The sequence below is a fragment of the Bos javanicus genome, chromosome 23 (genome assembly GCF_032452875.1).
Source record: "Bos javanicus breed banteng chromosome 23, ARS-OSU_banteng_1.0, whole genome shotgun sequence".
Classification (NCBI taxonomy): Eukaryota; Metazoa; Chordata; class Mammalia; order Artiodactyla; family Bovidae; genus Bos; species Bos javanicus.
In genome coordinates this window covers 39517263-39805620 of record NC_083890.1, presented here as the reverse complement: position 1 = coordinate 39805620, position 288358 = coordinate 39517263, and the positions used below count along the sequence as shown (strand labels likewise).

Genomic DNA, 288358 nt, shown 5'->3' with positions numbered 1-288358 from the left:
CACGTACCAACAACTCATGTCTGATAAGAGAACTTGGATCCATAGCCTCTGGAGCAAGCAGCCTGAGAAGTCAAACCGCAACCCTGCAGGGTGGTGGTCAGTTGACCGCCATCCTCCCTGATTTATAACACTACCCCTCCTCCCCGTCTCTTCCAACTCAAACATGCTTCCCAAAGCAATCACTGGGGTGCTGCTCCAAGTTAGCCGATAGCACCTGAAGCCTTCACATCTTTCACCAGGAAGCTTTCCCACCCCACTGCCAGGCTTTGAGCCTCTGCCAAATGCAATTGGCTGACTCCCTCTGAACAAACAGTCTCTACTTGTTCTCATTTGGGTAGATTCTGCTTATTTCCCCATTATTATTCCAAGCTAGTGCAGCAGCTTCACTGGATCATTCTGGTCACAGGCAGAAGAGAACTCTCAAATCTATCATTTCCAGCCCAGACACTGCCCCACGCTTTGGAGACAGTTGCCAGTAGCCCCTTATCATACCACACATCTTTGCAACTAATCATCTCCAGAACAACGCTCATTTTCTCTGCTCTTCAACTTGTTTCTCCTGTTTCGCCATCCAACCAGTCATCTGAGCTGGAAATGTAACCTCATCACCCTCTGGATTCCCATTCAGTTAATCACCAAAGCCTTCCCAGTGTGACACCCTAAACATGACTTTAAGCCATCTGTTCCTCTAAGCACCCCATCGCTCTCCCAGTGCAGCCCTTCAAGTTCTTTCCCAGACCACTGCTCACAACCTCCTATCTGGTGTCTCTGCCAGGGGGCTACCGCCCTTCAAACTCACTTCCCTTGAGGCTACAAGGGTGAAAGTGAAAGTGAAGTCGCTCAGTCGAGTCCGACTCTTTGCAACCCCAGGGACTGTAGCCTACCAGGCTCCTCTGTCCATGGGGTTTTCCCGGCAGATACTAGAGTGGGTTGCCATTTCCTTCTCCAGGGGATCTTCCCCACCCAGGGATTGAACCCGGGTCTCCAGCATTGCAGGCAGATGCTTTACCATCTGAGCCACCGTGGCTGGTTGCAAAAGAAAGCCTGGCTGTCACGTTCCCACTTAAAACCCTGTGGTGCAGAATGAGGTACCAGCCTCACAGGGCACCTGAGCTGGCTGACCTGATGCCCTGCCTGTCCCAGCCCTAACTGTCACCACACTTCAGGAAGCTCCCCTTAGGCTGGGTTAGGAAACTTCCCTCTCGGTTTGCTTAATACCCCAAGTCGTTTGACTGAGCTCCCTGTATGACAAACAGTCTCCTATGCTTCTCTTTTCTCCTAAGCTAAGCGGTTCTTTAGGGCAGGGACAGTGTTTTCATCTCTTCCGTGTCTTACGCAGGGTGTGGCACTTGACAGATTCTCAGAAACATTTGTTGATAAATTAAAAAGCCAACAAACCCAAACCAAAAATATGACAAATAAGCTTTGATCTTGGCTTTTCATGTCTATTTGTTCACATCTAGCTATGGTCTATCTTTTTATGTTCCTTATGCTATATAAAGTCCTGGTGAATCTGAAGATTAAGAGGGGTCATCTGATGTGTATAGTGTCTTCACTTACTCATGCTGAGAAAAACCTTTTTTGTGGGGTATGGAAATAATATTTGCCAAAACCAAACACACCTTGAATATTTTGGCTCCAGGAATTTCCATAATTGGTTCTTCTGAGTAAGAAAGATTCTGCTCCGTAAAAAAGTCCCGTATCCCAAGTTCGCTGATTTCCACGCCTACTACACTGTGTCCTCGGTCTGCAAACCTGCATCAAATCATATAATTACAAAGTTTTCTTTCGAGTACAACACTAAATAAAAGCATATACACCAGTGAGCATATATTTTCCTTAATTTTAAGAGATTTGTATGAATTCAGACTCACAGGGTTTCACAGAACATGCAGATCCACAGTAAGCAGATTTATATATTCTCTATATATTCTATATAACATAATCTATATATTCTCAAACCCTATGCTATGTGGAGTTCTGAGAAAAGGGTTTATAGGACCTTGGGGAAATTTTAAAAGCTTGGAAAATTATACCTTAAAATGTTGATTTACTAAAAATGGACCGGATTGGAAGAGTTTTTGATTTAACAGCATCCTATGAATTTGATATGCTTTTCAATCTCTAGAAATCAGCTCTGTCCATTAAAACTTTCAGTGATGAGAGAAGAATCTCTACCTGTGTTGTTCAATCCAGCAGCCACTAACCACATAGCCTAGGGCCCTTGAGACGTGGCTTGTGTGATTGAGTTTAATAGCCACATGGGGCTGATAAGATATAGTACTGGAGTACACAGGGCTAGAACATTAGCATCCGTTTCTGTAACAATGTTAAAATTTCCACTTATCTGCACTAAACCCTATCCAGAAATTTGTTTCATGACCATATGCAAATAGCTAGGATTTTCCTGATTAGCTTTATGGTTACAGAATTCAGTCTTGGGATCTTAGACTTCAGGGAGAACAGCACTCGTGACACAAATACCCAGGTACAGTATTGATTTTTATGCCACATTAAATAAACACATAAGTCATTTATGCTATAATGCAATACATGCCTTCTTAAAAACCACTGCACCATGCAAAATCATGCAATAAAATCATGAAGTTTATGGGGATGGGAGTTGGGATACACATTAAAAAAACTTTACTGTTCCAATGGAATATTATTCAGTCATAAATAATTGAACTCTTGCCATTTATGACAACATGGATGGGCTCTGAGGGTATTACGCTAAGTGAAATGAATCAGTGAAAAACAGCATATAATCTCGCTTACATGTGGAATCTAACAAAAACAAAAACAAGCTTATAGATACAGAGGCCAGACTGGTAGGTGCCAGAGCCTGGGGGTGAGCGATGGGTGAAATGGGTGAAGGAAGTCAAAAAGTACAAATTTTTACATGTGGAAAAAATGAAGCATAGCCTACAGTGGACTCACACAGACTGCATTATACTGTAATCCATTGCCCTAAGAAAACCCAAAATCTAAGAAAATGTCCTAAACACTATGTTAATGTCTTTGAGTTTCAGCTAATAGTTTATCTATTCACACTGGATATCTGTATAGACCTTTAATACACAAATTTATTACATAAGTGAAGAATCCTCTAACATAACAACTTTTATACAATAATAGTCATGTCCAACTCTCTGCAGCCCCATGGACTGTAGCCCATCAGGCTCCTCTGTCCATGGAACATTCCAGGTAACCTGGAGCAGGTTGCCATTTCTTACTCCAGGGTTTCTTCCCCATCCAGGGATTGAACCCTCCTCTTTTATGTCTCTTGCATTGGCAGGCAGATTCTTTACCACTGAGCCACCTAGAAAGCCACCTACAATTACAGTAGCTTAGTTCTGGCATTCTTATTATAAATGACTTTAGACCCTAAAGTCTAAAGGAACCTTCAGCAATCACATTTAATCGGCTGTTTCCTTATACCGTTTTCTAATCTTGCGTCAAAGCTTCTGCTAGAACCAGGTTGTTAACACTTATGACAATAAAACAATCTGTTCATAGAGTTAACGTTTTTCTTGCAGGTAGTTTCCAAAGAAATTCTCTTGTCTGATTCAGTGAGTCAGTTAGGATGTAATGTTCTCAATTTTGTGGCCACCTAGACGGAGGAGCCTGGTAGGCTGTGGTCCATGGGGTCGCTAAGAGTCGGACATGACTGAGCGTCTTCACTTTCACTTTCATGCACTGGAGAAGGAAATGGCAACCCACTCCAGTGTTCTTGCCTGGAGAATCCCAGGGACGGGGGAGCCTGGTGGGCTGCCGTCTCTGGGGTTGCGCAGAGTTGGACACGACTGAAGTGACTTAGCAGCAGCAGCAGCAGACTCTTTAAGGCACAGCAGCCACTTGCAAAAGCTCTCAGCTACAAGTTGCGGGAGCGGTGGCAGGCTGCAAAAATGTCACTGTCCCCACTCAAAAATCCACTCCCAATGCATACACATTCTGTGGTTTGGCCACCTATATTTACATAGGGAACAGAGCATTTTTAAGTTACTGTATTTTTCCACTTACTAATCGTTTTCATATATTTTATTTTTCTTTCCTGCTTGATGATCAAAGTTCTCAGTGTTCATGCTTATAAATAAATAGTACATCTTGGCACATAGATAGGATCTGTACATCAATCATTACAACAAATTCTGTATAGGAAACAATTGTCAGGGTAACCCATACTGAGGGTGGCTTGTTAGTTAAAGTGAATTCTTTTCACAGAGAATTACTCACAAGAAACACTTTCTTTATCACTGGTTTTATTAGCAATGATTCATGAAAACAAAAACTCCTACGTGCTGGTTGAGGGAGGGGAGGGTTGAGCTGAACTGTGGACTATATACATTCTTGCCAAAAAGCTGTAATTCATTTTTCTGTCCACCTCTATTTAAAATACATAAAATTAACTTAGCCACATTCCTAAAACACCTACAAAAACTAAACCGTGCACAAAGGTGAAGGAGAATTAAGATGGAAAACTGGTTCCATCTTCCCCTCTCCCATCTCAATGGTTCTAAACTAATTCTTTTTCTTAACTCAACAAGGAAAAAGACAAGTTCACCCCTCTGTTTAGGCAGTGTCCTAACTGTTTGAGAACATTGCCTCTATGAACCCATCAATAATAGTCTACTAAATATAGAATCCCTGTACATTTCCTGAGAAAGGAACTTTTAAAACTTACATCCTATTAAATATTCACCCACAGTATTTATCATCAAGACAAGAGAGTATGTTCATGCTTATTTGCTCATACCATTTCATCTCAACTGCTTTTCCACAAAGGGGAAAAAATACCCGCAGTGCTTTCTCGCCTTTAAGAAAGGTATCCAAATACTTCTTTAATAGCCTGGGAAGAAAAAAAAAATTGTTTTAATTAGCCCAAGGCACAGAGGAAAGGACTACAATCATATAATGCTAAGTACCTTTCATGCATTATCTCACATAATATTTCCCAACAACTTTTACTCAGTAGAGAACCTTGGTTATTAAAATCGCCAGTTTACATATGAAGAAACAGGAAGATTAAGCAGCTTGCTCAGTCATGTAGCTAGTGAGGGGTTAACCTGACCCAAACCTGGGATTTTCCTGGTTAGTAATTAAAATCAAAATTTTATTTTTCGTTAGTTGATATGTTTTAAAAATGTATACCTATGTGATAGAGAAGGAATGGCAACCTACTCCAGGATTCTCACCTGGAGAATCCCATGGACAGAGGAGCCTGGCTACATGGGCTACATAATCCATGGGGTCGGAAGAGTCAGACCACCCACCACCACCTGTGTGTATGTTCTAAGGCCAGCCACACAACAGAGAGAACTCATACAACGGCTCTGGAATGATATCCCAACTAGTACTCAGTGTGCAAATGTAATAATAACAACAATGTTCCCTGGGGAGTCAGGGTGGCTGCCTGGACGAAGGAACATCTGTCATGACCACTTTACTTGGCAATGGGCCATCATTTATTGCTGCTGCTTCAAAGCTGACTTCTACTACCATTACATTGCTCAGCATGTAGCTCACATTAATTTCTCTCAACTTCTCTTCTTCCACCATGTAGACAGTACTTTAACATTTGAACATATGCTATTGGAAAGCAAAGTCATAACACCACTACTCTTCAGTATAAAGAGATAGTAGCATTAACATAGCTTGAGCATCTGGGTATGTATAAACACACGTGACCAATGAATAGGTGTTACAGGGGATTAAAGTAAGACATATTCCAAAAATTGAAGATGCCATCAACTGTAGGTTGCACCAGGATTTATACTCCACGGGAAGAAATATCACTGCCAATTAAACCATGACATGCCACAGATGCATTCTGACTTCAAAGATGCTCAAATGTGAAAAACTAAACCTGTGTATCTTAAAAATCAGTCAAATAATGTGTACCTATATTATTATTTCTATTTCCAAAGTCAGTTTTTGATGGGGCATTTCTGTTATGGACCAACATTTAATATAAACATAAACACTTCTTACTGATGTCCTTGTTCTTGATGAAATCCAGTTTTGTGGTTCACCCACTTTTCTTGCCATTCTTCCAGAGTCAGCACTCGGTCTTTCTGAGCCTCAGTGTTTGGGTACTCTTCACTGTCAAGTAAGGCTCTTGAATCACCCATGGTTTTGTAGATGGCTCTGGCTCACAAACAAATGTCCCCAGTGCCTAAAAATGAAAAATGTCTGTAATGCTGTCATATAAGGGCATTTCAATTCTATGATAAATGAAATAAAACCCTAATACTTCCAGCAGTGTAGCTTTTAAAAAGTATTTCAATATTCAAGGAAAAGCCACACAAAAGTTACTTTTCAGTGAGTCTGATCTTAACTGCATACCTCATAATCCATATTAGGAAGGATCTTTAAATAGATTGAATTACATCTTAGAGTAAAAGAGTTTAACTTTTTAAAAGAGAGAGGATAAAAAAAATAAACAGGCAGTATAACTTTTGTTAGCTGAGAATTTTTTCTAACATCTCATTCTTTTGCATTGGCAGGCGGATTCTTTACCACTGAGCCACTAGGGAAGTCCCTTTAACATCTCGTTCTTTAATTTTGAAAACTTCTTTTAATGTTCACTTACTGTTTTTAACCAATGTTATGTTGTACACAATTCAGAGTTCAACAGAGTTATGGAAGCAGGTCCCCATTTCTAACGAGAGGCAACCATCTTTAATTCTTTTAGCTGAATCTTGACATATAACTCAAAATATGACTCAAATACCATGCGTATTTTGTATCTTAATTTTTCACTTCTAGGAAGCATCTAGAAAATATCAGCATTTAGCCCTCTTTCAACTTGTCAACACACACAGACACACACACCACCTTCTCATTTTTCCTATTGCATCCGTGCACTTATAGCATATTTGTGATTAAATATTTCAAGTACACATTACAATGACTAGGTAAATACTATTCTCAGCTAAGCCATGTAGAATTCTATGATTACTTTTCCTTTTCTGTACAACTTTTTTATTCTATAGTTAATAACTGTCTGGCTTTTTCATTTATAAAATTTCTATGTATTTATTACTAATTCAGCACTAAGTTCTCCCAATCTCTTATTAGTACACTCCCAGTCTCTTCAGTTATCAGATATCCTATCAACGTCATCTTAGAGAAGAGCCTTCTAACGTGGATGCTCTCTTCTCGTGGTACACAGCCGGCCTTCTGGGGTCCTTCCCGACCATCATCCTGAAGCTTTCTTTTTTATCTTGTGCTGGATCCCCTGTTTCCTTAATTGGCTATCCCCCTCTTTTTTTTTGTTATCACCCTTATATTGGTAAAGTATAACCTTCAGCAGCTTTCTGAGAAAGGGTGTATGGGAGAAAAGGATTTCTTCTGCAACTTTACATGTATAAAGTATCTTCATACTATTCCCTACCCACTGGCAACCCACTCCAATATTCTTGCCTAGAAAATCCCATGGACAGAGGGGCATGGAGGACTACAATCCATGGGGTTGCCAAGAGTCGGACGTGACTGAGCCACTGAGCATTCCCCATCCTTGATGTATAGTTTTGCTGGGTAAGAATTCTCAGGTGGAAAACATTTTCACTCACAATTCTGAAGAAATCATTCCCTTATCATCTAGCTTGCAGAGTTAATGCTTAAATTCAAAGACATTCGGGTTCCGATGGTTTTTCTACGTGGCCAATATTTTTCTCTCTCTCAAAGCTTTGCTTTGTCCCTTAGTTTGTGCAATTTCATAATTCTATGCTTTACTCTGGGTCCACTTTCATCTGTTTGGTGTAGTTCTTTTAATCTGGAAGCTCATATTCTTCAATTCTGGAAGAAGTCTTGAATTATTCAGATGATTTTGATCCCCTCCCCTCTTTTTTTCTATTTCTCTTTCCCAGACCCCTTTTATGTGGTTGTAGAACTTCCCAAATGGCTTAAGTGGTAAAGAATCTGCCTACAGTACAGCAAACACAGGTTCGATCCCTGAATTGGGAAGATTCCCTGGAGAAGGAAATAATGACAGTACATTCTAGTATTCTTGCCTGGGAAATTCCATGGACAGAGGAGCCTGGCAGGCTACAATCCATGAGTTCCCAAGAGAGTAAGACACCACTGAGCGACTAAACAACAATAACAATAGAATCTCCTGACCCAATACTGTAAATCGCTCATATTTTTTTTATTTTCTAGCTCTTCACTGTTTTGCCCTATTTTTTGAGAAATCACCTTATTTTTATCTATTTAGTTCTTCTTTCCTGCTTTCAAGTCTTTACTTCTTAAGAGCTCCTTTTTGTTTCTGATGCTCTTTTCATTTTATTTTTATGTACAGAATGGTTATAATATTTTCTTTTATTTACCTGCATGGTTTGTTACTGAGTCACTTTTTCTGTTGGTTTTGTCTTCTGTCTTCCAAACTAGTGACTGTCCTTAAATGCCTAGCAATTGTTTAGTCACTCAGTCATGTCTGATTTTGTGACCCTATGGACTGTAGCCTACCAGGCTTCTCTGTCCATTTAATTTTCCAGACAAGAATACTGGAGTGGGTTGCCATTTCCTTCTCCAGGGGATCTTCTTGACCCAGGGATTGAGCTTGCATCTCCAGCTTGGCAGGTGGATTCTTTACCACTGAGCCGCCAGGGAAGCCCCCTTACCTACTCACATTTAAGAGTAAATACCAAAAAGCTGATTATAAGGTTAAGTTTGTGGATGGAGCTTACTGACTCTAAGCTTTAGTGTAGAATGATATGAGCAGATACCATTTGGAAACTTAGATGTCATGATCTTTATTTATTTATTTGGATTCAAGACTTTCCAAAAATGGACCTTCTAATTCCTGTTGAAAGCTTGAGTCCTTGGGACCATGATTCTATACTCACATGCAGCTGCTGCTAAGTCACTTCAGTTGTGTTCGACTCTGTGCGACCCCATAGACGGCAGCCCACCAGGCTCCCCCGTCCCTGGGATTCTCCAGGCAGGAACAGGGGAGTGGGTTGCCATTTCCTTCTCCAACGCATGAAAGTGAAAAGTTCAAGTGAAGTCCCTCAGCCGTGTCCGACTCTTCGCAACCCCATGGACTGCAGCCTACCAGGCTCCTCTGCCCATGAGAAAAGGATAAAAGCAGAAGGAGGTGCCAGCATTCATTCACTTGTGTTGAGTTAATTTCTGTATGGATGGGAGTATGGCACTCCCATCCCCAGCTGTGAACTGTATCTTCCCAGTCCAAAGACTATACCCTCTCCAGGGAATAAACCTGCAAACGTCTGGTGATGCCGTGAGGAGCAGGAGGTTGAGGAAGGGATCAGGAACTTAGCTTTTCAGGAATCAGAATTTCAAACAATTGCCTTAATTTAGACTAGACCCTTCCATTTCCCAGAGATACCTGGTGCCGATAACTTGTGAGCACGGGGGAATTCTATACTCCAAGTAGGATTGCTCACTGGCTTCCCCATTGCTGGTTTAGAATTTAGCTTTCTTCAGTCTGCGAAATCCTTCACTACTTGTCCATCTGCTTTCTTGATTTAGAAATTTTATTCTCTTCTGTCCTTCCTTTATGCCTTTAAAAATCCTGTTGTTTTGGTGGAGTTTCAGGAAGGAATAAAAGCAGACGCATGGATTCAGTATCCCACCTCCATCCCACAAGTCTGCATTTTCAAATAATTTTCTCAAACCTTTTTTTTTTTTTTTGAATGGAAAATGCATACAAAAGTGTTGACCTAAAGAAAAACACACAACCTAAGAGTTATGAACGTCAATTTTATTTGGGGACCTCACTGAGGACAATAGCCTGGGAGAGAACCTTTCAGGGGCACAGCCTTTCAGAGCACAGCTCCGGGAAAATGCTCCAAATATGTATGTTCTGCATACATAAGATGTTTTTTGTTTTTTTTTTTTTAACTAGGAAAAATATGTAGCCTAGTGTGCGTATGCATGCTAAGTCACTTCAGTCGTGCCTGACTCTTTTCGACCCTATGGACAGTAACCCGCCAGGCTCCTCTATCCATGGGGATTCTCCAGAATACTGGAGAGGGTTGCCATGCCCTCCTTCAGGGGATCTTCCCCACCGAGATTGAACCTGCGTCTCCTGTGGCTCCTGCATTGCAGGCAGATTCTTTACCGCTGAGTTACTGAGGAAGCCCATAGTCTAGCATACATCTTGGTAAAAGATTACTGCTAATCACAAAGAACAGATACTTTAAGTTGATTTTAGTGATTTCTGTGTACAAAAAGTTGCAGAAATCTGGGACCGCTGTAATTCTCTCTGAAGCATGCTATTTAGGGGCCATTGATCCAAAACACATAATGCCTCACTCTTATTTTCCTTCCTGAAGTTCTGAAACACTTGGGGAATATCACTCTCTGCAGGGGGTTGCAATTTAACCCTTAGTATAACTGGATGATGAGCAATACTCTTTGTTCCTTTTTTTTTTTCCTCTACAAAGAGAACTAAGGAAAAAAGACATGCGACCATAACTGCAAATCTACCTGAAGGTATGTGGAAAATGTCTGTCTTTTCAATATGAAATTTGTTACATAAGGACAATATAACACAATAGTTCTAACATATCCTTTGAATCATTAGTGAAACTAATTTGGTTTGGATTACACTAGCAGGCTAATCTTAGTGGAGTTAATGATTCATCTATGAGAACAGCAAACATCACGGAAAAGAAGTTCTTCAAGAAAAAGTTCCCTTTATGACAAATTGGGCTTCAGTGTGCTTAGGATTTAATGGAGAAGGCACCTCCCTTGGAATTAAGAACACAAATCACTTTCCAGCAAACAGTTGTTAACAAATGGCTTTTGAAAGGCCCTGACATGTCAGGAGGTGATTCTTGAATCTTCTGAGAGGTGGGAGGAGTATCTGACTATATTGTGTACAGAAAAGCGAATTGTAGTTTTCCCATTTCCATTTTCAGCCACAAATTTTGACACCTGAACTTGAGCCTGATTAAAACAGTTCTCTACTTAAAAGGGAAGCATTATTTTATCATGGAACAAGGGCAGCCTATTGGGCTTCCCATCTAGCTCAGTCGGTAAAGAATCGGACTGACATAAGCAATATTCTCTTTGAATGTGCCTGCAATGCAGGAGACCAGGGTTCGATCCCTGGGTCGGGAAGATTCCCCAGAGAAGGAAATGGCAACCCACTTTCCTCTTCTTGCCTGGAGAATCCCATGGACAGAGGAGCCTGGCAGGCTCCAGTCTACGGGGTCGCAGGAGTCACGACTGAACAAAGCACAAGCGCAGCCTGGAATAGTTCAGCTCCGAAACGACTGAGTGGCTAACAGCAACAACCTCTCCTCCCAGCAGGCACCAATGGTAAAGAGCCTGCCTGCCAGTGCAGGAGACATAAGAGACCTGGGTTCAATCCCTGGGTCAGGAGGATCCCCTGGAGAAGGAAATGGTGATCCACTCCAGTATTCTTGCCTGGAGAATCCCATGGACAGAGCAGCCTGATGAGCTACAGTCCATGGGGTTGCAAAGAGTTAGATACGACTGAAGCAACTTAACACAAATACCCCTCTCACACAGACTCGGTATCATGAATATAATTTAGTAATTTCTTAGCTGCTCTCATAGCTTCTCAACATGTACTTAACTTGTCCACGTCCCTTTCTGGAGAAAGAAAAAATTTCCTTCTATAACAAGATAAAACTACAAAATTATAAGAATCAGGACAGGCTAATTTCACAATCATATCTTACCCATACACAGAAATAGCAGATGTGCACAAATCTCCATGGGTGTTCTCCCAAGTCTGGTTTCCTCCTCACCTTTTCAATAAAACCACGTTTATGCTTTAAATTTATTTTAAAATTTTAGCAAATTGAAAATTTAGTAAATTGAAGTTAAATTTTCCTAAATTAACATTAGTAAAATTCAGTAAATTTACTTTAAAATTTTGGCAAATTGTAGAATTTAGAAAACTGAAGTAAATTTAAAATTGAAGATTTTAAACTCAAGTGCACAAATTTTAAGAGTGTGGCTCAGTGATTTCGTTTTACATATGCACACACCTATGCATTTACCATGGAGCAAGACACAGGATGTTTACAACACTCCATTTCTCCCACTTCCCCGCCCCCACGCACCATTCATTATTCTGGCAAGTATTTCTCTTTTCTTAAAATCAACCATACCCGACAGTGATTTGGCGGTCACTTTAATCAGGGACTCAGAAAGGTCATTTATTACCCATTCCCACTAGGCTCCCTGAGTCCATTTCAGGGCGTGGATTGCCGGGCGGTGCGCGCACGGTGGGGTGCCCCGTTCCCGATTCCGATCACACACTCACACTCGCAAACGGCCCATTGGTCACCGTACCTTCCTCCGCGCCCGGCGGCCCCTACCTCGTGCGCTGTCCGCCCGCCGACCGCTGACTCTGACACTGCCCAGGGGCCGTAAGGGCTGAAGACCCGCACCCCCGCCTCAGCCCCGCCCCGGGCCCGCCCCTCCCGCGGCGCACAGACCCCGCCCCCCTCCCCAGGCGCCCTGGCTTTGCGCAGCGGCGGAAATGGCCAGGGCGGGGCGAGCCGCGCGGCAGAGGCGAAGGCGGGGACCCGACTCCTCCCCGGTCCTGCCGGCTCCTCCCACCACGGGTCACGTCGTGACAGGGGCGGAAGCGGCGGCGGCGGCGGCGGCGGCGGCCGAGTTGAGGCTGCGGCTCGCGGCGCGGATCCTGCTGTCCTGTGCGCGAGGTGCGCGGCTCCGGAGAGGCGCCCGCAGCCCGGGGCGGCGCGCTCGGTCTCGCCTGCGCTCCGAGGTGGGGGGGCGGGGGGGACGCGCGGCTCCGGGGGCGGGCGTGGGGGCGGCGGCGGATTTCTGGTGACAGCTCTGCACAAAGCAGCCTGGCCGGGGTGCAAGCTCTCCTGCCCCTGAGCCGCGCTCCTCGCCCGGGTGCGAGGTGGACTGGTCCCTTGGGGCTCTACCTCCGTCCCGGGGTTGGAAAGGGGCGAGGGGTGCGGGAGAGGGTCCCAGCCCGAGGAATGGGCGGGAGGGGTGGATTCCTGGCCTGGGGTGTTGGAGCGACCGGCTTCCCGGATTCCTCGCGGTGTTGCTGGTTAATCCACCTCCCCACAATGTTTGCTTTCTGTACAGGGGTGCCGTCTCCCCGCGCCTCCTTGCACGCCTCCAGCGCAAAGGTGAGCCTGGGGAGGCTGCGGCTTCTCCGACTTCGGAGGAGTCGAGAGAGCTTTTCGGAAAGCGAGGCGGCTGCCGCTGGCACAGGGAGCCTTTGGGGGCTCCCTCCTGGGGGCTGACAGAGCCCTGTCACCGGGGAAATGCTGCTGCGAGGAAGGGGGCACCCACCGTCCGGGGGCTGGAACTCTGTCGCTTGCCTCCCAGCTTTGAGAGCGTGGCGGCGAGAAGCCGGTACGGCCTCGCAGGTGCTGTTAGCTGGACTGCAGAGCAGGGACCACGCGTTAAGACGCGATCGGCATTGCCAGGTTGCTGGGGTGATTCCTCCGGGACCCGGGACCCCGAGGGGGCGGCCCGATTTCGGTAGCTGTTAGTCAACAGCCCAGCAGCTGGCAGGTGAAAGAGGAAGGAAGAGACAGGCCCAGCTGTAGCGAAATGGGGGTTCTGTGACCTGGAACCTAGCCAGATGGAGGCCAGGCCTTCCCTCCGGAGAGCGTGCAAGCGTTTGGAGGATCGGTCACTCCACTTGTGCACACACAGCTCAAGGCTTTTACACTTTGATTGGTTGGTGGTTTTTGTTTTTTTTTTTAAACCGACTTTAGTGGAAGAAAGGTGAGTGGGAGGGAAGGTTTTCTTCAGGACGTATGGGAGAAAATGACCATCAATAATTAATTATCCTCCGTGCAGAGAAAGCCGTCAACAAAGCATTCGGGCAATTGCACTGGATCCATATGTCTGAAAGTTGATTCTTGTGGATGCAGTTTTAAGTGGCCCGAAGGGGAATTTTTGCCCCTGTTGTCTCTGGAGAAGTTTCTAGTAGTTTGTCCAGTTTGGAGAAATTATGTTAATGCCGCTATACATTTTTATTTCAACCTGGAGTTCTTTAATTCATATTTTTATGGATTCTGTGTGGGTTTTTTTTTTCTTCAGTTTTTTGAATAAGTTACTTCTGAAAAAATCTTGGAACTTACTAAACGAGAAATCTAGACATTGATATATTCACACATATTTAGGTACCCCCCACAACCATTTTTTCCTTTCTTTTGTCATATTAAGAAAAAACCAAAGCTACGAATTTAAAATTAGGAAGAACTATGCTTATAAGGTCATACTGAACCTGAAACAAATTGATTATATTTAAAGTTAGGTGTGTTTATTAATTTGAAGAACCAGGTGGGAAAGCACTTCCAGTATACTAATTTGTTTTACGAACACTTGGTCAGTATTTCTAAGATTATATTTAAAAGCATAAGTAACTGTAGTCCTTCCAATTTAAAATTTTTTCCTCCATTTGAGGCCCCAAGAACCCAGCAACAGTGAAAACAAAGAAATTACAGTGTCAAAAAAGAATGAAGGTACATAACTGTTAATTGTATAATTAAAGGTGAAAATGTACTACTCTGAAAATCTTCAATCATACTTATCCCAGACCACACAGATTTCTTAACGGCTTTCATAGCTAATGTTTTCATTTCCTCTTAACCATTTCTTGGATTACATCATTCTTTTGCAATCAAAAATATGTTTTTCAGTATACAGTTGAGTTAAAATGTTTGATGAAATTTCCAGAAATTATGCTTTCTTTTGAGAGTGCTTGCATTCCCAGGTAACATGGCCAAATGTTGCTTAAACTGCTTTTATTTGCATTTCTAAACTGCACATTAGGCTCAAATATTTTTGCTGCAATACTTAACATATACAGTGTACATGTTTACATATGCTTTATTCGTGGTTCATTTTATGAATAATGTAGGTTATAAGTTTTATGTAAAGAGATTGTAAATTATTTTGAAAATGTGAGCCAAAAGCCCTTCTTAGGGTGTAAGAATTAAGGTAGACAGTAGTACTTTTTAAAACCACCTAGTGCTTTATCCCTGAGAAGGCAATGGCACCCACTCCAGTACTCTTGCCTGGAAAATCCAATGGGCGGAGGAGCCTGGTAGGCTGCAGTCCATGGAGTCGCTAAGAGTCGGACACAACTGAGCGACTTCACTTTCACTTTTCACTTTTCACTTTCACGCATTAGAGAAGGAAATGGCAACCCACTCCAGTGTTCTTGCCTGGAGAATCCCAGGGACGGGGGAGCCTGGTGCTCTGCCGTCTATGGGGTCGCACAGAGTCGGACACGACTGAAGCGACTTAGTAGCAGCAGCAGCAGCAGTGCTTTATCCAGCTACATAATGAGTCCTGTAGGACTAATGGCAATTTTTTAAATGGCTAAGAGCTGTAATGCATTTCAGAATATGTATACAGTATATTTGTTCCTATATTAACATGATTTTGAGAAAGTGAAGACTGAGTCAAAGAAAAACCATCCATAACGTTGGTGTCAAGATTTCTCAAAGTTGATGTAGATGGCAGATTGAAAGTTTTTACATGTGATATTCATAAATCCATAACTTACAAATGTTAATGTAAATAGTGAAAGTGAAGTCGCTCAGTCGTGTCCAACTCTTTGCGACCCCGTGGACTGTAGCCTACCAGGCTCCTCCGTCCATGGGATTCTCCAGGCAAGAGTACTGGAGTGGGTTGCCATTTCCTTCTCCAGGGGATCTTTGCGATCCAGGGATTGAACCCGGGTCTCCCTCATTGCAGGCAGACACTTTAACCTCTCAGCCACCAGGGAAGCCCAGGTGTAAATAGTAAGATCACAGTTTATAGTGAAGCAATAGGATTACAAGCCCTTCAAAGCTTTTCCCTAAGGTTAAGATCATATATATGGGATTTGTATCTTAACAACACTTCTCCACTTTCAATTCCTTATCTGTAGTATGTCCTATTTATTTCTCATGCTGTTGTGAGTATGTGTGTGAAGTAAATATGGATCAGGGAAGGAGATGTCTGATAACTGTAGGATCCATATACTAGCGAGTACTTAGTTATGCTAAGCATTTTTCATTTCTTATTTAAGTTAATTGAAAAAAATGGTAGTATGACAAGTCAATCATTCATGGATTTATGCATCATTTTTTTTGCATAGACTTTTGATTCTTAATGTTTTAACTGTGCTGTGATTAAACTAGTTTGAGAACTCAGTTTGTCCAGTGACTGTCTAATCCAGATTCCTATATTCAGTAGTGACCAGATAGTGTGCCTGAGATTTATTTGTTGGATTTTACTGAGAAGGAATGAATGCTTTTTCTTTTTAAAGTACGGTGGTGGGTGGTGGTATCGTCGCTAAGTCGTGTCCAGCTCTTGCCACCCCATGGACTGTAGCCTGTCTATAGGGTCCTCTTTCCATGGGACTTTCCAGGCAAGAATACTGGAGTGGGTTGCCATTTCCTTTTCCAGGGGATCTTCCCAACCCAGGAATCAAACCAAGGTCTCTTGCATTGCAGGCAGATTCTTTACCAACTGAGCTACGAGGGAAGCCTGTATACTTTTTAAAGTAAAATAGATCAAAATTTGGGAACTAAGACATAGTGAGAAAGAGAGGAACATAAACAAAAATATTTTTACTCATTGAATTTTATAAACAGTAGTGTCTTGTTTATAGATCATTCATTTCTATATATGTAAAATGTATATACTACTAATGCGTAACATTTATTGAGTACTTATACTAGGCCTGGTGCTTTCAATTAATTATTTTACTTAATCCTCACACCATTACTAGGGTACACACTGCTCCTGCTGCTGCGTCGCTTCAGTCGTGTCCGACTCTGTGTGAGAACACTGAGGCTTAGTCTTAGCTTAAATAACTTGAAAGCAGTGGTTTTACATTCAGGCCATCTAACTGTAGGGCATGTACTCTTACCACCAAAACTACTTAATAACTTGACTCCGGAGTGTTGAAAGTATTAGCAGATGCTCTTATTTAATGTTTTCTGGTTTGTTTTCTGTTTTGTTTTGTGTTTTTTTGACAGATTTTCTGATACAATGGCGACCTCACGGGGGAGAACGAAGAAAAAAGCATCTTTTGATCATTCTCCAGATAGCCTTCCTTTGAGGAGTTCCGGTAGGCAGGTATCGCTTATTTGTTCATTCATTGACCCTGTTTTGAGCCAACAGACTTATTGTGATTGGTTCTGAAGAATTAGAGATGAAAAGAGTAGAATTCCAGCCCTCAAGGAACTTGTAGTCTAGTGGAAAAATTCATCTTGGGACTTCCAGTGTGATAAAGTGGTAGAATGTAGGGGAAAAAGCTTATCTGGCAGAGATAAAGGCATTGCTGTGAAACAGCACAGGGTGGTTCAGCTGTGTGGTTGCCTCCAGGATGTGAGCTGGGGCTAGATCATGCTTGGCTTGATGTCATTCATAGGAATTTGGACCTCAGCTTGTAATAGTTAATTGGGTGCTGTTGATAGCTTACTTGCTGCTATCTTTCTTGTAGGGCCATTTTTTTTTTTTTTTTAAGGAAAATATTGAATGATGTAATTCTTTCTCTAGAATTTGTCTACAGATTTTTATTGTAGTTTTAAAATCTACAATACTGAGAGGATAGAACTTCTCTAAGCAAAGAGAACAATCTTAATTTGAAAGTGGCTTTCATTTTCTATGATACAGCCTAAAAAAATTTCTTTTTAATTTTTTATTGGTTAGACTATCTGGGTTAGATAATCAATATTGAAGTAGAGTTGAAACAGCTTTTTCCTAAAAGAAGCTAGTATGCATTTTCCGTCTCTACTCAGAGACCTGTTTTCGAAGTGCTGGTTCCAGATTTCTAGCAGATTAGTGAATTGTTTGCACAATGCAGTCTCAAGGAAATTGCTGTTACCGTCAGCCCCTACCCCACTGCCAGGATGCTGTTGATATTCACACTTAGAACTTCTAACCTGGAAGTGATTTCAGGAGTAAACCTCCCACCACCTCCACCCTGGGCCACGCCAGTGTTGATCTTAACCTCAGCTGGTTCTTTCTCAGGCAAAGAAAAAGGCCACGGAGACGACGGATGAGGATGAAGATGGTGGGTCGGAGAAGAAGTACCGGAAATGTGAAAAAGCAGGCTGTACAGCCACATGTCCTGTGTGCTTTGCAAGTACTTCTGAAAGGTCTGTTTAGACGGCGTGTCTTGGCCTCACCTTCCTGCCAATGAGCACATTCATCCTCAAAGATAGTCTTCCTAAAGATACATAGAGATACTGCTATCCTGCAGTAGAGACATTGCTGGTACATTTTGTACACATCATACCCCACTGCTCACTCCCCCGTTAGACTAGCCTGTATCAGCTCTGCACAGTGACCAACCCCCTGTGCTCACATTGCATCCCCCATAGTTGTACCTCTGGAGGTTGGGAATGGGGGGATAGTTTGAGGATGAGATGGGGTAAGAGGTAAGGGGGGAGTAGCGAGAACCTTGAGCTTCCTACAGAGATCAGTGTTTGCTTATTTCTCTGGGCTGCTTTTCTCCCTCTTACAGCACACCTCCGCCTCCAAAGATACACACAGGGCTCATTCAAACTACATAGCTAACTGCACTGTTGCCATTTTTGTTGGGATGATCCGAGCATGACCTTTTACTTCCAGCGGAAAAAAATCTTCAGTTAAGATTCAATGAAACGTGGAAAACAAATTCTTTCTTTTTTTTTAATCACAAAGAAGTGGTGGTGTTAGTGTTCATAGTGGCTTTATAGTTCATTCTTTTGCTACATTATTGGCTGGGTGGCAGGTTTTATTTGCCAGATTGCCCACGGGATGGTCCGATCCCAACTGGCCAGATGTTGCTACTAGAGACCACACTTCCCTCCTCCACACACATGTGGCAAGCCTGCTGCCGTCCCTTCTTTCACGTCCTAAAACCGTATCATCGCTCCATGGAGTCCTGATAAAACTAAGTCCCAGGGCCTTTTGATGAGCAGGCAGCTGGGTACCGCTGATCCCTGTGTCCTCCCCATGCATTGTTCTCTGTCAGTCAACCGTTTCATTTCTTCTCTTGTAATATCCAGTCATTAGGATTCTAAGTGAAGGTAAGGCAAGATGGGCTCATAGGAGGTGTTTGATAAATGTTAACCAAAAAAGTGAGATGTGTTTATTGGTTACCAAAGCTATCTGTTTTTGCTATTTTCAGATGTGCCAAAAATGGCTACACATCCCGATGGTATCACCTCTCCTGTGGGGAGCATTTCTGTAATGAATGCTTCGACCATTACTACAGAAGGTTTGTTCTGATGACTGTTGGAAGTGTTTGGGGTGGAAGGGATGGTGGCTTGGGCAGTGGGCGGTGGTGGGGGTCAGATAGTTAAGTCTGAGCACCCCTCTCCCTGGGTTACTGAATTATTTCACTGTTTCATCCATACCTGAGCTGACTACGGGTGTGCCAGAACTTTGATGCTGTAGTTTGCATGTGTGTATGCTTGCGTGTGCACACTCAGAGCTCAGAAAGTATCTGCCATGAGACAGTTATTCTCTGTAGTTCACAAATTCTGAAAAATTTAGGAGCTGCTTTGCTCTTCTATGCCAGTGCAAAGGGGCAGGAATGAAAAGATTTTGTGGGGGATGCTGACAGCTAGAGGGTGCTGGACAGACCATCCCTTCTTGATAGTTTTAGATACTAAAAATGCAACCTGTTTTATGCGTGCTATGATAACTTACTCCTCCCCCCTTATAATATGGCTAGTTAAGTCCTTCACATAAGATTTCTATCTGCCTCCTGTTTTGAAAACCTGAATAGCTTATTGTTTGATATATTTATTTTTATTGTTTTTCAGCCATAAGGATGGATATGACAAATATACTACATGGAAAAAAATATGGACAAGCAATGGAAAAACTGAGCCTAGTCCCAAAGCTTTCATGGCAGACCAGCAGCTCCCCTACTGGGTAAAAAAGATAAAACTGTATGATTTTGTGAAGCATTTATAGCGCTTCCCTGGTAGCTCCAGGGTAAAGAATCCACCTGCCAAGCAGGAAATGGGAATTTGATCCGTGGGTCAGGAAGATCCCCTGGAGAAGGAGATGACAACCCACTCCAGTCGTTCTTGCCTGGGTGATCTCATGGACAGAGGAGCCTGGCAGGCTACAGTCCACGGGGTAGCAAAGAGTTGGACACAACTGAGCAACTAAACAGCAAACGCATTTATAGCACCAAATGCAAGAGGAATGGATGAAAATTCCAATGGGAAGTTTTCTTTAATTACATTTATTCTTTCTGTAACTATGAAAGCAAATCACTTTTTTTATTTTTGTGGAAAAATCACCTCACTTGACCTGCAGCATAAAGAAGAAACTAAAGACTCATTACCAGCTGGTGATAGCCAGTGCTAAGTCTGGTCCATATCTCACTTCTTTGTTCATGTTTTTCTGTGTTTATTTAAACACAATTTCACACTTAGTATGCAAATCCTAATTAGGTTTAGAATCATACTTTGCATGTAAGTTTTTAGTAGCTTTTAGTTTTTTTTTTTTTTATTAATTTAACTTTATTTTTTTCTATTTAGCCATTCTTTGAAAACACACTTTAGTGATTGTATATATAATATAAATATACCATCATTCAATAAATTATTTGCTAATTTATTTAATGTTACAGGTAATTTGAGCTTTTCTCTGCATACCTTAAAATTTTTCTTAATTGAAGTGAGATTTACATAACTTTAAATTCACAAAATATTCACAAGGGAAACTCAAGAGGAAAGAACACACACACACACTTATGACTGATTCGCATTGTTGTGCTGCAGAAACCAATACATTGTAAAGCAATTACCCTCCAATTAAAGAATACATTTTAAAAAGTTTTTTTTAATTAACCCTTTTAAAATGTACAACTCAGCATTCAGTACATTCACAGTGTGGTCCAATCACCACCAATATCCAGTTCCAGAACATTTCATCATCCACAAAGGAGACCTGTGCCCACTCAGCCGTTACCTCCCATTCCTCCCTACCTCTACCCCCTGGCAACCGCTGATCTGCTTTCTTCCTTTCTGAATTTACCATTTTGGATGCTTTATATAAAGGAGTCAGGCAGTGTGTGACCTTTTACATTTGGCTTCTTTCACTTAACCTCATGCATTTGATGCTGAATGCTTGTTAATCCAGATCATGTGGAGGAGATGGCAAAGGAAGAGATGGAAGAAATGCCCACTCAAGAGGTGCTGACTCACTGACCTTGACTTCTTACTCTCCATCTAGGTTCAATGTACAAAACCTGAGTGTAGGAAATGGAGGCAGCTTACCAAGGAGATCCAGCTGACTCCCCAGATAGCAAAGACCTACCGATGTGGGATGAAACCAAATACTGCTGTTAAGGTATGCTGTCTTTGGTTTTCTGTTTAAATTAATTGATGGGTTAGTTTTCTGTTTAAATTAATTGATGGGTCAGTTGGTAGTAATGGCGTATATTTTTCCTTTATCGTATAGATCATTGTATCAGGATGGTACTGTCCCATGTATAAAGAGAACCTCCATTACAATAGCTTAACCAATTAAGCCTTTTATTTTTCTCTCATTTATAAACAGTTTAGAAGCAGGCAGTCCAGAGTTGGTATAGTTGCCCAGGGAATTCTTCTAGCTTCCAACTCTCTCACAAGATCATTACTGCACCGTCAGCCATCATTCCAAGGTCAAAGCAGAAAAGATGGGAAAGGCTGGAGTAAGCCAAGTCTCTCCTCCTTTTACTGGGAAACCAGGAGCTTTCCTGGAAGTTCCAACACTAGATTTCTATTTATAGCTCTTTGGCCAGGACGGGATCTCACAGCTACTCTGAACAACAGTGGGGACAAAGGAAGAAGATATTCCATAACTGTTGCATGTTTTATATTTTATAACTGGAGGGAAATCTTTCATAACAGCATGGAAATTAGGATCCTGTTAGGAAAGAGAAAAGGATGAATATGTTTGGGCTCAATAGACAGGAGTTTGAGCAAATGCAGAGATAGTGAAGGACAGAGAAGCCTGGCATGCTGCAGTTGATGGGGTTGCAAAGAGTTGGACGTGACTGAATGACAACAATAATATGTTTGGGCTTTTAGCAGTTTTTCTTAATTGGTATATTGTGCCTCTTTGGAGATTTGACAATTGCTTAGCGTTTAAAAATGTGCTAATTGCTTCAAAGTGTTAAAGCATTCATCTATAGAATGTGTCTTGTTTTATCAGTACATTAAAGAATATTTGGAATTGTAATCTCAGATGCAAGATGCTTTTCCTTTCTGAAAATTTTGACTTAATTCACAGAATTCACCCTCTTAAAGTATATAATTCAGTGGTTTGTAGTATTAATATATTCATAGATATGCAGTTATCACCAGCAAAATATTTTCTTAGTTCAAATTCTTCTTTAAAGATGAATGAGAAAACATTTGAAAAGCTTTATAAAGTTTATGATCAAGTTTTTCAAAGTCTGGGATTTAAATTCCAAATATTATTGAAGTAACTCATAATTATTAATATATTTGAATGATTTTGCAAAGTAAACTGGTGAGAAAAATGGTATGAATATTTAGGAGTTCTGTTTTCTATAGTTTTAAATTTTACATAAGCATTACATGAATATAATCTCAAGTTTAAAAAAGTAAATTGAACATATGTGTGCATATGTAAGTACATGCACACGCGTAATATGTAAATGAAAAATGAAAGTCCCCTTTAAACCATCTTTTTATTCCCACTCTAATAGATAACAACTCTTAATGACTCATTTATCCTACTAGAACTTTCTTTATGCTCTCATTATGTATTTATGGTAGGCACATTTTTTTTAAAGCGCTGGAAACAAGTATCTAAACTACTTTTTAAAGGTTAAAGAAGTATAGCTCAGAGTGATCATAGCCTCTAAGCATGATATATCTTTTAAATCCCCTCTGCCCAGGAAATCCTCCCTTGAGACCCTCTAGCTCCATTCTGATTGATTACCATCTATTAGCCTCAACTTTTGAAATATTTATTTAAATGGTGTTTATTGACTCAGAGGCCCTTTGGTTTTCAGCTTGGTCTCCTGTCAAGGACAAAGTCTGGAAAGGTTTATTTGTAAAACAACATTAAAAAGAATGGTAGCAAACAACACACACTGTTTGGCGCTCACTGTTTGTTATTTAATATATCTTGAAGATGCTTCTGTCTCAGTGCATAGAGATCTCTTTCCCTGGAAAGACTGTGTAATACATAGTCCACTGAATGGATAGATCATGATGAATTCGGCGTGATCGAAGGGCATTTAGGTGACATCTAAATGTTTATCGTCAGTGACTGCGCTGTAGTGAATAGCTTGGTGCCTGTGCAAGTTTTATTTATGTATTTTTGTTTTTGGCTGGCCTGGGTCTTCCTTGCTGTGCACAGGCTTTCTGTAGTTGCGGCGAGTGGGGGCTACTCTTCATTGCAGTGCGAGGGCCTCGCGCTGCCGTGGCTTCTCTTGTTGCAGACACAGGCTTAGGCTAACGGGCTCCAGCCTGCGGGCTTAGTGGTTGTGGCTCGTGAGCTCTAGAATTCTGACTCAGTAGCCGTGGCGTCTGGGCTTAGCTGCTCTGAGACGTATGGGATCATCCCAGCTCAGGGATGGAACCTGTGTCCCCTGCATTGGCAGGCAGATTCTTATATTCTGTGCCACCAGGGAAGTCCTATCAAGCTGTTTTAATTTGAAATAATTCTTAGACCCACAAGAGGATTTATAATTTGTGTGTAAGGGATAAAGAATGAAGTTGAACACTCACCGTGTCCCCACCCCCAATTTTAGAAACAGAGCGTGACCAATGCCTCTGTAACTCCCTGGGTGCCCCTCAGTGGTTATCTTCCTCTGCCTCTCCTGCAAGAGCAAGCAGTATTTCCAATTTCGTATTTATTATTCCTCTGCTTTTTGTTTTTGAGTTGATACATATGTATGAAACCCTAAATAACATGTGAAGTTTTGCATATTTTATGTCGGTTGGAAGTTGTACCCTGTTGTTTGCGTTCTTCTGCAGCTTTCTTCTTTTCCTTAACACTGAGGTTTTTTGGTTGCCTCCATGTTGATGCCTACAGCTCTGAGTCATTAATTGTCCCTGCTGTGTAATTTTGCATTGTGTGAATCTACCATAGCGTGTCTGTTCTCTTGTTCATAGGCGTGTGAGGGTTGTTTCTAGTGTGGGGCTGTCATGTTCTTTCATGTCTCTCCTAGTGCTGTGCTGGGCTGTGCTCAGTCACTCAGTCGTATCCAACTCTTTGTGACCCCATGGATGGTAGCCCACCAGGCTCCTCTGTCCATGGAATTTTCCATCAAGAATATTGGAGTGGGTTGCCATTTCCTGTTCCAGTTTTCCTGGTGCACACGTGCAGAGTTTCTCTGGAATATATTCCAAGGGCTAGATTTCCCAGACCATATGGTATGCCAGTCTTCAGTTTATTTAGGTAACTTTTTAAATTGAAATATACAAACAGAAAGTGCACAAGTCAAAATGCCATAGCTCAGTGAATTTTCAGAGTCCACATTTAGCCAGGTCCCAGTAAAGAAAGCTGAGCGCCAAAGGATTGATACTTTTGAACTGTGGTGTTGGAGAAGACTCCTGAGAGTTCCTTGGACAGCAAGGAAATCAAACCAGTCAATCTGAGAAGAATCAACCCTGAATATTCATTGCAAGGACTGATGCTTCCAATACTTTGGCCACCTGATGTGAAGAACTGACTCACTGGAAAAGACCCTGATGCTGGGAAAGATTGAAGGCAGGAGGAGAAGGGGATGACAGAGGATGAGATGGTTGGATGGCATCACCAACTCGATGGACATGAGTTTGAGCAAGCTCCAGGAGTTGGTGATGGACAGGGAAGCCTGGCGTGCTGCAGTCCATGGGGTCACAAAGAGTCGGATACAACTGAGCAACTGAACTGAATTGAACAGTTAAGAAATTGACCAGCCTCGAAGAAGCACCCTTGCACCACCTTTCACTCAGAGAGTCCATCCCTTTCCCCTGCCCAGAGTAACTACTTACTTCCTCTTCTCCCCCATCCAAATACTAACCAGGCCGACCCTGCTTAGCTTCTGAGATCAGAGAGGACAGGCGCTTTCAGGGTGGTATGGCTATAGGTCCCTACTTACGCTTCCAACTTACAGCACTGTGGATGTTGCTTCCTTTCGAACTTTATGTAAATGGTATAATACAGTATGCATGCTTTTGGGTGTGGCTTCTTTCAACTCACTGTTACATTTGGAAGGTGCATCATACTGTAATTAATGTGCGTTGCAGTTTCCTCTCGTTGCTGTGCCATTGTTTGACTGTAGTACAGTTTGTTTCTGCCTTCTACTCTTGATGGACTTCTGGCTTGTGCTTAGCTTTTCTCTCTTACAAACTATGCTTCTTCAGGAATTTTCTAATCCTTTTCTTGGTGCACGTGGATGAGCGTCTCTCTAGAAAATACAGGCATGCCTTGTTCTATTGCACTTCGCTTTTTTGCCCTTTACAGATATGCATTTTTACAAATTGAAGCTTTGTGACAACTCTGCATTGTCAGATGATGGTTAGCATTTTTAGCAATAAAGTATTTTTATTTTATGTATTTATTTATTTTTGGCGGTGCTGAATCCTCATTTTGGCACAAGGACTCTGGGGCACTTGGACTCTGTAGTTTTAGCACACTGGCTTAGTTGCCCCAAGGCATGTGGGATCTTCCCTGACCAGTGATCAAACCCCCGTCCCCTGCACTGGCAGGCGGATTCTTAACCACTGGACCATCATGGCAGTCCCTGAGGTATTTTTTAATTAAAGTATGTGCAGGTTTCTTTTTTTAAGCTATTGCACACTTAATAGACTATCAGTTCAGTTCAGTCGCTCAGTCGTGTCCGACTCTTTGCGACCCCATGAATCGCAGCATGCCAGGCCTCCCTGTCCATCACCAACTCCCGGAGTTCACTCAGACTCACGTCCATCCAGTCAGTGATGCCATCCAGCCATCTCATCCTCTGTCGTCCCCTTCTCCTCCTGCCCCCAATCCCTCCCAGCATCAGAGTCTTTTCCAATGAGTCAACTCTTTGCATGAGGTGGCCAAAGTACTGGAGTTTCAGCTTCAGCATCATTCCCTCCAAAGAAATCCCAGGGCTGATCTCCTTCAGAATGGAGTGGTTGGATCTCCTTGCAGTCCAAGGGACTCTCAAGAGTCTTCTCCAACACCACAGTTCAAAAACATCAATTCTTCGGTGCTCAGCCGTCTTCACAGTCCAACTCTCACATCCATACATGACCACAGGAAAAACCATAGCCTTGACTAGACGGACCTTTGTTGGCAAAGTAATGTCTCTGCTTTGGAATATGCTATCTAGGTTGGTCATAACTTTCCTTCCAAGGAGTAAGCGTCTTTTCAGTGTAAACATAACTTTTATATGCACTGGGAAACCAAAAAATTCTTTTGAGTCACTTTTATTGTGACGCTTGCTTTATTGCAATGGTTGGTCTCAAACTGAGCCCACAATGTCTCTGAGATGTCTATATAGCAAGACTAGAACTGTTGGGCATAATGCAGTCATATCTGCAGGGCTTGATTCCAGGACCCTGCAGGTATCAAAATCTGAAGATGCTGAAGTCCTTTGTATAACATGGCATCGTATTGCATATAACCTACACACATCCTCTCATATACTTTAGTTCATCTTTAGGTTACTTTTAATACTTCATATAATGTAAATTCTATATAAATAGTCGCTGGTGCATGGAAAATTCAGATTTTACTTTTTGGAACTTTCTGCAATTTTTTTGAGTATTTTTTAATCCAAGACTGACTGAATTTGTGGATGTGGAACCGATCGCAGTATGTACATCTTCAGTTATACAAGATAATGCCAAATTATCACACATTTAAAGGTTTCATATTTTGTCAGATTCTTCTCCAGAATTATTACACATTGTTGTAGGTTGCCACCGAGGACATCGTTGCAAGAGGAGCTGTCTTCCTCGCACCCTCACTCATGTGGGTGTTTTATCACACTTTCTCTTTTCCAGTCTAATTGATGAAAAGAGATATCTTATTAAAGGTAAACTGACACTTAGGACTGTATTTTAGGGACTTCCCAGGAGGTCCAGTGGTTAAGACTTCACCTTCAGTGCAGGGGGTATACATTCGAGCGCTGGTCAGGGATCTAACGTCCCACATGCCTTGGGGCCAAAAAACCCAGAAGCAATAGGATAACACATTCAATAAAGGCTTTAAAAATGGTCCACATCAAGGCTCTTTAAAAGAAAAAAAGACTGTATTTTATAATTAAACCTGATTAATATTTTTTGTCTTGTTTTGCAGCCTGAGACCTCAGACCATTGTTCCCTCCCAGAGGATCTAGTGAGTATTTCTGCATGTTTCAGATTAGCCAGCGTTACACTTTCAGCAATAAGTACGATAAGTGAAACACAGTAACAGTGTTATGAGTGTCTTTATTTGGTTGCTGATCAAAGGCTTTTTAATCTCCCGTGATAACTATGTGATGAAAATGCTAGCAGGAATGGTGTTGTGAGTGATCCTCACCCAACTTGAAAAAAAAAAAACACACTCAAATTTTATCGCTTTATGTTTAAAGGAAATAAAAAGGCAGAAACTGACACCGTGCCTTCCTACAAGGATCAGACTTGTTATACTTGTTTTCCAAGGGGGACTTTATGACCTTCTTGCCACTTGAATCGTTCCAGGAAACGAACAAGAGGCCCATGATTTGATGGTCTTGGCGTAGATTCAGCTGTGAGAGGGTTCTCGTGTTATTCTGACCTCATTGTAACTGCTTTGTCCCGTCTCTGCCCAGATGTGGAAGGGGCAGCAGCTGGCAAAGCCTGGCCACGTGTCGCTTGTCTTAGGAAACTTTGCTCCCTGAGCTGACTGATTTTGCCACATAAGCCAGATCCTATGGCTATTTCAGAAGATGATTTTTTTTTTTAATTATGGGTTTCTGAGTTATTCTGCATGACAGTGATTCAGGATTGTTAGTTTGTAGTTTTTCTAGATGTGAAACTCAGGGAATGTGATTGATGTTAAGGCAGAGGGCGAAATGACACGTGGCAGGTCTGTTCTGTTACATAAAGGGCTGCATGAGACACACATATTAAAAAGAATAAATAAATAGCTTACACACACATATACCCACATTAAAAAAAAAATAGCTGTACCCTCAAGCATTTCTACAGTAAAGCAGTGGCCCAAATAATTTCTGGATTCAGGGTAAACGAGATGACATTATAGAAAGAAAGGGAAAAAAGACTTTAAATACAGTTTAAAAAATTACTTTATGAATATCTCCCCTACTATTCAGACCATTGTGCTCTCAAGGAATCTGAACTTTAGGACAGGGGCCATATTCTTGGGATATAAGAACCTTAAAAAGTTCCGAAGAGTTGTCCCTGGATGTTCATATGCCAGTTACTTATTTTTGTCTTCAGTTGAGAAAGAGTCTGGGGCAGGTTTATGAAATGGAACTTTCCTTCTTTTTGGTCCAGCCCAAGCTGGTCAAGGGTAGCCAAAACTAAAACAAGCCTTGAGGACAAAGATTGCAAACTGAAAAGCCATCAGGGGGCCAGGCAAGTAAAATGAACGTGTGAGGGACTTTCCTGGTGGTCCAGTGGTTAAGACTTTGCCTTCCAGTGCAGGAGGTGGGGTTTCGATTCCTGGTCGGGGAGCTGAGATCTCACATGCCTCATGGCCGAAAAAAACAAAAGGTATATAACAGAAGCAATATTGTAGCAGATTTAATAAGTTAAAAAAAAAGGTCTGCATCAAAAAAAGAAAAAAAAACTGGGTGAAGCAGCTGGGAATAATTTATGAGGGATGTTGGGGCTTGTAGTAAGCTGAGAAAATGCTTGCCTGAGATTTGGACTCTGAAGGGCAAATAATGCATTTTTAATTGACAAACCACAGCTTGATGGCAGGTGGCATTTGCTTGGAGACTGGAGAACTAACATCAGAGGGTTCCTGAGCCCAGGATTCTCCTCTATTAGATTCCTAGAATTCCTGGAGCATACATTCAAGATCATGTTTAGCGAAGTCTGCCTAGTATAGGATTTCGGCAGTGTTGCTTAAGAAGCAGGTAAATTTTATTTTTATCACAGCCGTCATCACCAGGCTGCTTTGATCGAACGACTCCATATGTTAACTCAAAATCTTGAATATGATCACGTATTTTAAGACCAAAAATAGTTTCTTCAGTCTACATGGAGCATCTGATTTTGCTGATTGTCATGTACTTTTCCCTCTGAAAAAAATTTCTAGTAACCTCTGGCAAAAAGCAGTAATATTTGACTGCTACTTCAGAGAATTTTTTTTTTGCTGAATTTTGCAGTTTCCATTATCTTTGAATCCTAAAAGGGGGAAGGACCAGGTGATAAATGATTCCTGAACAGAAGGAAGTTCCTCGTGTCAGACTTAAACAAACCTAGGCTTCCAGGAGAGTCAGTGGAGGCACCATTAAGACTTATCTGGTGTTGGGACATCCCTGGTGGTCCAGTGGCTGAGGCTCTGTACTCCCAACGCAGGGGGCACGCTTTTTCCTGGTCAAGGCACTAGGGTCCCTCATGCCACAGGACGCAGCCAGAAAAAAAAAAAAAAAAGACTTAACTGGTGTTGGCGTTTTTTGCTGGGGGAAAGAGAGACCTTTTGCTGAGATCTGAAGGAACTTGGCCTAAGAAACCTTCTCTCCAGGTCTCCTCAGGGGTCTTGGTTTCTGAATCTGCCCGTGTAGGACTCTGGCCTAGGCCTGAGGAGTGGGCGAAGGCAAAGGAGAAGGGTTGGGGATGAATGAGGATGAGTGACATGGCAAGAACCCTCTGTCCTTGGTGGGCTCTGCAAGTCCATTTCTTGTCCGCCATCGTCCCTCTCTGTCTTGCTCTCCCCCTTGCAGAGAGTGTCAGAAGTGCCCAACCACTGGTGGTACTCCATGCTCATCTTACCTCCTTTGCTGAAAGACAGCGTGGCCGCACCCCTGCTCTCGGCCTACTACCCAGACTGTGTGGGCATGAGTCCGTCCTGCACCAGCACACACCGCGTGACCAGCGACGCCAGCCCCGGGAAGCTGGAGCACCCCAAGGCGGTCCCCTCTGTGCTGGGTGAGAGCTGGGCCTGGCCCTCCCTGCCTTCCCTCCCCTACCTTGCCCTGGAAATGTGTGGGTGAGCAGAATGGAAAAGATGGTTTCTTTGTTTGGTTGTTTTAAATGTGTTCACTTAGTACAAAGCACCTCATTATTTCATGAATCTGGTTTTACTGTGGATCACTCGTATTATTTATATACATTTGTTCATTTTTCCCTTAATCATTGGGAAGGCCTGTAACACTTGTCTAGGAATCGTACCTACGGAGTTTAATGAGCATTTCTTCGAAAGTTGGATAGCTGCGTAATTTGACGATCGTGCCTACTCTGACACGCCGGAAGAAAGTTTTGACTCAAGCCACTCTTCTTTTTTCTCTTTGAGTCATTCTGCTTCTAATTATGCCATTGATAATTGTAGTCAAATGACCCACTCTTGAAAAAACTTCAGGTCAAGGCAAGCAGACTGATGACTGTTTACTTTCAGGGGATTTACAAAATTCTCCATCAGAATTCTCTGTGTACAAGCGAGAATTCTAGATCGCCTCCTGCACACTGCTGCTGCTGCTGCTAAGTCACTTCAGTCGTGTCCGACTCTGTGTGACCCCATAGATGGCAGCCCGCCAGACTCCCCCATCCCTGGGATTCTCCAGGCAAGAACACTGGAGTGGGTTGCCATTTCCTTCTCCAGTGCAGGAAAGGGAAAAGTGAAAGTGAAGTCGCTCAGTCGTGTCCGACCCTCAGCGACCCCATGGACCGCAGCCTTCCAGGCTCCTCCGTCCATGGGATTTTCCGGGCAGGAGTACTGGAGGGGATGCCATTGCAGACTAACAGACTTCATCTTTGGTGCAAGTAGATTTTGACATTGTGGGCTTTTACTTTAACTAGTAGCACTGGACCCTCTAAAAATGTGGATGTGGTCAAAATCACAACTGAAGTGATAAATCCCAGTGTTACCGCAGGTGTAATGAAACAGGCCCTAAGACGCTAATTAGTCGGTATGTACACATATGAAGGGCAGTTTGGCAGTGTGAATCAAAAACCTTATAATAGATCCTCTTTGGATGTAGGAATTTATCCTAAATTATCAAAGATTATCAAAAGTAAGTCCAAAGATGTGTGGCGTTGTTTATAGTAGTAAAATAATTGGATAAAATCAAATGCCCAGAAATAGGGGAGTAGATAATAAATAAGATAGCATTGTATGCCCATGGAAGTCATATTTAATGACATGGGACAATGTTCTTGAAAAGCAGGTAAGAAAAACAGCCTTTTCAGTGCATTTTTTGGGCTTTTTTTCTTTCTTTCCTAGAAACAGAATGTAGGTTAGATTGAGTTTAACACCACTCAAGGATTATCAGGGGTTAGTTTTCTAATTCGGAGAAGGCAATGGCACCCCATTCCAGCACTCTTGCCTGAAAAATCCCATGGACAGAGGAGCCTGGTGGGCTGCAGTCCATTGGGTCGCAAATAGTTGGACACGACTGAGCGACTTCCCTTTCACTTTTCACTTTTCACTTTCCTGCACTGGAGAAGGAAATGGCAACCCACTCCAGTGTTCTTGCCTGGAGAATCCCAGGACGGGGGAGCCTGGTGGGCTGCTGTCTATGGTCACAGAGTCGGTGTGATTGAAGCGACTTAGCAGCAGCAGCAGCAGCAGCAGCAGCAGCAGTCTTCTAATTAAAAAAACTCCAGTAATAGTTTCTTTTAAGATATATTTCCATGGGGATTTGGCATTCGGTTGGGTTTGGAATTTCAGGTTTGCAAAATGAAGTTGTTGTTCAGTTGCCAAGTCATGTCCAACTCTTTGCAACCCTGTGGCCTGTAGCACACCAGGCTTCCCTGTCGTTCACTATCTCCTAGACCTTGCTAAATCTCATGTCCATTGAGTCAATAATGCCTTCTGACCATCTTATCCTCTGTTGCCCCCTTCTCCTCCTGCCTTCAATCTTTCCCAGCATCAGGGTCTTTTCCAGTGAGTCGGCTCTTCATATCAGGTGGCCAATGTATTGGCGCTTCAGTTTCAGCATCAGTCCTTCCAATGAATATTCAGGGTTGATTTCCTTTAGGATTGATTGGTTGGATCTCCTTGCAGTCCAAGGGAACTCTCAAGAGTCTTCTCTAACATCACAGATTGCAAGATGAAGACATTCTGGAAATCTATTGAGAAACAATGTGAATATGTAACACTCAAACATGATTAAGATGGCAGATTTTATAGCACATGTTTTTAACAAAAATTAAAAAAAAAATTTCTGTGCCACAGAAATTGAATTTGTGAAGAAAGAATGGGGAAATATTTTTTAATTTCCCCCTAGCAGGTCTAATTGGACAGAGGAAGTGGAGGCATTTACGTAGGACAGACCAGGAATCTTGTCTAGGCCCTTCTTTCTGGTTTGGTTTTGTTTCTGCTCTTCAGCTTACCCTGGGTTTCCCTGGTGGCCCAGACAGTAAAGAATCTGCCTGCAATGAGGAGACCCAGGTTCGATCCCTGGGTCGGGAAGATCCCTTGGAGAACGAAATGGCAGCCCACTTCAGTATTCATGCCTGGAGAATCCGATGGACCGAGGAACCTGGCGGGCGATAGTCCATGGGGTCGCTAAGAGTCGTACACCACTGAGTGACTAACGCTTACCCAGATTTGGAATTTACAGCCTGGGAGATTTACTCCTTTGCTTCTCCCTCAGTTCCAGGCATGAACCGGTACTTCCAGCCTTTCTACCAACCCAACGAGTGCGGCAAAGCCTTGTGTGTGAGGCCAGACGTGATGGAGCTGGATGAGCTGTACGAGTTCCCGGAGTATTCGAGGGACCCCACCATGTACCTGGCTCTGAGGAATCTCGTCCTCGCCCTGTGGTTCACTAACTGCAAGGTGAGTGGGGGGCAGGTTGGCCAGCAGCACGTGGACACAGACTTCTCTTAGAGGGGTGGCTTGATCTTTAGATCTGTGTGTCTCCACCACACGTTTGGGTGGGGGCTGTCCTGTGCATTGTAGCGAGTTTAGGCAGCATCCCTGGCCTGTACCCACTAGATGCCATAGCAACCACCATCCCCCCCAACCCGGTGTGATAGCCAAAAATGTCTCCAGATATTGCCAAACGGGGCAAAGTCTCACCACCTGAAAACCACTGCGTTAGACCACGTGTCACCAGAATTCTCGACTCTAGTGAGTGAGTGTACAGTGCAAAGTTGGGTCAAGGAGTTCCGATGACAATGCCGGGAGAAAAAAGAATAAAACATTAAAGATTGAATCATAAATCCCCCGGAGGACAGGAATTCTTCCTCAGTTTGTTATCCTCAAGCATCTGAAACCAGTGATTGGTGCTTTTCTGGGACTGAATGAATGTTAGGGGCTTCAAACAGCACTTACCTTGAAAGGGATGAAGGTAAATTGGGGGATGGACCGGGTGGGGGGACTATAATTTTTTTAAGCAAAGTCTTCCCTGACCCTCATATTTTTCCAATTTATTAATTTCTTCTGCAATTATTTGAGTGACTGCTGAATGTAGAACATTTTGCCAGACTGCCAGTCTTGGTTAAAGAAAGATACTCTGGGTCTGCCCTGGTATTTCATTGAATTAGACCCCAGCCCTAGATGATTTGATTAAGTTACAGCTGTAAATGCAGTTGATATGAATTACACCCAGGTAAGTGGGCTGCGCATTTCCTCTCCAGCAGCCTTAAAGTAGGTATTAAACTAAGTAGCAAACATTTGCTGAACTAAACAAAACTGTGGTCAGAATTTTCCTGTAAATAAGCTGTGAAGGAAGATGCACTTTTCAGAAACAGCCTTGGGTTCATTTTTCTTGACATTTCTTTTTAGTTGACTTTGAAATTGGACTTACACTGTGAAAGACTCTGATTTAAAAAGTCCTCCACTTACCAGTGTGGATCTATTTTAATTTGTAATAAGATCATAAGATGTATCTATTTAATACTCTAGTGGGAAAACTCAAATATGGTTGCTTTTAAGGAGTCAGAAAAACAAAGAGTCAGACTAAATATTTATTTTTTAAGTCATGAATACAAACACATTTTTTAATCTTCTGCAGCAATCCAAGCCAATGTTGTACATGTTATTTCTTTCGTATTTTGAGCCTGTAGTCATCTTCCTGTGTTTGATCAGGTTCTCTTGGAGCTGGGGGTTGGGGACAAGTAGAAGAAAGGCCAGAGTGGGCACCTCCCTGCTGCGCCCCATGGCCCAAACCTGTTCTGACTTCACGACCCTGTGAGGAGGCCACCTTATTCTTGAATCTTTGAGATGAACCAACCCTTACCAAAGCTTCTGGAGTAAACAAAGTCAGGGTCTTTTTTTTTGTGTTTTTTTTTTTTCCTGAAAAGTTCCTAAGTCCGTTCCTCCTACATCTTATCAGTGATGCTGCTAAGTCACTTCAGTCGTGTCCGACTCTGTGCGACTGCATAGACAGCAGCCCACCAGGCTCCCCTGTCCCTGGGATTCTCCAGGCAAGAACACTGGAGTGGGTTGCCATTTCCTTCTCCAATGTATGAAAGTGAAAAGTGAAAGTGAAGTCACTCAGTCGGGTCTGACTCTTTGCAACCCCACGGATTGCAGCCCACCAGGCTCCTCCGCCCATGGGATTTTCCAGGCAAGAGTACTGGAGTGGGGTGCCATTGCCTTCTCCTATCAGTGATGAGAACACAGCCTTTTCAGATCCCAGGGCCAGCAGCAGCCTGGGTTTCTATAACGGCCTTTGTTGTGTGATTTTTTGAGTCAGGAATATATCTGTGGTGTGCTCTGCACCCACACTCCCCATATCGGTCATTCTCTGCAAGGGGAAACCTAGGTGATAAAACAGAGATTGCCATGTGCTTCTTGTTCCTTTCTTTCTTCCTTCACCAGGCAGACCTCCCTTTGGTCTTACTATGACTTAGTGATAAATGGTAGATTCCAGTTACCCTGGGAGGTTTTTTTTTTTTGGTAGCTCAGATGGTAAAGAATCTGCCTGCAGTTTAGGAGACCAGGGTTCGATCCCTGGGTTGGGAAGATCCCCTGGAGAAGAGAGTGGCAATCCACTCCAGTATTCTTGCCTGGCGAATTCCATGGACAGAGGAGCCTGGTGGGCTACAGTTCATGGGGTCACAAAGAGTCGGACACAACTGAGCACTAACACACCATACAAAACGTGCAGGTTGACATTTATCATTTTTACCATTTTAATCATTGTAAAATGTACAATTCAGTGGCATTAAGTACATACACAGTGTTGTATAACCATCAGTTCTGTGCAGTTCCAGAACTTTTTCATTACTCTAAGAGGAAACCCCACACCCGTTAAACAGTGACTCCCCACTCCTTTCTTCCCCCAGCTTCTGGCAACCCTAGCCTACTTTCTGGGCCTCCCTGGTAGCTCAGCTGGTAAAGAATCTGCCTGTGATGCAGGAGACCCTGGTTCAATTTCTAAGTCAGGAAGTTCCCCTGGAGAAGGGATAAGCTACCCACTCCAGTGTTCTTGGGCTTCCCTGATAGCTCAGATGGTTGAGTGTGCGTGCAATGTGGGAGACCTGGGTTCGATCCCTGGGTTGGGAAGATCCCGTGGAGGAGGGCATGGAAACCTACTCTAGTACTCTTGCCTGGAGAATCCCATGGACACAGGAGCCTGGCAGGCTACAGTCCATGGGGTCGCACAGAGTTGGACATGACTGAGTGACTAAGCACAGCACTGCCTACTTCCTGTCTCTATAAAATCTGCCTATTCTGGGTGCTTCACATAAATGGAATCCTATAACACGTGGCTTTTGTAACCAGCTTCTTTACTTAGCATGACATTTTCAAGGTTCTTCCCTGTTGTAGCGTACGTCAGTACTCTGTTTCTTTTTATGACCAAATCATATTCCGTGTATGGATAGACCACCTTTTGCTTTATACCGTCACCCACTGATGGACGCTTGGATCATTCCCACCTTTTGGCACTTCGAATACTGCTGCCGTGCATTGAGCTCTTTCATACATAGGAATAGAATTCATGCATTGAGCTCTTTCATACATAGGAATAGAATTGTTGTGTCATATGGTCATCCTGTGTTTTCCCTTTTTGAGGAACCAAGACTTGTTTTCGGTTAGTTAGTTTAACAATCTGGTTTTATTTCCAAACACAGGAAGCTCTTACTCCTCAGAAATGTATTCCTCACATCATCGTCCGGGGTCTCGTGCGCATTCGATGCGTTCAGGAGGTGGAGAGGATACTTTATTTTATGACAAGGAAAGGTCTCATCAACACAGGAGTTCTCAGCGTTGGCCCTGACCAGCATCTTCTGCCTAAAGATTACCACAATGTAGGTGACCGTAACCCTAGCAGTGCTGCTACCGACGGTCATGATACATGATCGTACGTTAATAATACAAGTAAAACTCACATTATCGCTGTAAAAGCTTTAGCGAGACTTTTGTAGATTGTGCGTTTCTTCAGGGAAAAGAATATAAACCGCTGTTCCCCTCGACGGTAGAAAAGAGGAAGGGGTGGATGGCTTAGGACAAGTACTGATGTGTTCTTTAGGGAAATAACTTTCTACAAACGGGACAGCAAAGAAATGCAGATGAACTAACGTTGCTTGGCAGTTGGCTCCTTCTAGTACATTTTTTTCATTGCTCTAATTGGATTTTTGTTTCTTTTTTTCTTTTCGTAAAGAAATCAGTCATCATTATTGGGGCTGGTCCAGCCGGATTAGCAGCTGCTAGGCAACTGCATAACTTTGGAATTAAGGTAAGACTTGGGGGACATGGAGGCGAAAACAGATGGTTAACTGCTCCTTTGGTCCAAATTTTCTAAGACTTGGAAACTAGTTCCTGATTTTAGCAAAGAATGCTGCATATATTATATGGTCCACGGGGTCGCAAGAATCGGACATGACTTAGCAACTAAACTACCATATTTGGAGTAGCCTTCTACCCCAAGGAAAGATACTCTTTTTTTAATTTTCATATCAAAATGCATTTTATTAATTTTAGAAATCCTTTATTTTGTGTGTGTGTTGGTTTCTGCCATACAATGATGAGTATGAGCCATAATTATACATATATATTCCCTCCCTCTTGACCTCTGTTCCCCCCGATCCCTAGGTCATCACAACAAACCTAACTGGGCTCCTTGTGTTAAATAGCAGCTTCCCACTAGCTAGCTATATTATTTCTTTTTATCTAGTGTGTTGCCTTATTCTACTTGTTAAAAATTAGCCGAAATAGAGTCGATTACAAAAAAATTGTGCAATTCAGTATCTAATTTCCATTAGATTCATTCAAGTTTCCCAGATTTCTGGGACTTCCTAGGTCTGACTCATTTCTCCATTTTTTAAAAACTTGTTTTGCAAGGACTTTGGTTTTCCATTAAACCAAACGTGAAAATCAATTTGGTAGAATTGAATTAGTTTTTCGCTGTGCTCTGTGTGGCTAAAAGAATCAACATTTTTCACAGCATCTTCTGTGCTGGCGGAGTTTCAGAAATGAGAAAGTTTTCAGTGGTTATGCCTCAGAGGTTTTCCTTTTGGTGGAATGCAAGATCTACATCTTGGATTCTATATATACTACTGACAAAAACGGGAGAATCTGAGTTGAGTTTATAGGAAGTGTGTTTGCATTTCAAAATATTGTCTAAGAGGTATTAAGCAGTGAGGTATTTTAATTGGCCATATGTATATTTCAGCAATAGATATTAGGACCAAGGTTTCTTGTTTTTTGCTTGGGAAATTCACATTATGTTACAGGGAAAGTTATTCCTGAAAAAAACTGTATGTATACATATATATTTATATATGTAACTGAATCACTTTGTGGTACACCAGAAGCATTGTAAGTCAACTATATCTCGATTAAAAAAAAAGTTATTTCTAGCCAAAGTCAGGGGAGGACTTTAGCATTCAGCCTTCCTCTTATAAATGAAAAAAGAAACTAGATGGATGGTTCTGGGTTCATCTGAAGTCAGAAAGAAGGTGGAGAGTCACGAGTTGTAGCCTTTCTAGTTGGAGGAAATGAGGAGTTTAGGTCCGAGGAAGAAGAATATTCAAGAGACCTCTATTGTTCTCCCCTTTCTCTGGGGAAACACCCCTCCTGGTTAGGAAATAGATTCCTCTGAGTAACCTCAGAGATGCTTAGCTCGGGGAGCCTCCTGGAGCCATCAGAAGGAGTGCTCCTAGGGCTCCAGAAGCGAAAGGACTGAAGAGGCTTCCCATTTTCAGCTTCTACAACCAAGGGCAGGGTCACTGTCTGAGGCACAGGGCTATCCACCTGAGAGCAGCTCCCCTGCCTCCAGCATCAGAAGTTTGGAGGAGATAAAGTAGTCTGGCTGTGGGACCAGTCTGTGCTGGCCAAGCCCACGGGGTCGTGCTTAGAATCACATGTGATTTTTTTTCGTCTGTTTTGCCAATACGTTCATTCGTGTCATAGATCCTACATATAAGTGATGTCATATGGTATTTGTCTTTCTCTTTCTGACTTACTTCACTTAGTATGATCATCTCTAGGTCCATCCATGCTGGTGCGAATGGCATTATTTTGCTCTTTTTTTGCGGCTGAATAGTATTCCAGTGTGTGTGTGTGTGTGTACATATACACACACCGCATCTTCTTTTTCCATTCATCTGTCGATGGCCACTTGGGCTGTTTCCACATCTTGGCTGTTGTGAATGGTGCTGCTATGGACATGGGGATGCGTGTATCTTTTTGAATTATAATTTTGTCCAGAGAGACGCCCAGGAATGGAATTGCTGGATCCTTGACACACTGCCCTCTTTCTAAAGTCGTTGTTCTAATAATATGGTAATATATTACCTAGATGCAAAATTCGTCTTACTGTGTCACTTTACCTTTGTACTGCATTTGGGATGACTGTTCCATCTTCTTCAGCTTCTCCGATTGTCTGTCTTTTTAGGTGACTGTCCTGGAGGCCAAAGACAGAATCGGAGGCCGAGTATGGGATGATAAGTCTTTCACAGGCGTCACGGTGGGACGAGGAGCCCAGATTGTCAACGGCTGTGTTAACAACCCAGTAGCACTCATGTGTGAACAAGTGAGTTTCTTTAAGATTTGTACTGTAGATGAACAAAAGATGGTCTCAGTTTGCTTGTGTGCAGTATTAATATGCCTCTAGATAACATGTAATAAACGCAGAATGATTTGTTGCCCCTCATTCCCTCTGAAAAGTAAATAAGAACAAGTACAATCTTCCTTTCTCTGAAGGTGGAACTGGAAAACTTAATCCCCCCTCCCCCCCCCCAGTCTGTAATTATATTTGTGTGTTAATTTGCAGGCCACTTAATTAGCTTATTGCTGTAGGGTTGCCAGATTAAGCAAACAAAAATACAGAATGCCAATTTAAATTTGACTTTCAGATAAACACCAATAATTTTTTTGATATAAGTATGTCCCAGTATCACATGGAATGTTTTGCATGCACTATTTGGGACCTATTTATACTTAAAAAAAAAAAAAAAAAGTATTCATTGTTTATCTGAGAATTAACTGGGCTTCCTATCTCTCGTTGGGCAACCCTACCTGATTTCTTTGAAGACCAAGGCTTTTTGTGAACTATTGACTGACGGTCAGTTCAGCCTCAACTTCTATGAGTGTCTGTGCGTTTGTGTGCTCTTTCCCGTAAGATCCCACAGAGGAGAGAGGGTGTCAGAGCAGGGAGGGGCGGTGCGCAGCACTAGCGTCTGAAGCATGGATAAATCTTGGTGGAGGGCATGGCCCGGAAGCAGTTGTTGGTGCCCCCCCATTCTCCAGTGCCATGCTGGTTTTTCACTGCCTTCCTTTGTGGTCATGACCTGATCAACCTGTATTTTTGAGAGATCCTGACTGACCCTTTGCTCCCCGAGAGCTCTGTCTGATTGCAGCTTAGAACCTGTACCTATTTTTTCCAGGGAAAACTTTTCACCTTCTTATTCTTATTATTTTGAAGCTTGGCATCAGCATGCATAAGTTTGGAGAAAGATGTGACTTAATTCAGGAAGGTGGAAGAATAACTGACCCCACTATTGACAAGCGCATGGATTTTCATTTTAATGCTCTCTTGGATGTGGTCTCTGAGTGGAGGAAGGATAAGACTCAGCTCCAAGATGTCCCTTTAGGAGGTATGGGGAGAATGGTGTTCTGATTGTTCCATCTGAGTCTCATTCTAACCTAAGCTTGATCAGCGGTAGCATCATTCATCCACAAGCCTGGGTGGACCCAATGAGAATAGTCCTTTGGAGCATCCCTTTTGGACTGGCCATTCCACAAAGGGGAGCTAAACTGCTTCAGGGACCTTTAGATGTGTGTGTGTGCATGCGTGCACACATACAGCTTACTTCACACAATAGCCAATGTTTAAAAAAAAATCACGTAAATGTTTAATTTTCAATTTCCCAGAAGAGCTTGCTTTTAAGAAAGCATGTGATAAGCTCTATGTGAATAACTAGCCACCATATAACGACTTTTCTAGATAAGAGTTTCAATGTGCCAGGATTTCTTTTCCTTTTTCAGACAGGTTAAGATTTTTTTTTTATATATATTTTGTTTAAGAATGCAAGACTCTGTATTATAATTTAAGAATTTTAATCCAAAACTTTCAGGCTTTGGTACCAAATGGACCATATTCACCACAACCCCCTAGAAAACCTAACAGTAACAGCTCATTTCCCTGAGGGGGCCAGCTGAGATCTTACTATATTGCTGCTTAAATTGATATTTATTTAACCTATGATTTCATGACCTGAATGTATTCATTTGTAATTCTCGGGAGCATACTGGACTCTCTTACATTGTGAGCATTTTAACTCAACTGTCAGGGTGTTAATTGGCTTCAGCTTTGTGTTTCTGTGTGAGGGTTCTGGCATACGCTCCATCTCTGTTCCGGGTAAATTTCTCAGCAGGGATTGTCTGTCTCTTCTTTTAATCCTCTTGTCCCACCCCACCCGCCATGACCTCAATACTTCACCTCTGAGACCCACCCACTTTCTAACCGCCCTTAGTAAAAGTGTTGACAGACAAACCATAACAGAACATTTTTAGAAACGTCCTGGGGTTGACTGGGATCATTTAGCCAAATGTGGTAGTGTCCAGACCAAGTGGCAAGTTGTTGAATTTTCTGGAAGACAGCGACTAGGCAGACTCGCAGGATGTTCTCAGAATTTGGTTAGTGTTTGTGTGATAGTTGCTGGGCGGCGTTCTCTTTACGATTCTTTCAGGGTCATCATCTACAGAAATTAACAATGTTATTTTGGCTTTACTTAAAACAAGTTATTACGGAAGGGCCAACAATATTTACTCTATAAGTAGTTGTTTTATCATAGTGATATATTTTTTTGAAAAGCTTTAGTAATAATGCCCCCATCTCTACATGAGGTTACATTAGAGCCTGCCTAGTGGTATCTCAGCTGTCTGAGCTCTCACCTTATTAGACTTAGCTCAAAAGACAAAAGTATAAGTAGTTAGAAGCTAGAGTGAATTTCACAAAGCAGATGGACTAACGCTTTAAAATGTTATTTACGTAGAAATCACATTAAGGCTTCTCTCAGCCTGCTTCTACTTTAATTTTATGTACTATTTTAGCAATCTTGGTGCTTCCCACACCTTTACGAAACCTAAAGGAAAACAAAAACTGCATGGCGGGAGACAAGGATGGGATTGGTATGAGAAGGTACTGAAACTGGAAAAAACCCAGAGGTCTAGGAACAAGAGCGTAGCACAAAGATGCCGTGGACGTCTCCATACAGCAGTCTAGCGTGAGAATGGAACGTATTCTGGAGAAGGGAATGGCAACCCACTCCAGTTTTCTTGCTGCCACCCCCTGCCAAAAAAAAAAAGTGGCTCAAAGAATGGAACATGTTAATGAGAACCTTCAGTTGTCGAAAAAAAAGTTAACTGGTATGAAGTTCTGTTTCTAGTCAAGCATGTGCAGAATACCTTATAGAAGCTTTGAGTCTGCCGTGTCTCCGCTGGATGGTTGTCATCACTGGGAACATTATAAAGAAGTCATTTTTGCTGAGATATTTGTCAGGCACAAGCCTTTTCCCCCTCCACCTCCCCTCAAAAGGAATCTAAGACAGTCATCGGAATGATAACACAAGGATGTGTATATGTAGTTGAAAGTTCTAGTTGAATGGGATAGATAAGTGCTGGGGGTTGATAAGCAAGGGAGCGATTCCTGAGGCTGGCAGTGACCAGGTGATGCTGGTCTATAAAGGATGGATGGGACCGGGGTGCGGGGGGAGGGCATTCCAGAGGAGAAGCATGGTAGTAGCAGACGTTGCAGGGTTGGCATTTACCAGGAAAAGATTGAGTGAGTGGGCAGGTGGGGTTTGCTGTCTTTGGAAAGGCTAAAAATGTGCTCACTCTGTCTGGCTGTGGGTTTTGGAATTTATTACATAGGCAATGGAGAACCAGTAATTAAAGGTGTTGAGCTAGAGAGTTGCCTTTGTGAAAGTCCATGGTGGAATATTTGGAATGTTTGCAAGAGATGATAGCCAGTCATCAGTCTGTGATAGATCTTTTGGTCGAGGTGAGCTGTTATAAGAACTTGACTTTAAGGTGGTGCAGTAGGAGCGGAAAGGGAATGGGAGTTCTCTCTCTGTATTTATATATACGGAGGTTACTTTTCCTTTATTTCAAGCAAAAGAAAAAATTGGTTCTCCACTAAGCAGAAGTGAAACAGGGTTGAAGACATAGGGCCCTCATAGCTTCGTGCCCCATTAAGATATGCTTTTCCTTCCTGAGAGAAACCAACCTTGTCAAGACATTTACCCTTTCCCCCGGGACTACCTGGGAAAGCTCTTCCAAAGTTTGGGGCCTTGCGGGTTGAAGGAGGTGGAGTGCAAAGGATAAGGAATTGGACCATAATGTCCAAACTGGTTTTTTTTTTTTTTTTCCTGCTTTGCTCCATTCCCATTGCAGAAAAGATAGAGGAGATCTACAAAGCTTTTATCAAAGAGTCTGGAATCCAGTTCAGTGAGCTGGAGGAGCAGGTGCTTCAGTTCCATCTCAGCAACCTGGAATATGCCTGTGGCAGCAACCTCCATCAGGTGGGCTTGGAACATGCTTGTTTCTCTGTGTGCGTGTTTACATATCGAAATATTGAGCCCGCGATGGTCTGGATAACGGGGATCAATGGGTCTGCCACTTAAAAGTCCCAGAACCACAGCTTTAGAGTATACAAATCCCATGGTGGTTTTGAAACAAATTCTTTAAAGCAGGAGAACCTTTAAAGAAGCATTATTTCTGCAAATAATGACTGTGAAGATGCTCACGCTATAAACCTGAACACAGGCAGGCTGTTGTGCTGAGGGGCAGGGGTCACAGGCTTGTGTCTGTCCACTGTCCTCTTCAGGGGGCCCTCAAGGCGTGCCTGTGCAACCGGGAGCTGAAAACACTGCTCTTAAGAAGCCAGAATAGAGCATCTTTGCACTTAGGATCTGTTTGTCTTGCTAAAATAAATTTAAAATTGCCTAGGTCAGGAAGATCCCCTAGAGAAGGAAATGGCTACCCACTCCAGTGTTCTTTTGTGGAGAATTACATAGAGCCTGGCGTTGCAAAGAGTTGGACACAACTGAACAACTAACTTTCACTTTTCCATTCATGTCACCAACTCTGATCATATGACTTGGATATGCTGCACGTTGAATCACGGTTCTGTAGCTGATCCCCAACTTAATTATCCTCTTTGGTAGGGGTGGGCGAGGGACAACAACTGATGTTTGCATTCAGTGATTCTTTGCAATTGGAATAACACTTTTCCAAAATCATGCTGCATTTCAACTTCTATGGAATTTCCATGTCGAAGACATCTAGGTGGCATATTTCTATATGGAGTTGATCAGATGTGGGTCTCCTCTCGTGGAATTCTCCCTTTCCAGTGTTGTTGATGTATAATACATCTTTTTGTCAGGGAGTGGGACCCATGGCCAAATCATATGTACCTTTTGTTCTAAAATAAGCTTTCCTGTGCATTACTGAGAAATTTCCTTCCCCTGGCAGCAGTATCTACCTGGCTCCGGCTGCTCGTCCATCACCCCCGCTCCCTTCCTGTTTCACCCTCTGTCCTCCTGCCTGGGATGGCTTTCCCCACCCTGAGTTCCTCTTCTCGTGCCTTAGGTGCAGGCCACAGGTTTTCCACCATCTTGTTTTCCAACCTCTCCTGGTGTTTCCCAGGTGTCTGCTCGCTCCTGGGACCACAATGAATTCTTCGCCCAGTTCGCCGGTGACCACACCCTCCTCACTCCCGGATACTCCGTCATCTTAGAAAAACTGGCTGAGGGACTGGACATCCGGCTCAGGTCTCCCGTGAGTGTCCACAGCGGTGGGTGGCTCAGGTTTGGTGGCGTTTGGAGCATGTGAAGTTTGGGATTTGTAGATTACATGGCAGACAGGCGCCTGCTTTGATGTCCAGCCAGTCTCTGCAGGTACTTTTGATACTGTGATCAGTTGCATTATCCTTGTCGGTTAGGTCACTGCTGTTGTTGGAAACAATAGTGACTGAGATGCACTGTTATTAATAATCAAGCGTTTGGGTTGCTCACCACCTCCCTGATCCAGCATGGTTCTTTTCACACTTAAATTTTCCCTTCAGATATACATTTCTATGAAATCATATTGTACATGGTTATAACTATAGAGGCAATTACATATATATGTCTGTATTTCACCTTACATGATGTTATAAAGATTTTTCCATATTCTGACATAATGTTTATAAATTTTAATGACTGAGAGTTCCCTGAAGGAAGTGATAACTGTTTAGTTCTTCGAATGCCAGGAAGTGGTTCCCCATAGCCTTGGAAATGTAAACTCCCATCATCAAAGAATTGGAGAGGACCCCGGATCGTGTGGTTCCATCCCTCATTGTTTTCCATGATTGCTTTTCTTGAGCAGGTACAGAGTATTGACTATTCTGGAGATGAAGTGCAAGTTACCACTACCAGTGGAGCAGTGTGTACAGCACAGAAGGTAAGCGCTGTGCGAGCACTGCGTGCTGCCAGGAGCCTGGGAGTGAGGGAGACCAGGCTTTTCCACCCAGCAGTTTGCCTCTAGCCATCTCCCTGGAACCTTATTTGACCTCTGCAGAATTCTGTATCTCCTCTAGTTGTGTGTGGATGTACACATCAGATTTCATTCTTTGACCAGCATATAGATTCATGGCAGATGGAATTCTGGGTACTGCTGCATTAGTTCTGAGAGTTGAACAAGGAAAGAAATTCTTTGGCCAAATAAGTTTGTAAAGTATGATATATGAGTCTATGTTTCGGGTTAAATAAGAGCATTTTAAAGGCTCTGAGAAGTCCTGCATTTTAGCAACCTCTTTTCCTTTGTTTAATTCAGTGGTTTCTAAGTGGGTGGTGTCTTTGTTTTTGTACCACAGAACCTTTTTTCAGGTCGAGAACACTCTGTGTTTTTGTCTTGAAACTGGCAGAAGTACTTTTATGTCATTTGAATTTTTTGTAAACAGCTTTAGTAGGCGGTCTGTGAAAGGTGCTGTAATGTAATAAATGAAATCACATTGAGATTTCTGTAGTGTTGGAAAACAAAGTATTGGGGGTGGAGGGGGCTTAATAAACCCCATCGATTTATTTAATTATGTCTGAAGTGTTTACCAAAAAGTGTAACTGATGAACTACCACTAGTTCCTAGATTAGCTGTGTTTTATGCTTTTTCAGTTAACTAAAAATATTTCATTTGCATGTCAAATGGGAAAGACATAGTGTATAATTCTAGGGGGGATGGATAATTCTTCATATTGTTCCTGCCATTAACTAGCTAGGTAGTGAGTATTGGTCATATAGACTTTGGACTAGCAGTAGTTCTCAGCCCTGGCTGCACTTCTGAATCACCTATGGTGCTGTTTTAGTCACTAAGTCATGTCTGACTCTTTGCGACCCCATGGACTGTAACCCACAAGGCTCCTCTGTCCATGGGATTTTCCAGGCAAGAATACTGGAATGGGTTGTCATTTCCTTCTCTGGGTAGAATCTCCTGGGAGGTGCTTAACAGAAAGGTTACAGAGCCCCACCCCACGTAGGTTCTTGCTGAACTCGTCTGGTCATGTTTTTAAAGCTTCCCAGGTGATTCCAACATGTGACCAGAGTTGAAAACCACTTGTCAGTAGCATCCATATTTGTGATTCCCCAGGTGAGAATCAGGCCAATATCTAATATTCCTCCTAATGGTAAAAAAATTTTTTAAATACTACCTTATAAAATTGTAGGCTTCTCTTGTGGCTGAAGCTGAAACTCCAGTACTTTGGCCAGCTCATGCGAAGAGCTGACTCATTGGAAAAGACTGATGCTGGGAGGGATTGGGGGCAGGAGAAGGGGACGACAGAGGATGAGATGGCTGGATGACATCACTGACTCGATGGACATGAGTTTGAGTGAACTCTGGGAGTTGGTGATGGACAGGGAGGCCTGGCGTGCTGCGATTCATGGGGTCGCAAAGAGTCAGACATGACTGAGCGACTGAACTGAACTGAAGTTGTGGCTCAGATGGTAGAGAGTCTGTCTGCAAAGCAGGAGACCTGGGTTTAATCCCTGGGTCAGGAAGATCCCCTGGAGAAGGGCATGACAACCCGCCACAGTATTCTTATCTGGAGAATCCCATGGACAGAGAAGCCTGGTGGGCTACAGTTCATGGGGTCGCATAGACTCAGACCTGACTGAGTGACTGACACTCACAGGCCTTATAAAACTGCAAGTCAGCTCGCGGCTCAGGACAACACGCTAGGTGTACTAACCCCGCTGTGTCACCCTCTGCCTGACCCTGACCTGGCCCATTTACTCTTTTTCTTTGTATTCTGTCTTTTAGAGAAATTAGAGTTTCAGGCTGTGATTCAAAAAGCCTGCTCTGACATGACGAAAGCAGATACTTTTAGTAGTCAGCACGCATCACACAGTTTCAATTGGACGTTACCCAGCGTATAAGTGAAAGATTTCCAGCCCAACAGGGTACATTGATAAACACTTGACAGACTGTAAATGGTTCATTATCTCCCACAGGTGTTAGTCACTGTACCACTGGCTTTACTGCAGAAAGGTGCCATTCAGTTTAACCCACCGTTGTCAGACAAGAAGATGAAGGCCATCAACAGCTTAGGAGCAGGCATCATTGAAAAGGTGACTGAATTACGTAAGCCTGGAAACTGGAGAGATGAGTATCAGATGACAGGGATCCCCAAACTTCTGGTATTGGGAAATAGGTGATTTTTGAATCCACATCACATTCGAAGACTTCCTTTTCCTTTGAGTAATTGTTCCTGAAGAATACAGAAGGATATCATCAAAACAAAAAGAGCAGAGCGGACGGAGCTCTGCAAGTTTTGATTCAGGAGAAAGACTTTTCATTATTCAGGGTTTGAACTGGGTATATAAATGGGCAATTCTTTTTTTTTTGTCCTGCTTTCCATATCTACCCTTCACTAGTAGTAGTAGTAATAGTAGTTTAGTCGCTAAGTCATGTCTGACTCTTGCCACCCCCATGGACTATAGCCTATCAGACTCCTCTGTCCATGGGATTCTCCAGGCAAGAATACTGGAGTGGGTTGCTATTTCCTTGTCCAGGGGTTCTTCCTGACCCAGAGATGAAATCTGGGTCTCTTGCACTGCAGGCAGATTCTTTACCAACTGAGCTACCAGGGAACCCCTCATACCCTTCACTGATTAGCCCCAATGAGGAGAGTGTTTCTACTTTCTTTGCCTTGAAAAACTGTATTAGCAGAATCTGCCAGTGCTGCAGTAGGTACCAGCAGACTTATGAGTAGTAAGACTTTTATCTCCTGAACATAAGCTTCAAGACTAAGTCTCAGCAGTGCTCTGCATCTTTGGATTAGCCTAGAGGTTGTCAGTGGGTCCCACCATTATCCGTGGGAGGACAGGACTGAATGGCATTAAAAAACATGTTCACAGAGAGAACAAAGGATAGAAGAATGGAAAGGGAGTATGTTTGAGTTTTTTGGAACATCTTTTTTTTTTTTTTTAACATAAGTATTTAAGAGCTATGGGTGGCTTCTTAGCGATTGCCACACTTTTGATTTCAGTGAACTCTTAATAACCACCTTTCTCTTGCTTGCTTTCCAGATTGCCTTGCAATTTCCTTATAGGTTTTGGGACAGTAAAGTTCAAGGGGCTGACTTTTTTGGTCACGTTCCTCCTAGTGCCAGCAAGCGAGGGCTTTTTGCCGTGTTCTATGACATGGATCCCCAGGTAAAGTCATGGGTGTTAGAACATGGCTTGAATTCCCTTGTTAACAGTTTAGAATTTGATTTGGTAATTACCCCCATGTCAAGCCCAGGAGCTAATGGACATTGTGGACACTCTGGATGTCTGTTTGTATGCTGGGGGGACACTTGCAGGGCATGTTTTCCTATAGGAAAGGAGCCCCTGTATCTCTCATATTTTCTTAAAGGACTAATGTTGGTCCCTGGTAAATGAATTCATTGCCATGGAAGTGGAAGAATTCTTCCGAATTCCTCTTAGGGAGAGTTGGTGATAGCACAGTAATGAATGGTACTTGAAATATACTCCCCAAGGGTCCTCTGGAGGGGAGAGGGGCAGGTATGATTGGCCCACATGAGGGCGGATCTGGGATTCACTGGACGTGATTGGTTGGGGGAGGACCCAGGACCACCTGGGCTTGAACGTGATGGTTGTGCTGATGTCCTGCCAAAGCTTCACAGTTGTTTTTCCTCGGGCCCGTTTGTCCCAAGACACTATCTTCAAAAGTTCCACATGGGAGCCAAGAGCAGAATGTCCTTACTATTCAAGAAGGGGTTTTTTCCCCCCATTATTTTATGTGCAGAGTTCCCTTCTCAGTCACATTCCATTTCTTCTAAAAGTTCTTAGAAGGGAAAAGCCAAGAGAATCCGGGGGTTTGATATGTAGGTGACTTCTGGAGTTTTTCCAGCAGGGAACAATAAAATGCATAAATGAAGGTGGGTGGCCCGGGCCACAGGACAGTAGGAAATGATGATCTGTGACTTGTGAGGATGAGGGCCAAAAGGTCATTTGGGTTTTTGCACGAGACCGGATGGTAACACCCGAATGAACTTTTTGGCCAACCCAGTGCTTAGACCCGAGCATCTGGAGACTTGGGTCCTCAAAGCCCGGCCTGTAAAGTGCTTTTCCCGTCACGTGTCCAGAAGCAGCACAGCGTGCTGATGTCGGTGATTGCGGGAGAGGCGGTGGCGGCCGTCAGGAGCCTGGAGGACAAGCAGGTGCTGCAGCAGTGCATGGCCACCCTGCGCGAGCTCTTCAAGGAGCAGGTCAGACACACGCCCTTTGAAAAGAGAAAAACACGCTTGCCGCTGACTTCCCGTGCTCTTCAGAGTGGCACGGACCCAAAGCAAGTCTGTTCCTACCGAGCACGAAGGGGCTCAGGGCCATGGGCCACAGTCTTCCTCTCTCTCTTTTAATATCCAAGTGTTAATTGCTTGGCTGTGTCCAACCCTTTGCGACCCCATGGACTGTAGCCTGCTAGGCTCCTCTGTCCATGGAATGGGTTGCTGTGCCCTCCTCCAGGGTATCTTCCTGACCCAGGGATTGAACCTGAGTCTCCCACATTGCAGGCAGGTTCTTTACCATCTATCTGAGTCACCAGGGAGGCCCCAACTTTCCTCTTAGGCATTAGTTTACTCGGGCCACCATGACAGACTGCCCCAGACTGGGTAGTCCAAGCAGCAAAAATTCATTGTCTCACAATTAAGGAGGCTAGACACCAGATTGAGGGGTTGGGGAGGGGAAGTTGGTTTCTCCTGAGGCCTCCCGACTTGGCTCACAGAAGGCTGCTTCCCCCGTGTCCTTGCGTGGTCTCGCCTCTGTCTATGTTGTCTGTGTTCAAATCCTCTCTTCTTAGAAGGGCACTTGGCATCCTGGATTAAGGCCCACCTGAATGACCTCATCAAAGTCCTATCTCCAATAGAGTTGCTTTCTGAGGTCCTGCGGGTTAGGGTTTCATCATCTGAATTTGAGTAGGGGGACACAGTGAGGCTCACAATAGTACCCCATTCCTCCTTTTACATTCTCTTCCTTTTTTTCCTCATATCATGCACACCTCCTTTCTCTCCTCAAGAGGGAAGACTCAGCATTTTCCACAGATCCTCTATTTGGGTATCCTGTTCCCAAACCTCGCAAGCTTTGACAGTTTTCCATTCAAAGGGACCTTGGCCAGAATTTTCTTGCACCCCCCCCCACTGCTAGTCTCTTTCCCTTTTCTCCAAGAAGCTCAAGGTACTTTCTACTCTCCAGTTTACTAAATCTCACCGTCTCTGGAGATTTATAAATGGCACGATGTATATCCTTTCCCGATAAAGGAGCAGAAGTAGAAAGAAGAGAAATGACGCAGAACATAACGTACATTAGAAAGAGGGGGGCCCTCGGGGTACTGCTTATTTTACATGGTGCAAGTCTCTCTCACAATAGTCCCTCGCCTGGGACTTTTGTCTCAAAATTCGTTTTCAAATCAGTTATTTGGAACTTAGCACACAGTTGGCACAGAAATCTGTTTCATGGTGGCGCTTGGCAGGGGTCAGCCTACAGAATTATCTGAAACATGACCGGTGTAGCTGTTCTGTGGAGAAGCCTGTTGAGAATTCCAGTCAGAGGTCCTCAGACCCTGCCCGTCCCTCTCCTCCTCTGGTCCAGCGTGTTCCAGGTGATGAGAAGGGGAATGTGTGTGTGTTAGTCGCTCAGTCATGTCCGACTCTTGGCGACCCCATGGACTGTAGCCCGCCAGGCTCCTCTGTCCATGGATTTCTCCAGGCAAGAATACTGGAGTGGGCTGCCATGCCCTCCTTCAGGGGATCTTCCCAACCCAGGGACCGAACCTGGGTCTCCTGCATTGGTAGGCAGATTCTTTACTGTCTGAGCCTCCAGGGAAGCCCCAGGGAAGAGGAATGCCTGGACTCTTAGCCTTTGGTGATGACCCCTGGTAGGTGGGGAAATTGTCTCTGGCAGAAGGACAAGGTGTTGAAATAAGGAGACGTGGGTGTTGGGCAAAGTCAGAAAGACGGGGCAGTGACAAAGGAAGAGACACAGATACGGAAGCTTGGGCAGAGCAACAGGCGGGCAGGAGGGTCATATGGGAACTGCTGTCCCAGAATGCCACAGGGATTAACTCACTTTCCGGATGGAGGGAGGGCTGTAATTTTAGAACGGTTGGGTTGCAACCAGTCCAAGTCCCTTCCGATCCCTTCTGCTTGACACAGGAGGTCCCAGATCCCACCAAGTACTTTGTCACCCGCTGGAGCACGGACCCTTGGATCCAGATGGCCTACAGCTTCGTGAAGACGGGGGGCAGCGGGGAGGCCTACGACATCCTTGCTGAGGAAATACAAGGAACCGTCTTTTTTGCTGGCGAGGTGGGTTTCGTCACTCTGACCCTGACTGCTTTCATTTGGATCACTTGCTTTTAGCTGAACTGGTCTGCGTTCAGAGTTTAAAAGCAACGTCAAATACCTTCAAGTCTTGTGGCAACGAACGGCAGGTACCCTGACAATATCCTCCTCAAATTCCCCGAGCAGCCATTTTTAACTCTTTTGCTGTTTTCTTCTGGAGTTTACTTCATGTCTTAAGATTTTTACATTGTTGCCTTTGGATTTAAGAAGTTAAGACATTACCTCCAGACTTCCTGTCAGGTTAAAGACTTAGCCTGTTTCATCTCTTCCCTGTTTACTTCACAATTTAATTTTAAATTAGTGTCAGTGCTTATATGATGTGGTTGCTTACTGCTGAGCCAGGAAGGCGACCGCCGATTCTTTTCTTACACAGCTGTTTCCTCTTCAGTCATAGTAGCCTCTTCTTCCGTTAGCTTAACTCTTTTTATGCTGCTGCTGCTAAGTTGCTTCAGTTGTGTCTGACTCTCTGCAACCCCAGAGACAGCCGCCCACCAAGCTCCCCCGTCCCTGGGATTCTCCAGGCAAGAACACTGGAGTGGGTTGCCATTTCCTTCTCCAGTGCATGCATGCATGTTAAGTTGCTTCAGTCATGTCTGACTCTGTGCAACCCCATGGACAGCAGCCCATCAGGCTCCTCTTGTCTATGGAATTCTCCAGGCAAGAATACCGGAGTGGGTTGCCATTTCCTTCTTCATAACTCTTTTTATACCACTTCTTAAGCCTCCCCACTTTTTTCTGTTGTTGTGGAGCCATGCCTGGGAATCTTAATTCCCCAACCAGGGAGCCAACTCATGCCCCCTGCAATGGAAACACAGAGTTGCAAAATCCTAACCACTGGACCACGAGGGAAGTTGCAAGCCTCCCCACTTTGTGGACAGCCTGTAGGTTCCCTTTCTTGAAACCCCCTTTCCTGACATCTTCTCTTTGCTGTAGTTTATCTTGGGGACTCCTGCAGATCTGTCCTCCCAGGATTCCTCCTTACCACTTTGCAGGGTTGGGGTTCATACTTCCTAGAACCCTCTTTTCAGTATTTTTTAAAATTATGATAAACAACAACAAAAACAGATTTCTGGGGTTGAATTAGTTTGCTTTTGCTGTTCCCCACCCCCCACATCTCTGTAGTTCATCAAAATAGAGTAAATTCTCAGCACTCTTTTCATCTGTCTTCATATCCTAATACCGTTTAGGATTATACTGGTCTCCTCGATTCATCTAAAATAGTGTTTTTTAATATTTTCAGGGTTTTGGAATTATTACAAAAGAATATCATTTTAAAACCAGCTGACTTTGATTTCCTCTTTGGGCTGTAAAGCACCAACTTTGTAGGAACAGAACATAATGGTTGCATTCCAGGCCACAAGTGTCAACTGCTTCCAAAAGATGGCCCTAATAGGGCCAAAGGGCCATGAACAGGCTTTAGAAGTTTTGACTTTTCTTTGCTGCTTTGATACAATTGCTACCTCAGTTGAGTTGCTCAGTTGTGTCCAACTCTTTGCAACCCCATGGCCTGCAGCACACCAGGCTTCCTTGTCCATCACCAACTCCCAGAGTTTACTTAAACTCAAGTCCACTAAGTCAGTCCATCCAAGCATCTCATCCTCTGTCATCCCCTTTCCTGCCTGCAATCTTTCCCAACATCAGGGTCTTTTCCAGTGAGTCAGTTCTTCACATCAGGTGGCCAAAGTATTGGAGTTTCATGTTCGGCATCAGTCCTTTCAATGAATATTCAGGACTGATTTCCTTCAGGATGGACTGGTTGGATCTCCTTACAGTCCAAGGGACTCTCAAGAGTCTTCTCTGGTTACTACCTCATCTTCTTATAAAAGGGCTTCCCCAGTGGTTCAGTGGTAAAGAATTTGCCTGCAATGCAGGACACCTGAGTTCAATTCCTTGTCAGAAAGATACCCTGGAGGAGGGCATGGCACCCACTCCATTATTCTTGCCTAGAGAATCCCATGGACAGAGGAGCTTGAACAGTCAGACATGACTGAAGCGACTAAGTACTTCTTAACCCATTTCTTTTGAGGTTTCTATTACTCTGCTACTCTTTTCCCAAGTAATGGTGTTCCCCCCGACCTCCTGATCATCCTCCCACTTTAAAAGTCTGTGGCACCGGGATGTTTTTCCATTTCATGCCAGCTATCAGTTTGGGTGACATGTAACCTAAATTCACATGGAACTTCATCTTTCTTATATTCCCTTTTCTATGACCTACTTGACTACGTTTTAGCTACGCTTCTCCCATAATCACATCCCAGATTTTGTCTTGGTTGCATGCGGGCTCAGTCACTTCAGTCACGTCCGACTCTTTCGTGACCTCATGGACTATATATGACAGGCTTCTCTGTCCGTGGACTTTTCCAGGCAAGAATACCTAACAATGACAGAAAATACCTAACGGTTGTAAATCCAAGCCTAACTTTCCTGTCCTGGTTTGCTTATTCTCTTCCCACTATAACCTCCTTGCAGGTGAGGTTTTCTCTGTTGATAGTCACCTTTTGTCTTTCCCTTCTGTTTGTTAAACTTCTTGTTAATACTCATCCAGCAAAACTCCAGACAAGGATGAACTGATTCACTTCTTGTGCTTGTCTGACTTACCACTGATTGTCTGATGGGAGGGGGCTGTGTCTTACTCATTATTCTTAACTCCAGTACCTGGCATATATAATACCTTCATGAATGTCACACAGTACTACTTCACACGAGTGCTGACTGTGTAGAATGAATTTGGTGAAACACAGTGAAATAAGCCAGAAATGTTCAGGTGCTGTGATGGGTGAGTCGAGTGTTCTGTGAGCACACAGGAGGGGCAACATTTTAGGAGGATGGGAGAAAAGTGTAAATTCATACTATATTTTGATAGTCATCTAAATTTCTTATACATGATCTCAAATTATAATTTCTTTTTTAAACAGGCAACAAACAGGCATTTCCCACAGACTGTTACAGGGGCATATTTGAGTGGTGTTCGAGAAGCAAGCAAGATTGCAGCATTTTAAATAGAATTTGTCTGGACGCAGCTTTCTTCTGTATCCCAAAGGGAAAGGTTTGAAAAACGTTAGACCTCACTTTGATAAAATCAAACAATCCTCTCTAGGTAGCAAAACTTGAATGTTCTAAGGTGGTATGATAATATAAACCAGTTTTTACCATTCTGAAAGCATGGGTTACAAGAATCCTTTTATAAGCACTTATATTTAATAGCATTTTCCATTGGTCTGACTAGTGCTAAATGTTCCAATTTCAGAGTAAGGCAGAATATAACCTTCAGTTAAGACCTTGGATATGATTCTTCCATGGTTAAGAGATTCCCTTGAAATCTGACTTTTTTTTTGGCTGACCAATTTTCACACATTGAAAAACCAAGTCAAGCAGGAATCATTAAAAAAAAACAAAGCCATGTACGTCTGTGACAGTTTATCAGTATCTTTGCCAATGAGCCTTAAGATTTTTATATAGTTCTAATATTGAGCTTTTACTTAAATTTAGATAGAAATCTCCCCTTTTTGGATACAGTACAAACTCTTCCAAGATAAATAAAACTTCTATTTTATACTGTACGTATTTCCTCCCATTAGGTGTTCAAAAGAAATTTAAATTCAGGTATCTTTTATAATAAAACATTAGATCTGTGCACTCATTGGCAAAATTTTCGATTCAGCAGTACAGGTGTGGTATCATTGAGAATGGAGAAGAGATTGTGTGGTCTTCGTACTTTAGATGCAGAATATGGCTGTTTTTCTTAAGAGCCATGTTTGTGCAGATGGCACATTTTAAATAGCCTTAACTTTGGCAACCACTAGCATAAGGGTCTTGTCAGAATAATTTAATAAAAGTCTCTCCCTACTGCCTCTTTTTAAAATAACTGATTAAGTCTCTAGGAATATTTTTTATAGAATTATGTTTTCAGTATTCCATAGGCAGGTCCACTGGAAAACTGCAGAAAAATGTGAAATATCCTGGGATAAATATTACACATTTTATAAGCCATATCTTAAAAGCCTGAGAACATAGTAAATATTTACTTTTTCCTTCTTTCACTCATGACAAATAAATACACACTGATTTCAGGGTCTACAGGATGCCCATCTTGCCAAGAAACTTCAGTTTACAGGTTAGAAATATGGGTAACTTAAGTGCTTTTGTTTTAAAAAGTCTTTGAAGAATTCTTTCAGTATGTTGGTCAGCTTAAAAAAGGACTCAAAATGACTTTGAAACCACTTTTCAAAATATTAGGTATTTTTAAAATTTAAAGTCAGGTTGTAAGTAGAAATTGTATTTTATGCAAAGATTATATGGTGAACTTTAGCAAGAGCTTAGACCCACCTCCCTCCCCAGAAGTATGATACAACTGAAAGAAAGAAAAAAGCAGTAAATTGGTTTCAAAGTTAACAGGAAAAGGTTGATATTTAGGGTTATCTAATGAAAGTCATTGGTACTGATTGGGAAGTATTCTGCTTCACGTGTTTCCTGTATTAAAATGTTTAAATAGCATGTGTCAAGTGATAAATGCAAAACACTTTAAGTTGAAATGGTTCACAGTCCATCATTACTTTGGTTTCTGGGCACTTAAACTTGTATAGTGCTATAAGCAAACAAGAGGGGAGACCTACCTAAATAAAGTACGGTAAACCCTCATTTCCTGTCTCAAGTGACATCACCTAACATTTTGTTCTTTAAGGAGCCACGGTACTTTTTTCTTTCTTATTTGAGTATGTTTTTCACTGCTGCCTGAAGATTTAATAGCAGTGAATATATATGTGTTTCAACTGCAGACTGTGAACAGCTGATTGTGTAAAACTGCTTAATAAAACGTGTTTTTCAAATACACTGTGCACTGTAGTGATGAAAACACACTCCTCAGCAGATACATCTTCACCACAGTGTTTCAGACACACCAACTCAATCCCTTCAACCTCCAAACCTCTTTAGACTGTGCAGGTCATAGGCATTACTGTGTATCCTTTTCAAGTGAATGATCACAGATAACTCTGATCAACTTAGTTTTGTGAGAGCACAAGCTCCCCCCACCCCGATTTCTTTGTAATGTATTTTTTCAAAGTAAAAGCGATCAATTACCAGCAATGAGCCCTCCAAATTATATGGGCTACAAGGCTAATGAATCCATTAAAAAAAAATCTCTACTCTGAAATACATGTTAAGATATCAAATGCAAAGAGACAGAGGTGTTGATTTATTGTTTTTATTGACAAGGTTTATAGGAACAAATCAAGTATTTAAAACCAAAGGCCAGTTCTCAAGTCTCATTTAGTTGTTTATTTCAACCTTTCTTTAATGTCTTAATAACTTTATCAAGAAACAAGTCAAACCTGTGAAAATACCTGTTAGCAGTCAACATATTTTTATAAATCTCTACTATGATGCAAAGATATTTTAAACACTCAATGGTTCATCAAGGGCCTAATTCTCACATAAGCAGCAGTTTTAAAATTCAGATTATTTAATAAGTTCATTAAGACAATCAAAAGACAAAATTAGTCTTATTCAGGAGTGGTCTATGTGTTGATCACCTAGAATCCTGATTGGCCAAAATTTAACACCCCTGATTCTGTGAATATGTTACGTTTCTTTAACATTTTAAGTCCATCACTTTTGAAAAATACTTTGTCAGATACCCACTACTGTCTACACATTATCATCTTGTGGCATTATAATCGATACTTTCAACCATAATTATAAAGGTAGCCAGGTTTCCTGTAAATACCAGCTTTTTATGTGGGCAAAAGCAGTTAAAAATCAGTATATTTATTTGAAGCCAAATGTGCTTCTACTTGACCCAGATCCCCCCAATTTTTGAAGTTTTGATGTGTTGATTTTGGTCTACCCTTAATATAAAATGTATCTACAGACACTTGCAGAGTTAACACTAAAACTATACATTGATGACACTTCGAGGCAAAACAGAGAACTATCTATTGCTTCAGTGTTTTCTTCACTGAATTCTGACTTTCACTGCTCCGTCATACCTTCTGGTTGAACACTGTCATTTCATAGTTTGTAACTGTAAAGATACCTACTTATATGAGTTTAAAAATTGATCTGCACAAAAGAAATAAAAAAACTTTATATACAACAAATTCGTTTTTAAAAATACAAAAATAACATCTGTCACTCCTGTCATGCTGACAATTTGACATATATATACATGCAGGAGAAAAGTTCCAATTTAGTCATCTGGGCAGCTGAAGCTCATACATTTTTAACATGATGAACACACTGCCACTGGTTTTAACACTGACAGACGTGTATTCAAAATATTTTATCTACTAAATACTGCAACAGTCTCTGCATGTATAAATGCCAATTACCATAGTTTCTGTTCTACTTGATTAGAAGTATGACTTAAGCTAATATTGCGCGCATACACTAAAAACTACAACAGTTCAAGAATCTATAGTCTTATATAAAGAAATCCAAAATGTACAAAATACAACTATAAAAGCAAGGGACAATTACTGTAGCCATGCAAAAATTTAAACTAAAAACTGCATAAAAATGCAATTTAAAACAGCAAACGCAATTCACCTAACACTCAAGATAAAAAGGTCAGCAGGAAGTTCTACCAACAACGCTTGCAAAGATTTAGAAAAGGAAATACATTCTCTTTGCTGGTATAATGGTATATAAATCAGATCTTTAGCTCCATGGGCACAGGTCATCTGTCTCTGTCCTCTTTCTCAAGAAATCAGCTGTAACAAAAGAGAAAACACTTCCTCATACCCAAAATGCAGTATGTGGTACACATAAATCAAAACCTCACTTTACTTTTTAACTTCTACCTTACTACTGTGACCCTGGGAAATCAGCTGGGATCAATAAAAGCCTACAGCTACTGTTGATTTTCTCCTGCCTTTGGTGGACAGAAGGACCGTGTGCTCAAGTGGTCACGTGAGCTCCTTGGAGCTGCCTGCCTGCCCATGTACACTGAGCCCGTATCTCCATCTGAGGCCAAGTTTTGTCACTAATGTTCTATTTTTAAGCTCTAAAATGGGGATGAAAATTACTATCTTCTATCTATTTTGAGGAAATTTTGAGCAACAAATATTTAGTGACGTAAATATTTTGAAAAATATGTAGTATTTACACGTAATTTCTTTTGTCTTATTAAGTCCAAAATGATCAAAACTGGAAAAATTGGATAGTTACCTCTTTAACAGTTGTTTTTATGAACTCTTTTCTTTCAGTTAAGTCATAAGCAGGATAATTTTCATATACCTATAGTGAAAAGGGAAAACAAAAGTAGATTTAAAAATCCAATAACATACTCTCTTTGGATAATGAAATCTGTGCTATGGACAAAGAGGTACGTGTAGCTTTGAACAGTACATGCTAACCACCACTGGTTCATTCACCGTGTAGAATTCTACAGCAAATGAGTAGTTTTAGTAATACTGTATATAAAGCAGAAAATAAACTAGCGTGCAAGTATTTTCAGTGTTTTATATAGTAGGAGTACAGCTGAATTAACAATATACATGCATGAGGAAACCATCTAGAAAGATCTTAGCTAAGTGGATTAAATTCTTTATATTGGTAGGTTACCTGTCAGTCATCTTTTAAAGGTATCCTTTTATTTCTTCTGTTACAGCATCTAATGCATTTATGATTCCTCAACTTCAACTCTGATGAATTTCAGCCTCCACATCACTGCTCCATCCCTTCCCCAAAGCTATTATCACTGAGATCCAGTTATATCTTTGAGTCCGCTCCTAAACTTTTAGCCTTTAGATTTCTCAACCTGATACTTGCTGCTTGGTTTCACAGTGACTCCTGGTCCTGACCTGCCCATATACACCTAGCTGGCTTCACTCCTACTGTACAATTCAAGGTCAGCAAACCTTTTCCGCAGAAAATGTTTCCAGCTTTCCAATGACAGTTTTGGTCACAACTACTCAGCCATGCCACTGCAGCGTAAATGCTTCCATAGGCAATACTCAAAGGAGTGGCTATGGCTGTGGTACAATGGCCCACAGGCTGTATTTGGCAACCTCTGGGAACATGGTCAATCATTTACATTACTCTAATGGTTTGCCCTTTGTTCTTTCTCTGCAAAACTCCAACCCTTAATTTGTCTAACTACCAATTTTTCTACCGTTAAGTTCTGCAGGGAAATGTAACAAATTTGAAAAGAATGGTCTTTTATCAACTCTACTTGAATAAAGTTAAAAAAAGAATGGTCCTGTTTTAAGTTCGTGGTATTCAACGTCACAGCCTCCCTAGAAATCCCAAGGAGTTCTAATTAGGTCCCCCTTGCATTCTTACCAGCGGCAACTTTATCCCCTTATTTGTGTCCCACACACTTGCTCTCAGTTGAGAAGGCATTACTCTGAATTTCCTCAACTTTCTGACTTGCCTCTTCTCCTCCAATTCATGTGTACAGGATCCATCAACAGTTCTGTCTCTACCTTTGCAGGGACCCATCTCTCAAGGCTCGGGACCTTCAGCTTCTCCTTTCTCACAACTGTCCCTTAGCCGAACACAAGCTTCTACTCTCCCTCCCTGACCTTAAAAAATATTTTATCAGCTTGTATCATTCTCCAATTACTAACACATAAACTTTAACTAATTCACTTTCCTATTAATTCTCAGTCAAAGGGATAACCCTGGCATCTACCATCCTGCAGAACTGCTATCAGGCAAACAATTCTCTCTGCATTTGCGGAGTCCAAAAAACCCTCATGATCTTCTCACCCGACCTCTCCATGTTATTAATAATCCCCTTAGAATTACATAAATGTGTTCACAAAGTCATTAAAATGAACAGTACTTGTCTTCCTTCAACTTTCCTTTCAGTCTGTTCTCTCAGAGGAGACCAGTTATCAGTTTGCTATTATTCTTCCAGATCTTTAGAACTGAGTTTATATACAAACATATAAACCTGTCAATGGCAATACAGTCTTTCTGTATTTACATAACAGGGAAATACCTGTTTTAAAAACTTGCAAATACCTGGAAGGTTTTTCGATGTTCTTTTGAACTGCTACACAGTATTCCAAAAGTATAGATGTACAGTTTAAACATTTCCCTATTGAAGGCCATTTAGGTTGTTTCTGATTTTTCAGTATTACAGACAGGCTGAACATTATTGAAATCATTTTGTGTAGATGTGACTATGTCTTTAAGATAGAGACCTAGAAATGGAATTGCTAGGTTAAAGGGTACTTGCCATTTAAATTTTAACGTATTACCTAACTCCCCAAAGTTGTTACAATTCATAGAAGATGAAAGTACATTTCCTTATACCACTTCTAACACCTATCCCAGTGCCTGATGTGTAGCAGAGGCTCAGCTAATGTTGAATGAATAAGAAAAACAATAATCAATATCTTTAAAAAGTTAAGAATATTCCACTTTTAGTACATTTAAAATTTTAGTTTCATTTTACCATAAGAAACCAGATTCTAAAATCTAATCTCAACCTAGAGTATGGAATCATATTCAAGACTAGATCATTTCCTGAGAAGTATCAGAAGAATTTCACAAAAGTTTGAGCTAAGAATCTAACCTGGAATCTAACCTTCTCATTTATCATAGTAGTACTCAAAGTAAGGTAGCCCAAGAGATTCTGCTTGGTTAAACTAACATAATCTAGGGATACATCAATAAAAATTGTTTCCAGGTTAGGAAAAACGATTATTCCTATGCAGTTTGGAATGTATCACTTCAACTTCAGTCACTGTATACATTTTACTGTTTGTTTATAAAATGACTCCAATAGGGCAGAGGTTTTGACTACTTTACTGAAAGTGGTACCCCAGCACCTACAAGAACAGCTGGCATGTAGTAGTTCTATAAATACTTGTTCAATGAATGAAAGCATGTAAGAATCTAGCTTTGACCTGAGGGATGGGTGAAAGATTTTTTTCAAATAAAAGGAAAATAATCTCGGTATCTGTCCATTACCTCTTTGCAAATCTGCTTCATTGTGACTTCCTCCAAGTTAGCACTGGCCAATAATTTCTTTACTGTTTCCTTTAACTCTTCATCTGTAGGAGGTTTCTTCAATTTTTTAATTAAAGGTTCATCATCTGAACTATCCTCAGATTCACTTTCTAAAAGTAAGATATTTTATGACATGAAAATAAGTTTTTTCTTACATAGAAAAGTAAATTAATATTCAAGACAGATCAGGAAAGATTCTATAAGCATTCATCAGATTCTTGAAAAGGTACTAAATTAAAAAAATTATAGATCACCACTCTACAATACCTATAAAACACATACTGAAATTTTTGTCAATTTTGAAAAATTACAAATACACAAAACTGGTATACTCCCCTCAATGTTCTTCACAGTTTACCTAGTTTTCATATATGTTTAAAAACCATACTATAGCATATAAGTTGTATCTTTAGGGTTGCTGAAAATGTGTCATTTCTAACGTACCTTTTTTGGAACTATTTTGATTCTTCTTGGTGGTACTGCTATCTGCCTTCTTAACATTAGCACTTTTTACAGATTTTTTACTTTTAGGAGTGGCTTTCTGTTTGGGCTTTTCTCTTTTGGATGTCTTTTTTGGTGGCTGTTGGAAATAAAAACAAAGTACATACATTGATGAGTGACTAACTGTCATTCCTCTACTTGTCCACACCCCTCAACAATACTAGAGGAACTTAATTAGTCAATATCACCAGTGAAAAATTATTACTAACTGTCCACTTCTGAGACGAGTAACATTCAAGGAACTTAATTTTATCCCAACACAGGACTAGTCAGGTGAGGTAAAGAATCAAACTTTAAAAATAATAGGTGCTCACATTTCTTACACACTATGGAGAGAAAACTTTATATGCAGAAGACTTTACTCTTGGGGGAAAAAAACTGTAAAATATAAGTACTATTAATATTCTGTTATTTATTGTCAGTCTCTCCCAACTAAAAGGTTAAGTTCCAAGAGAACAAGGATTTTTTTGAACTTTTTGGGTTCACTGATGTATCCCTAACTCCTAGAATAGTGCAAAGTAGTTTCTCAATAACTTTTTATAAACATATGAGGAAATGAAGGCTCAGAGAGGTTTTGTCCAGTCACATGATAAAATAAAGAGCTTCAAACAGATCTTACTCCAGATCCTGTTTCTTAAACACTAACTCAGAGCTAATCAAATAAAAGCAAAATACACACATATGGAGATTAAAATGACAAAATTACAGTTTTAAAAAAAATCCTTAGTATGTCAGTCACTCAACTATGTCCGACTCTTTGCAACCCCACTGACTGCAGCCCGCTGGGCTCCTCTGTCCATGGGATTCTCCAGGCAAGAACCCTGGAGGGGGCGGCCATTAATCTATGTGACAAACTCATGGTAGGAATTCAGTAAAGTATCTTTTTCATAATGTAAGTGCTGGCACAGGGAAACCGTGAAAGCTGAATAGTAACATAAACTCTGTAGAAACTCATGTGTTTCATCTTGAGCAGAGAGGCAATCAAATAATTCACATCACGTGCTTTAGCCTTACAGGTGCTAAAAACCACTTCAGCTGCCCTGAAAATAAGATACTGGGTACAGGAAAGAGATGTTAGGTACTCTGGAAAACAGGGAATCTCAAAAAGACAGACCTTGACATTGCAACAGTAGACAATTTTTGGAAGTTAAGGCAAACAAGATCATCCAGTACTTTGGAGGTGATGAAAAGAGGCCCTGGGAAAACTGAGAAGGAAAGTAAAAAACCACACCCACTTAAATTCTACACAACCTTTAAGTTTTCATTACTTTCATTCCCTCTCCTCTACTTAGGAAAATTTCCCTCAGGAGTCTAAACCTCTCTCAGCAATCACATTCTCCAAATCTTTTGGCCAATCTGATTAATCGGCAGCCCCCACAGTACTTGACCTACAATTTATTTGCTCTGTCTTTATGGAAGGTTTTGTGAAGCAGTCAATTAGAATACAGGTTTTTAGAGCCAAACTTCCTGATTCAAGTCCTGACTTCACCAGTGAGCAATTTTGAATTCTCAGACAAATCATTTATCGTTCCTGTGTCTGATTCCGCATCTGCAAAGTAGAGGTAATAATACTAGACCTGGCTAAATTTAACATTCAACCCCCAAACTCATCTTAGACACTGGGATACATTTTACAATCTACATTTAAATGATGCCTTCCAGGCAGTGCAGATTCGACCAACTATGGCCATATCTGTAGAACTTCTGTGAAGATCAGGTGAGTGAATACATAAAAGGCACCAAAGAAAACATTTAATGTATTTAAGTGTTTCAAAGTCTAGGTATTTACATGTCTGTTCTCCCACTACACTGCAAGTTTCTTAGGGGCCTATCTGACAATCTCCATGAGAAGAGACACCTATCTAATTTAGCTCTGTCCTTATAAACTACAAGAGCACCTGCCATAAAGTAGCCACTTCAATATTTCTGGCTATGTTCATCTGTATCATTTGCAGGATCTGGTTTATCTGTACTCTGAACCCAGAATGTGGTTAAAAATTAAAAGGAAAATGAAAAAGGCATTCGTACAGCACTGCTTTCATATACACACGCTCATATGACCTAAAAAACAAAGCAAAAAAAAAAAAAACCCCACAATGACAAACAGCTGACAATACTATAAATGAGGAAAATACATCTGTGCAGTTAAGTGGAACAATACCTTACAGCCAGTAAGAAGCAAGACCCTGGTTAGGTCCAGCGTGCCTCCTACTGCACTAGCTGCTCATAGAGATGACCAAAGTAGCTACAGGTCAAACTACTGAACTGAACCAGTGCAGCAAGTCAATACCATGATCTAACTCACTGTCACATACAAATGTTACTGATAATAACAAAGAATTAAAAGTGCTGGGAGAAAATACAGCAAGGCAACAAAATGTAACCAAACTCAGTATTAGGACTATCTCTGGCCCTTTCCTCCAAACTCTGTATGGGCTCCAGGATCATTTCTCTAGAATCTTTTTTTGGTGATGCTAAGATGGGCCTTTCATGTAATTCAATTTTGTACCATTTTCTCCAAACCCCTTTCTTTCCTTATGCCAACCTCTCCTGTTTATCCTTTAAGGCTCAGATCAAACTGTTACCTCCCGTGAGGCTTCCCTCTCTGGATCTTTGCTCCCTACCTGCTCATAGAAAGAAGAAAGACTCGAGCTTGAGCAAACCACTTTCTTAACTCTTTATTTTCCCGTACTTTTCCCCTCCTAAGCTTCGACCTCTCCCCTCCTGCCAACTAGATTGAACGGCTTAACACCGAGACTCTATCTTGTTTCTTGATCTCCACTGCCAAGTTTAGAACTACCACTTAGCCGTTGCTATGTAATTATTTGGAAAACTGAGATGGGAAAAGATCCTTGGAGACTATAGATAACTTTTCAAGATCTATTCTAATTCCAAGGTTCTATTTCATTAGAATCACTCTGCTAGCTAAGACGTTTTTTCTATCAATAGCAGTTAGCCAAACTTTTTGATTTTTAGTTATCTGTCTTTTGGCACAACTTATCTAAATAGGTTGTAAACTTTAAGAGAAAGAGAACAAAAAATTAAGGGTGGGGGCTGGGGCCTATGTATTTCTTAAAAGCCCCACAGCTTACTCACCTAGCTGTAAACTACGTAAAACGAGAGAAATGTATGGTCTAGGTCTGTCACCAAGCCTTTTCTATGAAGTGCAAATAATAAATAATTTAGCTTTTGCTGGCCCCTTATGGTCATTGTTGTACAATCTTCCTCTTTTGTCTTTTACAAATACTAAAAAAATGGAAAAACCACCCTTGGCTTCTAGGCTGTATGAAACTGGATCTGCATACAGGCCATAGTTTGCCAACTCCTGGTCTAGGTCATGAATTACTGGAGACACACAGAGAACAGGCAGAATCAGAGAGATCAACAGGTTGAACTTTACACCAGCAGACGTGGATATATGCCCGTGTTAAACTTCCCTAAAGCTACTGCTTAAAATCAGATTTGGATATAGAGCTGAAGACAGAAGTATATGAACTAGCAGCTCTGGAAAGCTGGATAATTAATATCCAAAGCAAAAAATAAGAATGTACCACCTTCTCTCATGGAGTCAAGACTACACAAGATTCAAGATGTAAAGTACATGGCACATGGCAGATTCTCAATAGTATCCTCCTTGCTGTCGTGTCTGACTTTTCTATGACCCCATGGACTGTAGCCCACCAGGCTCCCCTATCAGTGAGATTTCTCAGGCAAGAATACTGGAGTGGGTTGCCATTTTCTTCTCCAGGGGATGTTCCTGACCCAGGGGTCAAACCAGGTCTCCAGCATTACAGGAGGATTCTTTACCACTGAGCCACTGTGGAAGCCCGTCCTCGTCATGCACCAGTAGAGGCTTACTGAAAGACTGGTAGCTCTCCCCACCTAAACAGTCCGTTCTTGGAAGACAGAAGACATGTCTCTTTTTCTCCACTTAGCTAAATGCTCAGGTAGAATAAGCAATCATTTTGAAGAAACGAGAATGCTAAATCTGTCCCCAGAGGTTATATTACTCACACAAGGCCCAACCACGTGGGTTCTCTGTAGTCTGGCTTCAGTGTATACTGCTCTAGCTTCATCTCTAGCTGCTTTACTTCTGGACAAACCACCTAACCACAGACAAGTGTGGAGTACCTTTCTACACCCCATCTTTGGTCACATGGCCAACTTTCCTTTCTAGTCCCAAAGTCAATTACAATTGGTTTTCTTCTAACCTCTTCCCAAAGCTTTCCCTCATCAACACAGAGATGCTCTTTCTTTTAAAATCCTGTACCAAGTATCACGCAAGTGATATTTGGGTAGAAAATATCTTCTGTAACCCCAACAGCACATAGCACACTCTCAATTTATTGAACTGAGCAATCGAAAAGTGATTATATTAAAAATTAAGATCTGGCCTCCTATTTTAAGTCTTTTAAAAAGTATTTTGAATATTTTAGTAATTACAATAAACACATTATGTAGCATTATACAGGAAAAATGCTGGAAGTACTCATGACAGTTGCATTTAACAGGAAGTAAGATTTTGAGTCTTTCAGCAAAATGTATGGAAAAAAATTAGGTGAAAAATGAAAGAAAAAAAAAAAGAATAAAGAAAAAGCTAGTTTCCAAGTTGGGATTTATTTCTAGATTCTGGCTTGCCTTTTCTGAAGATGCTGTGAGTGGTTCAATCAGAACCATCAGTATTGTAGGTATTTTTGATGCACTAAAGGGAAACAGATAAAAGGGAAACCAACTAACTGCTGCTGGTAATTTCAGACAGTACAATGTACTGTAATCTAAACTTTTTACAATGTACAGTAATAATAGAAATTTTTAAAAATTTGAAGATTTTCCACGTGTCTGATAACCATGAAGGCACAGAAGCAGGGGAATGACACAAGCACTTTTTGAAGGGAGGCAAAAAAAAACCCTTGGGAGAAGGCTTACCTATCTTTTATTGGGAGCAGGGCTATTGAAGGAGGGTCTCCAAAAAAGACGCCTGTCACACAGAGCCAGAATCCTGTCCTCACAGCAGAAAGGTTGTACTGGGTGAACAGATGAACAAAATAAGTATTAGCTTCTAATACACTATCCTTTGAACAACTTGGCTGAGAAAACTTGAGAACGCCAAGAGTAAAGAATGTGCAAGCCTTGCTCTAACCCACAAGAGACCAGGAAAGCAAGTTTAACTCTAAATAGATTTTATTACGGTAATTATTCACTTTTGCCTTCCAACAAAAGGTTCCAATAGTTTATATATTCTGTAATTCCTTTGATCATATGGAGGTGGGGTAGGGAGATTATTTTTTAAGACGTAATTAAGGCCTAACAAAGCTTTCACGTTCACCCTCCCACTACTACCAAATAATTCCTCAAATGGTCCAAATGTTCCAGAACTGCAAAATTCTCTGACTGGGTAAACACTGCATGATGGCTCACTCAATATCCCACTTTTTATCTGTCTTCCTCCAACAGAAGCAGGAGAGCTAACACCTGGGTCTTTCCAGCTTCCCCTACAGCCAGTGGTGGCCAGGTAATAATGCTCTGGCCCATGCAATGCACATGCATCTCTCTGATGAAAAGTATCCTTGCCAGGGGAGAAAACACCAAAAGAAAACTTTTTACCCTTCTCTATCTGGCACCGGGACACAATGCCTAAAGGTAAAAGGCATTATTTTAAAGGTAAAATAATCTTCCTGATATCATGAGGTTAAATGGCACACATCAAGATGGGGGCTCAGAAGAGACAGTCCCTAAATTCTTAATACTTTTCTTGAGCCGCTGTCCTGGCCCAGAATTGCCTGTTTGTGGATTCCTTGTCCTGAAAGAAAAAGTAACTCCCGTTTCGGACATTAGTAGCAGGGGTTTTAAGTACAGAGCTGAAGATATTCCTGATGTATTTGAGAATCTTCAGATAAATTCAATACTCACAAAGTAAATATTCACAATTAGTTTTATACTTTCCTAGACATAAAGAGTGTTTATAAAACACTAGGAAACAAAAACTGAAGAAGCACTAAGCCAGCTCTTAAGGGTCTAAAACATTATTAGAGTTGTCTTCACTAATGTGGAAAGCACTGCTTCTCCTTTCTCTGTACTCTTCAGTGAGTCTTCTGTGCTTAAGGTGACACGTAGTGAAAGGCACGCCTGAGTGTGGTTTAATCTCAGCAACCTCCTAAAAATCTATTCCAATATGGGAATCAATTGATTTTCATAATAAGTAATTAAACCTCTATTCTCTCTTTGTAAAGAAAACCTCACATACCAGTTTCTGCCTGGTTCCAAACTGCTCTCCTTCTACCACCCTGAGTAATAACCAAATGTCCAAGAGCCAAGATGATAGGTAATTTGTAACAGCTCTTTTATAAAGAAATAAAGATAGAGCTGATTTACAACAGCTCTTTTACAAAGAAATTATTACCCAGTCACTCTCAGAAAGAGCATCTTCTTGTTTGAATTAATTCTAAAGTAAAAGAGAATGAAAAATGGTTGTGAACCCCTCACTATGTATCACAGAAACAGAGGTATAGGTACAGAGAACCTCAAACAAAGTATCTCAGCAATTGCTGGCTAACACGCTAAATGTGACATACTTCATATAAAAGACTAAAAGAACAAAAAACCCTGCCAATTCTTTAAGTACAGTTTTCATTGAGTTTAATCCTGTATTTTAAAAATAATAAACTTACTTATAAATTAAGCATCCTGCTCTTTCACACAGCTAAATATGAAAAGGACGGTGAATAATACTCAGCCTCACTTAATTGGCTAGTGAACACTATAACTGGATGTCTGCTTAAGACTTCTGACTTCAGCAATATGATATAAATTATATGATCCAAAGCTCTCAATTTACAGAGGAAAGAAGAAACAAGTTCATTTATTTATTCCAAGAATCTAAAATAGAACAAGAAGTTAATCTTAACAGGGAAAAGTTTTATCTATGAAGGAAAAATTTCAGGAAATAAAAATAAAAAACAAAGTAATACTCCACAGAAAAATAATCTGCAAAGAAATTTCTATCTATATGCAATCCTCAAATTTTCCCATCCATCAGCAACTCTTCTGTATGGCCTCTTAGAAATAAGAGGTCTTTTCATAGTACTGAACAAAAATATCTCCATTTATGAAGTCCCTAATGAGGCTGCCACTTAACTGAGTCTTCAAAAAATAGAAGAAAAAGGGAAAACAAAGTTACCATAGAAATACTATCCCTCCTGCCAGCACTTACCTTTCAAAGGCAACTGGAGCCTTTCACAGTAACGGAATCAGCAATAAAGTTTGTGAGAATGGCCCTAAATGTGAAAGTCTTTAAATGAAAAATAACTGTTTGCGAGAGGGTGATTTAACAGGAAAAACGAAGATTTCTCAGTCCAGATTTTACTAGTATATTTTATGAAGTCTGTCAATACCAACCCAAGCAGAAAAACCATACAGCATGATGATACAGCTTTTATATTGTGTGATGTGTATTAGGTTGGTTGAAAAGTAACCGCGGTTTCAGACCACGAATTTTAAATCAATATAACTAGGCTCAAACACCTCTTTATTAATCAAAATAGGAACCATTACAATCAACACATTTTCGCCAATGAGAAATAAGTTTCTTTATTCTCGTAGCGTGAAAAAACCCATGCTGTGGGATTCGACAAGTTCCTGGAAAGTATTTTCTGTCTCCTGCTGCTTGTGGAAGAGTCTTCCCTGCAAAAAGTTGTCGAGATGCTTGAAGAAGTTGTAGTCAGTCGGCAAGAGGTCAGGTGAATATGGTGGATGAGGCAAAACTTTGTAGCCCAATTCTTTCAACTTGGGAAGTGTCAGTCACGTGTTGTTGTGGAAGAGAATTGGGCCCTTTCTATTGACCACTGCTGGCTGCAGGTGTTGCAGTTTTTGGTGCATCTCATTGATTTGCTGAGCACACTTCTCGGATACGATTTCGCCAGGATTCAGAAAGCTGTAGTGGCTTAAATGGGACCACCAAACAATGACCATGACCTTTTTTTTGGTGCAAATGTGGCTTTGGGAAGTGCTATGGACCTTCTTTTCGGTCCAGCCACTGAGCTGGTCTTCACCAGTTGTTGTATAAAATCAACTGTTTGTTGCACATCACAATCCAATCGAGAAACGGTTCATTATTGTTATGTAGAGTAAGACAGGACAACACTTCAAAAGAAAAACGTTCTTATTTTCGGTCAGATCACAAGGCACCCACTTATCAATTTTTCCACCTTTCCAATTTGCTTCAAATGCCTAATGACCACAGCATGGTCAACGAGCTCTGCAGCAACTTCTCGTGTAGTTTTAAGAGCATCAGTTTTGATGATGGCTTTCAGCTGGTCACTGTCAACTTCTGATGATTGGCCATGATGCTCCTCATCTTCAAGGCTCTGCTCTCCTTTGCAAAACTTCTTGAACCACCACTGCACTGTACTTTCATAGGCAGTTCCTGGCCCAAACATGTTGCTGATGTTGTGAGTTGTCTCCGCTGCCTTACAACCCATTCTGAACTTGAATAAAAAAATTGCTCAAATTTGCTTTATGTCTAACAATCATTTCTATAGTCTAAAATAAATATAAACAGCAAGTAATAAGTCATTAGCAAAAAAAGGTGAGAAATGCATATTAAAATGAATAATATAACCACATTTAAGAATGTATTCCCCCAAAAAAGTACTCCAATATCAACTGGCAAAGTTCAACAATGAAAACCGCAATTACTTTTGCACCAACCCAATTATGAATGTCTGAAAAGCTTTTTTTTCCTTCACGGATTTTCATCATTTGACCTGGATTTCTAACAAGATCCTCATTTATGGCACTGTAGAAAGAAAAGCTCTGATTTGTAGTGGGACAGTTCCACGTGTGATCCTTATACAACAACCAAGATAGTCATGAATCAGGAGTTATCTGCATTCACTGACAGCAACTAACTCTACTCAGAACAAAGGGACAATAATCTGGAAAGCAAGGAAAAAACGAGTGTAAAATATCCTCACTTTTAAAGTTACACCTTAGTAATGACAGAAGATTGGATTTAGAAATCTTACATATGATAAAATGTCATCTTAATAATAACAGTAATAGCAGCTAATATTTACTTAATACTGTGCTATGTACTGCTCCAAGTGCTTAATACAACCCTTGGAAGATACTACTACTATTATCCCCATTATACAGAAGGAAATTGAAATACAGTTTTAAGTAATTTGCCCAAAGCCAAACAGTGATGATCAGAACACAGCTGGGATTTGAACTCAGTTTCCAAAGGCCATGCTCCTAACCATAGTACCTCTAAGAAAAAATTAAATGTTTATATTCTAAGACAACTTTTCATGCTTTAAATCTGCCTTTGAAAAGGTTTTGCAAAGTTTAATGAACACACACAGTAGATAACCAAAAATGTGTTGAATGAGGAAATCTATTGCAGAATTGCTACTATTACATATTCACATGTAAACAAACATGTTTTCCTCCCACTTCCTTAAAATCTATTCCATAAAAACCTCAGTGCTCAGATTACTCATCTTCCTTCACACCAAAAATATATATTAAGAAACTATTTATGAAACACCTGCTGGATCTGTAGTATTCTTTTTAAAACTAGGAAGTGCTTCATAGTTAGCTTTACAGAAGTCTTTATAGAATCTGACATTAAAACACGCACGGATTTTTAAATACCCAAAGACAAACACAAAGCGCAAACCTTTAAAAACATAGTTTACCACGTCTTTATTCTAATAGAAGTAGTCGTCAACTGAAGGTGATTTTGTCCCCAGGGGACACTTTGCAATGTCTAAAAACACTTTTGGTTTTAACTAAAGGTTGGGGGCAGGGGTGTGCTTACTAGCCTCTAGTAGGCAAACTCTATAATGCACAAGGCAGCCCCCCCTCCACACGGAAAAATCATCTCCACCCAGGTCAAGCCACGTTAACCAAGTCCCTAAGTGAAACAAGGGAGATTACCCAGGCAAGTTCTGATCATAAAAGGGAGCACCAAAACAGGAAAACAGAGTCAGCAAACCGCTACTAATAACAGGAAATCATTCCTTGTACCCACTCGTCCTCATCTACTTGGCTAAAGGTACATATCAAGAAGAGGGTAAGCTAACTCCTTAAATGGTTCAGCAACTCTCCTTCCGAACTCTCTGGAAACTAAATATTCTCAACATTTCATTGTTGTTAAGTTGCTAAGTCGTATAACTATTTTGTAACCCCAAGTACTGTTTTAGCCTGCCAGGCTCCTCTGTCCATGGTATTTCCCAGGCAAGAATCCTGGAGCGGGTTGCTATTTCCTTCTCCAAGGGATTTTCCCGACCCAGGGATTGAACCCGTATCTCCTGCATTGGCAGGAGTATTCTTTACCACTGAGTCACCATGGACGTCCCAACATTTAAAAAATACTCCCAAGTAAAAGAAAATGGCAGGCATTCCGAAGTGATACAAAACTTGCCCACCAACAAAATAAACTTCAAATGCTGCCAGTCTCATTAAGTAATCCCAAAGTGAGATAAAATGGTGGTCCTTAAATCCCTTGCTTTTTTGCATAAAACAGAATAAAATAGCACAAGTCAATCAAAAAATACTGACATACTATGAAAAAATTCTAAGATCTCCTTTATGGTCCTGTCACACATACCCCCGCCCCGCCTTCATTTATGTACTCTAGTCTCCAAGGTCCAGCTCAAATCCAGTCCACACCAACCTCACTCTTCCAACCAACTCTTGCACTCCGGCACAGTAATAAAACTAAAAGCTCCTTAAGAAAAAGAAAGGGCTTACACTTCATCATTTCTGTGTCTTTGGAATTAAAAACCACCAACATGGTATATATGTTTTCTGACCAATCTATTATACAAATGAATATTTAACTCTCCGCATGAAAAGAAATGAGGAAAAAGTGCCAACATTTTACCTCCTCTTCACTCTCTTTATCTTCATCCTCTGAGGACTCTTCTTTGTTTTTCTTTTCCTCTTCATCACTGCTAGATTCATCTGACAGGATTTCAGGACATTTGGTTCGCTTAGCTTTCCTGGCCATCCCAGAACTGTTCCGTTCCTTTTTGTTGCCTTTGCTAGAACTTTTTTTAGATTTTGGCAATGGCTGCGTAAAATAAAGAATACCAATGAGGTCTTATAAAGAATACCAATGAGATACTACAGTTCCAAGTCAATCACCTGTTTCTGATAACTACTTCTCAACTCAACGGCTTCTTAAATCACGCTTCTTTCCTGACACAAGTTTAGCAGCTTTACAGAGTAATACACCTCTAACTTTACGTGTCACGTTAACCTTTTTGCCTGCATTACCAAGAGCTTTTCATTCCTCTGAACACCCAGGCAAGAGACTCTTCACATACTGATATAGGACTAGAAGTCTGAGTGCACACTGTGTGACATTTAAGACTTCTATTTACACTTCACCAGGACAATATTTTCAGTCAGACTCATAATTTATTTCATCCCTATCAACATTAAAACTGTCACTGTCTTCCTGCTTTAGGGGACCCTTCAATCAACAGACTGAGACACATCATCCATAAAGGAAATAAAACCTCACTTTACACGTCCTGATTTTATGAACCATATAGTTTATATTCATATTACCTAGGGGTTCTACTTTCAGGAATGCCAGGATTATATTCTCACTTATGATTTTAAACACGCAGTTAAGTGTTGAGTATGTTAATTATGAAACTAATTAGGAACTACAAAATAAGTGCCACTGCCATTACCTTGATATTCAATTAAACCTTGCATATTTAAAAAGCAGAGATCACATGAGGAAAATGATTTGATTATATTAACCAACAAATTTAATTTTTAAATGCTTTCTTAGGGGAGTAATTGGTAACTTCAGAAACTGAAAACCATAAAGTAACTTTGCATAAAGATTCTGAAAAGATATACACTGCTGCTGCTAAGTTGCTTCAGTCGTGTCTGACTCTGTGTGACCCCATAGACGGCAGCCCACCAGGCTCCCCCGTCCCTGGGATTCTCCAGGCAAGAACACTGGAGTGGGTTGCCATTTCCTTCTCCAATGCGTGAAAGTGGAAAGTGAAAGTGAAGTCGCTCAGTCGTGTCCAACTCTTTGCGACCCCACAGACTGCAGCCCACCAGGCTCCTCCGTCCATGGGACTCTCCAGGCAAGAGTACTGGAGTGGGGTGCCGTTGCCCTCTCCAGATATACACTGAGGAATTAAAATTATGGGTATCTTTTGTCTTTGTTTTTGCCTATGTTATTTTCTACAATAAGTAGAAACATTAAGAAGAATTCCATAACATTACCTTAAGATACGCAATTGTGTACACGTTCTCGGTAACTTTAAGCGGTATCTCTCACGAATACAGCAGAACCACAGCTCCCTTCCCTTCCGGAACCTCCCAGGCTTCAGAGTCACTGTTACCCACACCAAAATTAAGAAGTGGCTGTTTTGTGTAATGTGGCACTTTCAGGCTATCTACAACCCACGGGACAGCCTCCAGCTTGCCCAACCTACCCTTCTAAAGGCAGACTGGGAAACAGTCAATCTAGGTGCCTCCAGAAACTAAGGTAGTGGACAAAGATATTTCTCAGAGAGGTTCTCCATAAATCTCCTAGAATAAACATATATAGATAATCCCATTATGTGAACTATTGCCATTACCATCTATTACCAGGAACCAATCCATTTTGATGAATTCTTTGATAAGTGTTTGGAGAAAAGCTAACTCTGTCTAAACTCACTATTCATTAAATGAAATCCAAGATATGAATATATTTGAAAAAAGTAATCTACCTATGTCAGCTCAGGAACCAGATGCAGGTGTTAAGAAAATAATCTGTATGTGAAATCAGTTAAGATGAGGACTGGAATGGGGAGGGGGGGTGCTGGATAAATCTACATGAGAAAATCAAAGGATGTTTCATCATTCAAGAACCCAATCAAGAAAATTCAACTTCTAAAAATAAATGAAGAGATCTTCATTTTTAAAAAGTAATAATATATAAGTGCCTTAGAACTTTCCTATATTGGTTCTAAAAATAGTTGAATATATTCATCGGAAACCAGTGTCAAGAGCATTATCCCCTTTGAGGAACAAAATCTAACAAACAAGGTAGAAGTACAAAAGCAGAGTAAAACAACGTTAAACCAACACTTTTAAGCACCTTTAAGACTATTCTAGAAGATGAATACTAATGACTTTATAGTGTTTTCCTTAAATGATGGAAGCATATGGTAGCATAGAAAATAGCCTGAGATTGATACCATTAGATTAAGGAGTAATCACCACAAAATCAGATATGAAAAATGGATATAATAAGATGTCATTAAAAAAAAGATAAAACAATGGTTCTCAAAGTATGGTTCACAGACCCTGAGAGTTTCCTAAGACCTTCCCAAAAGCCCTAAAGGTCAGAACTATTTTGACAGTAATACCAAGAAGAGTATTTATTTGCTCTTTTCACTGCCCTGACATTTGTAGTGACTGCTCAAGAAACGAAGGTAGGCAAACCTATTGATACCTTATCGAGACTGAGGCAGAAACTTGGGTTTGTAGTCATTTTACTCCTCACCACCTCATAACCAACCACACACTAGTCCTTGATGTTGACTCTCAACCTCTGAGCACATCTGCACAACATCTGTACAGCAAAATGGGAGGCTCACATGCAGTACTCCCACTGCGTAAGGAAGTTCACGGATTTTCTTGACGAAAAGCATTTGTGCAACTGAGCAGTGAAAGTGCCTGGGAAATACCATGGACAGAGGAGCCTGGTGGACTCCTACAGTCCACGGCCTTGCAAAGTTAGCTACTTTTTTCTTTGGAACATCATTTTTAAAAGGATAATTGAAAAACAATGCCTATTCAGACTTAGTATTTGATAGACATATTGTCAAAAATGATTGTGAGTCTGTCACCTCAAAAAACAAAAACACCAAACTGACAGCACTTGTTTCCAATGATGAATTTCAAAGTTTCAAGTGAAAATTAAATTTTGGAAAGTTTACCTCCACTATCATGGGCCTGACAGCCTCCCAAGTACTTGAAGATTTTTTCCCCCCTGACAATAGTTATGTTAATGAATATGGTTTTTTGACAGTGAAATGTGCTAGCATTTGGAAGATATGCGTAATTCAGGGAATCAGTATTTTCCAAATGGAGGGTACCTATTACAAAATCACACACAGGTAAAAGGTCCAAGTTTCTTAACATGGTTTTAAATACTACATTCCAACTAACCTTTAAGACTCTGCCCCACTCCCACAACTGTGGAGGTTTAGTACTGTATCAAAGGCGACTATCCAAAATTACCTGAAATGCTTTTTTAAAATATCCCCCCTTTTTCTAACTACATAGCTGTGTGAAGTTGGATTTTTTTTTCTTATACTTCAAGCAAAACAATACATTATTGCAACAGAAGGAAATGCAGAAGCAAATGAGAATAGATCTGTCTTAAGTCAAGACACAAACAGATCTGCAAAACACAGAATGTCATTCTTCTCATTAAAATTTTGGAAAGTATAGCTATTTTTCAGACAAAATATTACTTTTGTTAACATGCAGTGGGTCTGTTGCTATTTTAGAACTTTTCAGTTTTAATTTAGAATGCAGTATATATCAAAATACTGTACTGTAGCGTATTCTAAATTTAAAAAAAACTGAAAAATTTATTTGACAGTACATATCAAAATCACAGAACTGTACAAAAAAGATCTTCACGACCAAGATAATCACAATGGTGTGATCACTGACCTACAGCCAGACATCCTGGAATGTGAAGTCAAGTGGGCCTTAGAAAGCATCACTACGAACAAAGCTAGTAGAGGTGATGGAATTCCAGTTGAGCTATTCTATCTCAAATCCTGTAATACAATGCTGTGAAAGTGCTGCACTCAATATGCCAGCAAATTTGGAAAACTCAGCAGTGGCCACAGGACTGGAAAAGGTCTGTTTTCATTCCAATCCCAAAGAAAGGCAATGCCAAAGAATGCCCAAACTACTGCACAATTGCACTCATCTCACACGCTATTAAGTAATGCTCAAAATTCTCCAAGCCAGGCTTCAGCAATATGTGAACCATGAACTTCCAGATGTTCAAGTTGGTTTTAGAAAAGGCAGAGGAACCAGAGATCAAATTGCCAATATCCGCTGGATCATCGAAAAAGCAAGAGAGTTCTAGAAAAACATCTATTTCTGCTTTATTGACTATGCCAAAGCCTTTGACTGTGTGGATCACAATAAACTGTGGACAATTCTGAAAGAGATGGGAATACCAGACCACCTGATCTGCCTCTTGAGAAACCTATATGCAGGTCAGGAAGCAACAGTTAGAACTGGACATGGAACAACAGACTGGTTCCAAATAGGAAAAGGAGTCCGTCAAGGCTGTATATTGTCACCCTGCTTATTTAACTTCTATGCAGAGTACATCATGAGAAACGCTGGGCTGGAAGAAGCACAAGCTGGAATCAAGATTGCCAGGAGAAATATCAATAACCTCAGATATGCAGATGACACCACCCTTATGGCAGAAAGTAAACAGGAACTGAAGAGCCTCTTGATCAAAGTGAAAGAAGAGAGTGAAAAAGTTGGCTTAAAGCTCAACATTCAGAAAACGAAGATCATGGCATCTGGTCCCATCACTTCATGGGAAATAGATGGGGAAACAGTGTCAGACTTTATTTTTTTGGGCTCCAAAATCACTGCAGATGGTGACTGCAGCCATGAAATTAAAAGACACTTACTCCTTGGAAGGAAAGTTATGACCAACCTAGATAGCATATTCAAAAGCAAAGACATCACTTTGCCAACAAAAGTCCGTCCAGTCAAGGCTATGGTTTTTCCAGTAGTCATGTATGGATTGAGAGTTGGACTGTGAAGAAAGCTGAGTGCCGAAGAATTGATGCTTTCGAACTGTGGTGTTGGAGAAGACTCTTGAGAGTCCCTTGGACTGCAAGAAGATCCAACCAGTCCATTCTGAAGGAGATCGGTCTTGGGTGTTCTTTGGAAGGAATGATGCTAAAACTGAAACTCCAGTACTTTGGCCAGCTCATGCGAAGAGTTGACTCATTGGAAAAGACTGATCTGGGAGGGATTGGGGGCAGGAGGAGAAGGGGACAACAGAGGATGAGATGGCTGGATGGCATCACTGACTCAATGGACGTGAGTTTGAGTGAACTCTGGGAGATGGTGATGGACAGGGAGGCCTGGTGTGCTGCAATTCATGGGGTCGCAAAGAGTCGGACACGACTGAACTGAACTGATATATCAAAATGGGCTTCCCTGGTGGCTCAGTCTGTAAGAATAATCTGTCTCCAATTCAGCAGACCTGAGTTCAGTCCCTTGGGTAGGAAGATCCCCTGGAGAAGGAAATGGCAACCCATTCTAGTATTCTTGCCTGGGAAATCCCATGGACAGATGAGCCTGGTGGGCTATCATCCATGGGGTCACAAAGAGATACGATTTAGGGACTAAGTCACCACTACCAAATATCAAAATAACTCACATAAACAAAAGCTCTAGAGGTCCTCATTAAGTTTAAGAAAATGATAGGGTCTTGAAGCTAAACACATTTGAAAACCACTAAGGAAAAGTTGAATTAAAAGCATCCCTCATAATTCAGACAACTTAGTAACTGCTTCTGGGGAAACAGTGTTCAAACTCATCTTATAGATAAACCAATGGGAATTCTATCCCCATCATCTCTTCAATTTGTAGCTACATGACAAAAATATCCTTAGGCATCACTGTCCAGCTAATAGTCAACAGGACCAAGAGCAGGCAAAAATAAAAGTCCCAGAGCTATTTCCCAGTTTTCTAATCTTAATGCCCTTCTCTCCTCACTAATGGACTCTGAGCTCCTAGGTCTTCTAGATCTCTCAATTCTTTCCTATTAAGATGAGAAAATATGAAAATAACTGCTAAAAGACTTAAGCTGAAAAGGCAAGTTCAGATAATTACCACTTCAATTCAGTGATGTCCTTTGCTACTGTTAAACAATTTGGGCAAATCTAATCCGGATTTGAAGCTGAAACTCCAATACTTTGGCCACCTGATGTGAAGAGCTGACTCATTTGAAAAGACCCTGATCTTGGGAAAGATTGAAGGCGGGAGGAGAAGGGGATGACAGAGGATGAGATGGTTGGGTAGCATCACCGACTCAATGGACACGAGTTTGGGTCAACTCTGGGAGTTGGTGATGGACAGGGAGGCCTGGCGGGGAGCGGTTCATGGGGTCACAAAGAGTTGGACACAACTGAGTGACTGAACTGAATCCAGATTTTAGAAGAATGGCAAAAACCACAAGACCATTTCACTCCCCTGTCCAGCTCCTGGGCTCTCTTGATGTTTCTAGAAATCCAACCCAAGAAACTTCAAAAAGCCAGCTTTTTTCCACCCCTTTTTCATAACCTTACTCCAGTATCTAGTAAATCTCTGGCTCTAGCACACCACCTTGTCTTTCTGGATCTGATTACAGGCTGTACACCCTCCCTCACCAGCCCAATACTTCCTCCTCAGCCCTACTTCTGTTCAAGTATCTTCTAGATGCATAACTCTGGATTCTTTGTATTTCTGTCCCATTTGACATTTAGATAACAATTATCTATCTTTCTTAATCTTAAATCCTTTATGCTTGATAAGGGAGAACACATCTGTATGCCTTTTCTGTTTTCTCTATCAAAATTGTTGTGGGTATGTTAACCAAAGGCAAATTCTTTGAATGCAGACGATATTACTGAATATTGATAGCAATGCTGCTAACTATTAAAATGTTCATTAAAAAAAAGAGAGAGAAAGGAGAGGCTAAAAAGAATTGATTTGTTACTGAAATAGTAAAAATTGATCCTCACTTTGCCAGAAGGCTTTGGATGCATTAAAAAATTCAAGATCCTTTTCACCAGTTCACTATTTACACCCGATCTCTCCAAGTCAAGAACCTCGCAGATGCTCTTTAACATGGCATTTCTAAATCTGAAAAAGAAAATGGAAAAAGCCAATGTGATTACATAGGAAAATTTATAAACATTCTCCACAATGTAAAGATAAGAGCTAACCCAACTGGCTCAGCCACAAACATTAAGAAAGCAGTCAGTGTTTCTCTGAATCTTAGAAGTACTCCCAATAATCTTGACTGGTGCATGCACAAAATATAGCCAGGTACTATTATAAACAGAAAACATCATTTACCATTTAAGTTTTAATGGTGGTATAAGAAAAAACTTACTTCATTCACTAGAAAATAATGTAAAATATTTCATTACTTAAAATTCACAAACTTGTTAATTCTTCTGGCTGGTGATTAAATACTACATTTTCCCCTGAGTATTCCTACTGACAATGTCTCAAAGAAAGTAATAGGTAATCATATTTAATACTCAAGTTTTAAACTACAGGGGACTTAATAAAGAACTTTTAAGAATGTATCATCTCATTAAAAAAATTATTTAAAGAATATATCATCTTGTCTGCATTAGGGTGGAAATTATTTCTATTAACTTGATTATCTTCAAAACAGTTTAAATGGCACTTATAAGTGAGGGAATGGAGTGGCTGACACAGAATAGGAGTCAAGAGTTTTTACTACATTTACATTCCCTTTGGACCTTCTAGATTTGGGGCTGGGTGAATGATTTACCTCTGTGTATCGTTCTTCTAAGGAACAGAAATGTCTTTGAGCTTTCAATAATCTTGATAGCCACTATTTTTCAGAAAGCAAGTCAATAGTTTATGATGACATGGTCTTGGAATTTAAAGCAAAGAATCAGCAGTCTACTGAAAATGTAAGGGCAGTTATACTTAAATGTTAAAAAAAAAAGCTGAAGCCCATTAATCTAAACGTGATTATTTATAAAGATAACTTACTTTTTCAACATTTCTTCCTTCTTTTTATATTGGATACTTCCTTTTTCAAATGGAAAGCCACTGAACTGACCCACATTCTTCTTTAATGAGGACACCTGAAAATATTTCTCCTATTATTAATGCTACTTATTACCCAGTAATGTAAACAAGAAAAATTTCAAAGCCAACATTTTTCTTTTCACATCAGTCTCCATATTACAATACTGGTTTATTCCACATTTTAAAATTCACAATGGAAAAGTGCACTTGTTACTAAAATATTAACATTATAAAATGTTTACAAACAAAATGTTATCTGATAGCACCCAGGGATGTGGAAAGTTACTACTTAGAAGACACTCTCATTCCCTGGCAGTTCAGTGGTTCCAGCTCCCCGCTCTCACTGTCAAGGCCCAGGTTCATTCTCTGGTTGGGGAATAAATATTCCACAAGCCAGGCAGTGCAGCCAAAATAAATAAATAACGGGGAAAAAAAAATTTCCCTAAGTAATACAAGTTACCAGTAATATTAATTTTTCATTCAAGAAAGTCAGGGATTTATTCTTTAAAAAGTAAAGAACAGAGTCCCTCCAAAAGTTAATACCATTTAGCAGTAATGGGACTTGTGTAGATCAGACTATTGTCAGGGTTGAATGAGGTAACACACATGAAAACAAAGCTTACCACACTTCAGACGGTCTAACAATGTCAAGCTTTACTTTGCCCATGCACAGCCCAAAGCGAAGTGTCCTCAGATGTATGGAATACTGAAGTTGTGTGTACAGTATTATGATCAGTAAATGAAACACTGATTTATTTTAACAAACTGTCAGCAAAAATTATCCCGATTTATCAGATATTTCCTCAAAAAATGAAACAATATTCTGTATTGTTTATTCTGAATGGCTAGAATCATTCAAAAAATAAATTTCTTCTAACACAGTTAAAGATAACTAAATCAAAACTTTGATTTCACAATCTGAAATTTTAGTTTGGCTTAAAAACAACTATGGGGTTCCCTTATAGCTCAGTTGGTAAAGAATCCACCTGCAGTGCTGGAGACCCCAGTTCGATTTCTGGGTTGGGAAGATCTGCTGGAGAAGGGAGGGATAGGCTACCCACTCCAGTATTCCTGGGCTTCCCCTGTTTCTCAGCTGGTAAAGAATCTGCCCACAAGGCAGGAGACCTGGGTTCGATCTCTGGGCTGGGAAGATCCCCTGGAGAAGGGAAAGGCTACCCATTCCAGTTTCTGGCCTGGGGAATTCCATGGACTATATAGTCCATGGGGTCGAAAGGAGTCGGACACGACTGAGCAACTTTCACTTAAAAACAACAATATAAAGAGCTCTGGATGTTACAATACTAATGGCTATATCTAGCTACATGTCCTAGGATATGTCGTTAAACTGTCTGTCAGTTGGCTCACTTTTATGGAATGGAGATTGATCTAATTGATTTAGTTCTGCAACTAAAGTCCTTTCCAGAACTAAAATTATGTTCCTGTTGTAAAGTATTTTAACACGTAAGTACACTACTAGGTAAAAAGTATAAAAAAGGTCTTACTGTTCCTGGTCTGTTGTAAAGCAGTTTATGGAGATTTCTAAGTTCATCTGTTTTCTTCTTACTCAAGAAGAAATGTATCCTTTCAATTTCACAAAGTTTCTGCCCTTTTCCTAGAGGAAAAAAAATACCATGTTAAACACCCATTATGTGTTAGAACATTTAATGAGAATTATTTTTAGAGCTTAGTTTACATATAACTTCTGCTCTCATAGAACAAATTAAATTACACCTGTAATATATTAGTACTTAGTAAACACTAAAAACTAAACACTGCTAACCATCATTTTGTATACTGAGGCATTTTTACTACAGAATGAAAGGAATATAAACTTACCTTGTGCGATTGTAAATGGCTCTCTTTGTAAGGAAGAGACTTGCATCGTCAACCTCTCTACTTTCTTCTTTTCCCTCTTGCCTTCCACAATGAGGCTCTTTTCTAGAAGTTAATTTAACACTTCTTAAGTAACAAAAAGCTTAAAGGATGTATTATATAAACATGTAGGGGAAAAAAACTGTAGAAACCTAGTATCTTATTCTCCTAAGTATGATTTAGAGAAGCAAATGACACAACAGAGGTGAAAATACTTGGTAAGTTAGTATTATCACTGAAATTTTTAAAATTTTATCTACCCGGCCAACCTCACAGAGGAACTGGTGTTTAAAAAAAAAAAAAATCAGAAGGCAAACAAACTTTTATCCAGCTACAATTATTGCTACAGAAGTCAATTTGTGAAAAATCACCAAGATGCTCATTAATCTACAATTTGATTAGACATATTCTATTTACTGGGATTCTGTTTACTGTACATCAGAAAACAGCAAGTTAAAATTTAGATAAAAGAATTTCAAGAGATAACCAAAGAAAATAGTAATTTAGTAAGCTGACAGAAGAAAGAAAAAGAAGAACAAGCCAGAGCACCCAGGTTAGTTACTACAGCTAGGGTAAAATTAGGCAAGTTAACATTTAAGGCAATCAACTGGGATGCCATTACTTTGTAGTTCAATAAATGATATTCATAATAATGGTCATAAAACTGTGGGGAAAAAAAGTTTTGCAATGTTTCGTCTGGACTGCAGTTTTTTACTTTAACACTTAAAACATTAAGCTGGATTTTCTAAAACCCATTTACTTTCTGACTGAGATAAACTCAGACAAATATGAGGACACTAATTACATATTGGTGGCAGGCCTTCCATTCTTTCACCTGAATGCCTTTTTTGTGCAAAGCTGCACTAGATACTAAGGGCGCATCAACAGATGGTTAAGAAATTGAGGGATTCCCCTGGTGAGTTCTCAATGCTGGGGCCCTGGGTTTGATCCCTGGTTGGGGAACAAGATTCCACATGCTACAACTAAGATCATGTGCAGCCAAATAAATAAAAATAATATTAAAAAAAAAAAAAAGGAAATTGAATATTTCCTGAAAAGAGACCATGTCTAGTAGAGTCTTCTGCTGCTGCTGCTGCTGCGTCGCTTCAGTCGTTTCCGACTCTGTGCGACCCCATAGACAGCAGCCCACCAGGCTCCGCAGTCCCTGGGATTTTTCAGCCAAGAGTACTGGAGTGGGGTGCCATTGCCTTCTCCGAGTAGAGAATTTCATGCAAAGATGGGCTCGACAAAGGACAGAAATGGTATGGACCTAACAGAAGCAGAAGATATTAAGAAGAGATGGCAAGAATACACAGAAGAACTGCACAAAAAGATCTTCACGACCCAGATAATCACGATGGTGTGATCACTGACCTAGAGCCAGACATCCTGGAATGTGAAGTCAAGTGGGCCTCAGAAAGCATCACTACGAACAAAGCTAGTGGAGGTGATGGAATTCCAGTTGAGCTATTCCAAATCCTGAAAAATGATGCTGTGAAAGTGCTCCACTCAATATGCCAGCAAATTTGGAAAACTCAGCAGTGGCCACAGGACTGGAAAAGGTCTGTTTTCATTCCAATCCCAAAGAAAGGCAATGCCAAAGAAAGAATGCTCAAACTACCGCACGCATCTCACACGCTAGTAAAGTAATGCTTAAAATTCTCCAAGCCAGGCTTCAGCAATACGTGAACGGTGAACTTCCAGATGTTCAAGCTGGTTTTAGAAAAGGCAGAGGAACCAGAGATCAAATTGCCAATATCCGCTGGATCATCGAAAAAGCAAGAGAGTTCTAGAAAAACATCTATTTCTGCTTTATTGACTATGCCAAAGCCTTTGACTGTGTGGATCACAATAAACTGTGGACAATTCTGAAAGAGATGGGAATACCAGACCACCTGATCTGCCTCTTGAGAAACCTATATGCAGGTCAGGAAGCAACAGTTAGAACTGGACATGGAACAACAGACTGGTTCCAAATAGGAAAAGGAGTCCGTCAAGGCTGTATATTGTCACCCTGCTTATTTAACTTCTATGCAGAGTGCATCATGAGAAACGCTGAACTGGAAGAAACACAAGCTGGAATCAAGATTGCCAGGAGAAATATCAATAACCTCAGATATGCAGATGACACCACCCTTATGGCAGAAAGTGAAGAGGAACTAAAAAGCCTTTTGATGAAGGTGAAAGTGGAGAGTGAAAAAGTTGGCTTAAAGCTCAACATTCAGAAAACGAAGATCATGGCATCCGGTCCCATCACTTCATGGGAAATAGATGGGGAAACAGTGGAAACGGTGTCAGACTTTATTTTTCTGGGCTCCAAAATCACTGCAGATGGTGACTGCAGCCATGGAATTAAAAGATGCTTACTCCTTGGAAGAAAAGTTAAGATCAACCTAGATAGCATATTCAAAAGCAGAGACATTACTTTGCCAACAAAGGTTCGTCTAGTCAAGGCTATGGTTTTTCCAGTGGTCATGTATGGATGTGAGAGTTGGACTGTGAAGAAGGCTGAGCGCCGAAGAATTGATGCTTTCGAACTGTGGTGTTGGAGAAGACTCTTGAGAGTCCCTTGGACTGCAAGGAGATCCAACCACTCCATTTTAGCGGAGATCAGCCCTGGGTTTTCTTTGGAAGGAATGATGCTAAAGCTGAAACTCCAGTACTTTGGCCAGCTCATGCGAAGAGTTGACTCATTGGAAAAGACTCTGATCTGGGAGGGATTGGGGGCAAGAGGAGAAGGGGACGACAGAGGATGAGATGGCTGGATGGCATCACTGACTCGATGGACTTGAGTCTGAGTGAACTCCAGGAGTTGGTGATGGACAGGGAGGCCTGGTGTGCTGCGATTCATGTGGTCGCAAAGAGTTGGACACGACTGAGCGACTGATCTGATCTGATCTGAGTAGAGTCTAGGAGACTAAAATATACTCCAAAGAAAATTAATACACTTCAAGAAAGATAAAATTGAAGTTCTGTGAGTTGATGAAAGAGTAATTCTTTTATGATTATGGATAAAGGATCAAAACATTGGAGCTGGCTTTGAAGGACAGGCAAGATCTGCAGATGTAATGCTCAGCCCAGACAGAATAAAAAAAAAAAAAAGGGGACTCCAGCAGGTGTGTCCTGGCCATGGCATGTATTAGCTGAACGAAGAATGAACAGACAGCACTCTAAAGCAACTCTGAAGATCACCGGCTTCCCTTCCCTGAATGATTTATGCCCTTTACTGGCTGTTGATTACCATCTATAAGCTAATGACTTCCCTGGTCTACCTCCAGTCCAGAGCATTCTCTTGAGCTTCACACTGGACAGCTCCACTTCATGTCCTACAGGCGCCAAACTCAATGCACCCAAAACAGGAGTCATAATCATCTCCAAACTCACTCACCTTCGTGAATTCTACTTTTCAGAAAATGGTAGTATAACCTACCCAGCTGCCAATGACAGAAACCTAGAAGTCATCTTTTACGAGGCATCTCCTGCCACCTTTCCCCTCACTCCCCAAACTGCTGCCAAGTCAAGTCAATTCCACACCATATTTGGCACAAATTTCAGTGCCGTGTTTCTAGATGCCTCACTAGAAGAGTTATATTTTCAGGGCTGAGTAGGATAAAAACATCCTCCATTTAAATTGTCACACAAACACCTCAGAGGAGGAAAAGAGAACAGTAACAAATTTAAGACAACTACAAAACTGCCTGGGCGTTTTAAAAAAAGTTTTCATGTTAAAAAAAAAAAATCACAATTTGAACTATCAATCTCCCAAGCATTACTGTACTGGTCATTTATAGTGCCTTTATTGAACACATGACTTCTGTAATTTTTTCCTGACGTGAAGAAATTCATCATCTCAGTGGTATCCAAAAGCAAAAACTGGAGGAAAAAGTGCTGAGAAAGTCTTGGACTAGCAGTGAGATACTGCAGCCAATTTTCAGTTATTACATTATGAATAATTTAAAATTAATCCGTATTTTTCTCCTAAGCGTTTCCGTACTTAAATGCGGGCATGCTTGCCCTCTTAGAGCACCTACCACTTTAGACAAACAAAAAAGCACACCGAGTAATCTCAACCCAGATTGTATTCATAAAATGCTGATTATGGACTGGTTTAGGCTTGGAAAAAAACAAAACCAGTGAAACCTGGTTTGGCTGAGTTGTAATCAAGTATTAAATAAATCCATATTGGGCTAATATCATCAGAGAATGCTAAGATGTCTGATACGGAGATTTAAGTGGCTGGAATCATTTCATGAAGCTGGCATACCTCAACACGCACTGCCCCCTGGATAAACTGACCGCGGGACCACTCAATTCTGTAAGGTTCTCCCCATTTCAAGCGTCCAGTCACATAGATCACTACTGTTCTCCCTCTACACCAAAACTGAGACAACTCTGAGCTCTTTTAAGTTTCTTTTCACAGTTCACTGCTTTCGTACTCTAAGTAGCAACCGCTTTCACCGGTGTTTCCCCGTGAAAGTTAACTCCCTTAAGCCTCTGAAACGAACGTCTGCTGAAGCTCAGCAAATATACTCGAACGATTAAAATATTTCCAGGTCTAGCATTAACAACTTCTTCAATTCTTACTGTCAGAGCCTTACAATTTCGAAACGTAAAGGATGTGTACTGAAGAGCAAAAATAAAAGATTACCATAGTACCCTAAGGCCAGCAGTTTAAAAAAAAACAGATCTGAAACTTACAAACTTCCTGTCAAACAGTGAAATGTTATGAACGTCTGTCTGTTGCTGGCGAGAAGCAAACTGCACTCCGAAATAACAACAACGGAACGAGGATTTTGTTCTTTTTAAATTGGAATTCACAAAGTTATTTTCTCCACTGCTGCTCGGAGCGCGCACACACACACAAACCCCAGATAATTCCACATTCTTACTGAAGAAAAAAAAAATCACTCCTACTGAGCGTCTCTAAGTGCACAAAGAGCCAGAAAAAGCGTTTTCGGTACAATCCATCACTAGGAAAGACGACGTCCTCTCCCCACCTTTCTCTTCCTCCTCCTCTTCCTCGTCGTCGTCCTCGTCCTCCTCTTCACTTTCCTCTCTCGGGCCGGGCATGTCGGGCTCTTTTTCGGACGCGGGCTGGGCGGGGGCTGCCTCTCCCTCCGCAGCTGTGCCCGAGGAGGACATGCTGTGGACCTGCGGGCGCGGAGCACACCAAACCCCTCGGCTCGGTCTCCCCTAGCTCCCGGCCGCCCCGACCGGCCGGCCCACCCTGCGCAGCCCCAGGGAGCCGCGAGGAGCCCCGACCTCAAAGTTTGCCTCCCCGCGTATCCGGGACGACGGCGCTCACTCCCCCGGGGGGCAGCTTTTCCCTCTGGCCCCGCGGGCCGTCGCGCCGGCCGAGGCGGGAAAGCGCGGGCGCCGCGCCGCCCCTCCCACCGCTCGGCCTCGCGCCGCCGGCCGCCCCGCGTCCCCTCCCCTCCCCCCGCCCCAGGCCGCCGTCCAAATGGCCGCGGAGGTGCGGGCGGGGCCCCGCGCGCCCTCTCGGCCTCCCACAGGCCGACGCGGCCCTCACCGCGGGTCCCGGCGGCCACGGGCCTGGCGTGTGAGGGCACGAAGAGGCTCCCGGAGGCGGCGACAGGCGCCAAGGAGGACACGCACGGGCCGCTCGCTGGCGTGACGCTCGCGCCGCGCTCTCGGCTGCCCAGAATCAACACGATTTTCAAAATGGCGGTTCGGGAAGGAAAGCGGGAATGCGGCGGCCAATCAGGGCCGCGAGCTGGGAGTTGGCGCGCGCGGGGTTGGGGGGGCGGGGCGGGCGCTCGCCTCTGAGGAAAGCCCTCCGAGCCGGGGTGGAGCCTCGAGAGGTCGTCCTGGCGGCGGGCGCAGGGGGCTCGCGCGCTCCCGGGCCGCCCCGGTGGCGTCCCGCCGCCGATACGGCGCTCGGCTGGGAAAGCGGACAGGCGGCGTCGCGGGCGGCGGGCGGGAGCGGGCGCGGGGCCGGCGTGGCGGCGCTGAGCGGAAGAACGCTAGGGGGCCTGCCTGTGTATTGTCTCCGCGGCTCGTTCCCGGAAAGGAGGAGGAGCGGCCGTGGGTCCGGGAGGCGGCGGGAAGGAGGGAGGGTGAAGAAGTTTACATCCAGTTAAGTCCCTGTTACAGTTATTTCCCAGAGGTTGAGGGGAATTACTAAGTGAGTGATCTCTTGGGTCCCAGAGATCACGCTGGTGATGACTCCTGAATCTGCTGTTAGGAGGACCCCATCGCTTGCAAAGTGCATCGCGAGGAAAAAGATCCTACTGCATAGAAAGTTAGCGTCACCGGAGACAAAAAGATTTCCAGACCTGTAAATGTTAGGGGGAAATCGTGTGTGTTCGTTATAATAGAAGAAAAAACGGTATCGCCCAGTCCAGACTTCTCCTGGAGACGTGGGCCATCTCCGCAGAATCCTTTAAAACTTAAAAACAACAACAACACACTGCTCCCACAGCCTTGAGTTTCCGGGCCTGTAGGTCAAAACTCTCGCAATAAACTCGCGTTTGGCTTTGTTAAAACGGAACACTGCTCCTCCTCCTACACTTCGCTCAAATGCTGCGCTTTTATGTCTGTGATTCACGTTGTTTCACATCCCCCCCCCCCCCGCCCCCGCCCCACCACTGTCTGACCAAAGGATCCTTTTATTGGACGTATTTATACTAGAAACAGGGTCAGTCAGATTTGCCCAAATGGATTCCGCTTTGTGTGCAAAAATTAGACATGGTCTTTGAATCATCTCTTTTCCTTTTGTGCCCCTACGAAAACATAAGCAAGTTCTGTCTGAAAACAAGCAAATTCTGTCATTTCGTCCCTCAAATTTTAAACCATCTCCCACTCTATTGGTGCCACTCAATCCTGTCCACTCTCTTGCTTGGATTTTGACATAGTCCTTCACTGATTAGGTGGCTTCCACGTTGCTACCTCCACCTCCCACTAGTCACACAGCAGCCAAGGTAATCTATTTGGGAGTTGTTTGTTTTCATTTACTCTTGCTTAAAACTCTCCAATAGCTCTATGCTCAAGAGCTTCTCCCACCCCAATACCATCACTATTCCCTTTCCATTCTTTTTCAGTAATTCACTTATTCATTCAAAAATATTTGTCGCAAACCTCCTCTCTTCCAGTCACTAACAGCTGCCATCTTCAAGCTTACGTTCTAGTTGAGACAGTGAACAAGTGGATACACTATACGATGGATAGCTATAAAAGTAAAGCAGATTAAAGCAGATGGGAAGTACCAGTAGGATGGATGGTGTTTTATTTTACATATTGATACTTAAGGAAGATCTTGTTAATAAGGTAACATTTGAAAAGAGATCCTAAGTATTATTAAATGAGAGCAGAGGAGAAAGTGGATATATTCTAAGAATTCTGTGGAGTTTTGAATGTGAGTTATGATGATTTGGGGGTTTTCATTCAATGTGTTAGTTGCTTAGTCATGTCCGACTCCTTGCAACCCCATGGGGTGGAGCCCTTCAGGCTCTTCTGTCTGTGGAATTCTCCCGGGAAGAATACTGGAGTGGGTTGCCATTCCTTTCTCCAGGGGGTCTTCCCAACCCATGGATTGAACGGGGTCTCCTGCTTAGATCTGAGCCACCAGGGAAGCCCCAATAAACAGCCATTTACTGAGATGAGGAAAAGCCCTTGGGCGTTGAGGAGGAGTATTTGTTTTGGGGAGGGGCAAGGAGTGGTGGGTAAGAAGATCAGTCATTTCGTTGAGGCCTGTTAGGTATATGTGTGTGTGCTCAGTCAGTCATGTCGAACTTGCGATCTGCATTGCAGGCAGATTCTCTACCACCTGAGCCACTAGGGAAGCCCAGTGAGATTCCTGTTAACTCCAAATGGAGATTCAGACTAGGCAATTGGATGTGAAAGTCACATTCAGGAGAAGCTCTAGCTCACGATATAGATGTGGGAATTGTCAATGTATAAGAAGGCTTCTCTGATGGCTCAGATGGTAAAGAATCTGCCCGCAATGCAGGAGATCCATGTTCAATCCCTGGGTCAGGAACACGCCCTGGAGAAGGGAATGGCAATCCAGTAGATGGTGTTGAAAGCCCTTCGCCTGAAGGACGTCATTCAGTTCAGTTCAGTCGCTCAGTCATGTCCGACTCTTTGCCACCCCATGGACTGAAGTACACCAGGCCTCCCTGTCCATCGCCAACTCCTGGAGTTAACTCAAACACATGTCCATTGCATTGGTGATGCCATCCAACTATCTCATCCTCTGTCGTCCCCTTCTCCTCCCACCTTCAATCTTTCCCAGCATCGGTCTTTTCCAATGAGTCAGCTCTTTGCATCAGGTGGCCAAAGTATTGGAGTTTCAGCTTCTCAATCAGTCCTTCCAATGAACACCCAGGACTGATCTCTTTTAGGATGGACTGGTTGGATCTCCTTGCAGTCCAAGGGACTCTCAAGATTCTTCTCCAACACCACAGTTCAAAAGCATCAGTTCTTTGGTGCTCAGCTTTCCTATAGTCTAGTTCTCACATCCATACATGACTACTGGAAAAACCATAGCTTTGACTACACGGACCTTTGTCAGCAAAGTAATGTCTCTGCTTTTTAAAATGCTGTCTAGGTTGAAGGGCCTCACCAGCAGAGTGAATATAAATAGAGGTGAGGAGAGGGTCAAGACTGTACACTGGATCTCACCAGCGGTTAGAGGTTCAGGAGAGGAAGCAGAAGCAGCAAAGGAGATGAGCCAGTGGGTTTGGCAGATATGTGGGAGCTTTAGAAGTTCTTACTCCTTTGAGATATCAGTGAAATCAGGAGTAGAATCCTTGACAGTGAGTGTGGAAGAGGACAGTTGTCAGTTTCAGAGAGCAGAATGGGAGCTATTCATATGGGAAAATGGGGGATGAATGTGGTAGGGTTGCCAGGCAGAGGCGAGGAGGACCCATTGACATTAGTGGCCATGAAGTCAGAGTGAGACCAGCCAGGATTATATTTTTTCTGCAGCCATATTCAGCTACTAGGAGTAGGTGTAGAGGTGGTGAAGATTTGGATTTAACCAGGTTGGCTTTTTGTCAGACAAGTATAAATAGAGAGAGAAAGGTGAGTTGAAGCTGTGGGTGGGACAATGAACGTAATGATGGAGCAGAGAATCAGAGCTGAGCAGGGAGAAAAGAAACAACAGAGGGGTGAGACGTGCTGAAAGTGGGCAGGATGAAGAAGGAAGGTCTTTATTTCCTTTGCTGCATTTATCACTGCCTGAAAATTTTAGCTCCTTACTGTCTGTCTTCCCCACTAAAATGTAAGCTCCTTGTGGCTGCAGGGACTTTGTCTTGTTCATCACAGTATTCTTGGCACCTGAAGTAGGCCCTGACACCTAAGTAATCAATAGGGATTTTCCAAAAAAAAAAAAAATAGGGATTTGCCAAATGCGTAGACATGGAAACAACCTTTTATTGTGAAGATTCGGAGCTTTTTTTTTGTTTATTGTGATGAGATGACATTAGGATAAGATAGGTTCTTTTGGTAAAAGTTTACTCAACAGCAGTTAAACAATTTAAAGTTTAACAATGGAAAGTTTGTTTCTCACTCTATAAAGCTCTCGGTCAGTTCAGGCAATTCCGTGGGGCTTTCTTTCCTGTGGTTTAGTGACTGCTCTAAGCTCCTTTAGGTCTTGAAGTCTCATCATCTCCATATGAGTCCTTAGTGTTCACAGTGTTAGGGGAACAGAACAGGACAAGAACTTGTACCTGTTCTTCCAGGGTTCTGCTTATTGGCTATTGGCCAGATGGGTCATACCACCCCACCTAACTGCAAAGAATCTAGGCAACCTGGGGCCACGTATGAAGTAACTGGTGACATTGCTGTATCCGCAGAAAGAGACTCATAATTACAACCAAATAAGGTCATCCTGGAATTTGAAGTCAAGTGGGCCTTAGAAAGCATCACTACGAACAAAGCTAGTGGAGGTGATGGAATTCCAGTTGAGCTATTTCAAATCCTGAAAGATGATGCTGTGAAAGTGTTCCACTCAATATGCCAGCAAATTGGGAAAATTCAGCAGTGGCCACAGGACTGGAAAAGGTCAGTTTTCATTCCAATCCCAAAGAAAGGCAATGCCAAAGAATGCCCAAACTACCTCACAATTGCACTCATCTCACACGCTAGTAAAGTAATGCTCAAAATTCTCCAAGCCAGGCTTCAGCAATACGTGAACGGTGAACTTCCAGATGTTCAAGCTGGTTTTAAAAAAGGCAGAGGAACCAGAGATCAAATTGCCAATATCCGCTGGATCATCAAAAAAGCAAGAGAGTTCCAGAAAAACATCTATTTCTGCTTTATTGACTATGCCAAAGCCTTTGACTGTGTGGCTCACAATAAACTGTGGACAATTCTGAAAGAGATGGGCATACCAGACCACCTGACCTGCCTCTTGAGAAATCTGTATGCAGGTCAGGAAGCAACAGTTAGAACTGGACATGGAACAACAGACTGGTTCCAAATAGGAAAAGGAGTACGTCAAGGCTGTATATTGTCACCCTGCTTATTTAACTTCTATGCAGAGTACATCATGAGAAACGCTGGGCTGGAAGAAGTACAAGCTGGAATCAAGATTGCCAGGAGAAATATCAATAACCTCAGATATGCAGATGACACCACCCTTATGGCAGAAAGTGAAGAGGAACTAAAAAGCCTCTTGATGAAAGTGAAAGTGGAGAGTGAAAAAGTTGGCTTAAAGCTCAACATTCAGAAAACGAAGATCATGGCATCCGGTCCCATCACTTCATGGGAAATAGATGGGGAAACAGTGGAAACAGTGTCAGACTTTATTTTTTGGGCTCCAAAATCACTGCAGATGGTGACTGCAGCCATGAAATTAAAAGAGGCTTACTCCTTGGAAGGAAAGCTATGACCAACCTAGATAGCATATTCAAAAGCAGAGACATTACTTTGCCAACAAAGGTTCGTCTAGTCAAGGCTATGGTTTTTCCAGTGGTCATGTATGGATGTGAGAGTTGGACTGTGAAGAAGGCTGAGCGCCGAAGAATTGATGCTTTTGAACTGTGGTGTTGGAGAAGACTCTTGAGAGTCCCCTGGACTGCAAGGAGATCCAACCACTCCATTCTGAAGGACATCAGCCCTGGGATTTCTTTAGAAGGAATGATGCTAAAGCTGAAACTCCAGTACTTTGGCCAGCTCATGCGAAGAGTTGACTCCTTGGAAAAGACTCTGATGCTGGGAGGGATTGAGGGCAGGAAGAGAAGGGGACGACAGAGGATGAGATGGCTGGATGGCATCACTGACTCGATGGACTTGAGTCTGAGTGAACTCCGGGAGTTGGTGATGGACAGGGAGGCCTGGTGTGCTGCGATTCATGGGGTCGCAAAGAGTTGGACACGACTGAGCGACTGAACTGAACTGAACTAAAGGTACCATTGAGATCAGTGGGGGAATGTGCTTGAAGATATTTGTCGGTTTTATTTTAGAAACATTAAAAATCCTGATTCTTAAGTTTTTTGTTTCATTTGTGCCTTGAGGAGTTTTTACATCTACTGCACACAGATATCTTATCTTTCTTCTGCACACATCTAGCTCGTACACACACATATCTCTCTTTCTCAGACTACAGGTTTCAGGGGCAGAGCCCACGTCCATGCTACTTATTATTCTCTTCCAGTATTTGGCACAATGCCTGACACAAAATACTTTTAAAATATGTGTTTAATTGAAATGCATCCCCTTTGGGTTCTAAGACAGTGGCATGAGGCTGTTGTCTGGATGCTATTTAAAGACCTTCCAGCAATATCAGCTCCGTAAATGACCGTGGCTTATTCATGACCGATGACCAGATTCTCATATTAACCCGGTCATAAACATAAATATAGTGACACATTTGGCTCTTCTAAAAACAAGATATCATACTCTATCTTGGTAGAGTTAGCCAAAGTCCACAGGTTAGTAATTTGAGATTAGAAAAATATGTGAATGCAATGATATCCAGTTGGTTGATAGACTGAATATTCTAGCTCTGACAATAGCCAGAGAAGACTATTCATAGTAAATGGTAGGAAATGGGAGAGAAATGGTGAGACAAGAAAAGTTAGAGAACAAAGAATAAGTGGTTACCAAGTTTTGGCCCTAGAATCTAATTTTGCTCTATATTTAGCAAATATCATTTGTAACACATTTATTAATATATCATTATCAATTGTTTCACGGTACGAGACCAAGGAAATAGGGATGATAGAGCTTTGATATTACTTCCTTTGTTTGCTGTAAAATAAAGAGATCATCTCTGTTGAGAGGGGTTTTTCTGCTTATGAACTATCATTCAATGTTTAGATTATATTTAATGACATTGCTGTTGGCAGAATCATAGAGGCAGAAAAATGTTTTCCACTGCAAGTTGGCTAGAAATCCTCAGTATTGTCACAAGATTGTCAAAATGGAGTGTCCTCTTAGAAAATAAATGTGTAACTCTAAAATATTTCTATCTAGTACTCCCTGGCGGTCCAGTGGTTAGGCTCCATGCTCTCAGTGCTGAGGGCTTAGATTCAATCCCAGGTTAGGGAACTAAAATCCTGCAAGCTGCAGGCCCTTCCTTCCCCCCTCCCCTCCCCATAAATTCTATTTTGAATCTATAGACTTTTATAAATAAAACATTTCCTTTTTCAAATTACTCATTTAAAGGAATTAGAGAAGGTTTGAGTGGGTATCTTCCCCATAGGCAGCTTGGGTTTAAAAAATGAAATTTAGAATAAACAGATGTTTGCATATTAGTAAAAGAAAAAGTTTTTTTTTTTTTTTAAGATGTTCCTGCTGCTGCTGTTGCTAAGTTGCTTCAGTCGTGTCCGACTCTGTGAGACCCCATAGACAGCAGCCCACCAGGCTCCCCCGTCCCTGGGATTCTCCAGGCAAGAACACTGGAGTGGGTTGCCATTTCCTTCTCCAATGCACGAAAGTAAACTGAAAGTGAAGTCACTCAGTCGTGTCCGACTCTTCGCGACCCCATGGGCTGCAGCCCACCAGGCTCCTCCGTCCATGTTACCTCCTAATAATATTTTTTTTGGAAAAAATAAACTTGTTTTGTCTCTTTCCCCTTCCCATCTCAATCTAATACAGTGAATCTTAAGTGGGGGACAGGGTATCATACCCTGAGGGGACATTTGGCAATATGGAGACATTTTTTGGTCACATGTAGAGGGGGGATGCTACTGGCATCTAGTGGGTAGAGGCTCCAGTGCTGTTTAAACATCCTTTAATGCACAAGACAGGCCACATAACAAAGGATTATTTGGTTCGAAACATCAGTAGTGCTGAGAGGACTTCCCCGGTGGTCCATTGGCTAACATTCTGGGGCTTCCGGTGCAGGGGGTCCAGGTTCAATCCCTGGTCAGGGAACTAGATCCTACATGCTGTAACTCAAAAAAGAAAAAAAAATCCCACATTCTGAAACTAAGACCTGATGCAGTCAAAAAACAAAAAAAGTGGTGCTGACATTAAGAAATCCTAACCTAATGCAACGTATAATATTTTGTTATCCTAGCACTCCAGTTAAATTGCTCTCATAAAGACCAATAATGATCTCAGAATAGATAACTGAAAGACTCCTTTAGAAACTCTTATATTTTTATTATACCTTTTTCTTGGAGAAGGAAATGGCAAGCCACTCCTGTATTCTTGGCCTGGTGGGCTACAGTCCATGGGGTTGCAGAGTCAGACACGACTGAGCGACTAACACACACACATACTTTTTATTGTTGTTTAATCACTAAGTTGTGGCCGACTCTTTTATGACCCCAGGGACTATAGCCTACCAGGCTCCTCTGTCTATGGGATTTCCCAGGCAAGAATACTGGAGTGGATTGCCATTTCCTTTTCCAGGGGTGTTTCCTGACCCAGGGATCAAAGCCATGTCCCTGCATTGGCAGGCGGTTTGTTGTTGTTGTTTTTTACCAGTGAGTCACCAGGGAGGCCCTACTCCTGTATTTTTACTTTGTTTCTATGCAGCATTTGGTACTGTTTAGCATTCCTTCTTTCAAAAGCTTTTTCTCTTGACTTGCATGACCTTGCTTTCTCTTGAGTCTCCTCCTTTGCTGGCTATCTTGCATCTGTTATCCTCTTGAAAGTTGCTGTTCTTCAGGGATCCCCATAGGCCCCTTGGTTCGTTCCTTACACATGATTTTCCTGGGTAATTTCATCCACACCCATGGTATCAAAGATGTCTGGATTAATAAAGTCCAAATCAACATATTTAATAATTTACTTGCTCTTTGAGCATCATACTCTTATAATCACCTATTAGATTTCTTCACATAATATCTCATTAATATCTGAAATTCAACATAGTAAAGCTAAACCCATTCTCTAGCATACCTCTCCTCTTTTTATTTTTATTTATTTATTTTTGGCCATGCTTTGAAGCTTTTGGGATCGTAGTTCCTGACCAGGGATTGAACTTGGGCCATGGCAGTGAAAGTGCTGAGTCCTAATCACTGGACCACCAGGGAATTTCCTCCCCTCTTTTTATTAGATTTATTTACTTACTTATTTATGAAGTAGAAAAGAACAGCTTTATTACTTTGCCAGGCAAAGAGGACCACAGCAGGCTACGCCCTCAAAACTGTGTCCTGACCTGGAAGGGGCAGAGAGGAGTTTTATCGTCATGGGTTCAAAGGGGAAGATGTGATCAGTTTGTGGGCATTCTTCTGATTGCTTGGTGATGTGGCAGTTGTGAGTCAGCCTCATCAAGCTGGTTCCAGCCAGTCTGGGGTCTGTCTCCCTGCTTGTGGGCAGCAGACAGTTCACTTCTCCCACCTGGGGTAGTTTCAGCATCTGTCAAACCTCAGGGAGAGACAGGAAGACCTTGCAGAAGGGTTTTAGGCCCAGCACTGTAGAGCCTTCCTGTGACATGGTCACATGGGATTTTAGAAATTGCCCCTCCGGGAGATCCAAGGTGTGTGCAGGCAGTCAAGGTCAGGTCTCAGACTTGAAGAAAAAAAAAGAAGGGAAGGAAAGAGATTCCTGATTGTATTCAATTCCCATTTCAGATGGTTGAGGAAGCCTGTCTGTATCTATATGTTTGGCTTCCAGGTGATAGCCCAGTTACCTCTCAAACAATGTCCTCCCCTCTCCCCTACTGAAGTTATGTTGAGTGCATTTCTATTACCTGCAACCATAGACTCCTGAGTCATACAATCCACTGACTATGAATTCAAGGATAAGGCTCTTGCCTTGGACTTCTTTGTAGATTCAGCTCTTACCCCAGTATCAAAGTAGATTGTACCATGTAGATACAAAATAGACACTGGATACAAAAATATCTGTGAGTCAATTAATGAAGCAAAAAGGAAAGGGAGAAAGGAAAAAAGAGAAGTGAAGAGGTAGTTAAAATTAAGAGGAGAGGAGAAATAGAAAAGAAAAAATATGAAGGAAAATTGAGGATGTGCTCAGTCATGCCCGACTCTCAGCGGGCCAGGTTTCTCTGTCTGTGGAATTTTCCAGGCAAGAATACTAGAGTGGGTTACCATTTCCTCCTTCATGGGATCTTCCTGACCCTAACCCAGGGATCAAACCTGCATCTCTTGCGTCTCCTGCATTGGAGGCAGATTCTTTACCATCTGAGCCACCAAGGAAGCCTGTATGAGCTAGAGTTGTGTATAAATAAAGTGTTTTGTTAAAAAAAAAAAAGCCAAAAACCCAAACATACCATTTTCTCTCTCTCATTTCTATTTACCTCTATTGTGTCTCAGTTGTTGACAATCACCGACTCTCCCGCCTCTGACCCTCCCATCGTCTCTCTATGAGCTTGTTGTGGGGTGGATTTCCGAAAGGCGTGAGGATCCACACTCTGGTTTCTGCCTGGACAATCCCATGGACAGAGGAGCCTGGTGGGCTGCAGGCCACGGGGTCACAAAGAGTCCCACAGGACTGGGAGACTAACTCAACCACACATTTATTGACCAGGTGCCCTTTCTAAAGCTCTTCTCCCTGTTTTCTCTCATTCCTATCTTTCTTGTCCTCTTTATTTTTTTTCCTGCCTGCAGCAAGTAGTCTTTCTTAAGCAAAAATCTAATCTTGTCATTATCTTTCCAATGCCTCGCTATTGTTTGTGGAATAAAGTTCGACTTTCAAGCATGGCCTAGAAGATTCTGCATGATCTGCTAACCTTTCTAGCTGTCTATCCATTCTTCCTCCTAAAGACTCCCACTCCTGCCCCTAGGAAACAATCTTCCAGCCAAAATCAATGAGCTTCTTTAAATTCTCTGAATTACTAAATTTTTCTTATTTTGGTTTTCTCTCCACGCTTACCACCATCCCCCTTAACCCCACAAACTCTTTCTCCTCTGCCTCCCCTGGGCTCTCTGAGTGCCATCTCTGAGTGCCTGTCTGAGTGCCATCCTCCATCAGAGGATAGTCTATTTGTTTATTTCTTTATTTGACTGCACCGGATCTTAGTTGTGGCAAGCAAACTCTTTGTTGCGGCATGTGGGAATCTAGTTCCCTGACCGGAGTCCACCCCACCCAGCCCCCGCGTTGGGAGCAGGGAGTCTTAGCCCCTGGGGCACCAGGGAAGTCCCAGAGCATCTACTTTCAAACATGTCTGCTAGGCTATCCCTCTATGCAGCTTGCTGAGATAAAGGATGTTGTCTTTTTTGTTACCTCTTCTATAAACCTCCTCTCCCCCTCTTCCTCTGTTACCTAAGGGGATCCTTTCATTTGCAGCAACCTGTTTAAAGAGTTTATTTTCTGACACTGGCCTCCTGTACCATAGATAACTGACAATGCTAGTAAGTATCCTTTTTTTTTCTTCAGCCCTTAGATTAGAAAGCTATCTGGGAGAAGGAAATGGCAACCCACTCCAGTGTTCTTGCCTGGAGAATCCCAGGGACGGGGGAGCCTGGTGGGCTGCCGTCTATGGGGTCGCATAGAGTTGGACACGACTGAAGTGACTTAGCATAGCATATACTGTTTTTGCTCATTTTCTGTAAGTTGAAATATTTGAAAAGAAAACATTTTTTAAAAAGTCCAGGTGAAAAAGATGGTTGATAGTACACTGTTAAAACAGGGATAAAGGAGGAGAGATATTAGAGAAATATTTAAGAGGTAAAATCTCCATGGCAGACATTTTGCAAATTTTAGTAATTCTTATAACACTGTATCCATTTTGCCATATGAAAGTAAGCTATACTATTTACTTAGTATCTTTTTTTAATCGACCTTTTTAACTTAGAAATTTTGCTAGGTCATAACAATTATCGGGGGAACTTCCCTGGCTGTTCAGTGGTTAAGATTCCATACTGCCAATGCAGAGGGCACAGGCTGGAACCCTGGTCAGAAAACTAAGATCCTACATGTCATGCAGTATGACCAAAAGATAACAAGCAAATAAAAAATTTTACAAATGTACCCCAAATTGACAGAGGTATTAATAAAAGACATAACAATCACAGCAAATATTATATCAGTACTCTTCTGAATACTACATATTAAATTATATAATTCTGTCAACATCTCAATGAGGTGTGTACTGTTTTTATCCCATTTGCAGATGAACTGAGAGACAGGAGACAGGTTAAATAACTCACCCAACTTAACACCACTAATTAAGGTAGATCTGGGAGTCAGTTTGGCTCCAGAGTCCACATCCTTAACCACGTTCTTATTTTTTTTCTAATACACATTAAAGTATACTACTATTGTAAAAAGTTTACCCTGTGTTTCCTAAAATAATCTCTTTGGGAAACACTATTGAGCTTGCCAACTCTTTTGCTCTGTAGATGAATTTCACAGTTTCAACCTGAACTTGTGCTACATCATCCCCTGCTTTTAGAATTCTGAGTGTGTGGGAAGTCTTGTGAGATGTCTTCTTTGATGGGAGTGTGGCCATGAGCTACTTTAAACATGTAGAAACACTGGTCTTGGAAGAAAATAAGGAAATCCAGGAAAGGTTGACAGAAGACAATGTTAAGAAAAATCAGGCTTTCCCCTCTCCAAAGAAAAAGTTGGGAAAACTCCTCATTCTAAGCAAAAGATAACGTCCTCAAAAGAGATACCCAGAGTGTGATGCCTGGGCTATTCAGGCCATCTACCTGTTTCCTTTACAGTCTCCGTCGGCTCACGACCACTCTAACCTTACAGCATGTACCCAGCCAATTCACGGACTCAACACGCTGGTGTCATCAGAGGTGGTCATAATAGGGAATTAAGAACTTCATGTGATGTCACAGGGACTCACTGAATTCACAAACACTGAGGATCATGAGAGGCTCCCTGATCCCCAGATGGAAGGTAGTCCTCCCGCTGCCATTTACGTTACAGTGCCCAGCCCGACCTGTCTTTGTCTTGTTTGTATTATTATTATTTAATAGTTGGCTATCTATGTGAACCTCATAGGGGCAAGCGTCTTTCCTATTTGATAACTATTGTACCCACAGCTTCTAAACAAGTGTCTGGCACTCAGTAAACCACTGTTGAATGACTGGAACTTGTTATTGCTTTCATAGGTATTTCAATCCATTCTAAACTTTAATATTTTATAGTTATCATTTTATGTAATATACACCCCTGGATCACACCTGACTGCATATCAGAATCATCCCATACATGAGTTTGAAAAATTACTGATTCCTAAGACTTGCCCCAGACTTACAAGTTGTCAACATCCCAAAGGTCCTAAAGAAGGAAGGCTGAAATAGAAGCTACAGTTACTCAAATAAAATAAATGTTATTACCTGTGCTTGCTTTTAAGAAGGAAGATGACCATAGCTTAGATTGTAGATTTGTTTCTATTTGTTTGTTTGAAATACTCTTTGAAGATATTCTATTTTTAGTGTTATTTGAAGAGATTTTATTTTCAATATTTTTTGAAGAGACTTCCTTCCTAGATGTTAAAGTATATAGTTAAAAAAAAATACTTTTCTAGGTTACAGTTCTGTTAAAGGTTCTATATGGGTTCATATACAAACACACATTTAATATAAAAATACAGTATATCAATAATAACTAAAATGCAATATCTTCTTTGTGGAAAAGCATTAAAAATAAGTTTTACTAATGTTTAAAATTCTATTTCTACCAGCCATTTGTCATTGTGTAATGATTCTTAGAATCTTTTCAGAGTTAACATAGAACATATAAGCAATCCATTATATGAATGTCCTGGCATATCATTATGATATGGTGAAATAAAACTATTTAAGGAAAAAAAGAAAGCTATCTGATAAATTTAGAAAAGACAGGATTCGCTTAGAGTCTATTTAGTAGGTATTTGCATTTTCCAGAGCTCTGCTATGAACTGGTTGCTTCTCAAATTATTGGGTTGGCCCAAAAGTTCATTTGGGTTTTTCTACAAATGTTGCAGAAAATCTTCCTGCAAATGAGCTTCCTGACTCAGGGATCGAACCTGGGTTTCCTGCATTGCAGGCAGATTCTTTACCATCTGAGCCACCAGGGTCCTTATAAATGAATCCTACTACCCTTAAATTATGGGCTTCCCTAGTGGCTGACCGGTAAAGAACTCTACATTGCAGGAAACGCAGGTTCTATCCCTGGGTCAGGAAGATCCCCTGGAGAAGGATATGATAACCCACTCCAGTATTCATGCCTGGAAAATCCCATAGACAGAGGAGCCTGTAGGGTTACAGACCATGGGGGCACAAGAATCAGACATAACTTAGGGACTAAACCACCCAGATAACCACGATGGTGTGATCACTCACCTAGAGCCAGACATCCTGGAATGTGAAGTCAAGTGAGCCTTAGAAAGCATCACTATGAACAAAGCTAGTGGAGGTGATGGAATTCCAGTTGAGCTACTTCAAATCCTGAAAGATGATGTTGTGAAAGTGCTCCACTCAATATGCCAGCAAATTTGGAAAACTCAGCAGTGGCCACAGGACTGGAAAAGGTCAGTTTTCATTCCAATCCCAAAGAAAGGCAATGCCAAAGAATGCCCAAACTACCACACAATTGCACTCATCTCACATGCGAGTAAAGTAATGCTCAAAATTCTCCAAGCCAGGCTTCAGCAATACGTGAACCGTGAACTTCCAGATGTTCAAGCTGGTTTTAGAAAAGGCAGAGGAACCAGAGATCAAATTGCCAATATCCGCTGGATCATCGAAAAAGCAAGAGAGTTCCAGAAAAAATCTATTTCTGCTTTATTGACTATGCCAAAGCCTTTGACTGTGTGGATCACAATAAACCGTGAAAAATTCTGAAAGAGATGAGCATACCAGACCACCTGACCTGCCTGTTGAGAAACCTATATGCAGGTCAGGAAGCAACAGTTAGAACTGGACATGGAACAACAGACTGGTTCCAAATAGGAAAAAGAGTACGCAAAGGCTGTATATTGACACCCTGCTTATTTAACTTATATGCAGAGTACATCATGAGAAATGCTGGGCTGGAGGAAGCACAAGCTGGAATCAAGATTGCCGGGAGAAATATCAATAACCTCAGATATGCAGATGACACCACCCTTATGCCAGAAAGTGAAGAAGAACTAACCTCTTGATGAAAGTGAAAGAAGAGAGTGAAAAAGTTGGCTTAAAGCTCAACATTCAGAAAACGAAAATTATGGCATCTGGTCCCATCACTTCATGGCAGATAGATGGGGAAACAGTGAAAACAGTGGCTAACTTTATTTTGGGGGGCTCCAAAATCACTGCAGATGGTGATTGCAGCCATGAAATTAAAAGATGCTTACTCCATGGAAGGAAAGTTATGACCAACCTAGATAGCATATTCAAAAGCAGAGACATTACTATGCCAAGAAAGGTCTGTCTAGTCAAGGCTATGGTTTTTCCAGTAGTCATGTATGGATGTGAGAGTTGGACTATAAAGAAAGCTGAGCGCCGAAGAATTGATGCTTTGAACTGTAGTGTTGGAGAAGACTCTTGCAAGTTCATTGGACTGCAAGGAAATCCAACCAGTCCATCCTAAAGGAGATTAGTCCTGGATGTTCACTGGAAGGACTGATGTTGAGGCTGAAACTCCAATATTTTGGCCACCTCATGCAAAGAGCTAACTCATTGGAAAAGACCCTGATGCTGGGAAAGATTGAGGGCAGGAGGAGAAGGGGACGACAGAGGATGAGATGGTTGGATGGCATCATCGACTCAATGGACATGGGTTTGGGTGGACTCCAGGAGTTGGTGATGGACAGGGAAGCCTGGCATACTGCAGTTCATGGGGTCACAAAGAGTCGGACATGACTGAGTGACTGAATTGACTGAAACCACCAATCACCATCACTATTAAATTACAATCTAACTATGAATAATGCTACACTCTAACCTACTCCATATACATATATTGACACGTAAATGAACAAATAAATGCCATTTAACAACTCACCACTGAGAGGATGAGATAGCTGGTTGGCATCACGGATGCACTTGACATGAACTTGGGCAAACTTGGGGAGATGATGAGAGACAGAGAGGCCTGGCTGCTTCAGTCCATGGGTTCACAGAAAGTCCGACTCAAATGGGCCACTAAACAACAACTCACCTTCTATATTCCCTGTAGGGATATGTCACTCGGAGAGCTTTCCTGTTAGTGATACAGCGATATTTCACAACCCCTTTCCATCACTCTCATCTTTCATAGTATTGCTCAGTATGCTCTGCTTTTTGCTAGTTCATTTGCCAACTAGATTTCTCTTTGAATACATACAGCTGCTCCTCCCCAGAACTTCAGGACTGCATCACTCATGAGAACGGAGACCCCAGGCACACTCAGTACCCAAAGCCAAGTGAAATTAATTGCCCTTGCCCTGACTTGGGGTCCTGATAGGTGGTTCAGTTCAGTTCAGTTCAGTTCAGTCACTCAGTTGTGTCTGACTCTTTGTGACCCCATGAATTGCAGCACGCCAGGCCTCCCTGTCCATCACCAACTCCCAGAGTTCACTCAAACTCACGTCCATCAAGTCAGTGATGCCATCCAGCCATCTCATCCTCTGGCGTCCCCTTCTCCTCCTGCCCCCAATCCCTCCCAGCATCAGAGTCTTTTCCAATGAGTCAACTCTTCGCATGAGGTGGCCAAAGTACTGGGTTTCAGTTTTAGCATCATTCCTTCCAAAGAACACCCAGGACTGATCTCCGCTAAAATGGAGTGGTTGGATCTTCTTGCAGTCCAAGGGACTCTCAAGAGTCTTCTCCTACACCACGGTTCAAAGGCATCAATTCTTCAGCACACAGCTTTCTTCACAGTCCAACTCTCACATCCATACATGACTACTGGAAAAACCATAGCCTTGACTAGACAGACCTTTGTTGGCAAAGTAATGTCTCTGCTTTTGAATATGCTATCTAGGTTGGTCATAACTTTCCTTCCAAGGAGTAAGCATCTTTTAATTTCATGGCTGCAATCACCATCTGCAGTGATTTTGGAGCCCCCCAAAATAAAGTTAGCCACTGTTTTCACTGTTTCCCCATCTATCTGCCATGAAGTGATGGGACCAGATGCCATGATCTTCGTTTTCTGAATGTTGAGCTTTAAGCCAACTTTTTCACTCTCTTCTTTCACTTTCATCAAGAGGCCTTTTAGTTCCTCTTCACTTTCTGGCATAAGGGTGGTGTCATCTGCATATCTGAGGTTATTGATATTTCTCCCAGCAATCTTGATTCCAGCTTGTGCTTCTTCCAGTCCAGCGTTTCTCATGATGTACTCTGCATATCAGTTAAATAAGCAGGGTGACAATATACAGCCTTGACGGACTCCTTTTCCTATTTGGAACCAGTCTGTTGTTCCATGTCCAGTTCTAACTGTTGCTCCCTGACCTGCATACAAGTTTCTCAACAGGCAGGTCAAGTGGTCTGGTATGCTCATCTCTTTCAGAATTTTCCACAGTTTATTGTGATCCACACAGTCAAAGGCTTTGGCATAGTCAGTAAAGCAGAAATAGATGTTTTTCTGGAACTCTCTTGCTTTTTCGATGATCCAGTGGATATTGGCAATTTGATCTCTGGTTCCTCTGCCTTTTCTAAAACCAGCTTGAACATCTGGAAGTTCACCGTTCACGTATTGCTGAAGTCTGGCTTGGAGAATTTTGAGCATTACTAGTGTGTGAGATGAGTGCAATTGTGTGGTAGTTTGGGCATTCTTTGGCATTGCCTTTCTTTGGGATTGGAATGAAAACTGACCTTTTCCAGTCCTGTGGCCACTGCTGAGTTTTCCAAATTTGCTGGCATATTGAGTGGAGCACTTTCACAGCATCATCTTTCAGGATTTGAAGTAGCTCAACTGGAATTCCATCACCTCCACTAGCTTTGTTCGTAGTGATACTTTCTAAGGCCCACTTGACTTCACATTCCAGGATGTCTGGCTCTAGGTCAGTGATCACACCATCATGGTTATCTTGGTCATGAAGATCTTTTTGGTACAGTTCTTCTGTGTATTCTTGCCACCTCTTCTTAATATCTTCTGCTTCTGTTAGGTCCATACCATTTCTGTCGTTTATCGAGCCAATCTTTGCATGAAATGTTCCCTTGGTGTCTCTAATTTTCTTGAAGAGATCTCTAGTCTTTCCCATTTTGTTGTTTTCCTCTATTTCTTTTCATTGATCGCTGAGGAAGGCTTTCTTATCTCTTCTTGCTATTCTTTGGAACACTGCATTCAGATGTTTTTATCTTTCCTTTTCTCGTTTGCTTTTCGCTTCTCTTCTTTTCACAGCTGTTTGTAAGGCCTCCTCAGACAGCCATTTTGCTTTTTTGCATTTCTTTTCCAGGGGGATGGTCTTGATCCGTGTGCCCTGTACAATGTCACAAACCTCTGTCCATAGTTCATCAGGCACTCTATCTATCAGATTTAGTCCCTTAAATCTATTGCTCACTTCCACTGTATAATCATAAGGGATTTGATTTAGGTCATACCTGAATGATCTAGTGGTTTTCCCTACTTTCTTCAATTTAAGTCTGAATTTGGCAATAAGGAGTTAATGACCTGAGCCACAGTCAGCTCCCGGTCTTGTTTTTTCTGGCTGTATAGGGCTTCTCCATCTTTGGGTGCAAAGAATATAATCAATCTGATTTCGGTGTTGACCATCTGGTGATGTCCATGTGTAGAGTCTTCTCTTGTGTTGTTGGAAGAGGGTGTTTGCTATGACCAGTGTGTTCTCTTGGCAAAACTCTATTAGCCTTTGCCCTGCTTCATTCCATATTCCAAGGCCAAATTTGCCTGTTACTCCAGGTGTTTCTTGACTTCCTACTTTTTCATTCCAGTCCCCTATAATGAAAAGGACATCTCTTTTGGGTGTTCTAAAAGGTCTTGTAGGTCTTCATAGAACCGTTCGACTTCAGCTTCTTCAGCGTTACTGGTTGGGGCACAGACTTGGATTACTGTGATACTGAATGGTTTGCCTTGGAAATGAACGGAGATCATTCTGTTGTTTTTGAGACTGCATCCAAGTACTGCATTTCGGACTCTTTTGTTGACCATTTTGGCTACTCCATTTCTTCTAAGGGATTCCTGCCCGCAGTAGTAGATATAACGCTCATCTGAGTTAAATTCACCCATTCCAGTCCATTTCTGTTTGCTGTTTCCTAGAGTGTCAACATTCACTCTTGCCATCTCTTGTTTGACCACTTCCAATTTGCCTTGATTCATGGACCTGACATTCCAGGTTCCTATGCAATATTGCTCTTTACAGCATTGGACGTTGCTTCTATCACCAGTCACATCCACAGCTGGGTATTGTTTTTGCTTTGGCTCCATCCCTTCATTCTTTCTGGAGTTATTTCTCCACTGATCTCCAGTAGCGTATTGGGCACCTACGGACCTGGGGAGTTTCTCTTTCAGTATCCTATCATTTTGCCTTTTCATACTGTTCATGGGGTTCTCAAGGCAAGAATACTGAAGTGGTTTGCCATTCCCTTCTCCAGTGGACCACATTCTGTCAGACCTCTCCACCAAGACCACCAGTCTTGGGTGGCCCCACAGGGCATGGCTTAGTTTCATTGAGTTAGACAAGGCTGTGGTCCTAGTGTGATTAGATTGTCTAGTTTTCTGTGAGTATGGTTTCAGTGTGTAAGCCCTCTGATGCCCTCTCTCAACACCTACCGTCTTACTTGGGTTTCTCTTACCTTGGACAATAGGTGGTAGGTATTGACAATACTAGCAAAAGAGCTCTGTCCCGATTTGCACAGCTGAACGTATCTTTCTCGGGGCCAATCGAAAGTCCTGGCAACCTAAGTGTAACTAGTGGGGACGTCTACATTTTTAAAACAATGAAATGGAAAGAGCTATTGTGGAAAAATTTGACTGGCAGGAGATTCTCAGAGCACAATCAACATCAACTGTCGAGAGATGCCGTGATTAGAACAAATGACGACGGAGGCACGGGATGAATGGAAGTGATTCCTGCTTTGAACCTCAGAGGGTAGCTCAAAGATTTTAAAAGGTTTTTTTTTTTTTTTTTTTCCTGAAATCGCCCAGCCTCAGAATTTCAAGGATCGCGTTCGCTGCCTGCTTCCTAAAGAGAGCTCGTTTCTCGGGGAGGTTTGTGCGTGCACGCGCGGGGGAGGCAAGGCTCGGGAGAGGGGCCCCAGCTCTCCGGAATAAACAGCAGGGGGAGAAGGGGAGCGCGCCGAGGCGGGCGGGAGGGGTTGGGGAGGCAGCTTCGGGGGCAAGGGCCGGGGGAGGGGCCTCGAGCCGCGCGCAGGGGCTGGTAGCCTGGACATCGGAGCGCCTCCGGTACCTGGAGCTACTGCCTGGGGAAGCTGACAGCGGACCTCCGCGGGCCTGCGCCCGCGCCCTGCCCCTCCTAGTCTCCGCGCCCGGGGCTCCGACCTCACGCGCACGGTAAGGAGGGGCGCGGGGTGCTGCCCTCGCCCCGGGCCAGGTGCCTCCTCGGCCTCCCCAGGCTGTCACCCGCTACTGCCTCCCTCGCCCCCTCCCCGGCCCCGTAGGCGCTGGGCTGAGCCTCGGGCGGTCGGCCCGCTGGGACTCGGACGCTCGCGGACCCCCGCCTCCTCTCCGCCCTCACCCCTCTCTTTTCCGCCCTTTCTCCCCAGGCAGCTCAGAAACACCGCGCCCCCGGCCCCGGGAGAGAGGGGCGGCGGGGGAGGGGGGTGTCGTCCACCCTGCCCAGGTGTGCGTCGCAAGCAGCGGCGCACCGATTTTCCCCGTAGTCTAGTCATTGCCAGGCTGAGATCACAACTCTTCTCCTTCTAACACATACCCTCCCCCACTTTTGTTACTGTCCTAACTTTGGGAGGATATAACCCCTGGTCAAGGTAGCTGTCTTATCTTTTGTATCTGCACCAGACAGGGATAGAGATGCCTTGGTTTTATTTTTGTTTTTCCTGAAAATGAAACACTGTGATAAGTTTACAGGGTGTTCTTGGTGATTGCGGCGCTAGAACTTCATCATAGTTTAAAGTAATAGCTCCTACTTGGATGCTGAGAGCCTGATTAAGAAATGGCAAGGTGTGTGCGTGTGCGAGCAGTCTTCCGTGTATTGAAAAAAAAGAACTCCAGGTGATTGCGATGCGCGGTCTCTCGTAATTACCTGAAAATATCTATCAGGTCCTTATGAGAAGGAGAGTGGGCACCCAGCTGTTGGTAGACATCAGCTGAAAATCGTAGAGTGAACAGGGAGTTTAAACGGAGTGAAAGCTGGTTCCCTTCAAACTGATGAGTTTGGTGCGTGTCATTGGTTTTAAGACGGCAATTTTGGGAAGAGAGCGTAAACAGTTCTTCTGAAATCCAGATATAGGTTGGAGAGAAATACTGCACTTCTAAGAGCCCTTGTTAAAGAGTTAGCTTTTACACATCAACTTTTAAAATGTAAGAACTGCTTCACAAGTACTCTGGCTGTTAAAGAGGACTGAGGCCTATTCTCCTGGCAATCAGAAACGCTTCCTTCATTGTGCTTGCCCTGGCTGACTTTCAGTCACCACTGGCATTTTTCCTTGTTGGTTGTTTTAAGGCTAAAGACCCAAATGAACTGTTATCTCTAGGAACTAAAAGAGGAATTATCATATAAATTGCTTTAGGTCTTGTTTACATTCCTCAGTATTTGAACCAAGCTCTTCTACCCTGACTTGGTTAAGAGTGTAAATTGTATTTGAGTTTGCATAAGTACTGTTTCTCCATCTCAAACTGTGTCATTGATGTTCACCTGCTGCTTTTCATGTATATGTATACCTGAACCATTCCAAGTACCTAACAAGTACCTCTGAGTGTAACTGCTAGGGAAAATAAAGATTTGCATTTGTCTTTTGGAAATTTGAGGTGAAGGACTAATTTTTTTCAAACACCACGAAGTAGGTATAATGGTAAATCATACAACATTTTATGAAATAAGATGCTTGTTATGAAACAGGAATAGTATCTGATACTTGCTTTCAAGGATATTAAGGACAAGTAGGCGACTGTCTGTAAAGCATTTTGAACTTTCAGAGTCACTGTCTAGGTATTGAGCCAATGGGATTGCTTTCCTGGCAAACTTTTTCTCCTTTCTAAAATTAACTTTCCCCTAGGAAAAATAGTGCAGATACACACAATTTAGCCAACCGAGTCCAGAAAATACTGTGTTTGAGTTTTAACAGTGACCTTAATTCCTTCCTGCATATCTCGTGTTTGCAGCTTATGACACAAAATATGCAGAAATATTCATTACCCACTGACATTCTCAAAGCATTGGCTTCATGAGGGGAGTTGTGGACAGAGTACAACATTGTGTTATAAAATCTGTTGGCTTGGGGAAAGCTATTATTATTTTCCTAAGGTTTTTGTGTATTTGTGTGTACACTGGGTCTGGGACTTACATAATTATGTATATATATATGTAACACATGTTTTTAATAGGAATGAAAACCCACAATATTTTTCTTTGTGGCAGAGCACTGTAAGCATTAGGTTTTGATTACTTTTTCATGCCAGTTTTAATATGACAGAACTAAAAACTTCAAGGAAATAATTCCAGAAAGAGCTATTTGGAACTGAAGGCTTTTTAGTGAAAGATGTTTGAAGCCCTTAGTCTATGCGCTTAGCATCCGCTGAGCAATTCTTTGTGAGCAAGTAAGGGTGGTAGATCCAATTCTGGCAACCTCAGACACTGGATGATTAGACCCTGTCACTCTTCTCCAGGCCTTTAATTTAGTCTGTAACTTGATGCTTCACTGACCCCACACTCTCCCTGCCACGCTAGCTCATAGAGGAATTGTTGGCACTCTGGGTTGAATTTTTTCCCCTCCCATCAATTACAACGTTTGCATTGGTTGCAGAATGCAGTTACATTTTTAGCTCAGTATTCTAAGAAATACCTTTAGCCACAGAGAGAGTAGGCTTAGGGCAGCCTCGCTCACAAATTGCCTTATTTAATCATGCTATGTTAATTTAATTTCTATGATTCACCTACATAGAAATAATTGAGTCATACAGCATTAAAATTGGAAGACACTTTCGAAGCCATCTAGATTCTAATAATGTCTTCCTACAAATGAATATTGATGCCGTTGTAGCCATAATCCAAACTTGGAGGATAGACTTTACGTTTCATATTCTTTTCATAGGCATTCAATTTTATATTCTTTCCAGTTCTTGTAGTACTGAGGACTTTGCTCATTGAAATGAATTTCTTTACAAGTTCAATGATACAGGAATAGCAGTAAAGTAAGTTGCAAATCTCTGATTTTCAACGAAACTCAAAATGTGACCTTAAGGGCAATGTAGGTTGTTTACAAAGCCAGTGAATTGTTGTAAACTAGCATCCTGTGTTTTGCATTGCTTTGGATGTGGTCTATTTCAACTGACTGACAGAAGAAAAGGAGTAGCCTAAGCAAGATGAGGGTAAAGAAAGAAAAGTAAAGTGGTGAGGTATGTGAAGAACGTGAATTACTAAGTCAGCAAATCATTCAGAAATGATTGGCCTTCAGACCCCTCCTCGAGATTTTATTCTGAAATAGTAGAGACAATCACTGGAGTTTCCAGTCCTCAAAATCCTACTTAAATAAGACTTGGTTTTTGGAAGTTCTACTTCTTGATGTTTCTGCCTTTCAGGATCTTCTGTCTTAAAAGATCTATCTTCCCAAGTTCCTATGGTTGAAGATTTCCAAAAGAATTTATCCCGATACATAGGCACTGAAAGGATTGGATCCAGTCTTAAGAAATTCTAGATTGTATAGATTCTAGGGGAGTACTCTTGCTAGTGTTACAACTCTCTACCATTTATTTATTGAGGTATTTTATATACATTAAAAAGTATCTTTATAGCCCTAATGGATAGACGTTATCATCCGTTTTATATAGATCTGTGACTCAGAAGTTAAGCCTCTTGGGCATACTCACATACCCCTTCCAACACCCCACACTGCTTCTCTATGAGTACAAGCTGTTGATTGAATCTGTGGATGATAGCATGCTAATTTGGGGATATCTGGCAAATTTCCTAATTCTGCAAAGACCTTATAAAGGCTTCTCTTGTCCTTATATTTCAGGGTAAGTGTGTTCAATGTGTGGAACTCAACATTCTTAGATAGATTTAATGACTAAAGACAATTACTACATTGAAAATATGTGTTCCAAAGTAGCATTAATCCTTAACAATCAGGATGCTTTTAAAAATATACTTTATAATTTCATGACATTTGGTGATTTACATCTATAGTGTGACTATTTGCTACATTCTCCATTGCTCCCTATAAGTGATTCTCTGTTACATTGAATCATTCATTTCCTTCAAGGTTTTTATAAATTCTGTCTCCTTGTGTTGTCCTGCCAGAGCAATTATAAATTAAAATGTGTATTCCTTTATTAAACTGTCTTTTAAGTCTCCTTTATACTATAGTTGTTGTTGTTCAGTCGCCAAGTCATGTCCATCTCTGTGACCCCATGAACATGCCAGGCTTTCCTGTCCTTCTCTGTCTCCCAGAGTTTGCTCAAACTCACGTCCATTAAGTTGGTGATGCCTTATTTAGCAGTAAGTTTTAACGTTCAGTTCAGTTCAGTCGCTCAGTCGTGTCCGACTCTTTGCGACCCTATGAACTGCAGCATGCCAGGCCTCCCTGTCTATCACCAACTCCCGGAGTCCATCCAAACCCATGTCCATTGTGTCAGTGATGCCATCCAACCATCTCATCCTCCGTCGTCCCCTTCTCCTGCCCTCAATCTTTCCCAGCATCAGGGTCTTTTCAAATCAGTCAGCTCTCCCCATCAGGTGGCCAAAGTATTGGAGTTTCAGCTTCAACATCAGTCCCTCCAGTGAACACCCAGGACTGATTTCCTTTAGGATGAATTGGTTGGATTACCTTGCAGTCCAAGGGACTCTCAAGTTTTAACGTTGGTCTCACAAGTTTGTTTTAGTCAACTTCTTTTGACTTTGTTGTTTATTCTGTCTGATCAACAGTAAACCGTACGTAAAGAGGGGACGAGTTATCTCAAAGTTTGATCTTTAAGGGTAAAAGCTGCTAGTCCAGGAGAGACTCTTTGTACCTGTGGAATTCATCCTTCTCTTCAGTGTCCCCAGAGGCAGACATTATTCTCTGCATTTAGCTGGTTCTTAAAAACATCTTTGTACACAGAGCTTTGTAAACAGAGGCTCCACTGCTACGCCTGGTACGTATTCAGTTCAGTTCAGTTGCTCTGTCGTGTCCAACTCTTTGTAACCCCATGGACTACAGCATGCCAGGCTTCCCTGTCCTTCACCAACTCATTGAGCTTGCTCTGACTCATGTCCATCAGTCAGTGATGCCATCCAACCATCTTGTCCTGTCATCCCCTTCTTTTCCTGCTTTCAATCTTTCCCAACATCAGGGTCTTTTCCAATGAATCAGTTCTTCACATCAGGTGGCCAAAGTATTAGAGTTTCAGCTTCAGCATCAGTCTTTCCAATGAATATTCAGGACTGATTTCCTTTAAGGGGCTTTGATTGACTGGTTTGATCTCATTGCTGTCAAAGGGACTCTTAAGAGTCTCCTCCAACACCACAGTTCAAAAGCATCAATTCTTTGGCGCTCAGCTTTCTCTATGGTCCCACTCTCACATCCATATGTGACTACTGGAAAAACCATAGTTTTGACTAGACGGATCTTTGTCGGTATGGTAATGTCTCTACTTTTTAATCTCCTGTCTAGCTTTGTCATAGTTTTTCTTCCAGGGAGCAAGCGTCTTTTAATTTCATGGCCATAGTCACCATCTGCAGTGATTTTGGAGCCCAAGAAAATAAAGTCGCTCACTGTTTCCATTGTTACCCCATCTATTGGCCTTGAAGTGATGGGACCGGATGCCATGATCTTAGTTTTTTGAATGTTGAGTTTTAAGCCAGCTTTTCCTAGTATATACAGCGACTGTCTTGTTCATACAGCTCAGGTTCTAGGTCTGCAAACTGGGACTGTTGCTGCCAGAAACTCATGTAGCCCTGGTTCTCATTTCTGCCCCCTCTTGGAAAGTGCAGAAGTACCTCAGGAAATTTTGCTTTAAATCTTTCAGCGAGGTCCTGTAACTTCATGCTTCTTTCCCATAGTATTTAGTGAGTCCAGACTTTTTCCCTTTTTAAAATAGTACTCTCCATTAGCATACTTGAGCAACTTATCACTATTGAAATGTTTCTTGGGAAACTATGTGAGCAGAAAAAGGTAAGAGTATTTGGAATAGCGTATGTGAATTTGTATATAAATATATTTCAGTTTATAAGTAGGCTTATAAAAGAGGTAATCCTTAGTTTCCTTAGTGTTGTCCAAGACCAAGATGTAAAATTAGTCAACAGTCTGATGTGTTCCTGAAACCTGTCTATTTTCAGTTGTATACCTTATTTTATCCTTTGGAATCAGAGGACCATGGCCTTTGGATTCGGAAGGTTGTGGCTTATTAGTATTCCTTAATACGAATCATGCAGCTTTTGCAAATTAGTTTTCTTAGCCTCATCTCCCTCATCTGGAAAAGGTGATAGTCACACCCAAGAGTCGTACGGATCACACAAGGTGATTATAGGGGAGTTGTCAGAACACATGTCATGGTAGAAGGTGTGGGTAAGGTAAACCAAGAGAGTGGAGCAAAGAGAACCTTCAGCAGCGAAACTCAGAGAACATAGGAAGCCAGTCAACAAGAGGGGCCTGAGGAAAGGTGGACAGAACAGAGGACAAAGATCAGGAGAGCGTGAAATCAGAGAATCAAAGGGAACGGTGAAATTCAAGATGGACTCTCATTAGCATCACGAAGACAAAGAAGGTACCATTGGGTTTGGCAGTTGGGTCAGCGTGACCTCAGCCATGGGCAGCTTCCGTTGAGAGATACAGACAAAAGGAAGTGGAATGATGAATGAGCATCAGGAAGACAGGAAAGTACAAACAGCCAATATAAAAATGTTTCTCCCTTAGGTGGAAGGAGAGAGAGAGAGGTCAGTCGTCAAGCAGATACTCAAGATTTGGGTACTGGGTTTAGACTTGAGGGAGTAGCAAAAATCCTACCCCAGAATTTTAGGGACTGAATGTTTGCCAATTTTAAATCTTTTTCTAGTAAGGACATTAAAAACACTACCATCTCATCTTATTTCAGAAAAGAAAATATCAACATTAGGGAGTTAAGTAAATTTAGCTTTATGAACAAGTCAGCTTCTTAAATAGTAGTTTTCCTTCTCTTGTTCAAGATTTGTCAGTACTTTCAAGTTTCCATCTCTTCTTTAGAGATCTGGCCTCACTAATTGCTTTTTCTCTCAAATATTTTCAATCTCTTCTTCTCGACTGATTCTTTTTCGTTAACATATACACATATTCCACTCTCTTATCTTAAAAAAAAAAGGTCCCTATTAACTCTTACGAAAATTAAACAGTGTCAGGAAAGAAGGGATGCTTTATATGTGGCAGTAATAAAACTTGATTACTAATTGGACTTGGCAGATGAGAGAAAGGGAAGAATCCAAGATAGCTCCCCAATGACTATGCCACTTGGTATCATGGACGAGGAGCCAGGCTGGGAGAATAGAAGATCCTGGGTTCAGTCCGGCTACATAGATTGCGAACTCTGACTGTATCTTTGACTCTTTCTCCAGTGTGCTTCTAACTAGGTCCCCACCTCACCTGTCTCAGTCATTGTTATTTCATCCTTCATGGTTGGTGCTTAAACCTCGGTTTCTAGAATTATTTAACTCTTGAAAGTTCAAACCCTGCTTGTAGGTGTTGGTGAGCCAACAGCATACATGTTTTCTACTTGCGGAAAAAAAAATAGAAACGGAGCACTTGAGAGAAATATGAGTACACGTGGAACCTGTTGATAGTTCTCAGTTTTAGCTGTGTGTGGCTCAAGACAAGAGAGGCCTCATTCCAAAGTTAGATGTAAGACCACAGTGCCCATGTGGGAAAGGAAGTACAGGAGAACCAGTTCAAATTGTTCATGATTAGCTTGTTGGTCACTTCCAGGTGATAAAACATGGTTCGAGAAGCCAAGGAAATAATTATTAGAAGGTTTTTAGAGAGTTGGTGGTGTAGTTGAGTCCCCCATCCTGGCCACCAACAGAACGGTGTGAGGTACCTACCCCTCAGCTCACATGTAGTGAAAGGGTTTTCTACAGATCATTTGGAGTGTTTAATGTGTATCCCTTCAGAAGGAGAAGTGTAGAGATTCAGGCCTGAGAAATCTGAAGGATGAGGGACTGGCTAGCTAGCTCCTCTGATGATGGAGTGAAAGAGATGTCACTTCATCACTCCTTAGTTTGATCAGGCACAGAGCGCATGGGTTGTTACCTAAAGAACAGAGGTAGGTCATCACTCTAGAGCGTGAGCTAGCTGGAGTCCTCAGGTCATGTGGAAGAGGGCCCTTGGACCCCAGCTGGGTAAACTGAGGAGGGGGTTGTAAGTAACCATCTGCAAAAACGGATCCGTAGGTGAGAGATCCCCGGTGATGAGGAGATTCAAGGTTTTCAGTTGCTCTAACTTCCATTATTTTCATCAGCATCCCACTCGTGGCTCAACAGAAAAAGTAAGCTTTTTAAGTGTCCATCAGGAGATGAATGGATAAAGAAATTGTGAAATATATAATGGAATATTCCCCAGCCATAAAAAAGAATGAACTAATGCCATTTGCACCAACATAGATGGACCTAGAGATGACTATTACCGAGTGAAGTAAGTCAGGCAGAGAGAAAGCCAAATATCATGTGTTATCACTTATACATGGAATATAAAAAATAGTATAAATGAACTTATTTACAAAACAGAAACAGACTCTAGACATAGAAAAACTTATGGTTATCGAAGGAAAAGTGAGGTGGGAGAAAAATGAGCAGTATAAGGATGAACAGATACATACTACTAAATAAAGAGATAACAAGGATTTACTGTATAACATAGGGAACTATATTCAATATCATGTAATAGCCTACAATGGAAAACAATTGAAAAAATATATATATATATTTGAATCACTTTGCTATACACCTGGACCTAAAGCAATATTGAAAATCAGCTGTACTTCAATTGAAAAAAAAGTAAGCTTTAAACACCCACTACGCTCACAGATCACCAGCATCAGATCTAATGATCTAATTAGTCTGTATTAGTCAAGGAAGAATTTTCTGTCTCATTTTCCCCCTACCTCATCCCACTTTTGTATCAGAAAGTGGGGCAACCTCAATTAGCAATCTGGCCAGAGAGAGAAAGAGTCTTTGTCTTCCTTTCCCAGTACACCTGGGAAGTGTTCAGTGGGTCATACCTAGTTGCAGGAGGGAGCCTTGTCACTTCACGTGAAGTTGGAAGAGTTTGAAGTGCTGTATTCCATTAGAAACATTACAGAACTGTGATTTTCTTGGATCTAGAGTGAATTGAAAAGACTTCATTATTTGAGTGATTAGAAGTCATGACAACTGGCTTCAAATTTCATTCAAGGACAAAAGAAAAACCCCACATAATAAAATTAAAGAGGCAGTGGAGGAAACAGTCATTTTCTGATTCTATCCCACGAGTCTTGCTGGTTCATTTTAGGAGTCACACATAGAAAACTATTTATAGTTTTTCAATGATACATAATTGGCAAAACGATAGGAGGGAAAGCAGATACGGTTATCATAGGAATCAAATTTATCCAGGGAAATGTCACAATAACTGTTTTCATTTCTTAAAATGATGCTACGAGAATTTGAATTAATCAATTAAGGTACACATTTGGTAATTTTAAGATGAGGTTTGCAATCTGTTCCACAGCTGGGGAAATGATCTGAGATAGGGCTTTTGTGTAATAAGCAACATGAGACATTTCCCACCTTCTGTTTCTAGAGAATCATAGAAGCAATAAACAGCTAAGATGAATTGTTCACCATTTGTATTCTGCCACTGATCAATTTTTTAAAAGTGTATGTGTTCCTGTAAAACGATAAAGAGGATATTCACAAGCCAATAAACTCTAAAATAAACAAGAATGCTAATGGATGCCTCTTTTCAGCTTTTGGGAATTTTAAACTGTTAGCTTCCATATAAATCTTTGCAGCATTTGCAGTGTTATTCAAAGACTTTTACGGTCAAGGAGTGACAAGGGGACAATCTAAACAATATTTTTATTAATGCGTTCCTAGAGTTGAGAAGTGAAGGTGAAGTCACTCAGTCATGTCCGACTCTTTGCGAGTTGAAAAGACAACTTGAAAAATACATTTGAGTCACACAGAGTATTTACATTGACAGCAAGTGTGGTTTATACCCTAGAAATGGTATCCAGCGGTAGTATATTAGATGGACTAATATATTAGGAAGAGAGGTGATTACTTCGTATGGGGCGTGAGTCAGTCTTCAGTAGAGGAAGTCCTGTACACTTAAGATCCCGAGGACAATGCCGTGCTGTTCTAGTACAGTTCCCTTAGCGCAGTGGTTAAGAGCAAAAGTGCTAAAAGGGATGTGACCTGGGGCGTATCGTGAAATATTGCTTTTTCCCTGTAGAAGGCAAAGTTCCAAGATGTCTCCGAAGATTCTCCTCCCTGGTGTTCAGTTCTGTTCAGTCGCTCAGTCGTGTCCAACTCTTTGCGACCCCGTGAATCGCAGCACGCCAGGCCTCCCTGGCCATCACCAATTCCCGGAGTTCAATCAGACTCACGTCCATCGAGTCAGTGATGCCATGCAGCCGTCTCATCCTCTGGCGTCCCCTTCTCCTCTTGCCCCCAATCCCTCCCAGCATAAGGGTCTTTTCCAATGAGTCAACTCTTCGCATGAGGTGGCCAAAGTACTGGAGTTTCAGCTTTAGCATCATTCCTTCCAAAGAAATCCCAGGGCTGATCTCCTTCAGAATGGACTGGCTGGAACTCCTTGCAGTCCAAGGAACTCTCAAGAGTCTTCTCCAACACCACAGTTTAAAAGCATCAATTCTTCGGCGCTCAGCCTTCTTCACAGTCCAACTCTCACATCCATACATGACCACAGGAAAAACCATAGCCTTGACTAGATGGACCTTTGTTGGCAAAGTAATGTCTCTGCTTTTGAATATGCTCTCTAGGTTGGTCATAACTTTTCTTCCAAGGAGTAAGCGTCTTTTAATTTAATGGCTGCAGTCACCATCTGCAGTGATTTTGGAGCCCCCAAAAATAAAGTCTGACACTGTTTCCACTGTTTCCCCATCTATTTCCCATGAACTGATGGGACCAGGTGCCATAATCTTCATTTTCTGAATGTTGAGCTTTAAGCCAACTTTTTCACTCTCCACTTTCACCTTCATCAAGAGGCTTTTTAGTTCCTCTTCACTTTCTGCCATGAGGGTGGTGTCATCTGCATATCTGAGGTTATTAATATATCTCCCAGCAATCTTGATTCCAGCTTGTGCTTCTTCCAGCCCAGCTAAGTGTGGCTCTGTTAAAATGGTCTACTTTTTTTCTTTTTCCATTCAAGATATTTTCAATTCTAGATCTCTGTGTGGTTCTTCTTGAAATTTTGTTTTGTACTACTGTCCTTTTGAGCATGCTAAGCCATTTTCAGTCATGCCTGACTCTTTGTGACCCCATGGACTGTAGCCTGTCCGGCTCCTCTGTCCATGGGATTCTCCAGGCAAGAATACTGAACTGGGTTGCCATGCCCTCCTCTAGGGGATCTTCCTGACCCAGGGAGAGGATGGAATTTTTCTTGTCCTTCTACCCTCCTGACTTTATATAAGCCTCACCTGGTAGGTAAATTCTACACTCAAAGGTAAATATCCTATTCTCATATTCCTACTAGGTCTTTGATTTCTAATCACTGTTGTGGGTTTTGAGTTTCTTTTTTGTTTCTGGGAGACTTCCTCTTCTTGCTTTCTGCCCAGCTGTGCACTTAAAATAGTTCATTATATTTATCCAGAGCTTCTGTGTGTTAGCAGAGAAGGTGATGGGATAGGGTGACAGGGGTGTGAGGGAGTGGACTTTCCAAGTCGGCTCAGCATGCCTTATTGACTAGAAGTCTTTCACTTCATTTTGTGATCTATCCCCCTCCACATTCCATTTTACTTTTTATTGGAATTATATTGAATTATATAAAAATTAATGTGGAGAGAATTTATATATTTACAACATTGAGTCCTTCCACCTGTGAATCTGGTATATATCCCACCCTTCATTTGAAATTTCTCCTTAATGTCCTACTGAAACTGCAATTAAAAATCAGTACTGGGGACTCCCCTGGTGGGATCCAGACTCCAAGCACCCAATGCTGGGGGCCCGTGTTTGATCCCTGGTCAGCTAACTAGATCCCACATGTGGCAGCTAAGACCCAGTGCAGCCAAAACTAAAACTAAATACTAAAAAAACTTAAAAAAAAATCGGTACCGTATTCTTCTTGCGAAATTTAGCTCTAGGTTTTATGCTTTATTCTTAGGTATTATTCCTGGCTTGTTGAATAACCATGAGCAAATTATCTAATCATAATAGTGTTAATTTGGTGGAACTAATTACTATTATTTAACTCAATTGCTTAGTGAATATAAAGTGACAAACTTACTGGAATAATTCAGGTTAACATTTTCATTTATGAGTTTACTCTTACTATAGTTCAGAAGTCTAAAATACGCATTTATCAAAATGACTCAAATGCATAAAGTATGCAAAAGCATAGAGCTTTTTGAAACATGGGTAAAAATAGAAACTACTAACAGTAGTAAATAAATTGATATGTATATTTTTTTTTCTTGTTTAATATTATCTTTTTTTTTTTTTACTTGATGCATGTCAGAATCAGGATTTGAAATGATAACTTGAAAGAGGGGAATTGTGGAATCTGTGGCTAGACTGGGGAGCTCAGATTTAGGCAACAGGCATTGAGTGAGCTCCGTCTTCATTGCTAGGATATGGCAGAAGTCAGCCCAGACACAACAGAAATGTTACGTTCCTAAAGGGGCCTTCAGTGGAAACTCTGAAACCACACCCTCTCTTGGCAGTGAAAAAAACTGTCTACCCTGGTTTCATGTACCCACAGTTTTGAAGGATTTTGCAAAATTTATCATTTCTTTTAATTAAAAAAATAGATGTCTACCACCATACGTCAGGGGATACAGGAATCTAGTGGAACATCCCCAAGTCAACCAAGTGTAAATGGGCAAATCTTATAATATGTTAGGAATTTCTGGGCTGCAATATTCTCCATGCTGCAATATTCTCTTTAGTTATTCTGTTATGCTTAGATAGCACCCTATATTAAAATTTGCTCATTTTATAAAATTGTACCTTTGCTGTTCATTTTCATTATTTTTTCATGTTATTGGAAAAATAAAAATATAAAGCCTAATCCATGCTTTTTAAACTATGATTCCACTCAGAACTGTTCTGAGAACACATTAGGGAGGTTATGGGAAATAAAAAACCTCATTATATGATTTACTAAAGTGAAATCCATATATGAAAACAAATGGGATATGCATTATTAACATTGGAATCCGTATATGGTGTTATGGTTACAAATCAATTTATTTGTCAAGTATGTATACCTTCTTCACATGCAGCTGGTTGGTTTTGTTTTTACCATCTCCCTTAAAATATGGAGATGAAAGAAAATGAGAGTGAAAACAAGTCAAATTTGTTGTATCTGAGAAGTCTAGTGAAAGGCTGATCAGAGTTGCTATATAACAACCTCCCTTGTGGCTCAGCTGGTAAAGAATCCGCCCACAATGCGGGAAACCTGGGTTCAATCCCTGGGTTGGAAAGATCCCCTGGAGAAGAAGATGGCCACCCACTCCAGTATTCTTGCCTGGAAAACCCATGGACAGAGGAGACTGGAGAGCCATAGGGTCACAGGAGTCAGACAGAACTTAGTGACTAAACCACCAGTACTTTATCTTTAAGTAAAAATGTCTGATTTGTTTTATAATGAAAGTGAAAGTGAGGTCGCTCAGTCATGTCCAACTCTTTGTGACCCCATAGACTGTAGCCTACCAGGCTCCTCCATCCATGGGATTTTCCAGGCAAGAATACTGGAGTGGGTTGCCATTTCCTTCTCCAGGAGATCTTCCCAACCCATGGATTGAACCTGGGTCTCCCACATTGTAGGCAGATGCTTTACCGTCTGAGCCACCAGGCAGATCTCTGTTTTATAATGAGAGAAGCCTTAATAGAGATAAGGAAAAGGCTTATCTTGATAAACAAGGAGGCAGAAGCAGAAGGGAATATGATCTGTTTGGAAGTAATATTTACCCAGCACCTATGCCCTGTGGGCTTCTCTGGTGGCTCAGATGATTAAAGAATCTGCCTGCAATGCAGGAGACCTGGGTTCAGTCCCTGAGTTGGGAGGATCCCCTGGAGAAGGGAGCAGCTACCCACTCCAGTATTCTGGCCTGGAGAATTCCATGGACAGAGGAGCTTGGCAGGCTATATAGTCCATGGAGTCGCAAAGAGTTGTACATGACTGATCTACTTTCACACACACACACACACACAGCTCTGTATGAGGCACTGTGCAGTGACAAAGTGAAGTCGCTCAGTCGTGTCCAACTCTTTGCGACCCTGTGGACTGTAGCCCTCCAGGCTCCTCTGTCCATGGGATTCTCCAGGCAAGAATACTGGAGTGGGTTGCCATTTCCTTCTCCAGGGGATCTTTCCAGCCCAGGGATCGAACCCAGGTCTCCCGCATTGCAGGCAGACGCTTTAACCTCTGAGCCACAAAACTGAGACTCAAAAAAGGCTTAAGAGCAGTAACTAGTGCACGTTTACTTACTTGGCTACTAACGAAGGAGTGAAAATTTGAACTTGGGCCAAAGCCCACGCCCTTTCTCTATCCAAGACTATGTGTGAATTGAAAATCTAACAGTGAAACCTTTTCAACAACTGAACCACGAGTGGAAGCCAGGTGCCTCCCTCTTTCACTACAATCTCACTGTGTAATCAACAAATCATTATTGCCTGCAGAGCCTTATTGATTCAACTCTGTAGAACTCCTTTCTCATTGGCTCCATTGATTGATGTAGCACCTAGGGCTGGAAAGAACTTCAGGGATTTAGAATTTACAGACTTAAGATGTAGATCAGAATCCTTTTCTGCAAGGTTTTCAAAACAGACACGTCACCTTCTGATTAAGTAGGTCTGAGGTGTGGATGGATGTGTGCGTGTTTGGAACTGTTTCAGAGGTAATCTCATGCACTCCTCTGGTGAAGAATCATTTCTCTTGTCTAACCCCTTAATTGTGTGGATGAAAGAGTTTCCTTGGAAGGAAGAAAAATGCTTCTAATTTAAGATTGCCTTGGTTAACATTGGCAGTTTGAAAGTTAAGCCTTAATGAGTCTGTTTCTCCAGTTTTGGGCTCACATTTCACTACCATCAACTTGCAATTTAGTTTCTGACTTAATGACTTGGGGCTTTAGGTAGATCTTTATTTTCAAAACAAATCTCTGTTTTTCTGTAATGTAGTTGAATGAACAATGCTCTGTACTGTTATTTTGGGTTCAGAAATTGGGAGAAGCTTTTTAATGATAATAATTCAAGTTAGTTGCAAACAGCTGCAGCAGAGGGGGAGCGGACAGAGCTGCCGGGTCCAGTGTGCTGGCGGCCACACTGAAGTTTGAACAGTGCAAATGGGACCAAGATTTAATTCTAGGCAGGAAAATAGTTTTTCAAACTTCTAAGTTGATTTTACATGTGTTGCGTATATATCTGAAGCGATGAACAACAGCGTGTATAGTTTATGACTTAACTTCACCTCCCAATATGATTGTCTTTAATGACTTTAAAGCATGAGTTCACAAATTCTGAGGTTTATGCAAATATAAGTTACCTTTTTTCAGATGAGTAAAGCAGGCTCCTGGAGACAACTGGAAAGCAAGAGGGTCTTTTTCTTCCCATGGAGGATTGTATTATCTGTGGAAGAGAATAGTGCACTGCTTTCGAATTGCGGTGCTGAAGAAGACTCTTGAGAGTCCCTTGGACTGCCAGGAGTTCAAACCAGTCAATCCTAAAAGAAATCAATCCTGAATATTCATTGGAAGGACTGATGCTGAAGCTCCGGTACTTTGGCCAATTGATGTGAAGAGCCAACTCATTGGAAAAGCCCCTGATGCTAGGAAAGATTGAGGGCAAAAGGAGAAGGGGGTGGCAGATAATGAGATGGTTAGATAGCATCACCAACTCAATGGACATGAATTTAAGCAAACCCTGGGAGATAGTGGAGGACAGGGAGAGTTGAACACGACTTAGCTACTGAACAATAACGACAAATAGTGAACAGTTAATTTTAAGCTTAGTTGAGATCATCCACTGTAGTTGATGAAAAGCTAACTAAGCTTCTTTTTTTCATTCACTAGGCCCCAAACTTAACTTCTGTAACAACACTGATCGAGATATTTAATAACAAAGTATTTTGGGTTTAAGTGACTTGCTTTATAACCTACCTTTTATTAAAACAGATGCACTTTTTTTCATTTAAAAAATTTTATTGAAGTATAGTTGATTTACACTGTATTTAATTTCCGCTGTACAGCAAAGTGACTCAGTTATACATGCATTCTTTTTTCATATTCTTTCCATTATGATTTATCATAGGATATTGAATATAATTCCCTGTTATACAGTAGAACCTTGTTGTTTATCCACCCTATATGTAATAGTTTGCAAAAACAGATTCAGTTTTTAAAGGGAGTTCTATGTCTAAATTCACATTTTCCTTTCTCTAAGAGGAACCTCTACTGTTCTTTCCATAATATGTAAGGTAAATTTTTTTCCTGTTAAGAGTATTCTTAATGATCAGAAGTAAATATGAGTGTCCATATTTCTTCAGCTGCTTGAAGAGAATGACCTTGATTCAAGTGAAATGTCCTGAACTGACCCCTGTAAGAAAAAGTATAATGCTACGTAATACCTTGTAGAACTTAGAATTCTTTCAACACTGTAAGAAAAGGGACACATAGCAGCAGAGAGAAATACAGAACAAAAAGATTGTATACCTAAACGTAGCAGTGAAGTGTAGTCATGTACAGAATGAACAGAAAACTTTTGCTTTGGTTAGAGCAAATTTTCCTAGCTGTGGCATAGGATTCTTTGGAGCAAGCCCTTTGCAAGCTGCATGCCGTAATTCCTTGAGCAAACAGAATTTCCTCTTACGTGGCTACTTGGAAAAAGCAAAACAAAGCAAACAACAACAACAAAAGAACCCCCAAACCAATAGTCAAGTATTCACCATTTGTGTATGAAGTAATGGAGAAGGCAATGGCACCCCACTCCAGCACTCTTGCCTGGAGAATCCATGGACAGAGGAGCCTGGTGGGCTGCAGTCCATGGGGTCTCGAAGGGTCGGACACAACTGAGTGACTTCACTTACACTTTTCTGTTTCATGCATTGGAGAAGGAAATGGCAACCCACTCCAGTATTCTTGCCTGGAGAATCCCAGGGATGGCGGAGCCTGGTGGGCTGCCGTCTATGGGGTCGCAGAGTCGGACACGACTGAAACAACTTAGCATTAGCATATGAAGTAAAGGCTTCTATATTTGAATATTACATTTTCAAAAGAATATATCTTGATTTTAGCATGGCCAATGCAACTAGTGACCATTAGTTATCTAGTGATTGAATAAAGGTTTTTGCTGAAGGTGCTTGATTCTTGGTGGCATTCTTTTTAGCTAGCTTCTGCTTGTGATGAAAAAACCAACAACTAGGTACTTAATAAACGTGAGTATTCAATCAGAGAAGGTCAATATCCAGTTATTCATGTTTCAGAAGTAACGGTGTGTTGTGGTAATGCTGTTCTTCAAATATTTCTGGTTTTCTGCCTTCAGTATTGCATTTTCTGACTCCTGTGTGGTTGGATGGGATCATGTGACCAGTTTGATGATGTGTTAGTGGAATTGTGTGTCACTTTTGAGGGGTGATGCTTAACCCACAGTAAGAGACCCCTTGGAATCTAGCTACTCCATTGGCCTGAAAGAGAATGATGGACAGCGCCCCCTGCTGAGCCAGAATGGCCATTTAGCCTGAGTGAGAAAACCCTGTTTAGGTCACTAAGGAAGAAAATGCTTCCAATTTAGTCTGTGGGTTTAAAGGGAAATAATGTAGGCAACACATTTGACAATTTAGAGCAAAAAGAATAATAAGATTTTCTTTTCTTTTTTTTTGCTTTTTTTTTTCTTTTTCTTTTGCTTTTTTTTTGCCTTTTTTTTTGGATGGGAGGAAGTGGACATGTTTCTGTATCATTATCTTTCTCCTTATTTATTTTTGGCTGTACTGGGTCTTCGTGGCTGCATGAGCTTTTCTCTAGTTGGGCTGTGCGGGCTTCTCGGTGTGGTGATTTCTCTTGTTGCGGAGCACACGCTCCAGGGCGTGTGGGCTTGCAGTGGTTGTGGCTCCCCAGCTCTAGAGCGCAGGCCGAGTAGTTGTGGTGCACAGGCTCAGTTGTTCTGCAGCATGTGGGATCTTTCCAGATCAGGGTTCCAACTCGGCTCTCCAGCCTTGGCAGGTGGGCTCTTTACCACTGAGCCACAGGGAAGCCCCCCTGTATCATTATTTTGATCTTCCCCTTGGGTTATTTTTTATCACCTATGGTAGCAAACTAGGTCCCCTGGTGGCTCAGACGGTAAAGCGTCTGTCTATCAATGTGGGAGACCTGGGTTCGATTCCTGGGTCAGGAAGATTCCCTGGAGAAGGAAATGGCAACCCGTTCCAGTATTCTTGCCCTAGAAAATCCTATGGACGGAAGAGCCTGGTGCAGGCTACTACTGTCCATGGGGTCGCAAGGAGTCAGACACGACTGAGCGATTTCACTTCAGGTTCACTTCAGCAAACTATATCTGGAGTGACTGCTGCAACCAATCTCAAAATTTTTTGAACTACTATTTTAAATCACTAGTAAGACCCAGTCAACTAAGAGTCGAGGGCTCTGGGTCCTACTTTTCATGTTGCCACTGCATGACTTTCATCCTATCTGGGTCTTACAACCATATCTATAAATAGGTGTTGAAACAAATTGTCTTGAATATCTTTCTAGCACTGTTGATCTGTAATTCCAGGAAATCAGAGTAACATGCCGCTAGCTATTTCGGGTTAGGGATCTTAGACACAACTTTAAAATATAAGAACCAAGTTTAAGTATATCTTGGTCTAACAATTCAAGGAATAAATGATCCTTAAATCATCCTAGACTTTTTTCCAGAACATGATATACTATGCTTTCAGAGTTCTTTTGTAAGTGCTATCCATGATTTTAAAAGTATTTATTTGACCAGGTTTTTATGATGAGTAAATATATCTTGCATTTACTTAAGAACTTTTTTCTTTGGCATTCACAAAATTTCCCAAGGATGTGGTGGAGTTATGTCTGTTTTGTTCAACTTGTTTCCTTTTTACTCTTTGGCTCAGCTGGTAAACAATCTGCCTGCAATGCGGGAGACTTGGGTTCGATCCCTGGGTTGGGAAGATCCCCTGGAGAAGGGAAAGGCTACCCACTCCAGTATTCTGGCCTGGAGAATTCCATGGACTGTATAGGCCATGGGATCACAAACAGTTGGACACGACTGAGCGACTTTCCCTTCACTTTCTATTTTTCAAAAGAGATGTGGATGCCAAAATCTTTCACTTTTACTCAAGATTGTGTGCTTAGTTGCTCAGTCGTGTACAACTCTTTGTGACTCCATGAACTGTAGCCCACCAGGCTCCTCTGTCTATGGGGATTCTTCAGGCAAGAATACTAGAGTTTGTTGCCATGCCCTCCTCCACGGGTCTTCCCAATCCAGGGAAGAATCCACCCACATTGCAGGTGGGTTCTTTACTATCTGAGCTACCAGGGAAGGCCAAGATTCAGTTCAGTTCAGTTCAGTTGCTCAGTCGTGTCCAACTTTTTTGCAACCCCATGAATCGCAGCATGCCAGGCCTCCCTGTCCATCACCAACTCCAGGAGTTCACCCAGACTCACGTCCATCGAGTCAGTGATGCCATGCAGCCATCTCATCCTCTGTCGTCCCCTTCTCCTCCTGCCCCCAATCCCTCCCAGCGTCAGAGTCTTTTCCAATGAGTCAACTCTTCACATGAGCTGGCCAAAGTACTGGAGTTTCAGCTTTAGCATCATTCCTTCTAAAGAAATCCCAGGGCTGATGTCCTTCAGAATGGACTGGTTGGATCTCCTTGCAGTCCAAGGGACTCTCAAGAGTCTTCTCCAACACCACAGTTCAAAAGCATCAATTCTTCAGCACTCAGCCTTCTTCACAGTCCAACTCTCACATCCATACATGACCACAGGAAAAACCATAGCCTTGACTAGACAGACCTTTGTTGGCAAAGTAATGTCTCTGCTTTTGAATATGCTATCTAGGTTGGTCATAACTTTTCTTCCAAGGAGTAAGCGTCTTTTAATTTCATGGCTGCAGTCACCATCTGCCGTGATTTTGGAGCCCCCAAAAATAAAGTCTGACACAGTTTCCACTGTTTCCCCATCTATTTCCCATGAAGTGATGGGACCGGATGCCATGATCTTCGTTTTCTGAATGTTGAGCTTTAAGCCAACTTTTTCACTCTCCACTTTCACTTTCATCAAGAGGCTTTTGAGTTCCACTTCACTTTCGGCCATAAGGGTGGTGTCATCTGCATATCTGAGGTTATTGGTATTTTTTCCGGCAATCTTGATTCCAGCTGTGTTTCTTCCAGTCCAGTGTTTCTCATGATGTACTCTGCATATCAGTTAAATAAGCAGGGTGACAATATACAGCCTTGACGTACTCCTTTTCCTATTTGGAACCAGTCTGTTGTTCCATGTCCAGTTCTAACTGTTGCTTCCTGACCTGCATACAGATTTCTCAAGAGGCAGGTCAGGTGCTCTGGTATGCCTATCTCTTGAAGAATTGTCCACAGTTTATTGTGATCCACACAGTCAAAGGCTTTGGCGTAGTCAATAAAGCAGAAATAGATATTTTTCTGGAACTCTCTTGCTTTTTCCATGATTAGGCCAAGATTAGTCAACTTTAAATTTACTTTATTCCTCTTAGTCACTCAGTCGTGTCTGGCTCTTTGTGACCCCATGGACTGTAGCCCACCAGGCTCCTCTATCCATAGAATTCTCCAGGCAAGAATACTGGAGTGAGTAGCCATTCCCTTCTCCAGGAGATCTTCCTGGGATTGTACCTGGTCTCCCACTTTGCAGGCAGATTCTTTACTGACTGAGTCATGACCCTGGGAATTGGCAGGCTCCCTTTTGATGAAGGTATCAATACAACAGTAGCAACATTTAAAGTTCAGCTATCAGATCTTCAAAATACTTTGTTTGCCATCAGTTTGGCTGAAAGGATCAAGTGACAAAGCTTTTAGGATCAATTGTCATGTGCCTTAATGGTTGAGTCAATGTCACAGGTTTCTTGCTCTGGCTATTGACTGACTTTTCTCAGAGCCCAGAGTAAGCACACTACAGAACCATGAAGCCACAGACCCTGGCCGAAGGCACACCTAAGTTATATTAATATCATTGGCATCCTTGTTGGTAAGGGGACTAAGTGATCTATGAAATCGTAATTCAGTTGTGTGCTTTTATGTAAACAATCCAGTTTTCTTGCTTGGGAAACCCATGGACAGAGGAGCCTGGTGGGCTTCGGCACATAAGGGTACAAAGAGTCAGACACGACAGCAACTAAGCCACAGAGAACAGACGGTGTTCTGGATCGTTCAGTTTGTACTCTTCTTTCTTTTTTTTTAATATTGCGGTTTCATATAATTGGTATTACAGCATAATAGTTTTTATTAGGGAGCTATTAATGGTGGAGAAAGTTACTCATAATGATTGTCACTCTTGTTGTTTGTAAAATACACTTCTGAGAATCAAAAACTGCCTGAAAATATAAGCCTACTGAATTGCACAGATTCAAAGGCAAATAAAATGCTCTTTATGTAATAACACTAAATTTTTGGGAAAGCAGAGTGTGACATTTGGACAACTGTTACTTATTTTGTATTCCTAAAACATTATTTTCATTATCTGCTTTCAACCGAATCTTAAATATAAAGACAGTTTCGGTGCATTTACCCAAAGAAAGAAAAATAACTAAACATGATACAGACATTACTCAGTCACAGGAATTCTTATTGAGCTTAAAGTCCCTTGTACAAAAGCACCATTCAGTGCTTTAAAGAGCTTGAAAAGAGTGATCTTAGTGGTACAGTCTTATCACCTCCAACTCTTCATCTTACCTGGTCTTAAACATTGGCTGCTTACAATGGAGAGCAGTGTTAGAAAAAGGGATTCAGTGCCTACAGATTCACTTAACCCTGAGGAATGCTGAAGCCCCCAAGGCCGAGGTAATGCACTGGAAGCTTTCTGTGTATGTGTGAGCCACAGTCATGGGGTCTCTCCATAGGTATGAGAGGTATGTGGAGTGAGGTATTTACTGACTCCTTTCTGCCCCCAGCACTTAACTGAGCTAAGCCAGAATCCACATGTCACAACTTGGGTGGCTTAATTGGTGAGGACTGCAAACGGGATGGAATGCAGTTGACACTGAGGCCATCCTGAATGTGTTCAGATTTGATGGTGTGAGAGAGATGTGCATTTTGGCATTTCGTGTGATTATTTTCAGTGGAACACTTGTTATTTTAGACATTCTCTCTTAGCCTTCTACAAACAAGTAGTGTTGTTTGCTTGATTATAGCCGTTTCTCCAAGTTCAATGGGTGTTATTAAGCAAACCCTAATAAATATATGACTCTGGACCTTCAGTTAATAGACCCATAAGATTTCTGGGCTTCCCAGCTAGTGCAGTGGTAAAGAATCTGCCTGCCAATGCAGGAGATGCAAGAGACGCAGGTTCGATCCCTGGTTGGGAAGATTCCCTGGAGGAGGAAATGGCAATCCACTCCAGTCTTCTTGCCTGGAAAATTCCATCGGCAGAGGAGCCTGGCAGGCTACAGTCCATGGTGCTGCAAAGAGTCATACTCAGCTGAGCGACTGAGCACGCACAAGATTTCTCTTATCTTAGCAACTGTTCACAGAGGGGATGAGCTGTATTGTTAGGGTACTTAGTATCTGAGGTAAGTATAGATTTTTTTGCATTCACACTTGAGAGCTTTTGCAACATACTTAAATAACTGTACCTACATGCCCTAAGGGATTATTGACAATAGTGGGTTTGATATTTGGGGGGAAAAAAAAGTTGGAACTCATCAAAGTAAAAGCAAATTGAAGAGCAGGCAAGCCATAATTCTTGCATAAATGTTCTGTTTACCAATCTCTGTTGGACTCTGAGAGCAAGAGTGAGCCATGTCTCCTGGGTGAGCATTGGGTCCACAGTTTGCATCAGCTGCTGTTGCTAAGTGTCAGCTATGCGGGGCCCCTGACCCCTTTCCACTTTCAGAACAAGAATAGAACTAATTGAAGCATGAGGATGCAGTACATTCCAAAATATATTTACTCCAGAGCAGTAATCTCTTCCACATCCTGCAAAGCAACCAAGGATTCTTTTTTTTTAATCATTTAGAAGCTTTTTGATATTGGGTTTGAAACTCTAAGCCTTAAATGTGCCCCCCCCAAATATAATACAGATAATCCAGTTTGTATATAGCTCAGATCTTTTCATAATGAACTCATGAAACCATGCATGTGCTTTCACTCTGTTGGAATTGTGCTGTGTTCATTTTTACCCCAAACAACCAGCTTTAGAGAAGGTCTTCTGACAGTGGTTATTTGTGTTGATTGAATCTGCGTCCATATCCAGCTTTAGGTCAAATCATAAGCTTGGTAAAGTTTGCATATTTATCTTTGTTTTCTTTAAGTTTTCTCTCCTGCTCAGAAGCCCTCACCCTCATTCCAGTAAAATCCCAGTATTGGACAAAGTCCCTCTCTAAGTACAGTTTAAAAAAAAAAATCTGATCTTCAGAAGGAATGTAAAACCAAAACACAAAGGTACAATTAATCAAAAATAATGACCAGAAATAGGAAACCTCTAACTTTAATGCCTCCGAACTAGCTTCATCTAAAACAATAGGGACATTTTCATAGTTCATGCTGTACAGGGAGCCAGAAGTCCTGGGTCCAAGCCTGGCTTAGTCCTGCTCTTAGCAATTCATCATTCTCAGCTTCAGTTTATATCTTGTACCTGGGGGCTGCAGTGATTCTGCAAGGTGGTCTGTGCAGAAGTGTTTGTAAAACGTGAAGCACTTTGCAAGTGTTCTTTTTTTTAAAAAAATTGCTTTAAAGTCCTGCAAGGAACTATCAAAGTAGGAAGTCAGAAGTCTTAATCTTTGGGACTTGGAAAAGTCTTCTAATCAGGCTGGGCCTGTTTCCTCACTACGAAACCCTAGAGGTTGAACCAGAATATCTGTAAAGTGCTTTTCAACCCCAGGGCATTTTAGAATTCCATGAAATAAGATGCTGCCAGCTAGTACCGGGATCACAGAGATGGCATGAGTTTGAACAAAACTCATGGAGTTGGAGGAATAAAGGAGATGACGCTTATGGGGGAATTGGCCTTCATCCTCCCTGAGGTGTGCAGAGGCTACAGGTGGGGGCTGTATGGCAGGAGCCGTAGGAAGTGGGGGCATTAATTTGGATGGGCTCACAGGTTTGGGGTGAAGATTACCGGGAGCAGACACTTAGGGAGCTGAGCGATTAGAATGATTAGACTTTTGGGGGCAGTGTTGCCAGGTGGGTAGGGTCTAAGGCTGCAGGAATTTTGGTATCGGCAAGGGCCGGGGTGGAAGTGGCAGGATACGTCACTACACCCACTATCTTCCTAACAACCTGTCTCCCCTGTACCATCCCCTGGGTAGTGGGAAAGATCAACTCAGAGGACCTCTCTTTCCTGCTTAAGATCCTTTAATGGCTTTCATTATGTTGAGATTAAAATGTGAATTCCTTAAGTGGCCTTTCAGATGCCTGAATGAATCCACCTCCAGTCCACTCTGCCTCTTTTTGAATTCCAGCCACGCTGGCTAGTTTGCAGTCATCAGGGTTTTCCTGCATCAGAGTATTATCATGTGCTGTCTCCCCACCATTCTTCTCGGGGTTAGCTTTGATTTTTTGGGAGCTTAGCTAAAGTATTTCTTCAGACAGACTTCCTCTGACCACTCTATGCATATAGCAATCTCTGCCCCTGTCTGAGCCCTGTACTGGTTTCCTTACCCACCACAGCCTGTAGTTATTATACCCTTGCAAGATGTCCAACTAAAGAATTCTTTGTCGAATGAATGAATGAATGAGAAGCTCAGATTCTTTTCTTCCCTTTTCTCTCTCCTCTTCCTGTATCTGTATTTATTTTGTCTTTCCCTCATTGTTTTTCAAGGGCTTCCCCGGTAGCGCTAGTGGTAAAGAACCCACCTGCTAATGCAGGAGACCTAAGAGACATGGGTTCGATCCCTGGGTTGGAAAGATCTCTTGGAGAAGGAAATGGCAACCCACTCCAGTATTCTTGCCTGGCAAATTCCATGGACAGAGGGGTCTGGCAGGCTATAGTCCTGCCAGGGGTTGCAAAAAGTCAGACATGACTGAAGTGATTGAGCACAGCACAAAATCTACTTTTCAGTTTTAAATAGCAGTTGAGATCAATATTTTTCTTTTCACAATTTAAAAACCAACTTCCTTTCCTCTTCAAAGGCCTTCAGTTAATTGGGTCTATGCATCCTTCCCAGGAGCCTTTGCCTCCCATTGACCTTGGTGCTGTTCTTTTCTGTTTCAAGGAGTCAGGCTGATCCTGCCTTTTTCAGGCGTAATCCGGTGGCATTTATCTTTGGTTAAAAAAAAAAGAAACTGTTATTCTTGTCTTTAACTGCCAGCATTGCAGACTGGGCATTTCAGTGCCTTGGATGGTGTATTTGGAGAAGCTAACAGCTGCCTGTGCTATTTCCAATACTTTTAAAGCTCCACCCAGGATGTGACAAAGGGAATGTTTGTCATTTTTCAGAGTTGGGGTATAGTTGTAAAATTGGTGAGTGATAAGCAGAGGTGAAAACTAGGTGCGAAATTCTTCAACAGATTGTAGGCTTGCCATCTGATATCTGGAGAAAACTGCATTCCTTTGAGCAGCTCTCAGAACCTCATCTGCTAGAACTTGGGGGCAGCCATAGATGTGGAGGGCTTTGGAGACTCAAGGAGCATCAGTCTGTTTCCAAAACAGAGCAAATTCCCCTCTCTCTGCCATGTACATGTGGCGAAACCAGTGCCACGTGTTCTGTGTAGCACTCCTGTTCTCTTAATATCCAGTGTTCATGTATACATAGGGCTTCCCTGGTGGTTCAGTGATAAAGAATCCACCTCTAATCAAGAGATGGGTGTTCTCTTAATATCCAGTGTTCATGTATACATAGGGCTTCCCTGGTGGTTCAGTGATAAAGAATCCACCTGCAATCAAGAGATGGGGGTTCGATCCATGGCTCAGGAAGATCCTCTGGAGAAGGAAATGGCAACCCACTCCAGTATTGTTGCTGGGAAATTGCCTGGACAGAGGAGCGTGGTGAGCTACAGTCCACAGAGTCAGGAAGAGTCAGTTAGGACTTAGTGACTAAACAAGAACAGTGTGTATACAAAGTACTGTTGCAAGATAACATGTTGGAGAACAGCACTGTTGCATAGTCTGTAAATTACCAGCCTGCCAACAAGCAAAAACACAAATGAAAACCTTGATTTTCCTCTTTAAAAAGGAGAATATTTGTATCGATTAGGGGGCCTTGGAATTCACAGTTGAGTCGTGTTTCTGTTCACCTCCAGCTCAATCCATGAATGATTCACTGACATTGTTTTGGGATCTGATTGGACTCAGAAATCCTCGTTATATTTTGGTAGGGCCAATTTCATGGATTTTCTCAAAATATTTTGCAACCCAAAGCCCAATCGAAGTATAAATCCTTGTTTCTGTTCTTTCTGTACAACATTAAATCGTTTGATACTCTAGACATTTTTTGTTTGTTCTTTAAATTTAGAACTATTTTCCTTGGCTATAATTACTTAAGAAAACTATCACCGCTAGGTTTTGACTGTTTGTTTTGGGAGCGGGCAGGCAGTTAGCATTTTAGTATTTGCGTAATTACTTGATGTAAGAATGTATATTACCCCTGGAAGTGTGTAGCAGGTACTGTGGGTGGCCTGCCCATATCCTTTGTCATCTCATTGGCTTCAGAGTTCCAACCGTGAATTAACACCAACCCCCAGAAGGCTCTTAATCTGTGGTTGATGGGAGTTAGGGTGTAATTACTCCATCTCGTTTACCAAGGCTTGTTTGTCTCAAAGTTTCCTGGTGGATTTAAGTCCTTGTGATGGCTTAACAACACAGCCTTCATTAGTTATCCTTCCTTTCCTGCTATTCCCCCCTTAATAAACTGTTTGCAATCAAATCTTTGTCTCAAATCAAATCAAATCCTAGATTTGGAGGATAAGTAAGTGTTAGTCGCTCACTCGTGCCCGACTCTTTGCGACCCCATGGACTGCAGCCCACCAGGCTCCTCTGTCCATGAGATTTTTCCAGGCAAGGATACTGGAGTGGATTGCCACTTCCTTCTCCAGGGGATCTTCCCAACCCAGGGATCGAACCCAGGTCTCCTGCACTGCAGGCAGATTCTATACAGACTGAGCTACAGTACCTAATCTAAAACCTCTTACCTTCAGGCAACATTTTCATCTGTTATCCCAGGGATATAAAAACACTCCTGGCTTAATCCATTTTAACAGGTACTTGATATATTTTCATTAGCATGTATTGTTAATCATCTACTCAGTACTGTCTTTTTTATTTTTCTTTTTTTTTAAAAAGGGAAAGCTTTTCAGCATCTAAAACATGATTGAAACAAGGAAAATATAATACAATAAGAGCATCGGAAAACTAAGTACCTAGGTTAAGCACCATCATATGTTAAAGAGTTCACAGTCTCAATAGTGACATTTTTTTTTTTTTAGTTCTTCCCTCCAATCTTAAGACCTTTTGAATTTTTAATTATTATTATTTTTTGGGCTGTGCCATGCAGCATGTGGGATTCCAGTTCCCTGATCAAGGATGGAACTTTTGCCCTCTGCATTGAGTGTACAGTCTTAACCTCTGGACCCCCAGGGAAGTCCTGAATGGTGATACTTTAAGACAGAACAGAATATGCATCAAGTGTTAAATTTAGTGACTAAACTTATCAGTATACTTTTATTGTTGCTTTTCATAGCATTCTATCTTGTAGAATAGCCAGAGACTTATAAAGAATTTGTAATTTTTTGTAAAGGTAAGGTTAGAGGTCAAAAGCATGTAATTCACATCAGTGGAAGAGCTCTTCATTATGGGCTGCCCCTTAAGTGGTATGAACTCTTCATGATGGTCTGCCCCTTAAGCTTCTAGGATGCCACTGAATGCAAAAATAAAAGATTTTGCAGAACTGGCAATGATACATGCAAAAGGCACCTGCTCCTTGAAAGACAGGAGGTAAGTGTAACTAGAGGCAGTCAGTTGCTTAGCTTCACAGCTATAGTTCAGCTTCCTAATTGTGCCGGCTGTCCTGAAAGTGTGTATAGCCCTGGCCACGTGGGTAATGGGGTCAGAGGTCATGATGGAACCAGTTTCAAGATTACTAACTGCAGGGTTCAGTCTGTGTTGCGTTGATGTGTATCCTGAGATGTAAGGAGAGGGGCAGCAGAATGTGGTGATCAGGGAGTCCAGGCCAAGATGGGGGAAATCTTGGGTGCAGAGTCTCACTGCTACTTCCTGTCCCCAGTAAAACAAAGATAATTTTGACCCTTCACGGTGTTTGTAGAGATTAAATTGATAAAGTGATTCAAGCACAATGCCTGATAAGTAGTAAGATCTTGATAAATGTTGTTGTTTTGTTGCTAAGTCATGTCCAACTCTTTGTGATCCCCATGGACTGCAGCGTGCCAGGCTTCTCTGTCCTTCACCATCTCCCAGAGTTTGCTCAAACTCATGTCCATTGAATTGGTGATGCTTTCTAACCATCTCATCTTCTGTTGCCTTCTCCTCTTGCCCTCAATCTTTCCCATCCTCAGGGTCTTTTCCAATGAGTGAGCTCTTCGCATCAGGTGGCCAAAGTATTGGAGCTTCAGCTTCAGTATCAGTCCTTCCAATGAGTATTCAGGGTTGACTGGTAGCTTCTACTAGGGTGGTTTATTGTCCAAACCAGCACACTTTCAAAAAGGAAAAAGGGTACTAAGATGAGATATATTATATATATATTTTACATAATTGTATATTGATTGAAAAACTGGTTTTATTTTAAGGATAGGCCCACAGAATAGTTCTATTTAAACATGTTAGAAGATGAAATTCTTTCCAAAAAATAAAAATTTGTGTACATTAATGCAAAAAAAACCCACAAAGCTTATAATATCTTATTTGAACAGTATGTATCTTTTTGAAATATTTTTTTCATTTTCTTCAGATATATGCTCAGGAGTGGGATAGCTGGAACATATAGTAGTTCTATTTTTAGTTTTTTGAGTAACTTCTGTGCTGTTTTCCATAGTGGCTGCATCAATTTTACACTCCCATCAACTCCCACCAATGTGCAAGGGTTCCCCTTTCTCCACGTCTTTGGCAGGATTTGTTATTTGTGGTCTTTTGATGATGGCCGTTTTGAAGTGATACTCTGTGAAGTGATACTGCACTGCGGTTTTTATTTGCGCTTATCTGATGATTCGTGATGTTGAGCATCTTTTCACGTACTTATTAGCCATCTATGTTGTCTTTGGAAAAACGTCTGTTCAGGTCTTCTGCTCATTTTCATATCAAGGTTGTTTTTTTTTTTTGGATATTGAGTTGTATGAGCTTTTTATATATTTTGGATGTTAACGCCTTATCAGTCATTTGCAAATATTTTCTCCCATTTAGTAGACTGTATTTTCGTTTTGTTGATGATTTCCTTGGCTGTGCCAAAGCTTTTAAGTTTAATTAGGTGCCATTTGTTTCCCTTTTGCAAGTTTTGTTTTCAAAAATTGTAATTCTCCAAAAGCCTAAAAAGCTGAAGGTTTTTGGTGTTCCCTGAATTCTTGATTAAAACTTTAATCGATATTGAACAAAATGCTCCCCAAATCGAGAGGACTCATTTACAGAAAAGTTCAATATCACACGTAGGACACAGATTGACTTCTAAGTAGTTTCAGTTGATGACGGGAAGCAGAGAGAAAAGTCTGGTACTGCCGTGCTGAAGTGTTTCTTTTTTTTTAATTCAACATCAGCTTTATTACAAAAGTTTTGTAATTTAATTACTTGACATATTCAAATTTTGTAAATTTGACATGTTAGTTTCCATTTCAATTGGTAAAATAATGCAACTTCTTTGGATGAAATTATTACTTTTTTAAAAAAATTATTACTTTCATACATACACTCTAGCTAATTCCAGTTATTTTTCTGCTCCATATCTTTATTTTATTTTAATTTTTTTTGATTTCCAAATCTTTTTAAAATTTTTATTTATTTATTATTATTATTATTATTTTTTACTTTATAATATTGTATTGGTTTTGCCATACATCAACATGCATCCGCCATGGGTATACACGTGTTCCCCATCCTGAACCCCCTCCCCACTTCCCTCCCCATACCATCCCTCTGGGTCATCCCAGTGCACCAGCCCCAAGCTTCCTGTATCCTGCATCGAACCTGGACTGGTGATTCGTTTCTTATATGATATTATACAATATCTTAATTTTAAATTAGATATCTTAATTTAGTGAAATGTTTTTGCTATGGACACCATAGTCCACCAAAATTATATTATCAAAGTATAATATGTTTTGATTAAAAAACAAGTACTTTTAATGTTGAATTTTTTTATATTTTAATTTTTATTTATCTATTTATTTATAGACCTGAAAGCATGACCAGCTATATTTAGCCAATGAAGTTTAGTGTAAAATAAGAGTATATTTTTGCTGACATGTATTATTTACAAATCTCTAATGTTCTTCTACGTTTTGTTTACAAACCTGAGTTGTTGAGTTTTTAAACTAAATTTACAAGAAGATTCTCAGTAATGTCAGATGTTTCATCTTAAACAGGCTAAGTTTCCAAAAGCTTTGATTCCATGAATTAGATTAAAAAAAAAATTAAATGCTTGTTGGAATTAACCCATCTTTCTAAATGAAGCCTTGATGATACCGAGATAAAATTAGCAAAATTGAACTGTTTATAAAATTCTTCTGCTTTCATTTATCAACACATTATGGCTTTTGCTTTCCTTTTTGTGCATGAATACAAAAATTTGAAATAAAAAATTGGCAAAGTCAATTCGAAAAGCAATCACTGGATCTAAAAGTTATGTAAGCACCTTCTACAGCTGCATGTGATAAATCAAACTACAAGTACAGGGTTCTCAAAACAGCTACTAATTTTTGATGTCTGTTATAATGCTTCTTCAGCAGGTTTGTGTTTTGGGGTTTTCACTCGATTATTGTTATCGCTTTCTCCTTCATGGCTCTGGAATGTGGCAAATGATGACATTTTGTGCAATTTCACACTCATTGTTCACTTACTTGAGAGTTGAACATTCAGCACTTTTACTGTTTTACTAAATATAAACTTCTATTTTTTGAGCTCATGGCTGTTAAAGGGCTTTTTCACAAAATAAAAAGGCAATGCCAAACAGAAACATAAGTAATAGTTGTAGAGATATATCATACAAGAAACGAGTACAGGGAACTCTATCTAATCTCCTGGGATAAACCATAATGGAAAAGAATATGAAAAGAGAATGTATCTGTGTGTATAACTGAGTCACTTTGTGTAGCAGCAATTAACACAACATTGCAAACCGCTATACTTCAATAAAAAAACTTAAAAAAAAAAGACCAATTCCATGTTGGTTACATGCTCTAACGCAGCTTGTTCAGTCTCTTTTCCGCTGCAAATATTTCACATACCCCTTCCCCATAATTTCCCACCTTCCCATTGACCCCACCAGCTGTGCTTTGGCAGTTTTGTGGGTCCCAGCATGGGCCTGGCACACCTAACTTGTACACCCACAGGGCACAGCATGGCAGTTATCAGAGTTCTCCCACCACCACCAGAGGCTGGAGGGTCTAGCTGACCCTGGCAGCTCCTGTTTGAGTACATTTTCTTTTGTGAGCAAATAAATGCCCTGGTGCCCTGAAAGGGAGATGTTAGTTCCATAGTGTTTGGCAAGGGTTCGGGAGGTTTGGGTCATCTCTGAGCACCTTGGAGATTTAAGCAGCTCTGTTCGCTGCTTGTCTTAGCTCGAGTTGCTACTAAGTAGCATAAATTGGGTGGCTTAAACAACAGAAATGTATTTCTCACAATTGTGGAGGCTGGGAAGTCCATCAAGGTGCCAGCAGAGTGTCTGGTGGGTGCCTGCTTCTTGGTTTGCTGATGGTCATCTTGTTAGTTCCTCAATGTTTGCAATGAGAGACACACAGAGACAGATAGACTGGCGCTTTTCTCATGAAGGCACGGTTTCCATTATGAGGGCCCCACCCCTGTGACCCCATCTAAACCTAATTACCTCCCACTGGGAACTGGGGCTTCAGCCTGTGGACGTTTGGAGGTGCGCACTGTTCAGTTCACGGCGTGCCTGGCATGCCTTGTGCTCTGCTCCTGGACAGGCCCATGGAAGGAGCAAAGAAACACAAAGTGGAGGGCTACTAAATCAATTACGTTTGATTTTAATGCGATTATTAATGTAATTCTATTACTAGTAGTAATTCATTAAAGTGAAATTGACCAGGCAAATGTTAAGCCTAAAAAGATGGCAGGGTAGTAAGACTAAAGCAAGACTGTCCAGGGCAAAAAGTCCTAGCCATTTATCACTAGGAAGAATGGAGCCTTATCTTAAAAGAAGTTTTTACATAGGAACACTAGAGGGCGCCCTAGACTGTAATTAAGAATCATGCTTATCTACACAAGGAAATACTGTACCAGCTTGATGATACAAAGTTTAATAGTGAATGTTTATAAAAATGTGGGTGAATCCGTATCAGTTGATTTTCAGTGTTCTAAGGGCATGATCAAATTCAACACAAATGTTTTGGAGTGTGTGTGTGTATGTCCATGCTGGAGGATATAATAATCCTATTGTATTTCATTATTTTTTTTATTGAAGTATAATTATTTTATAAGGATAATCCTATTTTTATTTTACTTCAGAATGTCTTTTTTTTTTTTTTTTCTAAATCTTCAGGAGTGCCTGCCTTAAGGTGAGATAAAGATTGGGGTGTAATCTGTCCTCAGTACCTGGGGTTTTGTTTTTTCTTGGTGGAGGGATAGGGTGAGGGAGGGCTGTAGAGCCCATTAAAACAACTATAGCATTGTCCTTCTTTAGCGATAAACCTAATGATATTGTTATTTATTTATTTTTGGCTGCGCCCCGCGGCATGTGGGATCTTAGTTCCCCGGCTAGGGAATCAAACCAGTGCCCTGCAGTGGAAGTCCTAATCACCAGACCTCCAGGAAAGTCCTCGATGATATTGTTTTAAATACATGTGGCACCACTGTTCTTATATGTGTTAAGACTTCCCTGATGACTCAGATGGTAAAGCATCTGCCTGCAATGCAGGAGACCTGGGTTTGATCCCTGGGTCAGGAAGATCCTCTGGAGAAGGAAATGGCAATCCACTCCAGTACTCTTGCCTGGAAAATTCCATGAATGGAGGAGCCTGGTGGGCTACTGTCCATGGGGTCACAAAGAGTCAGACACGACTGAGCGACTTCACTTTTATGGGTGGATTATTAGGCAAGGACTCCAGTCTTCAGGGCAGCGGTATCAACAGTGGGGAAAACATTGATTCTTCATCTAGTCTGGAGGCCCTGCTCTGTCTCTGGCTCTGTGACTGTGGAAGATCTTATCTTTCTGAGCCTCTCTCAGTAAAGGGGTGGCTTGAACTAAATGACTCAGTTGTCTTTTTCAAGTCTAAAATTCTCTCACTCTGACTTTCACGCCCAACATTGGCTAGTCTTAAATTTACGTTCACAAATCCGTGCCCTGTTTAGAAATTAGTTTCAGCTCACATCATAAAATTCTATGACACTGGGAAAACTTGATTCAGGAGAAAGTGGAGAGGTGGTGGTTCCCTGTTTTGGGGCCCTGATCAAGTTCTTTACAATGGCTTATTTTACCCTAGAAACAGATAGGTCTTTGTCACCTGCTAGAAAATACTCACATAAGCACTGCTCCCCAACCTCAGACTTCCCTGGAAGCAATAATGATGGTCAGATGTTTATATTCATTGAGTTTGCTGCTAGGATTCAGTCTAGATAAACAGTAAGAGCCCAAAAAACTCACTGGAGATTTTCATTTAAGTCCAATTAGTTTATTTCTGAGGTTATGAAAACACCTGGAATGAGTGTTTGCCAGACAGATACAAGCCCTCTCTGCCTTCAGATATTTGAGACAAGACAATTTAGGGATCTGGCGTTTGACTAAATATTGTTGCTGCACAGTTTTGATCTCCAAGAATTCTCTGACATTCCTAACTGAGTTCTGCTTCTAAAATAAACACGTTGAATGGGGTACCCTTGACATGGAAAAATGAAATGTTTGCAACATTCATCTCTGTTGGAAGGAGAATGATTTGGTTGGTGGAGTTATATGACTCCTGTCCTATAGAGACATAAAAAGTGACGCTTCGCACATTTCTCATTGGTAACATTTTCAGTAATCTTGTGTGTGTGTGTGTGCATGTCTGTGTGTGTGTGTGTTTGCGTGCCTTGTGTCAGCAGTGTCTCAGTGAGATCATGCTTCATGTTGACAGTCACATACATGCAGTAACTCCTGCCTGCTAACTCTTTTCAGATCTTGGAAGTTTTTGACACTTTGTAGTTCTCCATCTGTGATGGTGAAATCAAAATGAAGGTGATCCCAAGGGCAACTTTGATCTCTTGGCAGTTTCTTCGTGACTCCTAACGTCTGAGCTGCGCCTTGGGAGCAGCAGGCAGAGTAGGGGGTGGGGGGGGCCCTGAGGCTGAACTACAGAGGAGGGAAGGCAGGGGTTGGGATGCGTCTCACGCCAGGGCACCTGGACACGTGGGCCAGGGCATCACATTGGAAGGTTGTGGAGGGCAGGAAGACGCTGCCCATCCATTCTTCAGACCTGTACTGACTGCCTGGTTTGGGCCAGGTGCTATGATTGGTGACATGAATGTACAAGTGTTTCCTTCAAGCTTTTCCCCTCCAAACTTTAAACTTTTTATTTTGTATTGGAAGAGAGCCGATTCACATTGTTGAGGCAGTTTCAGGCGCACAGTGAAGGGACTTAGCCATATATATACACGTATCCCTTCTCCCCCAAACTCCCTGCCTATCCAGGCTGGCATATAGCATTGAGTAGAGTTCCATGTGCTATACAGTAGATCCTTGTTGGTTATCCATTTTGAATACAGCAGTGTGTATTCGACCTTCCCAAATTCCCTAATTATTTCTTCCTTGCAGCACCCATACGTTTGTTTTGTAAATCTATGAGTATCTTTCTGTTTTTTAAGTAAGTTCTGTTGTATCATTTCTTTTTAGATTCCACATATAAAGGATGTCATACAATATTTCTGCTTTTCGGACTTACTTCACTCAGTATCACACTCTTTAGGTCCATCTGCAGGGCTCCAAATGACATTATTTCATTCTTTTTAATGGCTGAATAATACTCCATTGTATATATGTACCATATCTTCTTTATCCAATCCTCTGTTCCTTTGAGCTTTTTAAGGACCAGTTGCTGAAACAAACATAGAAATAAACCACGATAAAATCATCGTGACAGTTGACAGTCTCACCAATGTTAAGAGAGCCATGGGAGCCCCAGGGGTTCAGGTTATGAGGAGATGACCTTACTAATATGCTGATGTCTTGCAAGGGAAGACGTGGGTTCCAGGTGGACAGCAGGCTTTCCGAGGTGTGGATGGAGGGAACATGGACCCTGGTCCTGTATGCCCTGTGGTCCAGGGGCAGATATACCTTGGGGAAGACAGAAGTGCCTTCAACAGATGGAGCTCTTAGTTCTTTCAACACATCCTAAAGTCTTTGATGGACACGTTGGCTTGAGTTCAAGATAGTGTTTCCTAAACCCATTTTTGCTGTTCCTTAGAGAACCTTTGTGTGCTTAAGGAGTACAAACATTTCCTCAGTCATTTATCCAAAAATTTATTTTACTGCTTGTCCTTAAAAATAACACTGGGGGGAAGAGACGAATCCAATGGATATCAATATTTCCACTGTCCTTTTTAACAAGATCATTTTTGAGCTTATCAGTCAAGTCTCTCTTAGTTGCAGGTGACTGAGATTCCATTCAAATTAGCAGATGCAAAAAAGGGAATTTGTGGGCTCACATAATTGGGAAGTCTTAGGGGGTAGGAATAAGTGGATCAGAGATTTGAATATGGCCACGAACTCTCTCCATGTCCCTCAGCTGTACCCACTTCTGCTTAGTTTTGGATCCTCAGTTCAGTTCAGTTCAGTCGCTCAGTCGTGTCTGACTCTTTGTGACCCCATGGACTGCAGCACGCCAGGCCTCTCTGTCCATCACCCACTCCCGGAGCTTGCTCAAACTCATGTCCATCGAGTTGGTGATGCCATCCAACCATCTCATCCTCTGTCATCCCCTTCTCCTCCTGCCTTCAGTCTTTCCCAGCATCAGGGTCTTTTCCAGTGAGTCAGTTAAAAAAAATTATATCTTGCTTGAGAATTGTAGTGAGGTGCAGAACTTTGTTTGGATTAGCATGTGCCAGATGGCTGGCTGGTGTTTTGGCCACTATAGAACAAGTGATGAAAAACAATCGAGAAAATTAGAAAATGTAAATTCATCCTCTCGTACCCCATTCCTCTACTTTTGTGGGGCAAAAGTGTCGAACACTGGGAATAAAAAATGTCCCAGGTCAGCAATGAGCAAGGAATTGATGATGATGAACTGACTCAGATAAAATGAGAACAGCAACTTACCTTTATGCTTGGCTATTTCCTTGCCATTTCCAGCGGCCTGGGAGGGGTGTGATTTATCACTGTTCTCCCCATCTGTCCCTCAATTCCTTGTCTCTAAAACACAGGGACTAAGAGAATAACTTGATTTCACAGTGAAAGAGTTGGGGGTGAGTGTTGAGGTAGGGAGACACGTGTTACTTATTCGCACTTGAATGTAAATTCATGTCACCCTCTGGTTCTCCAGCACCCTCAACAGAATTAAGCAAATAGGACTTACGGAGTTGGAGTCAAGGGTGGGGTAAGTTCTGGAGTACAGGTACGGCAGCCTTATTCAGACACCCACAAGGCCCCAGGCATGTGCGGAGAAGGAAGGAGAGAAGAGGGAGCTGGGGTTATGAGGAGGTGGTGGGATGAGCCAGCCCTGCTCTCGGTGGTCTTCACCAGCACCAGTCAGGACACCTCCTTGCTCACTGTCATTTAAAGCATCTCAGGTGGCTAGCCCACCTGGAGTCTTGCAATGGTGTGGGGAGAACTGCATTAAAAAAAATAATAATTTGTACTTATTTCTGGCTGTGTTGAGTCTTCGTTGCTGCATGAGCTTTTATCTAGTTGCAATGAGTAGGGGACACTCTTGTGTTGCATGGGCTTCTCATTGCGGTGGCTTCTCTTGTTGCAGAGCACAGGCTCTAGAAGGTTCGGGCTTCAGAAGTTGTGGCGAGTGTGCTCAGGAGTTGTGGCTCCCGGGCTCTAGAGCCACAGGATCAATAGTTGTGGCACACGGGCTCAATTGCTCTGCGGCCTGTGGGAGCCTCCCAGACCAGGGATCGAACCCATGTCTCCTGCGTTGGCAGGCAGGTTCTTAACCACGGAACCACCAGGGAAGCCCTAGGAGAGCTGGATTTTGCAGCCTCCTTCCTTCCTTCTTTGCAGATTCTCTGGGGATAGAGACGTGGAAGAAGTTTCCAAGGCTGCCTCTGGGTCAAGCCGTGCAAAACAGAAGCTCTTTGTGGACATGGTTTCTGTTCTGCTCAGCCGTCCTCACACGTTCACTTCGAGCTCTGAGCTTCTCTGGCCGTGATTCTGAAGAACCTTCCACGTAGGTTTCCATACTCACAGCCCCTGTCAAAGCAGGGCGGGGGGGGCTCTTTCCACCTCACTGCTCTGCTCTCTTGGCTTTTTCACACTGGACTGGTGGTGAAAAGGCAGTCAGCCTTGGCTGTAGTTTGCGTGGGGTGGGGACAGGAAGGAGGTTTCTGGGTCTGTGTTGCTGACCTAATTCCACATTATGTTTTCATTGAATGAGTTGATTATTTTTATATCACTTACTGGTAAGTGAATGACCTGCACTCCTTTCAATTTTTCCATGTCCCAACTTCCAGTTCCTGACCACATTTTATACGCACTTGAAAATCCCCTTCTTAGGCTCTTTTCTTGTAAGCCCGTAGGCACGGTGTTGCCTGCTTATTGTTGGAACAGCACCTTTGCTGCCAGGATTATAAAACCCTCGTCTTACACGTAATTTGTACGAGGAAGAAGTTAATATTTATTGTCAAGGCTTTAAAGCAGCTGTGTTCATTATGCTGCATTTTAATATTTAATGGACCAATGGAATCTTTTCACTTTAATCACCTTCCTTGAAGTGATTAATATGCATCACTTAATCCGGCTTTCTTTCACCGACTCTGAAAACTGGTTCCTTGTTAAACAAGTTAGTTATTTCTTCCCTAAAGTTATATTCACTGTGTACTTTTTGTGTTTGACATAGCTTTTTATGTTTTAAGTTCAATGAAAAACATGGAAAAAAAAGTCATTTTAAGAGTATATGTTCTCTTTGTATTTTGAAACTGGGATGCTTCTGTTAATTTGATGTTAGGCTGAGCATCAGAGAGACTTTCCAAGTTCAAGTTCAAACTCACAAGCATCATGGCTTTCTTTTTTTAAAACTTGCTCACTTATACCCCATTTCTGCTGGTATGACATAATAAAAAGGCTCATTTTTTGAGTGTAAATTTGATTTTTGTATCCCTTCCCTGCTTTTCAGTAAACTTTGAGATTCTTTTCAGTCCTAAACTTTAAGTGAGAATAATAATTCCATGAAGTGTGGCTTTTAAAAATGTTTAATAGACAAGACATTATTGTTTAAAAGTTAATTGTAAAAATTAAAAACATTAAAAAATGATTATTATGGCAGCATTAATTTCCTCCTGTTACATGTATTGTTAGTGTGATTGATTTACCTGTGTGAGACCTAGGTTAAAAATAAATAAGTGCATTTAGTAAAACTTTGAAAACAATTCCCCATCACCCACAGAAATAATCCATTTGTTTTACAAGAAGTGATAAAATGTATATTTTGTAAGAAATAGAATTTTAAGTTTAATTTAATATCAGGTATTTTTTTTTGTGTACTAAATGTGCAATATAATATTTGTGTTTCCTGTTGCACAAAGTAAAAAAAAGTAGTGGAGAAAGCAGAAAAAAAGCTTCTGGGTCTCTGCCCTTTGTTCTGAATGTATATTCCTTTATTGTAGATGTATTAACTGAGTAGATTACTCTAATTACATAGTTCATGTTTGTGGCAGCCTCGACTAATTCAGTTTAAAATCAGATTAAAACAAAACTTTCTTCTTCTTGTGTGTCCAAACCCATAATTTAGACTGTTCTGAACTTTTAAAAGAATGCTTAGCCAGTTTTTTCCTCCAACCACAATTTGAGATAATTTCCTTAAAAAGCAAGAAAATTGTGCCGCATTCAAAGATCCTAGATTTAGCTGTTTAGGGATTGTTTCTGTTGATGGGGAGAGATTAAGTAGACCACCAAAGCGCTATAAGTAATAGCAAGCCCAGGACTGGGAAGCCGGGGGTGAGTCTTGATTAACTCAGAGGAAGTACTGGCAAAGTCAAATTCTCCATCTTTGACCTTAGCAATTCAGTGGGTCTTTGTTTTTTATGGACTTTGTCCCCTCCCCCATTTCTTTCTCATTTTTAATTCATACAAGCATTTAACAGTTTTGATAGTATTTGGATGCCCTCTGAGCTTAGAAAGACATTTTCTTTGGGTTCAGTCCATTGAGTCCATTTAGGTCTGTTGTGTTTTCGTACTGTGTTCATCAGAAAAACCTTAAGTGGAAGGAAGCACACAGAGATGTTAAATTATCTCAAGTTCCTTCTTGAGTCATGTCAGCTGCAGGGGTTTCTCTTCCTTTTGCTACTTAGAGAATTGGGACTTTGGAAGTAGGGATCCCCCTGGCCACAAAACCTCCACTGTTCCTCCAGTCCTGCAAAATATCTTCTCACTTCCCCATGTAACTTCGCCACTTGCTTTGTGATTTGGTCAATGCTGAAAGGAGGGCTTTGCCTTACGCAGTTGTTTCCTGGGTTAAAGGTACTCATGGATAAGGTAATTTGACAAAACATTCACTGGTACTGATGTTATATATCGGAGGGACTCTCCCTGCCTCCTGCCTGATAAAGCACTGTCTGTCTTTTCAGTTCAGCTCTGTAACCATGTTGTATTTTAGCCTACACATGACGTGTTTTCTTGAATTTGAGTAACATTTTTAAAATTAACATTTATTTTAAAAGTTGTTTTAAAATTAAAGAAGGAAAAAAAAAGAATCAATATCACATCAATGATTTAGTAGTTTCCCCAAACTCTAACTTCTTTAGACATTTCATTTTTGTTAAAATTTCTTATTCAATTATGGTAATATTATTCATCATGTATATAGATAATTCACATCCATTGATCATATATATAGAGAGACCGGTGTGTAGATCTGTTTTTCCCCTTTTATTCTAAAAAATATATTAAAGTAATGAAGGGGGTATTTGATTCATTACTTTTCCTCCTTTTTTGAATGAAAATTTCTTTTTTCTATTCTTTATTTTTTATTGACATAGTTATATGTATGTATTGAGTTCAATAAAATAAAAGTCCCTGCCAAAGCCCCTTTTCTGGCCACTGTTTTCTAATTATGACTAAAAAGATAACTTGATTGTATAGAGAAGGGTGATGTTAGATTTATTTCAGGTCATATTTGTTAGGCATGACATTATTTCTTGGATAATTACCACGTTATTATTATTTTTTAACCTTTTCTGATAACTTTCCTTGTATTTCATGTTTAGTAAAACAAACAAACATATCTTGCTCACTTTTATATAATTACGTGTCCCTGAAAAACCTATATATAATCAGAATCTTTGGAAAACAGATAATTAAAAGATATTCTTTGGAACATAAAAGTTGTCCACTTTCTTTTCAGAATGCTTAAATCCCATTTATCTTTTTATTCTATTAAAAGAAAACGTAGAAAGCACCCCTAAAGAAATATTCTGTGTCCTGAGCAGAGACAATAGATGCTCTTCCAACTCACTCTACTCCTTGCTCTGATTAAGGGGGGCATAGCTTCTTTCAGCCCTGTAATGATTTTGTTCCATCCTCACAGATCCTCCTTGGACCTTAAAACTCTTATTTCTTACAACTCTGAAGTTGCAGGTCAACTTCTTTACCAGCTAGAACCAAAACAGCAAAAGGCTCCCTGCCAAAGACAGTTCCTGAACTCCTCAGGCCAAAGATGAAGACATTTCTGGTTTTCCTGCTGTAGCCTTAGGACACAGTAGATGGAAATCGTGCCTGGGAAGAGGCACGTAGTATGTGCTTGATTATATTGGCTGCATGGATGGACTCTGCAGCCTCAGTACTAATCCTGAATGTTCCTGAATGTTCTTTAACTCATCCTGTGGAACAGCATCGTCAAGTTCTTGAGTTTCTTCCTGTCCACAGGCTTCTGTATATTTACTTGTGAATTTTCCCAAATGTGTTTTCCAAAAGAGCTCTATTAACAGAGTGGCTGGGACAGAACTTCTTTGTAACTTAATCTGTTAGTTCAAAATACGAAAAATGTATACGGTGGGGTCGGGGTGGCTCGCTGCCTGGATAGCACTGTCATGCTATCAGAGGTCAGTGAGCCCCCCGCCCCATCCTTTTATTTTTTCTGCTTTGTTGGGCACAGATGAATGCTCCCTATTCTTTGGTCTCTCCCTGCAGAGTCAACTTTATTTTGTTTCGTAAAAAAATTATTTCTGGCTGTGCTGGGTCTTCGCTGCTGCACTCAGGCTTTCTCTCGTTGCGGCGAGAGGGGTACTCTGCAGTGGTGGTGCGTGGGCTTCTCACTGTGGTGGTCTCTCTTGTTGCGGAGCACAGGCGCTGGGGTGTGCAGGCTTCATAGCTGTGGCCCGTGGGCTCAGTAGTTTTAGATCCTGGGCTCTGGAGAGCCTGGAACTTAGTTGCCTCGTGGTACGTGGGATCTTCTCGGACCACGAGTTTAACCTGTGTCCCCTGCATCGGCAGGCAGATTGTTAACCACTGGACCACCAGGGAAGCCCTCTGCGTTCTTTTAGATGACAGTAACTGTTAATCTGGGATGCTCATCTGAGTGAATATGTTAGCTAAAGAGTGTGTCATTCTCTCGGATAAGCAAGACATTTCTTGAAGATGTTTAAGGAGACCAAACACTGGTCCAAATTTAAGGCTAGCAGGGGGAGAAGTCACATGGAGAAGGAATTCTGGCCTCAGCATTAGACAGACCAGGGTATAAATCTTGGTTCCTTGACCTCTTAGCTTGGTGCATGTGTGCTAACTTGCTTCAGTTGTGTCCGACTCTTTGTGACCTTACGGACCATAGCCCGCCAGGCTCCTTTGTCCATTGGATTCTCTAGGCAAGAATACTGGAACGGGTTGCCATCCCCTACTTCAGGGGATCTTCCCAACCCAGGGATTGAACCTGAGCCGTAATCTTATATCTCCTGCATTGACAGGCAGGTTCTTTACCACTAGCACCATCTACTACTACTACTACTAAGTCGCTTCAGTCGTGTCCGACTCTGTGCGACCCCATAGACGACAGCCCACCAGGTTCGCCCATCCCTGGGATTCTCCAGGCAAGAGTACTGGAGTGGGTTGCCATTTCCTTCTCCAATGCATGAAAGTGAAAAGTGAAAGGAAGTCGTTCAGTTGTGTCTGACTCTTAGCGACCCCATGGACTGCAGCCCACCAGGCTCCTCCGTCCATGGGATTTTCCAGGCAAGGGTACTGGAGTGGGGTGCCATTGCCTTCTCCAAGCACCATCTGGGAAGCCCCAAAACCTGCCTTCTATGAGGCTCAAACTCAGGACCTTCAGATTATAAGAAGCACTGCCCACTGTGCTAAGAAGGTTTAGTGATCTGGAGCAAATGACTGACCTCTCTGAATCTTAGTTTTCTCATCTCCAAAATGAGGATGATATTTCCAATTGGCAGGGTTGTTGTTTGAATTAGGTAGGATAACAGATGGTAGAATACTTAGCACCTAGTAAATTGTATTAATTAGCAGGTGTAACTGTGATATTTAGGGCCATCTTAAGGCTTCTCTGAAGCCTTCTCCTATGTCTGAGCTTCTGCCTGGGTAGCTGATATAAAGCTCTGGTTTCCCTTGGCATTACTAGGTAAACTCTTTTTAATAGTAAATGGTACCCAAACACTTGGAAACTATGAGTCTGGATGTTAGCTTATTATTTGCTTCGTGTAGGTTGTTTTATTATTCTTAAATCATCTCCCTTTGAATTTATTGGCGTCTCTTCCAGCATACATGATGCTGATGACTGAATAATTTGAAGGTTATAAGAATGATGCTGTCGGGTGGAGGCAAAAACGTCTCTCCAAAAAAAGGTCAACGTTTGCCTCTTAAAGTTGAGGGTGGTTTTACGTATAGTTGCAATAAAGTTAAGAAAACATTTCTCAGGTGAATATCTTATATTTATTTATACGGGGTCTTGGGACTACCTCGAGAGAGGCGCACAGTAGCGACCTGAATCTGTGCTACAATGATCAGCTTCAGGATTTTCAATGTGAAAGGGAGAAAAAGGCTGTAACTCTCTCTTATATGAAAAACCCCTATTGAACTAATAAGGAGCTTTAGAAGGCTCTGATAAAAGATCCTGAGAAGGTGATCAAGCTGTTTATTTAACCCATTCATCCAGTGTGTTGAAATCCTTTGGGCTAGGGAGGAAAATTATTTTTTTTTCCCTAAAAAAAGTAATTTCCACATTACATGAAACACTTACACCCTGGTGTCTATTTTTAACGCATGACTATGAGAACTGGGAAAGCCATTTAATTTGCCAATGTGTCAGTTTCTTTCTCTATAAAATGAGAGTTGGACTGGCTGCTCAGACCTCTTCTGTTCTCACAGGCTCTGATTTGTAATGCAAATTATAAGGATTGAAGGACTGTTGAACATCTGTCAGACATTCCCAACCCTTTCATTGAAAGTTGACTGGCCTCCAGAAGATTGTATACTTTCAATATTCCAAGGAAAGAAGTCATTGTAACTTTTATAAAAGACAAAAAGAGGCGGCAAGAGAATTTTGACTTTGCAGTGTTTTTTTTTTCCCGTCTCTTATCAACCAGCTAGTCACTGCTGCTTCTTTGATGTTAAATAGATGCTTGTTTCCATTGAATTTTCTGGGTGACTTGTCAGGTTGGTTGTGCTTTACTCTGATGGAACATGTGATGTTAAAAACTTTTCTCCCCTTCTCTGGAAATTCTTAAACTGGCAGCCATACCACAGTTTTTTCTGTAGATTTTGTTACAGATTTGCTTCATAAAGCTTAAAAATGCAAAGTTTAAGAAACATGGTATTAATTTAAGTGATATTTTAAGTTCATACTTTCTATTAAATTTGATTTTCTATTCTGTTCTTTAAATTTCACTTAATTTTCACTAGCTATTTTGGTGAGAACTTTGAGAGAAACATCTGTTACGTTGCTCCTTCTTAGAGTTTACATTTTGTTAGAATATACTCTGCATTTACTGAGTGCTTTGCTTGTAAACTCATTTGATCTTCTTCAACCAATGTAAGTCTTATGAGACGTTTATAAAGTTAACCAACCAAAAATAAAAAAATAAAGTTAACCAACCAATTATAATTATCAACTTTCTTTGTGTGTGTAAATTAAGAAATTTAGGGAGGTTAAATATCTTGCTGGCCATGCTGGCATGGAAATCTGTAGTCTGAACTCAATCTCCATGGCTTTTCCACTTCACCAGCTCAGTTGAAATGAGCAAGCTTGATGTAACACACGTTTGAAAGGTTTTCAGAAGACCCCTGAAGAATGAATTTGCAAAGGCAGGCTTTTACTTGCTGTGACACTTTGGACTAAAGAATTTTCTCTCTCTTAAAATATGCTATGTTGGTCACTCCTCATCCTTTCCTGAAGCTGGCCCTGTAAAATAGATGCGTTTTTCAATTTAAGAGTTTCAGAGCGTTCACCTTAGGAGGATTCCATAGGCCAGAGTCCATTCGTTCATTCAATAATTCAACGAGGGTCCGCTCTTCCAGGGGCTGAGGAAGCAGCAGTGACTTGCAGAGTCAGAAATTCCATGACGCTGTCATTCTAGGAGCCTGCAGTGGGGAGACAGACAGTAAAACAAATAAGTAAAAGCATCGTGTGTCATTGCGTGGGGGTATGTGCTATGGAGAAAAATAAAGGAATTGTTGTTTAGAAGAGGATGATTGAGAAGATGATGTTTAAGTGTGGGCGGGAAGGAGGCAGGCGAGGGTGGAGCCTCTGGATAAATGGGAGATGAAGCCTCCTGGTGGGGAAGCAGCAAGTGCAGAAGCCCTAAGGTGAACACGCTCCTGCATGGTCAACGAAACCTTGCAAGTGGAGAAAAAGAACCAATACAATGATTATTTTAGGAACTTCACCATGTAGTAAACAGGTACATGAATGGCCCTTTGTGTGATTATAAGATTTTATCAGGCTTTTAGTGTTAAATAAGGAAAATGACATGCTTCCCAGGTGGCTCAATGGTTAAGAATCCACCTGCCAATGCAGGAGATGTGGGTTCCATCCATTGGTCGGGAAGATCCCTTGGAGAAGGAAATGGCAGCCCACTCCAGTATTCTTTCCTGGAAAACTCCATGGAGAGAAGAGCCTGGTGGGCTGCAGTCCATGCAGTCTTGAAGAGTTGGACATGGCTTAGTGACTAAACAACAATGAAAATGACAGCCACCCCTCACCTCTTTACATAAAGGGTGGCATCATTGCTGAGTTTCTCGATTCTTATAGCAATTTCAGCTTTCACAAAACCTTTTGGGAGTATATTATTTTTCTGAATAGGATGTATGTATATTCCTAAAGCATAAAGTCCCAGAGATACATAAGGGTGTGTAAGCTAAAATGATCCCTTCTGTATCACAGATACCCAGTTCTTCTCCTGGGAGGCGGGACCGTCACAGTTTTCTGGGCCTAGAGACAATCTAGGCCCATAGTTGCAAGCATAGTCGAGGTTGGGGGCACCAGCTCTGGCGCCAGACTGCATCAATTTTAGCCCTGGTATTGGTCCTCACTGGCCAGTGTGACTTGGGCCCGTAGCTAAGTGTCCAGCTGCCTCCATTCCCTCATCTGTAGAGTGGAGAGAATAGTCATAGGGTTGTTGTGAGAATTAAATGAGATTCTGTGTTTACATAACAAATATAGAAAATATTATGTACCTATAAAGAATTAAGCACAGTTTCTAGCAAAGAGTAAATACTCAGTAAATGTTAGCTATCATCAGATAATCTTATAGCAATCCTGTCCTATTATGCAGATGAGGAAAATATGAATCTTAGAAAGGTCAAGAAGTTTCCTGGGAAGCCTGGCCAGTAGGTGAAGGCACAGTGATACTCAGTCAGAATTCTAATACTATGGTCCAGGGTTTCCCAGATGAGAGTCATTGAGATGGCTCTCTTACGGGTCTTCTTTTCCACCAAATAATGTGTTAAATGCCAGACAAACGTCAGTGTAGAAAGACTTGTAGGTGTTGGCTGAGAGCCTAATCAAATCCATTTCTTTAATTTTTAAAAATAGTTTGCACCGAGGATATTTCACAGATGCATAATGTTTTGGTTTTTTATGTTGAGCGACTTCTGTTCTTCCAACCAGTGTTTACTGAGTGTGTATTATGTTCTGTGCAGTGTATTAGGCCCAGCGAGTGAAAAAACTAGACGAAGGCTCTGCCTTGTAATGGTTACAACTGAATGCGCAACAGACAGGGGGCTCTGTAAAATACAGGGTCATTTGCTCTCAAGGGGATTTGTCCAGTTTGGGGAAAGGTTGATTTCCTTAAGCCAACAGGTGTTTCCAAAACTTTTTTTTTTTTTTTTGAGAATTCATCAGGTTTGCTGTTTATGGATGTACGTCAAATACTTCTTACTTGTTTTTTATTTGTCATGCCTAGGACGTAATAAATATTCAGTAAGGCTGCTTGCTTTGAAGGTTCAGTGAGCTGCAGGAGGTATTGTATTGTTTGCCAATGGAGAAATCATTAACAATGTAGCACATAAAGGAAATGATGACTTTATAATGTACAAAGGAAAGACAATAGGTATGGATTTGAACAGAATGTGTTAAAGGTGGGACATGGGAGTGCTGGCTGCCTTGAAACAATGGTCAATTCTAAACGCTGTCAGCTATTATTTCTTGGATGGAAGAAGTGAAAGAAGCTTCAAGCATGAATTCTAGTTTGCCTGATTTATATGGTCCACTCAGTCCTACATGCCCAGGAGGAATAAAACACATAGAGGAAGGTTTGAAAATAATAAACTCTTAAATCAGCCTTTTTTTTTTTTTCCTTTTGCCCTCCTCCCTTCTCCCCTTTGTGGGGTAATGCTTGTTTTGCAAATTTGCTAATAAATTGTGGTAGGAGCTCAATAAAGAAAGGAATGAAATATAGAATGATATGAAATATTTGCTTAATATTTATTGCCTTCAGTGAAAAATGATTGCATCTGTTTCCTCTTGATGACTGGCCCTTCTTTTAGACTTGATTGTACTTTGCTTCCTTATATATTTGCCTCACTCCTCAGATTCTGTCCCTCTCGTGCAACTAACTTACCTGCTCTTGGTCTTGGATGGGACCACAACTCTCAAGGAAATCTTAGCATTTCCGCCCCTGCTTCAGGTCAGGATGAGGTTCACCTGCAAACTGCCTACCTTTCAGTTCCAGCTAATGCCTCTGGTGCAGAGTGGCCCACAGCCCATGTGAAAAGACCATAGTCTAGGATCAGAGCTGTTACTTTTATAAAAAATTAATGAATTAACAAATGTTTGGCTGTTCTGGTCTTTGTTGCTCTGCGTGGGCTTCCTTTAGTTGTGGTGAGAGAGGGTTAGAGAATTGTTACATTTTTTTGAGTCTATTTGTTTTTAAGGATAATTACAATATTGTGTTGGTTTCTGCCACATATCAACATGGCTGAGCCATAGGTATCCGAATGTCCCCCCCTTCTTGAGCCTCCCTCCCCCCGCCCACCCCATCCCAACCCCTCTAGGTTGTCACAGAGCCTGGCTTGGGTTCCCTGATTCATGACAGCTGTTACTCTTGAGTGATTATCCTGAAATAAGAAATTTTTCTTTCCTTTAGCCAGCTAGCCTAGACCTTCCCTTTCCAAACTGTCCAGAACTCATCTGTGTATCTAGTCCCTGCTTTCTTTTCAACCTTTAGTGGTTAGCTGTTCAGTGGAGAGCCCCAGTTCTGCTAGGGCCTCCTTGTGTGCGCCTGCTGCTGCTACTGCTGCTAAGTCGCTTCAGTCGTGTCCAACTCTGTGCGACCGCATAGACGGCAGCCCACCAGGCTCCCCCGTCCCTGGGATTCTCCAGACAAGAACACTGGAGTGGGTTGCCATTTCCTTCTCCAATGCATGAAAGTGAAAAGTGAAAGTGAAGTCGCTCAGTCATGTCCGACTCCTAGCGACCCCATGGACTGCAGCCCACCAGGCTCCTCCGTCCATGGGATTTTCCAGACAAGAGTACTGGAGTGGGTTGCCATTGCCTTCTCCATTGTGTGTGCCAGGACCTAGCAAATAGCACTGACCTCCGGAACCCTGGGGCCCCACAGATTTCCATGTGGCTCTTCTTAAACAGGTGTGTTCCTTGGGATTGGCAGGGTGGGGTGTCCCTAAACAGAGGTAGGAAAAAGGTGGCTTTTAGCAGTCACTCATCACTGTTTCCATAAAGACACAGGCAGTCTCTCAGCCTCTTGCTGAAAGTTGAGATGCCTTGGCATTGGGTTTGCAGCTCCTTTCTCCCTCCCACTACTCAGGGAGAAACAGGAAGCAGGACAAAAGGAATTCCTCTTGTGTTGCCCTGCAGGAAGTGGAGACATCAGTTTATCTTTCAAGGTAGCTTGTGTCATGTCATCCCTCCAAGGGGATGTGTGCGTGGGCACTCAGTCGTGTCTGACTCTGTGTGAGCCCACAGGCTGTAGCCTGCCAGGCTCCTTGTCCATGGGATTTCCCAGCCAAGAACACTGGAGCAGGTTACCATTTCCTTCTCCAGGGGATCTCCCCAAACCAGGGGTTGAACCCGTAAACTGTTGCGTCTCCTGCATTGGCGGGGGGGTTCTACATGGTGGACCTCTGCCATTTATCCTGACTTGTTAAGATTCATTATGAGAAGCATTGCATCTGCATGAAACTCCTGTCCCTTCCCGAGATCTCAGGAAGCCCCATCCTCTCTCCGAGTCAGAGATCTCCACGGCTCCGCCTCGTTGAAGAATCTGTCCACAGTCAACCCCAGTGCCTCTCCATGCAGCCTCCTCTTGCCCCAACACGCTAAACCCACAACTGGCTAATTCTTCAGTATCCCGCCTGCCAAGTCTACTTGGAAGGTTTCTTTGACTGCTTTGTTTTATTATTATTATTATTTTTGCATAATACTCTACAACTGTTAACCCTTCCCATCACTGATTAAGGCAGGAGAGTGTGTCTGTGACAATAGGGACTCTATCTGACTCTTGGATTAGATGAAATAATATACATAAACTTCTAGCCCAGTACTTGGGACACATAAACATTAGCTTCCTTGAGCCTTTCTGTGTTCTCTTTCTGGCAGCAAGCGGTTACGCAGGCAGGCTCTTCAGCTTTTGTTTGGTGAGCCCTGTTACAGGCTGATGTTGGTCCGTCCCCCTAGGTTTGGGTTCAGAGTCATCCTCTACCTGTGACTGTGGGTAACAGGCAATTTGTTCAGCCTCTCTGCCTCAGTTTCCTTATTGGTAGAGGTAGCACTAAGAAGGTTCCTATTGGTAACGTAGTTGTGAAGATTAAACTAGTGAATATACTAACTAATTACTAATATACTAAGGTTAATATACTAAGGTGCAGAAAAGACCTTGTGCACAGTGCTCAGTGAGTGGGAGAGATGATTTGTTCTATCAGAAACAGAAGTGAGTCTTCAGCAGTCACGGCCACACAAAGCAGTGATTCTCATTGCTAGGTAGCATAAAGTAAGGTGCGTTCCCTCTCTCTCTGGGAAAACACAGGCTAGATTGGAGTTGATTGTACGGAATGGGGTTCCAAAACTGAAGTTAAAAGTCCTATCGGACCAGCCTTGCTGGGAAGGGGAGTTTGTGATTCACCTAAGCAAGATAGGCACATTTCTCAAATCCCATTGTAAGAATCCCCTGGGGCACCTGTGTGACTGGTAGATTCTAGGGCTGTGCCCCAGACAGACCTAGTGAATCAGAATCTTCAGGGAGGGCCTTGGAATCTGATGTCTAACAACCCAGACAAATAGTACCACCTGGAAACACCAAACATTCAATTCCCCTGGGAGCCTTGAAAGAACACTGATGCCTGGGTCTCATGCACTGGACATTCCGATTTGATTGCTTTGGGGTCTTGGTGGACTGTGTGCAGGCATTGAGAACTTTTTTTTTTTTTTTTAAAGCTGATTACAGAAATCAAATGTGTGCCAGAGTTGAAAACCACTAAAATAGAGAGTGAAAATTCAGACTTAAGTCAGTATTTCTCGGAATCAACTGGGGAGGGGGGAGTGGTATTTAAAATATAGATTTCTAAGCTCCAGCCTGCTGTATCTGACTTTCTGGTAGCAGGGGATGGGCTGGGCTGAGGGTGGATTAGAGAGAGTGAGACCCTGGGAACAGACGTTCCAGATGATTCTTCTGCATGCTGGATTTTGAGAACTACCCACCACGTGGTGTTTTCCCTTAGTAGGCATGAGTGGAAACAGCTGAATGACTGAAATGGAATCATTATTTCCTCTTCTGCTAAACCAGTCTGTTAGAAAAATATACTTCTTCATGTCCTGTTCGTAAATTCATTATTTGCTCTCTCTTGATTGGTACTGAGTTTCCAGAGAGTTGTCTCCTTTTTAATATGCTTTGATTTGACCTGGCAGAACTTTGTGGAGTTATTCTTGGGTTTTTGCAGGTCCACATGTACAGAAATGGGCAGACGATAAGACTGGGGAAAGTGCTGTAGGATGCATTCAATCCAGCTGAGCAGGTTGTGGTTCAGCGTGGGTGTCTGTGTCCCCAGGGCTGTTAAACCCAAGGTCTGAGAAAGCTGGAGCTGACAAGGAGAAAGTAGAAGCTCACAAGATGAGAAGTTTTGCGGAGCTGTTCTGAAGACTACTGCTCTCAGATGGCGACCTTGCCCTCAGGGCTGGAGTCTTGTGTGCTTTTTGCTCAGCTCTACATTCCCTCCGCTGACGTGTGTCGCACTCAACGGGGGCTCCATAAATAGTTTAGAAATGAGAATCTTTTCTACTGTGGCAACAGTGTAAGAGCAGTGTTTCATCTTCTCCATTAAGACATAGGGAGGGACTTCCCTGGCGGTCAGGTGGTTAAGAGTCCACCTTCTAATGCAGGGGATGTGAGTTCGATCCCTGATTGGGGGACTAAGATCCCACACGCCTCAGAGCAACTTAAGAGCCCACACACTGCAACGAAGAGTCCAGCCAAAAAAAAAAAAAAGAAAAAACTAAGGGAAACAACAATTTCTTTAGAGAGCCCATCTAGGAAATTTATATGCACTAGGTCAGTGCAGAGATTTACCAGGTCCCCTTGGAGTGAATGAGTCCTCAGTCTGCAAAACCAGGTCATAAACTAACTGAAGGTGTTTTATTTGCACATGAAGAATCTGTTCCTCCTACTGGAGGTGGGAGGAGATTAAGTGTGGAAGCATAGGTAGGAAGAATCTCTGCACGTTGGCAATCCCATATGAGCCTCATCCAGAGGAAAGGATACCACAACCGCTGAGAGCTCGTAGTAGTGGGTTTCTGTCTCTGCTCTGGAGATGGCTACATCAGGAAACCAAAGCCTGCTGGCATTAACAGTTAAGTGGTCAACCTCTCTCATGATCTACTTGATATTCAGCTCATCAATAAACTTGACACTTTGGTTTCTCTTGTAGCTTGCTCAGACCCTTGCTGTTCAAAGTGTGGTCCATGGACCAGCTGCATGGGCATCACCTGGGAGCTTGTTAGAAATGCAGACTCTCATGCCCCACCCTGCCCAGCCCTGTGCGTTGGGTTTGCCTGACAGTGTGGCATTCTCTTTCTCTGTATCATTCTCACGGATATTTAGTTAGTATGAGTCATTATCCGTGGATTTGATTAACCTCAAGATACCAGCGAGTAGTTTGCTGAGCCCGTCAGGCTGAGGGCTGACCCTGGGCAGAGATGAATTCACCAAGGGAATGTCACTGAATGGGTGGCCAGTTGGCTTTCTTCAGGTGACTCCCTTTGTGTTATGGGCTGCCTTTGAATTTCAGCACTGACACCTGTTACCCGTTGCCTTAGATAACTGTATGGTGTGTATACTACAATGAGCTTGCCTCCTTTCCCGCTCATAAGCATATTTCTCCCATCCACTTGGACTGCAGCAGTTTCTGAGATTCTTTGCAGGAGTGAAGAAGGGAGCCTTACCTGTAGGGCACATTTGTCAGTAGATTATCATCATCATTTTAAAATGAATCAAAGTTCATACTTTATTCTGACTTCCTTAGTTTCTATCCTATGCCCTCTTTGTCTGCTCCAAGGTCTCATGGACGATCAGATCAGATCAGTTGCTCAGTCGTGTCCGACTGTTTGCGACCCCATGAATCGCAGCACACCAGGCCTCCCTGTCCATCACCAACTCCCGGAGTTCACTGAGACTCACGTCCATCAAGTCAGTGATGCCATCCAGCCATCTCATCCTCTGTCGTCCCCTTCTCCTCCTGCCCCCAATCCCTCCCAGCATCAGAGTCTTTTCCAATGAGTCAACTCTTCGCATGAGCTGGCCAGAGTACTGGAGTTTCAGCTTTAGCATCATTCCTTCCAAAGAAATCCCAGGACGGATCTCCTTCAGAATGGACTGGTTGGATCTCCTTGCAGTCCAAGGAACTCTCAAGAGTCTTCTCCAACACCACAGTTCAAAAGCATCAATTCTTTGGCACTCAGCCTTCTTCACAGTCCAACTCTCACATCCATACGTGACCACAGGAAAAACCATAGCCTTGACTAGATGGACCTTTGTTGGCAAAGTAATGTCTCTGCTTTTGAATATGCTATCTAGGTTGGTCATAACTTTCCTTCCAAGGAGTAAGTGTCTTTTAATTTCATGGCTGCAGTCACCATCTGTAGTGATTTTGGAGCCCAGAAAAATAAAGTCTGATACTGTTTCCATTGTTTCCCCATCTATTTCCCATGAAGTGATGGGACCGGATGCCATGATCTTTGTTTTCTGAATGTTGAGCTTTAAGCCAACTTTTTCACTCTCCACTTTCACTTTCATCAAGAGGCCTTTTAGTTCCTCTTCACTTTCTGGCATAAGGGTGGTGTCATCTGCATATCTGAGGTTATTGATATTTCTCCCAGCAATCTTGATTCCAGTTTGTATTTCTTCCAGTCCAGCATTTCTCATGATGTACTCTGCATATAAGTTAAATAAACAGGGTGACAATATACAGCCTTGACAAACTCCTTTTCCTATTTGAAACCAGTCTGTTGTTCCATGTCCAGTTCTAACTGTTGCTTCCTGACCTGCATACAAATTTCTCAAGAGGCATGTCAGGTGGTCTGGTATTCCCATCTCTTTCAGAATTTTCCACAGTTTATTGTGATCCACTCAGTCAAAGGCTTTGGCATAGTCAATAAAGCAGAAATAGATGTTTTTCTGGAACTCTCTTGCTTTTTCCATGATCCAGCGGATGTTGGCAATTTGATCTCTGTTTCCTCTGCCTTTTCTAAAACCAGCTTGAACATCAGGAAGTTCACGGTTCACATATTGCTGAAGCCTGGCTTGGAGAATTTTGAGCGTTACTTTACTAGCGTGTGAGATGAGTGCAGTCGTGCGGTAGTTTGGGCATTCTTTGGCATTGCCTTTCTCTGGGATTGGAATGAAAACTGACCTTTTCCAGTCCTGTGGCCACTGCTGAGTTTTCCAAATTTGCTGGCATATTGAGTGGAGCACTTTCACAGCATCATCTTTCAGGATTTGAAGTAGCTCAACTGGAATTCCATCACCTCCACTAGCTTTGTTCGTAGTGATGCTTTCTAAGGCTCACTTGACTTCACATTCCAGAATGTCTGGCTCTAGGTCAGTGATCCCACATACAATTTAGTCGTCATCTCTTCTCAGGCTCCTCTTGGCTATGTTTCTGAGACTTTCCTTGTTTTTGAGGAGTATTGCCAGACATAGGCTAAACATATCTGGTCATACACACTTAATCCCTCAACTGGGATTTAGGATTTCTCTGATGCTCTTCTTAGCGATTAGGCTGGGGTTATCCGTCTATCAAGGCTATGGTTTTTCCAATGGTCATGTATGGATGTGAGAGTTAGACTGTGAAGAAAGCTGAGCGCCGAAGAATTGATGCTTTTGAACTGTGGTGTTGGAGAAGACTCTTGAGAGTTCCTTGGATTGCAAGGAGATCCAACCAGTCCATGCTGAAGGAGATCTGTCCTGGGATTTCTTTGGAAGGAATGATGCTAAAGCTGAAACTCCAATACTTTGGCCACCTCATGAGAAGAGTTGACTCATTGGAAAAGACCCTGATGCTGGGAGGGATTGGGGCCAGGAGGAGAAGGGGACGACAGAGGATGAGATGGCTGGATGGCATCACTGACTTGATGGACGTGAGTCTGAGTGAACTCCTGGAGTTGGTGATGGACAGGGAGGCCTGGCATGCTGCAATTCATGGGGTCTCAAAGAGTCAGACACAACTGAGCTACTGAACTGAACTGAACTGAACTGATGGGTTTTCAGGAGGATGACCACAGAAATAAAGTGTCCTTGTGTCAAGGGTATATACTGTCAATACGACTTGCCACCACTGTTGATGTTGGCTTTGATCACCTGACTGAGTTGGTGTTTGTCAGGATTATTCACTTCATTTTGGCCAGCGCACCGTAAGGCATGTTGAATCTAAGTTCTCTTACCAGGGATTGGACCTGTGCCCCCTGCACTGGAAGCTTAGAGTCAACCTCTGGATCACCAGGGAAGTCCCAACAGTGATTTCTTGACATCCTACATGTCTAACGTCCTACTAATCCTCCAGTCCTGCCAATTCTGTGTCTTACATAATGTAAGAAATGCTTACTTTTCTCCAGGCCCCTTGCTATCACCAGCATCATTTCTCACCTGGACTACTGAAACATATTCTTACTGAGAGGCACCTGCATTAAATTTTGCTTCTGTTCAGTCTGTTTCTATGCCGCAGCCAGGGTGATGCTAAAAAAAAAAATAAATTTCTGCTAATGTCAAGTTGCTTTAAAAAGCTTCCCATGGTCTTTTAGTTAAACCTTTAAACTTACAGATTTCTTCTCCATTGTCTGGTCTACCTCTTCAACCTAATCTCAGAGCAATCTTCTTCACCTTCTTTATAATCCAGCCGTATTGAATTCTGTAAGTCCTTCAAATACACCATGCTTTCCCTTCACCATGAAGGAACCTGTGGTAGATGATAGATTAAAAATAATTTTAAATTTAAACCATTTTTAGATTCTCTTCATATGCGCTCAGTAGCTTCAGCCTTGTCTGACTTTTTATGACCCCATGGAGCATAGCCTGTCAGGCTCCTCTGTCCATGGGATTTTTCAGGCAAGAATACTGGAGTGGGTTGCCATGTCCTCCTGCAGGGGAATCTTTCCTACCCAGGGATCGAACTCACATCTCCTGCATTGAAGGTGGATTCTTTACCTGCTGAGCAATCAGGGAAGCTCTACTTTTTGGGCTTCCTAGATGATGCGGTGGTAAAGAATCCACCTGCCAATGCAGGAGATGCAAGAGATCTGGGTTCAATCCCTGGGTTAGGAAGATCTCCTGGAGAAGGAAATGGCAACCCACTCCAGTATTTTTGCCTGGAAATTCCCATGGACAGAGGAGCCTGGTGGACTATAGTCCATGAGGTCACAAAGAGTTGGATATGACCGAGCAACTGAGCACACAGACCGTACTCGGCGTATACTAGAGAAGCTCAGTAAAGAAACTTGAGTTGACAGGAATTCCTGGTGGTCCAGTGTTTAGGACAGGACAGAGGTCTCGGGTTTGCTCCCTGGTTGGGGAACTAAGATCCGCAAGCTGCTTGGTGGGCCAAAAAAAGAAAAGAAACTTGGGTTGGATTGAGTTGTTTTGTCAAGTAAAGAATTTAAGAAAAGTATCTTTCTGTGTCTGTAATTCTGGTTTTTTATATAACCCTCCTATCTCCATATCCATGGCCATACCACTACTGCCATCATGACTGCTGCTCCAGTGCATTCTCCTGGAAGTTATCATTTAGTCTGTGCTGTCCACAGGCTCTGTGTATGATTTTCTGATTTTCACAGAAACTGTGCATGACAGTTATCTGAGACCAAGCCTCAGAGAGGCTAGGAAACTTCCTCTAGATGAGATACCTAATATTCAGTGGAGCTAAGATTTGGATTCAGCATTGACAGATTCAAAAGTCTATTTTTTTTTCATGGTATGTTGATTTACTTTACGGTAATGTGGTTTAACCGAGGTGTTTCTGATTTCAAATAACTGAAATAAATTTGGGCTAGCTTTAACACGAAAGAATTATTATAAGGACAAGGCATGTCTTAAGAAACAAAGATAGGAATGCAGCCGGCTTCTGGAAGAAACGAACTGAGAACTGGAGAATCACCATTTTCTTTCCCTGGCTCTTTTCTTACCTCCTCTCTTGCACCCTGCTTTATTGCTTCCTCTCTAGTTTGTTCTGTTGTTTGTATAGATGATGGAATATGGCTACCATACAGTTTCAGCCAAACAGAGAGATGTCTGTCCCTAAATCCAAATTCCACATTCCTGATAGAGAAAATCTGGTTGGCTCTGCTTCAGACATCCATCCATCCTGGGCCCAATCAGCTTTTAGCTAAAGGAGGCAGAATTACATCATCCAAACCTGGCTGCCATGGGGTTTGGAGATACCATCCTTTGCTGGTAGGAATGTCTCACTCTGGTCTTTTACTTACAAACATTGTTTGACTACAACTGATTCTGGGTACTCTAATTGTTACATGGGAAAGTCTAAAGGTTCCCCTTCAGCTTCGACCCATGATTATAGCTCTTTGAAGAGAAATTAGGACTAGAATAGGCTTGGCCAGTATATTGTCATATCAGTGATCATCATGTTTTGAGGTACATCATTATTGTCCCCTAATCTTGTTCTTTCCAGCTCAATTGGCTCTACACAGACAGACGCACATGTGCACGGACACACACACACACACACACACACACACTCACACTCTCTTACATTGAAGTATGTTTACAGTTTCTGCTCAGAAGAAATGACATGCCTCCTTGGAACTCAACTTCTGCCTTAAGCTGCAATGGCAACAATTCCACTGACTCTTTGCCAGTGTAAAATGAGTAAAACTATCTTCCAACCTGTTGTCTTTACTGTCTCTTTATGATAATGCTGAGTGTCCTTTCCCCTGTAGTCACTAATTATCAGGAAGTGAGTTCCACTTCTCTCACTGAGCACAGTGTAAATTCACCTGGGATTCTTAGGGCACCAATGGTCACCGACTCTTTTCTCACTTGGAGCAGCTCCTAAGGAAGGAGGTCAAATCTCAGCACCCAGTTATGCATGTGTATACCTTCTATATATTCTTCTGTAGCTGTAAAGAACAAGTCAGGGGGAAACATTGATTGTTACATTTTTTTGGTAGGTGGCCCAAACTTAATGAATATTAAGTGTTCCAAAAATTTCTTTGCAGATCAGTGGTGTAGAATTTGGAACTCACTTTACTATGGAAACAATAATACACTTGCTAGTTTCGCTCTCTAGCCAAAATATAAATGATCATTTGGTCTACAACACAGCTGAAATGGTTTCCTTGCCCTTCAAGTGCGAGTCTGGACTCTTCTGTGTCTAAAGCTCTGAAATCACTAGCTTCTTGAATACCAATTCCCCTGCATTTCTCTAGTTTGATTCTCTGTGGACCTCCCTTTTTTTCCTCAGTCTAAAGAAGAAGGGAGAAACCGAGGAGGGGTACAGGTGAATGATAGGTGTGGGCTCTAGGTATTGAAGGATGCCAGGGGTACTAGATGGCACAAAAGGAAGGGGAGGGTGGAAATGAGTGACTTTGATGTCCTTTGTGACTCTCATAAGAAAGATCGGAAAGTAGGGGGTGGGGTGGTGGAGGAGTAGGAGGAGAAGGATAACTGCACCATTTGATAAATAGGTGTTGTCATTAGTCAATGCCTGTGTGTAAAATATTTATTAGCTATTTCTTGTCATATGCAGTTGTTCTTTGCCTTCAATTAGCCTGCAGTAAATTAAGAATGAATTTTACAGTATCCCCCACTGGTTTAGCTGAATTCCTGAACCCTCCTCCAGCCAGGTAGCGAAAGGTATGCTCTGGCCTCTAATGGCACGGCCATGTTAGGTCAGCACTGTGTCTTCATGGTGCTCCTGCATAGGTGGCTTTAACAGATGATTTCATTTTCTTTTTTGGCTTGGACCTAGACAGCTTTACATTCTCAGCAAAACAGATGGACAACAAGGGTGAAACAGGATCTCGTACTAAAATAGTCTTTTGAGTCATCCTCTTTTGACTGTTCACTCTTCCAGGAAACTTGCCCCTTCCTTCTTGCAGAACGCTACTGCTGAGAAGTAATGCACTCCGTTTCTGAACTTTCTTTTCAGTGTAACATTTTCTATTTTTTTTCTTGGTCGAGATGGAGCTTTTGCTAAGCTAGAAGTATTGTCTAATTTGTTTTGGCATAACACCTGGATTTTTGCCCGAGGTAAAGATTTAAAAATAGAATTAAACATTTTATGTCAACCTTCCATTTTTGTCCTCTTTCCAAAAAAGATTCCAATTTGAGAACAAGGGGAGCTTGATTTCACATACAAGTTTATTTTGGGAAGCAAGGGTTAGATCACTTGACGAGGTTATTAGGTTCTAGTTCTTGTTGTGACAGTAACTGCCTCTTGGACCCCAGGAGAGTCTGCTCATTTTTCAGTGCTCAGTTTTTTCATCTGTAAAAGGGGAATGATACCATTTCACCTGAAAGGTGGTTGTGTGTATTCAATGAGAGGATATTTGTGAAGGCACTCAGATGAAGTCACATTGCTGTAGTAACCTAGGTTTTGATTAGTTCTTAGAGGTTAGAACTATCTTCCTCTATAATGAAATAGTTTATAATATATTGTAGCAAGGATTCATTTGTTTAAAGATTTATTTGTTCTTAAACTAGGATATTGTGCTCAATGCCTTTCATTCAGTCCTTGCAGAAAAGAGGAAGTAATGTACACACCATTGTCATTTCATCTTTTGTTTGGTTTTCTGTTCATTCATTCATTCATTTATCCTGAGGTATAATTGACATATCACATTATATTGGTTCCAGGCATACAACATAATAATTAAATTTTTTTTTTTTATTGTTGACCATTTGATCTTTCTTGAATGCAGTGTGAAATCAAGGATAGCATGATTCAGGGCATGATGTGGCTCACATTGACTCTGCTTCTTTGGGGCATTTATTGCTACCATGTTTTCTTATAATAAGCAGGCATAAGCTGATGTCAGAGGAACATCTGGAGCCATCTAAATTGTTAAACTGAAACAGTCAGCATGAACAGGCAGGCGGCCACCCAAGTCTACCATGTTCTTTTGAGGATGATGGTATCTGATTTCTGTTTCCTCATTTCCATTTTGGTAGCTAGAGGTAAGTACTGCAGATGCTATATTGTCCAAGATCCTCTAGGAGTATGTATAAAAACTGCAGGTTAAAAAGTTTGGAAGTTTTTTTTTTAGAACTTAAGTAACAATGTCATTACACTGGTCACTCTGCAAAGTTTTGCCTCTGTTGATCAAAGAGCATACAGTTTTTTAGATTGATGATTCTCCAAACCGAGGTGTGTGTGTGCATTAGGTCATGGAAAGGAAACCGATTCTTGACCAGGGCCCCCTAATCCCAATAGAATGGTCTAGGAGCCTTGCACCCACGCTTGCACCATTTGTCTTGTTTCATTCTCATCCTGACAAGGAAAGGTGAGTGAGTCTCCCCTGCTTACCCCATTTCTCAGTTTGCTGTGTTAACGTCTCACACGATGGAACGGTTTCTTTATTCACTAATGCCTATCAGAGCAGTTATATACACCCTTTTATTGACATATAAACACTACTATGTCTAAAACAGGAAACTAATGAGAACTACTGTATAGCACAGGGAACGCTACTCAATGATCTGTGATCTGTGATGACCTGAATGAGAAGGAAATCTAAGAAAGAGTGGATATATGTTTATATACTAGGGGATGTAGCTCAGTGCTAGAGCGCATGCTTTGCATGCATGAGGTCCCAGGTTCGATCCTTGGCATCTCCACATGGTTCCGTTTTGGCTTCCCTGGTGCCTCAGAGAGTAAAAAAATCTGCCTGCAGTGCAAGAGACCTGGGTTTGATCCCTGGGTTGGAAAGATCCCCTGGAGAAGGGAATGGCTACCCACTCCAGTTTTCTTGCCTGGAGAAGCCCATGGACAGAGGAGACTGGTGGGCTACAGTTCATGGAGTCGCAAAGAGTTGGGTACAACTGAAGTGACTTAGCACACACACATGTAACTGATTCACTTTGCTGTACAATTGAAACTCACACAGCATCCTAAAGCAACTGTACTCTAAATACTTTTATTTTTAGATAAAATTTGAAAGTTTGAACATATCACTAAAAAGCCTTTTTGAGTTTAAGAAAGCCCTGGACATTAACAACAATTAGGAGTAAAATTAGGGTTGACTTTCTGTGATTATCTTTTGCTTTTATAATAGCTTGAACAAGTTTTGTAAGTGAGTCATTTTCGGTTTATTAATCAAATGCCTCTGCTGGAGCAATTTTCTGCCATCAACAAAGCTTATCTGTTGTCCATCTTTCTACACGTACTCACGCAATTTCTTTTCCCCAACCTCTTCCCTGTTGGATTCTCACACTTCTATCCACTCGGTTCCTCCTCTGCTACAGGGCGGGGCTCACACAGCTGCCTTCCTGGATCCGGCTGGCACTGCTCTCACCTGCATAGATGTCTGTCTTTTCTTACACCACCTGAAGGCTTATTTACCTTTGTAGTCCCAGCACTTAATAAATAACCTGGTCAATAATAGCAGCTTAATAAATATTTACTGAATAAAAGAATGAGTGTTATAATAGAGCAAGATCCTCGTACTAAGGGAGGAAGACCAGAGGAGGCCATCTATCAAGATGCGGGAGAAGGTAGATAGAGGGAGGGGGTCCCAGAAAAGGGACACCTTGGGTGACATTTTGGTAAATGAGGAGTTCTTCATCAGGTGAAAGAGGCGGGGAAGAATTGCCTGGGCTTGAGAAATTCCGTGTGCCTGAAAATAGCTTAGCATGGCTGGAATTTAGATGCAAAGTGAAGTGGGCAGAAGATGAGTCTAAAAGGGTAGATAGGTTGCATGTTACTTTGAACTTTGTGCCAATTTCAATTGTTTAGGTTATTAACCAGAATTACCTCTGTGATCCGCTGGGTCAATCGGTTAATACCAGCTGGGATTAGATCTCATGAGGTCATTTGATTAGATGACTTATTATTTAATTAATTTTTGCACAACAATTCTCTGAAGGTAAATGGATGGGCATATCTGTCCGTGTTTAAGACAAAAGTTTGCTGAAATCACAAACTGAAATCTTAGAAGTTTTAGGGGACTCTTCTCAACTTAGAGGTAAAAATATTGGAGTCTTTAACTCTAAATGGACTATGTCATGAGAGAACTTTGTAGCTGAATTTATATTTTAATGAGTCTTTCCTGTATATCCATTACCAATCATTTAAAAATGCAGGTACATAAGATTATTTTCTGAAATAAGATTATTTTCTATAGTGATGACTTTTGTGAAGGTTCAAAGAGATAAAGTATACAAAATGCTTAGTACCAAGTACCTTGCCTGGTACACAGTAGATGCTCAATACTATAATCTATTCCTTCCTCAAACACACCAGGCCTGAGGGAGTTTTCACTTTACCTTTATGAACTTTCAGGAGAAACTTTTAATACAACAGCCTGCCTGCAAGTGTATCTTTGCTGAAATATCAGCTGGTTCTTTTGTAAAAGTTTGGAATTTCTTTGGTGTTTTTAAACAAGATTTCCTCTCTTAAATGTGCTCATTGTTTGTGTCTTAGATTGCCAAGATTTGATTTGAGTACAGAGTCTTCAAAGCGTTGGTGGGACTAAATATTTTAGCAGATGCTTGCATTTGAAATACTTCTAACCCCTTTCATGTCCAGGTTTCAGTGAATCACGCCGAGGCACTCTTGACGTGCAAGACAAATGTGTTTCTCTTGGATTTGAAGCACAGAGGGTTTGCCTGATGCTTATGAATGTTTACTAATGCAGAGGAGAAATTGAGATGCCAGGTTGGAAAAATAAAAACTTGAATGAGGTGCTTGCTGGGCACCATTCAGGAGTATTGTATGTCTTTGGGTTTTTTTTTTTTTTTTTGATTAAATTCCAAGCTGGCACAATCCATCTGTCTGTTAAAAATAATTAGTTGCCTTGTTTTCTACTTAGAGATGTAACAGTTCCAGATTTGCAAGTGAGAATTCTTTTGCAACATGAGCCATTGTCTGGGGGTTAGATTTTAGGTGAGCAGTGCAGGTTACCCAGTCACATCACCAAGTAAGTCCTCTTTCAGGGAGCATTTCTTTGGAGACGTGCAATTTTCCAAACGCCAATGACTAGAAATAGAATTATTAAATTGGCCTAAAGCAAGGTAAAACTAGAAAAAATATCAAAAGTAGAGTTTTTTTAGATCACATTCCTTAATCATAAGCCAATTAAATTAGAAATTAATAATAAAAATATGATGCCCTCCCACCCCCAAACCACTGGGAAACTAAGAAACTCTTCCAAATAAATCTTTGATAAAAGAATAAAGAGAAAGCAATAAAAAATTGCACTTATCCAAATTTTTAGGGCATAGCATATACCCAAAACTTTACTCAAAGGAGAACTTATTAAAGAACTGATAAAGTTTTAAAAGTTGGAATTAATGTAATGAAGAAAAAACAGAGAAAAAGGCTAAATAAGATTTTAAAAGCTGGAAAAAATATACACAGTTAGGAATGAGGAAACAGACACAACCACATAAAGCAGGGACTTTGGAGAAATTATAAGAATTATACATGAAGACTATGTACAAAACTATAGAAACAAATCAAAAATATTGAAGAAATGGACACTTTTATAAGTAAAACATAAAAGATCAATTTTGACTCATGTAGAAATTTTAAACAGATAATTAGTATAGAATTTCCAGTTTGTGCTGGTGGTTGTTTTCCATTTGGCATTGGTTCTGGACTTTAAGGAAATATTATTTTTAAATACACTAAAATAAGATGAGAGGATGAGATGGTTCGATAGCATCACTGACTCAGATGAGAGGATGACATGGTTCGATAGCATCACCGACTCAATGGACATGAATTTGAACAAACTCCAGGAGATAGAGGAGGACAGAGAAGTCTGATGTTTTTCAGTCCGTGGAGTTTCAAAGAGTTGGACATGACTTAGTGACTGAACAACAACAAAATAAAACGAGGTAGAAGTCTTCCTCCTTATAACTTGAGGATCTACTGTGGTCTCCTCGCATAGTATGTGAGAGGTATGTGTTGAAAAGAGTGTTTGCACTTTAACACATGTTTAAATGTGAAAGATGGTGCATATAACCCTGTCTTCCCCACCGATTCTCTCCAAATCCAAGTTAACTTATGCCTCTCTCTGGAGAACAGTGTTCAGAGCTCTCACTGAGAAAATGAAATACATTCCAGCATTGGTGGCTGAGGACAACGAACTCAGTCCAGTCTTCAGGGAGTGGGAGAACTTGGTGCTGCTCACCCTGTCAGCTCCTTAGTGGGTCACTTGTGCCAAGACCCCCACTGTGGCCTATGAAAAGCATGAAGCTGCCAGGCTGACTGCTGGTGAGGCGGGTGGCAAGTGTAGCAAGCTTGACTGCTCCTGATACGGTAGTTTTGTCACTTGCAGGGTGCAAATCTATAGCTATTTATTTTATTGTTGACAACTTTAACATTTATTGTGGGACAGTCTCCTTTGGCAGAAAATGAGCTAAAGGAATGCAAAGTTTAATGAAAACTTAAGTAGCAAATTTGTTTCTTTTATTTTTTTCAATTTATTATTACTTATAAACTTTAAATTTTATATTGGAGTATGCTGCTGCTGCTGCTAAGTCACTTCAGTCGTGTCTGACTCTGTGCGACCCCATAGACGGCAGCCCACCAGGCTCCCCCGTCCCTGGGATTCTCCAGGCAAGAACACTGGAGTGGGTTGCCATTTCCTTCTCCAATGCATGAAAGTGAAAAGTGAAAGTGAAGTCGCTCAGTCGTGTCCGACCCTCAGTGACCCCATGGACTGCAGCCCACCAGGCTTCTCCGTCCATGGGATTTTCTAGGCAAGAGTACTGGAGTAGGGTGCCATTGCCTTCTCCGATATTGGAGTATAGCCGATTAATAATGTTATGATAGTTTAAGTGCACAGCATAGCAACTCAGCCATACATATACATGTATCCACTCTGCCCCAAACTCCCCTCTCATCCAGGCTGCCATATAACTTAGAGCAGCGTTCCCTGTGCTATACAGTAGGTTCTTGTTGGTTTCCATTTAAAATATAGCAGTGTGTACATATCTGTCCCAAAGTCCCTAATGTCTTTTCCCCGTTCCTTTGCCCCAGTAACCGTAAGTTTGTTCTCTAAATCTGTGAGTCTGTTTCTCCTTTGTAAATAGGAGATTTATATCATATAAAATTCATTTGTATGACATTTTTAGATTCCACCACATATAAATGGTCATCATATGATATTTGTCTTTCTCAGTCTGACTGACTTTAGTGTGATCATCTCTAGATCCATCCATGCTGCTGCCAATGGCATGCTTTCATTCTTTTTTATGGTTGAGTACTATTCCACTGTATATGCATACCACATCCTCTTTATCCATTCATCTGTCCATGAACATTTAGGCTGCTTCTGTGTCCTCACTATTGTAAATAGTGTTGCAGTGAACACTGGGGTATATCTATCTTTTTGAATTGTGATTATCTCTGGATATATGCCTAGGAGTGGCATTGCTGGATGATTGGGTAGTTCTGTTTTTAGTTTTTAAGCTACTTCCATATTATTCTCCATAGTGGTTGTACCAGTTTACATTCCTACAAACACTGTAGGAGGGTTCCCTTTTCTCCACACCCTCTCTACCATTTACTATTTGTATACTTTTTGATGATGGTCTAGTCAGGTTTTTCTTATTGCAGCCCAGCGGATTTTGAGATGCTCTTGTATGTATGAAACAGAACCAAGATGACATGTCTCCAACTTTTTGAAAACTTTTGTTATCAAGGCAGACATAACTGGGTAATCATTTCTGGGTCATATTTTGACTTTCCATTTATCAATAGTTTGACCACCATGTCACCCTGAACGAATCTCTGGCATAGTTTTTTTTTTTTTTTAATATTTTGTAATGTTCTTAGCCTTATTTCATATTGTGTCTTATTCTTAGTTCTTATATTCAGTACTGTCAATAAATGTTGAAAGATGAGCCCTGTTAGATCCAGCAGAAAAATGTGAATGAAATGGTAGGTCTTTGGAAATGACAAGTAACCAAACTCTCAGTGGCCGAATACCATGACCTTTGCATTAAATTTTTCTCATGGAGAGAGAATGACACCTCTTGCAGAAGTTGGTTTCCCAATACTTGTGTTCTTTCATCTGATTTATTAAAACTGAACAAATCATTAACAAAATTTTTTAAAAAGTTTTAATCTAGGCATATACCCTGAGGAAACCAAAATTGAAAAAGACATGTATCCATTGTTCATTGCAGAACTGTTTACAACAGCTAGAACATGGAAGCAACCTAGATGTCTATCACAGAGAATGAATAAAGAAGTAGTGATACATATCCACAATGGAATATTACTCAGCCATAAAAGGAACACCTTTGAGTCAGTTCTGATGAGGTGGATGAACCTAGAACCTATCATACAGAGTGAAGTGAGTCAGAGAAAGATAAATATAGTATTTTAATGCATATATACAGAATCTAGAAAAATGGTACTGAAGAATCTATTTACAGCAGCAGTGGAGAAACAGACATAGAGGATAGACTTATGGACATGGGGAGAGGGGAGCAGAGGGTGAGATGGATGGAGAGAGAAACGTGAAAACTTATATTACCGTACGTAAAATAGGTAGCCGACGGGAATTTGCTGCGTGGTTCAGGAAACTCCAATGGGGCACTTTATCAATCTAGAGGGTGGGATGGGGTGGGAGATGGGAGGGAGGTTCAAAAGGGAGGGGATATATGAATACCTATAGCTGATTCATGTTGAGGTTTGACAGGAAACAACAAAATTCTGTAAAACAATTATCCTTCAATAAAAAAACAGAAAAAAAGTTTTAATGCAGCATGTAATCAGGATGTCAAGACTAATGGCTGTTACTAACAGAGTAAAGCAGGTGAGAAGAGTAATTTCAGTAGCATCAGAATGAATCTAATTTTTCTTTAATTTTCTAAAAAGAAAATCCATTTGTTGATTTCCTTATTATATAGGACTAGAGTGTATGTTTTATGTGTGTATATATATATATATAGTGTTACATATTACATATTATATAATATGTTTTATATTATATAAGTATATATATCTAGTAATCTAATATGTATATTTCTCTATATATATTCTTTTGGCTAAGTATGCTTTAGATTTATTTTGGTCTTGCTTTTACATGACTTTAGGTATGTTACAAGTTAATACAATGCCTACAGTTTGGATTACTTACCGTTAATGTCAAGATTTTGTTTGCCTGGGGTCACAAAGAGTCAGACATGACCTAGCAACTGGAGAACAATAACAAAGGAAAGTCTGTAATTCAGATTAGGAAATTCTCTCTTGTGGCGAAGGTCAACATGACTGCAAACTCTGGTGAACAATTTATAGTATTATGTTTATCATTGTTCAGAAAGATAAAAAGTATTTTTGTAGATTGCAGTGACTGGATTTTACTTCTCAGTCTGAGATCTCACATGTTACATCTACTTTTTGTAGTCTAAAAGAAGCAGTTCCTTCTTAGGTTTATATGAGGACTCTTCTTTTACCTACCTTATAAATACTGGTGTTTCTATGGGTTCTCTTATTTGAATTTTTTCTTTTTTTCTCTCCTTTCTCCTTGCTTCTAAGATTAATAACACTTAACAACACTGAACGCGTTCCTGTTGTGTATCAGGGCAGGGCCATGCTGTATAGCTGAGCAGGTTGTGTACTGCACAGATCCAGGAAGTGACATTCACTGTCCCACCTTCAAGACTCATGTAATGCCATCAGACACTGTGCTAGCTACTTTACAAACCTCTCACTGAGCCTCCCCACAACCTGTGAGATGAGTATCATCATTCCTCTCTTATGCATGAACGAACTGAGTTTTGAATATGTTAAATAACTTGTTTGAGGGCTTCCCTGATAGCTCAGTGGGTAAAGAATCCACCTGTAATGCAGGAGACCCCGGTTCGATTCCTGGGTCGGGAAGATCTGCTGGAGAAGGGATAGGCTACGCATTCCAGTATTCTTGGGCTTCCCTTGTGTGGCTCAGCTGGTAAAGAATCTGCCTGCAATGTGAAAACCTGGGTTGGGAAGATCCCCTGGAGAAGAGAAAGGCTATTCACTCCAGCATTCTGGCCTGGAGAATTCCATGGACTGTATAGTCTATGGGGTTGCAAAGAGTCGGACATGACAGAGTTTTGAATATGTTTAAATGGTTTGTTTAAGGTTACTAATAATGAGTGGGTGATAGTTTGTGTATGTGCGGAAAGTCCCTTTGTCGCTCTACAGCATGCTACCTACAGCATGCTACCTTTTGTGGGTGATCTCAGCTCTTGTTAATCTCATTCGTGGTCACCACCTAAATGATGGTAATTCCTAAAAGACACTCCACTCTGGATCTCTGTTGATGGCTTACTGGACAAGTCTTCCATATGTCCTAGAGACACCTCAGATTCTACAGGTTTTAAATAATTTTCCTTAATGATGGCTTAAGGAAAGCCATCCTTTATGGCTGCTTTATTCTTACTCTCAGTTAGTGGTACTGGCAACCTGGGCTCTTCTTTCTCCCTCATCCCCTACATCCAATCAGGGATCAGGTCCCATTCAGTTCTGTTTCTGAGATCTCCCTCCATTTGTTCCTTTCTTTACCCTGCCATTTGCCGCTACATTAGTTCAAACCCTCACTCTAATTCTGCCCTCATCTGCTCTGTCTGAATTATGAAAAGCATCACCCGAAGTCTGACAACTGTAAGCATTTACACTGGCTTGTGCCTCTGACTGGTTCATCTTTTCCCACCTTCTCCACTTGGCTACTTGAAGTGTCAGCTTTAATTCATGTTCTCAGGGAAATCTCCCTCGATTCTTTTCACCAGCCCCTTTCTTTTAGTTCATGTCTTCACTGTGCTTCCAAAGCACATCATGTTTAAGTCTCTCATATCATGTACACACACACCATAGTACCCTGATAATTGATTTGCTTGTCTGACTCCTTCCCTGGATTGAAAGCTCTTTGAGGACAGGGCCCATGTCCAACTTGTGTCTGTCCTCCTAGCATTTAGCAGCTTGTCTGGGAGGAGATCAATACATGCTTGAGAGGCTGGGGCACACTGTGGATTCATGAGGCGTTCTGAAAGAGTTTTGATTACTGTAACTTTGTCATATGGTTTGGAATCAGGAGATGTGATTTCCCCAGCTTTGTTCTTTCACAAAATTGCTTTGGCTATCTGGGATCTTTTGTAGTCCCATGCAAATTTTGGGATTGTTTGTCCTATTTCTATGAAAAAATGCCATTGAAATTTTTATAGGATTGCATTGAATTTGTAGACTGCTTTGGGTAGGATGGACATCCTAACAATATTAATTCTTCTAGTCCATGAGCATGGAATGTCTTTCTACTTATTTTTGTCTTCTTCAATTTCTTTTATCAGTGTCTTGTGGTTTCAGTATATAGATCTTTCACCTCCTTGGTTACATTTGTTCTTAGATATTTTATTCCAGATCTGAAAGAGTTGTTCACATAATACTATAGTGTTCTACATGTTCATTTAGTCCTATTAAAAGTTGAATGCAGATTTTATAAACTTGAAAATAATCAATGCTGATATTATTACACAATATATTTTTTCTTTCCATCTGCCACTTGCAGCAGCAGATAGCATGATTATTGCTTAACCCATATTTTCATTCATATTAGCAGCAGCTTCATCCCTTATTCTGTTGACAAGAGATTATAGCTTAATTGCCTGGTAACTGAAAAAGTGGACTCTGTATTGAACTTTGGTTTAAGGCACCAAAGTTTTGTACTGGCATTGATGAATAAAGTAACCTCTTAAAAGGTGCTTTGTTTATCTTTCCTGATTCCTGTCCATCAGTAATGTTCACTACACCAAGAAAATACCTTGAGATTGATTATCTCAGAACCTATGATAGGCAGATCTGAGTTTTGATTACTATAACTTTGTAATATAGTTTGAAATCAGGAGATGTGATTTCCTCCAGCTTAGCTCTTTCACAAAATTGCTTTGGCTATCTGGGGTCTGCTAAAGCATTTACACTGGCAAATGCAAAATTTGAAGTTAGACACCTGTGGGGCAGTTTTCATTAACAAATACCTTTTTCATCTAACACAGATTTAGGTCTCATTCCAGCTTTGCCCATACCTGGTTGAAGTTGACCCCTTAAATCTCCCTGGACATTAGTTTCCTCATCTTTAAAGCTAAATGCCTGGGCTAAACTAGCTAGAAGGACTTTTCAAGCTCAAATATCCTTCAGTTCTATTTTTTGGGACTCCGTTGTATGTTCTCTTACTGTAATCTTATCTCCCTTGTCCTCCTTCCCTTCCTCCCCCACTAGAAGATTGGTCCTCCTCCCAACTGAGCGACTGAGCACACATACACACACCCCTACAAGTACTTGAAAATCATTTCCAAAAATACTGGTCATAACCTGTCATTTAAAACTCTGATAATGGTTTAAGTGGAAGTCCATGAAAAGAGATGTTTATCAACCTTGAAAACCTGTTTTTATTAAAAAAAAATCTGCTTTTGTGAAACTAGCTTTTTCAAATGAATTATCCTTTAAATCAAGAGTTTTCTATTACATACCGTACTGTACTGGGTTGAATAGTATCCTCTAAAATTCTTTTCATTACCTAAGAATGTGACTTTGTTTGAAAATAGGGTCGTCATTTGTAATCAAATGAAGATGAGGTCATACTGGATTATGACAGGCCCTAGATCCCATGACTAGTGTCTTTATAAGAAAAAATATGAGAGATGTGGACAAAGAGACATGCAAGGGAAAAAGCCATGTGATGATGGAGGCATCAGTGAACCGATGCAGCCACAAGCTTAAGAAGACCAAAGACCGCTAGCAACTATCAGAGGCTAGGAGAAAGACACAGAGGTTTTTCCTCACAGCCACCAGAAGCAACCAACCCTGCTGACACCCTGATTTTGGACTTCTGGGCTCAAGAACTGTAGGAGAATGATTTTCCGTCGTTTTCAGTCACTCAAACAAAAACAAAACTAGTCCTCCTGTCTGTCCTGCCATCATACACAGAGATGCACTGTGTTCTTCCGCACTTGGCTTTGACCTCAAGGTTTTCTTCAACATGAGAGCCCAGAGGCAGTTTGCTTGTGTCCTTTGGCACCGTGCCGACTGCTGATCCTTCACTGGCAGGCTCAGTATTCCTTCCACAAAGGGCTGCGAGTCCCTTCCTTTTAGGAAGCACATTCCTGACTGTGGTTGCAAAAGTCGAGTGAGGGTGCCGAGTGAGCACAGAAAGGTTCCCCTGTCTGGGCAGGGACATTTCTAAACTGCGACGTTCGACAAAGTTGGGACTGTGATGGTGACCCGTGGGGGTGTGGGGAGTGAGTTGGTAGGTAACCTGTTAAAGACGTCGCACAAACTAAGTGTCTGAGGTTTTGGAGTGAAGAAGACCTCATAAGACCTCCCCCTGCCTCCCCCCCGCCCGCAACACACACCACCCCCGCAGCTTCTGGATTACTCTGTTACACTGTCTTTAGCTGGAGTACTACCTGTTAGGTTACTAAGCAGTCCCTACGTAATTTGTTGGCAAAGCACTTCCGGCAAAATCAGTTTTTTTCCTAAAAGTGTGCCTGTGTTACAGGAGGTCCATGAAGACTGTCCTGATTTGATTTGCCTACGTTCTAATTTTATCATTAGATGCTAAAGGACAAATCAGGTACGCGATGTTTTTAGATGAGACGTGCGTGGGGACTGGCTCTACAGAAGCAAGTGTTCTGGCAGGGTGGGAAGGCAGGTCTGGGTCGTTAGAAACAAGAGACTGGGAGGGCTGGGAGGGAAGGGAAAGACAGGTGTCCCTGGAGGACGCGTGCAGAGGAGAAGCAGCAAGTTCTGAAAGCCAGTTAGGTGAAGAAGTGTCCTGGTCTGGGAGGAAGGAAGGATACCAGGGGCTGATGATGCTGATCGTCCTGCCCTGGCTGTCTGCAGCAGGCGTCCCAGGAGGACAAGAGAGAGGTCTTGCTAAGCGGAGCGAGCACAGGAGGGCCGGACTGCTGGGGCACGCGGGCCGCCGGGTTCGGACAGGGTTAAGACCATCACCTGCAGCTGAAGTGCGACCCACATGGGAAGTAGGAAGTGCGCGCCTGAGCTTCCTGTATAAATAAACGCACGGCTCTCGTCCCTGCTGCTGCTGCTGCTGCTGGCGGTGCTGCGCCCCGCGCTCTGAGAGGTTCCCCGGGCAGCGCAGCTGCACCCCGAGGCAGGAGGCGGTTCGAGGGACTCCTCCTCCCTCTCCGGCCGGATCGGTCTGGAAGCCCGAGCCCTGTTGCAATCCTGCAGAGCGCAAAGCTGTCAGCCGCAGAGCAGGGCGGAAGACGGAGGGCATGGAACAGCCGTTCCTCCCCGGGGTGCGAGCGGCCCCGGCTGGCGGTGCGCGCGAGGGAGGCTGCTGAGAAGCCCGGCGTCGGCCGGGAGGAACGGAGCTCTCCGGCCAGGTAGGTTTAGGCAGCTTTTAAAGTGCTGCGGGCATTGCAAGACAGCGGTGGGTTGGACTAAGAAAAGAAAAAGGGACGGGAGACTCACTCTGATATCTGGGTTGTTTAGCTTTATTTTCTGCCTCTCGTACTGAAACCATGCAGAATCGGATTCATTCTGAATGCCTGAAACACCTGTGAACTTTACAATAATAGCTCTCCGTTTACAGGCAAAAAGGAACGAGCTTAATTTATTGTAAAACTAGTCTCTGCAGAATGTATTGTAAAATTCAAGATCAGAGCAGACCTCCCAGTGTCTGCAGCTGGAGACCAGAGTAGGCAGAATCTCAGATACTTACCTTCTGCTGTTTGGGAATGCATGCCAGTAGGTTGATATACCTACATATGGATAAGATGTTATCCGTGGGATCTTGGTCCTACATTCTGCTGATTATTTTGTTGTGTAATTGCTGATAAAACAGGGTGAAACTTTGGTCTTCCACTGCTGTTCTCAAGTTGAAGTTAAAATGAAACTGATCCCTCTATCAGTGCAGAAGAGATATCTTTAGCTGACCCCTTCCAGGGTACCTTTTGTTTTTCTTACAAGGAGTTTCAGAGATTCTGTTGTCAGTCCACTCTTGAATGTACTTCTCACATTTAGATTTCTCAGAAATGATTTCCCCTTTCTGGCAATATGTTCTCTCTTCATGCTTGCACAACCGTCTCACTTTTTTCTTACTTTCTGTTGCATGTATCATATCAAAATATTAGCTAAGGCTGGCGGTAAGGCTAGCAGTGTTCTTCTGATTTGGCATTTCTGGAGGTTTATTTGAATGTTGCCAGATGTGAATTAAAGAACAATGTATCTAACATTTCTGAAGCAGCCAATTGAGGGTGTCTAGGCCCAAAGCAAAATAAATGAACCTTGCCATGACTCAGTTTTTAGGGCGCGGATAAAGAGGCAAAAGGAACCCCAGCCAGTCTTCAGTGAGTTGCTGGCTGAAGTATCGGAGTACTGCAGCTTTCACTGAGATGAGCCTCTTGGCCCCCAGTCCCTTTTACATCTAATCCCTCTGTTGGTCCCTCCTTCTCCTTCCTCTGTCCTCCCTTTTCAGCCCTAGTCCTTTTCATGGGTAGCAGTCCCTTAGGTATTTCTAAAGGTATCTTGAGGAGGAGAGAGAAGGAGAAGAAAAAATATCTATAACCATCCACAAGGCCACGTGGAGAGAATTGTATTAGGAACTCCAAGGCCACATTTTCATAAAACTCCTGCCTTCCTTTTGCATGCCTGTGACTGGGATTTTATTCTTTGTGATGGGCATAAAGTTAGAAAAGTGGGAAAGAAAATAAATTGTTCCAAAAGGAGCCTCTAATTGAAACTGTCTTGATGAGTAAACAAATTCAAGGTATAGAAAATGTAAAAAGATGTAGCAAAATTGAATTGCTTGGCTTTTTAAAATTATAAACAAATAGACAAAAAAAGTCCCTCAACCAACCCCCTCCCCACCCCCCAAACCAATCACCCCAGATAACTTGCTTCTACAGTACTGTGCTGGACATGAGGTTTGAGTGTGGTCAAACACTGTCCATTTACCCAGAGTTTTACAAATATTTACAGTCATCTATGCCAAATATCTTTGTGCTGAGCCCCAAAGAACATTCTCAGCATTCAAAAGCCCCATTCTCATGAATGGTTTCAGTTCATTGGCAATTTAAAGGCATCCAGGCTTCCAAACTAGGTCAGCTTAAGAGATGTCTTTTTTTAAACATAATAATTAGTTTTTGGGTCTCCCAGATTATGATCCAGGTTTTCAGAGCCAAACCCTACAGCAGAGAGGAAAGTATGCTCTATCAGGAAGAAAAGAAGCTTATTTTAGCTGTATAGTAAGACCACCGAGGTTTCTGGAAGCTGTCTTTTGTCTTCCATAATACAAATACTTTTAATCTGATAAATTTATATTTATATTTAAATTTTCCCTTTTGAAAAGTTGTTTCAGAGTGGCTCAGATGGTAAAGAATCTACCTGCAATGCAGGAGACCCACGTTCGATCCCTGGGTCAGGAAGATCCCCTGGAGAAGGGAATGGCAACTCATTCCAGTATACTTGCCTGGAGAATCCCATGGACAGAGAAGCCTGGTGGGCTACAGTCTATGGGGTTGCAAAGAGTCAGACCCGACTGAGCCACTAACACACTTCCAGGAACATTGTTAAGGACACCAAACTCATTCCTCTGTACTGTCTGCACTAGTCTTGGCTTCTGCGTTTCTCCTGGATTGACTTATGATTCTACTTTCTTGTTGAGTGAAGTTCTTAGTGTTTGAAATCTCTAGTTTGAGGTAGAGGTCAGGAGTCATGCGGAACCCAGATGTTGCTGGAGGAACAAAGTCCATACGGTTTGGGGACTAAACCTATTTTGTGCAGCGGATTGCTTTGGAGATGGGAACTAGGCCAAGCTGAGCTTGGGGAGTCGGTATTGGTAGCCACTGCTCCTGAGTACTGAGACTCTTTTTCAGGGATGCCTGTCTTGACTTACTGAAGCACCTTTGATACAACAGATTATCAGTATTTTTTAGCTTTTGAATTGCTGGAAGTGACTACAGAGGAGAATCAGGCCCTGAATATGTTCTCTCCTCCATGTACAGTAGAGAAGTTATCTTCTGTGGTATTGAGGAACTGGAGGCTGAGGCCAATAAAGATGCATATGACGTAGCCTCTGTCCTGAAGGAATTTGCGTAGGCTTGGGAGTGACTTTGGACCAGAATGGTAATTTTTAATTCATGTTGTTTTACCTGAGAGTGAAAAATACTTTGAAGTTTGTCATCTCAATGATGTCTTGTCTTTTTGACGTTTCCCTGATGTCACCTGAGTGTTAAGTAATTGGAAGAGGCATAGGCCCACCTAAGTTAATTTATTTAATTATTTCAAGTTTTAATTTGTTTTGTCACCTTTAGGTCTATGTGGGAGGTTTTGTACTAATGTTTTGTTTCTGTTATCATTGGGATTTATTATTTACTTGGTCTATGAGTACTTCTAAGCCTAATGCATTGTGCTAGAGTAGTTATTAAAACATGGGAAGCTGTAAAAGAGAGTGAAAGTGGTCAATACTTTTGCAGCGTGGAGTGAGAAAGTTCTCATCTGTGACTGAATCCCTTCCTGAGATGGAAAGCACAACGATCTAAGTAAAATATACTTCTCTTATTCACAGCCGGGCATATTTCTGGTTGTATGGCTTGTGGTATCAAAGAACATGCTTTGAAAGCTGTGTCTCATTGGTTTCTCATTCCTCTGCAGTCACGAGTTTGAGTCTCAGACCTTCAGTCAACTGGTTCTTTGTTTTTCTTGGGAAGGTAGAACAAGACCATCTCCTTTCTTTTTTTCCTGGACTTGTGGCTGAAGCTGTAAACCCTGAGTATGATTATATGAACCTCTCTGATGACAACCTTCTCAACTAGTTTACTGGTAATAAGTGGGGACTATGTTTAATCACCTTTACATCCACATTCCGTGCGTGGAATTTGATTCTTTGTGGGTTGACCTTATTTTCTGCATTTTGTATTTTCCTGCATTTTATTCCTTGAGAAATTCATTTGGCAGAGACATACAAAAATACATACCCCTGCACCTCACATAGTGTGAGATGGAGGAGTTATTTCCCCTAACTAGTTTTAAATTTGTATCTATAAAATGTCTCTATAAAACTTTTAATTTTCACAGGAGAGGGTAATATTTATACAACCTTTTATGCATTTGAAGAAAACATTTTGGTTTAGATATTCATTCTTTAGTAACTGTAGTTTCCTGGTAATGTCATGACCCAGGAAATCAGCCTGTCTCTTGCTCCATGGGGCTTCTGAAATAACACTTCTCCTTGATCTGTTAATTACATCACTGTCTGACCTGTCTGTAAGTGGCATTCCTTCCTGCTTCTGAGCTTTGTTGTTATACCAAGCAGGGGGAAGAAAATTATTCAGCAGGGCTGGGTGAATAATTGTGGGAGGCCAGGGAACCACTGATTAAAAAAGAGGTGGGCAGGGCACAGTGGTAGGGTCGAGGAGGGACCTATGATGATGAATGTAAAATTACAATGTCAAGAATATCATTGAGCTCTTATTCTCATTTTCATTTCTACCTTCTTTGAAAGTTTTGTTAGGAAATCTGGAAATGGATTTCCACCTCTTGGGCCTTACCTTATAGTGGTGATGAGAACAGAGAAAGAAGGCAAGAAAAAAATAAATTCGCTTTTCAGAAGGGTAGGCATTTTGCAAATGTTAAAACTTGACCTCCCAGAAGTCCCGTACTCCAGAAGGTTTAGAGTAAGCTTATCACAGTATCATGTACTTTGTTGGTCATGACCTCATATCTCTTTCCATATAGTTCTCCTATATATCATGCCTGTAGCAAAATGTAAAAATTAGATCTGATTACTGTCACCTTAAAAAAATGGTAACCGAGGTGATGGAAGTGTTAACCAGCCTTACTGTGGTAATCATTTTGCAAAACATATCTATAGCAAATCGTTGGGTTTTATACCTTAAAGTTACACATTTTTTTTCTTAATGATATCTCAATACAGTTAGGAAAATAGATCTTATTAAAATAATGTACTTCATGTGTTACATAATTTCAGATAGCAAAGAGACTACATAGAAAACAGTTTTTGATAATATTTACCATTTCCTTCCTAAGGATGTATCTGTCCTTTTCAGCCACACAAAAAAATTAATAGAGATATATTTGTATATTAGTTCCATTTTTAGAGAAAAACCAGGTCTCCCAGTTAGAGTTATCATCTTATTACCATCCTGGAACCTGTTGAGATGAAGATGTTAAAACTGAAGAATTTTAAACTGAATATTTTTTCGTTTCTTGATTTCCCCTGAAGGATGCTATGAAACGGTAGGGGAAAAAAGCAGAAGTCCCTTTCCTATCACAGTGATAAACTGTTTTGCAGCAATGCCACCATCTCACAAAGCCTGAGTAGGTTACGTGTGGTCTCTAAGAATTAAGCATTTCTTGGGTTTGTTTACACAGTCAGTCCTTCATACTGGTGGGTCCTGCACTGTGGTTGGTGGAACCTGCAGATGTGGAGACACGGGCGTGGAGGGCCAGTGGTACCAGGCCTTTTCATATAAGGAAATTTGGTATCCCCTGGCAGATACCAAAATTCTTGGATTCCAGGGATCCTGGAACCAATCCCCATAGCTACCTAGGGATCTCATACCACAGAATAGTTTCTAATCTGTGCTGTTGTTTTCAACTAATGATTAAAGTATCTTATGTGTGATGTGTGTGGTGCTCAGTGACGAAGCTGTGTCCAGCTCTTTGTTACCCCATGCACTGAAGGCCGCCAGGCTCCTCTGTCCATGGGATTTTCCTGGCAAGAATACTAGAATGGGTTGCCATTTCCTTCTCCAGGGGATCTTCCTGACTCAGGGATTGAATCCATGTCTCCTGCCTTGGCAGGCGGATTCTTTACCACTGAGCCACCTGGGAAGCCCTGTTAAAGTATCTGATATGTGATGTATCTACTTAATGGTCTTGAGCATTATCCTTTTGAAAAACAGATATAAAATATACTTGAGGAATTGCATTTTTGTGATTACTAGTGAGGCTGACTGTCTTCCCATTTATTCTTGTCCTCTCAAGGCATGTATTAGAACTATTTTTCTGATATTACTGGTTGTACACTGATTCATCTAGTCCCTGAATGGCCAGAGAGTGGGTCAAAGATGCGAGAAAGGAGGAGAGTCACAAGACTCGTCAGTATGGAGATCCACATAAATCCTTGCCCCACTTACTGCCAGTATCGATAGCCCTTGCTACTCTACCAGCCTGCTGGTCTACCTTCCATTCCAGACTGTATTTAGGGTAGAACTTCAGCAATTGGCCAGTGGCTGACGATAGTCAGCACTTTATTAGATTCAGTAAGTACCATTTGAGTCACTAACAGCTTTTGTTGAGAACGTGAACCAGCAGTGAAATTAATCATTGCATTGGATAGAAATGCCAAGGTCAACACAATACTAATTTTCAGATTGTGTTGAGCTGGTTGCCTGACATGTCAGTCTTGGTTGATATCGGGAAGGCTTTCCTAACAAGGTAGAAATGGGACCATTGGATTATTGTTTCTTCCTGCTGTGCTAGAGTATTGGCTTCCTCAGAATCTCTCTCCATTATACAGGCAGCACTTCAGCCCTACCTTCCCCAACACCTCCCCTTTCTGAAAATGCTTCCTTTTGTTAGCTCCCTCTCACTGTCAAGCATTCATATCTTTTATGAAAGCTTTTTCAGGGACGACTCAGTATCTTTGACTGGCACATAAACATTTTGACAGCTCTCATGTGTCTCGTCTTCTGTTTAGTCTTAGACTTCTTACCATGGCCTGGAATTAAGACCCTTCACTATAGATCAACTGGATTTTTACATAAGCTAACATTTCTATTACATCAGTAATATCCAGCCCTTTGGTTGTGTTAGCTTTCTTTTTCTCTTTGTCCCTTTAATCTTGTGCTTTACCAGTTTATCCGAGTCTTACAGTCTTTGCAGATGGTGGAAGAATTCCTAAATAGCCAGATGAGTCTCCTAGTAAAACAGTATCCTCTCCAATCACATTATCTTTTTGTGTAGAGGAATAACAGCTATGATTTTGGGTAGTGAAACAGACATAAACTACATTAGTTAAAAATACTTCGAAAGTTGGCTGTCTCACCCACTGCATTTTTTGGAGCAGATTGCTTTTTCAGGCGGCCAGCAGAATATGAAAATTCCTTATACATCCTGAGCTTTCCAGCACAGTTTCTGAAGTATTCCTTTCTTTGGCAATTCTAATGAAAACACAGGAGGGAAAAAGTGACTTTCCTGTTCTTTCCTATCAAAAGGTAGTTACTTCTCATATAATGAACACTTTGTAGTGCAGGAGACACTCAGAGAGTAGCTAGAACTGCTGATCCCCTTTTCCTGGCTTTTTAGTGCAAAATCAGATGTTTTAGAGCCCCGGTGGCTCAGATGGTAAAGACTCTCCCCTCAATGCAGGACCCAGGTTCGATCCCTGGGTCAGGAAGATCCCTTGGAGGAGGAAATGACAACGTGCTCCAGTATTCTTGCCTGGAGAGAGCCTGGGCAATTCACAGTCCATGGGTTCACCAAGAGTCGGCCATGACCGAGCGACTAACACTTTCCTTCCTTGCACTAATCTGTTGCGCTGTGTGGTTACTTACAGTTAAGCAGGTAGACATCTACATTCTGGGTGAAGCCTGCCCTCCCGGTGCACCCGCAGCCTTGCCGCCAACTTCAGAACATTCGAACGTGAAGTCAGCTTGTCAGGTTTTTCTTTTTTCCGTCATGACTCTTACGTTCTCTACCAAAATTCTTTTCTCACTGGGTTCTTAGCATCCAAGAAGAAGCTTAGTCACACTTGTATGTAATAACTGTAAAAGTAATTATAATTGTTACTGTTTTAAATCAAGCTGGAGGATGGAATGTTCAAGTCACTTGCTTGGGTAAAATGTGAAGTATGAGGCAAAACAAGTCGAGCAAGACAGTGAGAGTGAGTCATGGGCGCTCTGGAAGGAAGACTCCTGGAAACCTGGAGGGGAGCGTGTGTGTTGTCAGTGTGCCTATGAGGATGCTCCCTGAGAGGGTCCGTCAGCCTCTGGCCATCCCCTCTGTGCCTCATGCCGTGCCTTGTTCGGTTGCTAAGGCACGTCTGATTCTTCGCGACCCCATGGACTGTAGCACGCCAGGCTTCTGGGAGTGAGTTCTGCCGCTGGTGGTTTTAGGTTATGGAGACCAGTGAATCTTTTTTTGTTGTTACCTTTTTATTTTGTCTTGGGGTATAGCCGATTAACAACCAATGTGTGATAGTTTCAGATGAACAGCAAAGTGACTCAGCCGTACATAGACATGTATCCTTTCTCCCCCCAAATCCCCTCCCATCCAGGCTGCCACATAACATGGAGCAGAGTTCCCTGTGCTATACAGGAGGTCCTTGTTGGTTATCCATTTTAAATGCAGCAGTGTGTACATGTCCGTCCCAAACTCCCTGATTATCCCTTCCTCCATCCTTCCCCCTGGCAACCATAAGTTTGTTCTCTATGTGGAGACCAGTGAATCTTATTAAGACGTAGGTGAAGAAACAATAGAACATCTTGGAGTTATTCACAGACATCTCAAGTGTAGGGGAGATTCATTTAGAGGACTTTGGGATTCTCCTGATTATTGCTTAAGAGCTCAATTTCTAATGAGTCAATGGTGAAAAGATTTCTTGCTGGATATTCGTTTTCTATGGAGTGCAACTATGAGTCATTCATTTCTCAAACATTCATTACCAGTTTTTCCCAGAGTGAAAACCAAGAGGCAGGCTTTTGAACCATGCCTGGTGAAGCCTTCAGCTTCAGCGATGGTGCCTGGAAGACTGCTGAGGAAAAGGTCAAGGGCACCTGGCTGGGATCTTCCTGGTACTGCTTCCATGGGCACTAGTCTATATAATTTCTCTTTTATCCAGTGGCGGAGTACTTAAGATTTTGTTTTTATAAAATTCCATTGCTTTAAAACTATTTGAAAACCATCACTTTGGGGAACTGGGGTTATTGTACACAGAAAAATAAATCACTTCTTCTTTGATGAATTGCTTTGAATTGTTCACATCTCAAAGAGATGAAATATGTGCCTTCTTTCCTGTCTCAGTCACAAGTTCTGCCTTGGTTGGAATGCTTGGAATTTTTTGTTTTTTATAACAAAATAAGTCTCTGCTTTGTAAGAAGTTTTTATGTTATACAAAACTTCATATATATGTATACACACACATATAATACATATACTTTAAATTTATATATATTAAATTTTAAGGCACTTTATTGAGGTAAGATTGACAGACCAAAAACTACATAGTTAATGTACATAGTGGAGAACTAAATAACTAAATATACACCTATGGAACTGCATGATGCCTATGGTTAACAATTGAATTGCATATTGAAAAATTTGCCAAGGATAGATATTATGTTAACTCCTCTTAATCACAGACACGGAGCAGACACACAAACACAACAATAATAAATAAAGGGTACAGGAGGAAACTTTTGGAGATGTTAGATTTTTTCTATTTTTACAACTTTGATTCCATAGCCCATAGACATGTTACTCACAAACTATGGAGTAAAACCTTATGTATATGGCAAGAGACAAGATTAAATTTCAGATGGCTTTGATTTCACACACCTTCCCACCCTGCCTTAAAAGAAGACTGTTTTGAAGACATAACCTTCTAAGAGGTATCCCATTATGTCTTCGTTTTTCGAGTACATTGGCCTGTTCAATGTCTCCTTCTAAAAAATAGTATAGTTTGAGACTGTGAGAAATGAATGACTTTCTTGAAGAACACCTAGCTCTCTTGTTAGGTTTGGAGCAACAGGATTTATCAATTCTCAACAGCTTCCTCTGAACGGGCTGTTGGTGTAGTTGACATTTGTGGTGTGGGATGTTTCTGGCCTGTGTCACTTCCCATCTTCCGTACTCAGGAAGCATTTGCTGGCTGCATTTCTTCTTGCTGTGTGACTTGGGATTTCTCTTTTTGAGGGGAAAAATAATTCAGAATATGTTGTATGAGTAGTGTTGGGAAAAGATGGATGAGAATACGTTGTTGGTAAGATGATGTGTGTTATCAACGAGGAAGTCTTGAGAAGAAAGCAGATAGTAGCTGTGTAAGTATAAACTGGGGACAGGAAAGAAGTAAATCATTCACCTTTACCGTAACTGACCCTAAAGAGGTTTTTTTGGGTTTTTTTAACTCAAAAATCCTGAATTTGATGTACAGGTTGTTTTGAATTTAATTTGCTCTTGAATAATAGGTCACCAATAGTTGATTGAATAAGAGCATGGTGTCTTGAACCATATTGGTCTTTTCCCAAGAAATACCTATCATATTGGAAGCCAATCATTGATTAGCTTCTTTTTTAATTTCTTTTTAATCAGATCTTTTACTGCTTCTCAAGGAACGGGTGATAAACCTTAAACACTTCAGGTCACTAGAGTTAGAAACTGCTGACTCTGATATGACACTAAGAAAGTTAATGCAATTAGATCTCATAGATTTTCTATCTAATCCAGTCTGTTTTTCACTCTCTTATTTTAGTACTTTCGTACTAATATAATGAAACTTAAGCCACTGTGAGGCTGTGTAACAAGTGCTGAATATGTAAAATAATTTTTTTTTGCCTGAAAATTGGGAGGAAGAGAGTCTGGATCTTCTGGAAGGAGAGGATATAATTATTTTTGTGGCCAAATTTATCAGAATTGCCCATACTCGTTTAAGGAGGAGGGTTTGGCAACCCACCCAGTCTTCCTGCCTGGAGAATCCCCGTGGACAGAGGAGCCTGGCGAGCTACAGTCCATTGGGTCGCAAAGAGTCAGATGTGACTGATTGACTAAGCACAGATACTCTTTTAAAATAGTAAGAACTTAAAGATTTTGCTTTTATTTAATCAGAAGATATTATGAATAAAAATAAAGATATTATGAATATCTTTATATGATATTTTAATGATTTTATCTTTATATGATATTTTAATGATTTTATCTTTATATGATTTTTATATGAATAAAAATAAAGATATTGTGAATAAAAATCTAATGGAAGGGCTTCCATTATAATTTTTGTTTTTTGGTGTAGAAATATCCTTTCCTATAGTCATGCTACTTGTACAGACAGATTTTATTCTTGTACAATTTCAGTGATCTAATGATAGCTGTAGTCATGGAATTCAGGTCTCCTTCCATCTTTTTTCCCCTCTCACTCTCCCCTTCTTATAGCCCTCTCTCCTTGCTCCATCTCTGCACATAATATCCGTCTGTGAGGCAGTTCTGGTGTAATGGGAGAGCACTGGACTTGGCCTCAAAAGATAGAAGTTTGAGTTTTGCTGTGTTGTGAATAAACTCTGAGAACTTTGGCAGATTGTGCAGCTTCTCAGGACCTCAATTCATCTGTAAAGTGAAGGAAATGATCATTGCGGTTGTAAAAGATTAAGTAAAGCGATGCATGTGAAGGAACACAACACTGATACCATGTTGAAAAAAATTTTTATTGGGATAGAATATGCAAAACAAAATTTACCATTTCAACCGTTTAACGTATAATTCAGTGACATTATAATCACAACATTCAAAAGGTTGTGCAACCATCATACTTTCTATTCCCAGAACTTTTTCATCATTCCAGAAACTCTGCGCTCATTAAGTCATGACTCTCCATTTGCCCTTCCTCCAGCTCTTGGTAATCACCTTTCTACTTTCTGTCTCTGTGAAGTTGGCTGTTCTAGGTACCTCATATAAATGGAATCATATTTGCCCTTTTGTGTCTGACCTATTTCCCTTAGCATAATGTCTATAAAGTTCATCCCCGCTGTAGCATGTGTCAGATTATCATTCCTTCTTCAGGCTAAATAGTATCCCATTGTATGCTTATAACACATTTTGTTCATTCATTGATTGATTCATTGATGGACATTTGGATTGTTTCTTTCTACCTTTTGACTATTGTGAATAATGCTACTATGAATATGGGTGTGCAAGCATCTGTTTGAGTCCCTGCTTTCAATTCTTTTGGGTGTTCACCCAGAAGTGAAATTGCTGGATCGTATGGCAATTACGTGTTTAACTTTTTGAGTGATGTTCTAAGTGTTTTTTGAGTCTGTTAAATTGATCATAGCAATGCCATTCCAAAATGGTGTGTCTGTTCGTAGTATTTTAATTTCCATAGGTCACTTGAGTGAGTCAGGACAGTGAGGTCACCTTACATTTCGGAACTCCAGGGATAGCTTGCCAAGGTGGCTAGCTCTCTAGCCCATGGTTCTCAGAAATGCACTCGCTGTAGCCTTAAATCACTGAGGGGGAGGATTTGCTGCGTCCTGATGTTGATTAAACAATAGCTATATCAATGGATGTTTTCTGCCTTGGGCCTTTCCGTAGGGATTGAGGAGACTGAAGGAGGCTGAGGACAAGCTGATGGGCTCAGTGGGTAGGCTCCACTGTCTGACCATGACGGCCGCTGAAAATCCCACACCTGGAGACCTGGCCCTGGCGCCCCTTGTTACTTGCAAACTCTGCCTGTGTGAGCAGTCTCTGGACAAGATGACCACGCTCCAGGAATGCCGATGCATCTTTTGCACAGCTGTAAGTTTTCCTTGATGCTTTCATCATGAACAAATATGAAGGGAAAAATTGTAAAAGTATAGGAGATATTTCTGTGGCTCAGGAGAAGCCAAACTACCCTATGATCCTGCTTGGGAGAGCGATTCCATGTTTGGATAAGATTCCAAATACTGTTTTGAATGCTAAATCTGATAGTTGCTGGGGTTTAGGCAAAGTGTAACATGTGTATGAAATTTAATTATTGGTTGCATAAGCTGTGCCTTTCTATTCTTAACGCTTTAGCTAAGGAACAAAATAGAGACATTTTTAACTTGCCTTAGTTAACTACCATCTGTAAGAAGCTCATTAGGTGTTTTGAATGATGGAGAAATCAGGTAGCAATTTGCTGAATTTTCTTTCATCTCCGTGCTCATCTCCTACAAAGTGCATGGTATGCAACTGTTTTACTTTGTCAAATCTTTTTAATTTTTTTTCCTATTTTCATAATATTCTGAATGCTGCTTATTCCTCATAATAGATATCACCCTATAGATCTTCAGGGGTGGGCTTGTCTCTTTTAGTTTGACACTTTGGTATCCGTGCCGGTGACCTTGATGGCATGTACGCCTGAAGGTTGATTGGTTAAAGAATGTGCTAAGTTGCTTCAGTTGTGTGTCTGACTCTTTGCGACCCTATGGACACAGTGGTTAAAGAATAAAGATAGGAAACAGACTGATGGGTTCCATGGGATTACTAGAAGTATGAACCAGGTGATCTTGTTCAGATTTTCATTTATTCAAGCATTTTTTGAGCTCTTACTGTGTGCTAGTGAGAGCTCCCCACAGAAAAGATGTGCACGTGGAAGGAACTGCCAGGAGTTCGGTGGAATCTGGGTGGCTCGACGCCGCGTACCGCAGGAGAGCCTCACCTGCTTTAGGAGTGGGAGTGGGCTTCCTGACGGCCATGCTGTCTGCTCTGAGGCTGTAAACAAGAGCCTGTAAGCTGATGCCCTTGGGCTGCACCTGGCTTCAACACATTTCTGTTTGTGTCTCCCATTGGGAAATTTCAAATAACGATAAATTTTTCATAAAAAAATGAAAACGTAGTAAGATAAAGCTTCTCTGGGCCTATATTCATAGACCCAGAACTGAATGATCTTTCCTCTCTTTATGGCACTCACCTCCCTCCTGTGTGTTTGGATCAGCTACCCTTTTTCCCCGCCTTGGAAAACATGATATCACATTTTATTATTGCTACAGCTGAATCAGCTACCCTTTTAAACTAAGGATGGATTAAGAGTCAACTAGGAAGAGTGCTGGGCAACTCAGCATGGTGGAGCGAGGGCCTGATGCCTAAATTACAATAATCCCCGTTTAGCTTTGCTTTGGGAAGGGACCTTGTATGGTCCAATGGCTAATTTATTATACAGTAAATGTAATAATCACCAGACAAATGTGGGTTTAATAGCCCTGACTTGTGAGGGAAATCGACCAGTTTAGTTACAGTAGTCACTGCTCAAATCAAGGGGAGTGAGAAGAAAGGAATTATTTAGGAAGTTCTAGAATCATTTATAAAAAGGCATTTTACTAAGCATACTTTAAAAAATAGTTAAGGTGAAATAAATTTTACTCCATCTCTTTTTTTTCTTAATTTATTCAACTAACTTGACACATTTTCCAGCTAGTTTATATCAGTTTTCTTAAATTCTTTTGGACTGAAGATTAGAGTAGAGAGAAAGCTTGGAATAATTCTTAGGTAAAAAAAGGAAAGTGAGTAAAATCCTTTCCTTTTGTTTTGAACTGTAGCATCCAAAGATGGCAAAGAATAGTATCATTTATCCCTTCGTTCAACAGATATCTAGGTATCTAGTAAGCAGCATCTTTGTTCTGGGAATTGTTCTAGGCAGTAGGATGTAGCAGAAAACAAAACCCAGCTGAGTTCTTTGCACTTAGGATCTTATCTTCTATCAAAAGAGTTACATGATAAATAGTAACTTTATAGAGTGGTGGGAAATAGGGGCTTAGAAAAAAAGAGCGGGAGGTTAGGGGTGTGGGGCCAGGCTGTTCAGTGATAATTGGGTAGACGGAGGAGGTGGTGGGAAATAGGGGCTTAGAAAAAAAAGAGCAGGAGGTTAGGGGTGTGGGGCCAGGGTGTTCAGTGATAATTGGGTAGACGGGAGGAGGCTTCAGTAAGTGTGTATGTGTGTGTATTCTTTACTCAACATTGATGCACAAATTTGAAAAAAATTTCCCTCACAAGTCAAGGGTATTAAACCCACAGTTGTCTGGTGATTGGGCTTCCCTTGTGGCTCAGCTGGTAAAGAATCTGCCTGCAATGTGGGAGACCTGAGTTCCATCCCTGGGTTGGGGAGATCCCCTGGCAAAGGGAAAGGCTACCCACTCCAGTATTCTGGCCTGGAGAATTCCATGGACTGTATAGTCCATGGGGTTGCAAAGAGTCAGACACAACTGAGCGAATTTCACTTGTAAAACTTGTTGTTTGGTGATTATTACATTTATTGTATAATAAATATTAACCATTAATATTAAATATTAATCAGACCATACAAGGCCTCCCAAAGCAAAAATGTGATTATTGTAATTTAGGCATCAGGCTCTCCTTCTACCATGCCGAGATGCCCAACTTAGTTTAAGTAGATGCTCAACTCTTCCTGGAGAAGGCAATGGCAACCCACTCCAGTACTCTTGCCTGGAAAATCCCCTGGACAGAGGAGCCAGGTAGGCTGCAGTCCATGGGGTCACTGTGAGTCAACTGAGCGGCTTCGCTTTCACTTTTCACTTTCATGTATTGGAGAAGGAAATGGCACCCCACTCCAATGTTCTTGCCTGGAGCATCCCAGGGACGGGGGAGCCTGGTGGGCTGCCGTCTATGGGGTTGCATAGAGTCAGACACGACTGAAGTGGCTTAGCAGCAGCAGCAGCAACTCTTCTAGTTGACTCTTAATCCATCCTTAGTTTAAACGGGTGTTTGTCCTGGTTCTTCCTCATCTTGTCAGGGTGAGTTGCTTTACAGGAAGTGAGGAAATGGCCTTGTCATCACAGGGCAGCTTCAGTTTCCTTTGGTCTTGCTTTGTTTCAGAGTGTTGTGCTTCAAAACTATTTTCTTTGACTTTCTCACATTGGTTTCAGACCCTTGCTAATCCTTGAAACAAATGAGTCAGAAGCAATGTTTGGTTAAAGCCAGAATGGAAATTTTTGTCTGAAGGTTACTGATGTTTAAAAGCAGGGTATGAGATTCACTTTTTCAGAGATCTCATAGAGCAGAAGTCAAATGTGTGCATCAGTGTTGGGCAAAGAGTACACACACACAAGCAAAGGCCGTATTTCATATTCACGAGGAACTGATGCCTCTGTATTATTGTTTCTGTAGATCTAAGTTCCCAGTTAAAGACCGCACAAATAGTTTTTATTTCTCCTTTAGCAGTTTGGGAGTAGGGGTTAATACAATTAGATTATTCTGTCATCTCTATCCATATGTCCCCATTGTTGGGGAGTATGCAAAAGTAGAAGGTCAGATGGCTTGGTATTTTTGTATTGTTCTGACTTGGGAACTCTATATAGCTATAATTATGAACCTTCCCTGGCTTCCCAATGTGATTGATCAAAATAGTAAGCTCTATTGGGCTTCTCTGGTGGATCGGGGTAAAGAATCCACCTATAATGTAGGAGATGCGACTTTGATCCCTGGGTCAAGAAGATCCCGTGGAGAAGGAAATGGCAACCCACTCTGGTAGTCTTGCCTGGGAGATCCCACGGACAGAGGAGCCTGCTGGGTTGCAGTTCATGGGGTCGCAAAAGAGTCAGGCGTGACTGAGTGACCACAGCCATCACTGTGTGTCTGATGACATTAGTGTCTATAAATTTGCAGTTCATACCTGAAGTACTTCACCTGAAATACCATTGTAACTGTTTTGTTGGAGCTCTTATCTCTTTCTTCATTTTAAAAACTGGTTAAAACATGTGTCTAAGGGTTACTGATGTGAAAAACCAGTTAAAAATACTAGCTTAAAATGTGTCTGATCCTGCCGGATTTTGATTTGCATTCAAATTAAAGATATTAAATGTGTTTTGTGTTTTCAAGGCTGAAAAGAAACCTGTGACATCTTAAAATAAGCCATATACTCCTAATTCCCAATTTTAGTGTGATCGGATGCCGTTTTCCCAGTTATTGGCTGGGAAAGCCCTCTTGTGCATACCGTGTATTTAAAATGGTCTTGCTAAGAGAGTTCCCTCTTCCCCCTCTCTAGAGAGGAATGTCTACATGTAATGGTTCTCCTGCTAGATATAGTGCTGTATTTTCATCATTTCAGTGAACTTTTCTCCATTCTATCCTTGTCTTGTTTCCCCTAAGAAACAGTATGATCCGTGTGCTTGGGGAGAGCAGAGTGGACAGAGATGAGGTGTCTGACTTGCCCATTGGCTGTTAGCCAGCTCAGATCTGGCCTGTAAGTAGCTGCTCCCCAACCTACGTGTGTTCTGTGAACCTCCAGCTCTGTGAAAGGGATGATCCTTGCATAAAGTGTTTCAGAGTCAAGTTAGCTTGGAATCAGATATATTTTACATTCCTCTCTTGGAGGCTTGCAATGCATGTTTGCATTTTAGAGACTCTATGAAACCTTGTGGTTAGAAAGAAAGCAAAGGGACATAGTTGAACTTCTCCTGATGAAGTATTTCTGTTCTGTTAATGCTACCCCCCCCTTTTTTTTTTTTTAAGTGGAATACTATTAATTTCCCTACAACCAGTGCATGGAAGAATATTGCTTTAACTTATTCCATGAGGTAGTTCTTGATTTAATGACATCCAGAGAAAGCAATGTGATAGATGTTGCTTCAAATAATCCTTTGATATATCTAGTTTCTTGTTAAAAGGAAGCTTTACCATGTTCTGTTTGGGAAGATAGTTTCTGTTAGACTTTTTGCTCAGATTTAGCATAGAGAAGAAAATATTGTATAAAGGAAGGAAAGCTAAATAATCGGGACAAAAATGGGTGGGGCTCTCACTGGCCTGATTGAGGTCATGAATCATTAGGTGTATCATGGAGCCAAAGAGGTTGATGCTGTGGGGTTACAGAGAGAGGTGTTGCAAGATTACTTGTTCTTTTTTTTCCCTTAAAATTTTGTTTTTAATTTACTTATTTTTAATTGAAGGATAATTGCTTTACAGTATTGTGTTGGTTTCTACCAAGCATCAACAAGGATTGCTTGTTTTTGAACTTAAAGGACAAAATCTCAGGGATGTTAGTCTACTAACTGATAATATGGAACAAGTCTCTCTCTCTCTCTCTCTCCCCCTCCCCCGTGGATTTTAATAATGCAACTTTCCTAGCTTTTGCAACACACTCTTTCAGATAATACCACACAGTTATAATTCAAGTGAAAGGAAAAAAATTTCATAAAAATCGGTTATCAAAGGAGGGAAAATTTGTGGGTTGCTCCCTTGTGAGCAATATTTGCCTCTCTGATTTATTTTGCAAGCTATTTCTGTCAGCCATGAATTAAAGAATAATGAAAACACAGTTGTTGCTTGTTTTTATAACCTAGATAATTTCACCTGAAAAGAGTTGGTATGTTGGCATGGCCTATTTACCATTCAGATTAAAGACAGGATGTGCCGAGCAAAAAGAAAATAAAGTCCAGCCATATTCTTGCCTTTTTTCCATTACATTTTGTTGGCCCTAAGTAGTTAGAGCTCCTTTTACTATTCATTTCTCAGAGCCAAATGGATTTTCCAGTGTTTAAAAAAGTGAGAGGAAATATAAAGCTTTTTAGACCAAGCCCTTCTTTTCCTTGGGGCCTGCTGGGTGACCTTTAAGCAAAGCCCACATATGGCCTGGGAGACACCAACAGTTTGGAAAATTTGCTGTGTGTGTGCATGCATGTGTGTGTATGTTTCTGAGTACATACATACACACACATGTGCACCCACATCGACTGTGTACTGTGTGTAGGGCTTCCCAGTGGGGCTAGTGGTAAAGAACCTGCCTGCCAGTGCAGGAGATGCAAGAGACATGGGTTCAATCCCTGGGTCGGGAAGATCCCCTGGAGGAGGGCGTGGCAATCCACTCCAGTATTCTTGCCTGGAGAATCCCCATGGACAGAGGAGTCTGGTGGGTTATACTCCATAGGGTTGCAAAGAGTCAGACATGACTGAAGCTACTTAGCACCTTCAAATGAAGCAAAAAACGAATAATGGTTCTTTCCTGGATTCAAACCGATACCTGCATAAAGAGAAGGGAAGGTCATTTTTCTATTCCCACCTCCATTCCTCCCTTCCAGTGTCACATGCATGGTGATTAAAGCGCAGATACAGAGCCAGGAAGACCCAGGCTCGTTTGTTCAGGCTTTGCTGTTTACTGGTATATGACTTTATGCAAATTTTTGGCTTCTATAAAACTTAGTTTTTCACCTATAGCATGGAAGGAGGGATAGTGGATGGTAGTACCTATCTTAGAGTGTTATAGGCAGCATCCAAGGAGAATCCCTGGGGACTTCCCTGGTGGTCCAGTGGTTAAGACTTCACCTTCCGATGCAGGAAATGTGGGTTCAATCCCTGGCTGGGGAGCTAAGATCCAACATGCCTCCTGGCCAAAAAAAACCAAAACATAAAACAAAAGCAATATTGTAACAAATTCGATAAAGACTTTTAAAGAGCAATTAGCACAGTCCCAAGCCCCTGGTAAATTAACATTATTATTCCTCTGTTTCCTAAATTCTGTCAGGATGCTGAGCTGTTCTGTTTTTCAAAAATGTTTTAGAGGAAGGAATCCTGTAAAGACTTGACTTGCTTCCTCATTAGCCTTTTATAAAGAGGTGGGTATATAGGTGATTTCAACTCACGGCTATTCTGCAACACCCACAAACTAGAGGCTAGGATTGAGAAAGAGAAGTTTCTCTTTTGGGTTTGTCCAAAGAGTGGCTCCTGGCTGGATGTTTCAACTGAAGACCTCCAAGTAGGACTTAGACAAGAAACAAAGACCCAGTACAACTTGGAAAGTGAAAACAGGAATGCATTTCTGGTGGATGCAGATGATTGACATGGAAGAGTGTCTCAAACTATGAATACTGTTAAGAGCTGCTAACTCCCAATAAGAATATCATAATTGCGTTACTTATTGTCTTGATATATTTACTATCATTTTAAGCATCTTTTATTGTGAATCTGTGAAACTGCTGGAAATAACGAGGCGTCGTACTCCAGCAGTGTTTTAGAACAATTTTCCTTCCCCTCTTCTGGCTTTCCCAGGTGGTGCTAGTGGTAAAGAACCCACCTGCCAAGGCAGGAGAAGGTAAGAGATGTGAGTTTGATCCCTGGGTTGGGAAGATCCCTTGGAGGAGGGCATGGCAACCCACTCCAGTATTCCTGCCTGGAGAATCCCATGGACAGGCAGGAGATTTAAGAGACACCCCATGGCAGGATATATAAGAGACACAGTTTCAATCCCTGGGTCAGGAAGATCCTCTGGAGGAGGGTATGGCAACTCACTCCAGTATTCTTGCCTGGAGAATCCCATGGACAGAGGAGCCTGGCAGGCTACAGTCCATAGGGTTGCACAGAGTCAGACACGACTGAAGTGACTTAGTATGACTCTTCTGGTCATACAACCTGCCAGCCTTTCCTGATGCTTTAAAAATCTCCAGCTCTCTGGATTCCCTTGTCTTCTTCTAGAATTAAGTAGGCAGAAGTAAATTCTGCCAGGTCAGCACCCTCTCTTGCTCTGGCTCTGTTGGTTTCTGGTATTAAAATATATGGACTTGGCAACTTGGTTTTATGTTCTCCCTTAATTTTATTAGCTTGGATGATTGACAGTGAGTTGGTGAATTTGTCTTTGTTTGTTTGCAAATGACTTCAATATACTTGCTGCTTATGTTTGTTTAGAGTTTTAATGATAGAACTATGATGACTTTTGTGTCTGTCGGGTAAGCTGCTGGTTTAAAAGCACAAATTTTGGTACTCTGCTTTTCTACTGACAACTGAGCAACTGCAGGTCAGATAGCATCTGAGAATTAAGAGCAAAGTGTAGCAGCCTGAGAAATGGATTAGAGATGACGCAAGGGGGAGGTGGCTTTCTGGACCTATGATCTCATCCATTGCCTAATGGTTACCACATCCTTATTCAAGGAGACTGGTAAAATGTGGTCGGAGGAAAGAGCAGCAAATAGAACCTTATTCGTAAGTCCCTAATGATGGTGTCTTGGCATCACAGTCCTGGAATTGGAAGTCACCTTAGACCCAGTCCCCTACCCTTCTGATGAAAGAAGTTCTTTTCCTGAATGCCAGAAAATGGCTTGACATTTAGGAGACTAGATGTCAAATCTGGTTGTCTGGGCTTCATTTATTCAACACAGGTTTATTGTGCCATGCATCATTCTGATGGTGAAGATTCCGTAGTGAATAATCAGATTAGGGTCTGGTTTTTCAGAGAGGTCACATGTCAGAGAAAGACACAGACAAAAACAAGTTAGTCAGAAGTCAGATGATAATATGGGCTCCCAAGACAGAGCAGGGGGAGGAGGATAGGAAAGTGAAAGGGGAGGGCATTTCTATCTTATCTTAGGTGGTCAGGAAAGTCTCACTGATAATGTGTTACAGTCAGTGTTCTGTATTCTGCAGATGCAAAATGCAGAACACTGACTATAACAGTGGGTATAATATACCCACTGTACACTATAAGGTATGTACACTATACCCACAGTGGGTACAGTGGGTCAACGGTACTATGCTGTATTATATAAGGGACTCAAGCGTCTACGAATTTTGTCATCTGCTGGGGGTCCTGAAACTAACCCACCCCATGGCGGCAGAGGGATGACTGTACGTAAGCAAAGACCTGGAGAACGTGGAAACTACTGAGTCTACCAATTCAGATGCTAATCTCATCTGGAAACACCCTCACAGACACACCTAGAAACAATGTTTAACCAAAACCCGGGTATCCTGTGGCTGAGTCAAGTTACACATAAAATTAACTGTCACAGTTACCCTGCCAGCTGCACAGAAGATGAAGTGGGTTGCCATTTCCTTCTTCAGGGGATTTTCCTGAACCAGGGGTGGAACCCAAGTCTCTTGCCTCTCCTGCATTGGCAGGCGGATTCTTTACCACCGCACCACCTAGGAAGCCCACAGGGCCAGGGTGAAAGCATGTGAACTGGTTAGACGGCTTCCCTGGTGGTTCAGAAGGTAGAGAATCTGCCTACAACGCAGGAGACCTGGGCTCAATCCCTGGGTCAGGAAGATCCCCTGGAGGAGGAAATGGCAACCCACTACAGTATTTTTGCCTGGAGAATCCCATGGACAGAGGGGCCTGGCGGGCTACAGTCCACAGGGTCGCTAAGTTGGACACGACTGAGCGACTAACACTTTCATGATAATCCAGGTCAGAAATGATAGTGGATTGGACCAGCAGGTGCTAGCCATTTACGTCTTCGGGTAGTCTGAGTCTGCATTTTCTTTTATATACTTTAGGGAAAATAATAAATCTATAACCTTTAAGGTTGGAGAGAAGAGTGCAGTAGATAATCTGGATAAAGCACATAGCACAGTACCTGGAATACAGCAGGCGTGTGAAGTTCTACTGCCTTTGGTATAATCATGTAGATTTTGCTTGAAAACATCAGGATTGAGACAAACAATAACACTGGCTATTCAGTGATTCGAAATTCTAATTCTAAACTATATTTTTCTTCTGCATTGAGTTGAAGCCTGTTTCTATATAAATTATTGGAGAAGGAAATGGCAACCCACTCCAGTATTCTTGCCTGGGAAATCCCATGGACAGAGGAGCCTGGTTTGGCCTACAGTCCATGGGGTTGCAAAGAGTTGGACATGATTGAGCATGCACGACTGGCTCTTTACAAATTCTATTAGTATGAGTTCTGTTCTTTAGAATAAAATTGGTTGAAATCTCATTTTTTTCCTACTCACTGGCCCTATGTTATTTGAATGAAGGTTATCTTTCTGTTAGAGGACAAGAACAAGGTTACTCATTAAAAACTCACCCACAGTGCTCTGCCCAATGTGGGAATATTAATCAATTTGTTCCCCCCTCCTCTGCTTTGGTTGACACAATTCTTTTGGAGCAAGCTTTATTTGCACAACATTCTTGACTTTGATCATTGGTTGAACAAGTACTTCAGGCTTTTCTGCTTTCTCTTAGAAAAAACCATGTGGTGTCAGGGTAGAGTATAGAACGAGATTTAATTTCTTTTTCACAGAGAAGGTTATGAAAAGATGGCATATTTTCATTTGCCCCACCTGGACTTGAAGTTCACCGAGGGCTGAAATGCAGGAAAGCAACCCAGTATCATTAATCATCATTGTTATTGTCATAATAGCAGCAGCAGCAAGCGTTTATCCAACTTAGGGCGAGGTGTCATTCCAAGTACTTTCACTTTTCCTCTTTATAATTAATGACCCAAATCGGTCATGAAAAATATCCCCATTTTAAAGCACGTGAAGTATATAACACCATAGTTGCCTGTTTGTGAGTGTAACTGTTTTGGGGGGGGGAGGGATTTGTGTGTTCATGTTTTGAGCCCCACTCAGCCATGCCAAGCAAATCATTCACCTAACTGCCCATCTCTAAAAGTACTAGGATGAGGAGGGGCATCTGTGCCAGCTCCAGGTGGTATTCCAGTTAACTTCAAGTACTTCCTCAACATTTGCAGTAATTGCAGGATGACATGTGGAAGATTTTTGTTCCTTGTTTATTTCTATAGAAATAGGAAGCCAACAGGCAAATGAAGGCCCCCAGCAGAAGCGTGAGAAGAAGAAGTTGTTTGGCTGACTTCTCTCTTCTCTTCACTTGTCAATTCAGAATGGCTTTCAGTCTTAGACTGAGACCTCAGCCCAATGCAGAGATTGTGGTGATCAGCTTTCTATATGCTGATGGGGGTAGAGAATTTAATTACTAGAAATACCGTGACATTGTCTTCTCTCCTATTCCATATTCGTTTTCTCCTTTTTAAATTAAAGACTCATTTCCAATCTTAAATGTTAACATGTACTGGCTTTAAAACAGAAAATCTTTCGAAGTATTGATGATATGAACGATCCACCTGTGCCCTCTTCTAGACTCCTTCTCTGTGCTAATATATAGAAATACATAAGTGTTAGTCATCAGTCTTGTCCAACGCTTTTCGACCCCATGAACTGTAGCCCTCCACGCTTCTCTGTCTATGGGATTCTCCAAGCAAGAATACTGGAGTGGATTGCCATTCCCTTCTCCAGAGGATCTTCCCAACCCAGGGATAGAATCTGGGTCTCCTGCATTGCTGGCAGACTCTTTACTGTTTGAGCTACAGGGAAGTCCTTATAGAAATACATGGATGGATATATATTCATAGACATCACTTAATAGAGAAATGGTATCTGTAACTTTTTAAAAAATAAATTTAACCTAGTGTTTTGTGGACATGTTTCAATGTAAGAATATAAACATCTCCCTTCATTTTTAAGTATTGCATTATGTTCTATGGTGTGCTATATCAAAATTTTATCTAACTAGGCCCCTACTAATGATGGACCAGTTTTTGCTCTTAATAAATGAACTTTTTTGTACTTACATAAATATGAAAATATAGCTAAGATGAATTTCTAGAAGTAGAATTGCCGAATCAAAAGGAATGTGCATTTTAAAGCGTCATGTGTTGCCACATTGCCTTTCCAGAGTGTTATGCCCGTTTACAGTCCCACCAATGGTGTAGAAAAAACCCTTTCTTTGATATTCTGGGTATTTTTTTGGAAATTTTCATCTTCTCTAATCTGATGTGAAAAAAACATGTTTCATTGTTTAATCTTGGCTTCCCTTTTTAAAGGAGGAAGTTAATTACAGCCAAACAAACTCATTTCATAAATCTATCTCTCAAAAAATATACGACTTGTCCAATTCCAGGACAGTTTCAGCTGATTTTACACGTTGGTGTTCATGGTACTATCAGGTTAGAAAAATGGGCCTTGTCTGGAAAAGTATACACATAGGAGGCATGAATGAATGAAAATGTAACACAGTAGTGGTCCTAAGGTGATGAAAGATGTGATATCTCACATACACACGCACACAAACTCTATGTTCAGTGACAAGACGTTACTAAGTAGGAAAAGGAACAAAACAGTTCAGACAAGTGACAGCTGAAACTGTTGTGACCTCTAAAACACCATTTTCTGAAAATTTAGGTTAATAAGAGATTGGTTAGGATGTGGATTTCAGATATGCATCAGGCCTCTTGGAATCAGGCTAGTCAGTGCCCTGTTTTGTGGAAATAGATAGCTCTGTGTTAACTGAAAGCCTCGATGGTTTTGAGTCATTTCCCATCCCCAGTAAGGAGATCCTTTTGGTTCACCTCTTCTGGAAAGCACATGTGTTGTTAGCCACATAAATGTAGGATTTTAACTCAATCTTTTTGGCCCTCTATTTCCCTTTAAAAAAGAAATGAAGGAAGGACAAGCAGGAACATGTGGATACCTACTAGGTAATGTGTGTGTGTGTGTGTGTATGCTCGGTCATATCTGACTCTTTGTGACCCCATGGACTCGCCAGACTCCTCTGTCCTGGAATTTTCCCGGCAAGAGTACTAAAGTGGGTTGCCATGCCCTCCTCCAGGGGATCTTCCCCACCCAGGAAGACACATCTACATCTCTTGCATCTCCTGCATTTACAGGCGGATTCTTTACCACTACGCCACCTGGAAAGCCCAGGTAATATGTGTATTGCAAGAGAACTATTTCCCCCCATTTCCTCTTACCCTGCAGTTTACAGATCAAGAAACCAGTGCAGAATTAAGCTGCTTGCCCCAGATCCATGCTCTTCGTTCCTGATTCATAGGGTATCTTGGGTGAGACAAGAAACAATCTGTGAAAATATATAACATACTGCTAGCACGTTGTATGTACTCTCTAAATTTTATTTGTTAGCATGAATGATGGATGAGGCCCGTATTAGGTTTTTATGATCCTAAAAGTTTGTAAAACTGGACAATATCTTTATAATGCAAAATGTTTTAAAAAAAACAAACAGCTTTTTTACATAAACCTTTTTTACATAAAAGGTTTTTTTTTTAAATTTTTTTAAAACTTTTTTTACATAAAAGGTTATTTTAAAGAAGATGTAAGTAGCAAATGACTTAAAAAAATCCAAGGGGTTCCAGAGACCAGAGAGGACATGCATAATCTGAATACACTGGTGGCCATAGCCCCAGGTTGAAGGGATTGAGGGATGCTATAAACTTTCAACTCTGTAACCTCAGGCAAGTTATTTGAGGAAACTACGGGCTTAGAGTTTAAGAGCTCTGGTTTACAAACACCTGGAAGCTTCAAGTGCACTTAGTATATATTCAGATGCTGAAACTGAGTTCAAGCCCAGACTACTTAGTTCAAAAATGGGTGTTCTTTCACCTTCCTCCTGCATCTTGCTTGTGGAGTTACTAGTGTTCCCTAGAGGATGTTGCAACCCACTCTAGTTCTCTTGCCTGAAAAATCCCATGGGCGGAGGAGCCTGGTAGGCTGCAGTCCATGGGGTCACTAAGAGTCAGACATGACTGAGCGACTTCACTTTCACTTTTCACTTTCGTGCATTGCAGAAGGAAGTGGCAACCCACTCCAGTGTTCTTGCCTGGAAAATCCCAGGAATGGGGGAGCCAGGTGGGCTGCCGTCTACGGGGTCGCACGGAGTCAGACATGACTGGAGCGACTTAGCAGCAGCAGCAGCAACAGAGGATTTAGTCTTCTAGTTGTTTCCAAGTGATTCCTGGGTGCTGAGGGTGATTAATGAATGAGGGACTAAAGCAAAGAGATCTTTCCTGCACCTGGGAAAAAATTTTATAGCTGTAATATTTGCTTTCCTGGGTACTGTGTGAAATACAGATCATTTTTAATATGGAATGGTGTCTAGTCTTTAAAAAATTTTATGGTTTATGGGATTGATAATCTTCAGAGGAAACAATAGGAGTATTTTTAGTTTGTTAAAGGTTCTAGTATTTTCTCATGCTTTCATTCTAATAACATGGAAATCATGGTGAGATTGGGGGGAATGCAAGCAAGGACAGTGTCTCCATCAGGCTTTGGTTTAAATCTCAATTCCTATATTTACCAGTCATGGGAACATGGGAGGGTAAGTTACCGAACTGCTTTGTGTGAAGTGGGAATAATACCGTCTCAGAATTGCTGTGAAGATTAAATAAGATAATTTTTAGACGCACACCACAGCTATCACAGGAACTTGACAAATACTCTCACTCCCATCATCATCTCCTCCTTTCTCCTGCCTCTCGTGTAATGAATATTTCAGTTCTAGGCCACTGGTCCTCAGACTAGCAGCAGCAGCAGCAGCAGCAGCAGCTGTGAACCTGTTAGAATGATAAATTCTTGAGCCCCCACCTTAGACTTAACTGAATCAGAAACTCTGAGGGTGGGGCCCAGCGAGCTGTTTCATTTCCTTCTCCAGCAGGTTCTGATGCCCTGGTCCAGGGTATTTTGCAGAGCACTCTGGGTGAAGCACATGTGAGTCGCTCCCTATCTCATGCTATGAAATAATATGCTCCCTCTGGCTCTTTTGTGACCACTGACAGACATTTCTGAAATAACTAGTTATGTGGCTTTGATTTGTGATCTTTGCTTTGATAGTCTGATTTGCTAGAATATGGTGCTAACTAAGATCATTTGGAAAGAGGCAGTTTAAGGATAGTAACTAGGTTAGAATTTAACAAGAGAGTCAAAGCAGTGTTAGCTATGTAGGCCTATGGATTTACTAAGAGAAAGAAAAGGAAGACTGGTTCAAGTTATAGCAATTAAAAAAAAAAGCACATGAAACCCTACTGGTTCTAGATACTTGCTGTTTAGGAAATATTCAAAGAGATTCACATTTTTGCAGAATAAAGTCTTGGAAAATTATGAGGTGAGAAGAGTTGCAATTTTGTTACCATCTAATTTATATGTAGCTGGGCATTCTGATTTTGCTATGGATAATTGGCTAAGATCATTTCAAGTTAATTTTGAATAAAACAAGATTGCTTATCTTCAGTCTAGCCACTGTGGGTCTTTGTCCAACTTTTACAGAGTTCAAGTTTCGTAAATCTGATAAATTCTCCTTCTAGCCAAGGAGGAAGTTTGCCTAAGGCAACTAAGTAGGTCTATTACTAAACCGAGGATTGTTGTTCAGTCAGTCGGTTGTGACCGACTCTTTGTGACCCCATGAACTGCAGCACGCCAGGCTTCTCTGTCCTTCACCATCTCTCAGAGCTTGCTCAAACTCATGTCCATTGAGTCGGTGATGCCATCCAATCATCTCATCCTCTGGCGTCCCCTTCTCCTTCTGCCTTCAATCTTTCCCAGAATCTGGGTCTTTTCCAATGAGTCAGCTCTTTGTATCAGGTGGCCAAAGTATTGGAGCTTCAGCTTCAGCATCAGCCTTTCCAATGAATATTCAGGACTGATTTCCTTTAGGACAGACTGATTTGATCACCTTGCTGCCCAAGGAACTCTCAAGAGTCTTCTCCAGCATCATAGTTCAAAAGTGAGGATACTTAGTTCCTAACCATCACTCCGTGTAGAGAAAGAGTATCCTCTCGAGGAAGTTAACAGCATCACTGCTGTTCAACTTCTGGGTCATTGATGGAGTTATTCATGCTGGCTTTATAGATTATATCCTGTAGGAAAAAAACATAGTTGACAATAAATTAGCTTCATTTTCTCATTTATCCAGTGTAAATATTCTTTTTAAAAATTTCAAAATTTAGATAATTGTTCATTGATGTTATACCATTAATCTTAATTAATAAGACTTAATTTTGCTGTAGACTATTCAAACACTGATTTAAATACTAATACAGATATTGGAATCTTATATAAAATATAACACACATAATTCCTGCTTTAAGGAACATTAAAATCTGAGATTTAGTGAATGGCAATTTTCTTTTTAGTTTAAAAAATTGTACATGTTTGTTATGAAATTTTTCAAACATGCAACAAAGATGAAAGAATTTTAACAGTGAGTATCTATATTCCCACCACCTCTCAGATTCTAACATTAGCTTTTTACTCTCCTTGCTCTGTCACATGTCTGGATGTCCATTGATCCTTTTATGCTTTGTATGGTGTAGTGTTAATATACTGAATTCTCTAGTAGAATGTAAGCACTGCATTCTCCAGTTGTTTACTTGGGTTGGTTGAATGGTTGTGTTTATGCAGATAATTTGCACAGCCTTACATCGTGGCTAAAGGAGCTTCTCGACCCTTTAATAATTGGGGATTTTTTTCCTTTCTGTGTTCCTGAGACCGCGTGTGCATTCTGAGGGAGTCAGAGCTGCTTGAGAGTTCAAACTGGGACTCTACAGGGGCACAGGCCAAGGAGGAAGAAAGTGATAAATGAGTTCAGTGGAGTCTACCCATGTTTCATCTGGGATGTGCTTATATTCTCAGTGCCTGTCCTGGCCCTGTTGTCTGGGGCCTTGGGGCCAGCTGAGGGCTGGCAGTTCTGAGGGCTAATGGTTCTTTGGAGGAAATGGAAGGATGCAAACTCGGCAAGCTTTCTTGTTTTTTTTTTTTCCTCCTGGAACCGTTGGTTGCTTTTCTGAGTGAACTGTGTCATAAGGTAGCTGGCACAAATAGATCTCCTTGGAACGAGTATCAGAACTGGGGCCTCCCTCTGTTCAATAAGGCAGCACACGTGAGACGAAAGGGAAGACTTCAGAAAGGTCAACTGAAGAGCTACTGAATCACTCCTGTTGAAGCAGGTCTTTACGCTCCTGGTGCCTGCTCCCTGCTCTGACTGAAACGTTCTTCCAGTTTAGCAGATTTACGTGGCTTCGCCGTGAGGACTAGACAGGACTGCGGCATTTCCAATGGATTTCTCTTCAGAGCTATTACTGTCACTAATTTCTTAATTTAGATGTTTCATGATCACTTGAGATAAAGATAGAAGCGTTTGATCACTCTTGCCTGGTGGGAACTGGAGGTACTTTTGACTGGGGCCCAGATTTAATCTCCCATATTGAATGACTGTTCTCAGACATACAGGGTGGATCTTAGTACCCTTTTCCAGAAAAAGGAACAGCACTATTTTAGGGTAAAATATTTCAAGATACTTTAAATTTTCATAGGTATTTAAAATTTGCATATGCAATTTCCCCTTTAAACTTCCTTTATTGTTTCTTCTGGGACTAGCTGATGCATGCTTGGGTGCTAAGTTGCTTCAGTCTTGTCCAACTCTTTGTGACCCTGTGGTCTGAATAGCCTGCCAGGCTCCTCTGTCCATAGGATTCTCTAGGCAGGAGTCCTGGAATGGGTTGCTATGCTCTTCTTCAGGGGATCTTCCCAACCCGGGGATCGAGCCTGGGTCTTTTATGTCCCTTGCACTGGCAGTCAGGTTCTTTACCACTGGCACCACCTGGGAAGCCCCTTTCTTTATAAAGATGTTGATTAGAAAGGAGCCTTCCTTCTTGTAGAGATCATGCCTCTGAATTTTCCAAATGGTGTAAAAGCAATAACGAGAGGTATGTTTTCCTTCATTAGACTCGAGGGCATAGATGGTATTGAACATAGCGGTTCTGACTTGGTTGCACACTGGAATCATTCTGAGAGTTTAAAATAACTGATGCAACACATGTATACCTGTGGCGGATTCATTTTGATATTTGGCAAAACTAATACAAGTATGTAAAGTTTAAAAATAAAATAAAATTAGAAAAAAAAAATAACTGATGCTAGTTCAGCAAGGTTTCAGAATGGAAAATACAAAAATCCACTGTATTTCTATACACTGGCAAAGAATAATATGATAATGGCATGAAGACAACATTTCTACTTAAAATGAAAAGGAATAACATATTAATCCTTGGAAATAAATTTAACAAAAGAAGTACAGAGCTTATACTCTGAAACTACAAAATGTTGTTGAAAGAAATTAAAAAAGACTAAATAGATACCCCATGTTCATAGATTAGAAGATTTACTATTGTTAAAAATGGCAGTATCCCCAAATGGATCTACAGAGTCAACACAGTTCCTATCGAAGTTTCAACTCTCTTCTTGGCAGAAATTGATGCAGTGATCTTAAAATGCATATGGAAATTTGATGGACCTAAAATGGTCAAAATAATTTTGAAAAAGATGCATAAAGTTGGGAGAACTCACTTCCTGCTTTCAAACTTACTGTAGTGCTATAGTAATCAAAACTGTGTGATACCATCAAAAGGACAGACAGACAGATCAATAGAATAGAACTGAAAGTCCAGAAGTAAATTCATGTATTGTCAGTTGCTTTTAATCAAGGGTGCCAAGGCAATTCAAAGGGGACAGAATAGTTTTTCAACAAATGGTAGACAACTGGATATCCATTTGCAAAAGAGTGAAGATGGACTGCTTCTTCACAGTTGAAAACAGTAACTAAAAATGGATTATAGACCTAATTTAAGAGCTAAAACCAAAAAACTTAGAAGAAAATATAGAAAGTAGAAAAATTTAATGACTTTGACTTCGGCAAAGGATGAACAAAAGAAAAAAAAAGTAGACTATCAAAATTAAATACCTTTATACTTCAGTGGACACCATCCACTTTTCACAGCAAGTGAAAAGATAACCTTCAGAATGCAAGAAAGCATTTGCAAGTCATATCTGATAAGGGGTATATGTAGAATAAAGAACTCTTAAAACTCAATAAAAACACAAAAATGGGCACGGGATCTGAATAGACAGTTCTCCAGAGAAGATGTCCAAATTACCAATAAGCGCATGAAGAAGTCCTCAAAATCATTTGCCATCCGGGAAATGCAAATCAAAACCACAGTGAGATACCTCTTTACACAGGTTAGAATAGCTAGGATAAAAAAGACAAAAACAAATTCTGGTGAGGATTTGAAGAAAATTGGACCCTCCTACTGCTGGTAGGAATGTAAAATGATGCAACTTCTTTGGAAAATAATCTAGCAGTTCTTCAAAAGACAAGCATAAAGTTATTCAATAGCATATCCCACATCTATTCCTAAGTGTATACTTAAAAGAAATGAAAACGTGTATCTGCTATTGAAAGAAGCCAGTCACAAAGGACCACATATTGTGTGATTCCACTTGTGTGAAATATCCAGAACAGGCAGATCCACAGAGAGAGCAGATAGACTGGTAGTTGCCTAAAGCCAGGATGGGAAGTTTTGGGGGGAGAATGGAGAGTGACTACTAATTGGCTTGGGGTTTCTTTTGGGATTATGAAATGTTCTAAAATCGATATGTTAGTTGTACAACTCTGTGATTATAGTAAAAGTCCAACTGACTAAAAGCCATTAAATGGGCAAATTATATGGCATGTGAGTTATAGCTCAATAAAAACATATGCACATATAAAACTTATATATACATATGTATATGTATAATACATGAACTTGGGCAAACTCCAAAAGATGGTGAGGGACAGAGAGGCCTGGCCTGCTGCAGTCCATGGGGTTGCAAAGAGTCAGACACGACTGGGCAACAAAAAACACCAACAATATATGTATAATACACACACGAACATATTTTTGTTGAGGTTGCTTTAGTCGCTAAGTCGTATCTGACTCTTGTGACCCCATGGACTGTAGCCTGCCAGACTCCTCTGTCCGTGGGATTCTCCAGGCAAGAATACTGGAGAGGGTTGCCATTTCCTTCTCCAGGGGATCTTCCCGACCCAAGGTTTGAGCCCACATCTCTTGCATTGAAAGGCGGGTTTTTCACCACTGAACCACCAGGGAAGCCCATGTACATATTTATATACATGTATATGCATATAAGGAATGACAGGAATGAACATGGCAGTATAAAGCCAGCAAGAGGAGTAAGGGAAAGCTATTTTCTTTACTGTTTCATTATTATTATTTTTGTAATTAAAATGTTTTTAGACATGTTTAACTGCTGAAGGAGAACTCAGGGAACAATTCAAGATGCAAGAAAGAAAACAGATGATGGAGAGGGTAAATTTCCTGAAAGGCAGCAGGGAATGGAAACTAGAAAATAGTAGAGTTGGCCCTGGAAGGTGGAAGTGGCTCATATGTGTCAAAGGAGAAAACCCAAAGATTGCAGGTGGATGGGCTTACATTTCAGTGATGGGAGCTGACTTCTGCTGCAAAGCTGCTAGATTCTGGCTTCCAGCTCCTACAGAGGTCTAACTGTCTACCATGTCCCAGATGCTTTTGATGGGTATTTCCAGAGGATATGAAGACATAAGATATGATCCAGACCTTGATGCAGACGTTGCCCTGGGAGACGCAAGTTCACAGTCTCCTGCAATGCAGGGTGATACAGCTTTTCATGTACAACATGCTTCAGTTGTTAGCATCTGGTATTACCTAAGGTGTTGATGGGATTATTGGCCAGTAGGGAGGAAAATCCAAGTCTTTCAGAGAATTGAGGGAGAGGAGGCGGTCGTATAGTCTATAAAATCCTCTTTGTAGGGCCTGTTGTTCTGATATGTCCTCAAGGGAAAATGTCATGCCCCCAGCCCTACTGTTTGCTACCTTCTGATGAATTTATGTGGATTCCTTTGAAGGGGAAAATAATTTGAACCCCAATACTGAGATATTTTAAAATTTAAATAAAATAAAAAATTTTATTTTAGTCTCCCTTAAACTGATACAAACATATCAGTTTAAGCACATTTAGACTTGTATCTCTTAAGAACATCAGAGTAAATGCATAAGCTGAATATTAATTAAAATTGTTTTTGTTCAGTCACTAAGTCATATCTGACTTATTGTGACCCCATGGACTGCAACACATCAGGTTTCCCTGTCTTTTCCTATCTTCACTTTATAGACCAGTGAAATTGAAGTTAACATTAACTTAACATTAATGTGAAGGATGGTGTTTAGTTTCCACTAAATCACTTTTAACATTTAGGCTCTGAGTTTGGTGTGTTCCAGTTAACAAGTAGCAATTCAGTAATCTTGCCACCTTTCTGTGCTGGAATCTTGATTTGTACAGCTTACACTTGGCCCAGACACCTCCTCCATAGTTTTATTTTATCTGCCTCTGACAGCGAAAGTATGCCTACTTGGAAAAACAGAACCGCAGTGCAAACACAAGTGTGAGCATTGAGATTGAGGAAAAATGGGTGTTCTCTTTTATTCATATCATTAAATAAACATAAAACAGGGGGGGGGGAACTCTTGGCATGGAGAACTAAGCTCCCAGGAATGCAGCTTTGCACCCAGTTTGAAACGTACTGTGTTAGCTAGGCACCAAGGTCTGTGAGAGCGGACAAGCTGGGCGTTGTATCAAGTTGGGGTCCAAGACAAGGCTTTCTCGTATCAGAGATGCTTAAGGATGAGAAATGTAAAACTCAGGTCTCTTTTTAACATTAGTTACGGCTTATTGTTTGACTGGGTTTTCTTATCAGTCCTCTGATGTTGTGGTTGGCAAAGAGGTATGAAGGGGATCCCTGTCACTAGGAATATAATATCTGCGAAAAGCCAAGGTTTCTGAAAGGGTTTTTATAAGAAAAAAATTTTAGGATCACGCTATACCAGGAAACGACTTACTGCTTAGCTATGACTTGTTGATTTATTTGAATGTTTTTGGACCATTATATGTGTCCAAGCCAGGATGTCCTGGGTGTGTTAAGAGACTTTTGAATTCGGAAAGATACCATCTTGAGTTTACTAACAATTTAAGTCAATAGCATCTAACAAAGAAAGCTTTATTCTCAGATCCTGTGCAGACATCGTAGTCTGAACCGAAGTAAGCAGAATCCTGGCTTCAGTAAGAGCTGTTATTTACAACACATTTGAGACATTGTGATGTAATTGTGTCCTGAGGCTGAGAAGCGTTAGTCTCCATTTTATTAAATATCCATTTTAGTGTACAGCCTTGTACCAGCAAAGATAAAAAGCAAAACAGATACTTACTCAAGGCCAGTCTAGATTTTGGCCTTAAAGACTTTCCCCTTATCACCTCCTTTCCCAGCTATCGCTGAGCAAGGGATGGGAAACCCTAGGTCAATACGTCACCAGCTCAGCTTCAAGCCATGTGGGCTGCCAGCTCTCCTTTGCCTTCAGAACCCCAGCCCCTGCATCTAGAGGTGTCCAGGGTCCTGGTGGTCAATTTAAACTTTCAATTAATGGCTCGTCTTACCCCTTTTCTCGCAACCAAACCTATTATCCTCTTACCTCCCCTGCCCATCCTCTTGGAGTCGCATCTCTCTTTTTAAAAAAAATCAATTTATCTATTTATTTTTGACTGTGCTGGGTCTTCGTTGATAGCCTTCACTAGTTACGGCTAGCAGGGGCTGCTCTCCAGTTGCAGAGCTCGGGCTTCTCACTGTGGTGGCTTCTCTTTTTGCACAGCATGGGCTCTAGAACACAGGCTGGGTAGTTGTGGCCCACAAGCTTCGTTGCCCTGCAGCACGTGAGATCTTCCCAGACCAGAGATCGAACCTGTGTCCCCAGCTTTGGCAGGCAAATTCTTAACTGCTGGACCACCAGGGAAGTCTGGGGGTTGCATGCCTTCTGAGACTTTGATTTCTGCGTGCCTGCCTAGAGTTTAGAGACATCTATTCTTCTCTTCTTTACATTTGCTGCCTCTCTCAGTTTTCATGTATTTTTTTCTCATGGAGGACTCTCCACTTCCCTGAGAGTAGGTTAGGCAGGTAGTACTGTCCCATTTTATAATTGTGAGTGCTGCAGTGAGAGAGGTTAATGACTTGCCCAAAATGCAGAGGAGACTTTAGAGCTGGTACTTCAGTCTTAAAAATTCAAATTCAATTCCATCAACCAAATTCATGGTAGTGCTTTTTTTCTTAGAAGAAAAATCTTTAAGGTACAACCTAGTGACACAGAACAATTGTACAGTGTATGTGTGTATGTATATATTATACATACATACACACACACACGTGCATACTGTAATTCTGGTGGTGGATACATAGCTTTGTCTGAATGTTGTAGCTCTTGTGCCATGTCTACCTGATAGATGAGAATACCTCATGAAGAATGCCCTTTGATAAATTGGAAAATAGCATCCTTGAAAGGGACCTAGAAGAAACCCCTTTATGGAAAGACTACATAATTCGTAGACTTTCAGGGTTGAAACAGACAGGTCGTCTGGCTCAACAGATATTTGATGGTTAAATCCTTGATTAAATCTCATCTGAGTCCTTGAGTGCTGTGGAATGATTTTGAGGAACAATCCTTATTGTTACACATGCTCTTAACGGCCTGAAAATGCTTCTATGTTCTATCAAACTAAGTGAAACATTGATGCTTTCAAAGGAGAAATCGTTTCTTTCTTGTGTCATCAAGATTTTTGAAAAGTTCAATTTTTGAAACATTTTCCCTTAGAATATATTAGCTCTTATGAAAATTGCCTATTTAGACTTCTGTTTAATGCCAATGTTTAATGGCATGTGATTTTTTTAAATGTGACTAAATAATAATATTTTCTTTTTTCCGTGTTTCTGTTTTTATTTACAAACTCAATTCCATTTCTCTCAGAATTGTTAACCGTTTTACGTAGGTATGGTTTGTGTAACATGCACAGGGGTTCATGTGATTGCTTTTGGTTCTTTTGTGCTTTAGCCAGAGGTAGAAAAGAAGAGAGGGAGGGTTTGAGATTAAATTTTAGTGAAAGCTAATGTAAGACATATCATGAACCTAAGGTCCTTGAAAATTCAGTAGAGCTGGTTGTTTCCCTCTCTGCCTTCAGTAGAAACACCCTTAGTGATGGAGTGTTGGGTGCCTGTGCTGTAGCATCACTTTGCAATTTGCACTTACAAAGTTCTATCTTGAACCACTATTTCTCATAATTTTTTTTAAAGGGATCATATACTTATAGCCTGTAGTCAGTGTACACAGTTCTAACTTCTCTCCTCGAAGCATGGGTCAGAGAATATCATGGCCAGGAGAGACTTCATGGGAAGCTTCAAAATTCATTGGTTTGTATATTGTGGTTGCAGCCTTCCTACCTTAGCAAATAGAGCATCCATTATAAAGTCTTGGGATAGCTTAGATTTCAGTTTTACAAATTTACAATAAAAGTTGAAATGAGTTTTTTTTTTGCTTTTAAAGATACACATAGTCTCTTCAGTTCCTATTTTCAGTCTTGTCTATAGATGCAAATAGTTCAACAGAGAGAATTGAATAGAGGTGTGTGTTCTGTTGTAAATGTCTGCTCTGTTTATGGAACTTCTCTACCACAAGTGGTTTAACTGTTTCCTGAAGGGAGCAGAGAAATAATAATCTCACAAGACTAAAAGATTAACATTTCTCCACAAAATTACTGGAAGTCTGAGACTAGGTGACTGAGTGAGTGAAAGTTGCTCAGTCATGTCCGGCTCTTTGTGACTCCATGGACTATGTAGTCCATGGAATTCTCCAGGCCCGAATACTGGAGTGAGTAGCCGTTCCCTTCTCCAGGGAATCTTCCCAACCCAGGGATCGAACCCAGGTCTCCCACATTGCAAGTGGATTCTTTACCAGCTGAGCCACCAGGGAAGCCCAAGAGTACTGGAGTGGGTAGCCTATCTCATCTCCATTGGATCTTCCCAACCCAGAAATCGAACTGGGATCTCCTTCATTGCAGGTGGATTCTTTACAGCTGAGACCAAGACCACGTGAAATGCAGTAAAAATATGACTAAATATTCTGCAGTTTGCGTATTTCCAAAGGGCTTCCATGTACAAAATTCTGGGTTTGTGTGTATGAGTGTTTTAAACCCTGGGAAGTAGCCATAATAGGTATTATTATCCCCATTTTAAAAATGAAGGGAGTGTCAGAATTTGAGAGAGTAGCATAAAAACATATACATTACCATATGTAAAATATGTAACACGTAACAGATGTGAAATAGCAGTGGGAAGTTGCTGTATGTCGCAGAGGGCTCGAAGGGGTGCTCTGTGACAACCTCGAGGGGTGAGATGAGATGGGGGGTGGGAGGGGAGGTTCATGATAGAAGTGACATGTACATACCTATGTCTGATTTTTGCTGATGTATGGCAGAAACACTATTGTAAAGCAATTATCTTCCAATTAAACATTTTTTTGTACATGAAGGGAGGCCAGTCTGGGTCATGGTTTAGGTAATGTTCCCATTGTCAGCTGATAGCATGGCACGGAGGCTAGAGCCCAGGAATTAGGATTTGACGCTCATTGTACCATTCACTTTGTTTTTCTCAGATGTCTTCCCCTTAAGCCTAGAGACCATACATTTTCACTTTCTAGTTCAATTTCAAGTGGCGGCTGGGATCTAGTGGCAGCTGGAAGGTCGAGAGGCCCTCAGAAGCAGAGCTGGGTGGACAAGGCTTTGCATCATTTACTCACGTGTCCCTTAGTGTGACGTTATTTCTCTTGAGCCACTTGTATACTCCCTCTTGAGTTTTGCCTGTGCATTGAAATTCTTCCTCATGTTTTCTTGCTACTGCTTTCTTGATCTATTCTTCCTCATACTGGAGCCCATATTTGGCTCAGTAACCCCAAGACCAAGTGAATGTTCACTCTTCTCTTGGGCAAAAAAATGAAAATTAAAATATTATATCGATTATGGTCGATTGTAGGGGAAGAGTGACTTAAGAGGACTCTGCTCTCAGATATTGTCTATTTTCCAATTCATACTAAATCATCTTTTATTCCCCGGTTCATACTAAATCATATGCATTTCCCCATTGTCTTTAAACGTCATTTGAAAGTACTTTTCTTGATTCCTTAGCATTCAGTTGCTTGAATTTAGCATAATTTACTGATGAGTTTTTCTATTTTGGATAATGAGGCTATTTTCTAGTTTCCTCTGTGATAAAAATGATTGACTCCTTGGAGAAGGGAATTTTTAAATATTTAGAGAGTAAAAAATTTGGTTTAAATGGTTTGCCTTAGTCATTAATTCATTAGTACATTGTAGCAGTAATTTCAACAGATAAATATTAATACATGATTATTTTTCTGAAATAGTAAAGTTGTGATAGTTTTAGATTCAGATGGGGAAAACGCATAAAGATGGTCAATGAAAGGAAAAGACTTCACAATTATGTCATTAGGATTTATTTACTAGTTATGCTTTTACTAGTGACATGTTTGTCCTTCATGTTGTATTACTTCTCTCTGAGTTTCTTATTTCCTATGTAATTTTTTTTTTCTCAGATTCTACTCAAACCCCCTCCATTTTAGCATCTGCCAAGGCCCACAGTTCTTGGAGGGTCTCATTTGAGGGTCTCAATTTGAGGGTCTCAAATTGTCTTTAACATTTCCTTTTCCAGGTGTATTTGCTTCTGAGAGTATTTGTGGATAAGCCAGTGCCTTAATCTTATTTTAATTCTATTTGGTGAGCTTGACATGAATTCTACTTCTGGGCAAATTTTGAGAGAGAGGACCACTGGGTAAAAATGGAGATAGGAAATTATATGAGTTTTTTTTCTTTTTGAAGTACAGAGAAGGCCTTTGCCATTAATGCAAGAGAGTGTTTCTCCTTTTCCCAGTCTATGGTGAATAAAATGTGTGAGCATACAGGAATTTGACTTGTTACCTTGGATAAACTCAATATTCTTAGGATGAAGTCATACGTAATTAATTACCTGTCTCTGCGTTCTTTCCAGAGTGATGGCACTTAGTATTCACACTCATGATAACTTTGGTTTCCTGAGTGCAGGAGCCCCAGGACTGCCAATTAAGGAAGAAGAGGCAGTGGCAGTTATATAACCTTGGGGCTTCTGTAATGTGGTGGGTAATTGTCTTTTTTCTTCTTAACTTCTAGTGTCTGAAACAGTACATGCAGCTGGCAATCCGAGAAGGATGTGGGTCTCCCATCACTTGCCCGGACATGGTGTGCCTAAACCATGGGACCTTGCAGGAAGCTGAGGTATGGATGGGTGCTCTGATCTTCCCCTTTTCCCTGTTGACATGATTTCCTGGGATCTTGGCTCTTTATGTACGTCTCTACCAGGGAGTCTAGAAACAAAATACAGGGGTTAACTTTTTAAAGGAGTATTTTATTGTTACATACCTTGGATTCTTTATGGAGGCTGTTAAAGCTGTTATTTACTTTGGTTCTATTTATAAATGCCCCCTGAGTGTTGAAGAAGTTCTAGAATAGGCCAAGGGGCTAGGTGAGCTTTGGAGGCTGAATAGTCAGTGGCCTGGGGATTTTTTAACACTTCAAAGATAAACAGATGACTGATTAGCCGTAGTTAAAGATAACGTAAATTATTATGATTCTGCAGAGGTAGCCTGGGTTGGACCATTTCTAAAGAGCAGAGAAAGGCCTTTCTTTCAGTGTTTATCAGGCATAGAAATGTATTTTTTGAGTGAGTTCTTCTCACTGTGACATGTCTCTTTGTTTTTTCAATCCCCATTTAATAGCTTGCCCTTAAATCAGCTTTTAACTTTCAGGTTCTGCTCATTTCAAATCTTGTATGCCTTCATGTAGTTGCTTTCTTAGCCAGTATACTATCTAATACTTTCAATAGATTTATAAAACTGAAGCTCAGAGTGTCTAAATAACTTGCTTATTTAGTTATGCAAGGGTTTCTTTTGCATATCTAAAAGGCAAAAGAGTTAGAATTCCAATCCAGTCCTTTCTGACAGATTGCATGGCTTTAAAAGTAGAACTTGGTGGATGAACAGAGTGCAGAGTAAAGGTCTTGATAATTGAAAGTCCAGTAGAGTGCATATGTGTGTGTAGGTATATATGTGTAGGTATATATGTACATGTCTGTATGCCTGTGTCTGTACGAAGGTGTGTGTATCCATGTATATACACATGTGCTTTATATATATACAGATGTTCTTTTACACATTTATATCTTTTGTAAGTAAAGCAGTCAGAAAGATGGTATAGACCATTTTTAACCAGTCTGCATCTGGGTGCCCTGTGTTTAGCTTATGAAATACCAAGTAAGTGATACAAGTGAGTGTGAAGTCATTTGAGGGGAAGAATAAAAGGAATGCATATTGGTTTAGAAGTTGTTCATTTTAGGAAAGTCATGAAATAAATGGAATTTTTAAAACAAAGAGGTAGTATTGATTGGGTGAATCCTGTGGTGAGAAATATTAACTTTTGTGTGAAAAATGGGTAGAAGAAAATTAAAAAGGGGAAAGATTCAGTTATCTACCATGAATACTATTGATCTGTGCAACTTGGAAATGGTTTTTAAAAATGAGACCCAGGTTTGCAGGAGCGTCTTTCTAGACATGACCCTTCCAGGGAACATGCTTCCTTTTTGACTTGCTTCTGTGAGGTCTGATCAGTCAACAGATGTTTATTGAGTGTACAAAGTGCCAGGCTCTTTCCCGGTCAAGATAGAGAGGTGAATAAGATAGTCCCAGTACTGTTCTCCTGGAGCTTCTGACTTCGAAGAGAGACATTCAACAGATAATGAGCTAGATAATTAATTAAAAGAGCAAAAAGTGTGAGATGAAGCAGGCAGCAGGAGTTATGTCTGCCACGGGATCTTATTTAATGCTTGTGTGTGAAAGCTATTAAAACATAAATGAAGTGACCTTTCTAAACAAGCCTTTGAAATTAATTACAATCTCTTTTCTAGATAAGCCTACATGTGGCTATTTGCCACTAATTAAAATTAAAATTAGAAATTCATTCCTGTGATTGCACTGATCACAATTTAAGTACTCAGTCGCCACATGTGGCTAGTGGCTACCAGGTTGGACAGCACAGAATGGACCATTTCCCTCTTTGCAGAAAGCTCATGACATAGCGGCGTTCTAGACTTTATTTATTTATTTTTCTCTAGACTTTAAATGAATGGTAACCATTAGCCATTGGGCCTTTGGATATCAAATGTTAGGGCTAATGTGTATAGACAAGTGACAGGCCATGGTTTGTCCTAAAAATCTCCAGAACAGAGTCTCACTTTTCTGATTTTCTTAGTACAGACATGCTCTGGTCATCTTCCCCCGTAGTTCTTTTCTCCTTCTTAATCTTGACTTTTCCCGCTGTTCATATTCTCATTCACACTTCCCTAGTTCTGATTCCATTTACCCAGCTCTACTTTAAAAACAGTTTTAGGCTGCATTAAAAGCAAATAAACCCATAATGGTTCTTAAAAATGACAAAAGGATATCTGAAAAACAGAACAAAAACATACTCCAACCTAAACTATGGTATTTCTCATATTCTCCAAAGTCTGTTTCCCATTAGATGAGTAAGAGACACTCTGGGGCATTGAAGGACCATTTCTGTACTCATAGGTCATGCTAAGAGCCTGCCTGAAGATGGGCATGAATTGCAGTAGTCAACTGTTCTTAACCAACTTGCCACTATTTTTTTCCCCCAGAATAAAAAACAAATGCAGTGGTGGTGATTGTCTCTCATTTTTGAGTTGAGAAATGATGCGATTATAACGGAGTTATTGGTGGCTTCATCAGTTTATATGGGGTGACTCTTTTCAAAGCAAATACCTCACACACATGAACTTGGGCTACACCGTCTCCCTTTCTGACTTGCTTGACATCATACTTTGCTCATATACAGTTGTTATTATAATACATAGTTCTTAATCTATATATTATTGAGTCTATCACAGTGGTACATCCAGATTGTGCTTCTCTGGATTCTGTCTCTGTTACTACTTTTCCTATCATTAAAAAAAACACACACACACACTTATTTTTATAGGTAACACATAAATATACTTTGCTTGTTAAGAATAATTCTGGTTAAGGCTGAGGTTCCCTTTGTGATGCTCTGTTTGTATTACAATACATGATCCTTCACTGTTCATTTTCTTATAAAATGCATGGAAGTATAAAATTTTTCCTCCTTAAAGGACACCAGGAATTTAAGTTCTTTCCTCTGAACGCTTTCCTATGTAGGTCTAGCTCACAGAGTTGACTCTGCTTCATATTTGTGTCTCCTGCAAGCTTTAGTGCTTCCAAATTGGCTCAGCTGTGGCTCTTTGCCTTCACTTCAATTTATCAGGAGTAGCTTCATCAGCAAAGGATTCAATGCCCAATCCAAAACCTGTTTGCTTATGTAAGACACAGTGGAAAAGGCAGCTCCCCTTCAATGTCATGGAAGCTGGTGGGAGTAGTGACTGGAGAACTTGTGTCCTAGAGGGGCACCCACTGGGAGCCAGGGAAAAGGAAAACTTTCCTCTCTTGTGTCATCTGGTCCTTCCAGCTGTTGCTCAGCAGTGTTTGATCCAGGAATCTTGTCCAACATGGAATTATGAAAGGCAGGACACAGATGGTTGGTTCTGATAGCATTACTTTAGGCACAGCCTTTGCTTGAAGTTAGTAGCCCTGTTAGAAAGGCGGTGACTCACTGAAGCAGTTTCCTTACTGTGTTAGGGCAGTAACATAACCATCACTTACAGGGAAACATGAACCATGTGTCTGGACCATGTCAGATTTGAGCAGCAAGCACATAAATGCCTACCATCACAGGACCTGAGAAGTGGGACTTTCTCCTGTGGCCAGCTGGTGGTGGATGGCTGGGAACAGCTTCTCACCTACCCATCCTCCTTCCAAGTCCGAGGCCACTGGAACAACCCGCCTTTGCTGCTGGTGCTACAGCATGCACCAGAGGGCGAATGGATGCAACTGTTCTTCTCAAGAACAGGGGCTCCAGAATCGCTATAGGAAGGGATTTAGGGTGGGATGCTGGAAAGACTGGGATGGGGGGTGTGGGGGGTGCCAAGAAATTTAAAGCTGCATTTGCAAAATAAACACAGTTTTTACTCATGAAAGTGAAAGTGTTAGTCGCTCAGTCATGTCTGACTCTTTGTGACCCCATGAACTATAGTCCGTCAGGCTCCTCTGTCCATGGAATTCTCCAGGCAAGAATAGTGTAGTGGGTTGCCATTCCCTTTTCCAAAGTATCTTCTTGACCCAGGGTTTGAACTTGGGTCTCCTGCTTTATAGGTGGATTCTTTACCATCTGAGCCACCAGGGAAGCCCCTTAGTTTTTCCTCATATCACATGTTTATTTAGGGTAGTTTTGGTAAGTGAAGTGAAAGTCGCTGAGTTGTGTCCAAGACTTTGTGACCCTGTGGGTTATACAGTTCATGGAATTCTCCAGGCCGGAATAGCTACCCAGGAGTGGGTAGCTGTTCCCTTCTCCAGGGGATTTTGCCAACCCAGGGATCGAACCTAGGTCTCCCACATTGCAGGTGGATGCTTTACCAGCTGAGCCACCAGGGAAGCCCAAGAATACTGGAGTGGGTAGCCTATCCCTTCTCCAGCGGATCTTCCTGACCCAGGAATCTAACCGGGTTCTCCTGCATTGCAGTCGGATTCTTTACCAGCTAAGCTAGGCTGCTGGAATTATAAGAGATCCCGTAGTTCCCCCAATCACCCTTTAGCACTGTCTCCACTTGCCCTCTAAGTAATTAATTAATTAGTTAGACTGCGCCAGATCTTGGTGTGGCATCTAGAATCTTTTAATTGTAGCATGTGGGCTCTATTTCCCTGACTCAGGATCGAGCCCAGCCCCCCTTCACTGGGAGCACAGAGTCTTAGCTGCTAGACCACCAGGGAAGTCTCACCATCTTTTTATTTAACTCTATTTTTCCTCCTGTTATCAAGAGTATGACACTGGGGCAAATGGCCATATTGCTGCTCCTGTGGTTTTAGGGTCTGAATGGGAAGGGACTGAATGTGTCTGTAACAGTCTTTGGCTGTAATATGTGTCGGCTGAAAAAGAGTAAAACTTTGGGGCAGCACGGGATAAAGAAATCTGCCATACTGGAGTCAGTAGACACTTTTGAGATTCCAAGCTGACTTTTGTTTTAGAACATATTTAAGGCTTTGTGTTAAAACTGCATGTGAGTGGAGAGTGAGGTTTCTAAGCTTCTTCTTTAACTGAAGGCAAATAAAAGAAGACTCAGCAGTGGTGGAGGGAATGTATCACATGGATGGTTGTGCACGTGGGAACATCCCTTTTACCCATCAGTGGGCTGAGGGCAGGAGGCAGGGCATGACATGGGAAGATGTCCTGAGGCCTTGTTGTTGTTTAGTCTCTAACTTGTGTCCGACTCCTTGCAACACCATGGGCTGTGGCCCACCAGGCTCCCCTGTCCATGGAATTTCCCAGGCAAGGATACTGACCTAGGCATTGGACCTGTGTCTCCTGCACTGGCAGATGGATTCTTTACCACTGAGCCACCAGGGAAGCCCAAGGTATCTGTAGAACAGGTGAAAAAAGAAGACGAAAAGCAGCCCTTTTCTGAGAGATTCCTGGTCCTGGAATGCCAGGTCTCCTCCACCTTTCAGTTCCCCAGTGAGCCCTGCCTTCTGGCTCTAAGACAATGATGCCCTCTTGTTTTCTCAGCTATGATTTGATAGCTGGTTTGAGCTTGGTTTCCCTGGTGGCTCAGTGTAAAGAACCCACCTGCCAATGCAGGAGATGCAGATTTGATCCCCGAGTCGGAAGATCCCCTGGAGAAAGAAATGGCCACCCACTCCGGTATTCTTGCCTGGAAAATCCCATGGACAGAGGAGCCTGGTGCGACACAGTCGATGGGGTCGCAAAGGAATTGAACATGACTTAGTGACGAAACAGCAACAGCAATGAGCTTAGTTTACTACAGTCAGATAAATGGGCAAATGTACCGGTTCTTATTTTCTGGGTTGTGATAGGAAACATTCTCAGTTTCTGTGTTAGTGTGATAGGGCATTTATCACAAGGCCAGTACTATTTCTCTTGTATTTTTTTGCAAGTCACGTGTATGTGTGTGTTAGTTGCTCAGTCGTGTCCAACTCTTGGCAACCCCATGGATTGTAGCTCACAAGGCTCCCCTGTCCCTGGAATTCTCCAGGCAAGAATATTGGAGTGGTTTGCCATTCCTTTCTCCAGGGAAGCTTCCCAACCCTGGGATCGAACCCAGGTCTCCCACATTGTGGGCAGATTCTTTACCCTCTGAGCATAGCTCTTCAAAAATTGCCAAAACCTTAACATGCTGTCATGATCAATTCCATGGTCAGTTCCGTCTCTAGATATACTGATCTTTTGTATTCTGTGTTCAGCCTGTTCCTTTAATTTTTAAAAGCAACATATAAAACTCCTAGAGGAGAACATTGGCAAAACACTCTCTGACATACATCACAGCAGGATCCTCTATGACCCACCTCCCAGAATATTGGAAATAAAAGCAAAAATAAACAAATGGGACCTAATTAACCTTAAAAGCTTCTGCACATCGAAGGAAACTATCAGCAAGGTGAAAAGACAGCCTTCAGAATGGGAGAAAATAATCGCAAATGAAGCAACTGACAAACAACTAATCTCAAAAATATACAAGCAACTCCTACAGCTCAACTCCAGAAAAATAAATGATCCAATCAAAAAATGGGCCAAAGAACTAAATAGACATTTCTCCAAAAAAGACATACAGATAGCTAACAAACACATGAAAAGATGCTCAACATCACTCATTATCAGAGAAATGCAAATCAAGACCACTATGAGGTACCATTTCACACCAGTCAGAATGGCTGTGATCCAAAAGTCTACAAATAATAAATGCTGGAGAGGATGTGGAGAAAAGGGAACCCTCTTACACTGTTGGTGGGAATGCAACCTAATACAGCCACTATGGAGAACAGTGTGGAGATTCCTTAAAAAACTGGAAATAGAACTGCCTTATGATCCAGCAATCCCACTGCTGGGCATACACACTGAGGAAACCAGAAGGGAAAGAGACACGTGTACCCCAATGTTCATCGAAGCACTGTTTATAATAGCCAGGACATGGAAGCAACCTAGATGTCCATCAGCAGATGAATGGATAAGAAAGCCATGGTACATATACACAATGGAGTATTACTCAGCCATTAAAAAGAATACATTTGAATCAGTTCTAATGAGGTGGATGAAACTGGAGCCTATTATACAGAGTGAAGTAAGCCAGAAGGAAAAATACCAATATAGTATACTAACGCATATATATGGAATTTAGAAAGATGATAACAATAACCCTGTGTACGAGACAGCAAAAGAGACACTGATGTATAGAACAGTCTTATGGACTCTGTTGCAGAGGGAGAGGATGGGAAGATTTGGGAGAATGGCATTGAAACATGTATACTATCATGTATGAAACGAGTTGCCAGTCCAGGTTCGATGCATGATCCTGGATGCTTGGGGCTAGTGCACTGGGACGACCCAGAGGGATGGTATGGGGAGGGAGGAGGGAGGGGGAACACATGTATACCTGTGATGGATTCATTTTGATATTTGGCAAAACTAATACAATTATGTAAAGTTTAAAAATAAAATAAAATTAAAAAATAAAAATAAAAAAATAAAAGCAACAGTACCAGAAGTGTGCTTTAAAGGGTCAAATCTAAGTAAGGTCTGGCCTTTTTTTCCCCCGCTTCTGTCTTGCCTTTCCAGACCTTGATGGTAGTACATATGTGAAAGCCAGTCCCCAGCTTTTGTGTTTGAACCATTTCACTTTTCCAACTAAAAGACAGTATATATTGTAGGTATCATTATAATGAGAACACATTGCACTCTTAGCAGAAACACTTCTCTGGCTAGCAATCCTGTCTGCCCTCTCTTTTTCTTTAGTCTTTGAAAGGTTCGTGTCAATGTAGGTGGTGATGCTTGCTCAAATATTATGGGATGGGCATAGTTCATAATGGTACACAAGGATATGTCTTTTATTTCTTCCATTTGTGGATGTTAGATCTATCCAGTTAACTTGTATGTATAATAGTTATAGCACCCCACATATACATATATTCTGAATTCCCTGCTTATGCTCTGCTGTAGGTGGAGGGGATTGGAAAAGTGAAGACTTTCAGCAGAGTAGGAACTGAGGATTTAATAAGTATCCCCAGGCTTATTTTTAACAACAACAACAAAGACAGTGATTCAGGGCTACAGGTAATCAGTAGGTTTTTGCTGTTAATATTCTGGTATTATTGTTTTTGTTCTATTAAAATGAAACTGAATTTGTCTTTTCTTTGAATTAAAATTTTTTTTCTTTTTGGAAGGAATTTCTATAGTGATGAGGAGAAAACGTGGTCTTTCATTCTTGGATAGGAGGAGAGATAAATTTTTGTTTAACAGGTGAAAGTGAGTGAGTGAAGTCGCTCAGTCGTGTCCAACTCTTTGCGACCCCATGGACAGTAGCCAACCAGGCTTCTCCATCCATGGGATTTTCCAGGCAAGAATACTGGAGTGGCTTGTCATTTATTAGTACAAATTCCAAAGGAGAAATAATTAAAAATCACTTTCAGTCAAGTGCAGAATTTTTTTAGTAGTTGGTTTGAGGGGAATGTTCTCTCAGTATTTGAGAGGATACTTAGAAATTTTTGTTTCTGTTGCATGAATATGAGTCCAGTTAGTAGATTAGAATTCATTGAATAAAGTAAGTACCATTAGTTCATACTGATCTAAATAAATAAATGAACAAACAAATACATGAGGGATAAGGGACAACCTTTCCTTATAATAGAATTATAATTTATAAATACAGAATGAATGATAAAAATCAAAAATCATTATTAAACGCCACAATAATAATTATAGGCAAGAATTATTTATTTTAAAGTCTTACAGGATTTGTTACAATATTGCTTCTGTTTTATGTTCTGGGTTTTTGGCTGTGAGGCGTGTGGAATCTTAGCTTCCTGACCAGGGATTGAAGCTGCACCCGCCACATTGGAAGCCAAGTCTAAACCCCTGGACCACAAGGGAAGTCCCTAGGCAAGAATTATTGATAAATACAAAAATTAGTAGGAAAACCTATAATGAGAAATGGGATATTTGTAGACTCAAAATATCTCCCTACAAAATACTTGGTGGTTACAAAAAATACAGAAGTCCGACAAATCACCTTGCTGTGCTATGCTCAGTCATGTTCAGTTCTCTGTGACACTATGGACTGTAGCCCGCCAGGCTCCTTTGTCCATGGAGTTCTTCAGGCAAGAATGCTGGAGTGGGTTACCATTTCCTACTCCAGGGTATCCTGACCCAGGGATCGAACCTGGGTCTCCTGCATTACAGGCGGTTTCTTTGCAGTCTAAGCCACCTTGCTGCTGCTGCTGCTAAGTCGCTTCAGTTGTGTCCGACTCTGTGCGAGCCCATAGACAGCAGCCCACCAGGCTCCCCCATCCCGGGGATTCTCCAGGCAAGAATACTGGAGTGGGTTGCCATTTCCTTCTCCAATGCATGAAAGTGAAAAGTGAAAGTGAAGTCGTTCAGTCTTGTCCGACTTATCGACCCCACGGACTGCAGCCTACCAGGCTCCTCCATCCATGGGATTTTCCAGGCAAGAGTACTGGAGTGGGGTGCCATTGCCTTCTCCACTGAGCCACCTTAACCAAATTAAAAAGTTAATATTGACAGTAATGAGACAGGTTGTCCTCATGTATCTCCTGATGGCCCGACATCACTTCTGTGATATTCTTGCTAAAAATGCACAACCTCAGCGTAATCATGAGAAAGAATCAGACAAATCCATGCTGGAGAATATTGTACACAATAAGTGGCCTGAACCCTTCAAACATGTCAAGGTCATGAAAGCCAAAAACATATGGAGAAACCACCATAGATTGGAGAAGGTTAAGGAGGCATGGCAACTAAATGATAGGTGGTATCCTGAATTGGATCTTGGACTGAGAAAAAAGAGATTACTGGGACAATTTGTAAAGTTTGAATATGGCCCTCAGATTATTTTATATCAATGTAAATTTCATTATTTTAATAATTAACTGTGGTTATGTAACTAAGGTGTTCCTGTTAGGAGAAATTGAGGGGAATGACATTTAGGAACCCTATACAAGTTTTTGCAACTTTTTGTAAGTCTAAAGTTATTTTGAAATAAAAAGGTTAAAAAGGAATGTCCTGATATGTCTTTGAATGATTTGGAATTGCTTTGTTCACAGGAAGAGGATAATTGAATACATAACATACCTCATTATAATCTTTTCCATTATTCTCTAGGATTTCTGTTTTGCAATCAATTTTAGTGTCCTTGTGATTTATTTCTTTTTTTAAGCAGTAGTTCCTTAACCTTTAGCCTGATTGAACCTTCAGTAATCATCCTAAACATTTATTTCAATTTTATAATTGTAAAAGACCTTGAGCAGTAGTGACTTTGCTTCAGATTGCAATGGAACCAGAAATTTAATACTCTGAATCATCTTTTTTTTTTTTTAACTAAAGTTTATACATACAAAGTTAAGTAAGTCAGAAAGAGAAAAGCAAATACTGTATATTAATGCATGTATGGGGAGTCTAGAAAAATGAGATAGGTGGTCTTATTTGCAAGGCAGAAATAGAGACAGATGTAGAGAACAAACGTATGGGTACCATGGGGGAAGAGGAGGTGAGATGAATTGGGAGAGTGACATATATACTCTGTTGATATTATGCATAAAATAGATAACTAATGAGAACCTGCTGGGTAGCAGAGTGAACTCTGCTCAGTGCTCTGTGTTGCTCTAAATGAGATGGAGATCCAAAAAGGCGGGGGGCGGGGTGGTATATGTAAATGTACAGCTGACTCACTTTGCTGTACAGCAGAAACTAACACAACATTGTAAAGCAAGTATACTCTGATAAAAATTAATTTAAAAAGAAAACCAGAAAATGTCAAAGTATATAAAAACATTTCAGAAAATTAGCTCTAATCTGTGAAATCTAACAGACGATAAGATCAAGGAATAGATCTTTTTTTTAACTTATGTGTACATTATTACCTCCTGAGTAATTTAAGTTCCTTGAAGGCAGCTTCTGTATCTCCTTCTTTTGTATCCCAAGCTTCCAGCCAACACTTTACCCATAATAGACTCTAAATGAGTATATAGAGAAGATGTAAGTCCAGGAGGGAGGCTCTAGAGAAGAGAGTGGTGTGTTTTGTGTTAACTTGATTCCAAAAGGATCAAACAGAGTGAGAAATGATGGAACTAACTCTTTGTGATCACAGATTTCAACAGAAAAATTGATTTACTGTGTTAAGGCCTAATTCCATACAAAATTTTGATCTAGAAAACAATAAAATAGGAGCTACAAAGTAGAGGAAGGGACAAAAAAAGCTAGAGACCTCTGACTTCCCTTATTGGCAGTAATGTGTGCTCAGATGAAATTTATCTTTCTAATATAAAATTAAACTTTCATCGCTACCATTGTTGACTTTTTTTACTGAATTAATTTCTGTCATTTTTCTCATTAGAATTTCATCTCTGTCTGAAACATTATCTCATCTCTTGTTTGCTTTGTCTTCCATCAACTCTGTTGGACTTAGCTGTTGTATAAATTGCTTGTTATTGATCAGAATTTTTAGGGGTTGACTTCAGGGGTTTGAAGGTCTTCATCAGTTCAGAATCTGTTTTAGGCGGTAGTGGGGCTTCCCTGGTGGCTCGGTTGGTAAAGAATTGCCTGCAGTGTGGGATACCTGAGTTTAATCCCTGGACTGGGAAGATCCCTTGGAGAAGGGAAGCCTACCCACTCCAGTATTCTGGCCTGGAGAATTCCAAGGACTGTATAATCCATGGGGTCGCAAAGAGTCAGACACGATTGAGCAACTTTCACTTTCACAGGCGGAGTACAAGACTGTCATATAGAATCAAAGACCTTAAGTGGGTTTTGGTGGGGGGTTGTTAAAAATAGGTTTCTAAAATATCACTGAGGTCTCTTGGGTCCAGATGACATCATTCCCCAAGTACCCTTGGCCCTCAAATTAATGTACAATTAGATTATTTGTCCTCCACCTGCAGTGAATCAGTGACTAAGTCAAGAATTTTACTGATTTCTTAATGTCTCTCTTCACAAGCCTGTACGTTGTTTCCAACTCTGCATTTTATTTGAGACGCCTTTGTCTTTCAGGAAAGAGGTCCAGATAGTATTATAACAGATGAGACAATACTGACTTTCAGTATGATAAAAGCCTAACTGAATTTTAAAAAATTTAGGGTAAAACCAATATCACATAAAATTAACCATAATCAAGCTGCTGCTGCTGCTAAGTCGCTTCAGTCGTGTCCGACTCTGTGCGACCCCGTAGACGGCAGCCCAACAGGCTCCCCCGTCCCTGGGATTCTCCAGCCAAGAACGCTGGAGTGGGTTGCCATTTCCTTCTCCAGTGCATGAAAGTCAGAAGTGAAAGTGAAGTCGCTCAGTTGTGTCCGACTCTTAGCGACCCCATGGACTGTAGCCCACCAGGCTCCTCCATCCAGGGGATTTTCCAGGCAAGAGTACTGGAGTGGGGTGCCATTGCCTTCTACATAATCAAGCTAATGAGCTTTTATTTAAGGTGCCAGATTGAAAATGCAACGTTTTCCCCCTCCCCATTGGAAAAAAATGTTATAATTAAGTTTATGTTTTACCCGATTTTAGTTGGTACATAGAAGGCTGACGGAGAAGGCAATGGCACCCCACTCCAGTACTCTTGCCTGGAAAATCCCATGGATGGAGGAGCCTGGTAGGCTGCAGTCCATGGGGTCGCTAGGAGTTGGACACAACTGAGCGACTTCACTTCACTTTCACTTTTCACTTTCATGCATTGGAGAAGGAAATGGCAACCCACTCCAGTGTTCTTGCCTGGGGAATCCCAGGGACAGGGGAGCCTGGTGGGCTGCCATCTTATGGGGTCGCACAGAGTCAGACACGACTGAAGTGACTTAGTAGTAGAAGGCTGAACTTGCCTATTTTGTTGTTCTTCATACATTTTAGCTAACTTAGCTTGATTCATTTACAGAATAAACAAATCGATTTTTTTTGTAAGGAGGAGAATTAGATTTTCATTATCTTTTAAAATGTATCATGGTTGTTAAATACCATGTTAGATACCTTATTTTTATTTTATTTTTTTATTTTTTTTTAATTTAATTTTATTTTTAAACTTTACGTAATTGTATTAGTTTTGCCAAACATCAAAATGAATCCATCACAGGTATACATGTGCTCCCCCTCCTGAATATACCTTATTTTTAAACTCAGGTTTTCTCAAAGCAGACTGCCATTAGTTGCAAGAGCTTTTATCTAGATAGATTTTATAGCAAAAGTATGTCATGTTTTACAGTTGCAATTTCCAAGGCTAAGGCTATGTGCTTTATCAACTTGATGAATGTCTGAAAACCTAAAGTCCTTTGATTTTTCTCAGTTGTAAGTCTTTTAAGCAATGTCAATATATTTATATGTTGACGTCAGTGGAATTATTATTTTTAGAATGCCAGTTTAAGAGCAGTTTGCTTTTCCTGCATCTGCCTTTGAAATGCAATTTAAAATGATTAATCTGAAATGTCATTTAGTTAGATATGAATCACTGTTATTTATTAGTGCCATCTGAAATGGAAATAGGCGCTTAGCCACAAGAAATATCTTTAGGCACGTCTTCTCTGCCAGGGCATGGATGACAATGAATGATCACCAGAGGCCCGTGAAGTGATGTTCGTCAAAAGAAATGGTGTTTCTATTGCTTAGAAAGTACTATTCCCTAGCTGATGAATGAAGTTATGTTATTCCTGAGGCAGTATCTGCCTGATCTTAAAGTTTTAAAGCTAGAATTATAATCTTTTTTTCTTTTTTCATAGAAACCCCAGCTACTTCCTGCATTTGAATCATCAGGCTTTATTTAAAGAATGGTGCTCAGTAGGTTAAGATGAAAATCTTTTAAAAATGTATTAAGTGAAGAGAGAAAAGGAGCATTGTTTCTATATGTGCACAGATAATTTGCAAAGTCCAAATGTTTGGTTGTCTAGTCTTGTTTGTTGTTGTTTAGCCCCTAAGTTGTGTCTGACTCTTTTGCCACCCCATGGACTGTAGCCCACCAGGCTCCTTGGTCCCTGGGGATTTCTCAGGCAAGACTACTGGAGTGGGTTGCCAATTCCCACTAGTCTCGATTCTGATAAAAGAATGGAAGATGATCACTGAGTTCTGTCACTGATGCCTTGAGCAGGGAATCCTAACCATGGCTGAGGATTGGGGATGATTTGGGAACTGCTGCTTCTGTTTAACTGCATGAACAGTATAAGGAAAATGAAATTTGCAGATAGCTGGTATAGAGAAGATACAGTAAACCAGATAAGAAAAAGGGATTGTAAAAAGACGGGTAACTTGGGGCTCCCTGATGAAAGTAAGGAAAGAAGTGACATCTCATCTTTTGAATATCTCTGGTTTCAGATTGCCTGTTTGGTACCTGTGGATCAGTTTCAGCTTTATCAGCGGTTAAAATTTGAACGAGGTATGTACATGCTCTTCTTTTCATCCTGATGGTGGATGTGGTTTTACGTGTGTCCTCTTTACACTAACCTGTGTGTAAGATTAAGGCAGCTGTGAGCTGTCAGCAAAGCCACAGGGTACTCAGAAAAAGGCAAACTGTAATTGCAACATAAAATTTTAACTTTCTCAACCACAGCCAGAAAAAAATGCAGACTAGCAGGAAATGGAACTTTGCTTATGTTGCTTGTTGTATAGTTTTAATTGGGCTTATGTGAGAGAAATTCTGCAAAAGTTAAATACTTTCGCAATAATAGTATGACAAATAGAAGTGAAGTGAAAGTCACTCAGTCGTGTCCGACTCTTTGCAACCCCATGGTTGATACAGTCCCTGGAATTCCCCAGGCCAGAATACTGGAGTGAGTAGCCTTTCCCTTCTCCAGGGGATCTTCCCAACCCAGGGATCAAACCCAGGTCTCCTGCATTGCAGGCGGATTCTTTACCAACTGAGCCACAAGGGAAGCCCATGACAAATAGAAAGTGACCCTCAAAATGAGTTTTACCACCACTTTCCCTAATCCACCCAAACATTTTCACTGCTCATTGTGATATCCACTGCCCTTCTGATTATACTTGTAATCATAGCCAGTGACTGAGTATATCATTCTAATGCTATTTGCAATTGCGTGCTAAGTCAGTTCAGTTGGGTCCGACTCTTTTGCGGCCCTATGGACTAGAGCCGCCAGGCTCCTCTGTCTATGGGGATTCTCCAGGCAAGGATACTGGAGTGGGTTGCCTTGCTCTCCTCCAGGGGATCTTCTTAACCCAGGGATTGAACCCATGTTTCTTATTGTCCCCTGCACTGGCAGGCAGGTTCTTTACCACTAGTACTGCCTGAGGAGCCCTGCTATTTACAATGTATTGGACTAATTTTCTTTCTGATCTTAGACTTGGGGTAATTTATATAGCTTTTCTATTTGTATTACCTTTTTATCTGTAGGAATCATTTTTTTTTGCGGGGCGGGGGGTGGGGGTGGTGGTGGTGTGTTTTTCCATATCTGAGAAGTAGGAGAAGATTGTTTTCCCTGGGACTCACAGACCTGTGTAATCTCATCAATTATGTAAAATAAACTCTAACATGAACATCCAGTTTTCCTGATTGCTAGCTTTTGAATCTGGATTAATAAAGTCCAGAGGTAAGACAGTAAGGAAAGAAGTGAACTATTTTTTTTTAATGTGCCAGTAAATTTGGTGAACACAATTTATCTCATTTAATTTTTGCAATTACCCTGATGGAAAATTGTTACATGAAAACAGAAAGAGCATAAAGGGGGTAAGGATAGGAACATTTGCAGGAGAATCACAGGATGGCATTCACTGCCTTTGACCAATGTTTGGTTCAATCTCATAGGCTTATTTTTCTCAGCAAGCCAAAAGCAGATTCATCTTTCATGGGTACGTCATTTAACGAAATGTGTAAGACTGGTATATTAAGGTGGAATTTAATTATTAAACAATTCTTGGGCTGCATTGCTTTGCGTTGCACTTTTGCCCTCTTTTGTATGCTCATGTTCAGTCGTGTCTGACTCTTTGTGACCCTGTGGACTCTATAGCCCACCAGGCTCCTCTGTCCATGGGATTTCCCAGGCAAGAATACTGGAGGGGGTTGCCCCACTTTCTCCTCCAGGGGATCTTCCTAACCCAGGGATCGAACCTGCATCTTCTGCATTGACAGGTTGATTCTTTACCATTGAGCCAGTAAAGAACATAATTTATGAAGCAACAGAGTGGGGAGTGTTTTCAGTTCAAGTGAGACTATTCCATCATAAAAATTTACATGCTAAAGCAAAATGCTGTCCTTATTCCCAGAGGCAATAACAAGGGATGTTTTATAGGATATTTGCTAATCTAATTGTTATAAAATTCTGAAAGAGATGGGAATACCAGACCACCTGACCTGCCTCTTGAGAAACCTATATGCAGGTCAGGAAGCAACAGTTAGAATTGGACATGGAATGACAGACTGGTTCCAAATCAGGAAAGGAGTACGTCAAGGCTGTATATTGTCACCCTGATTATTTAACCTATATGCAGAGTACATCATGAGAAACACTGGGCTGGAAGAAGCACAAGCTGGAATCAAGATTGCCGGGATAAATATCAATAACCTCAGATATGCAGATGACACCACCCTTATGGCAGAAAGTGAAGAGGAACTAAAAAGCCTCTTGATGCAAGTGAAAGAGGAGAGTGAAAAAGTTGTCTTAAAGCTCAACATTCAGAAAACGAAGATCATGGCATCTGGTCCCATCACTTCATGGAAAATAGATGGGGAAACAATGGAAACAGCGTCAGACTATTTTTTTGGGCTCCAAAATCACTGCAGATGGTGATTGCAGCCATGAAATTAAAAGATGCTTACTCCTTGAAAGGAAAGTTATGACCAACCTAGATAGCATATTGAAAAGCAGAGACATTACTTTGCCAACAAAGGTCTGTCTAGTCAAGGCTATGGTTTTTCCTGTGGTCATGTATGGATGTGAGAGTTGGACTATGAAGAAAGCTTAGCGCCGAAGAATTGACGCTTTTGAACTGTTGTGTTGGAGAAGACTCTTGAGAGTCCCTTGGACTGCAAGGAGATCCAACCAGTCCATTCTAAAGGAGATCAGTCCTGGGTGTTCATTGGAAGGACTGATGCTAAAGCTGAAACTCCATTACTTTGGCCACCTCATGCAAAGAGTTGACTCATTGGAAAAGACCCTGATGCTGGGAGGGATTAGGGGTAGGAGGAGAAGGGGACAACAGAGGATGAGATGGGTGGATGGCATCACCGACTAGATGGACATGAGTTTGAGTGAACTCCAGGAGTTGGTGATGGACAGGGAGGCCTGGTGAGCTGCGATTCATGGGGTCGCAAAGAGTCGGTCACGACTTAGCGACTGAACTGAATTGATATAAAAACTTTGCAGTCTCAAAACAACTTATAGGAAGATGCAAATAGGATATTGTGGAACATGCTGTCAGAACCAGCAGAATCAGATGAACTTTAGGTTTAATGGATAAAGACATAGAATGATACACTGTCTATACTGTCCTGTGTGGATTCCGAGCTAACCAGAGGAATTGATGATGGGATAGTTTATATATCAGCCCTCCCTAATCCATCCACATGGGCTGGTTAGATTGAGCATTGCAGCATCACATGCTGATTAATGGTGTCAAACATCTGCTCTGACATTCTCTCACTTTATCCCAATATCCTCCACTACATAAATACATTACTGCTGGAATAAAGGCATTCACCTCGTGGATGGATGTGGCTGGTAGCCAGTGCCATGATTGGAGGGCTCTTACCTAGAGAAAGTCTAAGGAGGTAGGTTGCATTTTCAGACTTCTTAAATGGTGAGACCCGTCAGTCTCACCAGTCCCATTCAGTGATCAGGGCTCAGCCTGTCTGTAGGATTCCCTTGTTCCTGATGTACCTCTCCTCCTCCATGACCGTCACCTCTCCCCCTACCCACTTCCCCATCAGTCAGTAGCAGGCCTTATTCCTCATTGTTTACAAACATTGTTTTAGATAAAATGTCTTTTTTTGTGATTTATTAGACAAATTCTAATAGTACCAGGCATTAAAGCTTTCTGTAAGTCGGTTCTTACGGATGAATATAAATTTTTAGTGCATTCTAAAAATAGTGTGAATGCTGGCTCCACCCCTTACTAGACTGTGTAACCTTGGTTTCTGTACCTCAGTTTTTTCATCTATAAAATGGGGATAATAATGGTCCCCATACCATGGGTTTGAGATGAGGATTAAATGAATTAAGAAAATTGGAGGGATTGAGACTTGCCTGGGACCATACAGGTGTGTCTCAGCTTCCTCATCTGTAAAATTTTTTGAATTGGGTAATTAAAAAAATTTTTTTATTTTATTTTTTGGCTGTGTGGCATGTGGGCTCTTAGATCCTGGACCAGGGATCAAACCCATGTCCCCTGCTTTGGAAGCATGGAGCCTAAACCACTGGACTACTAGAGAAGTCCCTATACTTTTTATTGGAGTTAAAAACATCATTAAATTTACCATTTCACCCATTTTAGGTGTGTAATTCAATGGCATTAAGAATATTTACAATGTTGTACAGCCATCACCACCATCCACTTGCAAAACTTTGATCATCCCAGGCAGAAGAAACCCTGTAATATCTAAACAGTAACTTCCTTCCCCACTTCTCCCAGCCCCTGATAACCTCTAATCTACTTTCCGTTCTGTGAATTTGCCCAGTCTAGATACTTTGTGTAAGTGGGATCACACAATATTTTCCTTTTGTGTCTGGCTTATCTCCATCCACGTTGTAGCATGTATCAGAACTTCATGTCTTTTTATGGTTGAATAATGTCCCATTGTGTATACCTACCACTTTTTGTGTATCTCTTCATCTGTTGATGGACACTTGGGTTGTTTCTACTTTTTGGCTGTTGTGAATCACGATGCGTGAACATTGGAGCACAAATACCTGTTCAAGCCCCTGCTTTCCATTCTTATGGGTATATGGCTAGCAGTGGAATTGCCAGGTCATAGGGCAAGTTAGGAACTGCCAAACTGTAAAACTCTGTAGTTTAATTAGACATTTATTAACATTAAATTAACTGGTGGAAAGTAAAACTCATTGGCTGGACTCTTGAGACAGAATTGGAGAGATTGTTTTTACTCTGAAAAAAATGTAGAATCAGATTAGAGACATCTCTATCTTAGTAAGAAAAATTATCATCTGTTTTGTCCAATTTTTATTGACTGCCAATTTAAAGAACTGACTCATTGGAAAAGACCCTGATGCTGGGGAAGATTGAAGGCAGGAGAAGGGGACAACAGAGGATAAGATGGTTGGATGGCATCACTGACTCGATGGACATGAGTTTGAACAAATTCTGGGAGTTGGTGATGGACAGGGAGGCCTGTTGTGCTGCATTCCTTGGGGTCTCAAAAAGTTGGACATGACTGAACAACTGAACTAACTGACCAAGTTCTTTTTTTAGTTTTAACTTGTCATCCAGTATTTTAATTTTCTTTTACCTTATGTTACATATATGATTAGCTTGTCTTTTGTGTCTTTGTTGTCACGTGCGTCTTTGTGGGGGAAATCTTTTGAATAGGAATGGTCCCTAGTCGTCACTTTTTCCACAAAGCAGAGAAACGTCACTTGGCATTGATGGATTATTCTGTGGATCCGCTTTCCATCCATCTGTGATTTTTCCATTGGCTACTTGTGTGTTTCTGGGTTTTCTTTTCTGTGTCTGTCTTCCAATATTAACAAAGAAAAGGGAATACTAAGTTTGGCATGTGTTAGTGATTATTGCTTTACTTTCTACTGGTTCTCAAAGCATATGTCTGATTAAACTAGAATTTTGTTTGTCTCTTGTTTCCATAACTTACTTTTTCAAGTTAGTTTTTTTTTGAAAGCTGGGTTAAGATTATCCATCTCTAGTCCTTAAGCATTTTTTTTCCCCTAATTTTTGTGACCCTTTTTACTTACTGTAATTGCTAGTTGCTTCAATTTCTTGGTAGGTGAATGTGTCTATTCTTGATATTTGCATTATCATAGACTGGTTACAGGGGGTTTCCCTGTTGACTCAATGGTAAAGAATCTGCCTGCCAATACAGGAGACATGGGTTCCATCCCTGGGTCAGGTAGATCCCCTGGAGAAGTAAATGGCAACCCACTCCAGCATTCTTGCCTGGGAAATCCCATGGATGGAGGAGCCTGGCAGGATACACAGTCCATGGGGTGCCAAAGAGTCGGACATGAATTAACTTAGCCACTGAACAACAACAAAGAGTGGTTACAAACTCTTACAAATGGTTTAAGTGCCATTGTTCTCCGTCTTTTTTTTTTTTTTTGAAAAAATATGGTACCTACAGTTTTTGTTTTTTTTTTTTTGAGACTATTTTAAATTTTGTTTTAAAACTTTACAAATTTGTATTAGTTTTGCCAAATATCGAAATGAATCCACCACAGGTATACATGTGTTCCCCATCCTGAACCCTCCTCCCTCCTCCCTCCCCATACCATCCCTCTGGGTCGTCCCAGTGCACCAGCCCCAAGCATCCAGTATTGTGCATCGAACCTGGACTGGCAACTCGTTTCATACATGATATTATACATGTTTCAATGCCATTCTCCCAAAACTTCCCACCCTCTCCCTCTGCAACAGAGTCCATAAGACTGTTCTATACATCAGTGTCTCTTTTGCTGTCTCATACATAGGGTTATTGTTACCATCTTTCTAAATTCCATATATATGCATTAGTATACTGTATTGCTGTTTTTCTTTCTGGCTTACTTCACTCTGTATAATAGGCTCCAGTTTCATCCACCTCATTAGAACTGATTCAAATGTATTCTTTTTAATGGCTGAGTAATACTCCATTGTGTATATGTACCACAGCTTTCTTATCCATTCATCTGCTGATGGACATCTAGGTTGCTTCCATGTCCTGGCTATTATAAACAGTGCTGCAGTGAACATTGGGGTACACGTGTCTCTTTCCCTTCTGGTTTCCTCAGTGTGTATGCCCAGCAGTGGGATTGCTGGATCATAAGGCAGTTCTATTTCCAGTTTTTTAAGGAATCTCCACACTGTTCTCCATAGTGACTGTACTAGTTTGCATTCCCACCAACAGTGTAAGAGGGTTCCCTTTTCTCCACACCCTCTCCAGCATTTATTGCTTGTAGACTTTTGGATCGCAGCCATTCTGACTGGTGTGAAATGGTACCTCATAGAGGTTTTGATTTGCATTTCTCTGATAATGAGTGATGTTGAGCATCTTTTCATGTGTCTGTTAGCCATCTGTATGTCTTCTTTGGAGAAATGTCTATTTAGTTCTTTGGCCCACTTTTTGGTTGGGTCATTTATTTTTCTGGAGTTGAGCTGTAGGAGTTGCTTGTATATTTTTGAGATTAGTTGTTTGTCAGTTGCTTCATTTGCTATTATTTTCTCCCATTCTGAAGGCTGTCTTTTCACCTTTCTAATAGTTTCCTTTGTTGTGCAGAAGCTTTTAAGTTTAATTAGGTCCCATTTGTTTATTTTTGCTTTTATTTCCAATATTCTGGGAGGTGGGTCATAGAGGATCCTGCTGTGATGTATGTCAGAGAGTGTTTTGCCTATGTTCTCCTCTAGGAGTTTTATAGTTTCTGGTCTTATGTTTAGATCTTTAATCCATTTTGAGTTTATTTTTGTGTATGGTGTTAGGAAGTGTTCTAGTTTCATTCTTTTACAAGTGGTTGACCAGTTTTCCCAGCACCACTTGTTAAAGAGATTGTCTTTAATCCATTGTATATTCTTGCCTCCTTTGTCAAAGATAAGGTGTCCATATGTGCATGGATTTATCTCTGGGCTTTCTATTTTGTTCCATTGATCTATATTTCTGTCTTTGTGCCAGTACCATACTGTCTTGATAACTATGGCTTTGTAGTAGAGCCTGAAGTCAGGTAGGTTGATTCCTCCAGTTCCATTCTTTCTCAAGATAGCTTTGGCTATTCGAGGTTTTTTGTATTTCCATACAAATTGTGAAATTATTTGTTCTAGCTCTGTGAAGAATACAGTTGGTAGGTTGATAGGGATTGCATTGAATCTATAAATTGCTTTGGGTAGTATACTCATTTTCACTATATTGATTCTTCCAATCCATGAACATGGTATATTTCTCCATCTATTAGTGTCCTCTTTGATTTCTTTCACCAGTGTTTTATAGTTTTCTATATATAGGTCTTTAGTTTCTTTAGGTAGATCTATTCCTAAGTACTTTATTCTTTTCGTTGCAATGGTGAATGGAATTGTTTCCTTAATTTCTCTTTCTGTTTTCTCATTATTAGTGTATAGGAATGCAAGGGATTTCTGTGTGTTGATTTTATATCCTGCAACTTTACTATAGTCATTGATTAGTTCTAGTAATTTTCTGGTGGAGTCTTTAGGGTTTTCTATGTAGAGGATCATGTCATCTGCAAATATTAAGAGTTTTACTTCTTCTTTTCCAATTTGGATTCCTTTTATTTCTTTTTCTGCTCTGATTGCTGTGGCCAAAACTTCCAAAACTATGTTGAATAGTAATGGTGAAAGTGGGCACCCTTGTCTTGTTCCTGACTTTAGAGGAAATGCTTTCAATTTTTCACCATTGAGGATAATGTTTGCTGTGGGTTTGTCATATATAGCTTTTATTATGTTGAGGTATGTTGCTTCTATTCCTGCTTTCTGGAGAGTTTTTATCATAAATGGATGTTGAATTTTGTCAAAGGCTTTCTCTGCATCTATTGAAATAATCATACGGTTTTTATTTTTCAATTTGTTAATGTGGTGTATTACATTGATTGATTTGCAGATATTGAAGAATCCTTGCATCCCTGGGATAAAGCCCACTTGGTCATGGTGTATGATCTTTTTAATGTGTTGTTGGATTCTGATTGCTAGAATTTTGTTAAGGATTTTTGCATCTATGTTCATCAATGATATTGGCCTGTGGTTTTCTTTTTTTGTGGGATCTTTGTCAGGGTTTGGTATTAGGGTGATGGTGGCCTCATAGAATGAGTTTGGAAGTTTAGCTTCCTCTGCAATTTTCTGGAAGAGTTTGAGCAGGATAGGTGTTAGTTCTTCTCTAAATTTTTGGTAGAATTCAGCTGTGAAGCCATCTGGACCTGGGCTTTTGTTTGCTGGAAGATTTTTGATTACAGTTTCAATTTCCATGCTTGTGATGGGTCTGTTAAGATTTTCTATTTCTTCCTGGTCCAGTTTTGGGAAGTTGTACTTTTCTAAGAATTTGTCCATTTCTTCCACGTTGTCCATTTTATTGGCATATAATTGTTGATAGTAGTCTCTTATGATCCTTTGTATTTCTGTGTTGTCTGTTGTGATCTCTCCATTTTCATTTCTAATTTTATTGATTTGATTTTTCTCCCTTTGTTTCTTTATGAGTCTGGCTAATGGTTTGTCAATTTTATGTATCCTTTCAAAGAACCAGCTTTTGGCTTTGTTGATTTTTGCTATGGTCTCTTTTGTTTCTTTTGCATTTATTTCTGCTCTAATTTTTAAGATTTCTTTCCTTCTACTAACCCTGGGGTTCTTCATTTCTTCCTTTTCTAGTTGCTTTAGGTGTAGAGTTAGGTGATTTATTTGACTTTTTTCTTGTTTCTTGAGGTATGCCTGTATTGCTATGAACTTTCCCCTTAGGACTGCTTTTACAGTGTCCCACAGGTTTTGGGTTGTTGTGTCTTCATTTTCATTCGTTTCTATGAAAATTTTGGTTTCTTTTTTGATTTCTTCTGTGATTTGTTGGTTATTCAGCAGCGTGTTGATCAGCCTCCATATGTTGGAATTTTTAATAGTTTTTCTCCTGTAATTGAGATCTAATCTTACTGCATTGTGGTCAGAAAAGATGCTTGGAATGATTTGTTTTTTTGAATTTACCAAGGCTAGATTTATGGCCCAGGATGTGATCTATCCTGGAGAAGGTTCCATGTGTGCCTGAGAAAAAGGTGAAATTCATTGTTTTGGGATGAAATGTCCTATAGATATCAATTAGGTCTAACTGGTCTATTGTATCATTTAAAGTTTGTGTTTTCTTGTTAATTTTCTGTTTAGTTGGTCTATCCATAGGTGTGAGTGGGGTATTAAAGTCTCCCACTATTATTGTGTTATTGTTAATTTCTCCTTTCATACTTGTTAGCATTTGTCTTACATACTGTGGTGCGCCCGTGTTGGGTGCATATATAATTGTTATATCTTCTTCTTGGATTGATCCTTTGATCATTATGTAGTGACCATCTTTGTCTCTTTTCACAGCCTTTGTTTTAAAGTCTATTTTATCTGATATGAGAATTGCTACTCCTGCTTTCTTTTGGTCCCTATTTGCATGGAAAATCTTTTTCCAGCCCTTCACTTTCAGTCTGTATGTGTCCCCTGTTTTGAGGTGGGTCTCCTGTAGACAACATATGTAGGGGTCTTGTTTTTGTATCCATTCAGCCCGTCTTTGTCTTTTGGTTGGGGCATTCAACCCATTTACGTTTAAGGTAATTACTGCTAAGTATGATCCCGTTGCCATTTACTTTATTGTTTTGGGTTTGAATTTATACACCATTTTTGTGTTTCCTGTCTAGAGAATATATCCTTTAGTATTTGTTGGAGAGCTGGTTTGGTGGTGCAGAATTCTCTCAGCTTTTGCTTGTCTGAAAAGCTTTTGATTTCTCCTTCATACTTGAATGAGATCCTTGCTGGGTACAATAATCTGGGCTGTAGGTTATTTTCTTTCATCACTTTAAGTATGTCTTGCCATTCCCTCCTGGCTTGAAGAGTTTCTATTGAAAGATCAGCTGTTATCCTTATGGGAATTGCCTTGTGTGTTATTTGTTGTTTTTCCCTTGCTGCTTTTAATATTTGTTCTTTGTGTTTGATCTTTGTTAATTTGATTAATATGTGTCTTGGGGTGTTTCTCCTTGGGTTTATCCTGTTTGGGACTCTCTGGGTTTCTTGGACTTGGGTGATTAATTCCTTCCCCATTTTAGGGAAGTTTTCAACAATTATCTCCTCAAGTATTTTCTCATGGTCTTTCTTTTTGTCTTCTTCTTCTGGGACCCCTGTGACTCAAATGTTGTAGCATTTAATATTGCCCTGGAGGTCTCTGAGATTGTCCTCATTTCTTTTAATTCGTTTTTCTTTTATCCTCTCTGATTCATTTATTTCTACCATTCTATCTTCTAATTCACTAATCCTATCTTCTCCCTCTGTTATTCTACTATTTGTTGCCTCCAGAGTGTTTTTAATTTCACTTATTGCATTATTCATTATATATTGACTCTCTTTTGTTTCTTCTAGGTCCTTGTTAAACCTTTCTTGCATCTTCTCAATACTTGTCTCCAGGCTATTTATCTGTGATTCCATTTTGATTTCAAGATTTTGGATCTATTTCACTATCATTATTCGGAATTCTTTATCAGGTAGATTCCCTATCTCTTCCTCTTTTGTTTGGTTTGGTGGGCATTTATCCTGTTCCTTTATCTGCTGGGTGTTCCTCTGTCTCTTCATCTTGTTTAAATTGCTGATTTTGGTGTGTCCTTTCTGTATTCTGGCAGTTTGTGGAGTTCTCTATTGTGGCGTTTCCTTGCTGTGTGTGGGTTTGTACAGGTGGCTTGTCAAGGTTTCCTGGTTAGGGAAGCTTGTGTCAGTGTTCTGGTGGGTGGAGCTGTATTTCTTCTCTCTGGAGTGCAATGAAGTGTCCAGTAATGAGTTATGAGATGTCTGTGGTTTTGGGGTGACTTTGGGCAGCCTGTATCTTGAAGCTCAGGGCTGTGTTCCTTTGTTGCTGGAGAATTCGCTTGGTATGTCTTGCCCTGGAACTTGTTGGCCCTTGTGTGGTGCTTGGTTTCAGTGTAGGTATGGAGGCATTTGATGAGCTCCTGTCAATTAATGTTCCTTGGTGTCAGGAGTTCCCTGGAGTCAGGGTTTGGACTTAAACCTCCTACTTCCAGTTATTGGTCTTATTTTTACAGTAGTTAATGAGATGAGGTGGAATCAATAGAGGAGAGAGTGGGCTAGCCAGTAATCACTTCCTTATGTGCACTCCACAACTGGACCACTCAGAGATGTTCACGGAGTTATATAGAGATCCAGCCAGTAATCAGTTCCCTAAGTGTTCTCCACCGTCTGGAACACACAGAAATTCACAGAGTTGGGTAGAGTAGAGAGGGGTTAGGGAGGAGACACAGGCGACCTGGTGGAGAAAAAGGAGAGTCCAAAGGGAGAGAGAGCAGTCAAGCCAGTAATCTCACTCCCTAGTGAAAAATGGGTACTGAAGATTGGGTTCTTAAAGGTACAAAATTGGTAACAAATACATAAAAGCAAAAATTAAAAATCTAGAGTAGAGTTTGGAATTTCAAAAATACGATGTTAAAGATCGCAAAAATTATAAAGAAAATATAGGTACAAAATTGATAACTAATACCAAAAAGCAAAAGTTAAAAATCTAGAGTAGAGTTTGGAATTTCAGAAATACAATGTTAAAAAAAGAAGAGAGAAAAGAGTTTGGAATTTCAAGAATACAATGTTAAAGAAAGAATGATCGTAAAAATAGTAAAAATATATCTAGGACTTTCTCTGGTTTTGTTGTGAGTATTGTGGGTTCAGTTCATTTTTGGCTAGTTCCTTGGTCCAACTTACATTTCTCAAGATCTATAGGCCCCTTCCTATGTAGTCGGTAGTAACCACAGGGTTTAACCTATTGCCTGTAGCTTACAAGGCAGTTCCCTCTGTTATAGCTTCTTCTGTTTGCTGGTCTCTTCAGTGTCTGGTTTCCGCCCTGACACAAAGGGGACGGTGGAGGACACTTTTTTTTTTTTTTTTTAAGGCTCACTTGTTCAGTCTCGCTGTGGGGAGGGAGGGAGGGATGCTGCAAACAAATAACACTGGTGTGCGCTTGCAGTGCCTCAGCCACACTGGGTCTGCCCCCGCTCACGGGCGTGTAGCCTCCCTGCCCACACTGCTCGGGCTCTAGGTTGCTCCACTGGGAACCATCTGTGGCCGGCCCTGGGCTGCTTGCACCTCCCGGGTCCAAGCCGCTTAGGTTCAGGCACTCGGGTAGTCCTCAGAGGCGCAGACTCGGTTGGGCCTGCGTTTTGTGCCCTTCCCAGGTCCGAGCAGTTCAGGTGATGAGGTGTTTGGCGAGCGCGATTGCTGCGACTTATCGCCTCCCCGCTGCTCGGTTATCTAGGTGTACAACCTGCGCACCTTCTCAGGCAGATGTTGACCGTCCAGACCCCCAAGAAGTTTTAGTTAGCAAAGAAGCCTGCTTACAGTTTTATAGATAATGTCTCTCTGGGGCTGCGATTGCCCCCTTCCGGTTCTGGCTGCCTGTCACCGGAGAGGGAAGGTCTGCAGCTGGCTATCTCTGTTCAGTCCTTTGTTCCGTGCGCAGGCCTGGCGGTGTCTTAGGTTAGGGCTGGCTTTTCGCGTGGTAGATATCCCACATTCTGGTTTGCTAGCCCAAATTATTTCGCTCAGATAGCGCTCAGGGTATTCAGGCCAGCTCCTTACTCTAAGCAATGCAGCCTGCGCCACACCTCCCTGCCCAGCCCCTGCTTGCTAATGGCGTGTGTAGGCGTCTGCGCTGCTTCTCTGCTGGGGGAGTTACCGTAGGGCTCGCAATCTGTGGGTTTTAATTGTTTGTTTATTTTTTCTCCCTGTTATGTTGCCCTCTGTGCTTCCAAAGCTCGGCACAGATTCGGCAGTGAGAAGGTTTCATGGTGTTTGGAAACTTCTCTCTTTTTAAGACTCCCTTCCCAGGATGGAACTCCGTCCCTCCCTCTTTTGTCTCTTTTTTTTGTCTTTTATATTTTTTCCTACCTCCTTTCGAAGACTTGGGTTGCTTTTCTGGGTGCCTGATGTCCTCTGCTGGCATTCAGAAGTTGTTTTGTGGAATTTACTCGGTGTTTAAATGCTCTTTTGATGAATTTGTGGGGGAGAAAGTGTTCTCCCCGTCCTACTCCTCTGCCATCTTGGCTCCTCCCCTTCTGTTTTCCGTCTTAAAAAAGTGAATACAGTAGGAATTTATTTTCCTGTTATCTGTTAATCCTCCTGCATTCACTCGTGTATTCAGTGTGTTCTTATTTATGTACTGAGCATCTGTGTGTGCCAGGTACAACTCTAGATGTGGTTTCAAGCTATGGTTCCATCTTTCTTTGAAAGTTCTTTTGTTATCAGCTTTTCCCCCAAGCCTCCTTTCATTTTTGAGCCCTAACCTTTATGAGATGGCTCTTCGAATTTCATCTCACTCTTGTGTTTGTCCTTGGTAAAATGTTTCTATGCCATCTTTTCTAATTATTAAAGTCTCTTCTCACCAGAGCGCCCTGCGTCACTATTTGGTTTCTTTTAGCGTTTTTGGTTGAAGACTGGGTGATACTGAATGACTTAATCATCAGTTCACTTTTATGTTTTTAACACCTCCTATCTCTCATTAGTCACCTTCCTTTTCATAGTTTCTGATCACAAGCACATCCTTATCATCTCTCTCTTTGTGTGTTTTCTTTCTAAGACTAATTTTCTGGTATTTCATGGTAAATGTATGACTAAGTCTTGGGTTTCCTTCCCAAGCTATCTTATGCTTTTACATGGTAACCCTTTCTCCTCAGCTTACCCTCCTGTTCTTTTTTGTTGATCAGTTTTAAACCTAAAACAGTCTCTAGATGTTTTCAGCTCTCCTCTGAAGAGCTAAAGTGTCTGTAAGAAAAGATATTTATGAGTAGGTTGGGTGAAATTTCTAAAGGAACCTGAATAAGAGGCACAGTGTTCATTGGTATTTGCCTCATCCTATCTGTCCATCCATTTCCACTCCTATAAGATGAGGATAGTAATGGAATGATTGTCCCAGAGCTGCTGCAGAGAATGCATGAGTTAACACTGTGTATGTCACAGGGTGCTTTTGATATATTATCACTGCCTTTATTGTTATTCTTCATTACTGTTACTGCCACCTCCAAATCTTGGCCCCAGTTTTTTCTGAACTAAACTAAGAAAGCATCTTCCGGAATCCAGATCATACCTTGGATTGGGTACACAATTATATCACTTTGTTTTCATCTTAATTCAAATCTTTTCCCCTGTGTTTCCATCCTTATTTGTCCCAGTTTCTATAGCATTGTATAGAAGTTTGACAATCAAGGCAAATTCCTTACCCCACCTATCATAGCGGTTTCCTTCACACAGTATATTCTTACTGAAAGCATGAATTCACCTCCAAGGAGATCGTGACTTGCTGAGATGGAGCATTTGAAGTTGTTGCTTCAAAGATAAAAGTGATGGAGGGATTGAAATCTGTTTAATAGCATGAGTTTGTTTTTACATAAATAATTACATTCTTGGAGTAAAAAAGGCCTGATCCTATCATATACTCACTAACCACGTGTTATGCAAACTTCTAATTTCTGTTGGTCTCAGTTTAACAGCTTTAGACTCAGTTAAGTCACTCAGTCATGTCCGACTCTTTGGGACCCCATGAATCACAGCCCACCAGGCCTCCCTGTCCATCACCAACTCCCGGAGTTCACCCAGACTCACACCCATCAAGTCAGTGATGCCATCCAGCCATCTCATCCTCTGTCGTCCCCTTCTCCTCCTGCCCCCAATCCCTCCCAGCATCAGAGTCTTTTCCAATGAGTCAACTCTTCGCATGAGCTGGCCAAAGTACTGGAGTTTCAGCTTTAGCATCATTCCTTCCAAAGAAATCCCAGGGCTTATCTCCTTCAGAATGGACTGGTTGGATCTCCTTGCAGTCCAAGGAACTCTCAAGAGTCTTCTCCAACACAACAGTTCAAAAGCATCAATTCTTCGGTGCTCAGCCTTCTTCACAGTCCAACTCTCACATCCATACATGACCACAGGAAAAACCATAGCCTTGACTAGATGGACCTTTGTTGGCAAAGTGATGTCTCTGCTTTTGAATATGCTATCTAGGTTGGTCATAACTTTCCTTCCAAGGAGTAAGCGTCTTTTAATTTCATGGCTGCAGTCACCATCTGCAGTGATTTTGGAGCCCAGAAAAATAAAGTCTGACACTGTTTCCCCATCTATTTCCCATGAAGTGATGGGACCAGATGCCATGATCTTCGTTTTCTGAATGTTGAGCTTTAAGCCAACTTTTTCACTCTCCACTTTCACTTTCATCAAGAGGCTTTTGAGTTCCTTTTCACTTTCTGCCATAAGGGTGGTGTCATCTGCATATCTGAGGTTATTGATATTTCTCCCAGCAATCTTAATTCCAGCTTGTGTTTCTTCCAGTCCAGCGTTTCTCATGATGTACTCTGCATATAAGTTAAATAAGCAGGGTGACAATATACAGCCTTAACATACTCCTTTTCCTATTTGGAACCAGTCTGTTGTTCCATGTCCAATTCTAACTGTTGCTTCCTGACCTGCATACAAATTTCTCAAGAGGCAGATCAGGTGGTCTGATATTCCCATCTCTTTCAGAATTTTCCACAGTTTATTGTGATCCACACAAAGGCTTTGGCATAGTCAATAAAGCAGAAATAGATGTTTTTCTGGAACTCACTTGGTTTTTCCATGATCCAGCGGATGTTGGCAATTTGATCTCTGGTTCCTCTGCCTTTTCTAAAACCAGCTTGAACATCAGGAAGTTCATGATTCACATATTGCTGAAGCCTGGCTTGGAGAATTTTGAGCATTACTTAATAGCGTGTGAGATGAGCACAATTGTGCAGTAGTTTGAGCATTCTTTGGCATTGCCTTTCTCTGGGATTGGAATGAAAATTGACCTTTTCCAGTCCTGTGGCCACTGCTGAGTTTTCCAAATTTGCTGGCATATTGAGTGGAGCACTTTCACAGCATCATCTTTCAGGATTTGGAATAGTTCAACTGGAATTCCATCACCTCCACTAGCTTTGTTCGTAGTGATGCTTTCTAAGGCCCACTTGACTTCACATTCCAGGATGTCTGGCTCTAGGTCAGTGATCACACCATTGTGATTATCTGGGTCGTGAAGATCTTTTTTGTACAATTCTTCTGTGTATTCTTGCCATCTCTTCTTAATATCTTCTGCTTCTGTTAGGTCCATATCATTTCTGTCCTTTATCGAGCCCATCTTTGCATGAAATGTTCCCTTGGTATCTCTAATTTTTTTGAAGAGATCTCTAGTCTTTCCCATTCTGTTGTTTTCCTCTATTTCTTTGCATTGATCGCTGAAGAAGGCTTTCTTATCTCTTCTTGCTATTCTTTGGAACTCTGCATTCACATGCTTATATCTTTCCTTTTCTCCTTTGCTTTTCGCTTCTCTTCTTTTCACAGCTATTTGTAAGGCCTCCCCAGACAGCTATTTTGCTTTTTTGCATTTCTTTTCCAGGGGGATGGTCTTGATCCCTGTCTCCTGTACAATGTCATGAACCTCATTCCATGGTTCATCAGGCACTCTATCTAACAGATCTAGTCCCTTAAATCTATTTCTCACTTCCACTGTATAATCATAAGGGATTTGATTTAGGTCATACCTGAATGGTCTAGTGGTTTTCCCTGCTTTCTTCAATTTAAGTCTGAATTTGGCAATAAGGAGTTCATGATCTGAGCCACAGTCAGCTCCTTGTCTTGTTTTTGCTGACTGTATAGAGCTTCTCCATCTTTGGCTGCAAAGAATATAATCAATCTGATTTCGGTGTTGACCATCTGGTGATGTCCATGTGTCGAGTCTTCTCTTGTGTTGTTGGAAGAGGGTGTTTGTTATGACCAGTGAAAAGTTGTTTCCAAGTTTGAAATTCTGTTTTTCTCATCAGCTATCTTGAAAACAACTCTTCTGCTGTTGGCCACCTCTGTTTGGGTATATTTACTGTGGCAGATGTTAATTCCAATCAGTTTAATTTAATTGCATTTTAACTATCTGCAGAAGACCTTTGTTCTTTGTGATAGCAGAAAGCAAATTAATTTTGGCATAATTAAAAATGCAGTGGGTCATAAAAGTTAAAACAGTTTGATTTATCTCAGCTGATAATTAAATTAGCTTGAGTGCATAGTGTTTCCCACAATAATAAAATTTCATACCATCTCTTTTTCGGCACAGCCTCACGGTAGAAGACGGCAGAAAAACCACTCGTGTCATCTGAGAAAATATATAACCAAATGAAAAGCAAGCTTCACATATCTAGTTCTAGGTGGGAAACCCAAGGGTCCAAAATTTAGTTTTTGAAAACTAAAAACAATTCCTGGGGTCAGACGTGGTCTTTAGGTTTCATCGCAGTTTTATTTTCTTGGAATGCTTTTATGTCCTAATAATTGTCAGAGTACAGAAGTACAAAATAGTTTTAAATAGCATCTCCTGCCTTGTGTAATTTACATGAACAAGCAGAATCTGAAGATCAAATAGTCCTGAGGCTTTACTTCAGTAATCAATTCTAATTTTCATAAGTAAATTCCAGTTCGTCTATGACTTCATCTGTCTCTGCTGTGAGTCTGCTACTATCAATCACTTTTAAATCATGTTCGTATTAACGTGTTGCAGGCACTATTCTCTTTTTCTAGATTTCTGAGCTTTGGCTCATCTCAAAGCTACAGAAAGCTTTCATTACTGTTGATACAGAAGGAATTAGTTGAATATGCATAAGTTCCTTTTTTTTTTTTTTCTATCTTTGGAATAGAAATTGGAAGGAGGAAGAAACTGAACCTTAAATGTTTTGGATAATGTGCATTTTGTTTATCTGCATAATAACTGTGTTTCCTGAGCCAAAAGCCAGGAGGTAGAACTGCATTCATAGTAGTAGTAATAAAAAGTGTTTTAGAAAGTCCTGCATTAGCCCTGGGGGCTCTCCTTCCCTTCGGACTCCCCTCAGATAATTGGTGTGGAGGAGAAAGGAGAAGATGGTGTTTGCTCACGTGGCAGTGCTTTGGCCACCACCTGCTGTCCATTAATCTGTTCCTTTTTGGCTTGGGTTCTGGGAAGTCCTGTTAGCTGCCAGGGCTGCCAATGTCTGATGCTTCTTCAGCGTTTTTCTCTTTTCTACCAGCCTGGCTTCTCGGGCCTATTTGAACCACAAGGTATATGAAGCAAAATGAAGCTCGTATTGGAATTATAATAATTTAGAAAAAAAGCAAAACAGCCCTTTTAGTTTCTACTGACTTTTCTCTATCGGAGCTGCTCTTCTGGGAGCCCGGCTGAAGGACCATGAAGGACAGGTGCCGTGTTGCAGTCAGGTACCCTTTCAGTGTAACCTGGCCAGACTGGCACATGCAGATCCCCGTCCCATTGTGGGATGCTCTTCTCCAAGAGACTCAGAGGTGGCCTAGACAAATGTCTCTCTCTGGAGAGTTGTGTCTTTCCTCTGAAAATAGCTCAATGCAGGGCTGAACAATATAGAGCCTTAACACTGGCAGTTGTGTACTGCCATAGTGATCGCTGTTTCCTGTGGCTCCGACTCTCCCCTTCCTTCTTTCTTTAGAGACGTTTTTCCTTTTTTTTGATGTGGACATTTTTAAAGTCTTTTTTATTGAATTTGTTACAATACTGTTTCTTTTTTATGTTTGGATTTTTTTTGGCCACAAGGCATGTAGGATCTTAGCTCCCCCATTAGGGATCGAACCCACACCCCCTGCATTGGAAGGCGAAGTCTTAACCACTGGACCACCATGGAAGTACCTTCTCTTGCTTTTTTGTGTTGGACTGTGTGTTGTAGCTGCACTGTATACTGAGGCCCTTTTGTTAATAGGAGTTCGTTAAATCTTTAATTGCTCCTCTATTTATTGTTTCTGCTTCTGTCATGCCACCCAGATACCTGACATAGTAAGTTGGTAGAAACAAGTCAGAACATCTGCCAAATAATTTTAATTGATTAGAGTTTTGAAGACAAGTTGCCCAGTTGAACCTTTTAAGGTGATCAATCAGTTCAGTTCAGTTGCTCATTCGTGTCTGACTCTTTGCGACCCCATGACCTGCAGCACACCAGGCCTCCCTGTCCATCACCAACTCCCAGAGTTCACTCAAACTCACGTCCATCGAGTTGGTGATGCCATCCAACCATCTCATCCTCTGTTGTCCCCTTCTCCTCCTGCCCTCAATCTTTCCTAGCATCCGAGTCTTTTCAAATGAGTCAGCTCTTCACATGAGGTGGCCAAAGTATTGGAGTTTCAGCTTCAACATCAGTCCTTCCAATGAACACCCAGGACTGATCTCCTTTAGGATGGACTGGCTGGATCTCCTGGGAGTCCAAGGGACTCTCAAGAGTCTTCTCCAACACCACCGTTCAAAAGCATCAATTCTTCGGTGCTTAGCTTTCTTTATAGTCCAACTCTCACATCCATTCATGACCACTGGAAAAACCATAGCCTTGACTAAATGGACCTTTGTTGACAAAGTAGTGTCTCTGCTTTTTAATATTCTGTCTAGGTTGGTCATAACTTTTCTTCCAAGGAGAAAGCGTCTTTTAATTTCATGGCTGCAATCACCATCTGCAGTGATTTTGGGGCCCAGAAAAATAAAGTCGACACTGTTTCCACTGTTTCCCCATCTATTTGCCATGAAGTGATGGGACCAGATGCCATGATCTTAGTTTTCTGAATGTTGAGCTTTAAGCCAATTTTTTCACTCTCCTCTTTCACTTTCATCAAGAGGCTCTTTAGTTCTTCACTTTCTGCCATAAGGGTGGTGTCATCTGCATATCTGAGGTTATTGATATTTCTCCCGGCAATCTTGATTCCAGCTTGTGCTTCCTCCAGCCCAGCATTTCTCATGATGTACTCTGCATATAAGTTAAATAAGCAGGGTGACGATATACAGCCTTGACATACTCTTTTTCCTCTTTGGAACCAATTTGTTGTTCCACGTCAAGTTCTAACTAGGGATGCTCTAAACTTTATGAAAGTGAAAGTATTAGTCACTCAGTTGTGTTCGACTCTTGGTGATCCCATGGACTGTAGCCCACCATGCTCCTCTGTCCATGGAATTCTCCAGGCAAGAATACTGGAGTGGGTAGCCATTTCTCCTCCAGGGGATCTTTGCAACCCAGGGATCTAACCTGGGTCTCCTGCATCACAGGCAGTCTTTACTGTCTGAGTCACCAGGGAAGCCTCGTAAACTTTTAATATGTCTTAATTTTCCTTTCCTTTCCCTCCTTTGTTATCAAACTTTTGAAAGACCTGTGATTTAGAATGGTAAGTAGATATTTAATGTGGGAATCCTTAGTGCTAAGTTACATATCAGACTTCATTTCTTTGGGCTTTGTGTTTGTGAAGCAGTGAAGAGTTTGGAGAAAAAAAATACAAATGATGTGGAAATCAAAGTTCAAGATCTTGGAGCCATATATGTATCAGTATCCCCTTGACTTTCTGATCAGCCTGTCCCCAAATTTTAGGGATCTTAGAGGGGTTCATCCCTCTTAGAGTCTGAAGATGTGTTAATCTTAGGGTTCTTCTTTTTTCTGATTTCACCTGACTCATCATTCTCTAACTCCTGCCCTCCAGAATTATTGGATAAGAAGATATGTTTAAGGATGTTCTTTTTGAATGAAAACCTGTAATAAGTATAGGTCCAATTGTTGCATTTTCTGGAGGAAATATTATTGGAGACAGTGTTTCCTAGAGGATTTCAGTCTTTTTCCCTCCATAATGAATTTGTAAGACTATTACCTTAAACATTAAGCTCCTACTTAATACCTTCATTTCATTTTTGCACCACTCTTTGGATTTGTTTGCGTTCCACATGGAAATTCCAAGAATCACAAGCCTTAAGTGATTTGAAACTAGAATCCCACCAGTTCAAAATTTGCAAAATGCGTTAGTTTAGAGAAAAACGGGCTCCTCTGCTTCTTACATCATTTTCCACATGATATTTTCCACCAAAAGTTTATGTTATGTGACAAGAATATGGACTGTTATTGACTGGAAAATGGAAGGTGGAACAAGATTTGTAAACACTCACATAGGAAGACAGTTGTCCACCCACAAACCTTACTTTCTTTTCAGCATGCCACATGGGTCTAGCCAGTGTAGTGTGTGATGGTCATTTTATGGCCTGTGAAGTCCCTACCCTCTGTTTCTAGAATGTGTGGATCTTTTACAACCTGTACAACCTCAGTAGCACATTCCTAGGGTAGCAGAATATCTACATTGACAGCTCATCTGCCTTCTTGGCTGAGCCACACTAGATACTGTTTCATCACTACACTGTTTGTTTCTTCTTTAATTTCTCTCTGAACAACAGAAGAAGCCTCACTATCTCTCAGTGCCTGAAAGGACAAAATCTTTTATGAACTTTTTTTCTTTTGCTTTCGTTGGTTCCTCATGTCCTTATTTTTCTCCAAGACAGTACCCAAAATAATTGAAGAAGAGACTTGAGATATTTGCCTGTTTAGAGTGCTGAACTGTTAGAAATATTCCAAAAAAGTTGTGTATTTTGATTACTGAGAAGGCTCCTTCTCTTGCTCAAAAGGGCAATGATGACCTATTCCATGAGTACCTACTTTGAGAAGTAGGGCAGGGCTGGCTGACCTAGCTCCACTGTGCAGGTCTGGATCCACTCTAAACTTTAAATATGGTGCTTAGTCACTCAGTCGTGTCTGACTCTTCGAGACCCCATGGACTGAGGCCTACCAGGCTCCTCTGTCCATGGGATTTTTTCAGGCAAGAATACTAGAGTGGATTGCCATTTCCTCCTCCAAACTTTAAATGTAATATGTCCTAATTTTCCCTTTCTTTCCCTCCTTTATCATCACACTTTTAAATGACCTGTGATGTAGAATGGTACTGGATCCACTGTGAAGACCTCTGATAGAAATCATTGCCCTTGTTGGTACTGAGCATCTATGAATGTTGACCCATAAAAAAGAATAAACAGAAGGCAGAAAGGAAAGCTTAGGCTTGGATGGAAGATAGACAGACCATTGTGTTTTCTTTCTTTCCTCTTTAGAAGTCCACCTGGACCCCTGCAGAACGTGGTGTCCCGTGGCAGACTGTCAGACAGTGTGCCCCGTCGCAACAAGTGACCCAGGACAGCCTGTGCTGGTGGAGTGCCCTTCCTGCCACCTGAAGTTCTGCTCGTGCTGCAAGGATGCTTGGCATGCAGAAGTCTCCTGCAGGGACAGTCAGCCCGGCATCCTGCCAACAGAGTATGGGTAAGGAAGGAAACTTGATCTTTGGGATCATTCACCCGTGTTCTTAGAAATCTGTTGCTTGGAGAAAGAGCCATATTGTGATGAAATGTCTAGGTGAGTTCTTTACCTGCAAGGCTTTCCTGAGAAGTATCTCAGAATGGGTATGTTATTAACTAAGAATCACCAAATCAGTAGGTCTAAATGGATTTTAGTTAATTACCCTCGAATAACTTTCCAGGTACGCTAGAGGTAGTCTTAGGAGAAGGCAATGGCACCCCACTCCAGTACTCTTGCCTGGAAAATCCCAGGAGCGGAGGAGCCTGGTAGGTCGAAGTCCATGGGGTCACTAAGAGTCGGACACGACTGAGCGACTTCACTTTCACCTTTCACTTTCATGCATTGGAGAAGGAAATGGCAACCCACTCCAGTGTTCTTGACTGGAGAATCCCAGGGACGGGGCAGCCTGGTGGGCTGCCGTCTATGGGGTCGCACAGAGTTGGACATGACTGAAGCGACTTAGCAGCAGCAGCAGAGGTAGTCTCTCTGAGTTTTGATTTCTCTTTAGGTAGGAGGCTGTGGTCCTCTGGTTCTCTGTATGTAGGAAGTCATAGCTTTTGTCCACAGCCATTTGCTTAGGTACCATGACTGCCTACAATTGACACACATCATTCTTGCTTGTGAAGAGGTGCGGAAATGATTTTCTTAGCTGACTCAATTGCCGGTGTGTGGGGTGTGCCAGTCATATTAAAAGAAACAGCAATAGAAACAACAGCCCTTCAGGGTAGTATGCTGCTAAAATTCATGCTTACTAGAGGAAAAGAACTTATCTTTTGATATTTTATGCTCTGAAAAAAAACAATAATGAGGTTGAGAATTTGCTATGATGAGAAGCAATTCACTCTGTACCATGCAGGACAGAGGGTATTTATGGCAGCGGCAGGGCCCAGAGTGAGCGAACTTTGTGTTTGATCCCTTGATTTGCTTGAGGCTACGGCTGTTTTGCATCAGCAAGAACAGAAATAACAGTGTTGGCTAGTTGGCTTAATCACTCTGCATCCTTGAAGTATGGAGGGCCATTCTCCAGGAACAGAAATGCTACTTGGTGTGATGCTGTGCTTAAGTTGCCAACCAAATACATCAAGAGGAGAAAAAGAGCTAGCACATGTGGCAGGCATGTGCCCACTTAACCAGTACCAGGCACATTTTCACTGCCACCCAGCAAGGTCTCCAGGAATCACAGGACAATGTGAAGATCCCAGAGGAGAGACAGAGTTCTGACATTGCCACTGGTATCTTTGTGACTTTATGCAAGTCACTCAGCTTCTATGAGTCTGAAAGTGAAAAAGTGAAAGCCACTCAGTCGTGTCTGACTCTTTGAGACCCCATGGACTATACAGTCCATGGAATTCTCCAGGCCAGAATACTGGAGTGGGTAGCTGTTCCCTTCTCCAGGGGATCTTCTCAACCCAGGGATTGAAGTCTAGTGCTCTATTAAAAAAAAAAAAAAAGAAATGGGAGGAATGAAAATGGCGGCTGTCCCACTGCGTTATAGGGTTATTATGAGCATGGAATCCAATCATAAGTTTGACCACACTTTGTGAACCTGATGTCTTCATGTGCTGAGTCGTGGTTTTGATGAATAGTAGCTAAAATGCAATCCAGGCCTGGCTCACACAGGTCGCCCTCCACCTCAGTTCCACTTATTTTCTCTGCCCCTTGAGCCTGTAAGCTTTGCTGGCCTGTTCATCTGTCCGAAGCAGGTCTTTTCAATGATATTGGGCATTTATTTGAAAGTATTGACGATTGACTCCCTCCCATCCCCATCCGTTTGTTTATTTGCACAGATCGTTGTATAGATGATCTCTGCCCCTGTTGGATCCTGAGCTGGTTTTTCCACCGCGTGGCAGACTTCTTGTACTTTTTAGTCAGACAGCGTGTGCTCAGAGAATGAAAGACTAATTTGGCAAAACAATGGATTAATCAGCTATGGAAAATACAATTATGTAATTCACTCAAAGCTAAAGATAAATAAATTAAGCTTCTTTGTTTTGCGTTATCTGAACAAGGAGTAATCTGCACTGCGCCTGTTTTTACCCCCACCCTGTTCCTGGGACATGAAGTTAAGTACAGCCAGCAACGAGTTCCCTCCCTACCTATCAGGAGCCCTGAGAATTCAGTGGATGACCACAGAGTTCAGCTGTTTAATTATATTCAGCCCACTTTACCCGTAGCTCTGGTTGGTGTACATCTTGTCCTAGATTTTTAAAATCACTCAGCATTCTTGATCCTTACACTATAATTTCTCCTTCATTTCTTTCTAGAACCCTCTTTGGGACGGAGGCAGAAGCCCCTATTAAGCAGTGCCCAGTGTGCCGGGTTTATATCGAGCGCAACGAAGGCTGTGCTCAGATGATGTGTAAAAACTGCAAACACACGTTTTGCTGGTACTGCCTTCAGAACCTGGACGTAAGTGCAGCCCAGAAGAGTCTCCCCGTGTATCCTCCTCCATCCTGTGTCTATGCGACAGCCCATATCTGATGGAATTTCCTTTTAAAACATTGAACCTGTTTTGTTTTGTTTTTCCTGCCAAAGAAAGTTATTTTTCCTTAATGAAACATCCTGAGCCTGCTTCTTCACATACCTCTCTCTGATTACTTTAAGTGTGTCGTCCTACCTTTAAAGGCAAGCTTTTGTTTTAGGGACATTTCCAGCTTTGGGGGCATTGTCTCATTCTGTTGTTTAAAGAACTATGAGCATGGTCGTTTGATTTTGCTCTTGTAATGAGTTACCACAGACTTGTGGCCTAAAGCAACACTGATGTGTTATCATTAGTTCTGTCCATCGGTCGTCTGACATGGGTCTTCCTGGACTAAAGTCAAGTTGTCTTGGGACTGTGTTCTTTCTGGTGACTCTTGGAGAGGATCTATTTCTTTGCCTATTTTAGCTTCTAGAGGCTGCCTACATTCCTTGGCTATGGCCCCTTTTTCCATCTTTAGAGGCGACAGCATCACATCTTTCTGAGCTTTCTTCCATAGTCTTAGCTTCCAGAGCCATTCCCTCTGACTGAGGGAAAAAACGTCTGAGAAAATGTCTCTGCCTTTAAGGACCCATGTAATTAGATTGTGCCCTTCTGGATAATAAGGGCTAATCCCCCCACCCCACCCCAGCCCGTCTCAAGGTCTTTAATCACACTTGCAAAATCCCTTCGGCCATGTAAGGTAACACATTCACATGTTTTGGGGAATAGATCATTGGCATCTTTAGGGGAGATCCTCTGAGTAGGAAATGGTAACCCACTCCAATGTTCTTGCCTGGAAAATTCCATGGACAGAAGAGCCTGGCGGGCTACAGCGCATAGGGTTGCAAAGAACATGACTGAGCACAGCACAGCACATCTTTAGGGGATCAGTTATTCTGCCTGTCACAATCAGATTGCTTTTTTCTTCTTTAATTTAAGGAGAAAAGCCATTTAAATGGGTGGCATCTCTTAATTACTATTTCGTTCATGAGCGTGACAGCAAGATTGTTACTGCTCTCCCAGGGTTCCCTTCTCACATAAGGGATCTGGTCTAATTGTTCTTTCCCCCTGCTATTTGTGAGGTATGTCTTTTCAAGTTCAGGTGCAGTTCCATTCAGTCCAGTGCTGAGGCTAATGGTAACCTCATTTAAAAGGTAATATGAAGAATTGGTGAGAATTCTATTGTTTTCAATTCTAGTGTTTTACAGTTTGCAGCGACATATTCCCTTTAGATATTCCCTATTTTGGCAGTTTGTTTATAGTTATTCCCTGTTTTGGCAATTCGGACCTTTAAAATATGTTTGTATCAGGGTAAGCCCTCAGTCACGGTTGGATGGGTGGCTATTCTTTTTGCAATTTTTTTGTTTTAATTGCTTGAAAGTGAAAGTTTCTCAGTTGTGTCCGACTGTTTGTGCCCCATGGACTATACAGTCCATGGAATTCTCCAGGCCAGAATATTGAAGTGGGTAGCCTTTCCCCTCTCCAGGGGATCTTTCCAACCCAGGGATCGAACCCAGGTCTCCTGCATTGCAGGCGGATTCTTTACCAGCTGAGCCACAAGGGAAGCCCTTTAATTGCTTTGTTTGCTTCAGTTTGTATCGGTCTTTAGCATTATACACACTCAGTGAATGCAGTTAACATGGCTGCGTGCTGGCCACCACATGCCTGGTTTTTAACTAAAAATTAGATAAGTTATTTAGGCTGACATCTATGAGTAAGAATCTTAATCAGCTTGATGTCAGGGTTTCAGGAAGGCATATGCATTGGGGAGAAGAAATTTGACCTTTTAGACTCTAGAATCTCCATGACTCAGGTTGACAGACAGGTGTTCATTCTGTTAAAATATGTGATTTGTTATAACCCCTTGAATTACAATTAAGTTTGAATTATAATAATGTTTGATATTTGAGATGTCTCCTAATTCCAAATGAATGATACTCTGGATGAGGGTGTGACTCATGATTATGTACCCCTCATGCTTTACAAATGAAACAAATCCAGTTTTTTCCCCTTCAGGTTTAACCAGCTTGTTAATAGGATTCACATCCACAGAGGTTGAGCCCATGAGGTTCTCTTTAGGAGGCAAGAGCCTAGGGGAATAAATATGTGGGCCAGATCGCTGCATCCTTCGGCTGAAATGTGTTCTGTGTGTGGTGTTGCAAAGAACACAGTGTTGTCGCTTGAACTGTTCTGGTTCTCGAGGTGAAATGGTACAGACATGAGATTGCTAGGTGCGCGGCATCTTCTGGTCATTGTGTTTTGAGGCCTCATTTTCCTGGATTTTGGCCAGGGACCGTTGGCTTGTGGGTCACGATGTGTTTCTGTAGCCAAGTGTTCCATGTCAGATGATGGTGTTGGTCTTTATTTATAGGGAAGTTTTAGTGTCGGTCTAGACGAAGGGGGATTGTCCACAAGCCAAGCCTGAGACCAACACCAAAAAGAGTGATTTTGAGTTTTGCTCTGGGGAGTTGGGTTTGTTCCCGCCTTGATTCTCATCTCCACTGTTTCAGAGGATGAGATAGTCTTCATCCTCTGCTTTGGGATCCTCAGAGACTTGTCCCCTTGGGTTCTATCTTCTCTCTCCTATGACTTCAGCTTCCATTCCCTGCTCTCTAACCTACCCATGGATTCAGTTATGTCGCATTTAACAACAAGTAACACTTTTCTCAAGGCTGCAGCTTTGCCTTGCTGCCATTCTGTTTCTCTCCTTCCTTTAGAAGCCAAGCCTCTAGCTGTTGACACTCCAGTCATTGCAGTGACTCAGATAGCCAGACCCTGACTGTGTTCTCTCAAGGCTTTGAGTGATTCCTTCTGAGTAAAATCCAATGGATACTTTAGTCCTCCCCTTTCCTAGATTCTCTGCTGCCTTTGACATCTTGATCACCTCCATTCCAGTGAGACCATCTCCTCTGATTTCCTTTCTGGCTGCTGCTCAATTTCCTTTCCAGGTTCTTCTTTGGTCTACTCTTTTGTTTTCTCCCAAATTTGTGTAGAATAGTCACTTTATTAGTCAAAGTTATCCAGAGAGACAGACCCAATAGAATAGATAGGTGGGTAGATAGATTGATTCTTGGGGATTTAGCATAAGGTATTTTTTCACATGGTATTGGAGGCTGAGAAGTCCCATGAGCAGCTGTCTGTGAGCTGGTCGGCCCAGGAAAACCAGCAGTGTCCTTCAAAGCTCAGGGAGCCAGAGAACAATGTTGTATATTCCAGTTCAAGTCTGAATGCCTGAGAAACAGAAGTGCCAAGGGCAAGAGAAGATTCCAGCTGAAGTGGTCAGGGAGACAGGTATTCCCCTTGGCCTGCTCTTAAATATGTGTGTTCTATACCCTCTCCCTGGGTGTAATCTCATCTACTTCTCTGGATTCTTTGGCCCAAGGACACTGTTTCCCAAGTCTTCTTCCCAGAATCCAGATCTGTGTAATCAGCTGCCTTTTGAACAACACTGCTTGTACATCTCAAGTTCAACACGTCCAAACTGTGGCCATCATCTTCCCAACAGAATCCTTCTCTATGTTGTCCCTTCCCTCAACAAAGTCCCTGCCTCCTACCCAGTGCTTCTCCCTCATCTGGGGTTTCTTCTCCCTGGTTCCCCATCCCGTTAGTTACCTACATAATTCTGCATGACTGTATTTACCTCTTGTCTGTCTCAGCCACTGGCGTGTTATCTCAGCTGGTTTACAACAGAGCCTTTTAGCTATCTCCTTCAAGGTTCTTTCATTCCATACTGCACTTCTACTAGAGTTACCTTTCAAAGATAATCAGTCAGGTCGTTAATCTTCTTTAGAATCAATAAAGAGTCTCAGGGACTATAATCTGTTTTCACGCAATGATTTATAAAACTACTATCATCTAAGAATTGTCACTCGGGAGTTCTTGGAGGCCATCATTAATTTTATCCGCTGAGGTGATCTGATGGGGTTAGTACCCGTCTCTTGATTCAAAAACTGTGTGTTTACCAAAACCTCTCTCTTTGTTTTTCAGAATGACATTTTCCTCAGACACTATGACAGAGGGCCATGTAGGAATAAGCTTGGCCACTCAAGAGCCTCAGTGATGTGGAACCGAACACAGGTACCCCGACCTTAGGAGGAGCATAAGAGAAGCCAGGCTTTGAATGGGTTGAAAAGCCCACCTACTCAGTTTCCCCGCCTCTATTCCCTTCTTACTCATCCCAGCCTGAGAGGTTCTGGGGAACTTCTGGGCGTGAAGTTAATCCAGGAGCCCAGTCTCCTAGAGAAGTGGAGAGTCAGGGTGACAGAGCAGACAAGAATCAGACTGGCCAAAAAGTTCGTTCAGGTTTTTCTGTAATACTTTATGGAAAACACTCCAGCAGAATAAAGGCAAAGCCGAATGCTTGTTCCTCCTGAAAAAAACTGGTAGAGTGAATTCCCTAGAGCCCTTTGGGGCATATTTGCTATGGAAGGCAGAAGTCTTAAAATCCCATGAGCTGTGTTGGGGCGTGGAAGCCTCTGTACATACCGTTGTGTGCTTACGTGGCAGGCTCAAAGGGAGTCCTGAGATTATTTTTAAGAGTTTTTCATGTTCCTTTTGAGGAAGTTGGTGTTCATAGCCTAGTAGCCATTATTAACATCCCTCTGAGGATGTTACCGTTTCCTCTGAGACTGCTGAGAAACAAGTAGAGAGGCAGCCAACACGGACAGTTCATGATCCCACTGAGCTTGCGCCAGAGCCTGAGTGAGCATTTGGTGTCTGAGACACCTTGGTGTCTCCCTGCTTTATCTCCAGTTTAGACCATTGCCGGGCACTGGATGGAAGCTCTCATATTTGTAACTGCGTCATGTGCCTGAGACGGTGTCTTAGTTCGAGCCGCTGTAACAAATGACCATAGAATGGAAGACTCAGACCACATATTTATTTCTCATGGTTCTGAAGACTGAAAGTCTGAGACTCAGGTGCCAGTGTTGTTGAGTTCTGATGAGGACACCCTTTGTGGCTTATAGATGGCATTCTTCTCACTGTGTCCTCACATGGCAGAGAGTAGAGAAGAAACCAGCTCTCTTGTGTGGCTTCTTATATCCCATCATGAGGACTCCACCCTCATGGCCTAATTACTTACCAAGGTTCCCATTTCCACACATCGTCCTCCACTTAGGGATTAGAGTTTCAATCTATGAAATTTTAGCAGGGGGCAAGAGCAGTCCACAGCTGATGGTGGTGTATATACATAGGAAGACTGACGTGCTGAATAGGCTTTTCTTCTACATTTCCAGGTGGTTGGGATTCTCGTGGGGTTGGGCATCATCGCCTTGGTGACTTCGCCCTTGCTGCTTCTGGCTTCCCCGTGCATCATCTGCTGTGTCTGCAAGTCCTGCCGGGGCAAGAAGAAAAAGCATGACCCATCCACAACCTAAAGAGCTCAGTTCGTGTCCGTGTGCCGCAGGTGTCTGGGTTATACAAGACTGCAGTGCTAAAACCCCACTTAATGAACTCACCTTCTCCTCCCTGCCAAACTTTGGAAGTGCCTCTGTGTCCAGACTTTGAACTTGCCTGCCCACCTTTGGCACCCATAAAGGCCAAGCGCTTTTGTGTGTGTTCCTGTGTAAAGAGAGCCCAGGTTCAACAGTCCAGACTGTGTCTGTGGAGTGTGTTGAGAAGCTCTGGGTTGATGAAGAGAAACTAACACATCATCGTGTCATCATTCAAAGGCTTCCCCAGTGGACTGTTCAACTTCCCACCAAATCCATGAAGCCTGAATGAACACTTGGTATAATAAATGCACTGCCAACCATCACGACACACACTCTCACTGAGAAGCCAGAGTCTGTCCTGGGTTGATTTGACCATCACAAGAAGCATAAGGAAAACCTCCTGTAGGAGGGGAAGAATAAGACTGTTTAAGGGGAAATTCTTGTAAGAATTGTTATTCTCATGGGAATTATAAGAGGGCTGCTTATCTTGGGAGTTGATATGGTGGTTCTGCCGGTTACTGGGCGTGCTGATTTTGCCGGTAAGTTGGCAGAAACACAATAGGTTTCTCCTGTGTGATCTCAGCTTCAAGCCAGAGAGACTGCTATGCCAAGGGAGTTGGCCCTTCCCAGAAAAAGGGCTGCATGCAGCAGGTGAAACCGTCTGGTCTAATTTAGCATCTGTCCCTTGGGTGATCAACTTTGCCTCCAGCCAGTAGTGGTGGTCTGCAGGATTGTTTAATATGAAGTTTGGGTAAAGTGGCAGGGATTCAGAATCGTCATCGTAGGTATCAGGGACCTTTCTTGAGCTCTCTGTTCATGTGCCCAACAGGTTTAGAATTGGACCTACAAGTACCCACCAAGAGTGAATATTAAAGTCATAGATATATCCAGAATCTATGTAACTTGCCGCTTCACTAAAGTTTGAATCCATTGGGCATGAATGGATATCTCCAATAGTACACACAAAATACGTGTTTACTTGAAACCCATTCTGTCTTCTGGGGCTAATATGGTTTATTATAAATCAACCTAATTTTTTTTGCATATTATATATGTCAGTTTTGGTTACAAGTGCATTAAGTTACCCAAAGGTTTCGACTCATAACTCTTAAAGCAGTACTCAGTATGATGCCCTGTCAGTTTGTAAAACACAGATCGATAATCAAATTATTTATGTATTTTCGAACACAGTTCAGAGCAGGCCTCTTCCCAGCAAAGTTTTGCTCTTTCAGCATCTGTTCGGGTGATCTTGAGTACCTTTTGTATGTACAGGGCAGTGATATAACAACAAAAAATACCTGAGAAACAAAATGTCCATGCTTTCTGTATCTTTAACACTTTGTGTTTGTATCACCTCATGGTGGCTTATTTTTCCTGTTGTACCATCCAGTCAGATTTTGAATAAACGAGTTTTGAAAAGACAGTACCTTTTACTATAATTGCCATTAGCAAAGTAGCCTGGTACTTCATGAGAACGGTATTAAATACTAGTGGACGGCTCTTTCTGAAGCTTGGAGTACCACATCAGGACCTAGGATATTTTCTGAGGTCACTGGACAACTAGACTATTGTATTGCTGCTATCCCTGACCTGTTATTACAGAATGATGCTTTGCCTATATAATGGATTATATTCTAAGTGGGGATGTGTATATTAAGGAACTTTAATTCACAAGTACATATTGATATCCAGTGTATGTAAAATACATCTGTTGGTTGTGTACATTTTTATTTACAGTTTGTATAGAACATAGATGAGAACTCTGGGAAAAATTTTGAATGGCAACCCACCCCAAACTATTTTTAATCATTCATTAGAGATTTCTCAATAGTGTCTTTATTTTCCTTTGAAACTATAAATACGTCAGAAAAAAAAATCAGTATCTTCTTCTATCACTGTTTTGTACTAGTATAAATATAAATGGACACAGATTTGAATACTTTTCTTTGTCTTACACTGCCTCATTATAGAACAGGGCATTTACAGCTGCTCAGGGGATCACAGGGACTCAACTGAAATTGAAATTTTGTATCAAGAATGTCCGTCATGGCAATGTACTCCCCCACATTAATATACTCTCCAAGCTTGGATCCACGAAGAATCTTTAAACAGGGGCTGATTTCACGTAACCTAAAGTGCTACATTATCAGAAGCAGAGCTCTGGAATTTGAAGAAAAGGAGGAAGAAAGCATTAATGCTCTTTCCTTGGCAAATTGAAGGAATATGTCTTCTCACAGAAATACTATGAAAGAATTAGCTTACTTTTTTGTGGGGAGTGGGGTGTTTGTCCAATAGATTTGAAATAACTGGATTTAAGTTTTTAAATGTTGAAAAGTGCCTGAAAATTGGTTGATTTCTTAAATCGCTCAACAGTTTGGGTTGTGTGAGACTGTTGGAATCAACAGGAACGGGTTGGTTGGTTAACCCAAATATATCTCTGGTGCATCAGAGGGCAAGCTGCAAGCCAGTCTAGAGATTGTGTTTATAATGGGGAAAGCTGACAACTTTGATAACAGACTGATGCTTTCGTTTTGTATAACTGGCCAGAGAAAGGGTTGAACCTTGTCTCCTTCCTGTTTGTCAGCTCTGTTCTTTGCTAGTGATCTCTGTCTGTCCTAGGAAGAAATATGGGTCTATTTAATGATATTTGGATGTCGTGGCAAAAATCTGTGTTTGGGGTATTGTAGTCCACTTGAAACAGAAATTCAAAAAATCCTTCACCGCATTGTCATCTGGAAGGAATAACTCAGCATCCAGGTGAGGTGGGGAGGTGAAGAAGAAAACCATATGGAAGCAAATTTTGGAAACTTAGGCATCCTGTGTTCATGCCGTGAATGTTTACTCCTGACTTGAAACCTCTAGTTTGAAAGAGGCCTTTGAAAAAACAAACAACTCACAGTATAAATTTTCTTGTAGCTGGCATCACAAAAATCCTTACCTATTCAGGTTTGAAAATCTATGTTGGTTTGAATGTTAATCACTGTTTCTTAGAACCCCAAAATGTCTCTTAAAAACTATGTAGAATCTAAATGTGTATTACTTTAGCCTTTCCTACACAGTGCTTCTAAAAAACTGTCTGTTCATGAATGGATACCTTCATGTATATAGAATATGTGTATATGTGTGGTTTGAAAGAGTTTCAGAATGCCTTAGATGAATGACATTTTATAAAACTGTTACAGTGGCTATCTATAGGCTATTACATCTCTGTTGATTCATGATCCAGAAAGTTTTGTTCTGTATTTAAGAAATTGCTGTTGTGTTATATTTTTCCAAGTATTTGAAAGGAAAACACCTGGCCTCTCTGGCCCCAATAAATGTGGAGCAGGAAATCAAGTGTGTTATTTTTTGTTATGGTGTGTAGTTCTAGACACATTCAGTTTTATCGTGAAGGCGCCAACCGGGTCACTATTAAATCTCAAGTTTGGAATTCAAAAATAACTTCTGTAATATCGTATGTGGAAGTAACTCTTGTTACCTTGTTTCTTAAAAGAAGTAAGAGCAAGTGTGATGCCTTCACTCATTGAAGACTTTTTTTATTTTATTGGAGGAAAATTGCTTTACAATATTGTGTTGGCCTCTGCCATAGTGAAAGTGAAAGTCACTCAGTCATGTCCGACTCTTTGTGACCCCATGGACTGTGTCCATGGAATTCTCCATGCCAGAATACTGGAGTGGGTAGCCTTTCCCTTCTCTAGGGGATCTTCCCAACCCAGGGATTGAACCTAGGTCTCCCACATTGCGGGTGGATTCTTTACCAGCTGAGCCACAAGGGAAGCCCGAGAATAATGGAGTGGGTAGCCTATCCCTTCTTCAGGGGATCTTCCCGACCCAGGAATCAACCCGGGGTCTCCTGCATTGGAGGCAGATTCTTTACTGACTGAGCTATGAGGGAGGCCTCTGCCGTACATCAGCATAAATCAGTATACATATGTCCCCTCCCTCCTTCCTGAACCCCCGTCCCATCTCCTACCCCATCCCACTCCTCTAGGTTGTCACACAGCTCTGGATGGAGCTTCCTGTGTCACACAGCAAATTCCCACTAGCTAGCTGTTTTAAATATAGTAATGTATATGTTTCCATACTTCTCTCAGTTCATTCCACTCTCTCCTTCCCTCACTGTGTTCATGAGTCTGTTTTCTATGTCTGCTATTCCTGCTGCAGACTTTCTTGTTGTGTATGTGATATTCCACACTGCCAATACACAGGCACTGATTACTATCCAGAAAAAAAAAAAAACAAAATAATTTAGATCTTTGATGATCCTGATAAAAAATGCTGCCAGGCAGCAGAGCTATTAGTTCTGTTAAATTTGTGCTGGGCTCTGTGCACTTTTTCTAACCTTCTAAAAGTCTGTTAGAATGTGTTTCCTTGTTATAGTTTTTTAAAGAAAGGGTTTACACGTGGAGGGTTAACTTCAGGTCATTTCCATTTGATTAGTATTCAAGGCAGGACTAGTCTGAAGTTGAGTGCCAGAAGTTGGTTAACAACTAGAACTTGTGTCTCTGCAAAACTGGAAGCTCACATTCCTATACTGGTGTTGATGCCTTTTTTTAATTTAATTTAATTTTATTTTTAAAATTTACAATACTTTTTATTGAATGTTATTTGCTTCTTATACAATATCTAAGTTGGTAAAGGATCCATCTGCCAATGCAGGAGATGGCAAGAGACATGGGTTCAATTCCTGTCTTGGGAAGATCCCCTGAGTCGGAAAGAGGAGTCTGGTGGGCTATAGTCCATAGGGTCACAAAGAATCGGACATGACTGAGTGACTGAGCACATACACACACACACACACACACACACACACACACACACACACACACACACACACACACACACACATACACAATACCTGAGTACAGAGGTTTATAATTGATTTATAATTCAAATTTCATTTTCTAAACATTCAGCTTGGAGGAAATCAATAAGATCACTTAAAAACACTTTTGGGTTATAATTTCTTAATTTGCTTAATCGTCTCCTAAAATGTGAACATTATTTCATTTTCAAAGTGTGCTTATTATTTGCTGAACTTGAATTTGCATTCCCAAAGAATTATTGGATGAACCCTTTTTTTTACAGCAGTGATTTTAATTAATCCCCTAACCAGCAAATTCATTGCAATGTAAATTATGAATCGAGTGAATTAGGAGGAGAATTATAATTAGGTTTTCCTGTAATTCAATTATTTTCATTTGTTAGATAATCTAGTTTTTTAGACCCTAAAGATAGCATCCAGTTCTACATTATGAGAAAAAATTAATTTCTTTGAATAATTTAATAGCAATTAAGTACAGTTTACTTATATATTTTTTCATATGCTTTCTAAAGAATTTTTGAGAACAGTGTTATGAAATAAATGGAGCAGATATTGGATCTACTTCATAGAGAAAGCAATGGTTTTGTGTACATGTCCTGCCAGGGGTCATACTATTGATAAGTGGCAGTTAGAAAAAGAATGCCATGGAGCTCCCTGGTGGTCTAGTGGTTAGGATCCTGGGCTTTCAATGCTGTAGTCTGGGTTCGATTCCTGGTTGGGGAACTGAGATCCTGTAAGTAGTATGACCAAAAAAAAAAAAAAAAAAGAATGGCAGACTCCTTGGAAGTATGTTAATGTTCCTTCATCAGTTGGTAATTCTGAGCTTGCATTTACTCTGAAGTCTGTGAGTCCCAAGAGAATGTCCTCCTCTTCCAATTATCTGTATCAGTGGAATTTACTATTAAAGAGAATTTATTAGAGTTTGTGTTTTGGTGTGTCTGACAGCATACCTAGGGCAAAGGGCCACCCCTGAGATCAACCTGTCACTGCTTGGGGTTCAGTGAGAGGAGAAGAGCAGGAGACAGGAGGCGAATGGTGATTCCTTAGAGAAAGAGTGCAATGGCATGTATCTGACTTGCTAATACGGGAACCAGAACTATATAGCTGGGTCCATGTGCGTATTCCAAAAGCTGAAGTGTTTACCTCTTCCCCACAAATACGAGGTACATTGTCATCAGTTCCTTTTAATGTTTACAGTCAAGACTCAAAAGTGATTAAGGCAGATCCAGATCTTTCCCTCTTAACATTATTAACTTGTACTCTAAAGTGGATTTGTAGCCTAGCGTTAAATAAATCAATCGATGGGCAGTTTCAAAAGCAAGAAAAGGAGGGCTAAAGAAATTAATGAATTTCAGAGCTATATAAAGAAGTGCTTTGAATTTCACTTTCTGCATAAAGTTTGTCTTTCAGTTTTGTCAATTTCCCTTTTTCATGTGTATTAAAACTAGGATTCAGGCTTTTGATGAGAAGCAGATTAAGTCTGTGGAGAAGGCAATGGCAACCCACTCCAGCACTCTTGCCTGGAGAATCCTAGGGACGGCAGAGCCTGGTGGGCTGGCGTCTCTGCGGTCGCACAGAGTCAGACACGACTGAAGCGACTTAGCAGCAGCAGCAGCAGCAGATTAAGTCTGATGTTAGCCATTTTATCTTGTGGTTCCCTAGTGACCTGGCATGATGTAAGGGGATATATTTTCTTTTGAGGGGAGTGGATGGGTGGTTGACATTTATGCTATTGAACGTATTTAAATAAAATGAACATGAAGATTTTCTCGAGGTGAGTTTTAAGACTTTTGATTATTCATCGGCCCTGGCTGAATTTTTTTGAAGTCAAGCCAGTTTGTTTAAATAAAAGCAAACAGGTCCAGAAATCCACACACTGCCCCACATGGTGTGTTCCAAATTCCAGCCTGGTCCTAGGACTTATGCACCACAAGGGCACGTGAACAAAGTTGGGAGAGTGTTGATCGATCTGTGTCACCCCGGGCATAGCACCCGAAGGCAACATCATCTGACCTCCCTGCCCTCTGCCAGTCCTGGCAGTGTGGGGCTGGGAGGGGGAGCGGGCAGACACCTGCCTTGTCATAAGTGGCTTCAGTTCCAGTCTGGCTTTGCTCTTCACCGGTGGTGTGATGTGGGGCCAACCGCTTATCACATGGTGTCATTTCATCCGTCTTAGCTCAGGCTTCGGAGGATAGGTTGAGATCCCGAATGTCAAAGAGCATCTAAGTGTTCTTTGTTAGGAAGGGAAGGGGAGGGAGCCCATGTACAGGGTGTTCTGTGGCTCTGAGTCTGAGTGACGAGTTTGCAGCCAGACACTTTCCAAATAAGAAAAGAACTGGGATGCTGTTGCTAAGTCGCTTCAGTCACATCGACTCTGCGGCCCCATAGACCGTAGCCTGCCAGGCTCCTCTGTCCATGGGATTCTCCAAGCAAGCATACCGAAGTGGGTTGCCATGCCCTCCTCCGGGGGACCGTCCCAACCCAGAGATAGAAACTGCATCTCTTATGTCTCCTGCATTGGCAGGCAAGGTTCTTTACTACTAGTACCACCATGTTCCAAAGGAGAAAAGAAAACTGGGAGGGGGTTCCCCAAAATACATTTCAAGCTCATGAATGTGTGTTAGGGAGGAATGACTTCCTCAGGAAATAAGTTATCTTTTTAGATTCAAAAAAATTCCTTCACATTGCTTATTCACGAATAGTTCACAAGCATTTGGCTGATTTTGTGCTCAATTAGAATGGGGGATTTAGAGAGAAAAATGCAGAGTGCACATCTGTACAATGAATCTTTTTCTCGGGTGTAGTTTATGGTAAAAAACTTGCATTTACAACATGCCTCATGGTGGGCAAAGTACTTTCAAACACATTTCCCTTGACTCTTCATGCTATTCTAGGAAGTAAATATTACTATGCCCCTCTGATTTAGAGATGGGAGCAGAGACTCAGGGGCTAGGCAACATGGCATAAGCTCATGAAGTGTGTTGGCGGCAAAACTAGAATTTGAATCCACACCTTGCATGAGCCAGCCCAGGGCCTCTTAGCATTATTTTAATTTTTAAAGTCGTGACTTAAAGCCACACATCCATTAATCTCAGTTTCTGTACATCAGAAATCTGGCATGATGTAGTTGGATCCCTGCTCCGGCTCTCGCTGGGCTTCAAGAACAAGGTGTTGGCCCGGGAGTGTTTTCATCTGGGGCTCAGGGTTCTCTTCCAAGCTCACTGGTTGTTGGCAGAATCCAGTTCCTTCTCACAGCTTCCATGTGGTGCCCTCTGTCTTCAAGCCGTGTCGAGTCCTTCCCATAATTCAGATCTCTTTGACATCTTCTTCAGCTGCATCTTTCTGACTTCCATACTTTTAATAAAGTGGTCAATAGGAACGCAAATTTGTCAGTTTCAGTAGGAAATTTAACTTTTTGCTGTTGTTTCCCTGTCCCGTGAAACTAAGCAGTTTGCGGATATGATAGCATCAGCTGGAAGAAACCACAAACTCAGGGAAAAGTTAAGAGCAATATCTATCTTCCTGAAGGGGAACTGTTGCTCTGAAGTTTCAGTTAAGCCTGGCCATGGTCAAGGCATTAATTGTAACCTCGCTTCTGGCTGGTATCGTGGGAACGTCTGCTTGGTTTTTACAGGAAGCAGATTTTTTCACGTGGGCTTAGAAGAAAACCTGATCTCATCTTTCTAAACAAATCTTCAGAAGGTTCATTACTGGACTGGATCTTGTGTTGGATTCAGGAAGGACAACTCCTTTCAATAGTTGGCTTGAAGTACAGGAGGGTGATTGCACCCAAGTCAGACGTATAAAGACTGGATTTCAGTTAACCAGTTGCTGAAGTCAGGGTCACCACCTCTTCCCTTTCCCCACACCAATACAGGGATACAGATACTGACCAGATGCTTTAGATGTTTTAAAGTAGAAAAAAAATTTCAGATGTGATTTTCTGATATGCTATTCAAATGCCATCTGCAGATAAATGGAAGAGATTAAAGAGTTTTAAGTTATAAATGAGGGGTCACAAGAGTATGATGTAGGATCAAGTTTTGGGTCAGTACAATAGAGTCACTCAAAAAATGTCTCCTCTGGGAATCAACCTACCTGACTTCAGGCTCAACTACAAAGCCACAGTCATCAAGACAGTATGGTACTGGCACAAAGACAGAAATATAGATCAATGGAACAAAATAGAAAGCCCAGAGATAAATCCACACACATATGGACACCTTATCTTTGACAAAGGAGGCAAGAATATACAATGGATTAAAGACAATCTCTTTAACAAGTGGTGCTGGGAAAACTGGTCAACCACTTGTAAAAGAATGAAACTAGAACACTTCCTAACACCATACACAAAAATAAACTCAAAATGGATTAAAGATCTAAACGTAAGACCAGAAACTATAAAACTCCTAGAGGAGAACATAGGTAAAACACTTTCCAACATACATCACAGCAGGATCCTCTATGACCCACCTCCCAGAATATTGGAAATAAAAGCAAAAATAAACAAATGGGACCTAATTAAACTTAAAAGCTTCTGCACAACAAAGGAAACTATTAGCAAGGTGAAAACACAGCCTTCAGAATGGGAGAAAATAATAGCAAATGAAACAACTGACAAACAACTAATCTCAAAAATATACAAGCAACTCCTACAGCTCAACTCCAGAAAAATAAATGACCCAATCAAAAAATGGGCCAAAGAACTAAATAGACATTTCTCCAAAGAAGACATACAGATGGCTAACAAATACATGAAAAGATGCTCAACATCACTCATTATCAGAGAAATGCAAATCAAAACCTCTATGAGGTACCATTTCATGCCAGTCAGAATGGCTGCGATCCAAAAGTCTACAAGCAATAAATGCTGGAGAGGGTGTGGAGAAAAGGGAACCCTCTTACATTTGCATTTGGTGGGAATGCAAACTAGTACAGCCACTATGGAGAACAGTGTGGAGATTCCTTAAAAAACTGGAACTAGAACTGCCTTATGATCCAGCAATCCCACTGCTGGGCATACACACTGAGGAAACCAGAAGGGAAAGAGACACATATATCCCAATGTTCATCGCAGCACTGTTTATAATAGCCAGGACATGGAAGCAACCTAGATGCCCATCAGCAGATGAATGGATAAGAAAGCCGTGGTACATATACACAATGGAGTATTACTCAGCCATTAAAAAGAATACATTTGAATCAGTTCTAATGAGGTGGATGAAACTGGAGCCTATTATACAGAGTGAAGTAAGCCAGAAAGAAAAACACCAATACAGTATACTAACACATATATATGGAATTTAGAAAGATGGTAACAATAACCCTGTGTACGAGACAGCAAAAGAGACACTGATGTATAGAACAGTCTTATGGACTCTGTTGCAGAGGGAGAGGGTGGGAAGATTTGGGAGAATGGCATTGAAACATGTATACTATCATGTATGAAACGAGTCACCAGTCCAGGTTCGATGCACGATACTGGATGCTTGGGGCTGGTGCACTGGGACGACCCAGAGGGATGGTATGGGGAGGGAGGAGGGAGGAGGGTTCAGGATGGGGAACACATGTATACCTGTGGCAGATTCATTTCGATATTTGGCAAAACCAATACAATATTGTAAAGTTTCAAAAATAAAATTAAAAAAAAAATGTCTCCTCTGTAAAGAAAAAAATTCTCTGGGAATAAAACAAGAATGGTCATTTTTCCAACTGGAAATGGAAGACTAGAGGGAGGTATGAGAACTCTACCAGCCCTTCCAGCTTCAGACAATTTACAATTTTTCTTGGCCTCAGTTTCCTCATCTAGAAAACTGGAAGCCATTGCTTTCTAGGTCCAATTCAAATCTAATCTTCTGTGTTAAGATGGAAAAGGTCACCAGCACTCACTGTGAGTCTCACACACATGAACTGTTGTTGTTCAGTCGCTAAGTCGTGCCCGACTCTCTGTGACCCCATGGACTTTAGCACCTCAGGCTTCCTTGTCCTTCACTGTCTTCCGGAGTTTGCTCAAACTCATGTCTATTGAATCGGTGATGCCCTCCAACCATCTCATCCTCTGTCACCCTCTTCTCCTTCAGTCTTTCCCAGCATCAGAGTCTTTTCCAATGAGTCAACTCCTTGCATCAGGTGGCCGAAGTATTGGAGCTTCAGCTTTAGCATAAGTCCTTCCAATGAATATTCAGGACTGATTTCCCTTAGGATTGACTGGTTTGATCATGCTGTCGCAGGGACTCTCAGGAGTCTTTTCCAGCACCACAATTTGAAAGCATCAATTCTTCAGTGCTCAGGTTTCTTTAGGTCCAAAAGGGAAATTCTCCTTATTAGACAAGGAACTGGTAATTGCTGGAAGAACTTTCCAGGCACAAAATTAGAGATGATTCCAGAAGCATGTGAAATACATTACAAGTTTATTTAAAATAAGCAGATTCAAAGAACAATGGTTGAGCTTCTTAGGTTTGTTTACAGTTCTTGATGGCAACAAAAGTTGTTTGCAGAATTTTCAGGCATGTGTTTCCTCTAGTACTTATATTAAAACCATCAGAACCTTAATATTCTGATTTTAAGCCCACAATAGGTTATTTATTCTGAGTGTGTCAGTCAGTCTGAGAATTCTTTGCACCATGCAGTTGCTTGGTATTGATTAATTTTTCTCTATGTTTCCTGTACACATGGCACATTCTGTAAACTGAATTAAATTTAAGGTACATATGTATACATGTTAATAGATGGTATATAGAATAGTAGACTGTCTATCTACCTATCTATGTATCCGTTGTGTGTGTGTGTGTGTGTGTGTGTGTGAGTGAATGAGTAGTAGATAGACAAGTGGATGAATGGGCACACCCACTTAGGAACAAAGAAATTTTTATTCAGACTTAAATAATAAATTTTGTTTTCAAAAGTAGAACACAAAACCACTTCTGGTTTTCAAAAATAGTAAATTAAAAAGCAAAAGTTAGGGAGTTTCCTGGCCGTCCAGTGGTTAGGATTTAGTGCTTTCACAGTTGTGCTTCCGGGTTCAGTCCCTGGCTGGGGAATTAAGATCCTGCAAGCTGCACGGTGTGGTCAAAAAATAATAATAATATATTAAAAAAAATAAACAGCAAAAGTTAAATCAGTGTTCAAAAAGTGCTTTAACATTTTAGTTTTTAAATAAAATGTGTTTATTTTTCCAAGTTTTACTTGAAACCACAGTAAGGTGTTCTTATAGACGATTACTCCCATTTGTCACAAAATGTTTCCATTTAGGGCTTTTAATATTTGAGATTTAATTTTGAGAATGGTCACACTATAACTCATTTCTAATACTTAAATCTGATGTCAAAATATATTATAACCAAGCAACTAAAATAAAGATTTGAAAAAATCTTCAGGCTTAGTTTCTATTATCCATTTTAATGAAAACAAAAATGTGTGTTGATTGCATCTTAAAAATGATAGGGGAAAAGAAGAGAAATGACTGTATTGTTTCCTTATTACTCGTTCATAATCTACAGGGTATTTCTCAAATATTTCCACGTAAACATCCTCAACTGTTATAGGAACATGAACTCACCCCTGGAAGGAAAAGAATGACCAGGAATCATTGTCCAAAGTGAACCACTGAGGACTAGAAACTTTTTGACATCTCCTGTGTCACTTTTTATTTTTATCATTCATATCAAAATATACTCCATCTTATTTGATTTCATTTTGAGATGACATCATAAATTATCTAAGTGAAAGTCTCTTCTTAAAAAAAAAACCTTTATCTTGTTTCCTCCAGGACCTCTCAGGATACCCCTAGGGTACACCTAAGCCAGTTTGAGAAGGATGGCACATTGAAGAAAGCAAGTCTATTAGGTTACTATTCTCCTTACAAAACATGTGTCCTGTGTACAAACCAATGTGATCATCAGTTTCTTAAAGTGACTTAGATTAGGAGAAAGAACATGTATCAAAAGATGAACTACCATATCAGCTCATGCCTGATAGATGCCAGCTGAGAGGCGGAGATATGTGTGAGGAGTGTGTAGGGGAGGACAGGCATTGTTGAAACTTTTTGGTTAGGGCTCTATAACCACAGTCCTGGATCCAGGCTGTGAAAGGTTGTCAGGACTGTGATTGCAAAGGAGGAGACAAGAGCATTCACAGAGAGGGGACATGATGAGAGCAAGGCGGCTTGGGGAGTGATAATAAGCCTGATTAAGTGGAAATAATGCACTTGTAGAGAGCCAGAATATGACGAGGAGAAAAGGACTTTGGGTGTCAGGCTCAGGAGTTGGTGGGTTCTTATTACAGCAGGGAGCTGAGTAACAGTTCTGAGCCTGAGGGACTGATATGTGCAAAGGTACACTTTAGCAGGTTCATCTGACAGCACTGTGTGGTATTATAAGGGAGAAAGCTAGAAATAGCATCACCAGTTAGGAGGATGGGCTTGCATGGTGGCTCTGCTGGTAAAGAATCTGCCTGCAATGCTCAGTCCCTGGGTTGGGAAGATGCCCTGGAGAAGGGAATGGCAATCCACTCCAGTATTCTTACCTGGAGAATTCCATGGACAGGAATGGAATTCTCTCCAGAGGAGCCTGGTGGACTACAGTCCATGGGGTCGAAAAGAGTCGAACATGACTGATTTACTAAAGACCTGGTCCAGAGTAGTGTCTGCAGAGAAGGGAATTAAAAAAAAAAAAGAAAAAGCAAATGAAGAAGATGTTATATATATAATTCAATGGCATTTTGTTATATATGAAAGAAAGTGAAAGTGAAGTCGCTCAGTCACGTCTGATTCTTTGCAACCCCGTGGACTGTAGCCCATCAGGCTCCTCTGTCCATGGGATTCTCCAGGCAAGAATACTGGAGTGGGTTGCCATTTCCTTCTCCTGGAGATCTTCCCGACCCAGGGATTGAACCTGGGTCACCCGCATTGTAGCCAGATGCTTTACCGTCTGAGCCACCAGGGAAGTAATATATATATATGTGTGTGTGTTATATATGCATATATAATTCAGTAGCGTTTTGGTGGTTCTATTACCTACAGAATAAATGCTTTTAAAAAGTATTAAACTATTATTTTCTTACTTGAACATGATTACTGTATTGAATCTTAAAGCCTCCGTACAAAATGGTATCAGTTTTACCTAGAGTCAGTTTAGAAAAGCTTATGTTAACGTGAGGCTTAATCATAGGACTTACCCTTAAGTCCTTTTTGGAACAAAGCAGAGAATAAATAAAATTACTCACAGCGCATGATCAAAGAACCAGGCTGAATGCAGAACAATTGTGTGGGAGATATATTTCTACTTCGTTTTGTAACTTTAGGTAATTCACGAGAAAGTAGAGGGCACAGGAGCATTTCTTACATTAATGAATTCGTTAGTGTTTAAGAAACGCTTTCAACCCGGTTGCCTTTTCCATTTTTTAGGGAAAGCTCCAAGTGCTGAAGTACACAACCAGCTTGACAAAGACCGGAAATGGGACTGAGTTCTGAAAGTCCTTTGAGGAAGTTAATTGACCATGCTGTTTTCATTTACTTGGAAAGGAATTCCCTGTGAAAGTGCGGTGAGGTGTGTCTTTCCCCTTTCTTAGCTGCCACTCAGTCTGCTAATAAGATAAACTGATGTAATCTTGTGTTATACACTTTAGTATTTATTGTATGCAAAGAACTAAAGCTTGTAGCAATACCACTTACCTCAGTGATTCAATTTTACGAAGGATGACTAACCCATTCTTTTCAGAATAGTTTTTTGCCCTTTGCCCAGGGAAATAATTTGCTGTCTGTACATTGGACAGGGTAGCTGTTGAAGCCCTGATAATTACAGCTGAACACAGACACTAGGAAGGAGAAAGGAGGAACACAGCATTCTGGCCAGCATGGCTTTTATTAATCAATACCCAGTATTATGGAGAAGGTAATGGCACCCTACTCCAGTACTCTTGCCTGGAAAATCCCATGGATGGAAGAGCCTGGTAAGCTGCAGTCCATGGGGTCGCTAAGAGTCAGACACAACTGAGAGACTTCGCTTCCACTTTTCACTTTCAAGCATTGGAGAAGGAAATGGCAACCCACTCCAGTGTCTTGCCTGGAGAATCCCAGGGACAGGGGAGCCTGGTCGGCTGCCATCTATGGGGTTGCATAGAGTCGGACACGACTGAAGCGACTTAGCAGCAACTTAGCAGTAGCACCCAGTATTATAGAGGAAAAAAAAAGGGATAGCTGCATATAATGATCAGAGACTAACTAGGTCTTCCCTATAACAAATAGCTTGGTAAAGAATCTGCCTGCAATGCAGGAGACCTGGCTTCAATCCCTGGGTTGGGAAGATCCCCTTGAGGAGGAAATGGCCACCCATGCCAGTATTCTTGCCTGGGAAATTCCATGGACAGAGGAGCCTGGCCAGCTAAAGTCCATGGTTCACAAAGAGTCAGAGATGACTGAACATACAATCTTAGCTTGGGGAGCTAGAGGTCCTTGTAGGAATAGGCAATTTGCTATGATTGTCGTAAATTAGAAGTAATGACAGACTTATAGTGGTAAACTATCATTTAGTAATGGTTTTATTTTTCTGTTTAATAGATTTAATAAGTTAATATTTAATCTAGAAAGTATATAGCTCAAGAGGGTCCTGCAAAGTCCTCACGAAGTCTGTCAGTACTGAAATTGTAGGTAAAATTGTGTCGTGTATATATTTTTTTCTGGAAAGAGGTTTACATAATTTTTAGGAGGCTGTGACACTAAAAAGATTAACAGTGTTAAATGAGAATATTTAATAGTATCGTTTACATTCTGGTGGATAGGTATTTCTGCATAATGCTGGAATTCTTTAGTTGCTAAGTTGTGACTGACTCTTTGCGACCCCATGGACAGAAGCCTGACAGGTTTCTCTGTCCATGGAATTTTCCAGGCAAGAATACTGAAGTGGGTTGCCATTTCCTTCTCGAGGGGATCTTTCTGACCCAGGAGTCAAACCTGCATCTCCTGCATTGACAGGCAGATTCTTTACCACTGAGTCACCAGGGAAGCCTGATGCTGGAATTCTTTTGCTGATTTTTAGTAAAAGGAGAAATTTTGTTTTCTCCTACAAATGATGGGTTTAAGAGTATTTTTAGGTGTAGTTGACATTTCTGAGCTTGACACTGAGGCATACTTCTTACTGAAAAGCCTAAGTCACTCATTATATGGAAGCCCAGAAGAGAATATTAATTAATTTCCAGCATACATGGTGGCGGACTGAACATAATAAGCTGGTCTCTCCTTCTGACCACCCAAGTGGCTGGCTCTTCTGAATGCTTTTTCTTGTACCTCCGTGTTTTGGGTCCAAATAAGCTAAACCAGGGTCTTCTGGAGGTTTTTCTCTAAATAAGTTAATGTGCATTTACCTGTCCCGAAACAAAACCCACAGACCTGCCTATTTAATTTTGGCAATCAAAGCCCCATGGCCAGTAACAAGTTTGTCTCTACTTTGATCTGTGATGTTGACACTGTGTTTTGGCTGCTCGAAAGCAGACTGCCAATTAGGTCCCAGTGTGTGAGACAGCCTTGGAGTGGGTGCTTGTGGCCAAGTTTCCATTAGTGGTTACTACTGATTGATGCCTCAGCATTCCTTTCATTTAGAAATAGAAACCTACTCTCATTTTTAATTTGGGGGTTGGGAGAGGAGGTAATAGTGGGGTTGTTGGGGTGAGGGGAATTCCCAGAACACAATTAAATCTCCTTCTATCACTTTGCTTTTAACTTTGGTTTTGCTTTTAGCACAGGAAAGACTCACTATAATAGGAGACTGTGATCCTGTTGTTTAGATTAGGGTATGCTTTTTATTTTCTCAGGTATAGACTATTGAAAGGAAGAGGAAAGAAAGCCACCTTCATTGGAAAACAGCTCTGTGCCTACAACCGTTTATTTTCATGTGTGACCACACAAGTATTCTCTAACAACTCTAGAAACTAGGAGTTAGTCTCTGCATACTCCTGAGACCATCACTGTTCAGAGAAGAAGAATTCATTTTTCTATACTGCGTACATTGTAAATGCCAAAACAAGTTCACACAAGTATCTGTTGGAGTCAGTAGTCTGTGCCATTTCTATTCCAGTGTATGACAATGTGAGCTGATTAAGGGGTTAATCCCTCTAGCATCTGAAAAGAACTTAGGAAAAGCCTCTAATGCATAATGAAAATGGAGATATTTAGGCTAGAAGCTTACCTATGGGTCGTCATAGACCAATATAGAAAGAATGAAACTAGGAACCTAGTTTCTAGATTTCAGCTTTGGTATTCATTCTTAAGGAGTTTCCCAGGTGGCCGTAGTGGTAAAGAACCTGCCTATCGATGCAGGAGACATAAGAGATGTGGGTTCAATCCCTGGGTTGTGAAGATCCCTGGGAGGAGGGCATGGCAACCCACTCCAGTATTCTTGCCTGGAGAATCCCGTGGACTGAGGAGCCTGGCGGGCTATGGTCCATGGGGTTGCAAAAGAGTTGGACATGACTGAGCCACTTAGCATGCAGGCATTCATACTTAGAAATGGACTGGGAGTTACTTTTCTTTTCTAGTCCTGGGCTTTAGTTTCTTGAAATCGGATTATTGTTCTGAGAAGTAAACTACATCCAGGTGAAAGGATGGAGGAGGAAAAGTCATATTGTCTGCGCTTGGTTTTTCATTGACACCAGCTGGGATGGGTTTTGGCCCATCTCTCAAGGAGGCTCCGAATGATGATTCACAGGGTCTGTATCTCATTTGCGGTACCAGTTAATTCTGGAAACTCCAAATGCATTCAACTGAATGTATGTTTAAAAACTTTTATTTTCCTTTTTCCTCCATTTTTTGGGGGAGAAGTGTAATTTCATATTCAGGACTGTGTTATGCAGAAGTTGGTGGAGAATACTTCACTATGGCTCTTCAGAAAAGAGAGGTTTATTGTAACCAGAACTTCTAGCTGTGGTGAATAGCCTTAAGCAGAGATTGGCACACTTTTTCTGTCAAGTGCCAGATAGTAAATATTTAGGCTTTGCAGGCCATATGGTCTCCATGGCAACTTTTCAAGTCTGCTGTTGTATTGTGAAAGTAACCATAGACATTATGCAAATACACGGGTACAGCTGTGTTCCAATAAAACTTTATTTACACAAACAGCAGGAGGGGCCGGATTTGACCTGTGAATTGTAGTTTGCCAAACCCTAGCCTAAAGGACATCCCAGGTTTTTCTATGTATATAATACCTACTTCCAAGCAAACAGTAAGTACTCAATAACATTTTTTTTGATGACTAAATGTATATATGAAGGAACAGAAGAACTCTTTCACTGTGGTCTGAATTCATGTGTTGAAATTCATATATTGGAAACAGTGCCCACTGTGATGGTATTTGGAAGGTGATTAGGTCACGAGGGTGGCGTCCTCATGAATGGGATTGTTGTTGTTCAGTTGCTCAGTTGTCTCTGACTCTTTGTGGCCCCATGGATTGCAGCACTCTAGGCTGCCCTGTCCTTCATTATCTCCTGGAGTTTGTGCAAACTCATGTCCATTGAGTCGATGATACCATCTAACCATCTCATCCTCTGTCGCCCCCTTCTCCTTTTGCCTTCAATCTTTCTCAGCAACAGGGTCTTTTCTAATGAGTCAGCTCTTTGCATCAGATGGCCAAAGTACTGGAGCTTCAGCTTCAGCATTAGTCTTTCCAGTGAATATTCAGGATTGATTTCCTTTACGATTGACTGGTTTGATCTCCTTGCTGTCCAAAGGACTCACAAGAATTTTCTCCAACACCACAGTTCAAAAGCATCAGTTCTTCAACACAGTCTTCTTTATGGTCCAACTCTCACACCCATACATGACTATTGGAAAAAGCATAGCTTTGACTATATAGACCTGTGTCAGCAAAGTGATGTTTCTGCTTTTTAATATGCTGTCTAGGTTTGTCATAGCTTATCTTACAAGGAGCAAGTGTCTTTTAATTTCATGGCTGCAGTCACCATCTGCAGTGATTTTGGAGCTCAAGAAAATATTAATGCCCTTATAAAAGGGACCTCAGAGAGTTAGCTTGACCTTCCACCATGTGAGGACACAGCTAGAAGCCTGCAGTCTGCAACCTAGAAGACAGCTTTCATAAGAATTGTATTATGTTGGCACCCTGATATAGGACCTCCAGCCTCAGGAAAGATGAGAAATAAATTTCTGTTGTTTATAAGTCACCCAATATATGGTATTTTATTATAGCAGCCAGAACAGACTAAAACATCTTCTGAGGCTTTATTACTATCAATTGTGCTTTTAATTAAGGAAGGAGTTGGTAGGAATGGACTCAATTTATAGATAGAAGAATAAGGCAAGGAAAATTAGGGGGTCCTAGGCACACACCACCCCCTCTTCCCCCCCCACACACATTTTAAGCTATTGGGATTAAAGTTTATTTTGGCAGAGAGTGTTAAACCAGGGATAGAACCCAGGCCCATGACAGTGGAAGCACTGAGTCTTAACCACTAGGCCGTCAGGGAATTCCATGCAATTTTTAAATTTAGAATTCAAGCTTCTTGACTCTATTCAATGCTGCATTTACTGAACTCCCTTGGTTTCGTATTATTTTATCATTTATTCTAAGGAAAGCTGCTTATTTCAAAGAGAATACTATTCATTTCTACTGTATCAGATGAGATTCTCTGCATTGTAAGAGATGGAAGACCCAATTCAAACAGCCTTAAACAATACTGATTTATTTTATTTGTGGGGAGTTTATAGGCTGATGAACTTCCAAAGTCCTGATATGAAGCAGGCTCCAAACAGGCTTGACTCAGTCACTCAAGCTACCAAGGACCCAGTTCCTCTTTGCCTCTGTTCTACCCGCCACCTGATTATGTTCACTCTTAGATTCTACCCTGTGGGGTATTCCTTAAGGTTTTCTTGTTTGGGGACAGTGGAGTGGGCAAAACAGACTTTTCACACTTCTGCTAATCTTGACCAGTTAAGGAAACAACAGAGATAAGAATGAACTGACATGTGTTCTAGTCTGGTCATGGGGAGCAGAATAGAATTAGAAGAGTTAATGGAATATTAGGTGATCTTGAGAACTGGGAACAAACCAGAGAGTAGATGCATTCCAGAGAAAAGAGCATCTCTGGAGATCTACAAGAGCCTGTCAGGAATGCTGAGCCCAAAGCCATCTAGAATCACTAGAGTCTAGGGAGGTGTTGGTATATAAGGTTGGACGAACAGGTAGGGAAGGATGAAATCCTGAAGCCACCTGAGTCAGCTTTTATCTCCGTGATGGACGGGTATTGCTGAAGAATTTTGAGCAAGGGAGTGATGGAATTGGACTTAAACATTAGAAAAATTATTCTGACACCTTTGTGGAAGGAGGTTCACGGAGAGGCAGGAAGGAAAGCAACGAACCTAATACTACCAGCTGCATATTTGTACATAAGCTCAGTCGCTCAGTCGTGTCCAACTCTTTTCGACCCTATGGACTGTAGTCTGCCAGGCTCCTCTCTCCAAGGGATTTTCCAGGCAAGAACACTGGAATGGATTGCCATATAGCTTACCAACAACAGGATGGAGAAGAGAGGAAGAGGAAAAGAGCCATTTAGATAGAGAAAATACTAAATATAAGGAAAAGTGAAGCAATCAGAATGACTTCTGGGCTTCTATTTCAATAGTTGGGCTCATGGTGGGGCCAAAAACTTTGACAGGTGTGAATAAACATATCCCTGTGCCTTTGTTTTTGAGGACAAATATGTGGGGGTCTGGACTGTTTTGTGTATTTTTTCAGATATATTGGTTGAGAAGAGCCCTAACAGAGGTGACAACCCCCAGACAGTTGCGCAAGTCTGGGTGGGCTCTCTGTGAAGACCTGTAACTAGTTTAAAGCCTCGGTTTCTACCTCCTTCTAGAAGTGCAGAGTGCTGGCTAAACTGAATTCAGCTGAGCCACTTTTGCTGGGCTACTCAGCCTCTACAAATATGCATGGTGGAATCTTTGTGGAGGGAAACTGGCCTGTCCGTCTAATCTCCTCGGGCTGCTCTTGCTAATGGAACAAATTCTAACCGTCAAAGCCACCTGGCTCTGAAAAGGGGGGAAAAAAGCCTTTCTTTGGCTTTTGTAAAGAGCCGGGCAAGAGGATTCACTATATGCAAATGCCTTAGGCATCCTGGTGGGGAGGGCTGGGAGGGGGGTGGTCCTAAGCCCTGTGTCCATCTGTGACTCAGCCTGGCCCCACAAAGCACTCTCCAAACCTGCAAGGGAAAAAAGCGAGCTGAAAGGAGCCTTGTCATTGTTCTGGCCGTGGGAACATATGTCAGAAACAACGTTCCAGCCCCTGCAAAAAGGTTCCCAGCGTCGCTTTCCCGGCAACATCATGCGTTATGTTGGTGACAGTAGCAGCTGCAGGGCCAGCCTGTGAGTGACCAGAGGCAGGGTTGGAAGCATGGAGAAATTTGTGCAGGCAGTCATCATTCTGTAGGATACCCTCCCTTTCCTCAGGGTCTCTTAGCTCAGCCTGCCTTCAAAGACCTGAATGTTAGGAATGTGGGTGGGAGGCAAATTGAATACGTAATTTAATCAAGACTGGGGCTTAGGTTAGACAATGCTTAGAGATTATGGTAAAAAAGGATTCTAAATTGAAATGCAGTGTCATTCTCATTAGTGATCCAGGAGCCCTTTGAAAACTCCAGTAGGAGTGAGCTGCTTTTCAGGTAAAACCAGTTTCTCAATCACAGTTGAAGAGGCAGTGTGAGCGGAGCTGGGGCAGACAGAGAGCCAGGAATACAGCTATGAATGCTATGGAAGGAAGCTTCTTTGCTTGCTCTCTGGCTTCCTTTCCTCTCTGGCCCTTCTGTTTCTTTCCTGTTTAAAATACTCTCTCCTGATATTACTGAGAAGAAAGAAGTCCCAGGGACTTGGTTTTAGGCCACAGTGAACAACTGAAATGGTAACAGAACTGTCGTCAAGCCAGTTCAACAGCCTGCGTTTGTTAGGGGAAGCACATTGACTGAAACCGCCCACCCTGGCCAGGCACCACAGTAAACATTTGCATGAGTTGTTTTATGACGGGAGGTCCTGGTAAGGAACACGGAACTAATAAGCCACGCAACTGGAAGAAGTTTGGGCAAGGTCAAAAAGAGACACCACAAGTCTGACCACCTCCCAGAATCCTCCTCACTGGCATCCATCTTGGCTGAACAGGGCATGCAGCACCAGGAAGGACTCTGAGTCAGAATGATTGGCTAAAGACAACCCGGAAACTAAGCCCATCACCGTAAAACCAGAGACTTCGAGCCAAGAGCAGTTCTCCTGGGTTGCCTTACCCTACTGCTCTTTGGCCGGGAGACCTTTCCTGAGCCCTTTCCCAGTAAAATCTCTTCCTTTGTTAGCACATGTCTCCTCGGACTACTCATTTCCGAGTGTTAGACAAGAGCCCAGTTTCGGGCTCTGGAAGGGGCCCCCCTTCCTGCAACACACTGAATGTACGTGATGAGTCTGGGCTTGGGTGACTTGAGTGGAGCTCATGGGAGGGGCGATAACACGTGACGCACAGTCCACGAGGGAGTGCAGGCACCTTCTCAGGTAGTTGTAACACACACCCCAGTGTAGAAAGGGATCTGCGGAAGGCATAAACCAGAGAGCAGGCAGCGCACAGACAAGTCTAGAAGTATTCTGACAAGAGACCTTGGGAGGTTTCAGGAAAGAACTGACATGGGGAGAGAAGGGCAAGGGAAAGACAGTGACTGGGCGCTTGCGTGCTTAGTTGCTCGGTCGTGTCTGACTCTCCGTGACCCTGTGCGCTGTCGACAACAAGGCTCCTCTGTCCATGGAATTTTTTTAGGCAAGACTACTACCGGAGTGGGTTGCCATTTCCTCCTCCAGGGGATCTTCCTGACCCTGGGATCAACCCCGTGTCTCCTGTATTAGAAGGCGGGTTCTTCACCCACTGAGCCATCAGGGAAGCCTATGACTGTGAGAAGAGACAGTGTTGTTTGCTGAGGAGGAACTGGAAGTTTCTGAAAGGACATATAGCTGGAAAATAGGAAAACTCTTCTCAGGATGGGTGACACCATAGGAGGCTGCCTGTGATGAGCTTGCTTCCCTCAGGGTGTTGGACTTTGGGACAGTTAATCTCTCACAGAGAAAGTGAACACCTGACTGAGAGTCTGGAACAGGTTAAATAGCGGTGGATTCTCACTGGGAGAGTTTCCAAATGAATGGATGAGAACAAAGGCGTCTGACCTTTCAGAGTTAAATGCCTAAGCCAGAAAAGGAGATGAGTAGTTTTTCCTGCGGGGAAGGCAATGGCACCCCACTCCAGTACTCTTGCCTTGCCTGGAAAATCCCATGGATGGAGGAGCCTGGTAGGCTGCAGTCCATGGGGTTGCTAAGAGTCAGGCACGACTGAGCGACTTCACTTTCACTTCTCACTTTCATGCATTGGTGAAGGAAATGACAACCCATTTCAGTATTCTTGCCTGGAGAATCCCAGGGACGGGGGAGCCTGGTGGGCTGCCGTCTATGGGGTTGCACAGAGTCGGACATGACTGAAGCAACTTAGCAGCAGCAGTAGCAGCAGTTTTTCCTGAGTTAATATTTATTGAGAGTCCTTCCTAGGCGTTGTGGAAACCACCTGATTAGGAGGAATGTGAAATCAAATGGAGGAGATACGGAAGTTGTTTTTATTGCTTAGAATACGAAACTCATATTTTTCAGAGCCCCTGAAGGCACTGAAGCTATTCATCTAACAAAGCATTTCTCTTACGCCTCTACTCCATGCAAGCCAAGACAAATAGCAGTCCTCCTGGAGGTCTTGTTTCATATATTCTTTGAGACACATGTTTCCAAACACTTGAGTGAATTGGACATTCTTATACCTTCGCCTGTCTTTGAGTCAGTGACTGCTTCTGAAGATGACTTGGTTGGAGTGTTAGGTGGGATTTTTCAGGGTCGACAGAGGCCCTCCTAGAAAAGTGGGAAAATGCAGAGGTGATCCCTAATGCCCTACAGGAGAGGTGGCGTGGGGTGGGAGGTGTGGACAGGGCAGGTAGGAAGTCACATGTATTGAATATCTTTGTAGGTACTTGGGGAGGTAACTTGCAGGCAATATATTCATTACTTTTCGAGTCTCTTGAGTGAAATAGCAGGTGTCCCTATAGAATGGTGAGTAACTTCCCTGGTGGCTCAGATGGCAAAGAATATGTCTATAATGCAGGAGTTCTGGGTTCCATCCATGGGTTGGAAAGTTCCCCTGGAGAAGGGAATAGCAATCCACCCCAGTATTCTTGCCTGGAGAATTCCAGGGACACAGGAGCCTGGCAGGCTCCCTGGCACAGTCCATGGGATCACAGAGTCAGACATGACTGAGTGACTAACAATCACTATCAATCACTATTGAGTGATGAAGAAAGACTCTGAGAAGTTAAGTAACTGCCTAAGGCCTATGTATTGGGCAGTGAAGCAGCCATGATTCATGGGCCAGAATCTAGGACTTACACCAACCTGCCTAGGCTGCTCCCAGGGCAAGTACTGCTCAATCAGAAAACAAACAGTACTATTCTTTTATTAAACTAATACCAGGAAAAAACAGTGTGCAAACTATTACTCCACCAGCAAACTTCCTACAGCTAGGACCAAACTTTCAAACTATTTTTTGTCTAACACTACACTAAGAAATATGCTTGACAAGAAGACCCAGTACAGCTTCATATACATAAAATGTCAGAAGTTTTATGAAGCAGTTCTTACTTTCTGACTGTGAGATGCT

The 288358-nt window shown here is 41.4% G+C and overlaps 4 protein-coding genes, 2 long non-coding RNA genes and 1 other non-coding gene across 22 annotated transcripts in view; 3 read left to right on the top strand and 4 right to left on the bottom strand.

Annotated features, from left to right (window-relative positions):
* TPMT (thiopurine S-methyltransferase) overlaps nt 1-12449 on the bottom strand; it is a 23137-nt gene extending 10688 nt beyond the window's left edge. The window contains exons 1-4 of one of the 4 annotated variants that reach the window (XM_061398765.1): nt 12298-12449; nt 5992-6175; nt 4757-4849; nt 1623-1755 (exon numbers count right to left, since the gene is read on the bottom strand). In XM_061398765.1, the coding sequence (XP_061254749.1) occupies nt 1623-1755; nt 4757-4849; nt 5992-6131 (366 nt within the window). In that variant the 5' untranslated portion in view covers nt 6132-6175; nt 12298-12449. Of the gene's footprint in view, nt 1-1622; nt 1756-4756; nt 4850-5991; nt 6193-12297 lie in introns of all 4 variants that reach the window. The other 3 variants (XM_061398767.1, XM_061398766.1, XM_061398768.1) reach the window with 3 other exon arrangements.
* A 134-nt stretch (nt 12450-12583) lies between these two features.
* Nucleotides 12584-57263, top strand: KDM1B (lysine demethylase 1B). Of its 6 annotated transcripts, none has more exons than XM_061398755.1 (22): nt 12592-12736; nt 13072-13115; nt 16977-17076; nt 17974-18101; nt 19118-19207; nt 19758-19869; nt 21184-21300; nt 27244-27282; nt 29822-30026; nt 32693-32877; nt 36123-36299; nt 36653-36727; nt 38888-39025; nt 39917-40088; nt 42889-43016; nt 44143-44274; nt 44863-44937; nt 46980-47096; nt 48057-48182; nt 49118-49240; nt 51182-51334; nt 54286-57263. In XM_061398755.1, exons 3-22 carry the CDS (start codon nt 16990-16992, stop codon nt 54367-54369), a joined length of 2463 nt encoding a protein of 820 aa, XP_061254739.1. In that variant the 5' UTR covers nt 12592-12736; nt 13072-13115; nt 16977-16989; the 3' UTR covers nt 54370-57263. The 6 variants fall into 6 exon arrangements, with proteins under 6 accessions (XP_061254741.1, XP_061254740.1, XP_061254744.1 ...); XM_061398759.1 differs by having other exon boundaries at nt 12619-12671; XM_061398757.1 differs by lacking the exon at nt 13072-13115 and having other exon boundaries at nt 12584-12671.
* DEK (DEK proto-oncogene) lies at nt 56558-88538 on the bottom strand. Of its 4 annotated transcripts, none has more exons than XM_061398761.1 (11): nt 88098-88538; nt 87565-87718; nt 82532-82633; nt 82198-82307; nt 80657-80751; nt 79645-79765; nt 72723-72911; nt 61778-61913; nt 61295-61443; nt 58538-58606; nt 56558-58080 (listed from the first exon to the last, which is right to left on the bottom strand). In XM_061398761.1, the coding sequence occupies exons 2-11, from the start codon at nt 87707-87709 to the stop codon at nt 58069-58071; spliced, it is 1128 nt and encodes a 375-aa protein (XP_061254745.1). In that variant the 5' UTR covers nt 87710-87718; nt 88098-88538; the 3' UTR covers nt 56558-58068. The 4 variants fall into 4 exon arrangements, with proteins under 4 accessions (XP_061254745.1, XP_061254746.1, XP_061254748.1 ...); XM_061398762.1 differs by lacking the exon at nt 88098-88538 and adding an exon at nt 87830-87980; XM_061398764.1 differs by lacking the exons at nt 56558-58080; nt 58538-58606; nt 61295-61443 and adding an exon at nt 66761-66858 and having other exon boundaries at nt 61825-61913; nt 88098-88261.
* A 19643-nt stretch (nt 88539-108181) lies between these two features.
* On the top strand, nt 108182-267154 carry RNF144B (ring finger protein 144B). 2 transcript variants are annotated; one of them, XM_061398753.1, is made up of 8 exons: nt 108182-108319; nt 192000-192203; nt 218877-218981; nt 233214-233274; nt 255682-255886; nt 258187-258331; nt 262371-262460; nt 263621-267154. In XM_061398753.1, exons 2-8 carry the CDS (start codon nt 192036-192038, stop codon nt 263759-263761), a joined length of 915 nt encoding a protein of 304 aa, XP_061254737.1. In that variant the 5' UTR covers nt 108182-108319; nt 192000-192035; the 3' UTR covers nt 263762-267154. The 2 variants fall into 2 exon arrangements, with proteins under 2 accessions (XP_061254737.1, XP_061254736.1); XM_061398752.1 differs by lacking the exon at nt 108182-108319 and adding an exon at nt 179237-180055.
* LOC133236638 (uncharacterized) lies at nt 146610-167191 on the bottom strand. Of its 3 annotated transcripts, none has more exons than XR_009732960.1 (4): nt 165496-167191; nt 163309-163445; nt 152997-153128; nt 146610-147802 (listed from the first exon to the last, which is right to left on the bottom strand). It is a non-coding gene; the product is annotated as an uncharacterized LOC133236638 (long non-coding RNA). The 3 variants fall into 3 exon arrangements; XR_009732959.1 differs by lacking the exon at nt 146610-147802 and adding an exon at nt 152090-152333; XR_009732958.1 differs by lacking the exon at nt 146610-147802 and having other exon boundaries at nt 152635-153128; nt 165496-167188.
* TRNAA-UGC (transfer RNA alanine (anticodon UGC)) lies at nt 168266-168337 on the top strand. Its single transcript has one exon. It is a non-coding gene; the product is annotated as a tRNA-Ala (tRNA).
* Nucleotides 174288-181239, bottom strand: LOC133236641 (uncharacterized). 2 transcript variants are annotated; one of them, XR_009732962.1, is made up of 2 exons: nt 180394-181239; nt 174288-178962 (listed from the first exon to the last, which is right to left on the bottom strand). It is a non-coding gene; the product is annotated as an uncharacterized LOC133236641 (long non-coding RNA). The 2 variants fall into 2 exon arrangements; XR_009732961.1 differs by having other exon boundaries at nt 174288-174874.
* Nucleotides 267155-288358: the final 21204 nt, after the last annotated feature.

Excerpts from the sequence above, each read along its gene's own strand:
- KDM1B (XM_061398757.1), top strand. The coding sequence starts at position 16,990 with ATGGCGACCTCACGGGGGAGAACGAAGAAAAAAGCATCTTTTGATCAT. Across the intron at positions 17,077-17,973 it reads TGAGGAGTTCCGGTAGGCAG|GCAAAGAAAAAGGCCACGGA; the intron begins GTATCGCTTATT and ends GTTCTTTCTCAG. Across the intron at positions 36,728-38,887 it reads TGCATAACTTTGGAATTAAG|GTGACTGTCCTGGAGGCCAA; the intron begins GTAAGACTTGGG and ends CTGTCTTTTTAG.
- RNF144B (XM_061398753.1), top strand. The coding sequence starts at position 192,036 with ATGGGCTCAGTGGGTAGGCTCCACTGTCTGACCATGACGGCCGCTGAA. Across the intron at positions 192,204-218,876 it reads GATGCATCTTTTGCACAGCT|TGTCTGAAACAGTACATGCA; the intron begins GTAAGTTTTCCT and ends CTTAACTTCTAG. Across the intron at positions 255,887-258,186 it reads ATCCTGCCAACAGAGTATGG|AACCCTCTTTGGGACGGAGG; the intron begins GTAAGGAAGGAA and ends ATTTCTTTCTAG.
- DEK (XM_061398761.1), bottom strand. The coding sequence starts at position 87,709 with ATGTCCTCCTCGGGCACAGCTGCGGAGGGAGAGGCAGCCCCCGCCCAG. Across the intron at positions 82,634-87,564 it reads AGAGGAGGAGGAAGAGAAAG|AAAAGAGCCTCATTGTGGAA; the intron begins GTGGGGAGAGGA and ends ATTAACTTCTAG. Across the intron at positions 79,766-80,656 it reads AAGGAAGAAATGTTGAAAAA|ATTTAGAAATGCCATGTTAA; the intron begins GTAAGTTATCTT and ends TTTCTTTTTCAG.